The 288358-nt window shown below is 36.5% G+C and overlaps 1 protein-coding gene, 1 long non-coding RNA gene and 1 pseudogene across 3 annotated transcripts; 1 reads left to right on the top strand and 2 right to left on the bottom strand.

Moving 5' to 3' along the window:
• The first annotated feature begins 46221 nt into the window (after positions 1-46221).
• LOC123615698 (uncharacterized) lies at positions 46222-275473 on the top strand. Of its 2 annotated transcripts, none has more exons than XR_006723374.2 (3): positions 46222-46517; positions 269986-270102; positions 273112-275473. It is a non-coding gene; the product is annotated as an uncharacterized LOC123615698 (long non-coding RNA). The 2 variants fall into 2 exon arrangements; XR_012504668.1 differs by lacking the exon at positions 46222-46517 and adding an exon at positions 216402-216446.
• LOC105065933 (nascent polypeptide-associated complex subunit alpha-like) lies at positions 178319-178990 on the bottom strand (annotated as a pseudogene).
• Positions 234163-236018, bottom strand: LOC105065942 (uncharacterized). Its single transcript, XM_045513819.2, has one exon. It carries the CDS (start codon positions 236016-236018, stop codon positions 234507-234509), a length of 1512 nt encoding a protein of 503 aa, XP_045369775.2. The 3' UTR covers positions 234163-234506.
• Positions 275474-288358: the final 12885 nt, after the last annotated feature.

Here is a 288358-nt window from a genome sequence, read left to right as displayed (position 1 = left end):
ATGACATTTGACTTGAGACTTGAAAGATGAGAAAGCGGCAGCCATGCAAATATTTGTGAGAAAAGTCATCCAAGCACAAATATATGTATACTATTTTATTATATTTCAAAGTATTTATTTATTCATTCATTCACTGAGTCATTGATTGATTGATTGATTGATTCATAGATTCATATTGCAAAGTCCCTGAAACAGAAATAAGCTTATTATGTAAGAAGAGCCAGTCTGACTGAAGCATAAGTAGTGAGGGAGGGTGGAAGGACCTGAGAGTGGAGCCACAGGAAGAAGCTACCTCACATGGGAGCTTGTCATCTGAGATGAGGAGTTTGGATCTTATTTTAGGTTTGATGGAGAGACAGTGGAAGGTTTTAAGCTGTGAAGCACCATTATCTGACTGATGTTTTCACAAGGTTACAGTAGGTGCTGTAGAGGAGACAGGTCATAAGGGGCGATGAGTAGACACAGGAAGATAAATTAGGGGAATAATTCAGTAGTCCAGGTGAGAGATGACAGTGACTTGGACTGGAGTTTTCCAATCCAGTGGAAATAGATTTGAACTCTCTTAACAGTAGAAATATCTTTGGAAATAGATTTTGAGGGGCATGACAGGACTTACTGACGGATAGACCTGAAATTTTAAGAAAAGAGAAGAATCAAGGATGACTTCTACTGTTGGGCTGCACCTTGCAGGCGTACAAGGCCTGTACCAGCTTCAAGCCCAAAAAAAGAGACCAGAGCCAGTGACAGAGATATCAATGGTTCATTTAATGAATAAGGGGAGCTTACATGTCAGAAGCAAAGCTTAGAGTGACTCCCCACTGTGTGCGGCAGACGGCAGGCAGGACATGGTGGCAGGCTTTGCTCCCCGGAGCGAGGGTTGTGAGATTACCTGTTACAGGGATAACTGACTCCAAGTTGGCTCATTGGTTACCAGGGAAGCTAACGGAGGTATGTGCCTCTCACTGTCCCTTTGATAAAAACAGTCACTAGCTGGGGCCCGGGCCAAGTATATAGGAAGATCAGTCATGTGAGTAGGGTGTAGGTGAGGCAGACACTGGTCCAGCAGGGGATGGACAGAGAGCAAGAGAACAGCCATCGTTTTTTTTTTTTTTTTTAATTGAGCTATAGTCAGTTTACAATGTTGTGTCAATTTCTGGTGTACAGCACAATTTTTCAGTCATAGATGAATATACATATATTCATTTTCATATTCTTTTTCACTGTGAGCTACTACAAGATCTTGAAAATATTTCCCTGTACTATACAGTATAAACTTGTTTATCTATTTTATATATACCTGTCAGTATATACCAATCTCGAACTCCCAGTCTGTCCCTTCCCATCCACCTCCCCTTAGAACAGCCATCTTGGATGACCTGATCATATACCTACCTTTTGCTTTTAGTGTCAACAACTGGGTGTTTACTCAAAAGGAGAAGGGTTGGCAGGGAGCAGATTTAGAAGTAAAACTCTAATCCTTTTGGGGGTCTATTAAGGTTGAAAGGTCTATTAGACTTTCCAAGCGGCAATGTGGAGTCGGGAGTTGTATATATTATGTGATTTCCGAAGTTCAGAAGAGCAGTCCAGGCTGGAGCTACAGATTTGAGAGGCATCAGTATATAGATCTGAACTCATGGTACTGGGTGAGATAGCTTAGGGAGAGTGTGTACAGAGGAAAGGAGGGGTAAGGAAAGATTCCTGGGGAACTCCAACTTCTAAAAGTCTTATCCAGGGGGAGGAACTGGCAAAGTGAGATAGAAGACTGGAGGATGATTCAAGAAGAGCCAAGTGTGGCTGATGGGTCAATAAAATTAGATCAGAGATTTCCATTGGCTTCAGCAAAATGTAAGTCTTTAGCTTCTTTGGTGAGAGCTTTTTCAGGACAAAGAAGATAAGTTAATGAGTATAGCTAAGTATTTGGAAGATTATCTCAACACCAGGTTTGAAAAATAAATGAAGATGCAGAAATTCAGTTAGTGAGTAGAGACAAGTATTTGGAGAATTGTTATCATTGAAGGAGGATAGAGGAATGGAGGGGTTTTTTTTGTTTGTTTATTTGTTCTGTTTTTAAGATGTGTGATAATGATGCGTATTTGAATGACAGTGAGGTTGGTTCAGCAGAGAGGAAGAAACTGATAATTTAGTAGAGATAGAACATAATTACAGGAGTAAAGTCCTTCTGAAGGTGAGAAGGGATGGGATTCACACAAGGCTCAAGGGAGCACACTCCTAAGGGATACTTTTTTATATAACAGCAAGAAGGCGGTAGAGAGAGTATGAGGTTTAGAGTCAGTTTCTGGAGGCAGACATTCTGAGTTCAGATCCTGTGTTTGCCACTTGTGGTTTAAAAAAAAAATTTTTTTTGGTAACCTTGAACAAATGCTTTCATTTCCTCATCTCTAAAATAGGGATGATATATGCTATCTAAAAAAAAAAAGACAAAAAACAAAAAACTAAACTCACAGAAACAGATCAGACTGGTGGTTGCAAAGGAGGTGGATGGGGGAACTAGGTGAAGGTGGTCAAAAGGTATAAACTTCCAGTTATAAGGTAAATAAATCCTGAGGATGTCATGTACAGCATGGTAACTATAGTTACCAGTCATGTTTGTATATTTCAAATTGAGAGTAGATCCTAAAATCTCTGATCACAAGGGAAAAAAAGTCTTTTTAGCTGTGTGAGGTGATGGGTGTTAACTAAACTTTTTGTGTCATCATTTCACAATGTATATATCTATCAGATCATTATGTTGTAAACCTTAATCTTATGCAATGTTATGTGTCAATTATATGTCAATAAAGCTGGAAAAAATAAATGTGGGTGAAATAACAACACATAGCTCAGAGAGTTGTCATAAAAATTAAATAGGTTGAAATAAATGAAGTGTATAAAGTAATGCTTGGCACATAGCAAGTTCTCAATAAAAACCAGCTCTTCTATTGTGGCTGCCGCTATACGGGAACAGATGCAAGTGTATGGGTAAAGTTGTTGATGGGAAGGTGAGACAGTTGCCAGCTGATTGTACCCGTTATGTCTATGAAGAATGCCATGAGATTATCCAAGGGATTAGTGGGAAAAAGTTCAAACTTGGAGGAGAAGGAAGAAGGTATTAAATGGTTATTTTTCTTCTAATTAAATGCATTCCAATATCAGTGGAAATAATCTTGTACTGGGAACTCTATAGCCTGAATTGTTATGATGAGTACATGACATAATGTTTAAGAAATACTTAAAAAGCACCATATGAATGGGACTATTTTGTCAACACAGGTAGTTGTAAGGTGAAATGTTTCCTCAAGCAATTTGGGGTAGGAAATGGTAAAGGACATCATGTAATTGGTTTGATTTAATCAATTTATTTTTTAGTGTTTCACAGACCCTGACTATATTAGAGGATGTCTTTTCTTACTCATATAGATTAAATTTTTACTAAAGTTAAGGCCAAAAATAAAGTCCACAAATTCAACATTTATTTAGGTAGTGAAGGATTCCAGTCTCCAAATATGGACTATACCACTTAACATTTACCAGTTCTCTTCTACTCCAAATATGACTACTTAACAGGCTAAGTTTATTTTAAAACAAGACTTAAATAATCATGTTTGTAGCAAATAAATGGCATCTAAAAATCCTGGCAAATTTACCATTTTGACAACATGAAATTTTCCCATCCAGCTGGTCATTAGGCCTTTCCAACTGTCAATGTCTCTTGCAATCTGCTTTAATAGTAGCATATAATTAGCTTTATACAGATCAGAGACATTGAGGGGTAATATTCCAATGCAAATATCAAAATCCCAAGAAAGTTAACTCAAAGAGACATATGTCCCCACCATCCTTCATGACAGTCTTTAGCTCTGAAGGCTGTAGCAATTGATTTGTATAAGGTACTTTGAATCATAATATGGGAATATTGTAATTAAATACCTACTGGAGTTCTGGAAAATATACTCAGGAGAGTGATATAAATAGCAGTGTGTCATTAATGTACATTGTCTTTGCATGTATAGTTCAATAATCACTTCAAAGAAATGTGCCAAATAATTGGGAGAAAAAAAGATCTCTAATGCTAGAGTGAATTTTTCAAGATTTGCATATATGGGGAAGCTTAAATCAACACAAGTTTATTTATAAGGTAATATATTGTCTGATTAATCTAAAGTCAATTTTAATATATCATACTGAGTTGTGTACACATTTCCACATCTATACAGGTAGACACATGAAGATTCTTTAGGACAAAAATATGTCACTTTAAAGGGGACAAGATTGTGATGCTCAAATAGAATTGGAGGCATTTTTTAATCTCCTGAGTTAAGGAATTCCATTTTGGAATTTTAAGATGTCAACGCCTAATGTCTTTTTTTTTAAATTGAAGTATAGTTGATTTTCAACGTTGTGTTAATTTCTGGTGTACAGCATAGCGATTCAGCTATATAGATATATATATTCCTTTTCATATTCTTTTTCATTATAGACCATTACAAGGTATTGAATATAGTTCCCTGTGCTGTACAGTAAGACCTTGTTGCATCTATTTTACATATGGTAGTTAGTACCTGCAAATCCCAAACTCCCAACTTATCCCTGCACCCCCTTCTTTCCCTGCCAGTAACCATAAGTTTGTTTTCTTTGTCTATCTCTGTTTTGTAAATAAGTTCATTTGTGTGTGTGTGTGTGTGTGTGTGTGTGTGTGTTTAAGATTCCATACATATAACTCCTAATGCCTTTAATTCTCCTTTAACAAGGATGTCTTCATCCTTGGGCAGTTTCATACTACCGTAGAAAGGCTTCTGCCTTCATGAGAGGTAATCTTCAGAGTGTCTAATAGATAGAAGCATAGCCAGCTGCTCTCCAGACTCTGTTTATGTGGAAGTATTTGCAATAATTCTTTGTGAAAGGGTTATCTTAAGCAGAGGACTAAGGGCAAAACTTGAACATGACAAGGCAGTATGCAGGATATGACCACTAGCAGAGAAAAGAAAGAGAATCCGATCACACGTGCCATTTCTAAGAGTTTCAGTTGCTTTACAATGAATTCATTTGAGGACTATCAATAATTAAATATTCCTGTTAAGTGAAAACTGGAATCTCCTAGGCTTCAAATCTGCCCATAAGAGACTCACTGTTTGGCAGAACAAGTCCAAGATGCCAACTGTGTGTCTCAGCTTATAACTTGGCCAGATCCGTGATGCTAACTCACAGGAGAATGGTGAGTTTACCATCTACTGAAGATTCTAGCATTGGCTTTATTACAGCTGCTAATGATGAATTGGCCAATAACCAGAATCCATTGACGGTGAGAAGGAAGCTGCAGTCTGGAATTTACATGCGAATATACTAAGTGAAAAATGTTCACTAATAAAGTCTGAACTAAATGTCAGATGGGACTTCTTTATTCCTTTTGAGTTTTTCAGAAGCCCATTGCCTTCACCCCAGAGAGTTGGCAAGAAATTCCTGACTCGAGTTTCTCACCCTCCATCGATTTATTCGTGTCCCTTGATGATTCTACTCTTGTCATAAAACCATACTCATTTTCTGGCTAGGGATTGTTAAATATTTGTTTACAAAGTCATTTGTGTTTCTGTATAAGCCACATAGTCTAGCGCCTGGTAAGAGAGTGGACTAAGTGAAAGCTTGAAGGACAGGTGTTCTCACTCATCTCTGATGGTTGACAGCAGCTCATTAGATACTCAAGTGATTGGGGTTTTAGACAAGTCAAGACAGGGAAGGGCAGAGCAGGGATATTTTATTAATACCCCTACTTGATGGCTGAAAAATTGGAGACCCAGAAAAGATAAGTGATTGGTCCAGTGTATATAAAAGGCTACATTCAAACATTCATTAGGAAATCATAGGTCCTATTTTTAACTGTTTTCCATAACTTTATTCTGACTTTTACTATCTAGTGGCAACATAAGTATAGCTTATTTCTACCCAGATTTCTCAGTCACACTTCAGGAGTATGTTGTGTGGAAAATAGATCTCCCTAGTTTCAGTGGCTTAGAGAATATGGTGATTGTCTTGCAATAAACCCTAATATAAATTCCACAAATACTACAACATGTAAATATATTAATGAAGGATTTAAAATCCTCTACTAAAAAAGTGATTTTTCTTATGAATATTTCCATTATCTGGCCATGACATATGCCACCCAATTGATGATTTAGCTGATATGGCTGTTAACCTAGATGTCCCGTTGCTTCCTAAGGATTCCTACTAAAGCCACACACACTGCCCGGTGTTGGTTACAGTTCCATATACCTGGAGCAAGCGATAAGTATGTATAAATATTGAGAAGATTACAGACTGTCCAGTCACATAGCGCCTACACTCTCCCAGAGATCAGGGCAATTCCCTAACTTCACCTCCGTGGGACACAGTTGTATAGTAGTTCAGTGCATAACTTCCACAATCAGATGGACATGGGTTTGAATCTAAGCACGTAGATGGATTGATTTATTAGTTGTCTGATTTGGGTGAGTTACTCTGTTGTTCTTCATTTCTTCATCTGCAAAGTGGGAAAAAGAAATACTGGTACCTGCTACAGAGCATTGAGGAAAGAACTAGCGAATTGATTATGGTAAAGGGCTTAGCAACATGCTAAGTGCATCTTATGTAGTCAATATATAAGTGCTACCTGCTGTTGCCACCGCCACTGCTGCAGCTGTTATTGTTATTAGAGCATCATTAGAAATCCCACAGAAGCAAGCTGGGAAGGAGAAAGAACAGACAAAGAAGGAATAAGTGATACATCTCCCGTGTGTAGCAGAAGTAGAAGAGAATGATGGCTTACTGGCTAATTTCTTGAACTTTCCCACATCATTCTGCAGATAGTTAAGTGCCCTTTCTGGTTCATCAACTATGCCTCTAAGTCTTTTGAACAAGCAGGTTTCTAACATAACAATCAGATTTTATAAAATAAAAGCCAAAGCATGGTTTTGCAAGCATTGTTGCCTTTCTTGTGAAGTATATGCCACAGGCTGAGGAGAAATTGAATCAGCTGGTGATGATCCACCTATTCCTAAATCATCATGATGGATTATGGCAAACCTTTTTGATATTGAAAAGCTTTTTGTTCTTCTTACAACCATATAATCTGTGCTATGGAAAAATAGGTTATCATACTTCTTAAAGAAATATAGTTAACATTAAAGATCTGGTTTCAAACTCTGAATTTGTTGATTTTACAGGTGTGTGTGGGTGAAACAAAGGAGAGAAGGGAGTGTTTTGAACTTTGTAGAATGAGCATTCCCATCCAGAAGAAAGAATTCCAATAGACATGTAATGTTGGAGAGTGAGGTTATTATACAACAGAAACTGATTGCCTGTCTCTTCGTTCTCCTGAACACCCACAAAATACCCAGTAACATCCACCTGAGAGGTATTTTAAGTAACATATTGGCACAAACATGTAAAATAGCATGAATACTGGTGTTTCTGCCCAGCTACTGATATTCAGGATCATAGAGGAAGTTGAAGAACAGGTCAAAATCTATATAATTATGATGCTTTGTATAATAGTTTAATAGCTTAAAAAAAAGAGCTTTTGACTGCAGAGATATTCTTTGTATGGTATGGAGAGACACATTTATCATCTGGCAGGACTCCAAGCACCAGTAAATGGCTAAAAAATAATAGATCTTGTCCATTTATTTCCTTGGCAAATCAGGTAGATTCTTTCTGGCACACAGTGAGGAATGAGCTTCTGTGAAGTCTTTACCAAGATTCTATTCCAAGGTCCTGCCAAGAAACAGGTCTGGCATAGGATTGCTTCCCCTAGTCTAGCAGCCCATCTTCTTCCAAGTGTTCTGAAATATGTTAGATATCAGATACATAGAAGAGGCCACAATGTGCAATGTTGCTAGTTTTTATGGGCTCGGTAGCTTCATATGCTAACAAATGGGAGGATTATTCCCTTTGGGGAAGGGGCTGGAATTCTCAGGAACTGGGCCATCACCCACTTTTTGACCTTTCATGGTCTGCCTCAGAACTGTCTTGGTGCCTGTGGGAGTTCTATTTACTACATTAATATATTATAATGAGCATATAATAAAGCTCAAGGTCCATTGGAAGTCAAATTTCCCGCCATCTTGGGCCTCAAGGACTCCTGGGAGTTGAAATTTCTGCCACCTTGGTGTTAATTGCTGTGTCATTCCTTGAATGGCTGTGCCCTGCCCCCTTCCTTCCTGTCTCAGTGCTGCCCTACATACTCAGGAATTCTCAACCAGGGGAGAGAAGAGAGAGAAAAAATGATAATATTCATTGGAAAGACAAAACCACTGAGTGATTTCTAGAGAGAAAAAAAGGGAAACTTTGGCTTTGGCATTGCTTTCAAATCATTAGTTATCAAGCAAGCCCACACCTACCTTTGGCTGAAATAGGCGATGATCGAGGCAAGGAACATTTACTCTTTTTTACTACTTTCAAGTATAATCATATTCTCCTGCATATAACATATACTCCTGCCAAACTGGATTTTTGTGATTTCTTTGTGTTTCCACTCCAATACATTTTCTCCTTCTGTTTCTTCATCTTTACCTATTTAAAGTCTACTCATCCTTCAAGGCTCATTTCAACATTAACTCCTGACCTTTTCTTGATCAACTTGTATTTCTGTGTTTATTCTTCCCATGTAACTGATCACCTTTTGCATTATTTTATAGTGGACTGGAAGATCTTTGAGAGCAGAGGCTGTATCAAGTTGATCTTTATTTCCCCAGTAACAACTAGCATAGTGCCTAGGTTACCTTTGGACTCCTTAGATACCAACATAGTGGATGGAGTTTTTTGCTAGTGTTACTGACAACTATGGCATCATTATTACATATGCTAATAGAAACCATGGAAGCAGATGTTCTTAGGAGTACGAATTTAAAATGCCAGTGGATATGGATGTTGATGATATGAAAAAGTCTGCCTTCATAGGACTGAGTTTCCCTCACGGGATGCTAATAATTCTGTTAGTTTTATGAGCACTTTTTTCCCTTATAAATCACCTATTTCATAAAACTTTTCAAAAAAGTTATCCTCAAGTTCTATAAAGAATAAAAAATGAAGATGCTGTTCTTTTCTAATTTGGCACTATCCGCAAGCATGACTCCCAGTTCGTTACTTATACCCTAGCAGGTATTCTCTATCACAGGATCTATTTCCAAATTACAAGTGGTAATATACATTCTAATTGGATCCTTGTTATCTATCTCAAAACTGCAAATGAAATAATTACTTAACATTCTGCCTTCAAGATTTTATCCATTTTTAATGACTAAATTCTACTTTCACATTAAAAAAGTTCAGCACTTATCAGCAATTATGAATATAAAAATAAAGTCTAATGATGTAATAAAATACAGTACATAAAAATGGTGCAGAAATATAACCAGTGGTTAATTAAGAGATAATGCCTGCAGTACTGAATAGTGTCACCCTTTGGCACAAATATTAAGGTGAAGGAAAGTCGTTATTTTAAGAGCAGGAAAGTAATTTATAAACATCATATTTATGCTGCAGCCTGATTTACAGGAATACCACCGGATGACAAAGACAAGGAGGGTTATGTAGAAGGATGATGTTCTTGTGCCCGTCTGCTCCCTACAGCAGATGCCTTTCTGTTCTTAGGCAAAAGGCCCTGCCTTGGCTTTAGTTTTCTTATTTGTTAAATGGAGAATGCATCTCTGCTTTAATGACTTTATATGATTTTAAGGATTGCAGAATCAAGGAAAGGATAAATGAGAATATTGACAAGTTAAGCAATGTTATATAAATGTGGGAGAAGGCACGCACAGATACACACACACAGAATAGACATAAGCTGCACTGGTGTTGGTTTGAAGAAAAACTGTTTTAGTCAATTAGAAGACAGTGTATGCATCACAATAATTTTCTTAACTATTCTTCATATGCTTAGAGACACATTTATGACGAGGAATTAAGGTAAAACAGAGCCCTTAAAGTTGTCCATTCCTGAAAAAAATATGAACTCACTAGGGACCTGCAAGATACATTTCCTAGGTCACTTGAAAGTTGGACTCCCCAGGTCATTTCTAAGATTTAGTATCTATAATCTTAGAAAAAAAATCTTTGAAATAATTTTAACAAAGGATTATAAAGAATATAAAATTCTATACTATAGATACATAAGATCAAGACAATAAGGTGACTAAATCTAGGGCAATTAAAAATGTCCTACAGGTGACTTTCAAAAACAGATTTGGTAGTGAATCAAAGGCCAGTTAAGAAGGCCTTTCTATGTGTATGTTGACATTTTGTTTATATATCCATTATAAGTTATAATACTGTGATTTTTAAGGAGAAAATAAATTTGGTTATTCAGATGACCAAAATATATTTCTCACATATATTTGGTTTTCATCCACAGTTCCAGGCTTACAGCTCCCAAAACCCTTGGAATTTTCTGGGCAATAAAAGCAATGGGAACATCTCTTGTTATAATATTTGGTCTCTTGTCCTCAGTTCCTAGAGTCATTTCTGAGCCATAAATGTAAAATGAGTATCTTGTTATTTTACAACAAGTCCCTTTCCACCACAACTGGGTTTGTGTTTATGAAGATGACTTTTGGAAAGCACCTAAGGATGGGGGCTGGCTGCCAGGGTAACCAATCATGAATAAAGGGTTGGAACTTTTGGTCCCACCCCCTGATTTCCAGATCACTGATGGCCAAAGAGTTAATCAATTATATCTATGTAATAAAGCCTTCATAAAAATCCAAAAGGAGGGGGGGTTGGGAGAGCTTCCAGATTGGGGAACCAGAATGCTTTCACGTGCCCTTGTTCTGGGCTCCAAGCTCTACTAGGACAAAAGGCCCTTTGGGACTTTGCCTTATGTATGTCTTGATCTGACTGTTGATTTGTATGCTTTACTATCCTTTGTAATAAATTGGTAATTCAGTGAGTGATCGGGTTCCCTGAGTTCTGTGAGGTGTTCTAGCAAATTAATTCAACCCAAGTAGGGGGTCGTGGGAACCTCTGACTTATAACTGGTCAATCAGAAGTATCAATCTGGAATTATGATTGGAATCCTGAGTTGGAGGTGATCGTTGGGGCCTCCAGTTGGTGGCCAGTAGATCACAAGGACTGGTAACATCCTGGGCTTGCAGTTGGTATCTAAGGTGGACACTAGTCTTATGGGACTGAGCTCTTTGCCTGTGGAATATGATGAGATCTTCAAGTAGAGAGTTTCAGAACTGAAGTGAATTCTCAGACACCCTGCTAGTGTCCAAGCAATTCCAGACACATGTCCAGGGACTCAAAAAGACTAGTCATTTAAATCAACTAAATAGCTGGTCTTTATAATAAGGCTAATTTTGATAGATTGATCAGTGATGAATCTGTTGTCTGGCAATCTACTGTAACAACAACAATAATAAAGAATAAACAATGATAATGATCAATGAATGAGTATAGATATGGCACTGGGGAATCTGTAATGTGTTCTAACCAGATACCACATAATGAGGTTATTAATAAAAGGTTTTTGAATGAATAAGTGAATGAATAAATAAGTGCTGGAGATTTTCATCACTTATTCAGCAATTTTGTTTCTGTTTTCATGCGTTATATTTGTACTTTCTTGCAATAAATAGTACACATGTAATTTCAAAATACCTATGAATGCGGATATGCAATCTTGTGGGGGCAGATGTATTTTGGAATTGAGAGGTTTTTTTTTTTTTTGATTTTTGAAAAGTAAGATGGAGCATATACTGATTTTGGGTAACAGCTCAAGTGGGTCTTGAAGCAGCACCTTATCCAAATATTTACAGTATATGGGAAATACAAAGTTTGTGAAACATAAACCTAAGTCAGTTAAGTTCAAATTTTATTGGACTGAATAAGTTGGGTACCAAATTTGGAAAAACTCTTTGTTTTCAGAGCATTTTGGATTTTGGAATTACAGATGAGGGCTAATGCCCTGTAGTATTTCCTCCTAAGGCTGATTGAAATGACAAGTATGACTATGTTGCCCTCCTTTCAATCTGAGTTTTGTTTTTGTTTGGTTAACCCCTTTTTTAGCTGAAGGAGAAGAGCACTGAGTTGACATGAGGTTCCTCTGGAATATGGTGGGGATAGTTTGGAGTCCTTATGGATGGAGCACCTGCCAGCAGAATTAGAGGCAACTCTTTTCATGAGGGTATCTCAGAGAACTCGCTGAATACCAGCTTGAGGATGCCAGAGAGCTGGAGAAAGGCATTTTCTCCATTTTGGCTTGGAGCACACCATGGCTCAGTCTGACACCTGAGTCCTGAATGTGAGACAGTGATATTTTTGCACCTCAGAATGTTGTGCAGCTTTAAGGAGCATAGGGAGGAAGCATTGCTAGACATGAGACCACCCTCTGGTGGATTTGACCAGTAGCACACAAGGACAAAAGAAATTAACGTGAGAAAAAGATTTGCCCTGTGGATTGCCCGGATTGGAGGAGGGGTGATGGTGCGGTGCTCCTGGGAATTCCTAAATCAAACTGGGGGAGGATTTGGCAGGACTGGAGATCTAATTGCAGGTGGGTGAATGTCATAAACTAGTGAGATTTGAAGATTAATGTTATTATGACTTTTTCTGCAGTGCAAGTTGGAAAATCTGTGGGGAAATTCTGGTTACACTTACATTTCAGAGGATCACATATTAAAACTTCAGATGGAACTTTTATACCATCAGAAACTAAAGTTCTTTCAAGTTGACCATTGTTTAGCAGGTGTGGTGGCAGGGGCATGGGTTGGTTGAAGAACCATACTGCTACCCTAATGATACCATTCATTGAGTTAATTATCACTTTAGAAATAAAAATTCTAGGGGACAAAAGAAAATTTTGCACTGCCTCCCTCCCAAAAGTAACCAGACAAACAAAAAATATTGTCAGTATGAATTTGTGGGTCAGAGAGGAGGGATGGACATGTGGTTGTGTAGTGACCATCTGAATGTTCATTGGGTCTCTAAGGCTATCATTTGGTTTGTGAATCCGTCAATATTCACCCTCTAAAAAATATTTAACCTTGTAAGAATCATGACTGACCCTTTTTAATGGCATTTTTACCTCATAATTCAGTACATTGAAGGAAAAAAGAAACATTTTCAGAAGGAAAGATGAGGGGAATTTCCATGATATCTTAAAACAAATGAGTGATAAGAGACATGGATTAAAGTCTTTAATGATAAAAAGAATAGAATAATTTGGATTTTTAAATTTAATTTTCAAAACGTTATTGAAGCTATATAAAAATTCCTATTTAGGTTCATTTGAATTTAGTTGAATGTGAATTAATAATGTATATTTATTTTATTCCCTGTAAAAGGTTTTAATATCAGCAATTATAATCTTAGAGATATTAAATTCAATTAAAAGAACCAAATTTCCAAGTTTTACGTGTATAAGAAATGTTTTAAAGTTGGATGCAACTTTTTCTATTAAGAGAACAAGTTAAACCCGAAAGGCGTGCAAAGAAAGGCATTTATATTTTAATTTGAAGAAAAAATTTCAGTGGAAACAACCTTACAAAGATGTATCAATTTGCAGCCACAAAAGCCAATTGTAATGTCAGGAAAATAAATTGCCACAATAAGAATTTATTAAGGAAACAGTGGCATCACCTTTAAAAAGTTCAATCACATATTCACCACATGCAATCATTTGTTAAAACTCGAGTCTGTCTGTTCTAATTTGTTTTCGATAAGCCACTAATATTGTCCCTATCCTTCCTCTTCAAAGTGCTTTATATTGGTTTTTCTCTTTGTTCTACAGCTTTTCCATTAGTAAGGGATTTCAATTGTGTAAAAGAAAGAATAGCTAAAAATTCTGTGGATTCATTGTTAACCGGAGAGCACTGAAGAGCCATTTGAAAAGTATGCAGTATGGTAACAGATTGGAGACTGGAAAGAAAGAAAGGAAGAAAATAAATGTAAATATTAGTGAACTCATTTTCCCTGTAGGAGTATCGATTTCATTCATCTTGCTTGATAGATAGGATGACTAAGCAAAAAAATTCCGATCCAAAGGCATCAATTGAACGGGAAACGGGAGTGTAGTGGAGGAAGGGTGAAATGATGAATGTTACTTCGTTAAAAGAAGAAAAAATGCAATCCTTCTTCATGAGGGAGTCATCATTTTTCTTCTTGTTTTCAAGCCATCTTAATAAGAATTTGATAAATGCCCATTTAGCTATAGGAGAAAAATTATGTTTAAAATCTTGGTCCTTGGGTCATCTTTCAAATATTTCATCATCATCATAAGAACACAAAACTTTATCAGATTCCCTGTACAATTGTTTAATGTCTTGGCTTTAACTTTTCTCATGGTCGTAGAGAAACACTAAGAAATTTCATCTTGAGCAATAGCAAATTTATGACAAAATAGTGTATCACATATATTTCCCCAGCAACGTTGAGAACAGTTTATATGAAAATTTCACTGCAGATATTGGTCTCAGTAGATGACACATTATTCCAACTGCATATACGCAGACTTAAGATGAAGCTATTCTCACAGGGATTCCATGATATTAAAACGTGGGGGTTTGTGAAAATTGTAAAAACGGTGGAATGAAGGTTGAGAATACAAATATTTACAACTGTTAGTATGCACGCCAGCTGTCATACATATACATATGGAAGTTTCAGAAAGAATCAAAAGGGATTAAAGAATAACCACTGTTTCTCTCATTTCATATAGAAAGCTAGTCGCTCCATTCATCTCCATTGAGTAGACTGTATTCCAGATAGTTGTGCTAGAAGGCATTTGTCTAGCAAAATTGTGTTATATTCAGAATGAATATGAAAGGAAAAACAGATTTATTGAATTTTTTTTATTGGCCAGACTGGAAAGATAGAATCTATTTAGGAAAAAAAATATATAAAAGTATTTTATGTGGTATCTTAATATTTGTTTTGCTGATTGCAATAGTATACATTTAATGTCTTAGCAGATAAGCAGTATTTTGTATGCCTTTACTGAGAAAAACAATTATTATTTGATCTGACCACAACCCTGATGAGTAAGAAATATGAGGGAGTGAGAAATGAATCATCTGTTTACAAAAACATCTCTATTAGTGAGAAAAGAAATGTAATTCGGACGACATTCCAGACTTAATATTAACAACCACTACTCTGTGTTTAGTTCCTATTCTGTGGCAGCAAGTTTATAATATTAGCTTATGTAATTATCAAAATATGCCAGTGAGGTATTACCGGTACCCCTGCTTTTGGAAAGTTTGCTTTAAGTCACTTCACTTTTACTTAAAACCTATATTAGTACCAGTTTTCACAAACCAAAGGAAATCCAAAGATTTTCACTTTTATGGAAAAAACTGAAAGGCGAAAATAGAGGTCAGCATTTGTTTGGCAGAGAACCACTGCAAAGGCAGCAGGAATCCCAGCAAAGCACCACCAAGCTCCTTCCCCGGGAACTACACTCAGCATCTCAGCATCAAGCCCACATAGCTTTGAACTGTGTCTGTGAGCATCTCTGCTTTATCTTGATTTATTTTGTTATCTGTTAGCAAGATGTGACTAAGATAACTGCTTCTTTGCTTTCTGCCATTTGTAGGGGAGGTGGGGGGGGTGGGTATGGAGAACCTGTATTGTTATCAGTGTTATCTCCACGTTACAAATTCTGCTACAGAAGTGCAGAGATTACATGGCTTACCCATGGTTGCATAGCTAGTAAATGACAGAGTTGGGATTCAGACCCAGATGTTATTCACCCAACTTCAGCCTGAAACAAAGTACCTTTGATCTTTCCTTAACGATAAGACATAAATCTTGGGGAATAGGTATAATGCAGGGTTATTTCCCTGATAGAACATGGAGAGATCATGAAGACTGCACTATTTTGAATTTTCCCATTGTCTTAAGGGAAATACAACAAGTGTCAGCTTTGTTATCTGGAAACATTTATCTGAAATGAAGTAAAACCAGCCCAAATTCCTGGACTGGTCTTTGCCATGTGAGCAAACACAGGTAACAAGGGAAAAATCATTCTGGTTTTGCTGGTCATCATAAAATATTTTGCAAAAGGTTGAAAATAGCAAAAATAATACCTTTTCCAAGATAGATTTAGATGGCCAGAGACAATTTGCTCATTAAGTTGCGAAGCCACCAATTTTTAGCAGCTGAAGATATTTAGTTTGTGTCATCTAGACATGGCCATTTGTCAATATACTCATAGAGAAAAAGAACTATTCTTTATTGCTGTGCATGATCACTAATTACAAAAGGCAGTTAACATTCAAGGAATGTTGTATGTCTTCCATCTCATTTAATGGAAGCATAGTATTGTTTCCTTTGTATTTCTCATTCAAACTTGCATACACCAGCTCTGTATTTGCATCTGCAGTGTTGCACAGAATAATTTGCACCAGATAATGGGGATGTCTGACTACTTTATTGAGTCAAATTAGATCTAGCAATTAGTACTGTTGTGCAACTCTATTTCATATGGAAAACAATTCATTGAGGGGGGAAAAAAAAGCCAAATAAACACGGGGCCATTGTTCACCCTTCGGTCTCTTGCTAATGTTTTTGGTTGAAGAGAGATTTTACTAATTTTGGAAAATTCCTTACTCATTTACTCTGATATGATGAGCACTTTTAGAATTGAAGTGAGAAAATCTTCCAGAGCAAAACTGACCACCTGTGGCTGCCTCCTTTCTACCACGGCTTAGATGAATTACACTTACTGGCAAGTTAGGATGCCCCGGAATTCCTAGTTCTCATCCAGTAAGTCCATAAGGTAGATATAACCAAATGGCAGGCTCCAACTTTAATTGTGTGCTTATGCTCATATCCATTTGTCAGATTTCTAATGTGTTCATTAGAGCACATTAGAGTGGGGAAGCACCTTTAAGGTAACCTAATTAGAGAGGAAAATGAGGTCCAGACAAGCTAGTTTGTGGCAGAACTAGGGCCAGAACCAGAAATTTCTCTCACCCGATCCAGAACGTCTTCTGTGTTGCACCTCTTATCTCTCCTGCAGCTCTGAGAAGCAGATAATTATCTCTTTTCTTTGTACTACTTATGCATTTAAGAAATGCACTCCTGAAAAATATTTCCTGGAAAATATGATTTAAGCGATAACTTCCTTACAGTTAAGCATATAAGCTCATTGCTCGTGCTGAGGAGAAGAATATGAGGTCAATTCATGTTTTATTATAAGCGTTCTTTCTATTGTAATACTCTTCTGTGGTCTAGGGAACACTTCTATACGTGTATTTCATTCAATTTTGTTTCTTACATTTAAAATTCAGGTGCTCAATCCATAATTTAGAAAGATACATTGAAAGAGAAATACGTAATTTTGTTTTTCAATCTGTGGAACAAAGAAAATGATCATCAAACAAAAGCCTAAAATATTTACGGAGCATCATGTCCCTTTTGGGAAAGGATTAAGAACTATCAAAAAAGGAGGGGAAAAAACCCTTTTGTTTTCTGATATTGAATGATAATACTAAATGATATTTGTTTTGCTTAACCTTGTGCCATTTCATGCATATTTCACAGTATTGCTATACACTGTCATTATGCCTCAGGATGCCCTTCCCCGTTGAATGTTTCTTATATAAGTAAAAACAAGTCATACATTTATGAATATGGATGATTAATGTAGAAAATGTGCAGCTTAGAATTTGGCATTTGGGGTTTCATAGCATTCTCAATATACACATTTAAGGCTCTTCTCTTGTTAAAAGCTGTCTTGCTTAACCTGATTGACACTTTTCCCTGAAATACTCTTCTCTCATCTTCTTTGCCCCCTCTTCCATTCTCCTTTCTAGAGTCTTTTCCTCTATATGCCAGTGTTTATGTGTTTTCCTCAGTCAGTCCTATTAGACTCCTTTTACTTCCTTCCTTTGACATTTTCTTATTGAAGCTCCTAGATGCCACGGTGATTAAGGGCTCTGAATTCACAGGAGGGCTAAGATAGATAGGCTTATCACAGATTAGCAGTGAAGCCAGCTATACATTCTTAGTGCCTCTGAAGTGGAGATGGCTTCATAGTTTAGTAGCCCGAGTCGTCCTTTGAAACAGGTGCCCTTAATTTTTCTTCAGCGAAATGCAGTATGGCTTTATTGATATGGCTTAAATTTCTTTGATTCAGGTTTCTGACAGGGACACCCCAGGGGTTTTCTGGATTCAAAGGGGGAAGGCGAATGGAGAGACAGGAATGATTAAGATCTTTAAAGAAGAGTTGGCAGATATACAAAATAGAACCTCCCTATCAACCAACAAGAGTCCCTGAACCAGTGAGATGATAGACCAGTAAACAGAGGTGAGAGAAATTTCAAGTCAGACATGTGTCTCTGATGGTCCGGGAAAAGAAGGCTTAATCACATTACCACTCACTTCAGATCTCTTGGCCTTGTACAGAAAGGAATCCAAAAATTAAAGATTGACTGACTTGATCATTAACAACAGGAATGAGCTTCAATAATACTTCAGTGGACATTTTCATCTGAATCCTCAGTATCCAGAAGAAGCTGAAGCCCTTTACCCACCCATCACTGGACATCCTTAGATAGGGCTCTTCTCTCTTAAAGAGAGCGTTATACCTTTGTCTCAATATTTGTAAAGATGACGTTTATTAACACCGGAAATAGTCCAGAAAGGTTTGTGAGTAGCCTTATAAGCATTCATTTCTTTGCTCCTTGTCAGTAAAGTGAATGTTATCAGAAGCCCTTTCTTTATAGACTCTTGTGTTATTCAGAAAAGTGTGTCCTGATCTCTTAAAGTAAATCACCATCGATAATGTCTGGGGTCAAGATCGGCCTTTAAAAATACTTATAAACACTGTACTGCCTTGTTCTTTTGGAAATGAACCAACAATGGGCTTGTGGAGAATAATAAAGCCATTTATCTCACATTAAGACACAGATGCCAACATACAGGAGCCAGAGAGGCTAAGATGTTCTTGTTCCTTTGTTTATATACAGTATTGACTTACTGTGTATTGACCGTATTTTGTGTATCGTCTTCTAGGCAATTGTATTACTAATCTTACTGTGTTTTGTATAGTAGAACTGATCTAGTCATAAGCACATTTTCAGGAAAATAAAGACGACTTCCATGGTCGTTAGATCTATATAAGCTTAATTGAAACAATTTAGACCTAATTTGTCTTCTGATTGCCATGAATTGTATACATCTTTTCACTCTATTGCTATTGACTGAAAATGTGACTCATAAATGGCATTCACGCCCCTAAATTGCCATAATCAAGTTCGCTCTTTAACTGCTCATGATAGTTTGTAATTTCTCTTTGAATACGGCTTGCCTTTCTTGTAGAAGTGAAACTGACTGGAAACCATGTAAGTAAATAAATGAAGTTAGTAAAACATATCTTTCTAATATGATATATTCTACAAGTATCTAGAACAAGCTTGCTAATTGAATTTTCTTTGGTCCTTAAAAAAAAAAGGTCTCTTTTGAATCTTTTCTCTCTGGGTTCTTTCTCTAGTTAGGAGATTACATTTATCACGCAGCATTATGTATTCCTGCATGCGTCCCTCTCCAAGTATACTGTGTCATCTAGTTTATTCTCACATCCTGTTCTGGATATTTATTGCTGCATTAAAAAATACTCCAAAACGTAATGGAATAAAGTGGCTTGAAACAACAGCATTCTTCTGCTGCTTTTCATTAATAGTAGTAGTAATAATAGTTGTTGTAGTAATAGTAGTATGTTTTATGAATTTGGGGGTCAGGAATTTGGCAAGAGCTTGACTGGGTGGTTCAACTCTGACCAACATGGCACAAGTCTAGGCAACTGGTACTCGAGGACCTACATACAAGACGGCTTCTTCACACAAGTATCTGATGTCTTTGTGTTCCTTGACTTCTCCCTCTTCCTTCAAATGGTGTCTCTTTTTTCCAGGACTTCTCTGTGTGGCTTGGGCTTCTCACAGCATGACAAGTCTCAGAATAATCGGACTTCTTAGAGGGCAGCTGGCTCTCCCCAGAGGCTCAGGCAGAAGTTGCAAGACTCTCTGTGACCTAGCTTTGGAACACCTAGGACATCACTTCTCCCACACTGAATTGATGAAGCATGGTTTTAAGCCAGCCTCCATTCAAGAGAAGGGGAGGAACAGACTCTGCCTCTCAGTGAGGGCATGGGCTACACATGGAAGGGAGGGAAGGAATTAATGATGGCCATCTTGAAGACAAGCTACCACACATCTCTATGCTTTTGAGGGCAAGATGTTGTATCATATTCATCTTTGTTTCTCCAGTACCTTGTGGAATTATTGGTATATCATTGGGCTCAGAAAAGGAATAAGTGACTGACTATAGTTCTCACTTCTAAGCAGAAGATTCAATATCCCTCCCAGAAAGAGTTACTGACTTTACAATGGCCTGATAAATACCTCTCTCTGGCATCTCTTTCTGGTATTTCAAATTCTACAGGCCCAAAGTATAGCTCATAAAAATGGCTTCTCTTTGAGGCTTCCTTCATCTCATCATTCTCCCAGTCGTGATGGCTCAAGAGCTAAGAATCCTCGAGTCCACCATCTTTATAGCCTTTCACATTCACCAATTTTTGTTGGTTCTACTCTTCCCTCATCTGTCCCCTCCTTTCCAGTCCTTTGGCCTCCACAGCATTTCACGCCCTCCTGACTTCTCTTTTCAACTATTATGATAGCTTTCTAATTTTCTTTTTCCCCACCTTGACTTATAAAATGTAGCCTACACTGTCCGTTAAAGTTTTGTAATGCACAGCTCTGATCACGTCACTTCTCAGCTCCATGTTATTGTGGGTGAAATGTACAGTAGTCAGTCACACATGCCCATGTTTTTTTGGTGAAAGTCTATTTGCTGCCCATTTGTTGGTGAATGCTGAAATCCTTACCCTTTTAGATAACAAGTGACCCTTCTAGAAGCTTCCATAGCAAGCTGTCCTCACTGTGTTTTGAGAGTGCCTATTTGCTTCTCTCTGTCTCCCTTTGTCTCTGTTTCTCTCTGTGTCTGTCTTTTTCTCTTTCTCTGTATCTCTCTGCCTTGTTGTCTCTCTGTCTCTTTCTCTCTCTATGCATGTGTATGTATGTATATGTATGTGTGTGTGTAATTTCTTTACTGGACATTAAGGAAGGGCCTATATCATGTGCTTTTATATCTCCAGAGCCCAACACAGTACCTTACACACAATAGGTGTCTAAAAATATGTGCTAGTAAAACAAGAAAAATTAATGGTAGCCTATTATCCCCTGCACCTGGATAAATCATGTATAAGGGATAGGCATCAGGAAGATTGAGTTAGGAGACAGAGGCTTTTGAAAACTCTCATTCTCATCTTCAGTGCCACAGTTTCATTGGCCTTGCCCTGGCTTCTCAGGATCCTCATTGGTGGGTGCCAATTGATGGGTTTCTGGAAGTAGCCATGAACAAGTTAAACTCTACTGAAAATTGTGTGTATTATGTGTGTGACCATGACCAAAATAGTTAAAGGCCACTGCTCTGGGTTTATCTTTCCTCTCCTATTAAAATGAACCTGAGCTATATTTGATTGCCTAAGGGATTTTTTAGGTCACTAGCTTGCTCATCTCTGATACCTAATTCCTATTTTAAAAAAAATTATTGAGATATAACTGACATAGAACATTATATTATTTTCAGGTATACAACAAAATAATTTGATATTTGTGTGTATTGTAAAATGACCACCACAATGCATCTAGTTAACATCCATCAACACACAGTTTCAGTTTTTTTTCCTTGTCATGAGAACTTCAAGATCTATTCTCTTAGCAACTTTCAGATGCACAATATAGTATTATTAGTCACTGTGCTGTACATTACGTCCCCGGGACTTATTGGAAGTTGGTACCTTTTGACTCCCTTCATGCATTTTGTGTACCCCAATCCCCTACCTCTGGCAACCACCAATTTGTTCTCTTTATCTATTAGTTTTTTATTTTTTTTAAGATTTCACTATAAGTGAGAGAGATGGTATTTGTCTTTCTCTGTCTGACTTATTTTACTTAGCATAATGCCACCGAGGTTCATGCTTGTTGTCACAAATGGCAGGAGTTCCTTATTTTATGGCTGAGTAATATTCCATAGTGTGTGTGTCCATCTTTATCCATTCATCTGTTGAAGGACATTAAGTTGTTTTTGTGTCTTGGCTATTGTAAATAATGCTTCAGTGAACATGGGGGTACAGATATCTTTTCAGATTAGTGTATTGTTATCATTGCTATATTAATATCATAATATATCACCCTTGTTATGTGGGAAAGGCATGGCCTAAAAGGATACATCTTAATTGGTGGTAATTTGTCCAGCCTGACAGTATGTTGTATACAGGGAGATTTGATTTGAGTCCCAGCATTATCAGATACTAGTTATCATTTTTCATTTCTGAGTCTCAGTTTTCTCCTCTGAAAAAAAATGGGGACAATTACACCAATCATAGAATGTTTTTATAGAGAGTAAACTAGATAACGTATATAAACCACTTCACAGAGTTACAAAACAAGTGCATTCCTGATAAGGGTTAGTTCTAACTCAGGATGGTTGGAAATATATTTGGGGGGCCTGCTCTCCCAATTATTCACCGAGGGAAAGTTATTTAACTGTTCTGTGCAGGGTCTTCATCTGTACAATGTGAAGCTTGAATAAGAAAATAAGATATGAAGACCTTAGAATAGTGCCTTGCCTGTAGCCAACACTCAACAAATGTTAGCTGTTGGTATCAGTGATACAGAAAATTGGGCTTTGCACCTTTTGTCAGCCTTCTGTGTTTTTATATGCAATCTTTGTAGCTTAACATAAAGATCTAAATCCCTTATGTGTATATCAGTGTTTTATAAAGATTTTGTCACAGTGAGGAGTGACAACCGATGATGAAGGATGCCCCTTCTACATGCACATGCTTTTACTTTTTAACAGAAATAGCAAATTTAATGTTTTAGTTGCCTTTTTCTTTGGTACTGAAGTCTGAAATCATATAAGCTCTCATTTAATGTTGACTTCTATTTACTCTTGTCATGATGAGAACAGCAATTTAAGAAGAAATCACTGCAGGGAAGAGGAAAGGAGCTGTGGAAGAAAGAATTTTCAAGATTTGCTCTAATCCTAGGAACTTGATGAGGAAAGTTCCCTAAACTTTTTGAGTTCATTAGTGTTACTTTTAAAACTAGCCACCTTCTTTACCCAGGCTGCTTTGCCAAATCTCAGACACAGCCATTTCGCTTCTCTCAGCTTTTTTTTTTTTTTCTTAATAAAAACTGTGTATACTTAAGGTGTAAAACATGATGATATTTTGATATAAATATACATAGTGAAATGATTACTACAGTAAAGCTAATTAATATATTCATCTCCTCACATAGTTACCACTTTGTGTGTGTGTGTGTGTATTTGGTGAGAGCAACTGATATCTACTCTTTTAGCAAATTTCTCTGCTTTGCTTTGAGGCTTCCATAATGATAGCAAGGTTTCATCGCGGTGTTTGTTACCATCCTTACTACTATCCGTTTCTGCTCTTCTAAATGATACACAGAATGGTCCTCATGGGGGCCAACCAAATGTCCCTCCCACTGATGTGTCACAAGGGGCTGCATCACTATGGTATGATGCAGAGTTCCTTTTTTCTTTTTGCAAGAAGATACACTGATGAACTAACTTGGTATTTTATTATGAAAATCTCAGAAGAGCATTTCCCTCAAAAGTAGTCCGGATCATAATTCTCCTTCTGATTCCTCTTCCTCACCTACAAGGTCCTGTACATCTGGCCTCTGCCCCTCTCCTCACACTTCTGTCCTTCCTTCTTCAGGAGAGCGTGTCTGGTCAGCCTTCTGTCTCTCCAGTGCCCTGAGCACCTTCCCTCCTTAGGGCCTTTGTAAATGTGGTTCCCGCTCCCTGCAATGCTCTGTCCTTCTTTATCTGGCGAACATCTTACTTTTTGCTTCAACTTAAATGTCACTGTCTTTGGGAGGCCTTCTTTGATCTCTCAGGAGAGAGAAAACTTGCCCAGTTATGTGCTCACCCAGGTCCCTCACAGACCTCACGCAAAAAGGAACTCTTGCTGTTCGGGCACATCATTGTCTAATGTCTTTCTTCCTTGTTAGACTCTGCCTTGTTCACGGTGCTCTCCCTGGGCGCCTCCCACAGGACCTGGAGTTGTGGAGGTTTTCAGTGTTTGGTGTATGAATGAATGAAGTCTGGGAAGAACTGCCATCTACTCCACTGTCCTTGGGTTTCTACTCAGTGCACCTGCTGTTTTCAGAGGCATTAATATAATTTACATTTGTTACCAAACTCAATTTCACACACAGTGAGGCCAAAAAAAAAAAAAAAAAAAAAAAACAACAAACTGAAACGTTGAAGTTTGGAGCAGAGAAAGGTTTATTGCAGGGCTGAGCAAGGAGGATAGGGTGGTCCAAGCCCAAGAAAATCCCGGACTCCCAGATCCTGGACTCCCGGAAGGGTTTCAGCTGAGTATTTTTAAAGGCCATCTGAGGGAGGGGGTGGTCCCAGGGTATGTGATCAGCTTGAGCACATTTCTCTGACTGGTTGATGGTGAGCACTCCTTAGGTGCCAGAAGGTCTGGGGACCACGTGCCCATGATCATCAACTAGTTAATTTCTTCCATTTGGTGGTGGTTTTAGCATCTGAAAAACTCAGGAAATATTCATGAGATACTATTATCTGGGTGCTTCAGAGAGGAGCTGCAGCAGAGGCTGTGGGGGATGGGTCTGTCTTGGGAAGGCCATAGGGTCCTGCTTGGTTACACATTAAGGCTACCACCTTAATGAGAGGTTTTCTGTCATTCTCTGTGCTCAAATTAAGGAAAAGCCTTAATTTCACATTCATATGATGTGGGCAGATGTAAGTAAGTAGAAAGGATGAATAAGATATTTAATTTATAACAGAACCCATTTGATGAAGGTGTTTACGACACAGAAGACCTTTTGTTTCCATTTAGGTCAGGTCCAGTTCTCATGTGATGTAATTCATTTGCTCAGTATATGAATTCAATTTGTAACAACAGGAAGTGGGAGACATCTGATACTTCTTTAAAAAGGCATTTCCCTCCAGGATGGCGCTGCAGTACTAAGCCATTGGAAACTGCCAGGCCTAAGAGATTAATAAATAGGAAAAATATAAGAAGTAGTAAGATACAAGAAGTGAAAGAATAGATTTGGGAGTCAGATCTGAGTTCAAACTACAGATCCTCCATCACTTGTTGCGTGACTTGAGGGAAGGTAACTCAACTTTTCGAAACCTCCATTTTTACGTTGGTAACATGGGCTTACTAAAATTTGCCTTGCTTGTTCATTGTGAAAAATGTAAGAGATGATATGAAAGATTAGGGAGCCTAGTATTTTATGCAACAACTTGTAGCTCTCATTATAAATGAGGGAAGTTAGAGGAAAAGGGAGGAAAAAAGTAGGAGAGATATTTAACAAAAGGAAAAGATAAAAGAAAAAGGTGCATTTGATTGGGAGCCGGGCTGGCTCCAAGAAGTGGGTAAGCAGTTACTGAAGTGGGAGGAGACACAACCAGTTAAGCTTTTACAAGTTAAACTCTTAACAGGTTATGCTAGAGTAACTTTATAGAAACCACTGCTATGGGCTGAATTATGCTTACCTCCAAAATACATATATAGAAGCCTTAGCTCCCAGTACTTAAGAATGTGACTATATTTGCAGAAGGTGCTTTTAATGAGGTCATTAAGGTAAAATGATGTCATCTGGGTAGGTCCTAATTCAATAAGACTGTTCTCCCTATAAAAGAAATTAGGCTACAGACAACACTGAAGGGGGGGGGGTGACCATATGGGGACACAGGGAGAAGGTGGCCATCTGCAAGCCAATGAGAAGGAGCCTCAGAATGAAACTAATCCTGCCCATGGCTTGACCTTGGACTTCTAGCCTCCAGAAATGTAAGAAAATGAATTTCTATTCTTTATGTTACCCAGTCTGTGCTGTTTCGTTATGGCAGCCCTAGCAAACAAATACAACCACAAAGCTGCTTCATTTTTGAAAAGGAACCCACGAGAGACAACATATGTGAAAATATCTCCTGAAGTGCTTGGTACATAGGAAATACTCCAGAAATACCATTGAATTTGTTGGCAAGCAGAATGTTCTAAAGGAAGGCTTAGGAGGTTGGGCGTCACGGGAGCTTACTCTTTATTCCCTGTTGCATTGCTCACTAGCCTTAGGATCCTCATTTCCCTAGACCTTGGAAACTTCACCTGTAGAAAGAATAGTTTAGAGCAAATGAATTTTACTTTTCCGTAGAATTGAAGAATCGAATTGTTGGAAAGTGCTGATTTCCTACATTTGTTCCCAGCCGAGATGAAACTTCTGATCTTCGGATTCTCAGGGCAGTGTTCTTTCCTGCTATAAATTTTCTGCAACAATGAAATTTTCTTTGAAGACTTGGGTGCTAGAGGGGGATAGTCTTGCCTTTTTTTTTTTTTTTTTTTACATTAAAATTATTCAGTACTAGAAATTTGCCATTATGTTTGCTATGGAAATCTTCTGATTTCAATAAATATGGTGTTGAAATATTTGTTGACTCGGCTGCATTAAAGATTGTTTTCAAGAGGGCTAATTTAAATGAAATCAACATGTGAAAGAACAAGCCACAAGCTAGTCTGCTTTCTGATTAAGAAATTTATCTTCTGTAATTGCATAGCCAAAAGAGAGAGGGGGAGGGGGGAACTGCTGTGGCCTACTTCTGGCTTAGTCAGAAGCAAATCTTTATATTTTGAATTTGATATTTTCTTGATGATAAGGCCTCAAGGTCCAACCCATGTGCTGCTGCAAGATAAATTGGTGACAACTGTGAATTTATCCAAGAAAAGATAATACTCAACTCTTCAATTTCATCATCTAAAATGGTTTAGGGCTCTACAGTAATGGCAAAGTTTTTGTTTAACACAATTTAGTCAGAAATAGTTGTTAGCCTCTCTTTTTGAAACTAACAAAAGGTAAACCCGACACATACAGTACTGAAATTTACCAACCGTATCTTAAACTGGAAATACGGATTAATCTTATGTGCTTTATAGCTTTTACTCTGCATTGTGTGAGCTTGATTGTCTCAGCCAGGTTTCTTCAGGATGGCAAAAGCCATTGGACGTCTTGCTTTGATTATATCACTTTTTAAAAGTCATAATAATAATTGCTAATGTTTATGTAATACTAATTATCATCTGGACACTGCTCTAAATGCTTTAACTGTATTAACTCATTAAATCTTCACAATAAATCATTTAATCCTCACAACAACCTTATGAAGTGAGAGGTATGTGACTAGCTCAAGGTCACAAAGCTCACAGGTAGCAGAATTGAGGTCCAGGCAGTTTGACTCCCAGAGTCCGTGCCTCTAATCACTTTGTGAGCTATTTCCCCAAAGGCAACACCCTTAAAATACCAAAATCCTACATACAGTAGCTCAGTTTCTTACCTCTTCGATTTTACTTCCTTAAGGCTTGATAATCCTCAGACAAGGAGTGTGTTCAGATTTATCTTTGAAGAGTAAGGTATGAGATAGAAAAGAACAGTTACTCCTTTCTAATAACTTGAAAGTATTCCTGATATTTGGGAATGTAAATATGAATTGCCAATACTTCTGATTAGCCTCAGCTCCAGCTGGTCCACTGTAATGCACAAATTAGGATCTCAGCCCAGATTCCATGAAAGAGAACGCAGGAGGTTTGAGATTATGTCCATTTTAATTGCCACACAGGCTCTACATCTGGTAAGCAGAGTGGGGTTATCTTCCTCCATTTGTTTTTCCTGTTAGAAATCACCTTGACATGCATCTTTGAAGATCTGAAGGTGGGAAAGTCACACCTACCAAATTTGAGATTTTTGGCGTCCTTACTTATATGTCTTTTTCTTTCCAAACTCAAAGGTTACTAAATGTTTGAAATTTTTTGGTACAAAAGATTGAATCAGCAGAATGTTACAAAAACTTTTATTAAATATTTTATTGAGTATATATATATGCTTTATTAATTTTATGCACTTGCCTGTCTTATTTTTAAACCTGTTTCAAAAATGTAAAAATAGAATGATTCTACAAAATGTAGTTATTTTAAGAAAAGTTGGATGATTTTCTACATGTGCAATATAAGCATTAAATATATATATTTTTTCCTTTTGATATTTGAGAAATCACCAAATTTTGTTACAGGTTATTCTCATCAATTAGATACTTTGTGCTCGCTCAGCCCCATTGGAGAAAACATCTGGATTTCTGGAGCAAATGAATGAATAGCCCATTATTTAGCATCAGTCTCCAGATAGCTCTCTGGCATCTATGAGCTGTACACTAGCACTTTCTTCTAACTGCTAGGTTCCTGGTTAAAAGCATCCTGTCCAGGCAGTCTCCTAGTCCCCTCTAATTTCATATTCTTCTTATCCCCAGCCACTTCTTTGAGGATACGAGTCCAGCTGAATATACTGATATGAGACCAGAGGCCCACACTAGACCTGAACCCAAACTTGACCAAGGCAGAAAGTATAACAAAGAATTTAGCTTAAGGCTTAAAATCTTGCTGCCCTAAATTGAGTATCTTCTGTGATCTGGGTTCCGTTGTCACCTCCAATCCTCTGTATCTCCAGCACTCACTGCCACCAATGCCTAGCTTTTCAGTTGACCCACTATATATAGTAGGGTTTCAATCTCAGTTTCCTGTCTAGCATTCAGATTGTCTGTTAGAATTTAAGCCTATTCTAAATCACAGTCCATCTATCTGGTACTTTAACACTCTATTGAAATTTTGCCCACCACTCTCATGAGAAATAGACTTAATTACCATATCCTGAGCTTTTGGATGGAGTCCTACCTTGACTTGACCCAATGCCCAAAACTATAATGCTTGGCACCTTAATAATACCCCACATATCACATTAATAATTACTTGAAGCATAAAGTTCTCTATCCATTGGACCACTTAGCTAATCTTTTAGAGCAAGATAATTTGGAAGATAAATTTCCCCTGCCTCAAAACTTACTGGCCTTTATACCATCACCAGGTCCAAGCATGTCTAAACCTAGAGCCTCTCACCATTATGCCATGGAAGTTTTTTTTTTCCCCTAGGAAAACGTGCATAACATAAAACTTAAAGTTGTAACCACTTTTAAGTGTGCAATTCAGTGGCATTAAGTACATTCATATTGTTGTGTAACCATCACTACTATCCTTCTCCAGAATCCCAAAATGAAACTTTGTACCCACTAAACAGTAAATTCCCATTCCTCCTTCTTCCTGGGCCTCTGATAACCACTATTCTACTTTCTGTGTCTATGAATTTGATTATTCTTTGGTATGTCATGTAAGTGGAATCATGATAATTTTTACTTTTGTGACTGGTTTATTTCATAATTCTTAGTTTTGTGACTGGCTTATTTCACTTGACATGATGTCTTCAAAGTTCAACCATGTTGTATGTATCAGAATTTCATTCCTTTTTAAGACTGAATAATAGTCTAAGTAAGTATCACATTTTGTTTATCCATTCATCCATAAATGAACATTTGGGTTGTTACTGCCTTTTTAAAATTGAAGTATAGTTGATTTATAATGTTTTATTTGTTTCAGATATACAGCATAGTGATTCAGTATTTTTACAGATTATACTCCATTATAAGTTATTACAAGATAATAATTCCCTGACTATACAATATATCCTGTTGCTTATCTATTTTATACATAGTAGTTTATCTTTCTTTTTTAAATTAATTTTTTAGTTGACATATAGGTGATTTACAGTGTTTTAGTTTCTAGTGTACAGTGCAGTGATTCAGTTATGCGTATGTATATTCCTTTTCCTATGCTTTTCCATTATAGATTATTACAAGATAGTGAATAGAGTTCCCTGTGCTGTACAGTAGGACCTTGTTGTTTATCTATTTTATATATAGTACTTAGTATCTGCATCCCAAACTCTCATTTTATCCCTCCCCACCCCTTTTCCCCACTGGTGACCATAAGTTCGTTTTCTCTGTCTGTGGGTCTGTTGTTGTTTTGTAAATAAATTCATTTGTGTCTTTTTTTTTTTTTTTTGATTCCACATATAAGTGATATCATATGGTGTTTTTCTTTCTCTTTCTGGCTTACTTCATTTAATATGATAATCTCTAGGTCCATCCATGTTGCTGCAAATGGAATTATTTCATTCTTTTTATGGCTGAATACTATTCCATTGTGTGTGTGTGTGTGTGTGTGTGTGTATACACACACACACACACACACACACCACAACTTCTTTATCCAGTCATCTGTTGATGGACATTTAGGTTGTTTCTACATCTTGGTTATTGTAAATAGTGCTACTATGGACACTGGGATGCAAGTGTCTTTTCAAATTAGAGTTCCCTCCAGATACGTGCCCAGGAGTAGGATTGCTGGATCATATGGCAAGTTTATTTTTAGTTTTTTAAGGAGCCTCTGTATATGCTGTTCTCTATAGTGGCTGCACCAATTTACATTCCCACCAACAGTGTTGTGGTTTGAGAAATACTGTTTTCCATAATGGTTGCATGAAACTACATTCCCACCAACAGTGTAGGAGGGTTCCCTTTTCTCCACACCCTCTCCAGCATTTATTGTTTGTGGACTTTGTAATGATGGTCATTCTGATTGGTGTGAGGTGATACCTCATTGTAGTTTTTTTTTTTTTAACATTTTTTATTGATTTATAATCATTTTACAATGTTGTGTCAAATTCCAGTGTTCAGCACAATTTTTCAGTTATTCATGGACATATACACACTCATTGTCACATTTTTTTCTCTGTGAGTTATCATAAAATTTTGTGTATATTTCCCTGTGCTATACAGTGTAGTCTATTCTACAATTTTGAAATCCCAGTCTATCCCTTCCCACCCTCCACCCCCCTGGTAACCACAAGTCTGTATTCTCTGTCTGTGAGTCTATTTCTGTCCTTTATTTACGCTTTGTTTTTGTTTGTTTGTTTGTTTTTGTTTTTGTTTTTTAGATTCCACATATGAGCGATCTCATATGGTATTTTTCTTTCTCTTTCTGGCTTACTTCACTTAGAATGACATTCTCCAGGAGCATCCATGTTGCTGCAAATGGCATTATGTTGTTGGTTTTTATGGCTGAGTAGTATTCCATTGTATAAATATACCACTTCTTCTTTATCCAGTCACCTGTTGATGGACATTTAGGCTGTTTCCATGTTTTGGCTATTGTAAATAGTGCTGCTATGAACATTGGGGTGCAGGTGTCATCCTGAAGTAGATTTCCTTCTGGATACAAGCCCAGGAGTGGGATTCCTGGGTCATATGGTAAGTCTATTCCTAGTCTTTTGAGGAATCTCCACACTGTTTTCCATAGTGGCTGCACCAAACTGCATTCCCACCAGCAGTGTAGGAGGGTTCCCCTTTCTCCACAGCCTCTTCAGCATTTGTCATTTGTGGATTTTTGAATGACGGCCATTCTGACTGGTGTGAGGTGATACCTCATTGTAGTTTTGATTTGCATTTCTCTGATAATTAGTGATATTGAGCATTTTTTCATGTGCTTTTTGATCATTTGTATGTCTTCCTTGGAGAATTGCTTGTTTAGGTCTTCTGCCCATTTTTGGACTGGGTTGTTTATTTTTTTCTTATTGAGTCGTATGAGCTGCTTATATATTCTGGAGATCAAGCCTTTGTCGGTTTCACTTGCAAAAATTTTCTCCCATTCCGTAGGTTTTCTTCTTGTTTTATTTCTGGTTTCCTTTGCTGTGCAGAAGCTTGTAAGTTTCATTAGGTCCCATTTGTTTATTCTTGCTTTTATTTCTTCTAGGAGAAAATTTTTGAGATGTATGTCAGATAATGTTTTGCCTATGTTTTCCTCTAGGAGGTTATTGTATCTTGTCTTATGTTTAAGTCTTTAATCCATTTTGAGTTGATTTTTGTATATGGTGTAAGGGAGTGTTCTAGCTTCATTGTTTTACATGCTGCTGTCCAGTTTTCCCAACACCATTTGCTGAAGAGACTGTCTTTATTCCAATGTATATTCTTGCCTCCTTTGTCAAAGATGAGTTGACCAAAAGTTTGTGGGTTCATTTCTGGGCTCTCTATTCTGTTCCATTGGTCTATATGTCTGTTTTGGTACCAATACCATGCTGTCTTGATGACTGTAGCTCTATAGTATTGTCTGAAGTCTGGGAGAGTTATTCCTCCAGCCTCTTTCTTTCTCTTCAGTAATGCTTTGGCAATTCTAGGTCTTTGATGGTTCCATATGAATTTTATTATGATTTTTTCTAGTTCTGTGAAGTATGTCCTGGGTAATTGGATAGGGATTGCATTAAATCTGTAGATTGCCTTGGGCAGTGTGACCATTTTAACAATATTGATTCTTCCAATCGAAGAGCATGGGATATCTTTCCATTTTTTAAAGTCTTCTTTAATTTCCTTCATCAATGGTTGATGGTTTTCTGTGTATAATTCTTTCACCTCCTTGGTTAGATTTATTCCCAGATATTTTATTACTTTGGGTGCTATTTTAAAGGGGATTGTTTCTTTACTTTCTTCTTCTGTTGATTTATCATTAGTGTAAAGAAATGCAACTGATTTTTGAACGTTAATTTTGTAACCTGCTACCTTGCTGAATTCTTCAATCAGCTCTAGTAGCTTTTGTGTGGACCTTTTAGGGTTTTCTATATATAGTAACATGTCATCAGCATATAATGACACTTTTACCTCTTCTTTTCCAATTTGGATCCCTTTTATTTCTTTCTCTTGCCTGACTGCTGTGGCTAGGACTTCCAGGACTATGTTGAATAGGAGTGGTGATAGTGGGCATCCTTGTCTTGTTCCAGATTTTAGTGGGAAGCTTTTGAGTTTTTCACCGTTGAGTACTATGCTGGCTGTAGGTTTGTCATATATAGCTTTTATTATGTTGAGATATGTTCCCTCTATACCCACTTTGGCAAGAGTTTTTATCATAAATGGGTGTTGAATTTTATCAAATGCTTTTTCTGTATCGATTGAGATGATCATGTGGTTTTTGTCCTTTCTCTTATTGATGTGATGTATTACACTGATTGATTTGTGTATGTTGAACCAGCCTTGTGTCCCTGGGATGAACCCCACTTGGTCATGATGTATAATCTTTTTTATGTGTGGTTGGATTCTATTTGCTAATATTTTGGTGAGGATTTTGGCGTCTATGTTCATCAGTGATATTGGCCTATAATTCTCTTTTTTTGTAGTGTCTTTGCCTGGTTTTGGTATCAGGGTGATGGTGGCTTCATAGAATGAGTTTGGGAGTATTCCCTCCTTTTCAATCGTCTGGAAGAGTTTGAGAAGGACTGGTATGAGTTTTTCTTTGTATGTTTGGTAGAATTCCCCGGTGAAGCCGTCCGGTCCTGGACTTTTATTTGTAGGGAGGTTTTTAATTGCTATTTCTATTTCCTTTCTAGTGATCGGATTGTTCAAGTGTTCAGATTCTTCTTGATTCAGTTTTGGTGGACAGTATGTTTCCAGAAACTTGTCCATCTCCTCTAGGTTATCCAGTTTGGTTCCATATAGTTTTTCATAATATTCTCGTATGATATTCTGTATTTCTATTTTGTTTGTTGTAATTTCTCCATTTTCCTTTCTTATTTTGCTAATTTGTGCTCTCTCTTTTTTCTTCTTTGTGAGTTTGGCCAGAGGTTTGTCGATTTTATTTACTTTTTCAAAAAACCAGCTTTTGGTTTGGTTGATTTTTTCTATGGTCTTGTTAATCTCTATTGTATTTAATTCCTCTCTGATCTTTATTATTTCCTTCCTTCTGCTGCTTTTTGGGGCTTTTTGTTCTTCTTTTTCTAATTCATTCAGGTGGTGAGTTAAATTGTTTATTTGAGATTGTTCTTCTTTTTTGAGGAAGGCCTATATCGCTATAAACTTCCCTCTTAGCACTGCCTTTGCTGTGTCCCATAGGTTTTGAGTGGTTGTGCTTTCATTATCATTTGTCTCAAGGTATTTTTTAATTTCAGCTTTGATTTCCTCATTGATCCATTGTTTTTTCAATAACATATTGTTTAATCTCCATGCTTTCCTTTTTTTCTCCTTTGTTTCTCTGTTGTTGATTTCCAGTTTCATGGCATTGTGGTCAGTAAAGATGCTTGAGATAATTTCTATCTTCTTAAAATTGTTGAGGTTTCTTTTGTGCCCAAGTACATGATCGATCCTGGAAAATGTTCCATGTGCACTTGAAAAGAATGTATATCCTATTTTTGGGGGTGTAATGCTCTGAAAATATCCACCAGATCTAGTTTTTCTATTGTAGTATTTAATTTCTCTGTTGCCTTGTTTATTTTCTGTCTGGAAGATCTGTCTAGTGATGTTAATGCAGTGTTAAAATCTCCAACTATGATTGTATTCCCATCAATATCCCCCTTTATCTCTGTTAGTAATTCTTGTATGTACTTAGGTGCTCCTATATTGGGTGCATATATATTAACGAGTGTAATATCCTCATCTTGTATCACTCCTTTAATCATTATAAAATGTCCTTCTTTATCTTTCTTTATGGCCTTTGTTTTAAAGTCTATTTTGTCTGAAATCAGTACTGCAACACCTGCTTTTTTGGCTTTTCCATTTGCATGGAATATCCTTTTCCATCCTTTCACTCTCAATCTATATGTGTCCTTCTCCCTAAAGTGGGTCTCTTGTATGCAGCATATTGAAGGTTCTTGCTTTATTATCCAGTCTGCCACTCTGTGTCTTTTGACTGGAGCATTTAGTCTATTAACATTTACAGTAATTAATGATAGATGTGTGTTTATTGCCATTTTGAACTTATCTTTGCAGTTGAATTGGTATATCCTCTTTGTTCCTTTCTTCTTCCTTTTGTGGTTTGGTAATTTTCCTTTGTATTATCATGGATTTTATTTAATTTTTGCGACTCCTTTGTAAATTTTTGGCTTGTGGTTACCCTTTTTTGTAAATCTATCAACCCATTACTATAACTGTTTTTATTAAACTGATAGTAACATGATCTCAAACCCATCCTACTGTTAAAAAAATTTAAAAAAGAAAGAAAAAAATATTCTATATTTCCCTGCCTCCCTCTCCCACTCTCAGTGATTTGTATGTCTTCTTTTATAATTTCATGTTTACTTTATTTGTAATTCATGAGTTATCACCTTTCCAGTTGTGTGTTTCTCATTTCTGTAGCATCCTGCTGCTTTTCTATTTAGAATAGCCCTTTCAATATTTCTTTTAGCATGGGTTTAGTGTTGCTAAACTCCTGCAGCTTTTTTTTGTCTGTGAAACTCTTTATTTCTCCTTCTATCCTCAAGGATAGCCTTGCTGGATAAAGGATCCTAGGCTGCATCTTTTTTTCATTCAGGGCTTTGAATATATCTTGCCACTCCCTTCTGGCCTGTAGTGTTTGTGTAGAGAAATCAGCTGAGAGCCTTATGGGGGTTCCCTTGTAACTTACTCTTTGCTTTTCTCTTGCTGCCTTTAGAATCATTTCTTTATCCTTGACTCTGGCCATCTTGATTATGATATGTCTTGGTGTGGGTCTATTTGGGTTCTTCCTGTTTGGGACCCTCTGAGCTTCCTGTACTTGGATATCTGATTCCTTCTTTAAGTTTGGGAAGTTTTCAGTCATGATTTCTTCAAAAACCTTTTCAATCCCCTTTGATCTTTCTTCTCCTTCTGGGACCCCTATTATGCGAAGATTGGGACGATTTATATTATCCCATAGGTCCCTTATGCTATTTTCATTATTTTTTATTTGCTTCTCTTGTAGTTCTTCTGAATGGGTGCTTTCTATTGCCCTGTCTTCTAGATCACTAATTCGTTCCTCTGCATTATCTAGTCGGCTTTGCACAGCTATTAGATCATTCCTCATCTCTGTCAATGAGTTTACCCATTCTACTCGGCTCTTCTTTATAGCTTCAATTTCATTTTTGACATATTTTATATCTCTAAACATTCTCTCTTTTAATTCCTTCAGCAATTCGATCACTCCTTTTTTGAAACCTTGATCTAGTAGGCTATCGATGTCTATTTCGTTGATCTTTCTTTCAGGGGGTTTCTGTTGTTCTTTTAATTGGGAAAGGTTTTTCTGCTTCTTCATCTTGCTCATACCTCTTTGGCACTGTGGTTTATGGAGTATCAGTTGTTTATTTTGGTCCTTAAGGATTTTATCTATCTGATGCCTATTTAGGAATAGAACTTAGGAAAAAAAAAATAAGAGAGAGAGAGAAAGAACTTTAAAAGAAGGGAGAAAGAGGGTTTGAAAACAGTGTATAATGAATAATAGAAGAGTGATTTGAAGCAGAGTATTAATCGGGTTGAGACATCCTTTTGAAACCTTTACAAAAAAAGGGAGGGGAGATGAATAGATGTATTTGAAACCTGTGTCTAATCAATAGCAGGACATCAAAACCCAAGAGAAATAGAAATGAATTAAGAAGTAAAGATTAAGAGAGTAATAGAAAATAGAACAGGTAAAAACAGATTTAAAAAAAAGGGGGTGGGGGGGTTTGTCGGTGTTCTCCTGGAGTCTGTGTGCTTTTAATGTGAAGTCTTTCTGTCTTCGTCCTGTTTTGGAAGCTCAGCTTGCTGTTTTCAGAGGCCCTCCGTTGGCGCCCTCTTCTGTGCTGCTCCCAGCACCTGTCGGCAAGCAGATCGCGCCTCCTCCTAACACTGGGTCAGGTGCAGCTCTCTGCTGTGGGCGGGCGGGCGGGCGGGTCACTGCCCCTCCGGATGCCGCAGTCAGATGTTGCAGACTGGCCGGGTAGGAGGGCGGGTCGTGCCCCCTCCCAGCACCTCGGTCAGGGGCTGTGTTCCTGCCCGAAAGGCAGGGGGGCCGCTCTTGCTCTGCCTGCGCCGCCGCCGGTAGCTCCGCTGCTCTGTGCAGCTGCGCGCTCCGCCCTGGTCGGCGCTCCGCCCTGGTCGGCGCTCCGCGGGTGGGCTCGGGGGAGACCGAGGGACAGCCCTGTCCCTGCTCCGAGCAAAAACCCAGCTCCTTGTTCGTCTTTGTGGAGCAAGTTCTCTGAGACCTCATTGTAGTTTTGATCTGCATTTCTCTGATAATTAGTGACATTGAGCCTTTTTTTCATGTGCCTATTGGCCATTCATTTGTCTTCATTGAAGAATTGTTTGTTTAGGTCTTCTGCCCATTTTTGGACTGGGTTGGTTTTTCTGTTTTGTTACTGAGTTATATGGAGATGTTGGTATATTAAGTCCTCGTTGGTTGCATCATTTGCAGATATTTTCTCCCATTCTGTAAGTTGTCATTTTGTTTAAAATTTCCTTGCTGTGCAAAACTTGTAAGTTTTATTAGGTCCTACTTATTTATTTTTGCTTTTATTTCTGTTGCCTTGGTAGACTACTTTAGGAGAACATTGCTACGATTTATATCAGAGAATGTTTTGCCTATGTTCTCTTCTAGGAGGTTTATGGTGTCTTACATAGTTTAGATATCTTAATCTTATACCCCTATTTTATGTCTCCCCCTCTTCCCTCTCTCCACTGGTAACCACTAGTTTGTTTTCTATATCAGTGAATCTGTTTCTGTTTTGCTATATACATTTGTTTGTATTATTTTTAGATTCCACATATAATATCATACAATATTTATCTTTGGCTTATTTCACTAAGCATAATATTCTCTAGGTCCATCTATGTTGCTGCAAATGACATAATTTCATTCTTTTTATGGCTGAGTAATATTCCATTGTATATATACCGTATCTTCATTATCCATTTGTCTGTTGTTGGACACTTGTGTTGCTTCCATATCTTGGATCACTAATTATAGAGATATGAAAATTTAAAAAAAGATATAACTTCACACCCATCAGAATAGCTATCATCAAGTCTACTACAACAACAAAAAGTTGGTGAGGGTGTGGAGAAAAGGGAACCCTGGTACACTGTTGGTGGGGATATAAATTGGTGCAGTCACTATAGAAAACAGGGAGGTTCCTCAAAAAACTAAAAGTAGAACTACCATATAATCCGCCAATCCCATTCCTAATATGTATCTGAGGAAAACAAAAACATTAATTCAAAAAGATACGTGCACCCCAATGTTCATAGCAGCACTATTTACAGTAGCCAAGACATGGAAACAACCAAATGTTGCCACTTTTTGAATATTGTGAATAATGATGGTATGAATATGGGTGTACAAAGATATGTTTGAGTCCCTGATTTTAATTCTTTTGTATATATAACCAAAAGTGGAACTATTGGATCACATGGTGATTCTGCTTAAGTCTTTGAGGAACTACCATACTGTTTTCCACTGAGACTGCACCATTTACATTCCCACCAGCAATGCACAAGTTTTCATTTTCTCCACAGCCTCTCTAACTTTTGTTATTTATATTTCGTTTTCATTCTTATTTGAAAATTTTTGGTAATAGCCATCCTAATTGAAGTGAAATAGTATCTCATTTGATTTGAATTTACCTAATGACTAGTGATGTTGAGCATCTTTTCAAGTGCTTACTGGCCATTTGTATATTTTCTTTGGGAGAAATGTCTATTCAAATCCTCTGCCCATTTTTCAATTGGGTTGTTTGTTTTTTTATTTTGTTCTTGAATTGTGTGAGTTCTTTATATATTCTAGATAGTAATACCTGAACAGATGTATGTTTGTAAACTATTTTCATCCATTCTGTGGTTTATCCTTTCACTATGTGGACAGGGTCCTTTTGATGCAAAAAAGTTTTTGATTTCAATGAAGTGTATAGTTTGTCTGTGCTTTTAATAGCATACCAAGAAATCATTGCCAAATGTCATGAAGCTTACCCCATATTCCTTCTTCTGTAAGTTTTACAGTTTTATGTCTTATGTTTAGGTCTTTTGATCTATTTTGAACTAATCTATATGGTATAAGGTAAGAAATTAACTTCATTCTTTTATATATGGATATCCAGTTTTCCCAGCACCATTTGTTGAAAAGACTGTCTTTTCCCCAGTGAATTGTCTTGTACTCTTGTCAAAAGTCATTTCACCATATATGTGTGGGCCTATTACTGGGTTTTCTATTTTATTCCAGTATTCTATATCTCTGTCTTTATGCCAGTGCCACACTGTGTTGATTACTGTAGGTTTCTAGTAAGTTTTGGAATCAGAAACTGTGAGTCCTTCACCTTTTGCTCTTCTTTTTAAAGCTTCCTTTGGCTATTGGGGTCCCTTGAGATACCATATAAATTTTAGTATGGATTTTTTGTTTCTTCAAAAAATGTCATTGGGATTTTGATAGGTATTGCATTGAATCTATAGATTGCTTTGAGTAGTATTGATATCTTAACAATGTTAAGTCTACCAAACCATGACCATGGGATGTCTTTCCATTTATGTCTTAAAATTTCTGAGCAGCATTAAGTGGTTTTCAGTACAAATCTTTCAACTCCTTGGTTATATTTATTCCCAAGTATTTTCTTATGCTATTGTGAATGGAATTGTTTTAATTTTCTTTTCAGAAAGTTTATTATTGAGTCTCTAGAAATGTGATTGATTTTGCATCTTGCAACTTTGCTGTATTTGTGAGTTCTAACAGGTGTGTGTGTGAGAGAGTGAGTAATATCTTTAGGGTTTTCTACATAGAAGTGGTGAAAACAGGCATCTTTCTCTTTTCCTGATCTTAGAGGGAAAGCTTTCAGTTTGTCACTATTGAGTATGATGTTAGCTATAGGTTTTTCATATATGGCCTCTATTATGTTGAGGCAGTTTCCCTTTGTTCCTAGTTTGTTAAATGGTTTTATCATGAAAGGGTGTTGAATTTTGTTAGAAGCTTTTTCTGTATCACTTGGCAGCACCATATGGTTTTCTTCTCCTCCATTCAGTTAATGTAGTGTATTACATTGATTGATTTGCATATGTTCAAACATCCCTGAATTCCAGAAATAGAACCCACATGGTCATGGTGTATAATCCTTTTATTATTGCTGAATTCAGTTTGCTAGTATTTTGTTGGACTTTTACATCAATATTTATCACAAATAATGATCTGTAGTGTTCTTTTCTGTAGGACCTTTGACTTTAGTTTCAGGGTAATGCTAGCCTCATGGACTCAGTCAAGGAGTGTTTTTAAAATTTACCCATGTATTTACCTTTGCCATAGATCATTGTCTCTCTATGTATATTTAGTTTCTGTCTAGTGTCATTTCGTTTCAACCTGAAGGACTCTGTTAAGCATTTCTTATAGGGAAGGGCTAGTAGTAATGAACTCCCTAAGCTTTTGTTTATTTGGGGATGTCTTAATTTCCACCTCACCTTTTGAAAGACAGTTTTGCTGGGTATAGAATTCTTAGTTGACAGATTTTTTTTTTCTTTTGATCCTCTTAAAAATATCATCCTGCTGCCTGTGGCCTCTAAGGTTTTTTGCTGAGGAATCCACTATGTGTTATTAAGGATCACATACATGTGATGAGTTATTTTTCTTTTTCTGCTTTCACTAATCTCTATTTTTTGTTTACCTCATGCCAGTTTGATTATAATATATCTCATTTTGGGTCTCTCTGGATTTTTCCTACTTAAAATTCATTGAACTTCTTGCATTTGTATGTCCATTTCTTTCCTCAAATGTAGAAAGTTTTTGGCCATTATTTCTTCAAATAATCTCTCTGCCTCTTTTTTTTTTTTTTTCTGAGACCCTCATAATGCATGTTTTGGACAACTTGATGGTATCCCATAAGTCTCTTATACTTTGTTCACTTTTCTTCATTTTTTTTGCTTCTCAGACTTGAATTTTTAAATGTCCTGTCTTCATTTTCTCTGATTTTTTTTTTCTTTTGCCTGCTCAAATATGCTCTTGAGCCCCTCTAGTGAAATTTTCAATTTAGTTATTGTATTTTTCAGCTTCAGAGTTTCCATTTGGTTCCTTTTTGTAACTTCTCTGTTGAAATTCTCATTTTGTTCATGTATTGTTTTCCTTAAGCACTTTGTTCAATTTTCCCTTTAGCTCTTTGAGCATACTTAAGACACTTCTTTTAAAGTTTTTGTCTAGTAAGTTCAATGTCTGTGCTTCATCAGAGATCATCTCTAGAGATTTATTTTGTTCCTCTGAATGTACCATATTCTTTGTATGCTCTGTGATATTTTTGTTGAAAATTGGACATTTGAAAAAACAGCTGCCTTGCCCAGTTTATGCAAATTGGCTCTGGGCTAGAGCAGTCCTATACTTACTAGCTGCATATGCTTTGAGTCTTGAGAAAAGCCCCAGGTGAAGGCTTAAGGTATTCTCAAATGTTTTCTTGGTGTATATCTTGCTTGGGTCTGTTTATGGATTTTTTGATTCCTCTGTATAAATAACTGCTTTTGAAAGTCTAAATTTCCCAAAGAGCTTCCATCCCCATCTTCCCCTGATGAGCTTAAATGGTCTATGGTATGCCTCTACCTATGTTCTCCTGTCCCAGACGTCTGGGAGTCTGTTGTTTCCTTGCAGCTTTTGTGACCAGTGCCCAACACTTTCTGTCTTTTCTCCCACTATGAGATCTAGGTTATGCTGTTTTACCCTGTCTGAGCTATATGTTCAGTAAAATAGAGACCAGTTCTTCAGGCAACCTTCAGACAGGTTAGAAGATTACAAACAGCATGTGTTCTGCTTTCTCTGGTTTGAGATTAACTTGGAACCAGATTTCCACCTTCTCTAGACCAAGATTTTGCCATATCAGGGAGGGGATGGGACCAAGGCAAGTGAAAATGCCACAAACTACTATACCAATTTGAATATGGCTTTTTCTTGATTGGGCATTTGCTTGATTGCTGTAGACCTTTATCTGTCTTTGAGACTTCTTATAAAGCCAACCTCTATATGTATAAATAAAATAAATTTCCATGGAGAATGGGTGCCTGGAGCTTCCTAGTTCACCATTTTGCTGACCTCACATGACATTCTTAAAACTGTTGTATGAATACCCAGCCCCTCTTTTGACCCAACATTGCTTATCTATTTGGAGAAAGACCTTGACGTGGCAAACTGTTATAGCTAAAACGAGACTTTAATTGAAAGAGATACCTACCCACATGAAATGTAAATTAAAACCACAGTGCAACTCAGTACATACCCACCAGTACATACACACCAGAATGGCTAAAATAAAAAGATGGAACATGCCAAGTGTTGGAGAGGCTATAGGACAACCAGAACTCACATATACTACTGGGGTGGAAGTGTAAATTGGTATAAGCTCTTTTGTCAATATATAATAAAATTTAAACATATGTAGAGTTAAGATCCAGAAATTCTATTCTTAGGCATATACTCAACACAAATGCATACCTATGTTTACCAAAAGATGTACACTAGAATTTTCAAAGCAGTACTATTTATAATAGACAGAAACTGGAAAGTAGTCCACTGCCCACTGAATGTGAAATGGATCAATTGGTTAGCCGCACAAGGCAGTGCTCTACAGGATTAAGAATAAAGGATTTACAACTCTACTAAATTATATGGATGAACCTCAGAACCATGGAAAACAGCAAGATACAAAAAAGTAAATACTGTATGATTTTATCTATGTTGAGTTTAAGAATAAGAAAAACTAGCTCCTATTTTAAGAGTCAATACTGTGGTTTTGCTTAGGAGAGGAAGTGACTGGACAGAACATGAGGAGGATGGGTTTACAGTTCCTGATATTTATGTTTCTCAACCAGACTTGTAAAGAAGCATCAGTCTGTCAATTTTTTATCTTTCTATTTTTCTATGAGTGTCTTGTATTTCAATAAGTAACAATGAAGAATTAAAAAGAATAATTTAGAATGACCTAAATTTAAATTCCAGTCCTATCACTTACTAGTTTTATGAGTCTGGTAAAATTTCTAAATTCCTCTAAAAGCCATAGTATCCTTACCTGCCTGATGATATAGAAGGTGGTGGTGGTGGTGGTGGTGATGATGATGGTAAGAAGAAATATGATCACTTTGTGTCAATTTCATTCCTGCAATAACCCTATTAGGTGAATAATAGGTAATAATGTTATTTTCATGTAACAAATGAGGAAAGCTAGGCATTCAAATGTTAAATAACTCATCCATTTCATCCCGATCCAGAATTCAGATCTAGGCACTCTTGCTCAAGAGTCCATTCTACCTACTATATTCCTCTCTAAGTAGGGCATATTTAAAAAAAAAAAGATGTATTTAAAAGTTTAGAAAGCTATAACCCAATAAATATATGCTAGGTCTCCTTGATTATCATTAATGATAAAACAGTACCTCTAGTTCTCCTTCCCGTGCCCACTTTTCATAGTTACATTCTGCCTGTATCCCACAGGTAGCCAGTCCAGTATTCCTTTGACCACAGGTCTGGAGTTCTCTGTCTCGTAACAGATTGTTCCTTAAATATCCTTTGAGGAAGCAAGGTGAAGAGGTTAACTTTTTCTTTCTTATGCCAGTTACTTTCCACATTTACATATGGGCATTTTTTATCTACTCCACAATCTCCTAAATTTAAGGGCAGGAGACCTTTTAAATCTCTGTTTTCAGTTCCTAGCTGATGGCTTAGAATGTACTAGGTGCTCAATAACTGTTCATTGAATTCATTATTCAAATTAAAGACCTTCTACTCCTAGGTGACCTGTCATTATTTTATATATATTTTCTTTTTTTTTCTTTGTTTTTAAATTAAAGTATAGTGTATTTATAATATTGTGATAGTTTCTGGTATACAGTGTAGTGATTCAGCTATAAATATATATATTTCTTTTCATATTCTTTTTCAATATAGTTATTACAAGATATTGAATATAGTTCCCTGTGCTTTATGGTAGGTCCATGTTGTTTATCTATTTTAAATATTAGTTTATTTTATATGTAGTAGTTTGTATCTGCTAATCCAAAACTCCTAATTTATCCCTCCACCTGCCCCCTTCCCCTTTGGTAACCATAAATTTGTTTTCTGTGTCTGTGAGTCTGTTTTATAAATAAATTGATTTGTCTCATTTTTTTAGATTCCACACATAAGTGATATCTTACGATATTTTTCTTTCTCTTTCTGGCTTACTTCACTTAGTATGAAGGTCTCCAGGTCCATCCATGTTGCTGCAAATGGCATTATTTTATTCTTTTTTATGGCTGAGTAGTATTCCACTGCATATGTGTACCACAACTTCTTTATCCATTCATCTATCGATGGACATTTAGGTTGTTTCCACATCTTGGCTATTGTATAAATTGCTGCTATGAACATTGGGGTGCATTTATCTTTTTTATTTAGAGTTTCCTCCAGTTATATATATTTTCTTGATTGAAGACGTTTTCTAATGCTATTATAGCCAAAGAGTTGATGGTGACTGGAAGGCAGATGGCAATATGTGGTAGGTTCTTTGAAGCAGACAGATTTTTTTTTTTTGAGCTCCTCCAAATCATACTGTTCTGGTCACAAGTTACTTAGTCTGTAAGCATAGCACCAACTCAGCTTGTCACCAAAACTTTTCAGTTCAGTATATTAGAATATCTTCTTTTCTGGGAACTCATCTCAAATTTTGTAAGGGAAACCAGTAGAAACATAAGATTTGTTGTGTATAAATTAGTTTTACAGCCACATTTTTGGAAACACATCTGTTCCATAAAAAGAAAGAACTTTACTTATTGCAATAACTTGCTTTATGCAATGTGAATAACATTGTTTCTCTTGTGTTTAATGAACTTTCCCATTATCTACTTGTCAGTTGGATGTAGACTTTAGCGATTTTGAATCATGGCTCCAAAGCTGGTTTCATTCCTATACTATGAAATCCTTGGCTGAACATCATGTTACAGTGCAATCCTTTGCATTCCTTGCCAGGAAAGATAACCACAGAGCCATTCCAGCCGTTGCTATTGCTAAATTTCCTCTCTAAGTTTTGGTAGACTGGCTGGGAGCCATCTGTAGTGCGTTGTCCTGTCTACCATCGAGTTTTCCATCTGCCGATGTTCAACACTGCCCAGGTATGAACTCATAAGCTAAACAGCTCTCTTAAATCTATAACTATATTATAGGGGCAGAAAACTGAAATGATCCATGTTTTAATTAAATTAAGAAAGAAAACAAATAGAGGAGACAGAAATTATTTGCCTGCCTCATCTGAGATTTAGTAGCACCTCAACAATAATTCGAGGGCCGGGAGAAAGCATCTTTTTTTGGCCTTGGAATGAAGCCACTTGAAAAATTAGAGTGATGACACAGCAAAAGCAAATCAGTTACCATATTTTAACACATGAATATTCAGCTGAGGTGATTGGGGTTCTGCTTGTCATCTCTAAATGTCAGAGAGGGGTGTGTGGGTGTGTGTGCGCACGTGGTTTGTTTCTGCTTTTTGGGGTAAGGTTGTAGTTCTTTTGGGGAAGAGAAAAGAAACCATGAATATTATGACTGAGTGATGGTGGCAGTGGCAGCCATGGCTTTCATTTTTTTCTTTTAATTTTTTAAAAATTAAAAAAATTTTTTTTTTGGCAGGGGGGAGGTAAAGCCATGGCTTTTAGAAACTTACTGACCAATGTGATTTAGAACACTGCTTTTCAAACTACAAAGTGAGAACTATTAGTGGGTTATACAATCAATTTAGTAGGTCACAACTGGCATACTGAAAAAGTAGAATAGAATAGAAAACATCAGCAAGTATTACATACAGGTAAAGTATTGATTTATAGGACCTGGTTTCGTGTATATACGCAAAGGTCTACAGGCACACGTGTGTGTGTACTAGGTCACAATGTAAAATGTATTTCTTTGTGTTAAGGTAAAAAAAAAGTTTGCGGTCCCCTGATTTAGAGACTAAGAGCCTTCATCCACTTTTTACAGTCTTATTTGGATAAAAGATGATGCAATTTTTTTGATTTGAGAGGGTCGGAAAAACACTAGTAGTCACATGTTCAAATGAATCATGTTTTTCTTTTGGTGCTGAAAAAAATCAAGATAATTGAGAGAAATCTTAGATTATTTAAGTTAATTCATGAGTTATGGCTTGAGTAGATATTGATGTTTCAAATCATGTTTTCTAGAAAAACTCCATTGGGAATACAAACGACAGGAATCTGGGTACGTTTAAATCTCTGGGAGTACTTCAGAACCCCAGGGATTTTCCAACCTCAGGAGCCTGCCTGAAACAGAAAGAGAGCCCTCCCTCCTCCCCCAGCTCACACGCACACAGGCGCACACACGAAACTTGTTGGCTGCGGTTACCGTGAAGTTGCCTGTCTTAAACCCATAGTCCCAGCAGGGTTTGGGGCCCTCCTTAGGATCCTGTGGTGCTCCTTTGAGGCCTCTTCAACAGGGTGCTGGGGCAGCTACTCCTAGCATACATCGAGCTATTTTAGTCTTCGGTTATTTTCATTTCAATGAGAAAATTGAGTAGGCTATTTGATGACTCATTCGTTTTCAACATTCATGGCCTGAAACCAATCAGGTTTCTCTCATCTGCAGAGCCTGTGCTTGTGTCCATCTATCTATGAGCTGTCTTTTCTACCCCTCCATTCATGTATATAACCTCCCCGACTTCTGGATACAGACAACTTCTAAACCCACAACTGGTTTCACCTGAATTCAGAAACATGCTTTGACTCTATCTACACGATGTCAGATTAGAATCGTGAGTAAGATTTACTTTTTTTTTTTCCAGCTAGGCTTGCAGTTTTATAGTCTGAGATATTTGAGTATGATTATACTTAATGTGGCAACTGAACTGTCTGGCTCTGACAAAGTAAAATAGCATTTTGAAAGGCAGAACCATTTGTTTGCTAGCCTTGTTTATCCAGAGGATCAGAGGAAGTATGACTCTGCCAATAGGCACAAAATAAATGGTGTATGGAAATCAAAATGCATTCCTTTTATATTGCCTCAGTGATCAATGAAGATCACCACTTGATTGATCCAGCTTTGGTGATCAGAATTAATCAGGAAAATGACTAAAATGAAATTAATGGGTTGACGGTGCTGTAATGTGAGTTTGCCGCTACCTAAAGCTACTCATAATCATTGAAAGACCACCCCGTTTACTTATTTTACCTTATTATTAATTTTCACCCATTTTACTGGTAAAATCGGTATGTATTTTATAAATAACAATAAGCCCATTAGTGTGGTAAATATAATAATGTACAAGTCTCCCATTGCATTTGTAATGACAATCAATTTTTCTCTCTAATTACATTAATTATAGCATTACATACCTTTGCAATTTGTACAGCATTGGACTCAATTAAGTGCATGCTGTATTTCAATAAAGCATTTTTGCCACCGTCATAAATCTTTGGAACACTAAGTTGTAGAGATAGTGGCAACCAAAGATTGATCTGCAGTGTTGGAATTCAGTGGGAAATCATGTCTTGTTATTGATTACTAAAAGAGTCATTAATTTATGGTAGCTGGTCGGAGATTTTGGCAAGTTTAGAACTTATTTCAAAATCATTCTCCATTCCAGCCACAGCTTTTCTCCCGAGAGAGGGAGTGAGAATGGAAGTGAGGAGGGAGGGGGCAAGGGAGGCGGGAAGGGAGAGAGAGAGAGGGAGAGAGAATATAAATTAAAATTTTAAAATTGCAAAATGATTCTATGTTGCATTCTGTTAAACAGAGTAGGGTGAAGTGTGTGTATGTAGTTATATCAAGGTCAGTAGCGAGCTGACTATTAGCGGGCCACAATCAGGGTGAGTAATTGGTTTCTGACAGTAATCTTTATTCTTGCAGAAATGTGACTGACAGAAAATACCTAGCTATTCAGTCTAAAAGCAGATGGCTCGCCATAAGAATTCAAGTAGCAGGTGAAAAACAGCCCAGAGTAAGCTCTTTGCTTGCTTTCAAAATAGAAATATTCTAAAGGTACAGTCCTGTTTTCAGACACTAATTAAAATGGTACATTTATATATATAAAAAAAGAGTCTAGAACTAGTTTGTAAAAAGGAAAGGAGTCTTCACACCTAGGAATTTCCTAATTTGTTATTTAGTTGATGATACAGGATTTGATTTTTGGTCATGAATACCACGTAAAGGAGGTCTTATTTCTCTCCAGGTTTCAAGTGTATGTTTTATTTACCTTCTCTTCATTTAGGGCTTTGAAGTACCTGTGACTAATTATGTAAGTTGACAGACTGGCTATAAATAACCCTTGCTCTTTCTTTTTTTCCCCCTTCTCATTTTTAAATTCTGAAAACGTGTTTGGAATAGCATGGGTCCTGTAATGACAGGGAGCTTCTGAGCTTTCACCCGCGGATAGAGGATTTGAACACCAGCGATGCAGCGCAGCTGATAAAGAACCCTAGTATTATTGTTGCTAGATTTTTATTTCTATGGTAACCGTGATGTCACTGGTGCCTGCAATGCTTAAACCGTCCATCTCTAATAACTTGAGCTGGTCTAGTAGGACAGAAATGTAAAAATGAAAAAGTTCTAATTAATACAATGTACCCACCAGATGCAATGATATAGATAATGTTTGGGAATATAAAAGCCGAATCTTGGTTGGGACTAAAAGAAAAATGTAGCGTGGAGTTTATTTCATTAAAAGCAGAAGCTTTTTTTTTTTTTTTTTTTTTGATATAATGACTATGACACGAGTGTAAAGGAGATTAAAAAATACAATAGAGAAGGCACTATCTATATGCTATAAGCTTTATTATTTGTAGCTAGAGAAGGCAGGCTAGGGGAAAATCATGCATTGGGGATTAATGTTTAATTCCTGTTAAGAAATGCAGAAAATAAGTGACATGTATATAATCCAACAGTAATATCGCTAAGAAGCATATTAATGATTTTATTATATTGCAGATGATTGTTTGCTATTTATACTCCTTGTCCTAAACTACCTCCATCCTCTTCCCAGTGCTCCAGGAAGCTTATTTTTTTGCTCTTAACTATCTTTGGTAAAGAATAAGTGACCATTTGCTTGCTGAGCTCTTATCTGTCCTCTCAGGGAGGAGTGAACTTCTTAACTTCACGGGCTTGGAAGAACTATCCCATGCCCATCTTTTGAGGGAGAAAAAAGTATTGGTGGCACTAATAACAACCAGAACGATGATAAACCCAGAGGGCTTATAAAGGAGATGGCTGCATGACTAAGCAGTGGAGCTTGAAAGACCTCCATTCTCTTCCAAGCGATGTTTATTATTGCTCAGTAGACGAGCTTTTGACAGTCAAGGCAAGGTGATGGAGAGAAAAACCAGAAGTCTTCTGTGCCTGCCTGCCTCACTCTGGTTCCCTGCCTTGCCTTACCCTCATGGCCAAGAAGGCTGGTTCTCAAGTCCGGAAGACCAGGGCTGTCACACGCTACACTGCCTCCCCTAACTCATCTATTCTTGGTAATTGTAATTGAGGAGGAGCCGAGTGGGAGTGGCCTGCCAGGGGACTGTCCCTCCTGCCTTACATCACCCTAGCTAGCCCCATAATGGTGGAGGGTGGCGAGGGGGGCGGTTTCTAGGTCGGTCAGAGTTCTTGACTCTTTCTTGGGTTGTTTTTGTGAAGCCACTCTGCTCCAAAATTGGCTGGGTTTCCAAAGGAATGAAACTCATTGATTTGGGTTTAATGTTTTAGATACTCACAGGGGCCAATTCTTCCCCATTAAAGAGAGATGACTTGCTTAGCTTGCTCATATACCTGCCAGCACTATTACTTTTCTACTGTTATCTCACTGCAGCCATCAACTATATAGATACTAGAGTGATAAAAATGCATCCGGTTGACATATGAGCTGAAATCCAGCTGACTATGAGCTCTGTAAATCTGTTTTATAAAAACCCCTATCCTTGATAATGTATTGAGAAAAAAGACAAAATAAGAATAACTCTTTGTACTGCACTGATAGCATAAAGTCCTTCAGCTTTCAGTGGGCAAGATGCAACATTTCCCTCAAGAAAATGTGGACTTCTATTTCCAGGTTTGATTGTGGTATGACTTCAAATTATCTCTTGCTTTAGTATGTATCTAGGTATCCTAACAGTAGGGACATAAGCTATTTTACATGTGAAGACAGTGCTAATTGCATAATGAAAAATACCCTAGATTAATAATACTGATTATAGCTGAAATTTATTTAGCATTATAAAATTCTACTTTTCAAATACCAGGTGTCTGAGATTATACACTAGGCAAAGGACAGAGAAAATGACTTGGACTTAACCTGTGCCCACAATGAGAAAAGATCTAAAGAATTTCTGGCATTGTTTACATGGAATATCATCTAGAAAGGAAAATTAAAGAATCTCCCTCTTTCATAAAGCCCTCTATTGATACTAACACTGTGCTGTGTATTTTATTTTTTTTTAATTGAAATATAGTCAGTTTACATCATTGTGTCAATTTCTGGTGTACAGCATCATGTTTCAGTCATACATAGACATACATATTCCTTTTCATATTCTTTTTCATTATAGGCTACTACAAGATATTGAATATAGTTCCCTGTGCTATATACAGTAGAAACTTGTTTATCTATTTTATACATAGCAGTTAGTATCTGCAAATCTTAAACTCCCAACTTATCCTTTCCCACCCAATTTCCCCTGCGGTAACCATAAGTTTGTTTTCTATGTCTGTGAGTCTGTTTCTGTTTTGTAAATAAGTTCATTTGTGTCATTTTTTTAGATTCCACACATGAATGATATCATACGGTATTTTTCTTTACATAAAGCAACGTAGTATAGAGTAGACATTAAGAGAATGCCCTTTAGAAGGAGATATCTGGGTTCCAATCCCACCTCCACCAAGTAGGGCAGTTTGACCTTGGGCAACATTCTCCACTTGTTAGTGCCCCAGTTCCCTCAGCTGTCAAAGGAAGACAGTAGCACTGGCCACATCAGAACACTGTTACCTGGGTTAAATAAATTAACGCATGCAAAGTTCTTAGGGAAGTGCCTGGTCTAGGTCTACAGTTTGTGTTCAACACCTGTTAGCTACTTTAACTGTTATTGTTCCATTGGATCAAAATTGTCCAAGTTTGAAAAACTGGTGGGAGGAGGGAGAGGCAAAGACAAAAACAATACTTCATATTTCAAAAATAGTAAACTACTATACATGTGTTCAGTATACTAATAGGAGTTTAGAAAAGTTTCTGGTCTTTGCCCTCTCTGCCTTTCCCACTGCCCGTAGGTTCTCAAATTATTATTTTATTTACCATCCCTAATCTTAAAATGTCTGTTGCCTCATAAGACCATTTATTTCCCATTGTAGAGGTCAAAATGGCCCCTTTCACAGTGTTCTATCGCCTGACGATGAAAGTAACGAAAGCTCTTTTTCTAGTAGCTCATCCTTTGACCTATAATCTGCTCCAAGCAACTCTGCCTGTGCCTGACAGTCATATAACTATGCTATTATTGCTAGTTATTGAATGATTCAAGAGTGATATTCTCCGTTGGGGTTGATGTTGTATCATTGCCATCTTTTGCTAACTGTGGCTTTCACAGAGTCAGGTGTCTCTACCCTCCTCTCTTATTGGATGATTAACTATCTGATGGAAAAGACCTTTTTCTGTATATCACACATACTCTAAAGGGTCAATAAATGTTTTGGAAATAAAAGTAAGGGAGTCCCATAGAAGTGACCACCAAATATGAGACCAGCTGGTCCTAGGGAACAGAAGAGAACCTGTGTATTGTCACATGATAAAGATCAATATATGGAGTCCCAATTTGACTCCATCACTTATTAGTTGAATGATTTTATACATATTCTAACTTCTCTGAACCTTGATGATCTATTTTATAGGAGGGGTTGGTGGTCATATCTGCCTTTTATAGTTGTTGCAGGTATCAAGTGAGAGGATGTTGTTAAGAAATGGCTTTAAACTGGACAGATATTTGCTGTTGTCGTGATGGTGGTTCATGGAATGAAAGTGACTTTTTTGGGTCAGATTTTGGTGACCAGTCCCCACGTTGTTTAGATGATGTCCCACTTCTCTGTTGCTGTACAAGCAGCCACCCTCAAACTTAGTGGCCCAAAACAACAGCAGCAACAATAATTATTTCGCTCAGGGATCTGTGATTTGGGCAGGGCTTGGTGAGAACAGCTCATCTCTGTTTTGCTTGATATCAGCTGGGAGAGGTTTGAAGGCTGAAGGCTGACTCACATGTCTAGCAGTTGATGCTGGCTGTAGGTCAGAACTTTTGATGGGGCTGTCAACTGAACACCTACATGACATGGTGACTGGGGACCAAAGATGTGCATTGAGGGAGAGGGAGAGTGTGAGAACGCCAGGAAGCAGCTGTGTTTGCTTCTTATGACATCACCTGACAAGTCACAGAGCATCGTTGCTACCATATTCTGTTGAACGAAAGCAAGTCACTAAGGGTCACTCATATTCAGGGGAGAAGGATTCATTTTTCCGTGTTTTGATGGGAGGAATGTCAAATAATATGTAGACCACCACAGATATTAGCACCCCCCTACTACTACTACCAGTAGCTGGCCCTTTTTTGAATATTTAGTACATACCAGATACAATACTGCATCATATCATTTAATTCCCACCAAATATCTAGGAGGTTAACACCATTGTACACACTTTATTTATTTATTTTGTGGGAGGAGGTAATTATATATTTTTTTAATTTTATTTTTTTAATGGGGGTACTGGAGACTGAACCCAGGACCTGACGCATGCTAAGCACTGATCTATACCCCTCCCCCACCACATTTTAAAAATGCCAAAAATGACCCTCAGGATGTTTACTAGCTTGCCCAAAGTTACATAGGGGAGGCCCTAGGATTAAATTCAGTCATGTCGTTAACCACTGCAATATACCTCCTTTCCCTTTGACGTTATACTTGTGTGATGATAGGAATGCATTTTTTTGTGTGTGTGTGAAATGGGGACTGACTGCTAAGTGATCAATCAGTGAACAAAATTCATTTGGCCTTATTGCTTCAATAGAGGAGCATGTTTGGCACCTTTAAATAGATGCTGCATTAAAATATGTACCTGCTGGTAGCTCTTTCTGAATTGAGTGCCTAGCTCGGTCAATAGAAAACAGTTTAAAACTCTTCCATCAGTACCCTTTGAATAATAAGCTCTCCAGAAGTTAGAAGATACTCAGTGTTAGAAAAGATGCCCAGCAACTCAGTGTCTAACTCTGTCACCAGTCAGGGAGCCTTGGGAGCATGTGGTTTAAAACTACAGAGAAAATTAAAGTTTCTCAGCTTCTTGGTGACTCGATACATTCTGTGCTTCAGCAACTACAGCAAGTGGGACCCTTCAACTTCTGAACTCTGCCCAGCCTTGTTGATAGAGCTAACAGGTTGCACACTTATTTGTTGGCTTTGGAAAATCCCAACATGTTGGTCGTGCCTGAATTACCTTGATTGACAGTAGGGATATTATTAATTTAACTAAATGAGGGCAAGGCCCTCTGCTTTTCTTGGCTCTGTCAGTAGAGCCTCATGGAGGGTGGTAATTATATGTGGGAGGCAAACAGCTGTATGTGGTTGTCCTTGAGTGTGGAATGAATTTGGAAGGAGAAAGAGACCCACAAAGGAGAGAGAGATGAATTTCAAAGGGTGTTGTCTGTAATACATAGTGTCAAGTGAAACTGGTGAAATGAGATTGATAGCATCATTAGTTAGCCATGCCTTTTGGGACATTCAGATTCAAAAATGCAAAAAAAAAAAAAAAAGATTGTACATAGAGAGTCATGCATTTATATTCATATTCTTGCTTTACTCTGTTAGATTCAGCTATACTGTTGCTGCAAGGAATGTTCCCTTTTGAAAAATTCGTATATTAAAATAAGTGAAATGTTTACGTTACAGTTCAGATTTCAGTCTTTTAGTTTGGTTTTTGTTTATGGTGAAATTTAAGTGAAGCAAAGTAAAACTCTTTATATACATGAGCTAAACATTTTTGGTCCATCAAGTCAACTAGTAAAGACCATTTCTATAGGACTGTGGCTTGTCTTACTGTTTGCTCCACTTTGGACAAAAAAACTCCTGGAATAAAATCTCTGGGGAGAAGAACATAAGTACATGAAAGCTGAACTGAAAATTGAACTTGAGATGCTACAGTTATCTGTCACTTTTTCCTTTTGCTCAAACCTTTGTTTCTTGTAAGAGGAAAGTTTAAACCTATGGAAACTGAAAGGATAAGTCCACTGTAGGCCTGTGTGGCTTGCTGTCCTTTTTTTTTTGCCTGCTAAGCATGAAACACTTTGTAATCTGTCAAGTGAAGTCTAAAAATGGGCAGCTGTGCATGAGAACGACACATGTTTTTACCCCATAGAGGCAGATACTTAATGAACATATGGGCATTTGATGAACACATAATTATCTTATAAACATTTGTTTGGTGATGTTTTCAACAAAAAGTACTACTTTTAAAGAGAGCAAGAGAAGTGCATTTGGTAGTTCATCACTTCAAGTGTGTTATTTCACACCAAGATTAAAAAGGCAAAAGTTGATGCTGGACTTGTCTGCCAGGCCATAACTGTTTATTTCAAGATGACTCTCGTTTTGATAGATCTTTCAAGAAGCTGCATTCAATTTTTCACTGTATCCATATAACTCCAAATATCTAAGCACTTAAGTTTCAGAAGTCGGGGCCTGGGAATCCAGATTACAGGTTTAATATCGTGGAAAATTTGAGATGTTATTAAATAGCAAGCAGATCTTAAATTTTCTCAAGGTTTATGAGTCTAGCAAATGAAAAATGGGGCACAGATGAGATGTTTACTAGTACAGACTCCGTACACAAAATCAGCCAAGGTGTGTATCATCGTTAAATGTTTCATCCCACAAAATGGCTGTACTCAAAAGCTTATATTATTTTGATTGATTCAGAGCTGTCTGAAGAATTCATGATGTTGAGATTGTACTTCTCTGAAATCTTAAGATTTCCATACAAATATTTTATTAATGCCTGTATCTATGTATACTCTAACTAGAAGAGATTTGTTTTTATGTGCCAGGGCAGTGGATTTTTATGTACACCTGGAGCAGAGGGTGGATATGTGGAATGTTCTAAGTTATGTGTTCATGGCCCAAATCTAAGCATTCTAGTTAGGTGCCCCCAAAGAGTTTTAAAGTAATTATTGTATAATATTTGGCTAAAAATAATCTACTTGTAATCTTTCAGAGTCCACAAAATGGTAAGAATTAATATGGCTATCAGGTTAACTCAGCCTCAAATATTTGCTTTCCCCCAGTTCTTTTGAAAATAAAAGAACAATGCATTCAGCCCACAAATATTTTTTGACTGTCTAACGTGTGCCAGTTTCACACAGCTCATCGCACTGAATTGTAATTATAGTTTACCCGTATTTTTCCTTGACTAGACTATGTTTTTTTTTAAGAGAAAAGAGATTGTGCCTTAATCATGTCTACACTGTCCTTCCTCCGCACAATGAATGCCACATAAGTGCTCAATCAATGAATGGTGAATATATGAGTAAGTATGTAAATAAAGCCATAAACACGTGAGTGAAAAATCTGGTCAACCCAGTAACAATGGGCACAGGAAAGTAGAGGAAGGAAATATTCTTTCTATTTTGGAGAAGGGAGAAGTAGAAATACCAGGAAAGACGTTAGGAATGAGGTGACACTTGAGCTGGACGTTAAAGGATGCATAGGAGGCTATTAGATTTGGTTACCAGTCCTTGGTTACTTTAGAAAACAGGTTCAGTGAAATGTTGAGAGCAAACAGCATATTGCAAGAGGCTGAGGATCGGGGTAGATATGAAAAAATGGAGATAGAACCTCTCCATTTAAATAATTTTTATGAGGAGTATCTGGTGTCTAGACCTAGATTTGAATCCTGGTTTTGCCTCTTACAAGCTGTGTAAATTTCTTGGTGCTGTGGCTTTCTGATCTCTGCAATGAGGATAGTGAGACTATCTTTTGGGAGTATTGAATGACAAATTAGATAGGCAAATGTAACACTTTCTGTAAATACTCAATAATTAAGCTACAAAACAAAGGAGGGAAAGGACAGTAGCAGGGGGGAATAGCAGATTAGAATAAGGACATTTCTCTTTCAATTTCTCTTTCATTTTGAGCGATTTTCTCATAGTAAAATCTTATGTAAGATTCCATGATATTCCCTAAATCAAAAGTTTTAGCAACCAAGCAAATGATTTTATTTGACTTTGGTGTCCCTTCTGTTCTTGTCTGTTTCCTTTTCCCCAGTGCTATTAAACTGTTGAGTAATCTTTCCTTTGAGTCTTGATACTTTTAGAGTTTCTCATATCTGTTCAGCCTGCTTCTGAAATGTACCTGTGATATGTTCTAAGGATCATGCTGTAAGAATTACAAGGTAGTAAAATGATTTTAAGGTCACGTTTTCAAGTAATATATTTGAATTTGAGAAGGGGTCTTACTGAGGCACAATGGCTTAAGCCAGTTGCTTGTTCATAATTTACATTCTGCCAACTTCCACAAGGTATTTGTTGTGACACAATAAGCTAAAACAGTGATTCTGATGAGTGTTGAGAAGTTTAGGTCTGATGTTACTCATGAACTTTTTGAAGCTCCTTGGATAGATTTGCTAAGAATCTGATGCAGGCCTGCAAGAGAGCTATTTGATGAAAAATAGGTGTCTCAGTGCCCCTCCAAACGTATTCTACTCAGGTTTTCCCAATGGGTTAGCTTGGGACCACAAATCAAAGGTCTACATTCTATTTGGAAAATACGTTGTTTCTAAGTTTCTGTATATTTGTTTGTATTAATAGTGTTGGGGGTGGTTTATGTACAATAAGCTGCATCTATTTAAAATGTGCAATTTGATGAATTTTGACAGACGTTTACTCCTGTGAAACCATCACCACAATCAAGGTATAGAACACTTGTAACACCCCTAAAGTCTCCTCATGGTGCTTTGTGTTCCATTTACCCCTCCCTCTGTCGTTGACTCCCGGCAACCACTAATCTGCCTTCTGTTATTACAGATGAGTTTGTATCTTCTAGAGTTTTGTATTGATAGAGTCAGGTACTATATATTCTTCTGTGTCTGACTTCTTTTCAATCAGCATAATTATTTTGAGATTATGCATGTTGTTATATGTTCTAGTTATTCATTATTTTTATTGATGAGTAAGTACTACGATTGTTTATCCATTCACTTATTGATAGGTATTTGGATTGTTTCCAGGCACTCTGAATAAAGCTGCTATGGACATTCATGTACAGGTGTTTTTGTGGACATATATTTTGATTTCTCTGGGATAAATACCATTAATGGAGTGGGTAGGTTATCTGGTAGGTGTGTGTTCAATTTTTTTAAGCAACTGCCCACCAGTTTTCTAAAGTTGTTGTGATACTTTATATTCCCACATGGAGTTGACAGTAGTTCCATTCAACTCTCACCCTTGCCAATATGTGGTATTTTCTTTTCTCTCTTAATTTTTTTTTTTTTTTGAATTAGTCTTCTAAAGAGTTTATAGTGGTGTCTTATTCTGTTAATCTATTCATCTAACCTAATGTCACAGAGGCTTTCTCCTATGTTTTCTCTTAGAGCAAAACTGTTCGATAGAACTTTGTGAATGATAGAAATATTCGATATCTGCACCGTTCAAGACAAGAGCCACTAGCCAATTTTGGCGATTGAGAAATTGAGATATAGCTAGTGAGGCTGAGGAATTGAATTTTTAGTTTTAGATATAAATTGAGATATATGGCTGGCTGCTGTAACTCTACACTGTCATTCCAGAGGTTTTATAGATTTGACTTTTACATTTAGATCTATGAGCCACAATTTAATTGTTGTATATTGTATATTGTATAAGGTGAAGGTCTATGGCCATTATTTTCCATTTGAATATTCATTTTTCCTAGCACCATTTGTTGGTGCTTTCCCTTCTCTGTTGAGTTAGTTTGGCACCTTTATTGAAAATTAATTGACCATACATTTATGAGTCAAATTTTGGATTCTGGAGTCTATATTATGTGGACCTATATTTCTACTCTTTCACCAATGCCACATGGTCTTGATTACTGTGGCTTTAGCATACGTGTTGAAATGGGATCCAGGAAGACTTCCCTCGTATTCCTACTTTAAAAAAACCATTTTTGCTATTCTAGGTTATTTACCTTTCCATATAAATTTAGCATCAGCTTGTCAGTTTCTCTAAAAGCCTGCTGGGATTTTGATTGAGATTGTGTTGGCTCTATAGATAAATTTGGGGAGAACTGAAATCTCAGCAGTATTGGGTCTTACAATTCATATATGTAAAAAATCTCTCTGTTTATTTAGATCTCCTTTAATTTCTCTCAGCAATGTTTTGTAGCTTTCAATATAGAAGCCTTGTATATCTTATGTCTGATTTATCCCTTTGCAATTTTATTTTTAGATACATTTAAATAGAATTATTTTATTTTCCAATTGTGTCTCTTCATACATAAAATACAATTAATTTTTGTATATATTAACCATGTATCCTGTATCCTTGCCAAATTCACTTATTTTTTATATGCCTTAGGGTTTTTGATATAAGCAATGAAACGGTTGGAAAATAGGGACAGATTTAATTCTTCCTTACCAATATTTATGCCTTTTATACTTTCATCACTGCAATGACTAGGACCTCCAGTAAATGTTAGATTGCTTACAGCAGGCATCCTTACCTTGCACCTTCCTGATTGTAGAAGAAAAGTGTTCTATATTTCACTTTATTAAGTACAATATTATATGTATAATATCCTGTGTGTGTGTTATATAAAATTAATTATACCACAGTTTGTCTATCCATTCTCCTTTTGGAAGATATTTTGGTTGCTTCCAGTTTTTGGCAGTTATGAATAAAACTGCTATTAGCTTTCATGTGTATGTTTCTGTTTGACCATACATCTTCACTCATTTGGCTAAATAACGAAGAACGTTTTATTACTGGATCATTTGGTAAGACTGTTTTCAATCCTGTAGGAAGCCACCAAATTATCTTCCAAAGTGCCTGTATCTTTGTGCATTCCCACCAGCAATGAATGAGAGTTCCTGTTGCCCCACCTCTCCTTGTCAGCATTTGGTATTGTCAGTTGTTGTTGTTGTTGTTGTTTAATTTTAGCCATTCTAATGTATGTGTAGTAGTGTCTTATCATTTTAAGTTATAATTCCCTAGTGTCATATGATTTTAATCACCTTTTCATATGTTTATTTGTCATGCTATTTGGGGAAATATCTATTCAGATCTTGTTCCCATTTTATAAGTGAGATATTTATTTTCTTATTATTGAGTATTAAGTGTTCTTTGCACATTGAGGATAAAGTCCTCTATCAGATATGTATTTTGCAAATATTTTCTCGCTGTCTGTTTTTTTACTCATTAACTTAATGATGTTTTTTGCAGATTACATATTTTTTATTTTAATGAAGTCCACTTACCAGTTTTTCCTTTCATGTGGAAAATCTAAAAAGCCATAGCCAAACCAAATGCCCCACACCACCAAGCAATTGTCCAGTACCATCTGGGTGTACTACAGTTGAACTCAGTTTTGACACGAAGGATTTAGTCCTACAAGACTGCCCCCTTCCCAATTTAGATGTCAATTGCAAGTCCAGGTTCTCACCTGTGCTTCTGTCCAACTGGCTGAACATCAAGGTTTTCCAGGACCTCTTCCTCAGGTTTGACTAATTTGCTAGAGTATTTCACAGAACTCAGAAACATTTAACTTACTAGATCACCAGTTTATTACAAAAGGATATAACTCAGAAATAGCCAAATGATAGAGATGTGTAGGGCAAGGTATGTGGGAAGGGGCAAGGAGCTTCCATGCCCTCTCTGGGCGTGCCACTGTTCCAGCACCTCCAAGTATTCATCAGCCTGGAAGCTCTCCAAACCTTGTCTTTCTGGGTTTTTATGGAGGTTTCCTTATGTAGGCATGATTGATGAACTCATTGGCCATTGGAGACTGATTCAACCTCCAGCCACTCTCTTCTCCCCAGACTTCCGCAGGTGGTGGGCAACCAGCCTCCATCCCTAGGTAGGATTCGTGTCACCTCATTAACATAGCAAGACACTTTTAGCACTCTCATCACTTAGGAAATTTTAAGAATTTTAGGAGTTCTGTGCCAGAAACAGACATGAAGTCCAAATAATCTATTTCTTAATATAAACCACAACATCACAATTATCTTCTAGGAGTTTAATAGTTTTGCATTTTACATTATGTTTATAATTCATTTTGAGTTAATTTTTTGGTAAGAGATCTGTGTCTCAATTCATTTTTTGCATGTGAATGTGTGTTATTCCAACATCATTTATTGAAAAGACCATCCTTTCTTCATTGAATTGCCTTTGCTCCTTTGTTGAAGATTAGTGATCTATATTTCTGAGTATATTTCTGGGCTTTCTATTTTGTTCCATTGATCTATTTGTCTATTCTTTCACCAGTACCACACTCTTGATAATTGTGGCTTTATAGTAACTCTTCAAGTTGAATAATATCAGTTTTCTGATTTTGTTCTTCTTCAGTATTGTGTTAGCTCTCTGCATTTTGTGCTTTTCCATATAAACTTAATAACCAGTTTGTCCATATCGACAAAAGTAATGACTGGGCTTTTGATTAAGTTCACTTTGACTGTCGGGAAGAATTAACATTTTAATAATATTGAGTCTTACTATCCATGAACATGGAATAATAGGATTTGTAGTTTTCCTCATATAGATCTTGTACATATATTTTGTTAAACTTATTCCTAAATCTTCTTTTGGGGTTCCAATGAAAGGGTATTGCAACTGGGAGTTCGAAATTTGTAGATACTGACAGGGATATGTAGAATAGATAAACAAGATTATACTGTATAGCACAGAGAAATATATACAAGATCTTGTGGTAGCTCACAGCGAAAAAGAATGTGACAATGAATATAAGTATGTTCATGTGTAACTGAAAAATTGTGCTCTACACTGGAAATGGACACAACATTGTAAACTGACTATAACTCAGTAAAAAAAAAAAAAAGAAAGAAAGGGTATTGCATTTTTTATTTTAAATTCCAATTGTTCACTGCTAGTATATAGGAAAGCATTTGGCATTTGTATATCAGTCATATATCCTACAACCTTGCTATAATCACTTATTAGTTCTGGAAGTTTTTCATTGTTGATTCTTCAGGATTTTCTACACAATCAGGCCATCTGCAAACAGTTTTATTTCTTTCTCCCCCTCTCTGTATATCTTTTATTTCCTCTTCTTGTCTTGTTGTACTAACTAGGAGTTTCCAGAACAATGTAGAATGTGTGTGGTGAGAGGGCTCTTCCCTGTCTTGTTCCTGACCTTAATGATAAAGCATTTAGTTTTTCATCATTAGTGTAATGTTAATTGTAGGGGTTTTTTGTAGGTATTTTTTGTAAATTTTTAAAAATCAAATTGAGGAAGTTCCTTTCTATTTCTAATTTGCCAAGAGTTTTTATCGTGAAGAGTGTTGGGCTTTGTCGAATACTTTTTTTCACCTAGTGATAGGATCATCTGATTTTTCTTCTATAGCATATTGATACGATGGATTAAAATAATTGAAATTTAAGTGTTGAACCAGCATTGCTCACCTGGAACAAATCCCATTTGGTCATGGTGTATAATTCTTTTTATGCATTGTTGGAGTGGATTTACTAATATTTTATTGAGTTTTGCATCTATGTTTATGAGAGATATTGGTCTGTCATTTTCCTTTCTTGTAATGTTTTTATCAGTATTAGTCAGGCCTCATAGAATGAATCAGGAGGTGTTCACTGTGCTTCTATTTTTTGTAAGAGATATACAGAATTGCTATCTTTTTTTCCCTTAAATGTTCGGTAGAAGTCATTAAGAAAACTATCTGGACTTAATGCTTTCTGTTCGAAAGGTTAATATTCATTCAATTTCTTTAATAGTTATGGGCAAAACAGATAAGCCATTTTTCCTTCTGTGAGTTTTGGTAGATTATGTCTGCTATTCACTGAATGTGTGTTTCCCCTTAAAATTCAGATGTTGAAACTTACTCCCCAATCTGTTGTTGTTAGGAGGTAGGGCCTTTGGGAGGTGATTAGTTCATGAGGATAAAGCCCTGATAAATGGGATTAGTGACCTTATAAAGAGACTCCAAATACCTCCCTTGCCCCTTCTGCCATGTGAAGACACAGTGAGAATTCAAATGTTCATCTGTGAACCACGAAGTGGGTCCTGACCAGACACCGAATCTGCCAGTACCTTGATCTTGGACTTCCCAGCCTCCAAAACTGTGAGAAATAACTTTGTTACTTATAAGCCAGCTAGTCTATGGCAGTGTGTTACAGCCGCCCAAATGGATTGAGACAGGCACTTTCCAGTAATTGAACCATTTCATGTAAGTTGTCAAATGTGTGGACATAATATTCCTTAATGTCTGTGTGATCAGTTGTGATAGTCCCTCTTCATTTCTGACATTAGTAACTAGTGCTCTCTCTCTTTTGCCTTGGTTAGCCTGGCTAGAGGCTATAATAAAATAATGTCTAGCCAGGCTATAATCAGATCAATTATTATTTTTTTATTGAGGTATAGTTGATTTACAATATTGTGTTAGTTTCTGGTGTATAGCATAGTGATTCAGTTAAACATGTATATATATTCATTTTCATTATAGGTTATTACAAGATATTTAATATAGTTCCCCATGCTACACAGTAAGACCTTGTTGTTTATCTGTTTTGTATATAGTATTTTGTATCTGCTAATTCCAAACTCCTAATTTATCTCTTCCCCTTTCCCTTCCCCTTTGGTAACTGTAAGTTTGTTTTCTATGTCTGTGAGTTTATTTCTGTTTTATAAATAATTCATTTGTATTATTTTTTAGGTTCAACATATAAGTGATATCATACGATATTTGTCTTTCTCTGTCTGACTTACTTCACTTAGTATGATAACCTCTAGGTCCATCCATGTTGCTGCAAATGGCATTATTTCATTCTTTTTTATGGCCAAGTAGTATTCCATTATCTATATCTATATCTGTCTGTCTCATATCTTCTTTATCCAGTCATCTGTTGATGGACATTTAGGTTGCTTCCATATCTTGGCTATTGTAAATAGTGCTCCTACAAACATTGGGCAGTTATTTTATTGATCTTGCCAGAGAACTAACTTTTGGTTTTGTTGACTTTTCTCTACTGTTTTCCTCTTTTGAATTTCATTCTTTTCTTTTGTTATTTTTATTATTTGTTTTCTTCTTACTTTAAATTTGTTTTGCTTTGCTTTTCTCTAGTTTCTAAGGTAGATTATTGATTTCAGATCTTCTTTCCTAATATATATTTAAATATATATAATTATATAAAATGCTATAAATTCCCTCTAAGCACTGGATTCTCTGTATCTCACACATTTTGATGAGCTGTATTTCCATTTTCATTTAGTTGAAAATATTTTTAATGTTCTCTTCAGGTTTCTTCTTTTACCCATGTGTCATTTAGAAGTATGTTATTTAATATACAAATATTTGGGGATTTTTCAGCTATCTTTCTGTCACTGATTCCTAGTTTAATTCCACTGTGGTCTGAGAGCATACTTTGTTTGATGTCTAGTCTTTTAAGTTTGTTAAGATGTGTGTTTTATAGCCCAGATGTTGAACTCTCTTGGTGAATATTCCATGTGAGCTTGAGAAGAATGTGTATTCTGCTGTTGTTGGATGAAACATCCTGTAAATGTCAATTAGATACAGTGGATTGACAATGCTTTCAGTTCAACTGTATCTTTACTGATTTTTTTTGCTTACTGAATCTGTCAGTTACTGATAGAAGTGTATTGAAGTCTCCAACTCTAATAGTGAATTTGTGTATTTTCTCTTGCAATTCTATCAGATTTTGCCTCACATATTCTGATGCTTTGTAGTTAGGTAAATACACATTCAGGGTTGTTATATCTTTGTGGAGAATCTACCCCTTTATCATTATGTAATACCCCCATTTATTCTGAAGTCTGCTTTGTGTAAAATTAATATAGCTAATCCATCTTTCATTTGGTTCGTGTTAGCATGGTATATATTTTTCTATCCCTTTACTTTTACTTTACTGGTTAGAATGCAACATTACTAAATAGATAAAGAAATGAAGATGAACTGTTTTGGCCAGAAAGTAGACTATGATAGATTGTTTGCAAAATTGGCTGCTATAATTTATCTATCCTATATCTATGTACTTTTGACTAGGCTGCTCCTCTCATCAATAGATAGACTGTATGCCCATTTCCCAATGAATCTGGGCTGAACTTTTGACTTGGTTTGATACATAAAATGTGGTAGAAGTGAGTTTTGGAGTTTTAAGCTTAAGCCTATGAACTTATGCTCTCACTATAGTGCTGCCCTGAGACTTTCATGTTAATAAAGCCTGGGATAGTCTCCTTGAGGATAAGGGCCCCTGTGGTCCATTTTGCGGCTCATATCAACTACCAGACAAGTCAGTAAGGTCCTCTTGAATGGTTCATCCTCAGTTGAGTCAACAGGCACCTGCAGTCACGTGAATGACTACAGTTGATACCAGCAGAAGAACTACTTAATGGAGCCCATCCTATGGAATCATGTAGAATAGTTGTTTTTTTAAGCCACAAAATTTTGGGATGCTTTGTTATGCAGTAATGAAAACTGATATTCCTTCTCTATGAGCAACAAATTCCTCTTCTCAGGTTGTTTTCTTCACTTTTTTTCTTAGCTAAAACCAGACTTTTCATAGTTTGTCAAATTCAATGAAACTGTTCTTATAGCACATAAACATTAGGCACAGAACATGGAGTAAATATCCTTGATCCCCAGTGTTCTTTCAAGACCATTATTCCTCCTTCCTCCTGTTTAATGCTCTCTGTACCTTTTGACTTTCATGCTGTAACACTGTCGCTTACTAATCCTTCTTTTTCTTGTTATCTGCTGACATCTTTGTCAAACTCCCTGATTCATGCATACCTGTAGAAACCTGCTTGCTCTCTTTTTCCCCATCACTAAACTTTCTACTATTCCTAGTGATTCAAATACTTTTTTGAATAATTCACTGGCTTGGTGACTTGGTAACTCAATTCCTTGGTCTCCACTTACTTCCAGCAATCTATTCTTACACTCTATGAAAGTTACTTTTTGCAACGATCATATCTTGGATATTATATTCAGTCCTCTTTTGCTGGATTTTTACTCCTCTTACACATCTAAATGTTAGAATAACTCGGGGCATGTTCCTAGGTACCTCTAGTATCCATATTCCCCCATAACTTGGTCTTATTGATTTTTATTTATTATTTAAATGCTGCACTGGATGTATATCCCCTACCTGTATCTCTTCCTTGAGCTCCAGACACATATTTAGCTGCCTACTTGACATTTCCACTTACATGTCTTGAAATCATCTCAAATCTACTCTGTCCAAACTAGACCTCTTATTTTTCCCATTTGAGCTTTTCTCCCCACTCAGTCCATCCGTGTCTACCCAGCTGCAGAAGGTGGGTGCTATCCTGTTCTTGATTGCTCAGTTCCTCTCATACTTACATCTAATTCTCCACGAAGTGCGATTTAGTGTTCTTTCCGAATATACTTTAAATCCATACAGTTATCTACATTTATACTTCACCACACCAGTTCAGACCAAGAATCTCTTACCGGGACTATTCCAACAGCCACCTGAGTGCTTTATCTGCTTCAACTTTTTATAAACCTATAATTTATTCTATGCAGAGAAGCCAGAGAATTCTTTTTTTAAATTTGAATGAAATCACACCACATCTCTGCTTTAAAACTCTTCCATGGCTACACATTGAACATATAATAGATGCTGTTGTCTTTAATGTGGCCTAAAAAGACCCTGCATACATGGCCTCTGCCTACCTCTCTGATCTTAACCCCCATGATCCCCCCACTTGCTGTGTTCTGGTCACAGCAACCTTCTTTCTGTTCCTGAAACCTATCAAGCTTTTGTCCATCTTAGATCATTTGTCCTAACTACTCTTGCTTGATGCTATCATCCGCCCCAAATCTATCCTGAATCTTCATGTGGCTTCCTTTTCCACCAATTTCAACTGGCTCCCCGCAACCATTCCCCATTTTTGCCTTCACAACTTTACTATTTTAATTATGTATTTGAATGTTTTCTTTTTTTTTTTTTCCCTCCACTATAATATGTACTCCATAAGAGCAGGCACCATGTCTCTCTTGTTTAATGCTGTGTCCTTGGGGCTTAGCACACTAGCACAGTTTTTCACCTATAATAGATGTGCAGTAAGTGTGTATTGAATGAATCATTAAATGGCGTGACTGTATCATTGACTGTATCGGTTGCTTCTGCATTATTTTCGAGGTACATCTCAGGAATGTGGGGTCATCAAATAATTATACCATCATTAATAATTACCAAATAGCAGCTGTAGGATGAGTGGAAGGATTTAATTTATCTAATAAATATTGAATAAATGATATTTAGTATGTATCAGGGATTTTGCTAAATATTGTGTATTCATTGGTAAATATAAGAAATGCAATTTATGACCTTATGGAAACCCTAGTCTAGAAAGCTTTTTAGGTGGCATTTGGTGATCTTTTTTGGTGCAGAACAGTGTTTTGAACATGAGCATGAGAGGGAGAGTTGATTTGTGGGGTTACAGGAAATGGGAGTTGGTGTAAAATTGGAGAAACTGAGAAAAATGAGCTACTAAGAGAGGTAGGACAAAACATCATTCATTTATTCCCTGAATCTCCCCACCTGTGTTCTCCCAGCTTACACGCACCACACACACACACACACCCCCACACACAAACCCCACATACCACGTACACGCACCCCAGACCCCCTACACCCCCACTCATGCACCCACAGACACACCACACACACACACATGCACACCCCATACCCACACCCCACATACACCAAATACACACACTTTACCTTTCTCTCTACATGCTAGATCGCATGGTGTGAGGAGAGAGGATTTTTATACCTAAAGTAGTTCAGTGAATTCCTCACACATTTCCAAAGCTCAAGTACTGAGACATCGGTATTACTATTGGAAAGGTAACTGAATTGTGTGCTCAGAATATACATTATAGGACCATGAAAAGACCAGGGCAAGGTGAGTGATAGCTGATGATAAAGCTTTATTTTGAGGAAAAAAGGCAGAACTAAGTTTTTAGGTGGAGAAGTTAAAGGTTCAGGGAAAGTATGTACTCATGGAACTAAAAATTGTTTTTGTGATGAGTGTCTTTTGTTTGCTTAAAGAGAATCATATCAAGGATAAGAAATTTAACTGGTTGAAAGGAGAAAAGTAACATTATCTGTAAAAAAAAAAAAAATATATATATATATATAATTATACAGCTAGAAACCCATGAAAATAAAGTGTGAATAAGAAGTGAAGAATAAGAGATGGCAGTAAAGTGGCCCATCACAAGATATATACAAAAATCAATGTCTTTCCTGTGTGCCAACAATAAATAGTAACTCTAGTGGGGATAATCTCATATTCAGAAGAATATTACATGCCTAGGAATAGCCCAATAGTAAATAAATGTAACAGTACACAAATGAAAAATAGGATAATATGCAATATGATAATACATAACTGAGACATACTTAAAAATTTTTGAGAAAAAGAAATATGCCCTGTTCTTGGGTGGGAATATTCAGTACAATAAACAAATCAATATATATGATGTATAGAATTAACACACTCCCTGAAATTGTTCTAAAGTCAATCTTAAAGAAGAAACAAGGAAGAATAGCTAAAGGAATCTTGAAAAATAAGTTACAAAGAAAGGTACTTATCTTACCACAAATTATGACACATTCTTAAAATATAATAATTAAAATCACAGCATGTTAATGCTACAATCTGTAGTTAGATAAATGGAATACAATAAATTGCCTTGTAATAGACTGTAGAAAAGAAAAGAATTTAATATACGATAATGGAAACTTCATAAAAAAATAGTAAAGGTTAGTTGAGAGTGAAACTTTTCCATAGAACTGGCCAAAAAATATCCAGTAAGATTTTTACTTCTACCATATATTACCTCAAAAGAAATTCCAAAGAGGTAACATTTAAAAAATTAAGTATAGTTCAGTTTAGAATGGATAGAAACTTTTTAGCACCTAAGTCACGAAAAAAAGATACAAACTGAATGATTGATAGGGTGAACTATAGAAAATATTGTGAGTTTCTGAATATTGAAAACATCATGAATCAACTCAAAAGGTGGAGGATAAATTAGGAACCTAAATGAGGCAGATGAAGGGTTAATATCTATAATATAGATGAAGTACCTACAGCTTAAGGGGAAAAAAAACTGTAATACTCCGATAGAAAAAAATAGGCAAGGAGTACAAATGGCCAATAAACATGGGTAAATACATTTCATGTTACTAGTAGTTAAAAAATACAAATTAAAACAGTAAAAGGTGTTATTCTTTTCACCAGCGTATTGGATTTTTCTGGTCTCTTTTGTCTCAGTTCACTGGTACTGAGGATACTAGTAGGGAGTGTAAATTGCTAGTTTCAGAGAATTAATTTTAACATACATGTTAAGAATTTCAAACAGGTTTGTGCCACTTAACCAAGCATTCTACTTTTATAAATATGTCCCAAGGAAATAAATTAGAGATGTAGACAATGATTTATATGCAGAAATAGTCATAATATTTTTATTGCACAAAAATTAAAACTATTAAATATTTGAAAACAAATAATTGGTGAAAATAATATGGTAGATCCATATTTTCAAGTTATGAACATCATATTTTTAAAGTTTTTAAGGGTGAGGAAAAATGCTCTTAAGGATACATGGTCTAGAAATTTTTAAATGGGTCAGAAATCCCTAAATTTAAAGCATTAAAAAAATACTGGAAATACAACTAAAATGTCAACAGCAATTGTTTTTGGAGGTGGGATTTGTATTATTTTACTGATTGATTTACTGATTGTTAGATTGATAATTAGAACAAAAAGGATTATTTACCTATTTATTGCCTCATGTGATCCTCTCAATAGTGCAGTGAGGTGGGGTATTCAAATGAGTATATCTATTTTATATAGAAAAACTGGTGGAGAAATAAAGTGACTTATCTAAGGTCTTGAAGTTCCTAAGTGAGGATCTTTTTTCCCTTGTATAGTACCTGGTACATAGTAAGTACTCAGTGTATATCTGTTGAATGACTTAGTTCAAAACTATAAGCAGATCTGTAGGAGTCTTTCTATTGTAGCTCAGACTTCTGAAGCAACTTATCATGGTTCAGACCTTCAACATTTGGCCAATTCTGGACATTCTTTATAAGATATTAATATCCTTTATTTGCACTCACAGAGCATTTAACTGGAGCCAGAAATATGGAGTGCCATTATGTTTCATCAGTTTGATTGGGTGGTATAACAATAATGTTTTAGTGACTTAAAGAGTAATTGATTAAAAGAAGGGTTGTCCTCTATGTCTAAGTCTTTACAAAATCACTCAGTTGGCCGTGGCATGGTCAATTTGGTAGTTTAGATGATCTTAATGTTTGCTTGTGTGACAATCCATCAGTTTGAATGTGCTTTGATCCCATTGCATTGTTAAAATGGACAAAAACATCGGATGCACTATGCCATGCTATATTATTTTGGGGTCATAGGCAGTATCCTGCGAAGCATCTAACATAGTGGTGTGAACATTAGAACACTCAATAAATAAATGTGATAATGATGGAAAAGCAAACTTAAATACAATTACAACATTTTTTAAAAATGATCAGCAGTTCTGCTTTGAAAATGGAAGAGCATAGATGGCATTTTTTAAAGCTATCTAACTTACATCTTCAGAAACCCCAGCTGAATGTGTAATTAAGTTCAACGCTTAGTTATTTTATTGTTTTGTTTGTTTTCTTTATTAACATGGAGACATGCTATACCGATGTTGTGGGAGAATAGGTTCTTGCCTCACACAGGAAAGAATTTAAGAGCGAGGCATAGTAAAGTGAAAGCAAGTTTATTTAGAGAGATACACACTCCACAGACAGAGTGCGGTCCATCTCACTCAGAAGGAAAAGTGACTTAGGAGATACACACTCCCGTAGACAGAATGCGGGGCATCTCAGAAAGGTGAGAGGGTGAGGGACTGAGAGGTGTGGGGATGTTCAGTTTAAAGTAAAAGCAGATACACACTCCATAGACAGAGTGCAGGCCGTATCAGAAGGTAAGAGAGAGAATGACCATGAGGTGTAGAGTTGTTAGGTTTTATGGGCTGGGTAATTGCATATGCTAATGACTAGGGGGATTATTCCAACTACTTTGGGGAAGGGGCGGGGATTTCCGGAATCGGGCCCCTGCCCACTTTCTGACCTTTTAGGCTCAGCCTAGGAACTGTCATGGTGCCTGTGGGTGTGCCATGAGGCTCAAGTCGAATCTTCCACCATCTTGGTTCTAACCAGTTTGTCCTATTCTCAATTGCTGTGTTATTCCTTCAGTGGTTGTTCCCTGCCCCCTTTCCTCCTGTGTCATTGACACATTTTAGTTTTGTAACCTAGTCCCAGTGGAGTTTTATTAAACTCATATTATGATAGAATTTATAACAGTCTCTACAGATTTGTTTTAAATTATCGTGAAACTTTTATGCATTATTTATATCAAACGTCTACTGTTAAAAGCTTATGCTTCTGAGAAAATGTGACACAATTTTTATAGTTTAGTACAAAAGTGTTTCTTACAAAACAAAACAAAAAAAAGTATTGCATACCAAAGGTTTAAACCATTTAATAGAGGTGAATTACTTGGATGGCTATTAAAAGAGGACTATTGCAGTGAAGAAAGCAGTATACTAATATTTTAGATAACACCAGAAAGTGCATATTATAGCAGTAATGATATTCTCATCTAGGATCTTATAAACTGAATTGTGTCCCCTCAAAATTTATATATTGAAGCCATTAACCCCAATGTGACTGTATTTGGAAATAGGGCCTGTAAGGAGGTAATTAAGGCTAAATGAGGTCATAATGGTGGGGCCCTAATCTCATAGAATCAGTGTCCATAGAAGAGGAAGGGACATCAGAACTCTCTGGTTTGCTCTCACTCAAGCTCATGCCTGCCCTCGTTCTCGCTTTCTCATGTGCACAAAAGAAAAGCCATGTGAAGACACAGTAAGAAGGCAGCCATCTTCAAGCCAGGTAGAGAGGCCTCACCAGAAACCAGACCTGTCAGTGCCTTGATCTTGAACTTCCACCTTCCAGAACTGTGAGAAAATGAATCTCTGCCTTTGAAGTCACCCATTCTGTGACATCTTGTTATGGCGGCCCATGCTGATTTAATATTACAGGATTTGTGGATAAAATCTCCCTCTTCAGTTGCCTGCTAATAATCAGTTTTTACACAGTTCAAACTAAGAATCACAGTTCTTAAAGATGGGTAGAAGCAGGCCAGAACAGATCTCCAGAAATTATTTTCAAGAGAGCCATAAAGTACAACATTTTGCTATTGATCCTGATAAGGAAAAAAAGAAGTGTTGTAGCTTCTCAAGAAACCTTCCAATGCATTCCAATTTAGATATTTCTTAAAATGGGAGCTACTCATTTATAAGGACAAAAATACAAAAGAGTGGCCCCAAAGCTTTTGATAATGTTAAGTGTGGAAAACACTATTTTTTCTTTATGTGTTTTAGTTGTACTTAGAGTGGGGTTGATATTAAGTCATGTGCTGGTATAGTCATTTACAGCAACTATTCTGACTACTCAGTATCAGTGTCATACTAATTGTTAATTTTTGCCACTATAATTGATGCTTAGAGCAAGAAGAATGAAAAGATGAAGATTTGCTGAATAGCCATGTGTTTCCCTCAACACAGAAAGCTGGGTCAGCTCCTTTTTTTGGTTTGGTCTTCTCTGTCAAAATAAATGATTACAGATAGGAACAAAAAAGCAGAAGAAACTTTGATGTAAGAGAAATGATGCTCATTCTGGGGAAAGATGTTCAAGCTTGTGGGGAAAAAAATGGATCTTTAAGAGCTTTGTTATTCTGTTCACCTAACCTTCAAGTTCAAAGTTTTGCCCCTTTGGAGAATATTCATGATAATGCTTTACAGATTGAAAGAGCATGTCCAGGAAAGGAGACTCAACATGGATTTGAACAGAGGTGTTCTTTGTTAGAGCAAATGTAGAGGTTTCTATGATGATTACTTTGAAGAGGTCAACCTTTGCCAAAAATAAATGAGTTAATCAACAGTATTGTTGAAAAAGAAATCAGACTGAAGACTTCAGCTAGCATTCTAATGTGTTAAATCATCTACCCAACAGTAACTGAGTGATACTGTATGTAAGATACTGGGTTAAGCACCTGTGATGATAGCCAAGACCCAGTACCTACACTGAAGGAGTTTATATTTTGTAAAGTGATGAGTGAAGTATGACAATGATTCACTAACTACTGAACAAAGTAGTGAACTAGTGAATATTGCAAAAGCATGCCGAGAATCTGCTTACTTTCTGAATTAACGTTAAGGAGACAAATCCAAACTGCCCTTGGCCTCAGAGGTCAGGAGAGGGAACTCTAATCCGGCATTGTTCAGGAGAAACATAAGCCACAAATGCAATTACATGTGTGTGGTTTTAGCTTTCCTAGTAACCACATTAAATAAAGTGAAAAGAAAATGCTTAAATTCATTTGAATATATTTTATTTATCTTCTATATACAGAATATTATAATTTCAACATACATTCAATATTAATAATGAAATGTTTTGCAGTTTTTTGTAGTAGGTCTTTGAAAGTATATTTTACACTTACTGAATGTTTTCATTTCAGCTAGCCTCATTACACGGGCTTACAAGGCACACATCGCTGGTGGCTACCATGTTAGACAGTACAGTTCTAATCCATTGGATCCTCAGCTGCGTTGGGAGTTTCAATCTATTGCATTCTTTCTGAAGCTTGCCTTTTAGGTGGCCCCAATGATGAACTTTTCCTGAGATGCCAATTTCAACTTATTAGCTCAACTGGATAATGTCTACAGATTTGATGCCAGTAAGGGCTCCCTAGAAAGACATGCTATTTCCACTTCTTCCGAGTCTCTCTAAACCCCCAAGAGCCTTCTTTTAAATGTTCCCTTTCATGCCTTATTGAACATATGTCTGTTAGAGCGCTCATAAAACTTCAGGGTATTGATTGAGTAAACATGTCTTTTTCTATATGAAACAATATAAAATGTGGAAGGTTTTCAGTCCATCTGAGCTGGGTTCTGATTCTAGATCTTCCACGTGGCAAGTTCCTTAACCTCTTGACACGCCCCTCATATTTAAGATAAGAATAGTAAAATTATGTACTTTATTGTAAGAGATACATGAGATAATGTTTATCATTTTATATAAAACATTTAGCACATTGGCTATCCCGCCAAGCATTCCATAAATAGTATCCTCTATTATTGTTAATAATATTAGTAAAAGAATACCCTTTTTATTTTTCTATGCTTTATGCCTAGCTTAGCAGGCTTTTACTGTATTTTATTGAATTAATTAGTCAAGGCTCACCAGATAAGATCATGTATAAACTTGCTCAAGCTTTTAACTTTCCAGAAAATGGAAACCTTAGAATTATTACTGCTAAGCAATTAAATTGAACAGTCTTGGCTTAAAGTTTAGGAAATTAGTCATAGATGCTATTATTTCTCTAAAACTTCAGGAAACAGTTTTTGAACTTACTTCTCCAGAGAAAGTAACTCAAATAGCCACAATTCTGTGGGCCTGCCATGGCCTTAGCGTGTATTCAGGAGCACCTGTAGTTCTTGATCCTTTCCTATTGTCTACTGGAAATAAAGACATTTTTTAGTAACCTGCTACAAAACACTTGGTCAAAGCAAAAAGACTAAGAATTGAAAAATCAAAAATCAATTGTCTGACTTTACAAAGAGTGTTATTTCTTAGAAATAAAGTCTTGCTGGGAGAATAGAGTTTAGAATCAAAAGAGGCTGAGATCTTGTTTGAAACAGACATACTATACTCAACACATACATACACATCCATTCAAAGACATGTACGCTGTATGCACAAACACACTGGCACACATACAAATACCCAGGCTGACACCTGCTGGAATTCTCTAATATTTTCAGCCATCATTAAGCAATCTGGCAGGGACTTCTTTGTCTATTCCAATGTTTATAGTGATGAACTTCCAGGTTGACTCACTGATAGGTTTATTTTCTTTTACCCTCATTAATTCGGCTGTTTCCCAACGCTGTCCCGTCTGGTAGCAAACTCTGAGCTGCTGTTGTCACAGGAAATGTTGTGGGAGCAGGTGGATTGGAGCCACTCTCAAAGGATTGCTCAAAGAAGCCTAGTCTGAGCATAGGCAACTGAACATCAAAAAAGGCCCACGATCATACTGGTGATCCCCTACCCCAAATGTGAATGTTTCAGTTTCACAGATTAAAAAGAGCATCATCCTTGAGGATAAAACACTGAAGTTTACCTCCTTTTTTGTTACTGATCTATGTTCTCATGTTAGATTGTACAATCCTTAAGAATGTGGATGGAATTCCCAAGTGCAGGGCTGATCCACTGGAGATCAGATAGACTAAGGGAAATGAATCTCCTGGTTACATTTGATAAGGGGAGGTATTCAATCACATTTTTAAGCACTAGCTGTAGGGTCAGATTATTATAATTATTTAATGTGCAAATTACTATTATTATCATGAACATTATTATCATTCTATATAAATCAGCTGTGTCACTAATGATTAGGTAATATGTTACAATAAATTATGGCTTTAGGCAATTAGTGAAGCCTGGAATGATGTTTATAAAGGTGCCTGGAAGGATAAAACAACTGTCGCAAATGTTGACAATTCGTTACTCTGGGTGATGGATATGTGGGAAATCCTTGTATAATTCTTGAAATTCTTCTGTGAGTTTGTAATTCAAGCTCAATTTCTTAAAGTTACAAAAGTGTCTAGACATGTAATGTCTTGGAATTCCCAGAGTGTGTTTGCTTCTAGGCAACAACCCAGAAACCATAGTGACCCTAAGAGTTTGTGTTTTGGGGGGTTTTTTGGAGGGGGGAGGTAATTAGGTTTATTTGTTTATTTTATTTAATGGAAGTACTGAGGATTGAACCCAGGACTTCATGTATGCTAAGCATACATGAAGCATACACTCTAAGCATACACTCTACCACTGAGTTTTACCCTCCCCTCAGAGTTTGTGATTCATTTGGTTATAAATAGTCAGTACAGTGCCTCTATTGGGTTTTATGCTTGTCAATACATTTGTCTTATGGTGAAAACTTCTGTAACACTGAGGGAGTGGAGGGGATTAGCCAAACATTAATGATCTCATTTTAAGGAAGTTTGCATCAGCACTTGGGGTGGGATAACGAATTCAGCTGGGGGCTTTCTCTGCAGTCAGTGGCCTTCCTGAAGTCCGGAACTCTTTTCTGCCATGGGAAGACTTCTGGTTGATTCCTCACCCCACCCCCTCTAGTTCAACCCAAGGTTCCTAATAAAAAGACCAATCATTGCAGTGCCCTTTTCCCTGCCTCTCTGTCAGCTAGAGAAACACTGAAGCTTTTCAAATAAATTCTCTTCCAGCCTGGAACTCTTTACCTAGGAAAGTTTTATAATCTATTATAGAGTTTCAAGAGTAAATCTAAAACAACCATGAAAGTGCCTTTACATTGCAAAGACAGCCTTGGGTAAACTTTTCATGTGCTTCCAAATTCCCTTTCCCCAATAAATCAGGTAAGAGCTGTGAAGGTTCACGAAGTCAAGGCAAACTGTGTTGGTCTGATTTCAGTTTTGAATTTAAAATGGTATCATCCTTGGCCATGAAGGCCAAATTCCAGACATGCAACCCTTTGGAATATCCCCAGAAAGGCAATGTTGTATATTACTTGGTTACAAGAAAAAGAACTGACTGTTACTTCTGTCTGTGTCTGTTTCTGTGAACAAGTTGAATCATTTCCATCTGGGAGAGATCGTCAGACTTGTCCTTTGCCTATTTAGAAATAGTTTGTAAGGACAAAGGCTGTAAAACTGTTTGGGTATGTGCTTTCAGAAAGACATAACACAATTTTAAAAACACCAGGCATTTTGAAAGTCTCTGTGGCAAGCCCATTCAAGGGAGATCAATACAAAATACAACCTAAAGCCTTCACCACAAGAGTGCGGCTTCTTGATAAGGACATTTCTTGGTTTTCCATCAGGAACTTCACAATTCTGATTATTGTATTTTTGTATTTTTGTTGTTAATTGGGGGTAGAGAGGTGTTAAATATTTGGGAAAAGGAGTTACCTACCTTTGATAAATCTTTGAACCCATCTGGCCACATAACACCTAGCATAAAGTCTAGTAGTAAGTCTTCTTAAATAAACTAAACCTTTATCAGATGCTTATAAGAATTAGCCTTTTAAAAGGAGGTGGCATTTCTTTGTAAGGTGTGTAGTCATCGCACGATGTTGACAACAGGGAGCACAACTTGAAGTTTGGTTTTTGAGCCTCTGGATTCCGAACAGTTGGCTTTACCTCGTATTTGGGGCAGGGGAAATGGCACCTCAGTCCTGTAGTGTTCTCAGTGAACATAATGTCCATTCTATTTTAATAGCTTTTTACAGTCTCCATTTTTTATTAATGCACCCTGAATATGCCGTGCTTTTTATTGTGAATAACCCATAAAGGATGGCTGTAAAAATAGTCATAACACTATACTATTTTCTTCGATACTTTTATCTCCCACTGTAAACTTAGATGCTGCTCAGAAATGCAATTACAGTAAAATGAACTCACGAAGAAAAACATTGGGGGCTACGACAGCAGCTCATTCAGCTCCCCGTGGCTTCTTTCATGGGACATAGTCATAATAGCACAATGTTTGCCTGGCTTATTTCCCTGTATATAAACTTCCTTATTTGTCATTATCTGACATCAGTGATTAAAAATTGCACATAGAATTTGAAGATGGGCATTTCATAGGCATCTTAACTCCTAGTAGCCTGGTGAATATTAGTTACTTGTGGTGAGAGGAAAAAGTTAACTCTGAGATAAAAATGTTTCTGAAGTGTGATTCAGTCCCTTGGGATGCAAGAGGACTTGACTTTAAATGGTTACTATCCTCCATACTGTACTATCCCTTAAATATAATATCAGCAAATAGTAATTAATCACCTATTAAGTGCAAGGAATTTTCTTTTTCATGGCACAAAGAGGCATAAAACACAGCACTGGTCCTCAGGCAATGCATCATATATTTGAGGGAAAATAGAACATAACTTAATAAACAATTAATATGCATAAGCACTAACTGTTTAAGACTCACAGAAGAGAGAGAATCTTGCTTGGCTTATTTTCCAAGGAAAGTTTCACTATAAAAGTGGGATCTGGGCCAAATTTGGGTCAATTTATAGGGATCAGCTAGCTAGAGACTAGTAAAATGACTTTGCAAGTTCCAAAAGTAGAAAGGCAGGACTGTGTTTAGGAGGACCAGAAATAAAATCTTTTTTTTTTCTTTTTTTTTTTTCCTCCCCGCAGGAATTGAGACATATGCACTATGAAACCAGAGAGAAAGCTGGAAAAGGAAGGTCAAGCTAGATTTTAGAGATTCTTTTTTCTTTTTTTTAACTTATTTTTTTATTGAGTTATAGTCATTTTACAATGTTGTGTCAAATTCCAGTGTAGAGCACAATTTTTCAGTTATACATGAACATACATATATTCATTGTCACATTCTTTTTCACTGTGAGCTACAGGATCTTGTATATATTTCCCTCTTGAATGCAAGGCTGACAAATTTGGGCTTAATCCTATAGCTGGTCGAAATCCATGGAAGGTTTTTAAGCAGAAGAGTAATTAACATGATTTAAGAGCATCACATGGTGATATATGAGATCATAGGGAGGGAAGAAACTGAAAGCGGGGAGACTAGCAAGGGTTGTGCTATCATCTTTAGACCAAGCAGGAGGGCACCCAGACTGGAGCCCGGCACTTTAGAGGGCAACTGCAATTAGAAACCCGGAGGAGCGCTATATCGAGGAACACAGGGGTGTTGCTGGCACTTGGGATCCAGTACTCAGTGCTGAACATCTCCTTCCATGACCAAATAGCTCTTTGTTTCTTTTGTTATTTGTAGTTTTGATTGTATATCCAAAAAATAATTACCTAACCCAGGGTCATGAAAATTTATCTGTGTTTTCTTCTAAGAGTTTTGTAGCTTTAACTCTAATATTTAGGTTTGGGATTCATTTTGAGTCATGCCCATAGCTTTTCAGTTGTACCACTTTTACCTGTCTCGTGTGTGTGTGTGTGTGTGTGTGTGTGTGTGTGTGTTTTAATTTGGTGTTTTCTGAGGGTGACCACCCCTGGGTTCCTTCGTACTATATTCTGTGTCTTTTTTATAGTTCACTCCATGTGTTTTCTGTTCCATATGTGACCTATCTCTACTCCCTGTCATCTCAAACCTACAACAATTTTTATAAGCAAGAGCTACAGAGTTATGTAGGGTAAGCATCTTATGTTTAGGACTATACATATATAAATGAATACATATATGTGTATGCACATTAACGTATACCTACATATACATATGCACATATTAATACATATATACATATGCACATATTAGCATTTACATATACAATATATGTACACAGTTTTATAATTTTTTGCTAGTGTGTTTGAAGACGTGGTGCTTTTGGGCCCTGTTTACTTACCCCTAGCAAGTTTTTCCTGTACTTCACACGCAAGATCTCGGCACCAGTCTGAGCTGTGTCTTGCAGGCATTATGTTTTCATCTGTAGTTCATAGCTAAGTCTTAGATTCAATGAAACAAGATTTGTGTGGTTTTGTACATGCATTTTTTGCATTTTTATTATATTCAGGAGGAAAAGAGGAAACTTTCTCTGTGATAGTGCCATAAATATACTTTAAAAAAAATCTTGATTGTTTCCCATCCCAGCACCAATTCCACACCACCTGTGCCTTATTCCTCATTTATTATATTGAGTAGCTTTCTTTTTTTTTTAAGCAGTAATCAAAGGTACTAGGTTCTTATAAACCTTGCAACAAGCGTATCAAATCTTTTTTCAACAACTTAGCCAGAGTTGTGAGCAATAGCTTATATACCCAGTTGTAGTGTCCAGCAGACAATTAGAGATAACGACTCAAGACTTGGGAAAAGGCCAAGATTAGGGATGTATACATAACTATTATCAATGAGTGTAAGAAATATCACTCCTTGAACTTTTGTGGAGAAGTACTCATGCTAAGAATAGTTAGCACGTCTAACCTTACGTATAAGTGACTAGTTACCCAGCTCTCTACATGGAATTATTTTCTGCCAAAATGATTTCTTATGATCTGTGATAATATCTCAAATTATACTTTTAGAATTTATTCCATTTGATTACATATTGCTGCTTGTTAAAAGTAAAAGTCTGTATCAGAGGCAGCGTAAAAGCCTATATGTCCCGAAGTGTGTTCTTTGGAATGCTATATCCAAAAGCTGTCAGTTGTTATTCTGTGACAAATAACACATTTGGGGAAACACTAGTTTAAATAGAATTAAATAAGTTTCTTTGGGGGGCGAGGGGGGCATGCTTCTCAGGTCCTGTAGTAATCTCGTGTGCATTGTGGTACGTCCACCAGGTAAAGTCTGTGATATTTCCAAAGCCTATTTGACTATGAACCCTTTTAAAAAATAAATCATCTATTATACTTCTGTCCTTCTCGATCTAGTTGTGGAAATTCTCTACAATATAAGATCATTTCTCACTGAGAGAATTCTGAGAAAAGGCTGCTAAATGGAGCACAAAATGTTTATGTCTTGATAGATGGGTCGGAGGTAAGACAGAGGGTTGGGGAGAGACTGGGATCTCTACGATCAGATCATGCAGCACAAGTGGGTCTGACTTTGCTCTGTAAAATTGTCCTGGCCAGTAGGGAAGAGAGACATGGGAAGGCACATGGGAAAACATCACTCACACCTTTTGGAATCCTCATTTCCATGGTATCAGGCAACTAGTATGGATGAAGGGTCAGTAGCCTTTGGATTTGCATAAATCCTCTACAGCTCTTCAACTTGGAAGTCATTTTGAAATATTCCGGTTACAGTGACATTGACCAAGTAGTATATTCTTTCCAATTGGTAAAATTTGGCATGGAAGATCATTCATATTAGGGAACAAAATTTCTATTTTTTGTCAATGAAACCATCATTCTCCCAGTAACTCAGCCTTAAAAATTTGAAATCATCTAGGACATTTTTATGTCTCTCTTACCCCCATATTAAATCTATCACTCAGTCCTGCTTCAGTAATTTTCTAGCATTCTTTCCACAATTCTTGCTCAGAACTCTCATCTCCCCATTCAAAACTATTCTTCATGTTATGGTCAGCTTCATCTTCATGAAAAACCTCCCCCCACCCCCAATTGTAACAGTCATTTGTTCACGCACCTTCATGGATACAGTATCCAAACTCTTTCAGATGGCATTTAAGGAGTTCCATATTTTCAGTCCATGCGTACTTTTCTGGTCCTGTATTCCATTGTCCCCGGTAGGATCCCTTTGGTCCTGTCAGACTGGTCTACTGTCAACTGTGTATGCGCCCTCTCTTCCTACTCATTTCTTCCTTTCCCTTAGTTCTTCACCTACCTAAAACTGACCCCATTCTTCAATATTCAAAACAAGCACTATTGCTGGGAAGACTTTCACAAAAACATTAATACATAGTGATATCTACTACTACTGGAATGATTGAGGATTTACTGTTTGTACCACTGATTTGGGACTAAGTCCCACAGGTCTTGCATTGTTTGTACCTTATCTCCTCAAGGCGATGGTAAGCTCCTTGGAGGAAACAGTTATACCTTATACTTCTTTGAATCCTCTAAAACATAGAAAGGGTTTTGAAGAATTCTGGTAAAACAAATACAAGTTGTCATTAATAAAAATGCTTGAAGTGACTGTATCTTGAGCTGTGAACACATACTTGAACATCATACAACGAACTCTAGTTTTCGTTTTCCTCAAAAATTCCTCTGTATTTTGATTTTATATTAGTCCTTGAAATTGCATCTATTTCTGCCTGAAATATTTACATGTATGATGTTGCATCCATGCCAAAACCTCTGATTAATAATTAATGAAATTCCCATTTTTAGCGCTGATTTTTTGTTGCATAAAAAAGAATAAATATCATTTTTTTTCTGTCGAATTTTAAAAGAGAATGTGATGTTTTCATGCCATAGAATCTCCCAAACCTAGCACTTCTCTATCGCAGAGAACTTCGTATTTCTTGAACTGCCAAATGAATAATTCATGTTTGTAATAAGCAGAGTTGTTATTCTTTTTTAGGGAGAGAGAGGAACTCATTTTTGATGATCCTAAATTGTTTATCAAAAACCACCTTGAAAGTGTTGCCTTGATTTCCTTATTGACTAATTATCATTTGAACGTGTTTTGGCACAGCTTATGGGACAGGATCTGACTGCAGATGTCTACAATAGCAAACTTGTCCTGTCTTTCTCATTTTTTAAAACTAAAACCTCTTGGAAAATGCCAGCATTTGGAGTGTTAGTATGAAATACGTGTCTCCTAGCAAAATCTCAAGGAAAATTAGGAGGCAACTAGTGTGTGTTTGTGTGGTGTGTGTAGGTGTATAGGTGAGGGGGAGGGCTGTGAAGAAAGAAGGCTAGAAACAGAGCTTCCTTTAAAAAGCTCAGGAACAGTTCATCATTAATATACATATGCGACAACATCATGGTTGTTGCCTGGAAACAAGTAAGAGGGAGTCAAATAATGAAAAGGACTCTGATGCCCCAGTGAAACCAAATTGAACTTTAAAGCTACTAGAAAAAGGGATGGTGACCAAATTAGCTTGCACAAGTCAGTGCTTGAAAATGTGCTTTAAAAAAAAAAATTGCATTTAATTTTCCTGTCACCTTATCATACTTTTTTTGATGGAATAGAAGCAGTATTAATTGGCCACTCAAAGAGTTTAGGGAAATAGAATGATAAAGGGAAAGGCCGAAGGAAATGTTTTACAGGGCCATTTGACATCTTATAAAGCATAGGGTATCTCTGAGGACAACTCCTCGAGTTATGCATTTATAACCACACCCCTAAATATTCTATCCTATTGAAGGAGGTGCCTATTCACCTGACAGTTTAAGACAATGCTTAAAAATTCCTTGTAATGGCAGTATGAGATAAATGACTTCAGAAAGTTTGGGGTGGCTGATAGAATTCTGCTCTCTGGTTTCCAACGCAGGATACAAAATACCACACAATGGGATGAGAAGGTCCCTCTGGCTACATGCCTCCCCTGGTGAGCACAAAGGATACTCTACGTATCAAACTTGACAGGGGTAAGAAAGACAAGTGCATGTGCTTTTATAGAAACACCAGACCATTTAAGTGTGACAAAAAGTATAATGAGAGAAATTGACCCAGGAGTTCTAACATTTTATTGCTCAAAAATGAAATTTGTGTATGGTGTTATGTTTTAAATGCTATTAAGTAGCTCTTTTTTAAGTACTAGAAGCTTCTATATTAAGACTAATGCAGTTTTTGCTTAGTGTCATTGTGATATGATAGCATATCAGTGCATCTTTTCAATAAGCATTGTCATCAACTGTGTACTGAGAATCTGTGATGTCCAGGGTAATGTTCAGTGGGAGATAGAAGATGATGTAAGCTCCGGTGCCTAGAAGTTGGAGCTCATAGGCCGCAGCGGAGGAGAAGGTTTATAAGAAAATAACTGTAACAGTGCAATTGTGCAACATTCCATAATAGTACCAAGGTTTTCCCCAAACACGGAGGAAATAAGTTATTCTCCCTGGAAGAATTAGGAAGTTTCACCAAAAAAGGTGTTGAAATTAGACCTGAGATAATGAAGAGCTTTTTGCCCAGAGAGAGAAGGGGAAAGTGTTGGCTGAGCAAGAAGAAGTCATTAAAAAAAAAAAATCACAGAAGCCTGAAAAAAGAAATGAGATAAAGAAGGAAGGATAAAAAGACGTGACTAAAGTGTTGGAAATCTCTGGTTGCAACTATTGAAGAGTTTTAGTAATCACTGGACCGCAAATCTTGCTGATTATATTAAAAAAAAATCTCCTGGGAGCCTTCTAATATAGATTACCTCATCTTAACATTCTCTTAACCCATTCCAGCTATCCACTCTAAGTCCAAAAATCTCTTCTAAATATAATCAGCTCAGAAAATCCCAAATATCATACTCCAATCAAAACAACCTTCTATGTGAAGTACTATTACTGTCTCTATTTTATTTTATATTTTTTATAAGTCCCATCTTTTTTAAATTGAAATATAGTTGCTTTACAAAATTATATTAGTTTCAGGTGTACAGCATAGTGATTCAGTATTTTTATGGATTATGCTCTCTTTAAAGTTATTACAACATAATGGCTGTAATTCCCTCTGCTGTGCAATATATCCTTGTTGCTTGTTTATTTTATACATAGTAGTTTGTATCTTATAATCCCACACTCCTATCTTGCTCCTCCCCCTTTCTTGCTTCCCACTAGTAACCACTAGTTTATTTTCTATATCTGTGAGTCTGTTACTGTTTTGTTATATATATGTGTGTATATGTGTATATATATGTTATTTTTTAGATTCTACATATAAGTGATAACATAATGTATTTGTCTTTCTCTGACTTATTTCACTAGATGTAATATCCTCTAGGTCCATCTGCATTGTTGCAAATGGCAGAATTTCATTCTTTTTTATGACTAATACTCCATTGTGTACATATACTACATCTTCTTTATCTATTCATCTGTTGATGGACACTTAGATTGCTTCCATATTTTGTCTATTGTAAATAATGCTGCAGTGAACATTGAGGTGAACGTAATTGGCACATGGGAAGGGTATGAATTTGAGGGGACCAGAAGGCAGACTATTGTAGGCTGAATTGTGTCTCTGCAAAGAAGTGTTTAAGTTCTCATCCCCAGTACCTGTGAATGTGATCTTATTTAGAAATAGAACCATTGCAGATATAACTGAGTTAAGATGAGGTCATACTGGATTAGGGTGGGCTTAATCAATGACTTGTGTACTTAAAAAGAAGAGGGGAATTTGGATACAGATCGATAAGAAGGCAAAATGGCCATATGAAGAGAAAGGCAGAGATTGGAGTTCTGTTTCCATAAGCCAAGGGGTGCCAAGAATTGTCAAGGATTAGCAGCAACCTCTAGAAGCTAGAAAGAAGCAAGGAAGAATCCTTCCCTGGAGAGACTGTGGCCCCATCAAGACCTGGATTTTGGATTTCAAACCTCCAGAACTGTGAGAGGATAGAATGTCTGTTTTAAGCCACCCAGTTTATAGCCCTGTGTTACTGCAGCCTTAAGAAACTAGAATAGTTCATATCCCTCCGTCTTACTGAGAAAGCTGCAGTGATTTCCCATTATTCTCAAGATAAAGGAAAAACCTCTCACAATTTCCATCAGACTTTGTCAATTTCTTGTCAGATCTCAATTTCCATTTGACCTTGTCTACCTCTCCAGCCTCATCTCACACAACTCTCTCGTTCACTTCCTACACTCCAGACACATTAGCCTTCTTTCCTATGGTTAGATGAATCATGGTTACCTCTGTGACTACATCAGAGCTTCCTGTCATGTTATCTGTTCCCATGACACGTTCACAGATACGAGTTTACACTTCTGTCTGTGATCTTATGATTACCATTTCTCTTTTTCACTACATGGTAAGCCCTGTAAGGCTGAGGGCTGTATCTGTTTTTGCTCACATTTAACTCTCCAGTGCCTAGCATAGTGTCTAGATTGTAGTAGAATTTTAGCACGTGTTTATTTAATAATTTAGTGGATGAATGAATAATGAATGGATAGAATTACCTAGCAGGGAGTTTTCAATAGTCCAATAATTTTAGAAAGGGGGAAAGAAGTCACTGCATCTGTCCATTATGATATCATTGGTGACCTTAGCAACAGCAGTTTAAGTAGCACTGATTACATTAGACTGGGGAGAGGATGGGGGTTAAGGATGTGTGTGTGTGTGTGTGTGTGTCTGTGTGTGTCTGTGTGTGTGTGTATTTCTTTCTTTCTTTTAAAGAATTTTGAGACAACCATGAAAAGAGGCTGGTAACTTGAAGAGAATGTAGCTTCTAGGTAAGAATGGAGACTTGGGTCCTAGAATAAGCCAAAGGAACCAACGAGAGGGGGACATATGAATGGTATAAGAAAGGAAGACTCCAGAAGCAGTAGGAAGAAATGGATAGAGCACCAATAAAAGAGATTGTCAAGGCAGGGACACTCTTCCTCCAGCAAGCAAGCAGGAGTTAAAGACAGGTGCATCAACACATACTTCTAAGGCAGAAGAGAGGCATGTTGAGAAAGTGACCACTTACAGTCTCACTTTCCTTCTGCAGACTAGATGCAAGGTCACAAGCATGAAGAGCAGGTATGCAATTTTCCTTAGTAACTTTAACAATTCTGTAGCAGGAGGTAGGAAAGCAAACGTTAGGGTTAATTTAGGATTAGAGAGTGGGAGGGCAGGTGGTATAGAAAGACAAAGTAATAAAGACATCAACTTTGCAGGTGATGGTTGTGTTAATATAACTGTAATAAATATAATTATCATATCATATATCATATAATTGCTAAAGTGATTGTCCAAGGGCTCCCACATGGTATCTTTTACATTCTCACATGACTGAGTAGCATTGATTTTTAAAATACTCAGAGTCCTGGGTAACCCTAAGAAGATCCACTGCCACTTAACTTTGTGTTGTTCTGTATTCTCCAATAAAACACACAGATCAAACAAAAAAGCAGTAGAACCACATATAAGCCGTACCTTTAGAATGTCTAGAAAACAGAGAATACTATGCACTTCAAATTATCTGAAAGTAGAAAAATAACCCGAGGCAGCAAACTTCTCTCAAGCCACTACTGAAAGCCTTTTCAAAAAGTAAGGGGAGTCTGGAAAAATTATGTGGAAAAGAGAAAAGGAGAGCTAAACTCACTCCCAGAATAAGGAAGCCCACCAAATGTGTGATAATACTGAAAAGATAATAGGTAGGCAAGAGAACTGACTCTGGAATTGTGTAGGACTCATGTCTCAGCAGGCCTTAGCTCTGGGCATGGAGAGGTTAAAAGAAGAAAGGTGCTCTTGAAAGATGGGACATTAAAGGGGAGAAAATAGGAGGAAATTTAGAATCCCCCAAACAAAAGAACCAAATCGTTAGAGAACACAACTTATTCCCTCATCACTATCGCCACCACCATCACCACCACCACCAAAAAAAAAAAAAATCAAAGCTATTCACTAAAGAATTTGTACTTGCTGTACTTAAAGAGGGCAATTTTGAATTAGAAATCTTATCAACCACCCCAAACATCCATCCCTGCCCACAAAATGAGTATGTGAAATCAGATGTCTCTATAAAAACTTTCCATACTCGGTGGGGAGGGTAATAGCTCAGTGTTAAAGCGCGTGTTTAGCATGCATGAGGTCCTGGGTTCAGTCCCCAGTACCTCCATTTAAAAAAATTGTAAAAACAAACAAACAAACAAAACTTAGTGTATTAATAAACCAGAAACTGAGTTAAAACATTTCAAGTGCTGACCCTGCCTCCCCCAAATAAACAACCATAACGTAAAAGGAAGTTATATAAAAATACTTCAAACTGACTTAAATATCCTCAGTCACTTAGAGACATGAAAGTGCACTTAGAATCTGAAATTCAAAAACTACAACTAAAAATAGGTAAACAATGGGAAGAAATGAAATGATGGTTGATTGAACTCATGAAAGAAATCAAAGAGAACAAAATCACCTCAGAAGTTGACTATATGCCCAGCTGTTGTGCTAGAAACAATGTCAATGTCCAATAATACGGTGTTTAAAAGTAAAAAAAAAAAAAAAAAAAAAGGCCATCTGTTTAAAAGAAAATATGTCACCCGTACATATGATGTGGCAGAACAAGAGTTTTCAATCTGCTCTGTGAAGACTTAAAGATTCCTCAATATGATTTAAAATGTTTCCAGTAAAGGGGATGAAGACAGGTTGTCATGTCCTTCAGGTCCCCATGCAACAGTCCAAACATACCACTCCTGGTTTTATCTACTTTATATGTTGGTCTGATCTGAGACTTTTTTTAACAGAGAAATGTTTCCAAAGCATATAAAGAAGAATACTAAATATCATCGAAAGGTTTCCATGATGTATTGATACAACGCAGGATGTAAAACACTGTGTACTTGCCATCTGTCTGACTTTGGCCAGCTATTTAACCTCTCTTTTCCTCGTTGTCATTATTTTAAAATGGAGTTAATAATCATATTTATCTCATAGTATTATTTTGAAGATTAAATTATCTAATTAGCACCTGGAGTTTAATTAAAGTCCTCTATAATAGAAAAGATTCTCAGAGGGAAAGAATTTACCAAATGCCTACAGTGATTAACTCAAATTACGAGATGACACATAATTACTTCCTCCATTGGCTTATCTCAGTTTTATCATATTTTCCTACAACGGTCACAACAAAAACATAATAGATGTTCTTGAAACAAATAAAGACACCTCCATGAACAGGCAGCGCTGTCTGTGCTGTACACTGACATTGACGGTCCCTGTGGCTTTCCTTACCATCAATAGAACCTGTCACTGATTGAAGCTGTTTCTTTGCCTTGTAAGCTCCGAAGTAGCAACTTCTCCTGTGATTGAAATCAACAAAAATGGCCTGCTACAGTGGGTGATCATGTACTTACGGCTGTGTTTCAGAGTTTGTTGGGACTCATTCTTTACCCCACACTCAGTCAATAACGGTCTCACTTTGTAGCATTCAGTTTCTGGGTGTGAAGTACTGTGGCAGCATTGATTTTAGCTGACTTGCTTCAAAGATCTTATTATTATTGAAATAGGTCTCATGGTTAATGAAAAAAAAAGTGCCCCCCCCTCCAAAGTTGTTCAATATTTTCATGACTATTTTTCATTTTAATGACTCTTTAACTCCCATTTTCTGTCTTTTTCATCTGTATATTAAAATTATTTAACCCATTTAGACAGTCTAAATTCTCTTGAACGAGGATGCTGGTCAAAGAAACCACATTTATTCTATGTGTGATTTACCACACAATTCTAAGCTAAGGAATAGGTAAACAGGAATACAAACTAGATTTTATAAACCCAACAACATTTTAAATGTTCTTTTTACTAGATATAGACTTTTAGGTTGAAGGATGTTCATTTTCTTTCATTAATTTGAACATGTTGCTCCAGTCTTCTTACTTGCATTGTTGCTAATGAGTGATCGGCTATAATATTTATGTTATCCTCTGTACGTAATGTGTTTTTTTTTTTCCTCTGGCTAATTAAACTTTTTTTCCCTTTGTTACCGATTGTGAGCAGTTTGATTATGATGTGCCTTAGTATAGTTTTCTACAATGGGGTAGTGATGGTTTCTCCAGCATCCCAATGTTTGTCAAATGCTGCTTCTCTGTTGGGGGAGGGGAGCAGTGATAAGAAGGCATGGAGGCAGGCAGCATTCTTGCCAAACCCAAAGTCCATCCTTTCTACTGATGACCCTTGACTTTTGGGTGTTGACTCAGTGGTAACATTGTGCCAGTTGTTCATAGACTTGTGAGAATTCAATTGGTTAATATATGTTGAGTGCTTGAAAGGCCCTCTGACTTCATATCTTAATTTATGTGGAATGGACATTGCCTTAAATGTCAGCGTGTTCATTTCTCCTCAGCACTATGCGGATAGAAGCTCTCCAACCTTTTGCTGTCACGTGGTGTCAGATTCTACCAAGCTATTTGTTTTTCTTCTCAGATCTCTAGGGTAACACTAAATGTAAGCACCCTGAAGCAAGAGAGTGCTTATCTGTTTTAGCAAAATCAAGGAGGCTAGTGTGGATGGTGTATGGTAAGCTAAAGCAGTGTGGAAGGAAATTAGCCCACAGAGGTAATTTTTGGGGTATCTCTCATAATGCACGTAAAGCCATATTAGAGATTTTAGTTTTTACATGGAGGCAGGAAATCATTGAGGGGGTATAAAGTGAAGTGACATGATTTATGATATTTAAGATAGTTACTCTGACTACTCTATGAAGAAAGACTACTCTATATGGGGAGCAGGAATAAAAGCAGAAAACGTTTTGGAAGCTGTTGAAGAAATTCAGCAAATAGGTCTTAACTGTTTGGTCTGTGATGTTGGTATTGAGAGCAATGACAAGTGGTCAGGCTCTGGATATATCTTGAAGATGTACCAATGGGGTTTGCTAATGGATTAAATATGAGAGAAAGAGAGGAGTCAGGGATGATTGCAAATTATTTTTCTCATCTGAGCGGTTGGACAAATGGAATATAATTTACTGTGATAGGGAAGAAGGAGAGATAGTCATTTAATGAGCTGTTATATTGAGATGCATATAAGACATCCAAGTGGAAATATCGCATCGGCATTTGGCTCTAAAAGTTTGGACATCAGGGGAAGAAAGAAGGAAAATTCAATAAAGTAGAAGGAGAATTGAGAGAGAGAAGCCTCAGAAACAAAGTGAAAAAACTGTTCAAGAAAGAGGGAATGTCAAACTATACTGCGAGGCCGATAGTTCAAATATTATAAGAATGAAGAAATAATCAATGTGTTTGTCAAGATCTAGCTCATTGGTTACCCTAAAAACACTGAATAGGGTGGTGAAAGCCTGATTAAAATGGTGCTGAGAAAAAATGAGACTTCATACTTGGCTGCATAAATTCAGATGTATCCACACATCCTCAAAATAACTATACAGATCAACAGAAGAACAAATTAAGCCACACGTAACTCATTTTCATCACAATGAGAAGACAAAGAACATTAGGGGAGAGGAATGTTATGTATCAGGAAGTGTCAGACACCGCCTTAGTCAACAGTAGTACTATTGTCAAAAATACGTAACATGGATCTTATTGTAAGGGATCACCAGAAAACCGAAAACCAAGCAAATTTTACAAAACAGCTAGCCTGTATTCTACAAATATGTAAAGGTGAGTAAAGATTAAGTAAAGTTGAAGAACTATTCCAGATTACAGAAGGCTAAAAAACATAACTAAATGCAATGCATGATCCAGAATTGACATGAGTGAGTCAGTTGGCAAAATTTTCATTAGAAAATAGTATTTCATAATGTTAAATGTTATTTTCTGATACATGTATGGTAGTTCTGTAAGAGAGTGCTTTATTCCTAGGAAAGGCACACTGAAGTATTTTGGGATAAAAGGACACCGTGTTGGTAACTTACTCTTAAATGGCTTTTGGGGAAAATACACATATATGTATGTGTAAGTACATGTCTAGAAAGGATGATCAGGCAAATATGGCAAAATATTAATAACTGGTGAATCTAGGTAAAGAGGAGAAGAGACAAAGGGCTTCTCTGTACTAATCTTGCAACTTTCTGGTAAGTTTTATATCAGCATAAAAAGTTAAAATGGGAGGAGAGGAAGTAAAGATAGCAAGTATAGGCAAATTGAGAATTTACTGTGAGGAGGAGCAGAAAAAGGGGGTAGTTACAGAAGGGGAATGTGAGATCAAGGGGGGCTTTTAAAAATAATAATGGTAATAGTACTGATAGAATAATAATACTGATCCAGCACTTACTAGGTATAGTTCTAAGTTCTTTACCTCTCTAACTCATTTAATACACACACACACACGCATTAAATTTGTCTTCATTAACAAATGAGGAAACAGAGGTGCAGAGCACTGAGCAGTGAAATAACTTGCTGAAGGCCACATGTAGTAGAAAGGGGGATATTGCAGAGCGTTTGTATGCTGATGGGAATTGATCCAGAGAGGGAAATGAGAGACAAGGCCATCAGCTGAGAGTAAGGATGGGAAAAGAGATGTTAGAGGTTTAAAAGAAAAAGCAGAAGGTGTGATTGAATCTTCATGGAGAATGGGAAAGTGAATTGGTCAGGGGGAGTGTAGTAAGATTACAAAGCAACACTAATGGCTCACTTGAGGCTCTGTATCATGCATTGAAAATGAGATGAGCTGTCATGGTTCTGTTTTGCTCCAGCCATGTACTGTTGCCAGTATAGCACAGAGTAGATACAGAATTATGGTTTTTCCCATCATTTTGGCAGAGGGAGAAGGAAACAAGGGATGTGAGAGTGTGTGCAATGGAGTCAGAATTCAATAGACTATGGTGTTTAAACTGGAGAGGGAGGTTAAATGAGGATTTGATGGTGAGAGATTGTGAAAGTTTCGTAGGATAGATATATTTGGGGCCTCAGTAAGATAAAATGATTGTTATTGTTAAGGTACTGGCAAGAATAAGCTGGGAAGATGGAAGATGGTAGTTAGAGATGTGGATATGTGAATCTGAGTTTACGGAGGCATTGTAGTTAGTGGTAATGACAAAATATAGGGTTATATCCCCGGGACTGGGCAGTTGAGGTAGGTTGGAGGACAAGATCATTGAGGGAAAGGGCATTCAGAAATAGAGAAGCCATGATATTAAAAGGATCATTCATGTGTATATTGAAATCACTGAGAATTATGAGTCAAAGCCAGTACCCATGTTCTTTTGGACATTAATTCATTCACTCACTTAGTAAATTCCCATTGACTACCTTTTAATATATTAGGTACTTTACCAGGTGCTAGCAATACAATGGAGAAAAGACAAAGTTCAGTGCCTCGAGGAGCTTATGTTTTAGTTGGATGAATGGGTAATAAATATATAATGTGAGGTAATGCTAATGCTATGAAGAAAAAAAATGGAGTAAGTGAATATTTCAATAGATGTAAGCATAGATTCATACATTACATTATTTTAGATAGGATTTGTGTCAAAGAGCAAGTCATGTAAAAATCAGTGAAAAATAGCTTTAGGCAGAGGAAAGAACAAGAGCAATGATCCTGGGTTGAGAATGAGCTTGACCTATTCAAGGCCAGTGTAACTAGTGTGAAGTGAGCAAGTGGAGAGTGGTAGGAGATGATGTTGGCAAGAAATGTAGGGCACAGCTATTGGGCAGGGCAATCACGTAATCTGAGTAATGCTTTTTGAAAGATTTACTTTGGTTGCTGTGTGAAAGATAGACTAAGGGAGGGTACAAGTAGAAACAGGAAGATGGTTTATTTAGGAGGCCATTTCTTTAGTCTGAGCAAGAGATGATGGTGGATAATGATGATGGTGGATAATGGTGATGGTAGATAATGATGAAGGTAGATGATGAGGGTGGTGGTGATGATGACAAAGATGGTGTTGATATTGATGAAGATGATGTTGACGGTGAGAAGAATGATGATGTTGATCATGAGGATGATGACAATGTATTACCTGAATCCTTCTCCATTCTGCTCTTTAACACAGTTGTTTTAAGTTATTCCAAAAATATTTAGTAGTCTCTATTGTAGAAAAATAAAAGACCAAGCCTTTTGAGTAGAGAGTTGCCTTAGTTTTAAAAAAAAAATGTGTCAAAAGTGCTAGGGTCACCAGTTTTAGTGTTGAAATCCAAATCCATAAAAATTGTTCATGCTAAAAGTGTGGGGTGATGGAAAATTGCAAACAGAGGGAGAAGTGTAAAATAAAGACTAAACCTGGCAAAGATTATAACATAATCACCCAGGTAATCTTTGCCATATTGAGAGGGACGTACTAAGGGAGTTGGATGGTTCTTCATCAGACTGTCTTGACGGAGTCATTGCATTATGCTTTCTAAATTGTGAAGTGCTATTTAATTGTGAATATGTGTTGGCCTTAATTTTTTAAGTTTCTGATTTTGAAGAAGGAAAGCTCATTTCTGGTAAAGACCTACAATAATATGATTTCTCTCCCTTTGGCGTTCTTGGTATTAGAGGAGGACAGTGTTGGATAAAGAGCCTAGTTGTTCCAGAGAGGAAAGCCTGAAATGAAAAAGGAGAAGTTGGAAGTAAAGGCACTACCCTGTCTCAAGGAGAAAAAAGTGGCTGTCGTAGGCTTGTTACTGGGTGCAGATGATGTTACAACACCAGAGCCATAGAAGTGGAAAATGAGGGGTTATGGTTCTGAAAGAAGAAACTCAACTGTTGCAGCAACAGAAAAGTGTCAATGTAGTTCTAGATTTTATATTTCTTCATTCTTACTTTCAATTATCCTTAATTACTGCATCTATTTCATGGCACATGTGTTTAATGCGATGGTAATATTTTAATAGTTAATTTGTCCAATAAAAAGAAATACTGAGTGTATTCCATGCTGACATGGGCAAGGATTTTAAAATTTCAGAAGTTAAAATAAGGTCCCTGTCCTCTGAGGACCTTAAAATAGTATAATGATTGTCTCTGGAGATAACAGTGAAATGGAAACTTTCACTTATACAGACCAAAATACCTGGTAAAGCCATACAGATAATTGCCCTAAACTATGCCATCAAGAGCCCAGTGGTCTTAGGGCCAAGTCTCCCTGAGTTAGTCAATCAGATACAGTGTCTCAGACTTTAGGACCTCAGACTGTTCGTGTTTCAGTGGTCTAGAAAAAACAAGTGCCAATTTTTCTCATAGTCATTCTTTTACTTCCTTTGAGTGCCTCGGAGAACTAAATTTTTAAAAGAAGCACTCATTTTATTTATGGTTACCAGCTGGTTCACTAAATAGGCATTTGTTAGATAAAACTGTAGCGCAAATAAAAAAGAAAATCTATGGAATGCATATTGATAATGAGCTATATTGATAATGATCTAAACAAATATTGCAATTTGTTTATTTATTTCCATTATATGTTGAGGGGTACTTGCATATACCATGTGACCATTTTACAGGAAGAACTGGAAACTGGGACCAAAAATAAGATTTAAGGGCAACTGTTACAACTAAAATGCAGCAGAAATTAAAAATTAACATCTTAGTAAATGAAAATGTAGAGCAAGATTTACTGATTTGAGAAGATCCAATTTGGGGCTGTCTTTCCTCTTTATCTTCATTCATGGGGTGATTTGCTAGATACTGACACACTGAATTATAGATTTACCATTTCCCCCTGAAATAAATTTTATTAAATTACTTTGGACAAGCACACACTAATGAAGAAAAACATGGGGAACAATCATCTCCTCTATCTTTATGGAAAAAAAAATAATGACATAACCCATGCATTGCTGTTTGATGACTTAATTGCCAGACATCACCCAAGCTGAAAGGAAATAAACATCAAATTCTTGTTGACTTCTCCCTGGGTGTGACCAAATCCCATCTCTCTCTAGCCTGAGGTTTTGAATGAAGACACTTAAAGCAAACAAACAAACAAAAAAAAGGAATTTGGCAAATCCACTGAAAATAGCTATGGAATGTAAAAAAACAAAACAAAATAAAACAAAAAAAACCAGATGTAGTCCATCTTCTTGATATGAACAAGAAATGGCTAGGGTGCAGAAACAGTCTGTCTTGCAACATTGTATAATGCCTTACCCATATGCTATTTTATTTATTTTTCCCTACTCTGACTTGTTTTTCATTTCTCATCTTAATTTTCATATAAGGGCAAAACATTTTTTTGGTTTTTTAGAAATCTGACAGAGGAGGGAATATGTTACATGCTAATGATTAATTTTAGTGTTTATTTATATAATTAGGCACAAGGACTACATGAAATTGTTCGAGTTTTTAGATACCATTAAATTCTCCTTTAAAAGCCTCTCCTAAGGCTATTCTGGTTGCAGAACACATCTGATTACTCGGCCCATAAAGGTTCCTTTTCAAACCAGGTCCTTTAAAAATAGGTAGCATGTGCATTGTTTTTTGTCTCTTTTATTTTTATTTTTGGTTTCTACTTTTTTTGTTACTCAGATATAGTGCCTTGAGTTGCAGGCGTTTAAAATCCCGTTTTCCTCTTTATTTTCTTTCTATCTTTCTCTCCCCAAGCTTAGTTAGTTTCAATCAGTATTTCAGTTCACAAGAAATGTACGTTTCTGCTTCATTTTCATCCTTTACCTTTAGTCAAGACACTCCTTTATGTCTCATATCCTTCGAAAGTATCTTTTCTAACATGAAACAAAGTTTGTATATATATTACATTTTTATTATAACAGCTATGATTTTTTATGAGGATTAAGTTCCAACATCTGCTGAGAGAGTAGACAAGCTGGAGACCCAGGAGATCTGATGGTTTAGTTCCAGTTGGAGTCTGAAAGCCTGAGAGCCAGGAAAGCTAATAATGGACTTTCAACCAGTCCAGAGGCCCACAGGCTCAGGCTCAAGACCCAGGACCAGCCAGTGTTTCAGTTCGAGACCAAAGGCTGATAAAAACCCAGTGTCCCAGTTTGCAGACAGTCAGGCAGGAAGAATTTTCTCTTACTCAGAGGAACATGAGCCTTTTTCTCTATTTGGGACTTCAGCTGATAGGACGAGGCTCACCTGTATTAGGGAGGGCAATTGCTTTATTCAGTCCACAGATGCAAGTGCTAATCTTATCCAAAAACATCCTCACTGACATAGACAGCATAATATTTGACATATATCTGGGCATCCCATGGCCCAGTCAGGTTGACACATGAAATTAACCATCACATAGCCCTAGTAAACTAATTCTGATTTTGATTGATCCTGACCACCAAGGAGAAATTGGACTGCTATTCCACAATGGAGATAAGAATTAGTATGTCTAGAATACAGGAGATCCCTTTGGGTATCTCTTCATATTATCATGCCCTGTGATTAAGGTCAATGGAAAACTACAACAACCCAATTTTTGCAAGATTACTAATGACCCAGATCATTCAGGAATTGAAGTTTGGGTCACCCCACCAGGTAAAGAACCATGACCAGCTGAGGTAGTTACTGAGAGCAAAGGAAATACAGAAGGGACAGTAGAAGGTAATTATAACTACCAGCTATGACCACATGACCAGTTAAAGCAACTAAGACTGTAATTATCATGAGTAGTTCTTCCTTATTTTGTTATGAATGTGTGTGTATGTGTATCAGATATCTTCATTTTCTTCCCTCTCTTATGCCCTTATCATGAAACATAAGCTGTATTGACTTTTTATCATAGTACTTAAGTATGGATAACTTTACATCATAGGATTTAATTAAGGGCTATCGAGGAGAAGATTGAGCCTCACCCAAGGACTTTACATCCTTTTCTGGGAAAAGAATGTGTTTTCAGTTGTATGTAGGATAGTTGTATCACATTAGATGGAAATGCAACCTTGTTATTGTCTTTATTTGGCGACTAAATATCATCTAAGGGGATGCATATGGGTGCCAAGTTGACAAGGGGTGGGCTTATGGTTAATTTTATGTGTCAACTTGGCTGGTCTGTGGTGTCCAAGTATTTGGTCAAACATTATTTCCTATGTTTCTGTGAAGGTGTTTTTTTTTTTTTTTTTTTGGATGAGATTAACATTTAAATCAGTGGACTTTTAATAAAGGAGATTACCATCCATAATGTGGGTGGGCCTCATCCAATCAGTTGATGGTCTTAATAAAACAAAGACTGACCTCCATCAAGGAAGGAGGAATTTTACCAGCAGTCTGCTTTGGACTTAGACTGCAACTCTTCCCTGGATCTCCAAGCTGCCGGCCTACTCTGCAAATTTTGTATTTGTACCTCCACAGTCACGTGAGCTAGTTCCTTAAAATCTCTCTCCTCTGCCCACCCTCCCATCTCTGTCATATATATGTATTTTCTATATGTATATATAAAATGTGTATATAAATAATGTGTGTGTATATATATATAAAGTATATATGATATATATCCTGTTGGTTCTGTTTCTCTGGAGAACCCTGAATAATACAGTGCCCTTGTGCATTGTGGATGTGAATTTAAATGGTAGAGTTGCTGTGGACACCGTATGGTAATTCCTCAAAAAAATGGAGTAGAAAATCATCCTGTGATTCAGCAATTCCACTTCTGGGTGTATACCCCAAAGAATTTAAAGCAGGGACTCAGATATTTTCACACCCATGTTCATAGCAGCATTCTTCACAATAGTTAAAAAATGGAAGCAACCTGAATGCCTGTTGATGGATGAGTGGATACATAAAATGGGTGTCTAACTACAATGCAATATTAGTTATCCTTACACAGGAATGAGATTCTGACATGTGCCACAACATGGATGAATCTTGGAGACATTATGCTATGTGAAATAAACCAGACATAAAAGGACAATATTGTATGATTCTACTTCTGCAAAGTACCTCACATAATCAGATTCATAGAGACAGAAGTAGAATAGTGATTGCCATGGGTGAGGGGGACAGGGGATGGGGAGCTCCTGTTTAATGGATATAGAGTTTCAGTTTGGGATGATGAAAAAGTTTTCCGGAGATGGATAGTGTGATGGTTTCCCAGCAGTGTGAATGTACTTAATATCACTGAGTGTATGCTTAAAAATTATTAAAATGATCAATATTATGCTGTGTATATTTTACCACAAAAATATAGTTAGAGATTTCCATTTTATTACTTCTTAGATTTAGGAAGTTTTTACTGTATGACATTAAAACTGAATTCTACCATGGATCAAAACCTATTAGGAATTTTTCAAAATTAAGATCTTTGAATTTTGTTTGTGTCGATGTAGTTTAGAGTGAATGATTATTCTTTTCATATATAGACATCTTCATAGTCTTTTTGTTTGTGTTAAAGTTAACCAAAACTATTCCAACCTCTATAATATAAACTGTAATATAGGATGAATTCAAGGTGGCAGGCAGTGCTTCTCTAGGAAACATAGTTTTGCCAAATGAACATCACCCATGGTTGTTGTGATCCTGTTCAGATGGATTATGGCAGGGGGGCACAATGAGAGTACAGGAGCTCAGATACCTCTGTCACTGTCCTAGAATTAATCACAGCCCACTTAGTCATACTTTCTGTGCCCTGATAATTAAACTGAATAATTATTTAGACTATCTAAAGCAATTCTAACTTCAAAATTCAAACCATTCTCTTAGTGTATCAGGCAATAGAATGTGAGGTTAAGACATTAATAAATGGAGAAAATTGTTTGGTGTGGTGATGATTTTCAGAAAGATGGTTTTGGCTTTAGGAAATAGAAAATTTAAGACATAAGAAATTTGAGAAACAATCAAACCAGTTGTGGCACAGCAGCTCAAATATATTGGGCAGATTCAAGCCAAATAAGTGGTAAAATGAATTGTTCAGAAAAGGTATTAAGCGGTTAAGTAGAAATGAACATAAATTGCATTGTTTGCTGCTATGAACCCATCCAATAAGACAACATGTGAGCAAGAAATGTATTGGCAAAAAATATATCATCAAATAGCTTGATCTGCTATCTAGGTTCAATGAACAACTTGTCACAGTTCAGAGGCAGACTGTTGTGAAAAACAACAGCTTGTTAAATCCAGCTGAAGTTAATGCCTTCCAGTATGAGGTGAAAGAAATTTTTGGATTTAACCACACCACAAATAAAAGAGGCCGTGCTGATAATGAATCTGAAAATTGATTATATGTTCTCAAATAATAAAGTTGAAGAGCTATCAGTGACTACAAATGAAAAACATGATGCTCTATAGTTTTTTTATTTTTTCATTTATTAGGAAAATATTTTGGCCATGAGTGAATTTAGGAGTGCTAACCAGATAAGCCTACTGAATTAGAATCTCTGCAGATAATAAATGCCATTTTATCTATCTATCTATCTATCTATCTATCTATCTATCTATCTATCTATCTATCTTTGAAGTATAGTCAGTTACAATGTGTCAGTTTCTGGTGTACAGCATAATGTCCCAGTCATGCACATATATACATATTCATTTTCACACTCTTTTTCATAAATGCCCTTTTTAAAAAGTAACTATATAATTGATTCTCTTCTGTGCTAAGGTTTCAGAATCACTAGAATCAAGGACATAAATTCTCATCCCTCTCTTGCTAATTCCTTTATGACCTCTTATACCACCTGCTCCCCCTCACCAAAACACCCAGTGATATCATTCTTTCCCAACTGCACTTGCTCAACTGCTTTGTATTTTGTTCTCTGTCTCTGGGCAAAGAGAGTCCCCTCAAAGACGTTGCCACCGCTTTCCTTTAAAGCACATGTGCATTTATCTATTTGACAATTGTTTAGGATTTCTTTCTTACTGATCTTCAGTCTTAAGATTGCTACCAGTCTTGTATATATGCAAAAAAAACAAAAGCACCAATCTGAAAAGATACATGCACCCCAATGTTGATAGTATTATTTACAATACCCAGGATATGGAAGCTACCTAAGTGCCCATCAGCAGATGAGTGGATGAAGAAGAAGTGGTATATATACACAATGGAATACTACTTGGCCATAAAAAAGAGTGAAAATTTTCCATTTATAACAACATGGATGGACTTGGAGGGTATTATGCTAAGTGAAATAGGTCAAACAGAAAGATTCATACTGTATGATATCACTTACATGTGGAATCTAAATTCCACATATATAACAAAAAGGAAACAGACTTACAGATAGAACAAACTAGTGGATACAGTGGGGAGAGGGAAGTGAGGAGGGGCAAGACAGAGTAGAGGATTAAGAGCTACAAACTACTATGTATAAAATAAATAAGCTATAAGGATATACTGTACAACAAAGTATATGCATCCAATATTTTATAATAACTATAAATGGGGTAGAATGTTTAGAAATTGTGAATCACTATGTTGTACACCTGTAACATATAATATTGTACATCAACTGTATCTTAGTTTTTAAAAAAAATTAATGAAAGAAAGATTGCTACCAGTCTTGCTCACCAAGCTTGTTTGATCTGTGGTAGACGTTTCCTTCTCAGGCCACTCAAAGTTCTGCTGTTTACTATTGTTTTATCTAGTTTGTTTCCCTTGTAGCAACCTCAACTCCAATTCACAAACTCCAGGGTTAGAAATAAGGCCGGTTTCTAAAAGTGTGTCTGGGGAGCATCTGCATGGAAATCATATGAGGTATTTGTTAAAAATTTAGATTCTGCCCAGATGGGCTTTGGGAGTACAATCCAGAGATTTGCCTTTAACAAGTTCCCAGATGATTTTATTGTACCCTGAAGCTTCAGAGCCACTGATTGAGAATGAGTCCCTGGCTTGACAAATATATACCTCTAAAAGAAAGGAAATAATTATGGGCCAATACCATAAGACTCCAGGGAAATGGATGCTGAACTATCAGTTCAGAGTCCTGGAGTTTAGTCTAAGTTCTGCCACAGCAAAATAAGTCACTTTCCCATTGTGGACATCAATTTCCTAAATATGTTAAAGCCTCAAGTAAATGAAAATGGATTACTTGCTGTGTACCAGAACGACCTGTGAGCTAGGTACCCTTTTACAGATGTGGAAAGTAAGTCTCAGTGACATGGAGTAACTTTCTCAAGGATGCATAATCTGAGTGGCAGAGATATGTTTCAAATTTAGATGGGCCTCACCCCAAAGCCAGTCTTCCTTCCACTATACATGTCTGCCTCTTAAACTTGAACTTGAAATGGTTTAAGTTGGTGCCTTCCACCTCTAACATTCTGTGAGCTTATGCAGTATTTCTCTGGTCAATGCTAATACAACTCAGATAATATTTTTATTAGTTTTCCTATAAATACACAGTTTATATTGGAGAATTGTAAAGATTAAATTAGTTGGAGAACTATGAAACAGTGGTCAAATTACCAATCAAAAGTCACAAGGCTGGGACATTGTGCTGTATACCAAAAATTGACACACTGTAACTGACTGTACTTCAATAATAATAATAAAAAAATGAAGCCCTCCCATAATTTCCTGGCTTTTAAAATGTTTCTAGACCTTGATTTTTCTTTAATACTCAAAGCTCATTGAGCTGGGATGCTTCACTAAAGGACCAGAGCATAATTTAACATCAAATTTTAAATACCTTGTTGGGTCTTTGAAATTGTATTTAAAAACAGATTAAATAACAGTGGATCTATTAGTTGTTAAAAAAAAAAAAAAAAAGAGGCAGCAAGTCATGGATGAATAAAGTACTGATGACCAGAAACCAAGTTTACCTAAGGAATTGCCTGCTTTTTGCCTTTGCTTATCTCAGAAACCATTCACTCCTGATGTTTGTTGTGTAAATTAAACTACTCCTTCTTTTGAATGCTGAATACAATTCATATTTATTCCTCATGACATTTTGAATAGTCCATCATATGTGATAGTTATTTGCATTTTCTCTAATAATAATATATATAGATGCTCCACCCTCAAGGAAGTGGAACACAACTCCCCACTCCTCAGGTGTGGGCTGTGCATAGTCATTTCCTGATGTAAGATTGGAAAGGGTCAAAAAAGGGCACCTTTATGGTGAATAATCCTGATGACCAATATTTCACCAGATGATCAAGGTTACCATCATCACTGATACGTCATGTTGATAGTTTGAATTCTTGCTGTGTGATGAGAAGGGCCCTGTATCTCTGTGAGCTTCCTCCCCCAAATCCATCACTCTAATCTAATAATGAGAAAACCTTCAGACAAATCCCATTTGAGGAAGAGTCTACACAGTCTCACCAGTACTCCAGAAGATGCTGAAGTTCATTCCAAATAAGGGAACTCTGAGAGTCTGTCACAGAAAAGTGCCTAAGGAGACAGGACAACTAAATGGGGTCTCCTGGATGGGATCCTGGTACAGAAAAAGACGTTAGGTAACAACTAAGGAAATAGGAATAAAGTGCGGACTTTAGTTAATTATAACATGTCAATATTGGTTCACTGATGGTAACAAGTTACCATACTCATGTAAGAGATTGATAATAGGGGAAATTGGTTGCAGGGAATGCAGTAACTGTCTTACCTTCATAATTTTTCTGTAAATCTAAAATTGTTCTAAAATAGAAGGCTCATTTAAAAGTTCAATTGGCCATAAAAAAGTATTTAGAAAATGTAAGTGACTAAGGTTATTCATACTACCTCAATTGTGTGCCCTAGATTCTGTTAGAATGAAGAGAACGGTTTGCTTAGACCTTTAGTAAGCATCTCTTAGTTTGACCCCCATCAAGAAATTGGAGAAGCACAGTTCTGCACTTCCTAACTGTTGGTAACTCTAACTCAACTGAAAAAGAACTTCTGATAATAATGAGGCAACCTACCTCTTCTGTTTATCTTCTTTGTGAGTAGTCCCAAGTGCACAGAAAATCCAGACCAGATGCATTGCCAGTAAGTTCTTCCCCTAGACACATACTGCTGAATGCCGCCTTCCTGTGCTACATCCAGTGACCTTGTGTATGTTGTAGCTATCTCCCTCTGGCCAGCCTGGAGGAGAACATTTCTGCTTAAAAAACAAATTAAAAAAAAAAAAGAATTCTTGCTTATTTATTTTCCTTTACTATAATTCTTCAGAATATTCTAGGAAAACATCATCTCTTTGATACATCATCATGTAGGACTCTTGGATTTGGAGCATGTGAGCACATCAAATGTTGCTTTTTGTGAAAAGTCTTAACCGTACCGTCATTATCCTCCTACAGACTTCTTCTGGGATGAGAAGATACAGTTCTACAAATAGCCTAGAAGGCAAGTCAGATTCTTCTGTTTGTAGAACAAAGCATCAATTAATCCACAAAACGCCTCTATGTAAATGACACTTCTTTTAACTAAACTGTTAAGCGGTGGAAGCTGTAGTAAATTCCGACAGCCCACTCTCCGCTCTCTAGAGATTGATTGTACCTCCGTTTATAGCTACAAGGCAGTTCAGTGAGTTAAGATAGGTCAAGTTCTTAGAATAGTGTCTGACATATTGTAAATGCTATATGAGTGTTCACCACTGGCGGCGGTGCTGCTGTGTAGGTACCTTCTGCATACCGATTGCACATACAAAAGAAATCATCGTCATTAACTGCAAGCAGTTGTTCCTGTTGGGAAAGAGTGCTGATGGGGAGCCTCGTTCTCAGTGACCTTGAAGGGTCAGTGGAAGCTGATTGATGGCAGGAATCTCAAAAGATGATTCCATAAGACAAATGTCAGAAGATCAATCCTTATGATTAAGAATCTCCGATTAGTATTTTTGAATATAATTAGCCCCCCAATTGCACGAATCTTAGTTTCCTCTTGAGCCTAAGTCATAGTAAGCCTTCTTCTCAAGATGCTTTACAGTTTACAAAATAGCATCTCATATATTTTCTCGTTTGATCATCACAACAAACCTGTGCAGTCAGTAGGAAACCAAAATAGAGCAAAATGTTGGTGCAGCTGTGTGGAATAAATTACCTGTGTTATAATTTCTGCCTTCACATTTAGTGAACATTCAAGGCTAGAATTGGATTTTTTTTTCCTTTACATTGTACATTAGCATTCTGTGACAAGTCATTACATGAAAATAATTTGCTGGTTCTGAATTTAATCCAATTAAAGTCCTGAGATTTTTCAAAAATATTTCTGCATGCTTAGTTTTCATCACTTCATTATTTATGAGAGCATTTTCTACAATTGTGGAGAAAAGTGGCCATCCTATAATGAAAATAGCATGGTTTATGATGTCCTCGGTCAAAAACCAAAGCCCTGACCTTCAAAGCCATAGTGAAGTAGAACTGAATTTGTCAGATAATATTTATCAGATAATTCAGAATCCCTCATTCTTCTCACCTTCATACTTTTTTCTTTTTTGCTGTAATGGAATAGATGATAGTTTTTTAATCTACTGCTGTATCTCACCCCCCAAAAATCAGTTCCCAAATACCTTTATTTGCCCCAAATGTGTTATATCTAGCAGATTCTCTGGATAAATTTAGGTGCTCAGTGTTTGTTGAATGTGTTTGAACGTATCAATCCATGAAGACATTAACCACAAATCTGAAGAAGCCATTCTTAATCATTAAGGAACACGTTCATGAGTCCCCTTGAAATTGTTAATTTTGTACATCTGCCATGCCCAGAGAAGGTTCGTATCTTTCATGAGATCCTTCAAAGAGACTTTCTATTAAAATTTTTAGTAAGAAGAACAAGTAAAAACACAATAGACCAAATCCCAAATCATCCCCGTTTTGCATTGATGTGTACCTGGTAGCAGGAAGGAAACCAGTGCTATTTGGGTAACATCTTCCATAGTTAAATAAATTAATGTTGCTTTCAAGTATATACTCAAATATAACTTTATCAGAGAAATCTCCCCTGACCTACATTCATAAAGGAGTAACTGCTTTCATTCTCTATCACCCCACCTTATTTTTTTTAAAGAATATAGTACCAACTGACAATATATGTTTTTTTTTTTTTTTGTCTCTCCAAACTGCACCCTTTATTGGAATGTATGAGCCATTATAACAAGGGCTTTGCATTGCTCATTCTTTTATCCTCAGAGTATGAAACTCTGCCTGGGGCAATAGCAGATGATCAATAAATATTTGTTGATGAATACAGGAACTAATGCTAGAAAAAATCCATTAACTCTTGAGCAACCAAATGTGCATGCACTTTAGTTAACAATCATGAAGTGACCAGTAGAATAGAGTACTCCATCAAAAACAATCTCCCAAATAAGTATCATCTGTTTCAAAATTGGTGTATGAAATGGTTGGTCAACAACGCTAGGTTCTTCCGCAGCTGTCGATTTTGGTGTTGTTCATTGTGGGAGCCATTTTCATCTCTTTCCAAGCTAAATATATGCTTTAAAAATGAAAGGAAAATGGCTTCTCTGGCAATTCTTGTATTGAGTTAGTGGGATCAGAAAAAAATGCAGAATTGAACAGAGAGACACATCAAGAATATATGACTCAAAGAGCACTCCAACTTGAAGGGGGTACCTCACTGCCTGAATAATGATATAATTCCTGGCATGAAAAGTGTCTGTAGCAGGAATTTTGTAAAGCGCATTAAAGCAGAACAAACATTCAGAAATTTTACAACAGAATGGATCTAGGCAGTAGGTATGGCTAGAAACATACTAAGTGAAGAGTGTACTAGAATTCTGAATTTTTAAAAAAAAATTTATTGAAGTGTAGTTGATTTACAATGTTAGTTTCAGGTGTACAGCAAAGTGATTCAGTTATACATGTACATTAATATATATATTTTTTCTTTTCAGATTCTTTTCCATTATATGTTACTACAAGAAATTGAATATAGTTCCCTGTGCTATACAGTGGGTCCTTGTTGTTTATCTATTTTATATATAGTAGTTTGTCTTTGTTAATCCCAAACTCCTAATTTATCCTCCCCCCCACCTCCCCTTTGGTAACCATAGTTTGTTTTCTACGTCTGTGAGTCTATTTCTGTTTTGTAAATAAGTACATTTGTTTTGTTTTGTTTTTTTTTTTTAGATTCCACATATGAGTGATATCATATAGCATGTTTCTTTCTCTTTCTGGCCCACTTCACTTAGAATGATGATCTTCAGGTCTATCCAGGTTACTACAAGTGGCATTATTTCATTCTTTTTTATGGCTGAGTAGTATTCCACTGTATAAATACACTCCAGCCACTTCATCCATTCATCTGTTGCTGGGCATTTAGGTTGTTTCCATGTTTGGGCTATTTTAAGTAGTGTTGCTATGAACATTGGGATTCATGTGTTTTTTTTGAATTATAGTTTATTTTGAACTATTGCAGATCAAGACATTACAAGAAAATATGAAATACGTAGACCTAAACTTAACAGGAAGTGTACAGACTCTGTATGGTGAGAAAACTTTCTTCAGAAAAACATAATAAAAGTTGAATAAATGGGGAGCCATATTCTGATTGCAGTTTTATCCATTTTTGTTTCCTATATTTTGAAGTTCTGTTATCAGGTTCATAAACATTTAGGATTGTTTATCTTCTTTTGAATAAAACCCCTTTATGTTTATGAAATGAACTTCTTCATATTTAGTAATATTCTTTGCTCTTTAATGGACTCAATCACTCCATTTTTTTCTTTAATTCATATTAGCATGGCATATTTTCCCCCATTCTTTTGTGCTTAACTTATTTGTGTCTTTATATTTATAATGTGTTTTTTGTAGGGAGAATATAGTTGGGTCTTGCTTTTTATCCAATCTGAAAACCTCTGCCTTTTAATTGGGGTGTTTAGACAATTTAGATTCAACATAATTATTGACATAGGTTTAAATTGACCATCTTCTCATTTGTTTTCTATTTGTTTAATCTCTTTCTGCCTTCTTTAGAGCTAGTTGATTCTCTTTGATGTTTTATTTTATCTTCTTGTTGGCTTCTTAGCTAAAACTCTGTTTTGTTACTTTAGTGGTTGCTTTTTGGATTGATAGTATGTACATCTTTAATTTATCACAGTCAAGCTTCAAATGAGATACCACTTAGTGTATAAGATTATGTGTAAAATGTATAAGAACTTTACTTTTATAATTTTTAATTATTTTTAGTTAAATAGTAAATTATCTTTGAAAGAGATTTAAAAAATAAGGATAGAAACATCCTTACTATTTACTCAAATTGTTGCCATTCCTAGTGTTCCTCTTTCCTTTGTATAGACCCAGATTGCCATCTGGTATACTGCCTGAAGGACTCTCTTTCGTATTTCTTGTAGTGTGGATCTGCTGCTGCTGAATTCTTTCATCCTTTCTATGTCTGAAATAGACTTTATTCCACCTTTATTTTTATAAGATAGATTCATGGAGTATACAATTTTAGATTGATTTTTTTTTTTTTGCCTTTTAGTATTTTAAAGCTGTTGCTCCACTATCTTCTCACTTGCATTGTTTCTGACAAGAAATTGGCCGTCATCCTTGGTTTTGCTTTTCTGTATGCAGCAGATCTTTTTCCTTCTGAGTGCTTTTAAGATTTTTCTCTTTATCTCTGGAATTGAGCACTTTGTTTATTATATGCCTTACTATGGCTTTCTTCAAATTTTGTGCTTATGGTACACTGTGCTTTTGTATCTATAGGATTATAGTTTTCATCAAATATGAGAAATTCATGGCCATTATTTCTTCCAGTATTTTTCTGTCTCCCCCTTGACAACTCCAATTACAAATACGTTAGACTTCTTTAAAACTTGTCTCACAGATCACTGATGATTGTTTATTATTCTTATTTGAAAATTCTCTTTTCTCTCTGTGTTTCATTTTAAATAGTTTTTATTGCTATGCCTTCAAGTTTACCAATCTTTTTTCTATAATATCTACTCAGTCATGTATTGACCCAGTGTATTTTTCATCTCAAATATTATAGTTTTCATCTCTAGAAATTTAATTTTGGTTTTTAAAAATATCTTCTATGTTTCTACTGAACTTTTTGAACATATGGAATGCAGTTATAGTAACTATTTTGATGTCTTTACTAAGTCTAATATCTGTGTCAGTTCTGGTTTGCTTTTTGTAAACTGATTTCTCTTTTCATTATTGGTTGTATTTTATTGTTTCTTTCAATGCCTGGCAATATTTGAATGGATGACAGACATTATACATTTTACCTTTTCAGATGCCAGATATTTTTGTATTCCTATAAATATTCTTGAGCTTTATTCTGGATAGCAGTTAAGGAAATTGGAAACAATTTGATCTTTTGGGGATGTGCTTTTAAGATTTATCAGTCAGAATATATATAAAATAGATAAACAGTAAGTTCATACTGTATAGCACAGGGAACTATATTCAATATCTTGTAGTAACTTATGATGAAAAAGAGTATGAAAATGAATATATGTATGTTCCTATATGACTGAAGCATTGTGCTGTACACCGGAAATTGACACAGCTTTGGGAACTGACTATACTTCAATAAAAAATATATTTAAAAAATATTTATCAGCCAGGGCAACAGCAATATTCAGTCTGGGGCTAATTATTTCACACTACTGAGGGAAGACACTTCTGATCATGATCCCCAGTACCCCATGAATTCTGAGGTTTTCCTGTCTGGCTGGTGGGGGCAGGCACAATTCCCAGCCCTGTGTGAGGACTGTATACCCCTTCTTCTCATCATTTATGATGTTGCTCTCCCTAGTCTTGTGTAGTTTTCTAACATACTGATCAATATCAACTGAATACCTGAGGGTGATTTTCTGTGGGTCTCTGGAGTTTTCTGTCCGTGCAACTGTCTCATCTCCACTGCGCTGTTCTGCAAACTCAAGCTACCTGGGTCCCTCCAGACTCTTAGCTCTGTTTTGTCAACTTAGCGAGTTTGCCAGTCTCCACCTGTGTTCTCCCTCCCTGATGTTGAAGTCTGGAACTCTCTCAATGCAGTGAGCTTGAGAAATTGTAGACTTCAACTTAGTTTAATTTCCACCTCACAAGGATTATTATATTTCTTTTATTGTCTGTATACAGTATCATCATTTCAAATTTTGTATTTTTTAACAGTTGCTTCAAGTCCTTGTTACTCCATGTTGGTTGGAAGCAAAAATCTGAGTCCTTTAGTTACATTTTGTAATGACTTACTGAATTAAATGCTTATTTCATTGTTTTTTTCTCACTAAAAGTGAACATTAAGGCTGTGTGTTTGCCTCTGTGTATAGTTTTCACTAAATCTCAGAATTTATTTTGTGTTTTTGTTATTTTACTTAAGATTATTTTTCAAATATTGGGGCTTGATGTGTTTTTTTTAAATATTCTTAGTTTTATTGATTTTTGATCAAATAATGTGACTTGAAATTTTCTTCAGTTTGGCTTTTTAGATAGGATCTTTGTTGCTTAATGTAAGATCAAGTCTTATTAGCACTACTGAATCTTTACACAGAGTATAAACATTAGTTTTTGTTAACGTAGTCAAGTCCAAGTTAACTTTTTAGAGTACGATGTATGTTTCTTATTTAATACTTTTATCTTCAGAACCTCTCTCCATATTGTAATAAATACATTTCTGAACCTCATCATGGAAATTTGTTGTTTCCCCATTTCTCATATAAGTAATACCTCCATCCATTATAGAGCAAGTGATTTATATATGGTTACCTCATTCAAAACTCTGATTGGCTTAAGCTGGTCATCGTATGCAATCCCATAGGCAACAGTGATTGGTTCAAGGGAGGTTAATTTAGGTCACTTGAAAGTAGTACAATTCCCACCACAAAGGACTTTGTTCTTCCCTTTGAGAGCTTGTTCCTTTGAGAGCATGGGACGAGGATATAAGGCTTGCCATTGCTGAAGCAATTTTATGGCTATAAGGCAAGAGTCTGGATTTGACAGATACAGAAATTTCAGTATAGAACCTGAGCATAAAAAACACTATGGGATATAGAGCAGAAAAATGAAGAGAAATGCATTATAGGCAATATCATTTTAACCAATCAATTGAGTTTTGCCTGAAGCCAACCCACTTCTAAGTTTTCAGTAATTAGAAACGATAGATTTCTTTCCTTTCCTTTGTTTTTTTTTTTAATTGCATTTGAGCTGCCTTTTTTTGTTGTTACTTGCAACCAAAAGTATCCAGATACAGATCCTGATGGATGTTTTCAATCAAGATGATCATGTTGAGAGTCAGCCAAATAGGTGAGCCGTACAGAAAGATTAGGGCTGCCTGGGGTTTGCAATGTATTACGTGTGCTCTATGCTTATGTATTTTAGAAGTACACAATTTCTTCAGACCCTGGCTCAGAGAGTTTTGCCTTCTTTTAAAATAACAAAAAGGCTTTATTATCTGATTTCTAAAACCATTAGCAGAAAAGAAGCTGCAAATGAGGAAAGGGAAGTGCTACTATTAGAGGCAGCCTCTCTGATGGCAGAGGGAAGTCAGAATGAATGTTCTTACATCCACAAGGAGACAGAACACACAAAGCATAGTCATCTGATGGGGGCAAAGACTCCTGTTCTATTACATACACCTTGAATTCATTAAGGTGACCCTTACTTATTAGGAACAGTAAAATTAAATTTATAAGCTTCTAAACATTGTCTATATTTAGAATATTAATTTGAAACACATATTTAGTAATAACAAGAGTTTACAACCTAATGAGGGGCCTAGATAATCCCTGCTAATTATGAAGTTTTAAAAATCATGAGCTTTTTCTGTAGGTTCTTTAGAGGATAAGAATAAAAAAAGAAAGGTCCTTGGTCATATGACTATGTCTAGGCATATTTCTTAAACAATTTTTATAACACTGCCATTCTGTCTATTTGCTTATAACTTTGCCCTTGTTCCATTTTCTCTTCAGATTTGCAAGGAATATTCTAATAGGCTTCCTTTCCTTCCTGAAAAGAAGAAAAAAGAAACATAAAATAGCACTGATTAAACCATTTCCCAGAGGAAAAAGAACGGGTATATTTTGCCTTGAAAATACTTAGGAAAGGAAGTATTTTATAGTTGAATTTAAAGAACATTTTTTGAAGTGGTGTTATGATAGCTGGTTGTGTGGTTTTTTTGTTTTGCTTTTTTTGTTGTTGTTTTTGGGTCAATCCCACTCAGAACACTGTAGCAGCAGAATACCCTATTGAATATTCATTACTTCACAAGTAGTCTGGCTTTTGCTGAATCCTAAGAGAAAATTATCTAGGATAAAAGAAAACCATTTCTAAATGGTTTTCTTTTATCCTCTTAGTTGCCTTAGGTTTGTTTGTTTCTCCCACGGAGAAGGTTGTATTCTTTCTCAAAGAGCTGACCTCGGTTCTTGAGAACTATCTCTTAAGGGAAGAGATGCTGATACCAGTCAGAATTTCAGGTATCATTCAGGTACTTGCATTTCTCACCTAAGAGAAGGCAAGGTGCAGCGGTAGAGAAACATTTCAAATCCAAGTTATAAAAAGCATGTGCAGAGTTTAAAACAATTAAATGGACGTAAGCATTTCAGTGCTAAAACTGTGTCTTAGAATGCCCACCAAATGTTTAAAGAATGGGAAATAGGCAAATTGGGTTGCCCTTGAATTTCTTCAGGACATAATTGATCACACCGTTTGAGTCCAGTATCTGTCCAGAAAGATGGTAATCTCCTTACTTAATCAACCATTTTAATTTTAACAATGGCCTATAAAGAGAATCCTATTGATATAATGTTTTTTCTTTCTCTACCATGTGGATCTGATGAATATATCCATGGTTGAAAAAATAGTCAATTTTCACAAGAAGTTGAATGACTTTATTTTGCTTTTTGTTGATGGTAGATCAGGGTAGTTTTCTTTTTAATTCATTCATTTGTTTTCATGATATTGTTTCTAAAGAACCTAAGGGAGATATAAAGCAACTCATTCAATTCTTTCCAGGCTCCAATAATATGAGGATACTGATGAGGTCACTCACAAAATTGTTTGTTCTTTAGGTTGATCTATTTGGTTCTGTGTTAATAACTGTGAAGCCATTATTTTAGAACAAAAATTCCAGTTTGCTTTAAATCAGTGTCATGTTGAGATGTAATCTCATCTAAATTTTGACCTCTATATACTGACCCATGTTATGAAATATAACACATACGTTGTGGATGGATCATGTATCATTTCAATTAGCAGATAATTCAAAAATAATAATCTCCATCATTTCCAATTGTGAAAATGTTTAAAGACTGTGTGTGTGCATGTGAGTATGTGCACATATCTGTATTAGTCAGGGTTCTCTAGAGAAAGAAACTGAGCCAATAGGAGATATATATAATATATATACTACCAGAGGGTAGACTCTTATCTCATTGCAGAAAGAATTCAGAGACAAGACACAGAAATCAAGAAAGTAAAGTGAGGATTTATTAAGTGATAGGATGCTCTCATGGGGAGAGTGGGCAGACTCAGGTAAGCAGCTGCCCTGAGTTCCTTTGGTAAGTTGGTTACATAGGGTGTAAAAATGAATGGTCAGAATGTTCATTGGGTAGGGAAGGGTTTGGGGTCATATTCTCTGATTTTCATTCTAGCTCCACCTTACTGAGGGGAGGAGGGATTTTTGTCCTTATTTAGTCTGGATCGGAAGTGTCATGGCATCAGTGCATGATGGGTACCTCTAATCTGCAAGGCTAATTTTATTGAAATGAGGACATAATGAGCAACAGGTTACATTTGGACAGTGGAGATTCCTGCCTTATCCCACCTTTCTTTGCCTCCAGGACACTTGTCACCCTGAAATGTGTGATCTCTTATCAGTCTGGAGTGTTCCTGCTTTTCTCTGTCTGCCTAAGGACCCCCGTTGTTCATAAGATGTATGGTTTCCTGCTATTTGGCGTGTGTTCCCCTTTCTCTGCTCATATCTAGCTCTCTGCCTGCTCTAACATATATATACATATAGTGTGTGTGTGTGTGTGTGTGAGTGTGTGTGTCTGTGTGTCTATGTGTGTGTGTATGTGAAAGAGAGAGAATGAGAGAAAGAGAACTTTAAGGATTTAGCTCACATAATTGTGGGGCCTGGCAAGTCTGAATTTTGTATGGCAAGCCAGCAGGCTGGAAACTCATGCAGGAGGTGCTGCAGTCTTGAGATAATTTCTTCTTGTTGGCAAACCTCACTATTTTCTCTTAAGGTCTTTTAGCTAATTAGATGAAGCCCACGCACATTATTAAGGGTAATCTCCTTTACTTGAAATCAGTTGATTGTAGATATTAACCACATCTACAAAGTATCTTGACAGCAACACCTCGATTAGTGTTTGATTAATTAACTCAGTATCACAGCCTAGCCAAATTGACACATAAAAGTAACTGTCACAATACTGAAGGGATGAAAAAATTGGCTGGTCTCATAATCAAATTGACATAAGACAGATTAACAGGAGAAAAACAAAAGTTTAATAGCATGTATACCTCCTGTATACATAGGAGAGACCCAGGAAAACAAAGTCACTCTGAAATGACCAGTGCCATCACCTGAAATACCCTCTTCAGCTAAAGACAAAAGATGTTAGGAGTGGGGAGTCAGTTATGGGAGGTGATCAGGAACAGCACAGTAAACGAGGATATGGTTGTTCTGTAGATTTAAGTCCTTGCCTTCTTTATTGGTAAGAGTTTCTAGAGATTTAGAGTCATCCTCTTCCTGGTAGAGAGAGAGAAAGACACCCTTACAAATGCAGATTTCCCTTCTCAATATAAATGTTTCTTATTAAAGTATAACTTCTACTCAGTTTTAAGAGCTTCTCTTATGTCTGTTTTTCTTAAAATAATAAATATGCCAAAGAGGCATATTTTGGGGTGGCAAAATCTGCTCCCCTTCAATATTTTTCAAGGACATACAATTCTTAGTTTCAAGTTTTTTGAAATGGATTAATTTCTTAAACAATTTTCCATTACATCCAGAATTGTCCTAATTTTTTTTTTCTCTAAATCACTAAGTGAATATTCTTCATAGATGTATTATCTCTAACCTTTTTCTTCCTGGAAAGGACCACCACATTTATTAAGATCTCTCACTTCCTAACTTAATAACCTGTTTCTGATCATGTTTAAGTGTTTGCAAGATTTTGGTGGTGGTCTTAGGGCTCTTTAGGTACATCCATTGTCTCCAAATTGGAGAAATGGTAGCTTATTAGAGCCTCATAGGTGGAGGGCTATTTTGAAATACTCTATCTTGCTTTTGTGGAACAGATAATTATCACAGAGGAAAACACATCCCATTTTCAAACAGGCTTATTCTCTTTTCCTATTATTGCTGTTTGTGGTCCCAGGGACCTACTATAATCCATTATATGGATGTGATTTTTAACAACCTGGTAATTAACTATTCAGTATTCTATTCCTTTACTGTCCACAGTTGTGAGACATCGCCTCCTGTTCCTTTGATAATGACAGTGGCAAAAGTAACTTTATTCATAATTTTAGCTCTATTTTCTAAAACTCTTGATATTTAAAAGTTATTCATTTGAAGATAGGTCATCTTGGATTGTGAGTTGTCTAATAGGTCATGTCACTTACTATGGCCAAAGGCAAAGTTAAGTAAGAGCTAGCAGATTTGGATAATCTTAAGCTGTTTATAGCTAGATGAAAATAATGCATTTTTTCTTTGATTACAGTGGATAAGTAATTTGAAATTCAAATCATTAAAAGGTTATGGATATACATAATATTTCAAAACATACTTTACACCTTGCTTCTCCTTAACCAAAAGATCGTAGCCTTCAAAACTGGCCAGAAATACTTTCTCATAAGGCTGATTAATGAGATTTGAAGGAAAAAAAAAAACCCAAAAAGCAAGAAAAAAGAATCCAGTAATAGTGTTGGAGGTTATTGAGTGCATGCTGTTGCCTACAGGAAGGCTGCACCATATTGTCCCAGACCTGTGCAAGCTTTAAATTATAAGACCTTTAGGGAAAAAAATCACCTTCACTAATCCATTTTAATGTTTAAAAACCCTAAAAATGCAAGTACACAGCAGATACCTGTTGTGATCAATTAGCTCTGGTGGTATTATACCAGAAAGTGCTTCCTTTCATGAATAAGCAACAAGTTGTTGAGCCCTGCCCCATTTTTAAAGTTAGTATTTCAGAAGATTATGCTACAAGCATTCTGAAGTCACAAATCTCATGTCATGGTTGTTAGACTGACTCTCTAGGACATCTCAAATCAATAGTGACCTTTAGTATAATTTCTTACAGTCTGAGTAAAGAAACAGTTTTTACCTGACAAGTGGTTGGAAAGAAGATGCTTGGTTAAATTTGTGTACTTTGTCTTTTAGGTAGTATATCCATTAGTGAGATGCTTTTATAACACAGATGCCTTCATAACATGATGCATGATGGAGTCAAATTTTGTGCAGTATGATTTCATCTTAGATCCTGACTTTAGAAAGAAAAGGTTAGCCCACAGAAATTACTTGCATCTTTAACATCTTAATTCACATTTGATTTCATGCATGGCCCTCATAAAAAGAAGGTTATATTGAGGGTACAGAATCCAGGGTGTTAATGACTGGGTGATAAATACAGATCTCAAAGTGACAGTAGGATAATTAAACTCCTTTTAGAAAACAGTACAGCTGTACTCAGGAAAAGAAAAATAAAATAATCAACACAGAGGTAGAGCCGAAGTGTTGTGTTCGATTTGTGTATCTCTATACAACCTTGACCTATGCTCCCTAGAAGGTTAATGCATTAAATAGATCTTTGCCTTTTAATATAATAAGAGAAATTTGCTCAAGCTTTTATTACACACATGCACACAAAAATATTCTGCAAAATAAGGGGGAAAGTAATTAATTTTCATTTCATTTGCAAAGTCTTTATATAGATAATGGAAAAAAAGATTATTGTCAAGTTATGGACTTCTTGTGCTCTAATTAGAAATAAAACCCAAATTATTTATTAAACCAGAAATACATCCAGGCTCACAAAGCTTGGATGCAATGTATTTCTCTATGATATGAAAATAAACATTCTGGTAAGTTACCTTCTGTATTTAATATAAGTGGTGACAAAATAAAATAACTCCAAATCACAGAAATGCTCCAGAGATTTTCAAGGAGATAGGAAGGTGGGTTTGTTCATTTGCAGGCACGCCGTTCTATGGCATTGGGAAGAATCCAAATGAGTTTGCCTCATTCTTTGATATGGATGATGTTGACTGTTGTGCCGATTGCATTTTGATCTTTGCAGTATAGAAATATATTTTACACAGTAAATAACAAAGCTGTTCTGAATTGATTCAGACAACAGCAGCAATTCACGGACTCCTTACACTGCTTAACGATTCACTCTACCACCCAGTGAACTGGGCTTTTCCCAACTACCCCGCAGAGGAGCCATTGTCCACTGTTTGACGTCACCTGGGAGAGCAATTTGACTTCCAGGGTCACTAAGTTTAATTTCACTCCGTTTTCTGAACTGAAGTGCCATCATTCTGCATTTGTACTGTGCATAGCAGAGTTGAACTACAGCAAAACTAGAAAGGGGGTGAGAATCTTTAGCTGCCTGCTCTCTCCGCATTAGAACCCCTTTCTCCTTTTCTGGTAGCATTCTGAGACTCAAAGGACAGCATAGCTCGTGGTGGAGGAGATATGTTGGGGCTTCAGAGATTCCCATATTCTGCTTCTCCTTCACTGAGAAAAGCTCACTGCTTCTAGAGTGAAAATTCCCTGAGAAAAATCATTAAAGGTAGTCCTCTGAAGTCGTGTGCATTATTGTTATTTGTCTAATTCACTCTGATACACTGGGTAATTTAGAAAGTAGATAATTCACACTTATTTTTAGCATATAGTTTATAATGTAAGTAAGATAAGACAGCCACTTAAGGGGACACACCCATTATGTGATTGCTGTGGGCCAGGTAAGCACACAGATAAAACTATCAACAATGGCCTGCACTCTGAATACACACATTCTTGTATGGTTAAGCAATGCCTTTTGTTATTTACCGTTAGAAATAATGCTTACATAGATTTGCAAAATAGCAAAATGGGCAACAGGACAATTGCAAACTTAAAAGCCAGAGTGGGTCTTTAAAAATCCTTAGTCAGGTAAGACACAGTATCTCTACTGTGATGACTCCATTTTTGAAGCCACTGGAAAACTTTGTTTTTTGTAATGCTTCACTGTTTAGCAGAGCCAGGGTAAATCTAACTGCTTTCGGTAATGCTTTTGCTACGATTCTGAGCTGTTGAAACATTTTGGCAGATCTCCTATTCATTTTTGTTCCTTAAGGCATCTCCCATTCAGAGAGGTTTTTCCGTATTAATATTCATGCCTTCTACTGGCGTTCCCTGTTCTTTTAACTGATGTCTTATTAGTTGACATAATGAAAAGAGCGAATTGCCTAATCAAGCTTTTTATAGTACTAAGAAACGGGGAAAGAGTTTTTCAAATTATATGCATATAATGCATGTCATCAGAATCAGTGGCATTGTTAGCAAGAATGTGCTCACAACATAGTCACAGGCAGAGAGGACCTATTTCTGCTGTCCCCCTGTGATCATTACACTGGGAGGAGAAACATAGACATACAGACTTTCAACATCTGTAAAGTGAAATCTCCAAATTTATAATGGAATTAATGCTTTCAAAGCTGTGAATATCCAAATGTGGCTCTGCAACTGCTAACTCACGCTTGGACAATGAGCTGTGCTGAAAGGCGGTCTAGTTGGTGTGGCAGGCCAACACTGCGGGCTCATGGGGTTGTAGCGTGTTTACTGTTTCCTAATGCACATCCGTGGGCCATATGGTCAGAGTCTTCATGAAAACAAATTGTCCCCAATTTTCTTCCTGCATGAGGATAGCGGAGTAAAAGTCTTTCCGGGCTATAGAAAAACCTCAGCAGAACCTGTCATTTATACAGATGGTATGAAGGTGGAAACGAGCCATCACTCATCTCATGTACTATATATACACATATCTCAGAGTCAGGTCTGCATACCACTGCCGTTATTGCACCAGAGCTGTTTTATGGTCTCCTCTCCAGGACTTAGATGTTTTTCTCCATTGAGGTGAGGACTGAGTAGCACACCTCCTGATCTTTCCCAGGACCAAAGAAACCCACCTTAGATGAATAATCAAACTCACCAGAGTTGTTTAAAACTAGTTTAAAACTCTAACATAATTGTTACAAAGACTCAACACATGTGTTTTTCTACCACAACAAGTGTATGTCTTCACATTGGTTTTCTTTTGATTTTGTACTTGTATGTTGCTAGTATGACCGATTCAGAGTATTACCCTGGAAACTCTACTTTTAATAGCATTTAATATTTTTAAAATCCTTTTCTAATTCAATAACTAAGTGCACACCATTATAATGGAAGTCAATAAGAAAAATTAGGACAGATAACGCAACTATCAAAGCACTATGTACTTTGCACATGGTTAAAAAGGTGTATGTTATGGAAATCAAGTGATGAGAAATGTGATGTCTTTTGTCTTCAGAGATAATAGTGATCAACATGTTGTCTGTAGGTACTACTGAGCTTTCAGTCAAGATGGCGCTGTGTGCAAAATAATGTCCTTTCTTTGTGTCTTGTGCCCTGTGGTACACAGTTGCAATTCAGCCAACTAATTGGGGGTGACTTCTCTAATCAGAACATGAAATGAAGCCATCTGGCCTCTGTGGGAATTTGCCCCATGAGATAGATTTTTTTTAAAACACCTTAATTGTGATATGGTTCCTGAACAGTATAAACTACACATATTTCAAATGTACAATTTGATGAATTTTGATAGATGTATACACCAATGAAACCATTACTGATGTGGATCTTTTTAATATCATGCTGTAACCAGTGCAGCAAATAAGTTCTAACTCAAAGTAGAAAGAAGAATATCCACTGTTCAAATTGCCCATAATTATTCCTTATTGCTATAATTGTTAATTCTGAAATTCTGGTTCTAGTGAGTGAAAAAGTAAATGGATTATACATTATAGGAGAGGAGAGGCAAAGAGTTTTTGCTTGAAGTAAAATGAAAGGTAAAACAACATGATGACACTATTTTTATGGTACCTGAGAAATGATTGGAAATGAAAATTATTAAATTGCCTGAAAATGGATCTGACTTAATTGTCTACAAGTGCAGTGTTAGGACAGTTGCCTTTATATCTCATGAATAGCATTAAGTTAAATGTACCTTCAAGCTCTTACACTGCAGTAGAAATTCTATGGCCTTGTAATCACTGTTGTCATTCCCTCTGAAAGACCACCCACATTTGGTAATAGGAAGTACTCCCCGGTAGGTAAAAAGATATGTGGATTTCCCTCTTTCTTGAACTTTGTCTTAAAAGGATTAGAATGGTAATTTCATCTAGTAAGTTGTTACAACACATTCTGTATCATCAGTCACATTCATGTGCCATTTAAATTTGTGATGAAAAAAAACCCCTGCATATACTTGGATTTGGCTGAAAAATGATATGCTGATCCAGACCACTTAGGTTTGATAACGTGAACTTAATAGCTCAATCTCACAAGAACAGTTTCCCAGGAGATTTCCAGATTGTACAGCTGTTCTCTTAGCTGTGTATCCTGTACGAACTGCCTGGATTGTACATTTCATCTTGGGTTTACCTGGAATAAACATGCTATTCTAGAACTGTTTTTAGTCACTACCTCTGATATGCACATTTACTTTTGCTCACACTTCTTGTTGACAATTGGTAAATTCCTAGTTAACTAGTTAATAAAGGATGCCTTTTTTAAGGCAAGATCATTTTTCTTTTTAGAGAGGATGATTATGTCACTGTATTTATCTTAGATGTTTTTTAGAATTCTGGAGAGCAAAAAATCAAGTGAGTTAAAAGCAGTAGCAACTGAGAACTTATTAAAATGCTACTGTATATAACCATATAAAGCACTGTTACCACACTTTACTGGCAATACAGAGATAGATGTGATATTGGTGGGAGGGGATTATAAATATCAAGATGTGGATTAGTGCAGCAGGTAAAAATATCACATAGCGGTTGGGGATTAAATTAGAAATTGCACAAAAACAGACCAGGACATGCAGCAAAGAATGCTGGGAGAGCATGAAAGGCAGAGCATTCCAGTCTGGAAAATGACAGGAGCAAAATGTGAGGCTATGGAGAGCTTCACCTGGCACCTCAAACAGGTGCTAATAAAAGGCTGTTTTATGTTGCTCTTGCTGTTAATTGCATGTGTATCTGCAATTCCATAAAGGCTGTGGTTGATTGACTGCAAAGTGGTATCATTTCTATTACTGTTGTTATTATTTTAGACAGAATTCTTTTTATTTAAAACTTATTTTTAATGTATTTAAAAAATTTTTACTGAAGTATAGTCAGTTTACAATGTTGTGTTAATTTCTGGTGTACAGCATAGTGATTCAGTTACATATATATAGATTATTTTTCATATGCTTTTCATTATAGGGTAGTTACAAGGTATTGAATATAGTTCTGAAATGGGAGGAAAGGGGGCAGGGCACAACCATTGACGGAATGACAGCCACTGAGAACAGGACAAACTGGTTAGAACCAAGATGGCAGAAGATTTGACTTCCAGTAGACCTTGAGCCTCATGATGCACCCACAGGCACCATGACAGTTCCCAGGCTGACCATAAAAGGTCCAAAAATGGATGGGTGAGCGTTACCTGAAAATCCTTGACCCTTTCCCAAAGTAATTGGAATAATCCTCCTGCTCATTAGCATATGAAATTACCAGGCCCATAAAACCTAACAACTCCACACCTCGTGGTCACTCTCACTCTGTAGCTCTCACCTTCTGAGACGGCCTGCACTCTGTCTAAGGAGTATGTATCTACTTTTACTTTAAACACCCTGCACCTCTCAGCTTCTCTCCCTCTCACCTCTCTGAGATGTCCCATAACTCTGCCTGTGGAGTGTGTATCTCCTACGCCGTTTTCCCTTCTGAGTGAGACAGACCACACTCTGTGTATGGAGAGTGCACCTTTCTAAATAAACTTGCTTTCACTTTACTGTGCCTTGCTCTTGAAATCTTGCCTGTGCGTGGCAAGAACCTATTCTCCTCCAACATCTTCTTGTGCTATACAGGAGGACCTTGTTGTTTATCTATTTTATATACAGTAGTTAGTATCTGTAAATCTTGAACTCCCAATTTATCCCTTCAGCTCTGCCTTTCCCCCCTGGTAACCACAATTTTGTTTTCTGTGTCTGTGAATCTGTTTCTATTTTGTAAATAAGTTCATCTGTCTTATTTTTTAGATTCCATATAGAAATGATATCATATGGTATTTTTCTTTCTCTTTCTGACTTACTTCACTTAGAATGACAATCTCCAGGCCCATCCATGTTGCTGCAAATGGCATTATTTTATTTTTTTATGGCTGAGTAGTATTCCATTGTGTGTGTGTGTGTGTGTGTGTGTGTGTGTGTCTAAAATCCACAACTTCTTTATCCAGTCATCTTCAGACAGAATTCTTTTTAAATGAGAACTAGTATAGTATTTCAGGCAAATTTTGGCTCACATGACTTCCATCCATATATGAAAAGTGCCCACATATGTACTTTGCATTATTTGTCCCCTGGTTGGGTGGGGAGGGAGAGGAGGAAGGCTAAGGGGTAACTGGTCAGTCCGGTTCTCTTGACTCACAGTCCAGTAGCCATCACTGACCCTTCCTCTTTCATCTTCTCAACAGTTCCCATACCTACCACTCTTTGAAACTAGAGAGAGGTAAAAACCCAACTTCCACACCTCCTACTACAGCCAAATATGTACAAAACAGAGTATAAACAGACCTGCGAGTTCGAAATGAAGGAGTAAGGCATTGGGATGGGCTAGCTTATAGGTGTGAACCTGAAACCTTCCTGGTCACCTCTTCTTACCACCTTTTACGCATATTGTGTCTCCTCTTTATTTTCCTTCATTAGTACCTAAAATGCTGCTTTTCACTTGTTAAAGAGAAAGACTAGGCATCAAGTCCTGTGGATGTTAACAGCACAACACATAACAGAAACAAATCCTGAAGCCTCATTTTCATAACAGTGAGATTTTTACCTGCTTCCTATTGAGTGTAATTGCAACCTCCCTGACATTTGATTTCAGAAAGCATCCTCCTTTTCGTTCACTGAACAGCAGAGCCCTGGCTACTAAATGCACTAGGTGGTCAACGAAGGAGCATCCAGTAAAGTCTGTGCTGGGCTGGAGGGTAGGCAGGTGTGCTTCCGTAGGGTTCAGTAATTAGAGAACTCCGTCATTTGAATTTTTTACTGGCCTCTCTTTCATTCCTGACAACTTGAGCCATTTCAGCTGTGCTATGCTATTGCATGAAAAGGTCACGTTTCCACTGCCAGAGTGAAAAGTGAAGAATTGAAAAATTCAGTTACACAAATGATCCAGACTTTGATTTGTTTTTTCCCCCAATTTTGCCTAAAATCACCTAAGTATTTATGCCTTTGTGTTTTAACCTCAGAATATAATTCCCGGCAGGAAAATACAGATTAAATATATCCTTATGGTATAAACAACTCTGTTGCCATCCTTTGTTACAACCAGATTTAAAATGTGAAACAGATCTGTGCCGTGGAGAAAACTCTAACCAATACAAGCTGTTAAAATGTAATGCTATTCCATTTAGTATAACTGTCTGTACTAGATCGGGCATAATGTTTTGGGAGCTGGGTCTTACTTCTTCATTCATAGCCATCATATTTCGACCAAAAAGAAGAGGCATTTAAATATCTCCCATCTCCATCCCCTATGGCTGAGTGTATAGGTGACTGGAAATTTTCCCTGATCTCTTCTGCATTTGTCTCAGGATCTTCTTTTTCCTGTTTTATTTAAGCCATAGGAACTGTTGTTGCATGCTGATGAGACTTTGGATAAAGCCTCCAGCCAGTTTTTGTTTAGGTTTTTTTTTTTTTTCTCCTTTCATTTTGGCAAGTTAGACACCTGTCTTGCTTTTAATCAGGAACCTCTAAGGTCAGTTAAAACCATTTCCCATGGCTGTTTGAGATGTGCTTGTGACTGCCTGACCAGGTGAATAGGTAAACATTTCAGTCATTGCTCGGGAGAATAAATCACCTTGCTTGGACTTGGACAGGGCTTGGAGAGAAAAATGAATCAAATGTCTCAGAGTCTTAGCTGTAGCTGTCTCTGGGCTTGGTGGAATGCTTCCATCTTTTGTGAAGCAAATAGTAATTTATTTTTGCCCCACAGCAGGTCAGCCACAAGGATTTAGTTTCCTTCCAAGGTGGGGGAGCTGATTTAACCTGCTGTTCTGCGTTTCTATAAGATTCTTATTTACAACAGTTTCTTAATGAGTTATGTCAGAGTAGCTGCTGGTATGATCCTCTTGATATCAGGACCTGTGAAGCAGAATGGTTAATGATGCACGCCTTGCTAGTTCCAGTGGAGAACATTACCAAATGACTATAGTGCCATGGACTCGCTGCCAACTTGATAATAAATGGAACAGTGCCACCTTTTGGTCAAAAAGTAGGAGAACACATTAGGATGGCTAGGATTCTGCAAGTCTGAGAGGTAGTTTCAAACTCTTTGTGACTGATTGGGTGGTCGTGCAATCTACAAATAATAGTAACCAATTCTTTTCACTCTTTTCTTTTGTCCCTTTTTTCCCCTCTTTGTGGCAGCACCTATGATTTGACTGTATGCATTTCACATAATAACAATGCTTCAGGAGAAACTGAATTATGCGACATTCTAATTATGTTTTGCACAGGAATGAATTACACATGCATTATGCAGATAATGTGAAGGATTCCATGGTTACCATTGTACACATGGCAACTTCTTTTATACAGTGACAATTAATCTCAGGAAACATTTGGGAAGAATTTTGAAAGGAGGAAACTTAATTGAGCATTGCAGTATTTATTTAGGATGGTGAGTTGGACACTGATTTTAATTTTAAAAATATTTTGGGTCTGCCTTATTCTTTCCCTACATAGACTTTCTCACGATGCAATAAAATGCCAATTAATTGAATTATAATCATTCAAATATTGACATTCACTTTTTAATGTTTTAGAAGAAAGAGGCAAGTTGCAAGAAAGCAAGGTGATAGCAGGGACTTAGTCACAAAAGAGAATCTCACGGTATGTTGTCCTGACAGGTATCTGTAAACAATCAACCCCATGTTTCCTGGGTACCTACTAGGAGAACAATTCTTTTTTAATTAAAATTACCATCCACTACTGTATAGCGCAGGGAACTTTATTCAATTTCTTGTAATGAGCTATAATGGAAAAGAAACTGAAAAAATATATATGTATGTATGTATGTATATGTATATAGGTATGTATGTCTGTGAATCACTTTCCTGTACATCTGAAACTAACTTTGTAAATCAACTATACTTCAATAACAAAGAAAACCCAAACAATTTTTTTAATTAAAAATTACCATCCAAATCACAATCCTAAAAAAGTACTGCAGCACTAAATTAGAATTTCCTTCTTTCAAAATTCTCCCCGAATCCTTCTTCATATTAATTGTCACTACCTAAAAGAAGTTTCTGTGTATAATGAAACATTTTCAAAAGCGTTTTCAGCTTTTATTAAATGGAGATTTAATCTGCATCTTAATGATGAATTATTGGAGATAGTTTCTCTCAACCCAAAGGAACAAATAGTGCAACTTAAGGTCCGTCAGCAAGCTGGGGGAAAAGATATTCTGAAACTGTTGGGCCTCTCCGACAGTGAAAGTGGATGCTTATTCAACTAGGCCCAGGATTACTCTTTCCAAAGTGAGAGGAGATGAAGACTGTGTTTCAGTGGCCAGAAAGTTGGCCTTAATGGCTATTATTCAAATACAACGTCCATCTCAGACCTTCCTTGGCATTAAAGTGTTCACTGATGACCCTTGTGCTGGCTCCTGGAGCTTTTCCACACAGGCTCTACATTTTGGTTGTTATCCTTCCAGACAAAGGTTGCTTTTTTTTTTTTTTTATCAAACAATCAATACTGTATAATCCAGCATGTTTCCTGTTGTGCCTTAGCTGCTGGAAAACAGGAGGAATTTCAGTCCCAAACAGTAGCATATCTCAGGTACCCAAGAACATTTAGTTTCTCTAGATCTCTTTGATGATCTCTATTCTGTGTTTAGCTTTAATTACGATGAATGACATTACATTATTTTGATAGCATCTTAGCTTGGGCTGCCATAACAAAATGTCATAGACTGGGTGTCTTAAACAACAGAAATGTATTTCTCACACTTCTGGAGGTGGAGGAGTCCAAGATTAAGATGCCAGCCAGGCAGATTTCGTTCTGAGGGCTCTTCTCTTGGCTTGTAGGGGCTACCATCTCACTATGTGCTCACATGACCCCTTCTTTGTGCACACTGAGAGAGCAGGGAAGGAGAGAGCTCCCTGGTGTCTCTTATAAGGGCCCTAGTCATATCATGAGGGCCCCACCCTCATGACTTTGTCTAATCCTAGTTACTTTGTTTTTTTAAATTGATGTCTAGTCAGTTTACAATGTTGTGTCAATTTCTGGTGTACAGCATGATGTTTCAGTCAGACATATCCATCCATATATTCCTTTTCATATTCTTCTTCATTCTAGGTTACTGCAAGATATTGAATATAGTTACCTGTGCTATACAGTATAAACTTGTTGTTTATCTATTTTATATATAGTAGTGTGTATTTCTAATAACCCTAGTTACTTCTAAAAGATCCCACCTCCAAATACCACCACTGGGGTTTAGGACTTCAACATATGCATTTTGAAGGGACAGAAACATTCAGCTCATAACAAATAACTTCTTCAAATCCTTTAGAAAAGAAATGGAGCATAAGGGTAAAACTCTAAATATCACATATGTAAGACACTATATTAGGGACTAGAGAGGATAGAAATACATTTAGCAAGGACTCTACATTTGAAGAGTTTTTGTCATTAAAGAAAATGCAAATAAGTGTATTTCAGTTTGCTTTGTGAATTGCACTTACTTTGCAAAATTAACATTTTTACATCATATAAGATATCTGTGATATTAAAACCAATGAAACATATTTCAAATGAAATTTCTATCTTCGACTTGCATAAAATGTGTTCAATTGAATATGTTTAGCTCTAGAAATGTTCTTATTGTTGCAGGAAACTGAATATATTTAATCTTCTCTCTTCTACCTTGATTGAAAATACTACAAACTAGTTCCATTCATTATCTCGATGTAGTTGGAACATACTGTTATATTTGATATACTTTGTGCATAGACATAATATGCTGTATGATATATCAAAGGTAATGAATTTTCAGTCCTGTGGAAATGTACCAAATGATGGCAATTAGAAAGATTAAATATACACTCCTCTTCAAGTCAACATGAATTTAATTAAATATAATATTCTACTGAAGGAAACTGTCAGGGTTGAGGGACTATAAGTTTTGAGTTATGTTTCCTTTCTTAAATGTCTTGAAAATTCTTGTGGTTTTTTTTTGTTTGTTTGTTTTGTTTTGTTTTGTGTTTTTCTGGCATGTATTTCTTCTTCTTCCTGAAAAATTTACTCCAAAGTCTCCGCTACTGCTTCCTAATGCGTCATAAACAAAGAGAGTGTCCTTTCCTCAAAATAGGCGAGGCTCCTAGGAGGTGGCACTGGTGAACCAAACAAAAGTCAGGAGCTTGCTCTTTCACCAGCGTTTTCAAGCCCTATCCAGTAGTGAAGGATGTGTGGTAAAGCCATATGATAGGCCAACATTCAGACTCCTTTGGCCTGATTCCCTTCTCTCAGATTGCAAGGGACAAAACAATGCACCAACAGAAACCAAAGTTCCCTCTGCTTTGGTCTTATGTCCTCTTCTGGAGCCATGGCTTCTGCTACCTTTGGAGAGAGATTTGCTGAGTCCTAAAAATACTGACTTGTTTTTCTGGTTCATTGGATAGGGTCAGCACACGGTCAGAGATCTACAAGATTTTCCTGACTCCAGACTAACTCCCCTGCCTGGCCTGACAGTATTTGACTAAAAAAGACCCTTCTTTCTTGAACTAGACTCAACTGATCAGTGAAAGGTAAAATATAAGATTCTTTAATAGCCATTAATACATTCTGATTTTCAGATTTGGTATGTTTAAAACTTTTTAAAGGGTGTAATATTTTCATCTTGTATTGCTCCTTTGATCATTATATAGTGTCCTTCTTTATCTTTCTTTATGGCCTTTGGTTTAAAATCTAAGTTACTACAAGATACTGAATATAGTTCCCTGTGATATACAGGATAAACTTGTTTATGTATTTTATATATATATTAGTTAGTATCTGCAAATCTTGAACTTCCAGTTTATCGCTTCCCACTCCCTACCCCCCAGTAACCATACGTTTATTTTCTATGTCTGTGAGTCTGTTTCTGTTTTGTAAATAAGTTTGTCTTTTTTTTTTAGTTTCCACATATAAGTGATATCATATGGTATTTTTCTTTCTCTTTCTGCTTTACTTAGAATGATATTCTCCAGATCCATCCATGTTGTATGTCCATGTGTGACTGAAGCATTGTGCTGTACACCAGAAATTGATACAACATTGTAAAATGACTATACTTCAATTAAAAAAAAAAATATATATATATATACACAAAATATATACCACATGATACCACATGGAAAAAATAAAATTTTAAAAAGGACTTAGCGAGCACAGCAAAGAAGAGAGAACTGTATTGAAAACTCTCTATAGTGGAGGATAACTACTTGATTCATAAAGGCTGAAATGAATCTAGGAAAGTATTTTATAGGAATTCTTTTAGAAGTCAACGTATATGTGTGGGCCCAGGGAAGAGGAGAGAGATAGTTTTGCAAAATATCAACTAAGCCTTCTTAACAGTTTTGCCTAAGATTGCATCTGCTCTATATCTGTCAGGAAATCATAACCAAAGGACTGACTCTTGGGAAATTATCATCAGAAAGGGAAACAGTAGGGAACCAGGTATTATAGGAGCCCTATATTACATTCTCCAATGACCTGAAAGTTGTCAGATTTATTCCCAGAGAATACTGCCATGTGTGTGCTGAAAGATTTTGGCCAACCAGTTATTTCTTCCTGTATGTATATTTATATAATGACAATGACATTATGTTCTTTTGTTTTAATTTTTGTTTTTCTTTGGGATAATTAATGCACATGGCAAGCACTTGTACTAGTCAAAAAGTTATATGGTGACAAATGAGTCTCTCATATCTAATCCCCAGAGAAAATCTGTAGTACTGATTTCCTGGATATTTTATTCTTCCAAAGATATTCTATGAATATACAATCATATCTATGTGTATGTATCTTCATTTGTTTTAAAAATGATGGGAGTGCACCCTGTATTTTGTTTGCATTTTCCTTTTTAAAATTGAAAATATATTTCAAACATCATTCCACTTTATTTTTCTTAATTTATTTTTTTGGGGGTAATTAAGTTTATTTATTTTTTAAGGAGGTACTGGGGATTGAACCCAGGACCTCATGCATGCTAGGCATGCACTCTACCACTGAGCTATATACCCTCTCCCTCATTCCATTTTAGTAGAAATACAGCTTTCTATTCTTACTAGCAGTTGCATAGTATTCCATCTTATGAATGTACCATTGTGTATGTAATGTATTGCCTACTGAAGGACTTTAGTGTTGTTTTCAATCTTTCTGTACTATAGACAAATTTGCAGTGAATATTCTTGCATGTCTGTCTTTGTATGCATATGCAGACGTGTGTTCAGATAAATTCCTAGAAATGGAATCATTGGTTCAAAGGGCATGTGCATTTTACATTTCAATAAATGTAGATCACAATTAGGTTCCAATATTGAATATTAGTGAACGTGATGGACATCCAGCATTGAAGGATGATTGCAAAAACTTGTTGCTTTATGCTCCACTTTGTTCCACATTTATTAAGCAAATATTTATTGAGCATCTCATATATTTCAGACACTCATCTAGGCACCAGTGAGACAGCAAAGTCCTTCCCATCTGTTGCGTTCGAGTAGGGAGCTTACATTGAATGATATGGAGGGGAGGTTACACAGGCTTGGTGAAAGATAGATGTAGCTTCCTGCATTACTCCTATTTTGCATTTCCTTTTTTCAGTGCTACTGTTGTTATAGGAATTAGTCTTGGGGCCAGAGAGCAATATCCAGAAAATCCCTAGGGACTTCAGCATAAATGTCCCACTTCTCTTAGCCAGCTGCACCCCCAGAGCGGTGGCAATAAAAAGCAATGGTAAACTATACCTCCCCGATATAAATAATCATTCTTAGTCTGAGCACTTTTAGCTGGTAGTGCACCTCCTAGGGTATCACCACCTTCCAGATTTGTCAGCTCTGAATATTTACCTCCGTACTGCAGATACACCATCCATGTGCAAGCAAACGTGTTGTCCACATTGAGTTTTCCGTGAGCACAGCTGCTTCTAGTCAGCAGTAATAAAGTAATCCCACACCCAATTATATGACCGAACAATTAGCACCAGCCTGTGTACTCAATAAATTGTTGGTTGGTTGCTGGCTCTATTCAGAAGCCGAGGATGGTAATTATGGCAGGAGCATATTTCAGCTAGTGATACAACAGGCAAGATGGGTGAGGCATTTGTTTAGAGCAGCTGGTTCTTTGGATGGACAGAAACCCAGATGGAGTAGTTCCGAGTGACTGAGCATTAGCAAGGTTATGTAGTGTGCTGGCATCCAGTTGTCTCTGCTTCGGGAAGATTTCAGTCGGGCCTTCCCAGTTAAGAACTTGGAACCAGAAGCTAGAACATAAAGAAGATACTTTGAGTGAAAAAACTGATTTCAAAAATAAATGAGGAGCCTATTTATACCAATCATGTCTTATAGTTGTTAGAAAGTAGAGACCAAACTAATTGTAAATTCGGTTTAGAGTGATATTTATGGAATTAAAATACATTTTCTTTTACTCTGACTATAAAAAACAGACTACATTGACTTTTATTTTTAATGAAATCGGGTGGAAACTACATTGGAACTTGTGCAATGTATAGTCTTAAATATGAAAAGAGAATTGGGAAAAAAAAAAAAGGAGACAGTTGGCTTAGCCTGGTGGTCCCTCTATTCTGGTTTCTAGATATTCTTTTGGGAGAGTTTCTCTGGGACAAGGTATCCTGTGCAGAGGAGTCAGAAAACTGCTTTTGTGTGTCAAGAGCTAGATGTTAGTAATCACTAAAGATTTCATGTAAGAGGGTTTTTTGAGAGTTTTAAAATTCTCCAGAAAATATATATTCCTATAAGAAGAAACAAGTGGCTATCATAATTTTGGATTTCTCTTGTAGACTATCATCCCCTGAATATATTGAGGATTTTGATGTATTTTGTTACATTTATTGATTTATTTACATTTATTGATGATTCAATTGGTTATCAATTAAATACTGTTACTGCGACTTCAGTAGCCAGAAGTATTTATGGGCCTGATATTTTGTTGTTGTTGTTTATCTATTTTATATATAGCAGTTAGTATCTGTAAATCCTAAACTTCACATTTATCCCTTCACACCCTCTTTCCCCTTTAGTAACCATAAGTTTGTTTTCTATGTCTGTGAGTCTGTTTCTGTGTTGTATATAAGTTCATTTGTGTCTTTTTTTCTTGGATTCCACATATAAATGATACCACATGGTATTTTTCTTTCTCTGACTTACTTCACTTAGTATGATGATCTCTAAGTCCATCCATGTCACTGCAAATGTCATTAATCCATTCTTTTTTGTGGGTGTGTAGTATTCCATTGTATAAATATGCCACATCTTCTTTATCCATTAATCTGTCTGTGGACATTTAGGTTTCTTCCATGTCTTGGCTATTGTAACTAGTGCTGCTGTGAACATTGAGGTGGATGTATCTTATCAAATTAGAGTTTCCTCCAGATATATGCATAGGAGTTGGGATCCAGTTATTTTTTTAAAGAGTAAATTGGGGCAGCTACTTGACCATGCAGTCCATTGCTAGGTGGCAAACCATTACAATAACTGAAACACTGTGCTTGAAATTCATTACCATGAAATCTGTATCCTACCCATGCCGTCTCTTAAAAAAGCAGGTATCTGCAAAAGGTTATGCAAAGAAGTGATGTAAAAAGTGAATCCCTCATTTAATAAAAAGTTCACTTATTTTGTGCCATGAGATAGTATAAACAAAAATAAAATGAGATAAATTTAATTAGGCTAAAAGGCCATGTAAACTTTAAAAAGTTATTTCATAGATGCAAATGTGTTGTTAGCGTTTCCATTTCCTTGCATTCATTACATTATACCTAGCCACGTCTAGAAATTACCACCTTTACTTAAGTACTTTCCTTTCTCTTATATATCCCCACTTTTTTCGTTTCTCCCCCATAGAACCAATATTGAAGACAGTTTTGGTAACAATTAGCATCTTTTTACAATTACATAAATCCTGTATTTCTGAAGTTTCTGGAAAAAAAACTAAGAGGTAAAACTTTGTTTGGTGTTTCTCTCTGCTTCAGTTTTGGCGGGAGATGGTCTATCCCTCCCAGTTTCTACACACAGTGTGTCCCCACCAGTCAGCATGGTACATGCCCTATTTTACTGGCTTTCTTGATGATAGCTATAATTGGTGGAATTTTTTTCTCCTACATTTCTCTAGTGTTTTTCAAGGGCGTATAAGATGCCAAAGAATAAGTAACATTTAGACAATTCTCTAAATTTCTGCTTTTTCAGAGGACTTCTGATTCTTGTAACCATAGAGCTTGGCGTTGGAATTTATGCTATAAGTTTCTCTGATGGCCAAGATACACCCTATAAGAGTGATATATTTGTATAATTCCACCCTTAAAATCTCTGGGTTAAAAGGGTAAAGTTTTTAAGGGTAAACTATGGTAATGGAAGCTTTTATTAATGTTGCTTGAAATATTACCTATACATTTTTTTTAAATTTCAGGTCATTATGCCCCTTATAGTTTTTAAAAAGTATTTTATTAGCCCAAAAGAATTAATATCCTTTCCCATAAATCCTTACTTATCAAATATGTTTTCTTTCCCTTAAATCCAGTTAAAATCTAGAGCAGTAATTTCTAAAAAGCAAAGCAATGTCTGGGTGTCCCTGGATTCCCTTTCAGAGTTGTCACTATTTGCACATAACTTATATATCACAGATGAGGTATCACAATCAGAATAAATTTGAGACAACTATATTATCAGAACACTGAAAATAATTTCTAGATATGAGAATGATAGCGAAATCCCTAACTTTAAACTCCAAATACTGTTTTCTCTGCTAGAAAAACTATACAAATCTTCAAGATAGACAATGAATGTTATTGGTATATGTATGCAAATATCTAATAATCTCGTACACGTCTAATTCTTTTAAACCTCCCATTTGATCCCTGATATATTTCATATACTTAGGAGAGGGGGCACTTCAGATATACTTTTCATCTACATTGCAGTTTGACTATAGAAATATTCCAGAGAATTCACCGATTATAAATTATATCTGAATTTCAGTAAGTTTCCTTTCGTGAATCAGAACTCCTATTTTTCTATCCCATGGTGGTGGTGTTTTCATATTTGGGACTGACTGTAAACTCTAAGATTTTAATCAATAAAGTTCAGTGCCTCTGTGGTCATACTGTCTGCCGCCTATTGTTTCCTTATTAGTGAAACAGCAAAACATGGTCTTTTAACTATGTGGGATAAGCAAATTCAATGGGTTTCTAGTTTCGTGCCAAGGTTGTACTGCTTTTCATAGGTTGACAGTCGACTTTGGCACTTGGCTGTTCTCCAGGTATACTTTTGATAGACACAGCTTCACATAAAGAGAAAGGATATCATTACACGACATCAATATATGATGGCAAACTGCCTCCAGAAATTTTGTTTCAGCTGCTAAACTGGGGTTTCATCTTGTACTGCATCCCACATTCATGAACGACTGAGAAATTCTATTGCTTTAAAAAATTTTATTCATCATTGAGTGTATACAAAAGAATACATTAATTATAGATTATATGTAGGATATAATGCATTACAATGAGCACTCGACTCTCACCCAGTTTAAGAAAAATAACATGATCATTGTCTTTCAAGTCATCTGAGTGCCCCTTGCTTCCCTCCTTTCATTGAAGTAGTCTCTATCCTGAATCTTTTTATTTATCAGTCTCTTGCTTTTATATTTACTTTTATGAATATCTCCATAAATGTTTTGCAGTTTATTTGGTTTTATTCTTAAGTGTTTGATGTTCTCAATACTGTTGTTTAAGGTAGTTATTCTTACATTTTCTAACAACTTGTTATTGGGATATAGAAATGCGACCGGGGTATTTGATTTTATATTCAGCAACCTTGCCATACTGCCTTATTCTAAATATTTGTGTAGATTACGTTGGCTTTCTTTAAATATAATCTTGTGACTTGAAAATGGTAATTTTTTTTTCTTTATTCCCAATCATTATTCCCCACCACTCCTTTTTGCTTGCCTCATGTGCTCTCAAGGACTTCCTATCAAATGTTGGATAGAATTTTTGATAGCAGTTTCGATTTCTTGTTCCTGATTTTAAAAGGAATAATTTTAATATTTCACCATGGAGTACCACATTTGTTGAAGGCGTTCTTTAAAATATTCTTTATCAGATTAAAGAAGTTTTCTTTGGTTTTTAGTTGGCTGAGTTGTATCTTGAATGGTACTGAATTTTATCAAAAGCTTTTTTTCTGCAGCTTTTTTTGACTTAATTAATAAGCAGTTTTATTTTATTTTTTAATTGAAGTATAGTTGATTTACAATGTTGTATTAGGTTCTGGTATACAGCATGGTGATTCAGTTATATATATATATATATATATATATATATAATATTATATATACACACACACATTGCTTTTCATATTCTTTTTCATTATAGGTTATTACAGGATATTGAATATAGCTCCCTGTGCCATACAGTAGGACCTTGTTGCTTATTTTATATATAGTAATCAGTTATATGGACTTCTAATAGACGTGTAAACCAACTGAGTTATCACCATACAGCCCCTTAAGCAAACCCTAGGATTTCCTGTCCTGATGACTAGTCTGATGTTGCCACACCCTACAAGGCAGCAGAGCGGGTGGGGGATGTCTCCACAGCGCTGGTTGGCAGGAGCATCCCCCCAAAACTCACCCCTGTTCTGTGGTTTTAAAGAGATGAGCCTATTAGCATGTTTAATCAGAGGCATGCATCAAAATACTGCTACTTCAGAAATTCAGACACATGATTAACGGAATGGACATTAGGCTTTAGTGACTAAAGAAGCTACTTGAGAAATTATAGTTTCCTGATGCCTGAATCCCCTTTTTATCCATACTTTTTTTTTTTTTTTTGCCATATTCCCATCATGTCTGTAGTTACCAAAACCTGTCCATCCATTAGAGGGTTGTAAGTTCAATTTAGTGGGAGACTTAAAACCCCCAAACATCTGATTGCATCCTGTTTGTTAACTCGAATTATTAGTCTCTGAAACTTTTGTTTATATAAGAATGTGTTGACTGAGTCATAGAATAAGACATTGCTTTTACATGGGTCTCGATCTGAAACCCACAATGCTAGTAAGTCAGTTTTTAAATTTTTAAATTTGTGGTTCAATGTTAAACCCAGGAGACAGTGACTTCATAGGAAATCCACTCTGAGAAATGTTTTTCCAGGCTGAACACCTGTTTCCCCTCAGCCTCCCCCAACAGAGCATGTCCATGTTAATTACTTTCATTTTACAATCACCCATGTCCCACCGCTGTGAGTTATACCAAGATCACCTAAACTGTGGTGTTCCCAGTGTTCTTAGTTATGCTCTAACTTCACTAACTGCCAAAGATTTTCTGGGATAAACTGTCATTTGAATTCTTTGGCCAATTTTGAAGATGAAGTCCAAAGAAATCTTAAATGACTCTCCTTTAGAAGGATTATTTTATAGGCATTAGCAACTAGCACCCAGGCTGTGCTGATCTCACCTGGCATCACTGGGAGACAACGGTCATAGGCAGGTGGGGCTTCTCTGGGAATCTCAGATGGAAACAGAAAGCTTACAAACAACAGGAGAGGAATCGTTTCACTTGCTTCGAGCCAAGTAGTTCAGTTCTGTCTGCAGACATGAGGAAAATTCCACCTTGGATCCAGGGCAGCCCACACAGCCTCACTGCTGGTTAGTGTCTTCTTTAGGGCTTCACTTGTTGCTTTTAAGCCTTAACCTGCAGGTCTGCTTCTCACCTTCTCTGCAGAGCCAAAGAAAGGCCACCTCCAAAGGCCCAAGGTCACTGGCTGCTCTTGGACCGGACTGAGGCTTTTTTCTGCAGGTTTTGAGATCATCTTTTTTTCCCTTTTAAATTGTTAATCTGTTGAATTATCATATCGGATACCACTTGGCCACAGCTTCATATCTTTCAGTCTGCCTTTTACTTCACTCCTTACAGTGGCAGGTAGGGCAGCCAGCTTTGTGCAGATGTAACCTGACAACACTCACCTCTGCTATACTTTTTTTTTCTTAATTGAAATATAGTTGATTTACAATATTGTGTTAGTTTCAGATATACAGCAAAGTGATTCAGTTACATGCATTTTTTTCATATTCTTTTCCATATTATGGTCATTATATAGGTCATTACAAGATATTGAGTATAGTTCCCTGTGCTATGCAGCAAATCCTTGTTGCTTATCTGCTTTATGTATAGTAGTTTGTATCTGTTAATCCCATAGTCCTAATTTATCTGTCCCCTCCTTCCCCACTGGTAACTCCCCTTGCTGCATTTCTTATCTCTCACTGTCTGCCTCAGGCCCTTCTCTGATGCCATAGTGTAGAAAGCCCTGGGTACCTGCTTGGAGGTTATGCACAGATTGGAAATGAGAAAGAGTTAATGCCTTCTGGGACAACTTAAGCCAGTCAAAAAATATTTTTATCTTCTCTGTTTGGAATGGATCATTCTGAGGGTTTTTTAATCTTTTTTCTTTTTAAGTATAGTCAGTTTACAATGTTATACTAATTTCTGGTGTACAGTATACTGATTCATTTATATATATATATGTATATATATTCCTTTTCATAATAAGCCATTACAAGGTACTGAATATAGTTCCCTGTGCTATACAGTGAGACCTTGTTGTTTATTTAATTAATTAATTAATTAATTAATTAATTTATCATTGAAGTATAGTAGGTTTACAATGTGTTAATTTCTGGTGTACAGCATAGTGATTCAGTTATACATATACATATTCCGTTTCATATTCTTTCTCATTAAAGGCCATTACAGGTATTGAATATAGTTCCCTGTGCTATACAGTGGGACCTTGTTGTTTATCTATTTTATATTTAGTAGTTAGTATCTACAAATCCTGAACTCCTGATTTATCCTTCCCCTCCCTACTCCCCTCTGGTAACCTTAACTTTGTTTTCTATGTCTGAGTCTGTCTCATTTTTGTAAATAAGTTTATTTTTCTTTGTGGCTCTACTGTGGTCAAAGCCAAGTTGCCCACAGTTGAGAATGCTCCGTTATACTGGCTTTCCATCTTTTTCACTTTCATTTTCCCCAAATAATTACTTGCATGCCAATCCTTATGCATGGGTAGAGGATGAGGCAGATGAGGACTCAGGTTAATAATTATATTGTTTATCCAGTGTTATCAACTTTCAATTCCAGGATAAGCCCAGCTTGGTCATGGTGTCCAATGTTTTCTGCAGTGACTTTGACTTACTGATAATTTGCTTATTATTTGTACCAATTTCATGAGACATATTGGCTTTTAAACTTCCTTTTCCTTGTAAGACTTCTATATACTCTCAGGGAAATGAGCCAGAGTGTTTCATTTTTTTTCTATACTGTGGAATAGTTTGTGAAAAATTGAAGTTATTTATTTCTTGATTGCTTGATAGATCTCACTAATATAACCATCTGGTCCTGAAGTTTTCATTGTGAAACTATTTTAAACTACTGATTCCATTTCTTTAATATTTCAATATTATCTTTATTCCTCAGACATTTTTATCAAGTCCTTTAATCTAAATTTTTGAGTTTATGAAGATAAAGTTATTTCCAATATCCTATTTCTATCTTTTTTATTCCAAATGTTATTTATTTGTGACTTCCTTCTTAACTCCCTCCTTTTTTTTTCTCTTTTGCCATTTTAGGTTTTTATTTTTATTTATCTACTTTGGGTCAATTTTATTAGTCCCTTCAAAAAACATTTTGCTTTATTTATCTTCCTTATTCTAAGTTTGCTCTAGTTCATTTCTGCTCTTATACTTATTTTTTCCTTGTATTTTATTTAGGTTTATTTTTCTATTTTTTTTATTTCTTAAACTGAATGCTCTGCCCATTAATTTTCAGCCTCTGTTCTTTTCTAATGTCATCATTTAAGATAATAAATTTCCTTCTAAGTACTATTTTAGATGTATTCACTCTTGTTCTCTCTCTCTCCCTCCCTCTGTATTTCTCCGATTGCCTTTCAAACTGCCCCCTGTTGGGGCTTTTTCAATATATAGTAGCATTACACTAGTTGGACTTATTACATGCTTGCTCAGGTGTTCAACAGACTAAAGCAGAAGCTTCCAGTTTCTAAAGATTAGGCCTGAAACTGACATAGCAGCACTTCCACTCTACACTATTGGCCAAAGCAATCCTGGTTCATCCCAGATTCAAGAGAAGGTGAAAATATGGGAAAACAGACCCTATATCTCAATGGGAAGATTATCAAAGAATCTGAAGCCAATTTTAATGTGATACAAGTTGTGCCCCTGAAATTTTAATGTATAGTATCTCATTATTGTTTAACTTTACACATTTTCTAATTTTAACTATGATTTCTTCTTGACCTAAGAGTTACTTAGAATTATGTTTCTTAAAAAGTTATTTTCTAGTAGATCTTCATGTCACTGACTTATAATTTAACTGTATTATTGTCAGCAAATTTGCTCTGTATGCTGATATATATTGTTTATTGAGACTTGAATTTTTACTCAGAATGTACATTTTTTTTCTAAATGTGTTTAAAATAACTAGTACTCTGAGGTATTCTATATTCATCCATTAGATCAGATTTGCTAGTTAGACTGTTCAACTTTCTATACCCTTACTGAATTCTTTGCCTTTTTACTTTTCCAAATAATGAGAAAGAGGTTAATTTAAAAATATCCAACTATAATTGTGGATTTAAAAATTTCTACTGTAAGTCTGTCAGTTTTTGCTTTATATAATTTGAGGCTATGTTATTGGTACATACATATTTAGAATTGTTATAGCTCCTTGGTGAAATGACCTTTTTATCACTTTACTATAAAGTATATTTTATTTGATATCAATATAATTAAACTAGTTTTATTTAAAATAGTATTTGTCATACTTTTTTCTCATAATTTTACTTTCACTCTATTTTTCTCCTGTGTTTTAGTTGTACCTCTTATGAACAGCATATAACTACATGGGAAGTCTGATGGTCTTTGCCTTTTAACAGAACTATTTAGTTCATTTATATTTATTATAAATATTGGTATATTTGGATATTTCTCTACTACCTTATTTTATGCCTTCTGTTTGCCCCAATTTTTCTATATTTGTTTTCTCTCCTTTCTGACTTCTTTTAATTTATTTTTTTCCCATTCCCTTTTTTTCCCTCCGCTGTTTAGAATGTATAGACTGCAGCTATTCCTTAAATGAGAACCACAGGAAATTTAACATGGCTACTTAATTTAAAAATGCCTAAATTAATATCTTTAAATTCCACCAATCAATTTAATAAGGACAGTCTTCCCTTCCCATGCGTATGCTATTGTTGTATTTTTTTATTTCTATAATATAACTCCATGAGATATTATTTTTATAAAGTCAATATTTACCACTGTCTTTGCTATTCTTTCCTTCTTTATCTCAGGGCTTCCACGGGGGATAATTTTTCTTCTGCTTGAAGTACTTCCTTTGGCATTTATTTTAGTGATGGTCTGGTAGCATAAATCTCAGTACATTTGGTTATCCTTAAATTATCTTTATTTCACCTTCATTCTTAAAATATATTTCTCCTGGAAGTAGATTTCTTGGTTGACATTTGTTTTTTCTCAGCACAAAGAAGATACAAATCCACTGTCTTCTCATTTTCACTCTTGCTTTTGGAAAGCCAGACATTAGTATAACTACATTTTTGTATGTGATTTTTCCTTTCTTTTCTTTCTCTTTGTAGTATTCTTCACTTTCACTATGATGTGTATAAAAGTGGGCTTTTTTGTGTGTAAACTCAGAGTTATTATGCTTGTTGAAATCATAGATTACTATCTTTTTTAAGTTCTGGAAAAATCTTAGCCAGTAAATCTTCAAATATTACCTCTGCCCCCTTCTCTCCCTCCTCTGAACTCCAGTTGTATGGGTGATAAAACTTTTCACTTCATATTCCACGTCTCTTAAATCCTTTTCATGTATTTTGCATCTCTGTCTTTCCATATGGTGTTCTAATGGTTTATTTTGAACTGTCTTCCAGTTTTCTATGTTGTTAGTTGCATTTAATGCTTTTACTCGTAGTTGAGATTTTTTTAATTATAAAATTATAAATTAAATATCTTGAAATTCTTTTTTCATTTTTAGATATGCTTGCCACTACTTTTATTTTCAAACCTCACCTTTATTTTTGAAACCTTAAATATAATTATTTAATATTATGTGTCTTACAGTTCCAATTCCAGAATTCTTGATTGATTAATATTCTGTTGTCTGTTTCTGTTAGTTCTCAGTCATGTTACTTTATTCTCTGATTTTCTTTTTAAAAAAAATGGTCATGGTACTTAGATGGTCATACTGATAGAAATGGAAGTCTCATAAAGTCTATTGATGTTTTACAGGCATTCATTAGTATGTGAAGAGAATTGGATTCCTTGATAAATCATGGATGTCTGACTATATAAAGATGTACCTTTAGGAAATGATATGATGTGTTATTCTCCTGGGATTTATTGATTAGGGGATGATAGGCAGAGTTATTCAATGACATTAGAAATAATAATTGATTTCAAACCTCTTAGAAATTGGTATGCTATAAAATTGGAATGTCCATTTGGGGCTTAAAATAAAATATTCCTCCTGAAATTTTGAGGAACAAGTTAGGCTGCCAGCTTTTGATTTTGCCAAAAAGTGAACTGTTTAAAACACACGCTATCATATACTTATTTTCTATAAGAGAGGACATGTTAACATCAAAAAAGTAGAAAAGATGAAGAACAATCATTTTGAAAAAGAATCAGTGGGTGGTTAAATGGACTCTGTAAAATTGTACTTTTTGTAATTTCACTGCAGACCAGTAAAAGAAGAAACCTTAACCAGTACTATGGCCCAGGGATTAGCATTTGAGAACCATTATGTTAGAAGCCAAACCTGGAAGTTTCACATTTAGGAATTCAATCTCCAGAGTGATCAGTTACCTTTCTCCATTCAAATAATTTAAGCTCTGTCTTTGACTCCATCCATAAGCCTCTTAATGCATGTTACTGGTTGCAAGATTGCTGATGACAAAAATGTGCCCAGATTGGAGAAAATCTATTTTTTCCACTTAAAAAATAAGACAAATCATTTGAAATTTAGACCATAATAAATACAAATCATCAGTACACTTTCCTGCCTGAAAAGTAGCCTCTTATTCAGTGAGTGTCATCAATTTTCTTTTTACTTCTAGTTTGGGATACTCAGGAGCCCGAGAGTGCTGATTATAACATAAACGCATTGTCCCTATTGCATAATGCAAGCTCTGGGAAAAAGGGCCCAGGCACTTCTAAGAGTTCTTCACCATCCCTTGTAAAAACAGCATATCTAAAATCCTCTCTGTAGTTGTGCCAACCCTAGCATTAAAGTGGAAAAACACATCTTTTCCTTTCTTCCTTTCACCATCTTTCCTTCTGCACCCACGGATAGTTGAAACCCTTCATCACTGTTTTCTCTTCTCTCTCTGTCAGACACGTTTCTCCTGGAACTGATGCTGCAACTGCTCGGCTTTCTTACTTGTGGGGTGAAAAATCAGGCAGATTGTTCATTTTTGGCTTCTTCTTTTCCAGTAGTCGGAGAAGAAGCACACTAAGTGTTATAATAGTGATTGTCTCTTTTATTCTCACTACCCAGAGTGCTCTGACCCTGCCACCCTCACCTCCACCCACCCTGACTCCAGGCAGCTGGAAGGAAATTTGTTATGTCCTAGACTTTGAAGGGAGCCTTTGCTGACAGGAGTTTTGCCTTTGTAATCCGATAAGAAGCACCCTTCTACCTCCTGGCAAGTAAAGACCTCATTAACTTTATTTTAATTGTACAAGTTTATTTCAGGTATGCTGACATAAATGGAAACAAGAACAGATCCAGCTGTACTGCAGTGCTTATTTGAGAGCACAGTTTTATCATTCAGATTCTTCTGAGAGTTAAACTTTTCTGGATGTGAAGTTAAAATTTTGTGTCGATGCAATAGGGAAGAAAAAAAAAAAAGGGACAACGTTTATATGCTGGAGACCAAAAAGTGTTAAATCATAAGCAAAGACTGAGTCATGTTGCTGCACCCTTTTACTTAGTTAAGTTAACTAAGTAGCTAAGCCACCTGGCTTAGTTCTTTCATTAGGTAACTTAATCATAACATCGTTTATTGAATTAATACAATTAGAACATGTTTGCATAATGCAACCTTTGCCTCCTCTTGAATTACTTCTTTTTAAGCATACAAATCTAGCATAATTTATAATTTGATCAGTCTCATAAGTTCAAAGAATCTTTGAAAATAATTCAACTAATGTTTTTATATAGACTAAAGTTATTAATAGGAGCTTTTAATAGTCTTTCTTTTCTTCTTCTCAATGACAACACTAACATGAGGGCTTTAGCAGTTCTCCAGATGTCTTAAATATTCCACCAACCAGACTATTTCATTCTTCTAAGCCTCTGGCAATGTTCTCTTTTTCAGATGATATTATCATGGATCAGAGTTTCTGAAACGTGTTTGTTCTGTAGAATATTCGTTCCTTCAGATGTTAATATGTGTTGCATGAAGGAAGAATACCGTGATCAAACAATGTTGGGGATCCTTGGTTAAGCTACTGTGAAGAGGATTATTTATTCATTTGCTTATTCATCCATTCAGTGAATATTTGTGCTCCAGGTATAGTTTTAATCTTCATTCAACAAGACAGAGCAAGGCCTTGCCATCATGACACTTAGATTTTAGGGAAAAAACATACATGCACCGCAAATATGTAATGTTACTATCAGATAGAGAAAAGTGCATGAAGGATATTCAAACAGGAGAGATGATGAAGGGTGTTGGGTTTGTGGGGCTCATTTTAGATGGGAGGTAAAGGAAGACCTCTCAGAGAAGGTGTTATTTGAATAGAAACTTGAACATTGGGGTGCTTGTGTCTTTTTGAATTAACGGTTTTCTCCAGATATATGCCCAGGAGTGGGATTGCCAGATCACTTGGTAAGTCTATGTAATTTGAAAAGACACATGCACCCCAATGTTCATGGCAGCACTATTTACAATAGCCAAGACATGGAAACAACCTAAATGTCCATCAACAAATGACTGGATGAAGAAGACACACACACACACACACACACACACACACACACACACACACACACAATGGCATATTACTCAGCCATAAAAAAGAATGAAATGATGCCATTTGTAGCAACATGGATGGACCAAGAGATTATCATATTAAGTGAAGTAAGTCAGACTGAGAAAGTCAAATATCATATGATATCACTTATATGTGGAATCTGAAAAAAAATGATACAAATTCTATTTACAAATCAAAAACAGACTCACGGACATAGAAAGCAAACTATGGTTACCAAGGGGGAAAGAGTGGGGAGGGATACATTAGGGTTTGGGGATTAACAGGCACATGTTACTGTATGTGAAATAGATGAACAACAAGGACCTGCTGTATTAGCACAGGGAACTATATTCAGTTTCTTGTGATGACATATAATGGAAAAAATCTGGAAAGAAAAAAAAATATATATGTAAAAAAAATAAATAAACTTGAATGAAAGGAGGGAGGCAACCATGCTATGATTGAGGATGGAGTGGGGTGGGGAGAATTTTCAAAGTAGAGGAAAGAACAAATTCAGAGGCTCTACTGTGGGAATAAGCTTGATGTATTTGAGGACTAGCATGAAGGCCAATGTGGCTGGAGTGTAATAGTGAGAGGGATTGTGGTGGGCAGTGAGGTCCAAGATGCTGTGGAAGTCTAGACTATGTAGAACCTGTTAAGCCATAGTAAGGATTTTAGATTTTTTTTACTAGGACACTTCTCAGGACTTTGGAAGCATTAATACACATTGTACACGGTGAAGCAACAGGAGTAGAGTATTGTATATACTTTCCCAAAGTTATATAGCTATGGATCCCTCTTTTAATTGAAGATCTCTCAGGATGAGGCGTTAAGTGTGATCCTTGAAACACACTTTGAGAAATACTGGACTAGATGCTTCTGACCCACTGGTTTTAGGTAGAATATATGAATCAGTACGATTGACTAAAGTGTAAAGTATGAAGAACTCAGTTCACATTTATATTTATATTCCCACATTCCAGCATTAGAATGAGTTCCATTTCAGTCCACTTTTCAAACTTAATTCACTTTAAATTTCCTTTGAAACAAATGAGCCAATTCATCTTAATGAGAGTTTTTGGAGGAAGAGAGACTTTGGGAAGGCAGTCTATTTAAATATTGAAAAACTTGCTATTTTTATTGAAATGCCTTTTTCCTTGCTCTTTCCACAGGCATTTTAGATTCAAGAACCATGTAATGTCTTGTTATTTTTATATTACGAATTAAGAATTGGTGCACTCTAGAATAACTTCTTCCTGCTGCTTCTTGTAAAACACTTTTAAGCATGGGATGAATGAGATTTACACATTAGAATAATTGTCTCCTTTATTCTTTCGTATCTCTTACCTACCTGTGTCTAAAGTCATGATTTGGTATATGCATTCAGTGTATGTATGTGGTGCTGTATAAGGCATTCGAGAGTACAAGTCAATAAGTCACAGGTCTTTTTATCCAAGAGTTTCTTGTCAAAGATAGGCTACACTGGATGTAAGCATACAACATTTATTAAATACTTAGTATGTGAAAGTTTCTTAAGAGTATCTAGTTATAAGGAACAGATGCCAAAATTAGTAAAGAGATTTTAATACCTATATTTTTGTTGTTTTTAATGAAAGATATTGGCCTCCTTCCTAGCTGGGAAAAGTAGTGAATTACTACTATCTAGCAAGTTGGGAAAAGCTAGTATGGAGGAGAAGGGGTCAGTTAGTCTCCCTTAAATCCATGTTCCCAGGAGCCCCTAGAGCTAAGAATTTAGAGGGTAAAATCTATTTATGGATCTTCGAGAAGTTTAGTAGTTTAATTTCAGCTGTGTAAAGTGTGGGCAGTGTGGGAAAAGCTGCAGCGTTTGTGTTATGGCCTGAGGCGGCCACCACTCCTGCATAATATAAATGAAAACTAGTCTCCCTGCTAGGAAAGGAGGTGAAAGAGTTCATCCAGGAGGTGATCTTGGCCTCTTCTCTGCATCATGCATCTATTGAGTTATTTACATGACATTACCAGTTAGATGGATCAAAGGTGCTACCTCCAACTCAACATGTTCAAAATAGAGTACACAGGATCCCCCCAATATTTCCCACTTACGGTCCTCTTCACACATTCCCCTAGTTTTCTGTGTGATACCACCATGCCTGTAGTTGCATAAGCCAAAAAGATGGAGTTCCCCTTAATCCCTCCATCACTTTTTCCTCTACATCCAATCTGTCACTAAATCCCATTTATTCTACTTCTTCCTAAATATCTCTTGAAATCACCATTTGCTTCCATCTCCAAATCAACCAACCATTCAAACTATAGTAAATTTTACCGTTGTGTATGAAAAATGTCACCTGCCATATCAGTAAACAAAGGATTTGTGACCATCAGGCCATCAGCCACTGCAGCCACCCGGACTGTGCACCCTGAGGGGATTCAGGATGGAAAAAAACAAGATACTGGCCCTAGACAGGTAAGGTGCATATCAAAGGATTGGATTCAGTGAGCCCAGACTCTTGAACCTTTCCATACATAGAAAAGTGCGAAATTCATTAACTTGAGACATCTGGTTTTTCTTTAATTAATAATAATCTTTTGGTGTTCCAACTACCTGGTTCTTTTTTGCAAAAACTCCTATATATCGTGGTTCCTCCCTTACCTCTTTGGAGCAGTCCCTCAGAGTGATCTGAGAGCCTGTCTCCCGGGCTTAAGTCGTCAGTATGTCTGCTGAATAACACATAATTCTCAACTTTTAGGTTGTACATTATTTTTTCCAGTCAACACCTTGTGCTACATAAAGTAATAACCTTCCAAAAGGATCCACTTTGAGTCTCACTTCCTTCCTCATCTATTCTTAACAGTCTAATCAACAGGAGAATGGATAAACTAATAATGTACAACAACATGGATGAGACATAACATGAGTGTGTCATGCTGAGTGAGAGTATAACACACACACAGACAGTGGATAACACAAATATGTTATTCTCAGTGAAAGAAGCTACTTTGAAGATTATGTATTGCATGATTTCACATATATGAAAACTAAACTAAAGTGATTGATAGAAACCAGATTAGTGGTTGCTTCTGGGCTACCTCTTAAGACAGGGAGTGCTCTCACAGAAACTGTTGAGGCATTGTCTAGATTGATATTTGTGAGTGATATTACAGAACAGCTTCCTGTATTAGATGGGAAATAGTACAAAATGAGTTCTCTTCTATATCAAAATTCCATGATTTTAAAACATGATGTTTTCTCCAGGCACTAATTATCTAGTGAGGAGATGTAGTGAAAATAGAAAGAAGTATATGATGAATGACTTAAAGAGATCAACGAAAGACAACTCAACTTGTGAAAAGCAAAGATCTCTTCTAGATGGGAATACCAAACCATTTTTCTTGGAGAAGGTGGCATTTGAGCACAGCTTTAAGAGTGGATGAAGTATTCAATAGACAGAAAAAGAGAGAAAAGGAAGAAACTCAGGGTAAAGTGTATAGTCATGACAAAGGCATGGTGGTAGGATCGCACACATTCAAGAAATAGTAATAGTTTAAACTGATTGAAGTGCGGAGTATATATTAGGATGTTCCTGAGAGATAAGCTTAGGAAATATAACCACAGTTATATGAATTAAAAATTGAGAAGGATCCTTAGAAATCTTCTAGTTCAAAACAACTCATTTTATGTAAATAAATTGAGACTCTAAAACATTAATTGATTTGGCCAATGCTACTTTGCTATGTGGCTGAGCATAGCCTTGAACCCAGGTCTGTTTGACTCTCTCCACTATAGCTCACTACCAAACTTGGAATGGTTGTAAGAATCAGACCAAGGCATTTCACCTTTTTTTTTCTCTTGGTGGGGAGGTAATTAGGTTTTATTTTTATTATTATAATTTTTTTGATAGAGGTACTGAGGATTGAATCCAGGACCCCGTGCATACGAAGCACGTGCTCTACCACTGAGGAATACCCTCCCCTCCACCCACCCCCTGCAATTTGACCTTTTATCTGACACACATGGGGCGTTATGGAAAGATTTTGAGTAAGGAGTAAGTAATTTGAATAAACCTGTGTTTTAGAAATACTCATCTTATGGTTAGAAATAAGGAAAACCAAAGAAGAAACTCAGATTTGGAAGGGGAGCTATGTTCAGCATGACTCACTATCAAAAACAGAGTGTTAGCATTATACAGTAGGCAACATGAAATGCGGGACTAGAGAGCAGGCGAGTTGTTAGGTCTGGAAAAGGTCTGGGAGTCATTCAAATAAAAATGATAGAAAGTTCAAGACATGAAGTAAATGACCTTTAAAAGGAAAAGTATGGTAAATAAAAATTAGAAAAGTCAAAGGATAGAATCTTAAGCAGTACTCATATTTCTGTGTGGGAGGAGGAAAGGAAACCAGTGATGGACATAGAGGAAGTCTAGTTATGGGAGAGGGAAGAGGAGGCGTACAACTTGTCACACAAAGCCAAGTTTTAAGAAAGATGAACTTGTTGACCTGAAACAAATAGACTGCCAGATATTACTCCAGTGAAGATGGGTTTATTCAGGATCAGCAGAGAATTGCCATTGGGGACTGCAACCAAGGTGATCCTTGTGCAAGACCCTACACTAGCAAGGGAAGGAGAACGCTTTCATAGAGAGGACAAGGAAGTCGGAGGGGCTACAGTAAACAAAGAGTCCATGGCTTTCCATTGGCTGAGTCCTTGCCAGGAAAGAGGAGGAGTCTTTCCTCTTCCTCTTGGGCTCTGCTATCATTGCAGGGTGTGAGAGCTCCCCTTTCTGGTCTCCCAACTCTATTTAAGTTTCTGTTTATTAGTTTTTTATAGACTTGTATCAGGGACCACCAGTTAACTCTGGGTGCCAAGTATGTCCAAAAGCTGCTTAGGGAATGGTCATATCTGAAGCTTAGCAGCAGCTGCTGTATGTATCACAAGGGACACTGTATGTTTCATTTGATTGCATTGACTGCACCAATCCCTATGTGGAGGGCAATTGAATGATACGCTGCTGTGAGATACTCTGACTTTCTGGACTGGAGTTCTCTGACAGCTGTCCTTCACTTGATTGTTTGAATTGTCAGGGTCTAGAAATCATAATCTTCAAAGGCCCCCTTTGCTGTTTTCCTCTTTCTTTCCCATTCCGCCATTTCTTTCATTGTTTTATAATAAAAAGATGACGGCAGTACTGACATTTACACTGTAACTCACAGTACGATTAAGAAAAGACTTAATGTGATTATGACTAATCCTTTCATTTGATTTTATTTGGTTAGCATTAAGTTTTCTTCCCATCCCTCTGAATTGTTGTATGTTATATACCTTTTATGAAAACTTGACATTTCTTAAAGATATTTAAGTATTATGGTGGAAATAAAGTGCCTTCCTTGTACACTATTAGTGGACCCACTCCAGGATTGCTCCTTTAACTATCTCATCTGGGTCAATCAAAACGCAACTTCTATGAGTCACACACCTTGAAATTTTTTTCAAATGGGATTTGTATGTGTATAAATTTCTAAATTTATAATTCATACTAAATCCTCTGTGCAAGAGGATTTATAAAATAGCTACCTGGAATAAGCGTGTAGCAAATAGAGAACAGCACAAAGTGCTGTGGCTTAGAATTACTTTTTTTTTTTTTCAAATTAGGAGTTAATTTTCTAGTTAAAGAAACACTTTCACTCCGCTAACTATACTGTTTCAAAATAATTTGAGGGTCATTAAATCACATGCGGACTCAGGTATATGATTGACTCCAGTGACAATCATGAGATTAGACTCTGAGTCTATATTAGCTTAAGCCAGTGGTTTTAATCAAGGGGGGTTTTGCCCTGCAAGGGATATTTGGCAATGTCTGGAGGCAATTTTGGTTGTTGCAACTGGGGAGTGAGTGGGCCGTACTGGCATCTAAGGGGTAGAGACTAGAGGTGCAGGTAAATGTCTTCCACAACAAAGAATTATCTGGCCCAGAATGTCAAAAGTGCTGAGGCTGAGACACTGCTCTTCAGACAGAACCCTCATGCTTTCACCGTGGCCAGTCTTTTCACAAATATATGGTATAAATTACCGGGACGCCAAAAGATGTCAGTACAAATATCTCCTTGTAAGTCTTTCCCACTAGAAGAAGGGTTGGGGTTGTGGAGAGGCAATTCTAGAAAATCTGGCACTTGTAAGAGCTCCCACTGTGAACCAGACACTCGATTAGGTGCTTTGCATATATTATTTGACTTAATCCTCACACGGAAACCTTATGAGGTCGGCTGTTTTTCCCCGATGTTCAAAGTGAGACTCAGAGAAGTGAGAATACATTTCCAAGGTCATACTGTGCATCAGAAGAATTGCTATTTGCCACATCACAGCGCATGTCCTTTCACTAAACTGGAAAGGCCATGCCAGGTGCTTAGTATAGATAGTGTAACAGGTACAATATTTCTATATGAAAGCTCTCTCATTATTATTCAGTAAGAGTACTGACACACTGAAAAGATTTTGCTTGCAAAAACTGATTCAAGAACGTATCAAATTCTATCCTGTCTTTGACAAAAAATAAAGAGAAGCTGACAATCTCGCCTTTGTACAAAATAGAAAATTCATTGTTCAGTGAAAGTGAAGGTCTTTTCAAAGCACAGTTTGCTTTGTCTTCCTAGGTGGAAACAAATCAGATGATCTCTATAGGTCTTTTCCAGTCTCAACAGGATATGGTCACCCAAACTTTCTTTATTCCTTCAGTTTTAGGGGGAAATCCTTAAATCTTAAATTGCTATTTCTTAAACAAGCAAATATTCAAAGGGAGATAATACTAAATACTAAAAGGGAGATAGAGGGAGAGACACAGAGATGGAAAGAGAAAACATAATGTGTCTAAGAGTGTGCTTTTAGGATACTTGAATACCAAGATTTGGCTGTATTGGACACCCTATGGTGAAAATTAACTTGCAACGTTTTTTGAAATAGCATTCAGAACCAATCTCCATGATAGGGCCAGCTTAATTAAAATTCCTCTATCCTACTATCATGGAGACTGATAATAAGAACAACCAGAAAAACCTAGTGAGTGAAATAGTTTTGGCTATAATACGTCTCATTCAACGAGTACGCATGTCACAACACAAATACGTCCCCACATCTCATACAGAAGCTTTAGTCAGAAGGTGTCTAAACACTGTCCCTATGACAAATGTTTCATTCAATTGATTTGCCTACTACTATGTGGGAAAATGGGCTTGTTTACAACCCTGCCCTGAGCTGGTGTGGGAAGGGGCCATCTTCCCTGCCTCCCTCAAAGACTCCACTCACATCTCTAAGAAGAGTGATTGGTGACTGGTTTTTCCTTTGTTTCAATAAAACTTTATTTACAAAAACAGACTGCAGGCCAGTTGGTGACCTTTTTGACGAACAGTGATATTCTATCAGATTTACAATTTTGTGACCCATCCCCTGGCCTTCATTTTTTTTAAACAAATTATACACCTCAGAGCACATAACTAGGAAATGCTTCAGTTGGAAGACTCTCAGACTGGGAAAGTGGGTGATTGAGGTGAGAGCTGTGTGTGCAGTAGAACATTGTTTCCTCTCTCTCTAGTTCCAGAGGACGAAACAGACATGTAGTGTGATAGGTTTTATCTGTTTTTTTTTATAGGGGAGCACTTGCAAAGAAGACTTTGGAGGGGGTAGTTTTGGCAGCATGTTCTTAACTAGATATTTTCAGTCCATCAGGGATTCATAAATGAGAAGTTTTAATCCCTAGACTACTTTTAACCAAGATGCCCTTGGAAACCAAGTACCCTTGGGTGCAGAACGCTAGTACGGCCAAAGGAAGAAATGTTCATGTAGTGCTGGCATCCTGGTTCTTGAAATGACTTTTTCATCTAGCTCTAAATTCATGCCGTGATAAAGGAAAAATAAAAACAGCATTGAAATTGGAATGTAAGGGATTGCATGGAGATGGCTGTTTATAGTTTAGAGTTAATCTAATCTAGAGTCAGAGAGAGGAAAAGCAACTCTTTATCACTGAAATACCCTACAGTCAGACAACAACAACAAAAATCAAATATTTGAGTTCAATTTTAAACACAGGGACAAAAATATATAGATTTAAGAAATGTGGTATTTTACTGTCCCATGAAACACTGCACTAATGCTTCTTTATAACCGTAAGGTTGCCCATTTATAAGGTGCAAATGCAGAGCCCATTAGGATTGTGTTTAAGTCCTTTATGGTCTCTTTCCATTTGCATCCAGTTTTACAGTTTTAAATCCACCATATATATTGGTGACTTGAATTTGAAATGCAATAGAACTACTTTAAATTTTATTGGAACAAGACTTTATTAAAGGTAGGCATTACAACTTCGGTATTCTTCATATTGACCTCTAAAAATCTAGGTAAGTTTTAGTGAGAGAAAGATGAAAAAAAAATGGCTCATCCCAAATATTTACAAGATGAAAAAAGATGATCACGGAATTCACGGATGTAAAATGCAGAAATGTCTTTGCATTTTGTATTAATGTCATCTCCTCCTACTTTCCAGTGCGTCTCTATTGCTCTCAAGAGACCCATCTCTAAGTAAGGCTACGCTGTGTCTGCGGAGTAATGTACAGCAGGCTGACAGCCTTTTGAGGAAATCCTGCACAGTGAATATTTATGACACCTCTGATTATTTAAAAATGTATTGACTTTTAACTTTTATTATGATCCATGAAATGCAGGCTATGTACCTGCATATGGATGGTGTGGACATATACATGTCCTTGTATATCATGTCACTTGACTTAGAAACAGGAAGTTCCATCTTTATTAGGAAAAATGTAGTAGATTATTTCTTGAAGCTCGCCAGCAGTATTTTTGTGGAATGGAAATTATCATCCAAATGACTAAAACTCCCACAGAGATGATGTAAGATGTTTGTTATGCATTTGACAGGTTAATTATAAAGATGAGGATGATAACGGTAACTCGATTTGTCGATTTAAAATACAGGTATTAAACAAATAGAGAGCCTGTAATTAAAATATGAAAACACAGGCAATTAATGACCACTAATGGTAATCAAAGCAGGTAGGAATTTAAGTGTTATACCTTGCAAAATTAGATCTGTAGATTGATTTTTGAATCCTCTTTCTGGTACTCTGTTCAAGTACCTGTCTGCTCAAGCAAAAACAGGCACACACAGAATTTGTAAGATCAAAATAGATAGTATGCATGCAGAATACTTGACTAATAAAGAAAATTGAGCGTACAAAAACTTGAAACATAAGGATTCAAATGGTCCTTTAAAAAGTATCCTAGGACCTCAGCATATGTGACCATGAGGAAAACTTGCGTTGCTCGTGTTAGCATAAAAATATTAGATTACGGGCCTTTGGAAGTGTTCTTGTTTCCAAATGAGACTATTCTCAAAAGTCTGAATTCCCACAGATCACATTCACATCAAAGGAAGTAAAGGTGTTTCAAAAAGCGGGTCCGCGGTCCCTCCAGCAGCAGAATCCTGTGACAAAGAGTGTAGCAATTCCAGCAGCATCCGGCCAGCTGCGCAGAGTCCCGATCTGCCTAATGGTCTGTCAGCTCCCAGTGCTGCAGAGCTCCCACACTTTTTGGCACTCAGCTTTAGCAAGGCCCATCCAGCCTGGCTGCATGACCACCACGCCGTTTGTCTGTGCTTTGGGGGCACAGGGAAGTGGAGTCTATAGCGGCAGGGAAGACTATGTGCCCTGTTTAAAAAGAAGTCTTTTGAACCAATCCTGGTTTTGACTAATTTGCGAACTTACCACATGATTGCCTTTGAGGCAGAGAGGATTTCAGCATTCTTGTAAGGAAGCTGAATATTAAAGTATTCAGTGCTTTTCTCTTTATGGCTGAAAGTGCACTGAAGCGTAATTCGCTATGGTTTGACACAGATGTGTATTTTGCAATGATAATGGTCAATCTTTGCTAAGCTGGGGGATGTTGTCTGAAATACTGATGAACCACCTGCATTGATTCTCTGGTAGATTGTGGAACAGGTTGTGTGGGGTGTAGGTGAGGGAGAAAAGAAACCAAATATTATGAATCTAGGTATTGAAAATGAAATCTACGTTAAAAAAAATCATGTGTTTGGTTACCATCAGTTCATCCAGAAAACCTTAATGCTGAAGGTACTTGGCTAAAATAGGTAAAATGAACAGAAATGTTTTGTCGAGGAATTTTGGTTTAGTGGTTGTTTTATCTACAGTACTCAGGAAATGGACATAAGTGTGCCAATTTCCATAATAATCTATGTCTTTCCTAAGGTCAGACAAGCACTAGAATGTGTAAGAACTAAATCAACACTACTAAGCCCCTAAAAGCATGAGTGAGGTATTCGCATAATTTGGACCCTCTCTTTCTCCAAACCCTTGGCAGAAAAATTTGCAATAGGAATTAATAAAAATATTTTATTAAAATATACTAATTATATATTTAAATAGATATATACGTACATGCATATTTAAATGTATATGTATATTATAATGTATTTATATTTACACACATATATGTAATCATGCCTGCTTTAAAGGACCAGCACTTGTACCTGACCCCTAGAGGACATGGCGATCTCTCCAATTCTAGATAAGGAGAGTTTCAAATAAAAATAGTATTTCCTGCAGTTAGGTAGGGACCTCTTAGGATTCTGTCTATGACTATTCATCCTCTTTTCCCTTTTCTGGTTGTAAGCTAACTTCCTGGTTTAGAAACTAAGTATGTTCTCAGCTATTTTTATATCCATGCCTCATTGAAGATGCCAAATTAGAGGATAAGAGTTTAGAGTATGAGAACCATGTTTTACTCTTTAAGTATTTGTACAACTGTATACTGTATATTAATGAGCACTTACTATTCGTAGATAGAGTGATAAGCATATATTGAATATTAATGAGCCCCCACTAAGAACCAGATCCTGTGCTAGAAACTGGGAATATAGATTGGTAAACAGATAAGATCCCAGCTTTCATATTATAGGGTGGAGAGGGCAGACAGTAAACCAGTAACTCGTTGTGATAAGCAAAGTGAAAAAGGCAAAGTAGGGTGGTATGAGCAAGAATAGCTGTGCCAGGAGGGGGAGAGTCAGTTTAGAAAAGTCTCTCCAAATAGATGATGTCTGAACTATTGTTTTATTTATGGCATTTTTCTCACTTGTATTTGGATTTTGTCCTTATTACTAGGTTTTTAAGTAAAAACACATTTTCTTTTTTTTTTTAACTGTAACATTAATCCTGGTGTAGCATTTTGCTCAAGGTTGAATAGGAAATAAGCTAATTTAGTCTTTCTGCTGATTTGGGGACGTTGCAAAAATTCAAAATAGAATAGTGATCATGTCATTAAGGTTAGCCAACTCCTATGAGCTGCATTTTAAACAAAATGCTTGGTTGAAGGCTTGGATGAAGGTTCGTGGCAGGTCTTGTTTTATTTGAACAAGTTTACTGCCTTTAATTACGTCTCTACAATACTTGATGTTTACCAATAAAATATATTTAATGATCTTTCTGATGGTTCCCTAGCCAGACAGTGCTATATATCTCTCTCTAGAGCTCTGGAAAACTTTTTTTGACTTAGAATGTGCAGCCAGCTTGGATTTGTTTCAGGAAGATGCTGAATTTTACATTAAAATTGGTATCTCCCAATAAGCTTGACAATTCTCTTAATTTTGAAATGATACTATCACTTTCTTGATTAAAATCCACCAGTGATGCTCACTGTCATTAGAATGACTTCTTAAATCCTTACTGTGGTTTACAAGGTTCTACAAATTGGGGCACCTTCCTGCCTCTCTGGCTTCAGGTTGTCCCTGTCTCGCACTCATTCACTTTGTTAGAACCATCCTGGCCTGCTTTCTGCCCCTTGAACAGGCTAAACTCTCTCCTCCTTCAGTTTCCACATGGTGCTTTTAGATCTCAGTGCAAATGTAACTTATCACCCCTCCATAAAGTTGTGTACCAACAGTCACCTACTATTACAGTGGGATATTTTAATTTCCTATTAATGTTTACTGGTGTTGGCAGTATATAATATTATATCATATATATCACTCATATGTGGAATCTAAAATAAGAAAAAGAAAAGAAGAAAAAGGACACTAATGAACTCATCTACAAAACAGAAACAGGCTCGCAGACGTAGTAAACAATCTTATGGTTACCAGGGGAAAAGGAGTGGGAAGGGATAAATTTGGGAATTTGAGATTTGCAAAGGTTAACCAATATATATAAAAATAGATAAAAAACAAATTTCTTCTGTATAGCACAGGGAACTGTATTCAATATCTTGAAATAACCTTTAATGGAAAAGAATATGAAAGTAAATATATGTATATATATATATGCATAACTGGGACATTATGCTGTACACCAGAAATTGACATTTTGTAACTGACTGTACTTCAGTTAAAAATTATACCATATATTTGTGTATTGTTTGACTTCTCCTAGATATAAGGACCATGAGGTCAGAACTTTGTCTTTTGTATTAACACAGTACCCTTTGTACCCGGAACAATGTCTTGCATATAGTGGGTACTCAACAAATGTTTCTTTTTTTTAATTGAATTATAGTTGATTTACAATGTTGTGTTAATTTCAGGTATACAGATAGTGATTCAGTTATACATATATGTATATATTCTTTTTCATATTATTTTCCATTATAGGTTATTATAATATATTGAATATAGTCCTTGTGCTATAGACAGTAGGTCCTTGTTGTTTATCTTTTATATATGGTAATGTATATATGTTAATTCCAAACTCCTAATTTATCCCTTCCCCCACCTTTCCCCTTTGGTAACCATAAGTTTGTTTTATATTTCTGAGAATCTATTTCTCAACAAATGTTTCTTCAATGAATCCAAGGATGAATAAGTTTGCATGTTGCTTTGGATCAGTGTGTTGTTACACCATCAAATTTCATCTGTCTTTGTCCTCTAAATGATAAACCTTCACAGTTGTTTTTTCACTTTCAATTTCTTGAAAATCTGCCATGAGAAATCAACTTCCAGGGACCCCACGGATCTGTAAACTTCCTCTATAATACCAGAATTATATTGTGAGACATCTTTTAAGAGATTGTTCTTTGCCCTGCAATCAAGGTATTTTCATAAACAGAGCTATGCCAATTCAGGTGATCTGCCGACTGACTTCCCTATAAAAAGGGCATTTTCAATATTGCATTTGCTTATTGTTTCATTGTCTCAGTGGCATTAATTCAGCAAGCATTTATGTGTTGAGTATCTTAGATCTGTGACTCTTTACTCTTGAAGATCTCACAGTCTAGTGTAACTGAGATTAGTGCAAAAAACATTTCACTACTACTGTATGATAGGTTATCTGGCCCTTTCCTAACTGGAATCCTCAAATAATGTGAACTCTTTTCAGTACTAGTGTGAAACTGTATTTTTTTGTCTCTGGAGAAAGGCTGCCTGATATTTAAAATTTACCTCTGCCCCTTGTTAGCCGTGAACCTTGGACAAGGAGCGGAACTTCCATGTGTTGTATTTTCCTCATCTGTAAAATTGGGGATAATAAAAGTACCTATCTCATAGGATTTTTATGAGGTAGCTTAGTGAGATAATTCATGTAAAGCATATAAATTAGCACAGTGCCTAACACATACTATGTTCTCAGTGTGAACAAAAAGTACTGCAAACCATGTCAGTAAACAAAGAATGCTGAAGCCATCAAGTCATCAGCAGCTGCTGCCGCCCCCCAGTGAAGACAAACCTGCAGCCCGGCCCCTGCAGCCACTCACAATGGTGCACCCTGAGGGGACTCAGAATAAGAAAGGGCAGGATACTGGCCCTAGATGGCTAGGTGCTCGTCAAAGGAATGAATTCAATGAGCCCAAATGTTTGCTCCCTCCCATACACAGAAAAGCACTACATTCTTTAACTTGAGATGCCTGGTTTTCTTCAGTTAACAAGTAATCTTTGAATGTTCCAACTACCTGGTCTTTGTTGTAAAGCTTCTGTATATCCTAGCTCCTCCCCTACCTCTTCGGAGCAGTCCCTCAGAGCGATGTGAGAGTCTGTCATTCTGGCTTGAGTCCTCCCGCCAAATAAAACATAACTCTCAACTTTTAGGCTGCGCATTTATTACAGTCGACATCAGTGAGTGATGATGATGATGATGATTACGATTTTAGAAGTTCTGTCATCCACAACCTGATTCATTTGAATGGGAAAAAAAATTCAAGAGTTAGGTTAAAAGACTTCATGAGGTTAATTCAGCTGTAACATTATGAAATTGCCTTAGCGACCCAATTAAATTTAATTCCATCAAGACACAACTTGGAAACAAAAAATAAGAAAGCAAATTCTGAAAAGCTAATAAATAAATATCACTTCAGTGTCCCTTCCTTCTCAATAAAACATGACGCTAAAGACACTGAGAAAAACAGAACAAGCAAAAACATGATGGTTGTGATGGCTGCAAGGTGTATCGGGTGTTTAGATGGAGACGTGGACTTGAGTGGGCTTGTACTGTTGACCTTTGAACAAGATAAGTTTGAACTGTGAGGGTCCACTTATATATGCATTTTTTTCCCCACTCAACACGTACTACAGTGCTCCACAATCCATGGTTGGTTGAATCTGCGGATGCAGAACCTCAGATGTGGAGGGCCTATAACTGTAAAGTTATAGGCAGATTTTTGACCACACAGAGGGTCGGTGTCCCCTAACCCCCGCACTGTTCACAGGGTTAACTGTACTTGTCAGCCATGTAGCTTGCAAAAGCTCCGTGAGGCAGACATCTGTGTTTAACAATACTGGTGAGTTTTTTGTTTGCTTGCTTTAATGTTTTAAATATTGAATATTGAAATATTTTAGTAATTTAAAAAGTAGAAAAAGGAGATATCAGAATTTAATAGAACCATAAAATATGGTTTAAGGATTTGTAAAATATAGTTATTTGTGAAGTTCTTTCTTTTTCCTTAGCTTAGGGTTGGGAGGTTTGGAGCAGAAATCTAAAACCCAGAAAAAGAAGGAATTGAGAGAAAGGAATCCTATTTATAGCTATCCTTCACTAGGGGGATATAAGGGCGTTTGGCATATTTTGACATAAGATCATTTTCACCTCTTACCCTTATTTGACCAAATGCCATACTTCCTCAAGCATTGTGATCAAAAACATGTTTTACTTTATATCAATTTCAAGTAATAACGTTCATGGATATTTCTTAAATGAATAAAATGTTTAGTTAGTGAGTATCTTAGGAAGTTACTATAGAAGACCACAACATGTAAAATAAAGCATCTAATTATTGAGCTTTGGAGCTAACACAGAGTAATAACTCAAAATTTGTTAGCTAATATGAAAAAATATGATGGCATTCTTGCCTTTAAGGGAATTTTCTTGAAATGAACAGACAAAAAGACAGCTATACTTACATAGAATTAATTTTTTCATTAAGCATTAATTAAATATATGCCATGATTAAATTACTGGCTGAGAGGAGAGGAAGCAGTAAATACCAATTTTTAAAAAAGAATACAATGGATAAAAAGCTCACAGTCTACTTTGTGATGGGTGAGGGACTAAAAAACATTTACTGACCAACTTACATGCTCATCTCATTTAATTCTTAGAATTTTATCAGCTAAGTATAACTATACCTATTTGACACATGATGAAATTGGGTCTCAGAGAGGTGAAAGACCTTAACCAAAGTCACATAGTTAAGCGGTGGGATCTGAATTTCAGATTCGATCCGTCTCAATCTAAACATGGCGCTCTTTCTATTATTCCTGGCTGCCTTAATGGCAGAGAATATGAAAACAGAAAGTCAATATAATGCAGAACTAAATATTATGAGTATTATAAAGAGGTATAAATAAAGTGCTCTATTATAAGAATTCAGGTGAGGGGCAAGATAAAAAAGAAAAGTGGGTATATTTTGGGCTACTTATTAATTTCACCCACATTTATTGTATACTATGCCCTGTGCACTATGTTAGGCACAAAACGCAACACCAATATATTATGCTCTAGATCTTAATATTGTATATTTAAGTATATTTAATTATGAATTCATTAAACACATTTTGCTGCAGTAGTGGTTTGTGTGTGTGTGTGTGTGTTAAGCTTTATTAAAAGCAAAAGGAGTATAGTTTGAAGAACAGTGAGTAACTGAAATTATATATGTATTTATTTCCCCCTCACAAAATATACCAAGAAAGCAAGTTGTTTTTTTATTTTTCATCTTGAAGACTATTGACTATTGGCTATGATTAGAGAGGGAAGATACTAGATATAGGGGAGAATCAGCTGAGATTTATCTTGAAGTGATCTATAGAAAGTATTCATTTATTCTGGAAATAAGAAGCCATGAGAAGAGAAACGGCCACCTTGTCTAAGGAACATTTTAAAAAAAAACCCTCTCTATTTGCCCTAAGTAAAGATGACAGTCATGAGTGGTACAGAGACTCCCTTTGGAAGCTAGTGATAGAGATTTCTGTATGACAGAGTAATGCACAAGTGGCTTATTATTTTTCAAAAATACAAATTTATGAACCTCAGCAGAATCAGGGATATTGATTGACTGTTTAACATTCTTAAATGGTTGGCTAATCTCTGTGTACCACATACTTGGAACCATAGCCCTGTTTCTTCTGACACTTCACTCAATCAATATAATTTATAGGACAAGAGCAGCAACCAGCAGTTGCTGTAGTTAGAGATTTGGATATTTCAGATGGAAATCCTTAAGTACGGGTGACTTTTAAAATTTGATATCAAATATGATTTGTGTTGAAACTTGCAAATCTCATTAAACAAAATAAAAAAGTTCAAGTTTTTCACTTAACTGCAGAGCATTTTGAGGACCATGCAGAATTCTTCCCTATTCACTTCCTAGCTAGAAGCATTTATTTTCTTTCTAATGGAAAATAGAACCCTCTCTTACAACTTTTGCATTTTAACTTCTTGTCAATTCACAAATATCTATAAAGAGAAGACTATTTTCATATCAAAACCGCCCCTCCCCTAGAAGTCTTTCCATCATTGGAGAGTTTCTAATCACGTTTTCCAGAAACAAAACTGAATCAGGAAATGCAAATTTCCAGAATTTCATTAGGGAAACAATGCTACTTCATTTGTTTTTAAAAAATCATTTGCTATACAAGATAGTATATTTGATACCAATAATGATTTTACTATGATGATCTCTTTACTGATAGAACATATAGCATTAATAAAATTCCATGGCTATCATTTTCAGTGAGGGCTATTAGGGAAGAACTACTCTGAGGTATCTGATTATTATATAATAATTTATCATTTAGAAAGTGGGTTTAATGTAGATTTTTGTGTAACAGGAGTATAGGGTGCATATGAAAGAGTAGCAGATTATTGAAACTGTGGAGATTGTTTGAAAACAGATTGTGAAGGCCTGTAATAAATTAAAGAGATTTACTTCCGTTTGTGGAAAAGGGAGGAACCACAAAGTTTTTGATTAAGGATGCAAAGATGGTATTATTTTATGAGAAAGATGCAATGTCCTCAGTATGAAAGATGAGCTGGAGTGGAAAAATACTGGCTTAAGGAAGGTTATGAGTGTTCCCAAGTAAGTCAAAAATGAAGATTGAGAGAAAAGACCACATTCGAAATATTGGTCATGAAGTATCAAAAAGATTTTGTGATCAATTGGATTTGGGAGTGGAATCAGCTATTACACCAGTTTCTGGCTTGGAAGCCTGAGTGAATAGGAATGCCATTAACTGAGAACAAGAATAGAGTAGGCAGGAGACTTATAATTCCAAATATGATGGAGTAGCTTGTAGCAGACTGCTATTCCTGTTATGAAAAAATAGAGAACTGGATACAATACAAAACCATCTGTTTAAAAACATCAGAGAGCTGCCTTGGCAACTTGAGGGGAGAAAAGTAACCTCAGAGAGGTAAGGCAACATTCTGAGTCACTTTTTCCTAAAGGCATTTTCCAAATCTTGCTGTAAAGAAAGAAGCTGAGAATCTGAACAGAGGGATATAGCTAAGAGGTAGAGAAGCTAAATAGAGTTTCAGGCAATCTCACAGGGCTAGAGAGAGAAAACTTAGAGCTCAGGGGCACCATGTCAGCCAGAATTTGAAGGGCCCAGAATCCCGAGAGAAAGATAAGAACAGAAAAGTGAGTCTGAGACTCTAAGATTTCCCTTTGAGGTACTCATTGAATTCTTTTTTTTTTTTTTAGTTTAATTTAATTTAATTTTTTAAATATATTTTTATTGAAGTATAGTCAGTTTACAATGTTGTGTCAATTTCTGGTGTACAGCACAATACATCAGTCATAAAGGAACATACATATATTTGTTTTCATATTCTCTTTCACCAGAAGTTATTATAAGATATTGAATATAGTTCCCTGTGCTATACAGTATAAACCTGTTGTTTATCTTTTTTTATATATTAGTATACCAATTTATCCCTTTCCACCCCCTTTCCCCCCAGACCTGCAACCATAAGTTTGTTGTCTATGTCTGTGAGTCTGTTTCTGTTTTGTAAATAAGTTCATTCATTAAGCTATGCAAGGTCAGAGGCTAAGAAACTAAGCAGAAAACCTCTGAAGAGCAGAGTGAAGTTTTCGGTGTTCTTAGAGAACTGAAGTGACCAAAAGTAATTCAGGACTTGACAAGGAGGAAGGACCCTAATAAACACAGCAGACTTTCACTTGGGACTTCTGGAGGACTGTTCCCTGGAAATGAAAGGAAAACAGAGGTAGTCTAACCTTTATAAAAACTGTCACCCTAATTTCAACCTGGCTCAGTCCCTAATTTGATTATCATGATTTACCTCCATTTTATCTGCCTACCAGTATATAATGTGAATTTTCTCTGGAAAAATAAAATAGGATCCAGAGCCCCTATAATTTTTCATTTACAATATCTGACATTAGACCAAAAATTATTAACTATGCCAAGAAATAGAAATGAAGAGAAAAAGTAATGGAAACAGATTCATAAATGTCCTCATTTTTGGAATCATAGATGTGAAAATAATGATGGTTAATATGTTTAAGAATATAGATGACAAGATGGAGACTTTTTATCAGAGAGAAGGAATCATAAAAGGAATAAAATGGTAATTTAGATCTGAAAAATGCAGTAATTAAAGTAAATAACTAAAAAGATAAGTTTAATAGCAGATTAGAGTCAACAGAATATAGAATTAATGAAATAGAAAATAGTCATATGGAATATGCAGGCTGAAACACACGGGGCAAGAAAGGTGAAACATAGAAATGAGCATAAGGGATGTATGGGACATGGTAAAATGACTAATATACTTGCAAGTGGGATCTTGGAAGGGAAAGAGAGAACAGGTCGGAAGTAATATTTGAAGAAATAATGGCTAAGAATTTTCCAAAATCAGCAGAATATATCAAGACACAGATTTAATAATCTCTACAAACCCCAAGCAGCAGATGGATTAGAAAGAAAACCACACTTAGACATACACCACAGCGAAACTGATAAAAATAAGAGTAAAGAGAAAAGCATCAAAATATCCAAGGAAAAATTATCTTCAGACGAGAAACTCTAATACTGACAGGTGGCTTAAAAGAAATAAAGGAAGCCAGAATACAGGAAAATGGCATAAAGTGTTCAAAAGAAAATAGTAGCCAAGCTAGAGTCCTATATTCAGCAAATATATCCTTAAAATATGAGGGAAAAATACAGTTTTAGACAAACAGGAAGTCAAATCACTTATTGTCAAATGACTCTCACTGAAAGAAATAGCAAAGAGACTTCTTCAGGTACAATGAAAATGATCCCAGATGAAAATATGGATTGCAGTTTAAAAAAGAGGAGTAAAAGAAAGTATAAGTGGATGGATAGATAACAGTGATTGGGTGGATAGATTATAGACAACAATAATAATGTCTTTTTGAAAAAATATTTCTGCACACTGGCAGAGAACTGAAATCTACTACGCAGAGAGAAGCAGGAACTGTGCCTGGTGAATTGGTAAGAGTTGTGAGCCTGGCAAGGAGGGGAATTTGCCATTGGGTGCCTTGAGGCCCTCCCAGTTTTCCCCCAGACGTCAAGACAGGGAATAATGTTGGTCCTTTATTTTGGGCCATCTGCTACGGTTACCTCTGGATGCCTTCTTACCAATTTAAACTTTGGTGATGACTAAGACTTTGGGGAGTCGGATAAGGAATTTAAGCAGGCGCTTGACCAGGAGAGGGCTACAATGTAAGTTGGTCATCAAAAAATGAGCTTCATGGTCAATTTAAACAGTTGAGGGCCTTGTGTGGCATTGGTGTAGGGAGCTGTAAATTTAGACTAATCAATACCTCTGGCAGTAGTGACACCTAGAAGGGAAATATAGCCATTTTTTTATACTAACTGTAAGTGGTGTACAATCTATAAAAATATTGAATCACCATGTTGGACACCTGAAACTAATACTGTAAATCAACTATACTTCAATAAAAAATTAAAAATAATAATAATGACACCCAGCTAGGAGGCCATTTGCAACTTGTAACATAAACAGGAGTGCTCTGAGGAGCTCATTAAGCCAGCTGCTGGTCCTACAGGTGAGGTGGAAGTTCCACTGAATGCCTTCTTCAAGAGCACCGACAGCACTACTGCTCTGAGAATTGAAATGAGTGCCTCGGTCATTATGAGTAGTTGCTGCAACTTCATAGGGAGTAAGGAGTATCCTGGTGAGATCTTGTATTATGGCCTTAGAACTTGTAGGGGCATCTGTTACCTTGATTTATATTTTGGGTATCTGTAAGACAAAAAGTTTTTCGAGTTCTTCAGTCCAAACAGGATGTATCAGTCTCCTGGGAGTGTTATAACAAAGTACAACAAATTGGATGGCTTAAAACTACAGAAATGTGTTCTTGCACAGATCCCTAGGCTAGAAGTCTGAAATCTAGGCTGGTCTATGCTCTGTCTGAAACCTCCAGGGGAGGATTGTTCCTTGCCTCTTCTGACTCTGGTGGCCCCGGGTGTTCCTTGGCTTGTAGCAACATGCCTCCAATCTCTGCCTCTGTCTTCACATTGCATTCTCCTCGTGTCTCTGTGTGTTCACATGGCTGTCTTCCTGTCAGGACACCAGTTATATTGGATTAGAAGCACACCCTATTCCACTAGGACCTTATCATAACTAATTATATCTACAATGATCCTATTTCCAAACAAAGCCACATTCTGAAGTACCAGGGGTTAGGTTATCAATGTAGCTTTTCTAGGGGACACAATTCATCCCATAACAGAGGACAACTCTTAGGCAATGGCCCAAAGGTTTGTTTAAATGTACACATGGGTCTAATTATTGGCAAGGGCACCCAGTGATAAGATGACTGCCTGAAGTTCCATCAGGTGTGCCAACTTGGGGTTCCATCCGTGATGGGAAACATACTGGTTAAAAAATGAAAACCAGCAATTCTGCACGAAGCTCCATTATGCAGAATGGTGCCTATGCCATCTGTCAAGGGTTGCTACTCACTCAGTTGGTCCCAAGACATAATGGAGAGCTAAACACAGAAGGTCAAAGGATGAAGGTCTATGAGATTCTCTATTTCCAGGAAGTTCAAGTATGTGGCCAGTAATTACTGTTGTGATTATGTATAGTGTGGGGTGGCTAAAGAGAGCAGTCTTTTGCATCAGGAGCCCAGGGGCTACTCATTAGGCATGAATGGAGGCTGCTAAAGCCTCCATAGTGAGCCTCTACAGTGCCCTCTGAGGGCACTAATGGGGAGGCCTGTTATACTGTAATTTGAACAGATTCTAAAGCCTTTTGTTGGAGGAGGCACCATGCAAGGGGGCATGGTTTGCAAGTAACACTATTAACGGACTTAAGTAAAATTTGTAAATGAGGACTAACATGTTGCCTCCAGATCTCAAAAAGGCCTAAAAGTTATTTGGCTTGTATTAAGGTTGTGGACACTAAGAGGGTCAGTCAATAAGCTGTTTCTTGATGGTGGCAGCCCTTGGTGTACTGAATAATTTTCAGAAACTTAATGGATGGAGTCATTTATTTCAATAATATTGTATAGGGGGGACTTAATAGATGTGACTATAGAATTAGGTGACTATAGAATCCACGGTGAGGCACTATTCAATCTTCCCAGATTTCTGAACAGGACAAATTGAGATGTTAAACGGAGAAGCTGTGAGGATAATCATTCCTGCATTAATTAGGTCTTTTATAAGTTTCAATCCTTACAGACCCTCTTGTAATTTACTTTGGACCATATTAACTATTTTAACTGCAGGGTGGGGTGTCAATTGTCAAGCGATTTTGTAAGTGCCAAAGACTTCGTTTTAATTTATTACTCACTGGGTCACAGCGGTCCACTGGGTCACGCCTACTGTGGGATGTTTTAGGGTAATGGGTGCTATGACCATGAGACTTTTGGCAAGGCAATAATTCTGACGGTTAAGAGAAGGCAAACTACTTGTCTTCCATTTTATATGTAGATACTCCCCTAAGGTTATAGAGGATGACGTTTTTAAATTTAGTGGAATCCCCAGGTATAATGGTATTTGAGCCCTGGTGTTAAGGTCATGAAAGCTTGCCAATTAGTGCATTTCAGCAGATTTTAAAATTAATTCAGAACCTCTGTTGTAGAGATGCAAGAGCCATTCAGTGCACGTGTATCTTTTTTATTAATAATTAATTTTAGTAACTTTTAGATTGCCACCTGGGTGAAACTGTAGATCTCTGTTTCAGATTTTTTGTTTGTTTGTTTCCTTCCCCTGTATCCAGGTTTCTTTCTTTTCTCTCTCTCCTTCTGTGATACACTAAGAAATCTTTATTTGCTCTTTGGCCCTGGAAAAAACTAAAATCCTTGGAATCTCCAGAGTGATAAAAGGGTCTTTTGTGTGCTAATAAGATGACTGGTGGTTGGGGGCCCTAGATCGCTTTGCGGTGAGGACCAATTGCCAGAAAGACCAAGGTATGACGAGAGGGTTGGAGCTTTGAGCCCCATCCCATGACCTTGAGAGAGTGGAGAGAGGCTGAAAATTGTTAATCACCAATGGCCAGTGACTTAATCAATCTTGTCTATGTAATAAAACCTCCATAAAACCTCTAAATGACAGGGTTTGGAGAGCTTCCAGGTTGGTGAACACATCAAGGTGCTGGGAAAGTGACAAACCTAAAGAGGGAAACTTCCCTCATACCTTGCCCTATGCATCTCTTCCGTTTTACTGTTTTTGAGTTGTATCCTTTATAATAAACTAGTAATACTACGTAAAATGTTTTCCTGAAACTTGTGAGCCATTCTAATAAATTATCAAACCTGAGAAAGGGATTATGGGAACCTCCGATTTACATGTGGGTTGGTCAGAAGTACAGATGGCAACCTGGGACCTGTGACTGGCATCTGAAGCAAGGGAAGTCTTGTGGGACTGAGCCCTTAACCTGTGGGTGCTGTGCTAACTCTGGGTAGTTAATGTCAGAATTGTCTTTCTCCTTTTATACCTGAATCATGCTAGATTTCTATCGTTAAGCTTGCTAATTCTCTCTTCTATATGGTCTGTTCTGTTTCCATTGCTTTATTTTGTATTGATTTGATTTGATTTGACTGACCAATTTTTTAATTGAAACATAGTCAGTTTATAATGTGTCAATTTCTAGTGTACAGCGTAATGTTTCAATCATACATACGTATTCGTTTTCATATTCTTTTTCATTATAGGTTACTACAAGATACTGAATATAGTTCCTGGGGCTATACAGAAGAAACTTGTTGTTTATCTATTTTATATATAGTAGTTATTATCTGGAAATCTTGAACTCCCAATTTATCCCTTCTCACCCTCTTCCCCCTACCCCCATGACCATAAGATTGTTTACTATGTCTGAGTCTGTTTCTGTTTTGTAGATAAGTTCATTAGTATCTTTTCTTTTTGATCTCATGTGGTATTTTTCTTTCTCTTCCTAGCTTACTTCACTTAGAATGACAATCTCCATTGCTTTCTTTTTTTTTTTACATTTTTTGTTGAGTTATAATCATTTTATATTTATGTTTATGTTTATGTTGTGTCAAATTCCAGTGTAGAGCACAATTTTTCAGTTATATATGAACATATATATATTCATTGTCACACTTTTTTCTCTGTGAGCTACCACAAGATCTTGTGTATATTTCCCTGTGCTATACAGTATAATCTTGTTTATCTATTCTACATTTTGAAATCCCAGTCTATCCCTTCCCAACCTCCTCCCTCTTGGCAACCACCAGTTTGTATTCTATGTCTATGAGTCTGTTTCTGTTTTGTATTTATGTTCTTTTTCTTTTTCTTTATCTTTTCTTTTTTTTTTTTTTTTAGATTCCACATATAAGCGATCTCATATGGTATTTTTCTTTCTCTTTCTGGCTTACTTCACTTAGAATGACATTCTCCAGGAGCATCCATGTTGCTGCAAATGGCATTATTTTACTCTTTTTATGGCTAAGTGGTATTCCATTGTATAAATATACCACATCTTCTTTATCCTGTCATCTGTTGATGGACATTTAGGCTGTTTTCATGTCTTGGCTATTGTAAATAGTGCTGCTATGAACATTTGGGTGCAGGTGTCATTTTAAAGTTGGGTCCCTTCTGGATATATGCCCAGGAGTGGGATTCCTGGGTCATATGGTAAGTCTATTCCTAGTCTTTTGAGGAACCTCCATACTGTTTTCCACAGTGGCTGCACAAAACTGCATTCCCACCAGCAGTGTAGGAGGGTTCCCCTTTCTCCACAGCCTCTCCAGCATTTGTCATTTGTGGATTTTTGAATTGCTTTCTAATGCGTTCTTCATCTCATTGACTTCTTCAACTCTAGAATTTCTGTTTGGTTCTTTTTCAGAGTTTCAGTCTCCTTGGTAAAGTTTCGTTCTTTTCATTCATTCTATTCCTAAGCTCATTGAACTGCCTTTCTGAGTCTCATTGAGTAGCTTCATGACAGCTGATTTGAATTCTCTATCAAATCACAATCTTCCATGACTTCAAGTTTGGTCTCTGGAGAATTGTCCTTTTCTTTTCGTGATGCTGCATTATCCTGGTTTTTAATGGTGCTTGATGAGTTGTTTCTCTGCTGCTGCATTTGAAGTAGTGAACACCTTTCTTATTTAGGTAAAACTTGGTTTACTTCGATACTAACAGTTCAACAGGTTGGTAATACAAACCCTTCTTTTGTTTTTCCATTGGCAGCACTATAGCAAAAGTTTTTGCTTTCTCTTACCTGGGCTGCCTCTGGCTATATTTGAGAATATAGACAAAGAATACAGCAGGTACTTTCTATCCTCTATTGCCTCTGGGAGAGCTGTCACTGGAGCCCTCTTCATCACTGCCTGTGTCTCCAGTGTCACTGGTGCCTTGGTCTTGCCAGTGTTGCTGCTATTGCTGGTGTCGCCACCCTGGGCACCAGGATGGCTGGTATCTTCACTGAGTCTAAGGTCACCTGGGTCACAGACACCATTGCCATGGTGGACAGAGCAGGTGAGTAAGTGGATAGATAGAGCTGGAGGGACTGGGGTCATGGGCTCTGCCATACTGCTGCCCGGTTTCCTATGGCCGTGGGTACCACTGCAGCCTGGAGGCCAGAGTCATGTACACCACCTCTGTTGCTGCTACCGGGTTCTCTGGGGCCGCCACAGCCAAGAGACTAGGATTGTGAGTGCGGATTCTACTGTTCCTTCAGTTCTACCTTCTCTGTGTGTTCCAATCCACCCACCTTCAGATGTATGGATGTATGGGTCTCTCTAATATCCTGGTGTGTTGGGCAGAGGAGCCATTTCTGAGTTAATTCATAACTAGTTGTTATTTTTACTAGTTGTAGATTGAGAGGGGGAGATAAAAGGAGCATCGGACACCACCATGATGCTGACGTCAGTCCCTATTTGACTTTTTAAACCAAGAAAATGTTTCAGTTCAATAAAAATAAATATAATACATTTACAAACCAGGTTTTGAAAGTATATGTGCATAGAACTGCAGTTTTGTGTGAGGAATGTACAGAGATGTGTGTTGTAATATTGTTGGGATGCTCTGTTTCAATTCTGCTCTCCTTCCTGTCAAAGTCCTGAATATATTGACTTTTTCAAGGTTCTAGCCTTAGTTTTTCAATCTGTATATCCCTTACTAAAGCTGCTTGACTCACTCCATGTCTTCAGTTTTCATCTATAATACATCTCCTCAGCCAGATCTTTTTCCTGAACTCTAAAGCCATACTTTTCAAGTGAATACTGAGCATCTCCACTTGGAAGTTCCACAGGCACCTCAAACTCACAAGGTTCAAATCAGGACTCATGCCTTTCCCCATTCAAACCTAGTTCTTCATGTTTAAAAAAATAGGAGGGGAAGAGAAATTTTAATACGTTTTGCCTTCATCCCTACTCCAGATTACATTCTTTCCCCTACGCTACACTGCCTTCAGGGCAAATCAGTTCAACTAGAGTGGAAGAAAGCATGAAGAGGCAAGGATGACAGAAGGGTGGACTGATTTTTTCATTAGCTTTGTAGGACTATTTGACTTTAAAAATATGAATGACTGTATCTTGATTAACATTATAGACGGTCTCATTTTTCTTAATGGAATGAAATACATGTAAAGATCATCAAAGTTCTCTTTGGAGATGTAATCAGGGCTTAGTTCATGGAAGGTATTGCATAAAATATTAAGAGTGGGGACATCTATCCTGAAGCTCGTAATGGAATAAATGGAAGCCTTGAGGTTGAGGGTGAGGATAGGGGAAGGTTGGTGATACAGTCAGATTTACATATTAGAAACATAACTCTGGCAAGTTGGCAGGATTATGGAAAATGGCAGACAAGGCTAGAATCAAGCCATCTAAGTAGGAGGGCAGAGAGATTGAGGGCCTGACCTGGAGTGGAAGTAGTTGGGACGAAGCAGAAGTGGAGTGCAGAATTTTTTCTTAAAAGTTTGAATTAGAGTCAATAGGATTTGTAGATTGTTAGGGTTGAAGGCAGTTATTAATTTAAGGTTTACCAATGTGTCTATTACTCTTTGAATTCCCTTCGTGTGGATTGCCAGTATATATTCACTTGCCTTTTAACTGTTAAGAACTGAAAGTTTCTCTTATAATTATGAATTATTATATTATATTTTATATTACTCCTATGCCATATTTGATATAAATATTTCTCCACTCTGCTGTTCACTTGATTTCTTTTTGATTTTATATTTATATTGACTGTTTACATTTTAACTTTTAGATTCTTGATTCTCATTTATTAATATCTCCTTTTATTTCAAAACAGAAAACTCAGTTCTCCAGAGGTAGTAAACATCCTGTTCTATTTTTGCTAGTCTTTCTATATTTTAACTTTTCCATATTTTAGTTCTTAGTGTTAGGATGAATATAATTCATTTTTGGCTAGCCTAATAATTAAATTGACATAAGACCAATTAGCTGGAGGGAAAAAAAAAACAAATTAATTTTGTAAATATGGAAATTCCAAGGGTATGAGGCTCTCCAGCAGTCTGGCAATTGAGGCTTTTATGCCATCTTAAGCTAAGGAGAAGGGAGTATGACTCTGGGACTTCAAAGGAAAGGCAGACAATTTACAGGAAGATGGGAAGAACAAATATTTGGTAAACAAACATTTGCCATGCCATGCAGATAAGTCTTTCTGATATAAAAATTTATCTCTGGTAATAGCTCTCTTCCTGGTACAGGCTCCCCATCTAAATTCTTATAGGCACTTAAGAGAGAGGTTTTCTTAAAAAAAAAAACTATTCCCGAGTCTGTTAGACCTTGATTGCCTTCAGCTCAAAATAATACAACTGCCAAAGTGGCATATTTTGGGGTCATGTATTCTACAGCTCCTCACTATTCAGTTATCTCAGTACCATTTATTAAATAGTCCCTAGACAGCCCTTGTTTTGTAAAGCTTAACTTTATCGTGTAGTACTATGATTTATTTTATGTGTATATTAGGTCTTTGTCTCTTTCTGGCACAGAGCTCTTAAAACCCTTGGAATTTCCTAAATGATGCAAGCCCAAAAAGTGTCTTTTGTAATGTTAATGAGGTAACTTTTGGAAGGCACCTAAGGATGGAGACTGGTTGCCAGGGGAACCAACCAGGTGATTAAAGGGTTGGAATGTTCTGTCCCATCCCCCTGGCCTCCTGGGAGGAGAGAGGGCCTGGAAATTGAGTTCACTTGTCAGTGGTGAAGGGTTAAATCAATTATGTCTATGTAATGAAGCCTCCATAGAAATCCAAAAGGAGGATGTTCAGAGAGCTTCTGGGTTGGTGAACATGTGGAGATTTGGGGAGAGTGATGTGTTCAGATAGGCCATGGAAACTCCATGCCCTTTCCCCATACCTTGCCCTCTGCATCTCTTCCATCTGACTATTCCTGGGTTATATCCGTTTGCAATAAACCAGTATTCTAATAAATAAAATGTTTCTCTGAGTTTTGTGAGTCATTGTAGCAAGTTAATCTAACCCAGGGAAGGAGTTATTACAACCTGGACTTGCATCTGGCATCTGAAGTGGGAGGGAGGGCCTTGTAGGACTAAGCCCTTAATCTGTGATAGTGTAGAATTGAGTTGCATTGTAGGACACCCAGTTGGTGTCGGATAATTGCTTGGAATTGAGTGCAGAACCTTTAATCATATATTACTTTTGTATATGATTGTATCTATTTATCGGCTTTTAATTCTGTTCCACTGAACTGTATCTCTGTTTCTGCCCCAGGATGAATTCTATTTCTTGATATTTTAAAAAACGTAAAACAGATGTTTTAGACTACAAAAGGGCTATAACTCCAACCCTCACTTCAACCACAGTGCTTTTCATTCTCAATATCTTTGTATATTCTTATCATGTATTTTTCCATATGAATTTGAAAATCATTTCACAGAGTCATCCTCTCCCTGGATTTGACCCTGGTATGATTTGTATGGTGAATATATTAAACATAAAAAATAAATTGGAGTATACACATATTTTCATCTTCTGACTCAAGACATTCCATTTATGAATTTATAAAGTTATACAGTACATTTACATTTTATAAAGATCCAATACATATCTCTTTAAATTTATTTCTAAGAACTGTTGTCATTATTAATATAGTCTCATGGTTCTTTATATTTTTTTAGCTGGGTAGTGCTGGTAGACAAGAATGTGCTTGACTTTTCAGCATTTATGCATGACCACATTTTTTTTTAAAGACTCTCTTTTTTTAAAGAGCAGTTTTAGGTTTACAACAAAACTGAAAGGGAGGTACAGAGATTTCCTGTTTATTTCCTGCCCTCACATATGTATAGCCACCCCTATTACTAACATCACTAAACATAAGGTACATTTTTTTCACTAAGGGTGGATATATCATAATCACCTAAAATCCATAAAGGGTTCACTCTCGATGCGGTACTCTCTATGGGTTTGGATAAATGTACAATGACACATAGCCATCATTATAATATCATACAGATTATTTTCACTGCCCTAAAAATCCTCTGTGCTCTGCCTATTCATCTCTCCCTTCTACTCACCCATGGCAACCGTTGATCTTTTTATTGTCCCCATAGTTTTGCTTTGTCCAGAATGTCATATAGTTGGATTCATACAGTATATAGTGTCTTTATATTAGCTTCTTTCACTTAGTAATATGCATTTAAGGTTCCTCGATATCTTGTCATGGCTTGATAGTGAATTTTATTTTAGTGCCGAATACTGTTCCATTGTCTGGAGGTACTTCAGTTAATTTATCTATTCATCTACTGAAGGGCATCTTGGTTGCTTCCACATTTTGGCAGGTATGAATAAAGCTGCTATAAAAATACATGAGCTTGTGTGGACACAAGTTTTGAGCTTCTTTGCATGCCAAAGGGCACAGTTTCTGGACCTTATGGTAAGATTATATTTTGTTTTGTAAGAAATTGCCAAACTCTCTTCCAAAGTGGCTCTACTATTATGCATTTCCATCAGCAATGAATGAGAGTTCCTGTTGCTCTGTGGTCAGCCTTTAGTGTTGTCAGTGTTTTAGATGTTGGCCATTCTAATAGGTGTGTAGTGGTATCTCGTTGTTTTAATTTACATTTCCTGATGGCATATGATGTGGCATAATTTGATATGCTTATTTGCCATGTTTATATCTTCTTTGATGAGGTGTCTGTTAAGGTCTTTGGCCCATTTTTTAATTGGGCTGGTTGTTTTCTTACTGTTGACTTTTAAGGGTTCTTTGTATATTTTGAATTAACAGTACTTTATCAGATGTGTCTCTTACAAATATTTTCTCGCAGTCTGTGGCTTGTCTTCTCAGTCTCTTGACATGATCTTTTTGCAGGGCATAAGTTTTTAATTTTAATGAAATCCACCTTATCAATTACTTCTTTCATGGATTGTGTCTTTGGTATTGTATCTAAAAAGATCACCATACACAGGGTCATCCAGGTTTTCTCTTATGTTGTCTTCTAGGTTTCTATAGGTTTGCATTTTACATTAAGGTATAAGATCCATTTTGAGCTCATTTTTGTGAAGGGTGCATGTACAGTTGTTTTAGCACCATTTATTGAGGAGACTGTCTTTGCTCCATTATATTGATTTTGCTACTTTCTCAAAAATCAGTTGACTATATTTATGGGAGTCTAGTTCTGGGCTCTTTTCTGATCCATTGATCTATTCTATTTTATTTTTCATCGGTACACACTGTATTGATTACTGCAGCTTTACAGTAAGTCTTGAAGTTGTATAACATCAGTCCTCCAACTTTGTTTTTCTCATTCAATATTTTTGTGGGTCTTTTGTTTCCATATAAACTTTAAAATCTGTTTGTCAATATTCATAAAATAACATGCTTGGATTTTGATTGGGATTGCATTGAATCTATAGATCAAGTTGGAAATAACTGACATCTTGACAATATTGATTCTTTCTATCCATGAATACAGAATATCTCTACATTTATTTAATTCTTTGATTCCATTCATCAGAGTTTTGTAGTATTCCTTATATAGGTTTTGTTTATATTTTGTTAGTTTTATACCTAACTTTTTCACTTTTTTGGGTACTAATTTAAATGGTATTGTGTTTTAATTTCAAACTCTAGTTGTTCATTACTGATATATGGGAAAGCAATTGACTTTTTGTATACTAACCTTGCATCTTGCAAACTTGCTGTAATTGCTTATTAGTTTCAGGAGTTTTTCTGTCAATTCTTCAGATTTTCTATGTAGATGATCATGTCATCAGTGAAAGTGGACAGTTTTATATCTTCCTTCCCAATCTGTATACCTTTTCTTTTCTTTTCTTTTCTTGCCTTATTGCATTCACAAAGACTTTTAATACAATGTTGAAAAAGAGTAGAGAGAGGGGATATCCTTGTCTAGTTCCTGATCTTAGTGGGAAAGTATCAGGTTTCTCATTATTACATATCATGTTAGCTGTAGAGTTTTTGAAGATAGTCTTTATCAAATTGAGAAAGTCCCCCTCTATTTTTAATTTGCTGAGAGGTTTTATCATGAATGGCAGTTGGATTCTGTCAAATGCTTCTCCTGCCTCTATTGATATGCTCCTGATCATGTGATAGCTCCTTTTTAGTTTATTGATACGATAGATTATATTATTTGATTTTCAAATGTTGACCCAGCCTTCCACAAGTAGGATAAACCCCATTTAGTCATTGTGCATAATTCTTATACTTTTTTGGATTTGATTTGCTAATATTTCGTTGAGGATTTTTGCAACTTCATTCATGATATATTAGTGTGTAGTACTCTTTTTTTTGTAATGTCTTTGCCTGGTTTTGATATTAAGGTAATACTGGCCTCATAAAATGAGTTAGGAATTATTCCCTCTGCTTTTATCATCTGAAAGAGATTGTAGCTAATTGGTACAATTTATTCCTTAATTGTTTGGTATAATTCAATAGTAAACCCATCTGGGTCTGATACTTTCTGTCTGGGAGGGTTATTATTTATTGGTTCAATTTTGCTGATGGATATACACCTCTCTTTTTGTGTGAGTTTTGGCAGAATATGTCTTTCAAAGAATTATTCAATTTCATCTAGGTTATCAAAGTTATGGGCATAGAGTTGTTTGAACTATTCTTTTATTATCCTTTTGATGTCCATGGAATCTCTAGTTATGTCTTCTGTTTCATTTTTGATATTGGTAACTTGTGTCTTATTTATTTTTTCTTAGCCTGGCTAAAGGCTTATTGATTATTGATCTTTTCAAAGAAATGGTTTTTGATTTTGTTGATTTTTTTCCTATTGTTTTTCTATTTTCAGTTTCATTGATTTTTTACTCTGATTCTTATTATTTCTTTTCTTCTGCATGCTTTGCATTTAATTTGCTTGTCTTCTAGTAGAAACTTAGATGATTGATTTTAGTTCTTTCTTCTTCTCTAACATATTCATTCAGTGCTATAAATTTCCCTCTAAGCACTGCTTTCACTGTATCCTACAAATTCTGATAAGTCATGTTTTCATTTTCATTTAGTTCAAAATCTTATTCTTCTCTGACCTATGTGTTATTTCAAAGTGTGTTGTTTAATCTTGACATATTTGGGGCTTTTCCAGTTATATTTTTGTTAACAATTTCTAGTTTAATTCCATTGTGGTGGGTGTGAGGGCAGACATTGCATGATTTATCTTCTTTTAAATTTGTTAAGATGTGTTTTGTGGCCCAGAATGTGGTCTGTCTTGGTGCATATCACATGTGAGCTTGAGAAAAATGTGTATTCTGCTATTCCTGGATGAAGCAGTCTATAGATGCCAATTATATCCAGATGGTGGATGGTGTTGTTGGGTTCAACTATGTACTTCCTGATTTTCTGTCCGCTGGATCTATCCAGTTTCTGAGAGAGGGGTGTTGAGTTTCCAACTATGATAGTGGGGTCATCTGTTTCTCCTTGAGGTTCTATCAGTTTGTGCCTCACATAATTTGATGTTCTGTGGTTAGGCATATGCACATTAAGAATTTTTATGTCTGGTGGGGGTAGAGATAAATTAGGAGTTTTGGATTAACAGATACACATTACTGTATATAAAATAGATAAACAACAAGACCTGTATAGCATGGGGAACTAAATTCAATTTCTTGCAATAAGCTATAATGGAAAAGAATCTGAAAAAATATATATAAATATTTGTATGTATATGTATAACTAAATTGCTTTGCTGTATACATGAAACTGACATTGTAAATCAACTGCATGTCAATAAAAATATAATTAAAAAAAGAATTTTTATGTCTTATTGGAGAATTTGACCCCTTTTTCACTATGTAATGACCTTTATCCCTGATAACTTTCCTTACCTTGAAGTCTGCTCTGTCTGAAATTAATATAGCTACTCCTGCTTTCTTTTGATTAATGTTAGCATGTATAGTTTTCTTTATGCAATTCCCTTTAATCTATATATGTCTTTATAATTAAAGTAGGTTTATTGTTGATAACATATTTCACATTATGTTTTTGATACACTTGTACAATACTGTCATTTAATTTGTGCATTTTGACCACTGACATTCAAAGTGGTTTTAGATATAGTTGGATTTATTTCTACCATATTCATTACTGCTTTCTATTTGTTGCCCTTATTCTTTGTTCCTAATTTTATCTTCCACTATTTCCTGCCTTTTGTTGTATTAATTGAGCATTTCATAAGATTCTATTTTCTCTCCTTTCTTAGTGTATCATTTTTACTTTTTAAAAACCTTTTTTTGTTGTTTTAAATATTTGGTCTGATAATTCCAGCATTTCTGCCGTGTCTGGTTCTAATGCTTGCTCTGCCTCTTCAGGATTTTTTTGTTTGTCTTGCCTTTTGGTATGCCTTGTAACTTTCTTGATAGTCGGACATGATGTATAGGCTAAAAGGACCTGCTGTTGGGGGTATGGAAAGTTCCATAGTGCTATGATTAGGTCTTAGTCTCTTAGCTAATGCCTCTGGACTGTGAACTTCACAAGTATTTGTGTTTCTTCTCCCCCCTTAAGTGGAAGAGGATGGCTAGAGTGGGCTGTAATTATTTTCCTTCTCTCATGTGGGAGGATAGAGCTGGCTAGAGTTGGGTGTTTCCTTTCCCACAGATTAGTTAGGTTCTGACAATTTACCCCAGTGTGTTAGGCTCCAGTTAACTAGTTTCTCCTGATGGCAGGCCTTATTAAGAAGAACAGAGAGCACTAAATTAATTCAAAATGGTTCCTTTTCCCTTCCCACTGCTGAAAGCTGGAGGGGATTTTTCTCTGATATCTACTATGGGAATCCTCACAATATTGTGGGACCCCCTGCGACTGGGTCCCTCTGGAGTTTTAAGCCTCAAGAGTTGCCTACACTAAGCCTTCAACAATTCATCAGTTACACTTCCCGTTTCCTACCGTGGCTCTGGTTCTCAAGACTTTCCATGGGTGAGTCTCTGCTCTGGTAAACTGAGAGTCTTTGTATTTGCCTGTCTCTCCAATCTTGAGGTCAGTGGTTTGCCATGTGTCCTCCCCTCTCCTGTGGCTCCAAGAATTGTTGATCTTTCAATCTGTTCAGCTTTTTACTTGTTACGACATAGTTTTGACTTTTAAGCTCCTTACTTGCAGAACGAGAAACATGATCACTTTTAAAAATTATTGCATTATTTCTGATACTTTTGAAAAACTAGTCTATTTGATTTTCTAGGTATATTATTGTGTTATTATTGAATGACATACTGTTTTCTTTCTTACCAACATTTATCCCCTTTATTATATTTCTTACTGTTAAGCAATACTTAAAAATAGTGCGTAGATAATTTTGTTTGTTACTAAAGTTAGAGTGCCTAGAATTTTCTTATTGGTGAGATTTTGTTTTGTTTTGTTTTGTTTTGTGTAAGAGGAGTCCTTTAACGTTATCTTTGACAATAAACTCCCTGTTAGTTTTCTGACACACACTAAATTTACACACCAAATAAATTTTTTCTGTATGAAATGAACACATGTACCACAATTTCATTTGTATATCCACCATTCTTAGTTTTTCTGCTGCTATATATAGTTTCTAATCTGCTAAGTATAGTTTTCTGTATTACTCTTGATTTAAAATAATTGTAAGGTGCCTCGTTAGCACAGTAGGTAGCATGTCAGTCTCATAAAATAATTGTAAAGTTGATTTTAAAAAGGAAAGTTTTTGTATGGAGTTACAGAAAGCTTGGGTGGATTTAGCTCATTGCTAACTCCTGCTGCAGATTCTCTGTATTTGAACCTGTGTCGGTTGAACTTTTCACAACTTTCCAGGATAATTAGATTATGGAAGAGTGTTCATGCATTTTCCCCTTCTGATACATTTAGAAATACTTGAAAGTGTTAGCATATTTACCACAAAGCAATTGGTATAGGAACTCAGTTACTAGGAGGCAAAATTTGCTTGTGCACGTCCTTCAATTTCACTCACAGTATTTTTAGCTTCTGTTTATTGATCTGCTACTAAGGAGATGGTAGTGTGTAAAATAGATACCATTCTTTTACTTATGAAGAAACTGAAACTTTATGTAACCGAAGGCCATAGAATCAATAAAGGATACAGCTTGGATTCCTACTGATGCTTATTTGATTCTGAACTTTCTTCTCATAACTGGATGTCATACAGCATTTCCTTTTCAGTGGCCGAAGGCTGTAGCAGATCCCCTTGAAGTCATTTTCTCCACTGGCCGCCTCCGCATTTCCTTTATCTTTGGCACTTAGATTTGAATATCACCTCCAGTCTTTCCCAATACTGCTAGCTACTCTACCATATCTAGTATGCCCTCTTCCTCTTTTTCTAAGCCATGATGAAATATTTGGCTCATATGTTATGTCTTAATAGAAGGAAAGTGGAGAAATTGTTGGTGTGTGTGTTTACGTGCGTGTGCATGTGAACTTGGGCATACTTCTTTATCTTCCGTCTATGGCCATCTTTCCTCTCTCTGTTGTGTTGTTTTGGTGGTATCGGTGGTGGTTTTTAACCCTTCTCTTTCTCTTTGCTCAGCAAGTCACTTCTGGTCCCCACTGTAGTCACTTCCCAATCAGTCTTACATGACTCCCATCCCCTTCTCCATTAAATTCCCATTGAAAAACAGTTTACCGATTTTGTCTGCTGGTAGTCATAAGTCATATTGCATGTCAGATGACCTTTTAGTTTGTTGTTGACAGTAAATTTATGCCAATACATGTTTAGATGAGTATCAGTACAGTAAAAACGTAAGAGTTCCAAGAATTGAACATTTTTTCACTTAGTCAAAAAAAATTATTCACTATTTAACTACTTCATTATTAAAACAGTTGAGGCAAACCCTTGCTAGGAGAACAATGAACTCAAAGAAATGACTCGTCTCCTCTTCAAAGCTTGATGGTCCATATTACATGTGAGATGCAGGTTAATTGAATACAACATGTATAACTGTATAAACCCACACATAGATCACCACATGTATTTTGATAACCATCCATTCAGATTGCTCAGAGTTCATGAGGTGGTGAAAATGTGCTTCAGATTCTCATCAGAGATGTCTAGAAATTAAAGTGAATGCCAAATGTCAGCAGGGTTGGCAAATCAACCCAAACTAGTTATCAACCCTAATATATTACTGTGTAACATGACTTCTACGTTGGAGCTTTTTGTGATTTTATTTTAAGTAAAACATTCACATCTTGGAGCATTAGAAGTAAACTAGACTTTAAGTCAGTTAGCAAAGGAACTTAATTAAAGTCACACTATTTTACAGAAGTTTATTACCACTGAGAAGCTCTAGCATGCTCTGCCTCTGGTTTCAGCAGTATAGAAAGCGACATACATGGCTGTCCATCACCTTAGTTGTTTCCTGTGTGTGTTTTTTTTTTTCATCCAACAAGAAGCCATAATTTTATTAATGATAGAAAGAGTACAAATTTCAAACCAAGCTGCAGTTACTCTTTTGAAACACCAAAAAAAAAAAAAATAGTCCTCTTTTCAGGAGGTTACATTGTTAATTCCATAATAGCATTTACAATATCATTACTGTTGTCAGGGCTTGGACTGCCTTTGCTCTCGACAACATTTGCTTGTGACATGACCAATTCTATGTCCTTAACTTCCACACCTATTTCATCAACCTCTTCCTCTTCCCTCTCCTCTTGTACAGTTGGAGTCTGTGGGTTTTCTTGAATGTTTGAGACAGCTTCGCCTTGAACTTAGAATTTCTCAGCAGCTGCTAGCTGTGCTTGCTGAGATAAATCCTCGATCTTGGCTTCCCCCAAAACTATGCAGGTATCTGAAGCTGGGCTCTTGTAGACATCTGGTTTTGTGATGACAAAGAGGATATTCTTAGATTTCCAGGTAGTGACTCTAGTAAGCCCTGTAACCTGTCAAAGACCCAGTTTGGACATAGCTTTCCGTGACTTCTTTACACTCCGGCTCTGTTTTGCTTTACTGACTGGTTCTTCATCGATTTCAGCTGCTGCTGCCCACTGGGCTTGTGTGGTTGTCTGTGTAGAATCCTGTTCCTCGAACTGTGGTACTGATGCACCACTGTTAGATTCTGTTCCAGACCCTGTCCCAGCCTGGGGCTGTGGCAACTCCTGCTCTGTAGCAGGGACGGTTTCTGTGGCTTCACTGGGCATTTTATGTGGGGAACGTGGAACCAAGACGGTGGCAGAAAGAGGGCGAGCGAGAGCTGTTTCCTGCCTTGATTAGATGGGATAGTAGGGCCATCACTTGGGTAGTTGGCCATTTTAAGATAGTGTCCCACAGATAAACACCAAAGACTGATAATTACATGTGCTACTAACGCTTTATAGAGCTGTTAAGGGTTTAATTTAATGGTGCTTGAAGAATCAAATGAGTTTGGTGTTGATGCCTTAAGTGCTTGAAAAGGAATTTAGTTTACAGTACCACATTAACCAGATCAAGACATCCTTCAGTCTTGCAAAAAAGCAAGTAAAACTGGACGGAGTTTACAAACATTTTGTAGAGTAGGGCAAGGAAGAAGTCTTAAAATGTAAATTGATTGATTTTATAAAACTTATGAATAAGGCAATCAGAACGACCTGTAGTACTGCACGGCAATATTACTGCATATTTTTAATCATTTGCTTTCCCCTTTCTCAAATTGTATCTCTTTTACTACTGAGGCTTGAAGTAGTAAATCCATAAATGGATTTTAACTGGGGATGGATCATTTTTAGTAAAATATTTTCTTACAGAATCTAAATGCCTTAGCCTGACATTCAAAATCCTCACAAACTAGACTTTACCAACCGTTCCAGACTTTTTCATCTCTACTTCTAGATGAATCTTCCATTTGAACAGAACTCACGCCACTCCAGGTATGCTTGTAGAATTTCATATTTGCACCTTTGTTTGTAATAATAACTACCATTTATTAAGCATTTATCATGAGCCACGCATGTGCAAAGTGCTTTTCATGTATTATCACATTTAATCTTCACAACAAATCTATGTGGTAGGAGCCATTCATATCCCCATTTTACACATGAAAGCAATGAGGTCCCCAAACCAGCAGAAAGATGTACGCAGTGCTTCTAATTGCAGGGTTCTGGTGAAAGTCAAAGTAGGTAAAGCATATTAAACTATGCACTTAGTAGATCCTGCTCATTGATGGTTGATTCCATGTGACCTCTCCCTTTCCTCAACTCCGCTTGTTGCTTTCATATGTGAACATTTACATGCAGGTGCAGCAAGAATGTTAGATCAGTCCTCCGAGCTGAAACATGCACATGATAAATTTGCTGTTCGGTAAATCATGTACTTAGGAAAAGCCTGTCAGTGAAAGCTGTAGCTGTTTCTAGATTGAAGTTATTTAAAAAGGAAATGTATCAGCTGGTGTAGAATCTCCAAGTAGCATCTGAGTGACCACACTGTTCATTTTTTTAGACTGGATTATCTCCTCTCTTTTTTTTGCTCAATTCTTCAGACTCTTGGCCCACTTGAATCATCTTAACACATTGATGACTGAATAAACCTTTGTGTGAAGTTTGAAGTTTAATTGACCCCAGAGGTGTGCCGTCTTTATATAAATTGAAATTTTCTATTGAGTTTCATTTCTAACAGAGTATTACCATAGTGTTAAGTGGAGTTGGTATTAAAAGGAAGTAATCTATTTTACTGAGAAGACACTGAAAAGGAAAAGAAGTAATTCCCTGGTCAAGCACTTCAACCAGTCAATTAGTGTTGAGGTAGTGATGTTAACCTCTTGTTCTCTAACTACGAAATGGTAGACTGACAATATTCATTAGCGCCGTTCTTTGGATCAAGCTGCAAAAAAAGCATTCTCACCCTGGACAGAAGCAATAAAGTCTAACTCCTCCAAATGCCCAGTGTTCATTGTAAGCTCTGAAACCTTGGTCACTGGGTCACAACAGCCTGGTTTCTTGACAACTTCATTTGCAAGTCATTACCACCTGCAAATCAGTCACAAAGGATCATTCAAATGAAAATAATACAATGCAGTGGAAATCTTAGCCTTTTTATTTCAGTTATTTATCATAGATGCCTTTGTTTTAAATTTTTGTTTGAAATGAAGCAGTATATTGATTAGTTTTCAGCTACTCGTGAATCACAGTTCAACACAAATTACCTTAAATTGACGCAATCAGGAAATACAGCAGACCAATTTCAGCTCAGCCGCATACATTATAGGGAATGATGATACAAAAATTCTTGGCTTCATCTAGATGCTTCTGATTTTCACCCAAGACAAATGGCTTGTGCCCTATAATATTCAAAGATGAAAACAGAGATGAAAGTTAACTGCTAGATTTTGGTGGTCTGAGGGGGAGCTTTGGCAAGGCTGTAGAGCACAGTAATGATTCTGTATTTAGTTTGGAATAAACAGACATGTTCTCCAGACTAGTTTAGAAGTGAACATTTTTACCATGATAACAAAGATAATATGTACCTTATTTACCTGTGTTATGATTTCTTTTTTAAATTTTTACTTATGTATTTTTATTTCTTTTTGGGGGGGAGGTCATTAGGTGCATTTATTTATTTATTACTAGTTTTTTAATGGAGGTACTGGGGATTGAACCCAGGACCTCGTGCATGCTAAGCATGTGCTCTACCACTTGAGCTATACCCTCCCCTATCCTTGCTATGATTTCTGATCGAAAGTCAGGTCATCTTATATGAGAACAAACTAATATCCAAGAGCATAATTAGAGTGTTAATGCCAGTTTCCTAAATGGTATTCATGAAATGATTCAAATGAATATTCAGTTAGATCTATATATGAGTAAGTGTAAACCTGCAGAAAATAAACATGGGTGTGGATTACTCTTCTTGGAACAAATTCCTCTTTGTATGTCTAATTCCTTTTAGTCTGTACCCAAAAGTCCACAATGACTCCTTTGGAAACAGAGGAAAGGGATGTTGTACTCCTGTTTTCTAAAATTTGCTGTAGCTAAGTCCATTTTGCTTTTCTACTTGTGTTCCCTGCCCACTTGGGAAAACATTCCTTAGTTGGTCTCATGGTATTTTTGTTGTTGTTGTTCTCAGTCGTGGGAATACAGCATAGTTCTCATTAAGTCAACAGCTAGAGGTGATTAGAGAGATTCCCTTTTAGCCTGAGAGTACCATGCTGGGGTTTCTGTGGCTCTTCAACAAAAGTATTTATTGATTGCCTTCAAGATCAGCCAAGCTCCCTCCTTCTCTCCTTAAATTTTTAAAATTCCAGCTACAGCAATAAGTTATCTCAACTAGCAAGAAGTTGTTAATCCTCACAGTATAGAATGCTCTCTGTATCATATTTTTCCCTCCGACTTCGGCACTAATCGTTGTGTTCTGATAGTGTTAACTGTCTTTTGGGTACTGGGTCATATTAAATTACTTAGCTTTTGTTGCAGTTTTAAAACTACTACAATCCTTTCTTGACTGCAGTCTACAATGCCAGATCACAGATTATTATGGGATGGTATTATTGAGATGTAGCTTTCTTCATCCTTTTCAAATTAGACCCTTGCTGCTCAAAGGGCAGTCAGTATAATCTGATTTCTGGGGCCCTAGTCCAGACATCCTGAATCTGAATCTGCATTTTAGAGTTCATGCCTATTATATCAAAATTTGAAAAGTCCAGATGGATCAGTGTCCGGCATGTGGTTAGATGCTAAAACAAATAAGTAATGGAATGAATGAATATAATAACAATTAGAAGTGGGTATTCAAAATTATACTACATTCTTGGTTTTAATTTAATTTAAACAAACGGGTACTGGAGTAATTTTTTAAACTTCCAAATGAACTTTGAACATTCAAATGTGGAAATAAATTATCAGAAAGAGGATAGATTATTTCCGGAGACAAGAGCTTTACTTTCACATAAGAAAATTGAATGAATCATAAATGTAGTCATAGATTTTTAGATATGAGATCATGTGCCTAGCTCCAGTTTATAAATTATATTACCAAATGACACAGTCTTATTAACTTTTTTAAAAAGGGCATAACTGTGGAATTAATCATTATAAGGAAGGTTTCTCTTGAAATGAAGTTAAGATCATTTTCATATCCCATCTTCCCCACTCTGATATGTTACCAAATAGTATCTCTGCCTTTTCTGTTCTGCCCTGTATCTACCTCATGATTCTGGCTCTGTCCTTGCTCCATAGGGATCAAAATGTATAGCATGACACTGTGACACAGAAGGGGAAGAGGACAAGCTTTTTATAAAATAAAGATTGATTTAGAAAATTAAGTAGGTGATAAAATGGAATAATAAATGGCAAAAATGGATTGGGCCATCAGTACAGTGATTTATTATTAGTTTGAAAAATACACAGATAAATCAGATCAACTTGAAACCCTTCATGTGAGCATCTGCTCTACTGTGAATAAATAAGCAAACAAAAACAGTATATCAAAATTATGTAAAATATTATTTATATTAGCAAGGGATATTGCAAATAAACAAGGTTTAAAGAACTCAAACTGTCATGTTCCTTGTCCAACATTCTCTTAAAGAACTCTTGTTCAAAATGGAATAATTTGGATAAACAAGGAACAAAATGCAATATATTGTTATGAAATGTTGATGTTCTTTTAAAAAAACCTTTATTAGGGGGTAATTAGGTTTATTTATTTGTTTATTTATTTATTTTTTTAGAGGAGGTACTGGGAATCGAACCCAGGACATTGTTCATGTTAAGCACGCACTCTACCACTTGAACTATACCCACCTCACCAAAAAAAAGCTTTTAAAGCTGCCCCTTTTAAAGTAACTGACACAAACTGGTTGAAATTGATAAGGCCTTCCGAATTTGCTTTGAGCCTTCAGAGACAAGCGGAGTTCACATCAGTCTTTTCTGTTTTATAAATAATATGCTAGCCTTGGATTAAAATCAGGGTTTATGCCTTAGGGGTCTTCTTTGGAACCACTTAAGAAAATATATAGACATGTATATTGAGATGGAGTTCTGTGGAATATAATTGTTGGTTTTGTTTCAAGAAATTATAGTCCTGTGTGATTCTCTGTCTTGTATTTTGTCCTAGGAAAATTATTCTGGGTAGCAGGAAGATTAGAATATAATATACTAATGACATTGGTGTGTCTGTGAGAGGAGGTGAACTCCAGCTACTTCTACTCCACCATCTTGAAATAACTCCCCACTAATGACATTGGAACAATGAAAATATGAAAATCTATGCCTTATTTCTTCTAGCTGTCTCATTTAAATTCTCTGTTCCTGTCAGTGATTCTCCAGCTTTACCTTACTCCAGAATGACCTGAAGGGCTTGGTCAAATGCATATTGCTGGGCCCAAAGATGTCTGAAGTGAAGCCCAGAAATGTCTATTTAAAAGTAACCAACTTCTTAGGCAAATTGTGATGCTGCATATGACGTTTTGAGAAACATTTCTCTAAAACATTAATATGATCTTACCTCCCCCAGGTAAAAGATTGAATTAAGGACTTTTTATTTTTAACTCTATGGCCTTGCCTTGGATTCTAAAACATACATGGGAATGTTTATGCTTTAGAAGTGTTATGGACTTCCTGAAATGGATTTTATTTAAGGGCATCATGCCTGTTTCATAAGGCAATCAGTATTACAACAAGCAGTTCTACTGATCTCATATAAGTAGAAAACATCTGAGTTCTTGCTAATTTTTAAGGAAAATATTGTTTGTGTGTAGTCTGTAAAAAAGTATTAGCTTTTTTAGCACCTTGTATTTTGTATCTATAAAAAATGGTCAAACTCAGTTTAATCACTCAAGAATTCCTGAGAATACTTTCCTGATAATATTGGTGGCTTTTATAAGTTTCATGATGCTAACTGTGAACTGTGTTTTTTTTTTTAAATAAGAATTCTCCACCACTGGATTAGGGTAAAATCCATATTAATTATTCAGGGAAAAAATCAGAGGAATAATTAAGCATTTTAAGTCTGCCTTTATATGCTCTGATTTTTAAATGGCTAAGCAATGAAGATTTTATGACTTCTTAGAGACTGTTCCACACAAAACGCACATATAAGCTGTTTTGGAGATGTCCTTGTACAGTTTCACATCATTACTCCTTTTGGACTCTTCTCCTTGCTACTTAACCTTTACAAATAAATGTGGCCTTCTCATCTACGTTTGGTCAACACTTCCATTGACAGTTATACATGTTTACTAAATGTTTCAAAGCCTTGATTGCCTAGAATGTTCAGGGCTAGACATTTTGTTTACTTTGAGTTCCTGGGAAAGCTAGGGGTTAAATAAGAAGAAAACATTTTATTGTATAACTTGTTATTGAAAAATACTTGTAAAAATGAATTCATCTGCTTTCTGGTCCAAGAGAGCTCTATACACTGAAGACAATTACATATATCTTTCTTTGCTGGTTGAATGACTTGTAGGGACATCTGAACATCAGTGATTCATGTGCAACACTATACATCTCAAAGAATCAGAGGATTGGGCTAAATTTATACTGACCTTAGCTCTCCAGAGTTTTGACCAAATTGTGTATATGTGTGTTACTGGTATGCTCAAAATTTTGAGTATTTGAATTATGACCTATCAACATTTTATCTGACATGCAATAATAGGGGACTCTGTGTGTGTGTGTGTGTGTGTGTGTGTGAGAGAGAGAGAGAGAGAGATTGAGCTCTAAACATTCTTTATTTTCCAAGTCTGGAATAGGACCTCTCACTTCTCTGTGGATATTTTAAGGAAAATATATCCAAAACTAAATACTTTGTGGAAAAGTGAAAATCAAATATGCTATAATAATAAAGGTCATTTATCCCTTTTGTGGGATCTAAAGGTTAACTTTTAAAAAATGCAAGAACCAAGAAAATAATCTTGCTGAAAATTACATCAAAAAGAATAAAATACCTAGGAGCAAACTTAATCAAGGAGATGAAAGACCTAAAATTAGAGATCTGAAGACTATAAAACATTGTTGAAGGAAGTTGAAGACGATACAAAGAAATGGAAAGATGTTTCATGTTCATGCATTGGGAGAATTAATATTGCTAAAATGTCCATACTACCCAAGTAATCTACAAATTTAATTCAATCCCTATCAAAATACCTATGACATTTTTCACAGAACTAGAACAAATAATCCTACAATTTATATGGAACCACAAGAAACCCCAAATAGCCAAAGCAATATCATGCAAAAAGAACAAAGCTGGAGGTATCAGGCTACCTGACTTCAGTCTATACTACAGAGCCACAGTAATCAAAACAGTATGGTACCAACACAAAAACAGAAACATATCAATGGAACAGAATAGAGAGCCCAGAAATAAACCCACATACATATAGTCAGTCTATAACAAAGGAGGCAAGAATATGCAATGGGGAAAAGACAGTCTCTTCAATAAATGGTGCTGGTAAAACTGGACAGCTACCTGTAAATGAATTAAATTAGAACATTTTCTCATGCCATATACAAAAATAAACTCAAAATGGATTAAAGACCTAAATGTAAGACTGTAAGCCATAAAACTCCTACAGGAAAACATAGGCAGAACACTCTTTGACATAAACTGTAGCAATATTTTTTCTGGATCTATCTCTCCTAAGGCAAATGAAACAAAAGTAAATGGGACCTAATTAAACTTAAAAGCTTTTGCACAGTGAAGGAAATCATCAACAATAGGAAAAGGCAACCTACTGAATGGGAGAAAATATTTGCAAATGATGACCAATAAGGGGTTAATGCCTAAAATATATAAGCAACTCATACAAGACAGTATCAAAAAAAAAAAAAAAAACAACCTGATTGAAAAATGGGTGGAAGACCTGAATAGACATTTTTCCAAAGAAGGTGGCCAAACAAGCACATTAAAAAATGCCCAACATCACTAATTATCAGAGAAACTCAAATCAAAACCCCAATGAGATATTGTCTGACACCTGTCAGAATGATTATCATAAAAAGACCACAAATAACAAGTACTGGCAAAGATATGGAGAAAAGGGAACCCTACTATGCTGTTGATGGGAATATAAATTGGTGAAACCACTATGGAAAATGGTATGGAGTTACCTCATAAAACTAAAAGTAGAACTGCCTTATGATCCAGTAACTCCACTCCTGGGCATATATCAGAAGGAAAATGAAAACACTAATTTGAAAAGTCACATGTACCGCAATGTTCACAGCAGCATTATTTACAAATGCCAAGATATGGAAGCAACCTAAGTGTCCATCCACAGATGAATGGATAAAGATGTGGTAGATACAGATATAGGTATAGACATAGATACATAGATGTGTATACTATCTGGAATACTACTCAGCCAGAAAAAGAATGAAAGTTTGCCATTTGCAACAGCATGGATGGTCCTGGAGGGTATTATGCTTAGTGAAATAAGTCAGACAGAGAAAGACATACTGTACATTATCACTCATACATGGAATCTAAACAATAAAACAAACTAGTGAATATAACAACACAGACTGACAATCAAAGACAACAAACTAGTGGTTACCAGTGTGGAGAGGGAAGAGGGGAGGGTCGAGATAGGGGTAGGGGATTAAGAGGTCCAAACTACTATGTATAAAATAAATAAGGTACAAGGATATATTGTACAATACAGGGAATAGAGCCAATATTTTATAACTTTAAATGGAGTATAATCTATAAAAATATTGAATCACTATGTTGTACACCTGAAACTAATATAATGTTGTAGATCAACTGTGCTTCAATTTAAAAAAAACAGTGGAAGAACCAGTGCTGAATTCCGGTTGTCAAGTATCCATCCACAAAAAATTTTATCAAAGCTACATGGTACTAAAGACAGCACTCCTAGCTATGTGATACACCTTTTAATTTTTCCTTTCATATTCATTTTCATTTTATCATTAACATTTTACACTTAAAAAGGCATTTTTTTCTTTACTACAGTGCAAGTAGACTAAGTGCCCATTATAATCTGCATATATGACTGTCCAGTTTTATGCTCTAGTATCCTTATGGATTGAATATTGTCTAGCAATAACTTGCCCAAATTCATAGCCATGCCAATATTTTAAAATTATACTCTTTCATTGTTTTTGTATTTCCCCATTTGAGGTTGGTCTCATCCTATTTTGGTTTCATTCCTTTCTTAAAATTGTTTGTTATTTTTCATTTAAGTTCACTAGATAAACTTTTCTTCTTCCTCCCCCTCCCCTCCCCCCGGCTTTGCTTTTTTGGAGAAAAGATGTTTTAGGTTATTTTATATTCGGAAATTCTCAGCATATACATAATGTCAGTATCTGGATACTGTGAAAGTTGTATTATAGTATAATAATGGTGCTTTATATAATATTTAAGAACACCAATCTATAGTTTGATATCGGCAATTTATGAAAGGCAGATTCCTCAGTGTATTTTCTTTTTTAACCTATCTTCATTGGCCTGCTTTTTCTTTAGAATTTCTGGTGTCTTTGCTAAAATTCCTTTTTTATTTCCTTTATAGCCCTCTTGACTTGAATGAACTCATTCTCTTCTTTTGCACCTTTATCTCTTTCTAGGCAGGCCTTGACTAACTGCATATTTTTGTTCTGGTTTCTCATCACATCTCTGTTTTCAGTTAGGATCCCCCTTACCGTGTGGCCAAGCTCAGTCTCCAGATTCTTGTTCATTTGTTTTCTTATTCCATTCCATTCCCAGAACTAGTGGCAATGTCACATGAAACCCAAATGACTCTCTTATTTTCTTTTATTTTTTTTAAGTTGGTGACTAATTACCACATCTTACATGATTCTTTGTTTTTAGCCAGTTTAATTATTTTCAACCATTTCTTTAAGGTTTTCTCTTTCCTCAAAATAATTCAGTTTCATATGTCCTTGTCTTTCTGTGCTGGATAAACCAGCTCTAGTTGTAAAACAGGTAGTCAGGGATCACTGAGTCTGAGCTTCCTTCTCCATACGGTCTCAATTGCTTTTCTCTTGCAATGAAGAAATAAATCCAAGTTTTACTTCCTTTGCCTTAATACTCCATTTATCTGTAATTGCTACCTTAGCATTTCCTCATAAATTCTGCATCGACTCAGTCACTTCAAGCACCTTAGTACTTTATCTAGACAGTATTTTCTACTCCCACCACCAGACTGTCAATGATATGGAGAATTTCCAAACTTTATATTAGCCATATAAAGCCTATCATAATCGTTTTGAGCCTAGGCACTTACAATATTTACGAGGAAAAGTAGTCTGCAGTGTCAACCACATCATTGTGTAGTTCATGTAAATATGCCTGTGATTCAGTTATGTCAGTGTCCATTTCAAACCACTATTTCAATCCTGCTTTTTAAAACGTTACAATTTAGTAAAGGCAAATGCGATCTATGCAAGGGCAAAGTGAAAGTTAGTGGGGGAAAAAAGCAGTGGATTCCTAATTCTCCATCTAGGTCACTATTCTCATCCATAGAGGCAGCAAGATAGACAGTAAAGTAGAAAGTGCCCTAAACTGAGACCCCAGATGCCTTGGCTCCAGAGTCCTAATTTGATCACTTAATAGTTATGTTTTGAGTAAGCCACATTCCCCTTTTGTACTTCAGTTGGTATTAGGTCATTGAAATAGGTAATTCTGCAAGTGGATTTCTAGCTCGAAATTTTTGTTTTTCTGTAAGAGGCTGGGAATGGAATGGGCTTTAGGGATCAACTTTGGTTCCTGATTGAATAAGAGTCAATTTCATAAAAAAAAAAGCTATTGTTGGGTTGAGGGTTCTGGGAGAGATATAGGAAGGAGCCATCCTCTTTCGACGAGTACTTTGCATTCAAATATTAGGTGAGTCAAGAGCTAGACACTCTTACCAGATAAAGATTTGCCTTCTGGAAAATCAGCCTTTGAATTAACTGGGCACCTACTCTGCATGCCTCTGGAATTTACCTCTCATGGTTTATCATTTTCTTAAGAATCAAATTTTCCCACCTTACTACTTATAAGCCATTAGATGTCAATGGCTCCTTAAAGATTCAGGCCTAACAGACATAATTCCTTCTAGTGTCTCAATTAGATATCCTTAACTTCATAACTTTGCTGGGTGCTGTTCCACAGATGTTATTATTCAGCCTGAGGATAGATACATTTTAGTGTTAAGTGAGCTGATCTCTTTAAACGATGAAATTTGAGGAATTCTTGGGTCTGTTAGCTCTGTTACTATGATTGTGATTTATTAGCCAAGTTTATTTTCTGTGTCTCTCTGGCTCGTGACATTTGAAAAATAATATGGCTACCAATTATTAAAATTTCGTTCGACTTTACTGCCATATTTAGTAAAGCCCAAGGAAAAAAGGATCAGAAATGAAATGTGCATTGTGCTTGCTGATCCTTTTTAAAAAGGGCATTTGTCTTGTGGTGCACTGACCAGCTTATCAATATAAGGATAGAGACTTTAATGGCAGCATCAGTTGCATCAATAAACATTCTCAGAGTCTACTTAGAATCACTCCCACAATCTTGCTAGTTTTTGACAGCACTGTTGAAGCAGATTGCTGAATTGAAAACTCCAATCTATTCTGACATGAAGTCATCCAATAGGTCAGAGCACTGAGTAGTTTAATACAAATTTCAAAAGCATGTTGTGATTCCTATGAATTGAGTACTTAAAAGTTGACCTCACATGGTGGCTCTTTACCTAGAAAAATAAGCTTCTTATAAAACAGGATTGGCTGTATTGTATTTAGCATATCACAGACTAATGAAATGTTTGGCAGTGTCTTGAGAAATTAGAGTGTAGTTGACTATGATGAATGTGTGGCTTCCCTGAAAAGGCTTCCAAAAAGGCCAGCAAGTTGTGCGGTGACTTGATGGCACGAATAGAATTATGACAGAAATCCATAATGCAAAGTTAAAGACAGCCACAAGAAACAATAGAGGATAAAGTCGTATTACCTAAGAATAACAATAGTAGTAACAATAAGGAAATCTGGCGATGTATCTGTTTAAAAAAAATGCACTGAAAGGAAATGATAATATTCCTTTTCTGTATTTAGGGAAGACATGTTAAATCTCCCAATAACCACAGATCTGATATTACTTAGAGGGTATCTTGAATAAATAAATGAGTAAGCATTAGGCAAATAAAATTTCCAGTAGAAACTGGTTAGGAGAAAAGATCACACTTCTAAAATTCTAAGCAAGATGTCGCAATTAAGAAATGGGAGCTAGTTTTAGAGAAAACTGATTTTTGGTTCCAGATTTTGATTTATACATTTTTATTTCGCATGTTTGATTACTGTGAAATGTTAGACAACTGGAAATTATAAATGAAATATCGGAATGTCTATGGGGAAAATTTTTGTATTGTCTGGCCATGCTTAACAGAAGATTGTTGAATCTCATGAGACAAGATGTTGATAATTAAATTTACATCTGCATTGTGTTTGCTTCAGTAATGGCTAATATTTTTGCTTGGTGTCTAAGTTTAGATGCTTATTTGAATTGAATAGTTAAAATCAAGACTGTGGAAACATTAAATTTTAAATCATGACACAAGTAGATTCTTTGTTTCTAATTCCTGTAAAACGAATTGTATAAATCTTGTACTTTTGTTTACTTTTTTTTTACTAAAGACCTTATTTTTTTAGAGCAGTTTTCAGTTTACAAGATTGAGAGGAAGGTACAGAGATTTCCTGTGTCCCCTTGCCCCCACCCATACTTAGCTTCCCCTATTAACTAACATCACTCATCAGAATGGCACATTCTTTTCTCAAGGATGAACCTACATTGACACAACATCATCACCTAAATTCCATGATTTACCTTAGAGTTTACTCTTGGTGTTGTATGTTCTGTGGTTTTGGTCAAATGAATAGTGATATATAACCATCATTATAATATCATACAGAATATTTTCACTGCCCTAAAAATCCTCTGTGCTCTGCCTGTTCGTCTCTCCCTGCTAGCCACCTCTGGCAACCACTGATCTTTTCATTGTCCCCATAGTTTTGCTTTTTCCACAATGTTATATAGTTGGAATTGTATAGTATTTAGTCCTTTCAGATTGGCTTCTTTCACTTAGTAATATGCATTTCAATTTCCTCTTTGTCTTTTCATGGCTTGATAGCTCATTTCTTTTTAGTGCTTAATAATATTACGTTGTTTAGATGTACCACTGTTCATTTATCCCTTCAACTCTTGAAGGCCATCTTGCTTGTTTTCCAGTTTAGGCAGTTATCAGTAAAGCTGCTGTAAACATCTTTGTGCAGGCTTTTGTGTGGACCAAAGTTTTCAACTACTTTGGGTAAATACCAAGGAGCACGGTTGCTAGATATTATGCTAAGAGTATGGTTGGCTTTGTAAGAAATTGTCACAGTATTTTGTAGAAAGTGACTGTACCATTTTGTGTTCCCACCAGAAGTGTATGAGAGTTCCTGTTGCTCTACAAGCTTATCGGTGTTTGGTGGTGTCAGCGTTCTGGACTTTGGCCATTCTAATAGGTGTGTGGTATCTTGCTGTTTTAATTTGCATTTCCCTGAAGACATATGATGTGGCATCTTTTATATGCTTACTTGCCATCTGTATCTGTTTTTTCATGTGATGGCTATCAAGATCTTTGGTCTATTTTTTTTTTTTTTTTAATCGGGTTGGTTGTTTTCTTACTGAGTTTTAAGAGTTCTTTGTATATCTTGAGTAACAGTGCTTTACCAGATGTGTCTTTTACAAATATTTTCTCCCAGTCTGTGGCTTGTCTTCTCATTCTCTTGCTATTGTCTTTCACAGAGCAGAAGTTTTTAATTTTAATGAAGTCCAGCTTATCCATTATTTCTGAGAACCTGGAATGCCAAGGGCAGGAGAGAGAAGATTGATGTCTTAGCTCAAGAAATAAGGCAGGAATGCTGAGACTGACTTCTTCCTTTGTCTTTTTGAAATATTTAGGCTCTCAACAGATTGGATGATGCCTGCTCACATTGAGGAGAGCACGCCGCTTTACTGAATCCACCATTTCACATGCTAGCTTCATCTGGAAGTACTCTTACAGACACGCTGAGAAATAAATGTTTAGCCAAATATTTGGGCACCCTGTGATATAATCAAGTAGACACATAAAATTAACCATCACACCAACAAAGTAAATTGGTTTTTTATAAGCAGTAATATTTACATTTTATTTTGAATTAAAAGTCCATGAAACTAATGACATTCTTAGTATTTAATAGCCATGAAAGTTATACTTGTATCTGATTGTATACATGCCACCATTAGATTTGAAAAGGAAACTATAGGATTATCAGGGGATGTAGATGGGGTATTATAGTCATAGACAAAATATTAATATTTTGTATGTATTTACTTGTTATGTACTTTGAAGGCTTTTCAGCAGAAATGCACATGTCTTCAGATTTTTTTTCTTATGAGATAGACTGTTAGTTCCTATTGCTGCTGTAACAAATTACCACAGACTTAGTGGCTTAAAACAACACTACTTATTATCTTATAGTCCTGGAGGTCAAATGGGTTTCACTGACAAAAATCAAGATGTTGTCAGCGCTGCATTCCTTTCTGGAGATTTTAGGAGAGAACCCATTTCCCTGACTTTTGCAGCTTATAGAGGCCACTTGGATTCCTTGGCTCATGGTCCCTTCCTCCATCTTCAAAGCCTGCAATGGCTGGTTCAGTTTTTCTCATGATATCATCTATCTGATTCTGGTTTTATTGCCTCCTTTTTTTCCACTTAGGGACCCTTGTGATTGCATTGGGTTCATTCAGATAATCAAAGATAATCTCCTTAAAGTCCACTGATTGGGAACCTTAATTTCATCGGCAACCTTAGTTCCCCCTTGGTATGTAACATAACATACTCACATGTTCTGGGAATTAGAATGTGGGCATCTTTAGTGGCAGGGGTCGGAGGGGGAATTAATCTGCTGTAATAAGTTACCATACTGACAGAAATTTATTCTTTCATTGTTCTGGAGGCCAGAAATCTGAAATCACTATCACTGGGTTGAAATGAAGGTGTCAGCAGGTCTGCATTCGCTCCAAAGTCTCTAAGGAGAGGAAGTTGTTTCCTTGCCTCTTCCAGCTTCAGGTAGCTATTGTTATTCCTTGTCTTGCTTGCCTTGTGGCTGCATCACTCCAGTCTCCACCCCTATGATTACATCACTATCTCCTCTTCTATGTGTGTCAGATCCCCCTCTGCCTCCCTCACCTGTGATTTGATTTAGGGCCCACCTGGATAATCCCAGATTATGTCTCCGTATCAAGGTCCTTAATGAGGGGAGGGTATAGCTCAGTGGTAGAGCACATGCTTAGCATGCATGAGGTCCTGGGTTCAATCCCCCAGTACTTCCATTGAATAAATAGATAAATAAACCTAATTACCCCCCCCACCCAAATAAAACAAGAATATTTTAAATCCTTAACTTACTCCCATCTGCAAAGATTCCTTTTCCTTACAAGGTAACATTTTTAGGTTCCAGGGGTTAGGACCAGATATTTTTGGCTGGCCATTATTCAGCCTACTCTACGGTCTTTCAGTTTGTGGAGTTTGTGGAATCCAGTAAAGAAATGAAAAAAATCTGCTTTAGAATACTCGGCTTCCTACAGTTTCAGGATCTGCGGGAAGCTTTCAACATGAAAAGGTAATGAATATAAAATAACGATACAAGATAAATTATTGACATGAAATTCTAATATCAGTTACTTCCACATATCAAAAATACAGGTTAATTCAAGGCATTTGCTGATTTTTACAATTGTTACTATTGAAATTTTCCAAATACTATGAACTCCACTCTACCCTGAATGTCGTGAAAAAGGAGAAGTTGGGGCCATAGTCTCACGTGGCTGTTACTCTTCCTGGCCTCACTGAATGGTTGGAGCCATGTTTCCATCTTTCTCTGACTCTTTCCAGCTCAGGACAAGTGAGGGCATGCCCATAATATGTAGGAATTTGGGCTATCTCTCTCTCTATAGCTACCATTCCCCCATCAGCCTAAAACAAAATTCGTTTCTCAAAACATTCTATGCTTTAGTGAGGCATAATCCTTCTTGAGGTCCTAAAAAACTTATAAACAAGGTCCTCTACCTCTAGGAATGTGACATGTTGGCAAGGCGGTGCTGTCCTATTGTCCTTACTTCTCAATTCCAGTTGAAGATTAACAGAACCCCAATACCTCAGTCATGACCACTGTTCTATTCCTCATATGAACAGAGCCAAGATCATGTCCCTCCCCCAGCCTATCCATATATATTAAATCTTTTTTTTTGAACATGGAAGAGCAAAGGGGGAAGTCTCAGATTCTAGCTACATTTATATTCTCTACCTCATTTGAATCTTGCTTTGCCTCTCTGTCTCAACTAACCTTTACTCATGATGCTTTCTCTTTTCAGTTACTTCCCTTGAAAGGGACAAAGTCTCTCCTGTCTCCAACAAGGCTACTAAGGATAGGAAGAGTTAGGTTTGCCTGTCAGAAAACAAACAAAAAAGGAATGGAATCCTAACAGAATAATAGGAGACGTGTTACGTAGAATAAGTATACATCTGAAGTAAATGGTAACCTCTGGGTATTTACGTGAAAGAAGTAACAGATAAAAATTTGTACATCAGAAATAACAGGGATTGAATAAATCACAAATGGAAACTTTGTGAGAATTCATGTAAAACTGATCTAAGCTTTTATCAGGAAGTCTCAACTGCAATAAAAAACTTATTTGCATCGGATCCTATAATCTCAAATCTTGTAGAAGAGGTTGTAATCCAAAAAAGAATTAAGATTTCCTACATATATTTAAAAACCTGTCTAGAAATATGTCTAGCAGCTCTTCTAAACACTGTATATGAGATCACTTATTTTATTTTTATATTCAATTAACATTTTCCTTATTTTAACTTCTTGAAAAGTTTTACCTCTTCTATCACTGATGCAGTGCATGTAAATGCCACCCTCCTGTTTTATGACACTCTTTTGATTAATTGCATTGATTTTTAGTTTTAATATACCTTTATCATCATCCACTTGAAAAATCCCAGAGTGAGTAAATTTATTTTTTACCCTTACAGATTTTAAACAAAGGACCGCTTATAGTAAAGCGTGTTATTTTACATTTCAATGAGAAAAGAGGGGGCTGCTCCAATTTACTTTGTTAGTACCAGTATGGCCTTTAATTTAAAAAGTAAGCACTAATGATCATTTAATTAAAATATGAGAAAAAGAAAGAGCACGATAGTAAAATGCTATGCTCAAAATTGCTCCTAAATAAATGGACTCATTAATTGATTAAAGTTCTATTCTGTTAGGAACTGTATGAGCCAAGAGCCATGAGAACGTAGTCCTGAAGCAGATTGTTTCATTGAAAAAAATTTATCTTCCGCATGATAACAAGATATGTGAAATGTAAAATCAAATGTTGACACTAGGAGTCTGCACTTTAGAAAACAGCCATTCTAAAGTTGGGGACTCAGTGCCCGAGGCTCTCTAGGCTTTATGCTTCTTTCCAGCTAGAATCCAGAAGGCAGCACTGGACTACATTTGTACAACCTTCACTGGTGTGCATGTTTTCTAAAGCTCAGGCTCCTTGGTACTCCCCGAGAAATTCAGAGTCAGTAAATCTGGGGTGAGGCCCTGGAAGCTGTCATTTTTCCAGGGCTTTGGGTGATTCTGATGTGCCTCGAGTTAGTTTGGGGACCCAGTGCCTTTAGGTAATTCCAAATCCACAGAACATGAGCGTTGCAAAGGACCCTTATGGTATTTGAGTCCAGTCTTCTCATTTTATAGATGAGGAAGCTAAGACTCAGAAAAGTAAAGCACCTTGTTCAAAATCATACCTCTTACAATCCATAGCCATTGCTGTAGCAGAGCCCGGACTAGAACCCAGGTGACCTCGTGTACAAATAATTGGTTTCAGTAAGGGAAAGAAATTGCAAAAGGAAAATTCAGCCCGAGGGACTAGAAGGCAGACTGCCTTTATGGTGTTCATCACAGCTTGATCCAAAGTCAGTAATTTTGTAACAGAGACTTGGCCCTTTTGATATAACACTGTGTTCTCCTAAAGAGTAGAGAGAAAAAAAACACATGTCAAGTTTTAATAATGTTGCCCATAGCTCTATATTTACCTGTAGGTCTGCCTTCCTCTAGGACCCAGTTCAAAATGTCACCACCTCCAAGTGGACTTCTCCAAATCCCGTTGTTTTCCAAATCCCACTGTTGACCCCTCTTCTGATTTCCCCTTTGACCTGCACTCTGTACGTCTTGTTTGGACCCAGTATTAGCTGTTTTGCAGTATTTCTTTTGTGTATCTTTTGTCTCTTTCCCCATACAGACCGTGTAACTCCTGCAGATTATGGGTTTCTCTTTGTCATCTTGGTACCTGGTTCTATGCTTTGTTCATGTAAGGCCTGAGAAATATTGGCTGAATTTGATGTTTCTATTAAGTGCTCCACCAACATATTGCTATGACAGTAGGGAACCAACCAACCAAACAATCAAATAATTTTACTGGAGTTTGTGATTCTTCTGCTGAGTTTGGGGAAAATGTGAAATGAAGTTAAAAAAAAACGAGATGTCTGATGAACTTTCCTCATTAGCCAATCAAAAGGTGGTGCACATCACCTACACAATCAGGTAGATGTGAAATTTTCATACATGAAAAGCTGCGTGCTTTCTGACCCATGTATTCTTCAGCAATCAATAAAAGGTAAGATGTGTTCTCAGACTGCACATCTTTTTACCTTATTACCTCCCTCTTTACTATCATCACAAGTACCTCTTTTTTCCTGTTATTTTTTGGAAAACTCTTTTGTTTAATTATTTGCTACATCCTCGATTGAAAAACCACCTATCCAGCCCGGGTACTAAGTGGAGTATTTATTTGAACGCCACAAATGCCAAAAGTAATAGTAGCAAATGAAGTCATCTGAGAGAAAAGAAAAGGGAGAGATTTTGAGGTGGCCAAATTAAAAAATATACATACATACATACATACATACATACATACATACATACATACATACATATTTAGAAGTAGACACCAGATATTTTGTGGGTCTTTTAATTTTTAGACGAAAAATCCAAAATAATTTAAGACCTAAATACTGCTAATACTAAGAAATATCCATTTTATATTTAGAAGAAAGATCATGAAAAGAAAGGAAGATAGGCTCTGAAATTTAGAAGAAAGCTTCTATTTGTTGCTTAAATATTTTGAAATAAAAAACATGGTAGGTTTCAGCAAGGTAAAGCACATGATGCTGTGTGTTTTTGTTTTACAAAAATGTGGATGTGTGTGATGCCTTTAATAGAATGGTGAACTGAGATATGAAGTATTCACTACTTTCACTGATGTGGGGGATTATAAAGATTATATTACAGAGTTCTTAAAAAGATGGATTAATCTTTTCTCCACAAGTAGATGTTCCTACTGTAGGGCATTTGTTTAGTCAAATGAAGCAAGAAAGAAATGAGATAATAGGACAATTTGTCATTCAAAGCTTAAACAGAATTGGAATTGTGAATTTTATGCTACTGCAGATGAATTTTATTAATGTAAGCTTGCAGAGAATTTCCAAGAAGAGGAAGAGCTATGACTTTCGTAAATGCCAAGCATATTTGACTTTTAAATGAATCTACATGGAAGGAAAAATAGCAAATTACCAGATTTTAAATGGTTGAGAGAAGTTATACAAGAGCTAAGGAGACTACCTGTATCTTTGTGGCACCAAAATAAGATTACAGTGAAGGAAAATGTGTGATATTAAGTAGCATAGAGCTTTTCTGTGGAAATCATTATTACATGTACAGAATCTGAATTTTTTCTCCTGATTTTTTTTTATGAGGCTGCTCAAATCCCCAAGCCTTAAATGTTGCTTTTTTAAGAAAACTGTAAAAGATATACTCTTCATAAGGCCTCTGATTAATTACAATCATTTAACACATGTAGCATTAAGATTCTAAGATGATAACTGAGTAAGTCTTAAGAATTTTCAAATAGACAGCATAAAGGTATCTACTATATAAATTACCAAATCATTACAGGAATTTGGGGGGAGAAATATTTCTTAAATGAAGACAATTTTTTGTACTGCAAAATGAAAGTCGTTTTCTAGTTGGGAGAAGCAAACACACATACACACAATTTTTTATCTTTCATTGTTATTAGAAGCTTAGTATCTTGAGCACATTATGGCTTGAGGGCGGAAAAAGAAAACAGCCCTAGCAAAGGCTGAACATGAAAGAATACCATTAGTCTAACCTGACATAAATGATCAATTCCACCAGTCTAAGACATAGGCATTTGGTTTAGCTATGGTTGGTCACATATAAGCTATGAAATTAGCTTGTTCCAGCAAATACTGGTGGGGAAGCATAGTGTCAATTCAAAGCTGAGCATTTATGCTCACTAGGTATGACTCACAGAACTGAAGCAAGAATGACCTGAAAGAGTCAATATTCTGCCGGTAAACCTAACTGGCTATCAATAAATAACCAGATGCGGATGGCCAATAATCTAGTGCCAAAAAAAGTATAGGAAATATCTATGTCCATTAATAACTTGCATTACTGATGATTTCAAATATGATTTTCTCCAAAGGAATCTTGAGAATAATTGAAGACTATGTTGTTCAACCCAGAAATAATGATCAATTCTCCAAGCCTGCTCCTTAGGGAGGGATTCATTCTTGCTAGGCACAGATCGTGTACCTTGGTCTTCCCTGAGGCAAGTGCTGGCATCTGTTAGGGTAGCCAAGGAACAGTTGTTAGATCATCCTAATGTACAGTCCACTGAGAGCTTCAGAGTATTTGGAAGATGAGTCCACTGTCATGGAAACCCACCAGAGGCAAGCACAGTCATGTGTTTTCTTCTAAGATTACACAAAAATATAAATAAAATCAATATTATTTATTACTTAATATTGGTTTAAAGTTCCTCTGAATATAGGTTTCATTCATTTATTCAAAAGGTATTTTTGAAAATCTATTTGGTGCTCATCACTCTGCTTTGATCCGAGTATGCAACAGTGAAGATGACAAACAAGGTCTCGAAACTCACAAAACTTATAGTTTAGTGGGAAAGACTGATGTTAAACAAGTAAACAAATAAAGAAAACATTTAATTACAGTTTTTGGTGAGCGATTAGTACTAGGAAGGAGTGAAATTATTACAGAATAATGTGGTGGTGGCAGAAGGCAGCAGGAAAATATTTAGACAGGATAGAAAGGGATGTCCCCCTAAGGAAGTGACATCAGAGCTGAGAGATTTATGATCAAGTCCAAACTAGCTATTGGGATTTTGAGGGATGGGACCAGAGCTTTGAGATCTCTAGGAAAAGGAATATGGGCTATGTAATGGCTTTGAGATAGTAGAGAATTTGGCCTGTTCCAGAAGCTGAAATGAGACCAGTAGGCTTGTGGCAGAGTCAGCGAGGTCGAGAATAGCAGGGAATGCATTTGGGCAGGTAGATGGGGCTCAGAGGCAGCTAGGCATTATAGGACATGGATTTGTTACAGGTATTAGTGATTTGGGGACCTGTCAGAGCAGTAGGTTTTAAAAATAAACTTTTTTCCCGCTGTTTATAGAATTTTTTTTTTGACTGTCCATTTATTAAGGCAAACTAAGTCTTAACTACCGTTACTTCACCAATCTACCAGTCAGAGAAGTGAAAGGTTTCTTTTCCCTCCATGGCTACTCTCTGCCGCCCCTATAACTTCTTTCTTCTCTCATAGGCAAATTCTTGAGATTCATGGCTATAGGCATCTGTGAATTATTTTCCCCTTGAACACCACTTGATGGTCTTTTTTCCTTTTTGGAGAAAAGTTGTCTCCATTACCACCATGAAGATGTTTTAGGAAATCTATTTGCTAGGTGAAAAAGAACATTATCTTACCATCTTTCTAATGCTGGAACTCTGACGTTTTTAGATTCTATCAATCTGAACTATCAGTAGATGATATATTTCTTTCTTACTGACGTGCAAGTTCCTTACGAGGAGATATCAGGGCCTTATTTTATCTTAGCACTGTGCCAAATACAGTGAAGAAGCTCTCACATGTTAGGAAGTTTACATAGATGAGTTAGAGATGTCAGCTATGTTTTTAGGTCATATACCCTGTGACCACTCATTCACTTCCTTTGCAGACCTGTGTTTTTGGTGAGTAAGAAATTGGGAGTTCAAGATTTACAGATACTAACTACTACATATAAGACATATAAACAACACGTTTCTACTGTACAGCACAGGGAACTATATTCAATACCTCTAATGAAAAAGAATATATATATGGTGACTGAAACATTATGCTATATACCAGAAATTGACAGAACATTGTAAACTGACTATACCTTAATTTTTAAAATTAAAAAAAAAAAAAGAAATGGGAAAAAAGTGATGGCAAAGAGGTCTTCTTAGCATTTTGATTTACTTTGGTCAATTCCATTTAAATGGTTTATGTCTCCCCGACTAAATTATAAGCTCTAGTGAGGGCAGACAGCACGATTATCCTGTTCACTGTTGTGGCTCCCACCCCAGCCCTTGCTCCACCTTCCATGGAATCATTTGACTAATTACTAGGGATGGTGATTTGTTTTAAGGGGGATGGACCTAGCTTGGGCACAACTTTCCTACTAATTGAAGCTTTGAGGAACACCAGGAGATGAAAGAGTAAGATTCAAATACTTGAGAAACAACAAAACTAACTACATGGGATCCAAAAATGGAAATTTACTTCAGAATCAAAAAGCTTAGGGTTTAAAGCCCAATGGAAATGGGACTAGGGAATGGATTACAGACAGGTTAGGAATAAGCAAGGAAGGTGGAAGAGAATTCTAGGGTGGATGTTTCAAATATTATTTGCCAGAAGGTGGTACGATTGCCTAAAAGCCCGGAGCCAGAATGAACAGTCATTACCTTTCTGAGCAATATTGAAATTCAGTTTAGAAGTACAGGCTTTATATCTTGAAGTATTGGGAATCACTTAGGTTTTCATATAACACTTCCATCTGTGCAATGTTGTGAATTCCCCAAGGTAATTAGTTTTGTGGAACATTTCCAGGTGGCATAGTCCTCTTTGCTGTGGCTCCTGGGAATATATCAAATACAGGACAAGCACTTTTGCCACAAAATTATATTAGGAAATTAGCAGCAACTGCTATCATAACACATCTACAATTCACACATGAACACACTTGCTTTACAAATAAAACAAAAAGGAAAAATGGGCAGAAGGCAATAGGATCTATCCTAGTATAAGGGTTAGAGCTCCTTTCACTCTAGTTTCTTTAAGGCCTTTGACTTTTTTTTTTTTTTTTTTTTTTTAACTTACCGTGGTCATGTCTCTGTGTATCCAAGCTTTTTGGTGATGTCTTTTCAGACGGACTCTGGTCTTGGCCATGTGCCTTGCTTTGGCCAATGGGACGTTAGCAAGATTTGTGCAAACAGAGACTTAAAAAGTACATGCGCATTTTTGTTTCCTCTCTTTGACTTCTGCCAACCTCACTACAAGATGCTTGGGCAGGCTTGCTGGAAAGATGTGAGAAACACATGAAGGAGAGCTGAGTTATCTGAGAAGATTCCATGTGCACAAGCTAGCTCCCAGGTGACCCACTGGCTGACCACACAGTCATCAGCCATCTCAGTGGATATCATCCAAGCTTGGTCTAGATCAGCAGAACCACCCAGTGACCTACAGACTGATAAACAGTTCTTTATTTTAGTAAGGGAGTTCTGCAATATCTGACTGATTTACCTACTGTATTTGGAGCCACTGCCCTGTCTTTATCTTCAAGAACTTCCATCCCCCCAAACCTTGCATAGTTCCTTAGAATTGATATGCTGCTCTCACCTGTAAGAACTTCCAATGTCCCAGTTGTCTGGGCTCCTCATCTGTCCCCCGCTTAGGTATCTACCTATAGCTCTGCTTGAGGTCTCAGATTCTCTGTCTTAACCCTGCCTAAAAACCTGGCTGTCTTTTTATTCAAGTTTCCATTTGGGCTGTTTATCTGTGGAGACAGAATGGAGTGCCTTCAAACATGGGGGGAGACTTGTATTTGGTATGTTAGGCAGTAAGGTTCTTAGGTACAGTAGTGACATGGCCAAAGGGTTATTTTAAGTAAAATCTGTCTGGAAGCTGTAAGCTTGATGAATTTGAATAGGAAGAAACTAGATATAATAACTAGTTGATAGTTGAGTGCAGGTAGAAGAGAGAATGGTAGTACATCAGTGATCTAGAGAGACAGTTGGGAAAGTGACGCTAAATGTGTGGATCTTTGCTGGGGAAGGAGATAAGTACACACTTACGTTAATATTCTAATATGAAGAATTGCTGCTGAATTTTTTCCTGAACTCTCCAATGCAATATATGTTGTTTGTTGTTTTCTAACTAGACCCTAGCCCCGGGGTTCTCATTATAAACTTTAAAATAGACTAGACTGAAATCACATTCAAACAGCAACGTTCATAGGTATAATGAATGCCAAGATAAAGCCTTCAAATTAGAATTATTGTGATAATTTAAAACCAATCCAACCAGCACCCTGAGATACAGATATAATACTGAGTCCTTCCAATACAGGAATTTGCTCCACATTTGGTATCAAAGGGTTTCACGTCTTTTGAAATAGATGCAAGCTGAAAGTATTAAGGTTTTGACACTATAGGTTCAAAATTAACTAACCATGTTAATAATGATGACAACTTATAAATTTAGTCTACTGTGACCAGCAGCCTCTCTTAGAAAGAGCAAGTAATAATCAGAAGGAAGTAATGGGGCAAGATATCTGGTCTGTCATTCACTAACTTTTACTGATTGAGAAATATCTGGCTTATTTCCATAGTGGTGCTCCCTCCCCTTACCTATAAATAAACTGTTTCCCACTAATCCTTCCGAGTGAATGAATTACTTCTAGAGATTAGTCCAATATTCATCACCAGAGATGTATCTTGTACCTGATATTGTATAGGCAAGTCACACCCATGGATCGTTTTTGTTATTGTTGTTTGTTTGTTTGCTTGTTTGTTTTGGTGGAAAGGAGGTTGAATTCAAGACTTCTCTCTAGGAAAAAGGAGACCAGTATCCACATTTTACAAGTATATATACAAGCACTGTTGAAGGCTTTCTAAACAAAAATAAAATCCAGATGGTAATCAAGCATGAGCTGCCCAAGTAAGTCATCTCTGTTATCAAAACTTCTTTGAATAAGATACTATACTTTTGTCACCCTTTCTAAGTGGCCACGGTCTATTTGACAGGTAGTAAAAATAATAGCAGAATTTAGATATGAATTTTTCCAGTCTAATATACTACAGTGAGATATTTATTATTCAATAGGCATATTGAATATTGTGAGTAGAAATGTAACCAGAAGATAGAAGAGTCAGTGTAGACTACTATTAGCAAAATAAGTATAGACTTATTGATGTGATTGATTTGGTCTATTTGGTTGGATGTCCTTAAAGGGACTAGTTAAGACCTGAGAAAGTATTTTATTGTAGCTAGAATCCTAGAGATGAAGAAAGAGCAGATAAAGGATATTTTAATGTAATTATATTAATCTGCCTTATTTTTTGAATACATAATCATTTCTCATCTGATTTGTTCTATTTGGCTAGAAATTGAATGCTGTGAAAATTTACAATTCAATATAAAGTTTAGAAACAGCATATGACATAAATTCAAGAGTATGAGAAAAGAAATTGGGCATATGGAGAAATAGCATGCTATCTAAGGGTATTAAGTATTATATTTTTATATATCTTAATAAAAATACTCACTTTTACAAAGTAGCTCACAAATAATCTGCATGCATTTTGAGTGAGCTTCAAAGTTACCTAAGTCTTTTTTTTTTTAACTTTTTTTTTATTGAGTTATAGTCATTTTACAACCTAAGTCATTTTTATAACGGTTTTCTAATACTGGTTAGTTGTTTGTTTCTAATACTGGTTAGTTTATTTGTTTAAAAATTCTATGGAATACCTACTGTAGTCACAATTGTTTACTTTATTTTGAATATTGAAAGTTGAAATAATCATTTAAAAACGACAAAGGCAACTGGTTACCCATATGCAAATGGTGCTTTCTCGCTATTGTCGTTAAATACCTCATGATGTTGAAGATGTAATTCAATTCAATTATTTATTGAGTGCCAGTAACTGTGAGGCACCTGGAGTACGACAGTGAACAGAACAACACTCCCATCCTTCGGGATATTGTAATTCAGCTGGAGATGCAGAACCAAAGGAGCAATTTCAGTAAAGTTCTATTTGGCCCATTAATGAGAAATACTTTAAAATTCTGGTGAATATCTCTTCTTAATTTCCTTAATTGGCCAAATACACCAAAATTCACAGTTCTTCAGACTTAAGCTAAACTATCTCAAAAGCTTATTATTAACTAGGATGTAGGAGTTATAGGGAGTATTTATACTGAATCCTTGTAAACTGATCATATTTGATCCAGAGGCTGCTCTAATTTCCAAGATCATTTCAACTCTCAGCTTGAGTGAAACAAATAAAAGAAAAGTAAGTCACCTGCCTGGTTATTATTGTACAGTTGATCCTAGAGATTTGGCAGAATATGAAAGCTATAATTTAGGCACGTTAATACAGCTAGGCTGTGTTACCTGTTTTACTTCCTAACAGTCCACTATGTTTCTTTCAATTTGAAAAGAAATAATACCTAACTTCTAAATAGTGTTTAGGAATTTTCATTAACATTGAGGCAGGGTAAGCTGACAGATGAATCTGTTGTGACCACTTGGATTAGAAGCCAACAGTTAAAGGTTAGAATGTGAAAACCATAGGTAGCAGTTACATTTCAAGGATGAGTAAAAATGCCAGCATACCTAGGGTTATCAATCATTACGATTAGAAAATCTATAAGGTAGGTACTTCAAAAGTGCTCTGATCTGGATTCACCTCAATCCCTGCCCAGTCACTTACCGCTCCTAAACAAAGGACCATTTAACCAGCTTTGCATTCGACTGGACTGAGATTGAATAGCTTGGATGTAATTTTCAGTTTGGCTGAACACCAATAGAGATTCATTCATCCTAGCTCATATAGTGTGCCATGCATTCGACTTCTTTACCATTCAGTCAAAGAAAAGAAAAGAGAGGGCAAATATCCATTCCTCAGCAGGCTTTGTGGTGGTGATGGTGACAGTGGTGGTACTTGTTAGGGTTGTTATTTTACCCTTAAGTGGCAGCTGTGTTCTCATTTAATGGAAATACTGGTAACATGCTTTTGTGAGGTATGATGGGCCTTTGTGAGCTATGACAGGAATTCCTTGCAGTTGTTTCAGTTCCTCAAAGATGCACATTCTAGTCTATTTGTAAAAACCCATTAAGTCCTGGTCATTTTCTGTAGATATGTATGTGTACAGGAAGGATAAACTTGAACTCCCTGAAGGTCTTTACAAGAAAATCAGATAAGTAAACAGTTTTGTTTTTAATCTAAACTGCAGATTTGTTTAGGAATTGTAGCATTCTCCCCTGGGTTCTCTTTTGCCGGCTTTCAAAACTGTGAGGGATTTATCATACTCTAAAAACAACAATTTAATTCAAGCCATGTTTCCTTCATATTTCCATGTTAAAAGAATCCATTCATAGGTATATCCATGTAATACACATATATGTACATTTATTAGATTACCAAAATACCTCAAATAACATTTAAAAGACAAAGAAGGAAAATTAAAATATAAATGATGAATGTCACTTGATTTTCAGAGAACTATAGATACAATTTATGAAGCATTCGTAGCTGAGTACAGAACTTGGCAATCTTTGAAGGCAACAGCAATAAGTGAAGCCTAAAGTTCCCTGAAAATTGCTTCATTTGCACAAAGTTCCTCAGCAGCTTCCTGGGAGTCCAGCAGTGGGCTGGGCACTAAGGAGAATGGGGAGAAGAACACAATATAATGATAAGAACAGGGAATTGGAAGTCAAGAGATCTGAATTCTCATCTTGGTATAATCTTCCCTGGATCTGAATTGTCTCAACATGTATAAAATGGGGAAAGATCATAGGATGGCCATAGGTTTTTTTACATTAATTTTTTTATTGAAGTATAGCTGATTTACAATGTTGTATTAGTTTCAGGTGTACAGCAAAGTGATTCAGTTATACACACACACACACGCACACACACACACACACACACACGCACATATATATACAAATTTTTTCGGATTCTTTTCCATATTACAAGATATTGAATATAGTTCCCTGTGCTATACAATAGGTCCTTGTGAGACCTTAGGATTTTTATAGGCCTGAAGTCCTATGATTCTGACTCAAGAGAAATGAAGACATTGATTCAAAACCCAGGCACATAAAGCTACTTTAGAGGTGTTAGACTGAAAAACATGAAGCTATGAGTGAAGTGTTTAGAAGATAACATGAACAAGTGCTAGATAATATAGAATATGATGTCGGAGGTCAAGTAAGATTGATATCAGTGCTGTGGCAGGAAGGCTTTTTGGAGGATGCAGTCTATGTTTTGGGTCTTACAGGTTGAGTAGAGAAGAGCAGAAAACATTATTGGCTAAAGCAAACTATAGAACACAGTTGGACTTACACCTTTATATTTAAACTATAATTAGAGTGACCTAGTCACTTAAGTTGGTCTACAAGAGATGAAGGCAATGTTCAGTATTTTGAAAGTGAACTAAAATGTTTTCAGAGCTTTGGATTTGTGTAATATCCCTTGCTATTACCTTGATGTTTCTGTTTAATACAAATAACAGTTATTTCTGACCATCCAGAACATATTCTCTAGCAAGTCTTAAAGTTATAAGTAATTATGCCTCTTGGTGAAAATAGAACCCAGAAAATACTTACTAGGTTATTGATACAAAATGATGATGATAACTATTAAGGGAAAGGTAAATTATAACCCCAGTACACATAACGAGAGTCTTAGGTGTAGGTGTGTATGATACTTTTTGCATATATGATTTAATTTTTTGTTTTTAGTACAAGTGGTAGCAACCAATGAAAGTGTGACAAATAGCTAGAGTGAAACTTGCTATGTTAGGTGCAATTTAAGAGTATAGTTGACATCTATTTGATCATCGTTTTAAAATATTCGGTCAATATTTCCAGCCAGAAGAGCATCCGTTGCTGTTTTACGCTGCTTCATGATTCGAATACTTGTTTGTATTTTCTTTTGGATGCTTCTTAACTTTTTGAATAGAGAATTGCCGTTTATTTTTGATGAAATACATTTCCTAGGATGCCAGTGAGTTAAAATATGAATATAATATGGTGACTTCTTTTTATTATTAAAGCCATGACAGAGCTGACTAGGGCAGAGATGACTGGTTTTGTGATATATAGTCATGGGATGCTTTACACACCTGTACTGACTCAACATAATTTTGCATATAATGATACCCATTGATTCAGCTATTAAGGAAGGAAAGGGAAACTAACAGGTAATTTTGCTGCCCACTTCAGGGTACCTTATTCAGCAAATGTTGACGTGGGTAACTCCTAAAATACTTAAGAACTTCTAGCTCTAAGTCATTTGCCTTTATTACTGTTCTTTATAAAGCTGTACAATTACATGAATAAATCTTTCAGTTTCCAGAGAATCAATATGGAAGTCTGTGTGTACTATTGAATTACAAACCACATGGCTGTGTGAAGGTATGTTAGGGCTACTGTGGTTTAATTTTGAACTCTAGCTTCATAAAAGGACCCATTGTGGTGGTGAGGAATTGGCATATGTTTAGAATCCATGGGACATGAGGTCATGTTCCTGGGGCACACTCTTCGGGGGCTTTTCAGGTGAGAGTTCAAATCCAAGAACACAGGGTTAATCTTGTCTAGAGGCTGAAACAGATGTACTCTTGTTGGACTAACTGGTGTTTCACCTTAAACCTTATATCAAAAAAAAATCTACAAGGGGTCCCTGTAAAGACTATCAGTCAATAGTCAACACTGACTGTAAATTATATAGCATTGTGGCATTTAGTAGTTTGCCATTTCTTTTCTTATTTAATAAATTTGACATGTAACATTGTGAAAGTTTAAGGTATACAATGTATTATATTACTTTGATGCATTTATATATTTTAATATGATTGGCATAGCAATATTTATCACATAATGTAATCATAGTACAATATTTTTGTCTATATTCATTATACTGTGCATTAGATCTCTACAGCTTTTTTACTACTCATTATAAATTTGTACCCTTAAACACCATTCCTCTTATCCCACATCCCTCAATCCCCCAGTAACAACCATTTTACTCTCTGCTTTTTCACAGATTTGACTTTTTTAGATTCCACATATAAGTGATGTCATCCAGTACTTGTCATTCTCTCTCTGACTTATCTTGCTTAGCATAATGTGCTCAAGGTCCATCCGTATAGTTGCAAATGGCAGGATACCCTCCTTATCATAACTGAATAATATTCCATTGTGTATATGTACCACATAATTTTTATCCACTTATCTATTGATGAGTATTTGGGTTGTTTCTTGGCTATTGCAAATAATGCTGTGATAAACAAGGGAGCACATACATCATGTCAAAAGTCTGTTTTCATTTTCTTTGGGTCTATAACCAGAAGTGGAATTGCTGGATTGTATAGTAGATCCATCAATTTTCAATTTTTTGAGGAGCCTCCATATTGTTTTCCATAAGGGCTGGACCAATTTACATTCCCACCAACAACGTTATGAGGGTTCCCTTCTCACCACATCCTCTCCAACACCTGTTGTCTCTTGTCTTTTTGATAATAGCCATTCTATCAAGTGTGAGGTGATATCTCTTTGTGGTTTTGATTTGCATTTCCTTGATGATGAGTGATGTTGAGCATCCTTTCATGTGCCCGTTGGCCATTGTGATGTCTTCTTTGGAAAAATGACTATTTAGTTCTGACCATTTTAACTGGATTGTTTGGTTTTTTTAAATTATTAAGTTGTATGAGTTCTATATGTATACTTGGATATTAACTCCTTATCTGACATATGGTAAAATTTTTCTTCCATTCTGTCAGTTGTCTTTTCATTTTGTTAATTGTTTCTCTTGCTGTGCAGAAGCTTTTGAGTTTGAGGTACTCCCCCTGGTTGATTTTGCCATTTCTTTATATGGAAGAATTAAGGTAATACTTATGTGATTTTCACTTAAGGCTTTCTTTACCAAGAATAAAAAAACAAACAATTTTCAAAAACATGCATAAGTTGAGATGTGTAGAATTTGACTAGCATGGATTTGGATCAATGGTCAATGGTTTAATATGTGAATATATGACCAATTTCAAATTTTTAATAAAAAATTCATCTTATGCTAGAAGAACTCTAATAGAAATACTCCGTAAATTAGCTATGTTAAGCCTGCTTTGTTTCAGAAACAAACCAAAGGGTTGTTTTTGTTTTGTTTTGTTTTAAAGAAGGTGTTACCTTAGGTTGTAAGCAGGAATTATGGAATGTTGCAACATGACTGAAAACAAGAAAATCAGAAAGTAAAATTTTGAATATGACATTGGTCTCAAATGAGAACTTTTGTTTTTTCAGATATATTTCCTAAGACAAGAGGAGTTGTACTTAGGAGTGGGTAGAATAAAAACGGGCTTTAAGGGGGTACTGTCCTCAAATAAATAGTCCACCCTTGTGGTGTCCGTATGTTACCAGAGAGTAGGCTCTTGTCTCATCACAGAAACAATTCAGAGATAAGACATGGAAGTCAAGAAAGTAACGTGAGGATTATATTAAGTGATAGGACACTCTCAAGGGGAGAAGAGGCAGACTCAGGTGAGTGGCTGCTCTGAGTTTCTTTGGGAAGCTGGTTACATGGGGTGTAAAAATGAATGGGATATTCACTGGGGAGGGAGGTGTTTGAGGTCCTATTCCGTGATTTTCATTCCAACTCTACCTTCCAGAAGGGAGGAGAGATTTTTGTTCTTATTTAGTCTTGATTGGAAGTGTCATGGCATTGGTACATGATGGCTACTTCTAATCTGCAAGGCGAATTTTACTGTAATGAGGGCATAATGAGCAAAAGCTTATATTCGGACACTGGAGAATCCTGCCTCATCCCACCTTTCTTTGTCTGCCTCCAGGCCACTTGTCACCAAAATGTGTGATTTCTTATCAGTCTGGAGGTTCTTGCTTTCCTCTGTCTGCCCAAGGACCCCGTTGTTCACAAGTTGTATGATTTCCTGCCATTTGGCCGGTGCCCCCCTTTCTCTGCTCACATCTAGCTCTCTGCCTGCTCTAATGCCTAGAGTCTACCACACTTAAGGCTTTAAGCTATTTAAAAGGAAATAATCCATCAGAGGGGATCTTGGCTTAATTTGCTACCAATAAATTTTTAGCTAAGCTGATAAAAACATCATATAGCATGGGAACTTGGAATGGGGAAAAGGAGAGAGGAACGAATACTGGTAATGAGGAAGTGAGAGGATGCCAAGCTGGCCCCTTCAGTCTTTTCCTAGAGTTAACTACACATGTGCTTCAATTATTCATGGGGATGGAGGGCTTTGTGGCCTCCTTAGGTATGGAAATCCTCCTAAGGATCTAAGGTATCACCTCCATGTCACCCCAACTTGCAGTCTTGCCAGAGTTAAAAAAGAAAGTATCCTTCTGCCAACAATTTTATCCAACTAGCTGCAATTCACAGTAGTGTTAAGTTGAGCAGATCCTTGTGACACCTGCTCTGCCTTTGCCAAATTTTAATTACACGCAGCTCTGCTCAGGAGAAGACAAGCAGTTTTCTGCATTTGGCGGTGGGAGAGATGCTGACTGCCTGGGGACTAGAGTGAACTCGGCAAACACAAATCTTTGTTTCTTAAGAAAATGCTAGCAGAAAGTCACCATTAAAAAGCAGCATACGAAACAGAAACAAAACAAAACAGTCTCTTAAAGAAGTGTGGCATGAATGTTTCTTGCTGGAATTCAAATCTCCCACTTCTTAATCTGCACTAGGTTAAACTCCTTTGAGCAGAAAAGAATGCTACTCTGTTAGTGAAGTTTGTCTAACGTGACATATCACAGCCTTTTGGGGGACAGCAGAGAAGAGAATGAAAACGTTCTTAGATCATTACCGCTGGGCTGTGCAAATCCTGAAACCCTGGCAGAATGTGAGAGTGAGTCTCAAAAAGAAAATAGAAATAAAGAGTTGTGGGTCATAGTTTTAATGGAACAAATACTGAATCCGAGTAGTTGAAAGCTGAGTGACGTGCTGTAGTTTCTTCTGTTAGTTTTTGTTCAAAAGGGAACAAAAACTTTATAGTCATTTTAGCAGTTACCTTTATGATGTAGTTTTCTTGTTTGTGTAGAAGGAAAATAAACTAGAAGATGGTAGGTAGGTTGTCTCGCTAATAAAAGGAAATGTCATTTGAAATAATGCTTGGATCAGAAGTAGGCAAGGTTAAACACTACTTCTCTCTCCAGGAGGGCAGTAAATAATAAAACTTCGGGAGGTTTGAGAGAAGGATGTGATTTGGAGGGGGAACTGGTTAATCTCTATGTCCCTTAATTTGTTACCCCCAGCTGTTCCCCTATTACAAATAGTGGAACCATTTTAACAGGGGGCTCTGAACGTGCATTTATAATTATGGAAATTGCATTCTACTCCACAATCAGACTTGGGGGTAGACGATCCAAGAGCGACTGTGGCTGGTGGCAGCCTTAAAAAAATAAAAGAAAATGGGCTGAGGAATGCTCTTAGAGCCCAGGAAGATAGCATGTGTGTTTGAAGCGTAGTAAAAGACCACTGTTGAGTGGTGGGGCCTGCGGCCACCAGGAGAAGGAAATGCCTTCCTGAAGGCAGTCAAATTCAGATTCTTAAGAAAATGTACTGGCCAAACAAGTAAATCTGTGGGCTGGTGCCCACCAGCAGTTGCTAGTCCATCCCTGCCCTAGGACCTGGCAAATAAATAAATGAACAAACACATGTTTCACTTACAAAAGGGATCTTGAAAATCTTGCATTGGCCTGGAAAGTGAACCTCAGCTTTAACTTTGGAAAGCTCCCGAGTGTTTCTCTTATGAGTTGGCAAAGGTTTCATAAAGGAGCTGATATTTGACCTAGAAAATGAGGGATGTGTAAAATTTTACAGATAAAGAATTGGGCTTTGGGTAAGGGCATAAGTAAAGTCAAAGAGGCAAGGCATACGTTTAGGAAACAGCAAATGATCTGGTGTAACAAGTGGTTATAAGTATATTATATATAAGTTTATAATGTTTTATATATATATATATATATATATATATATATAATTTTGTATATGTGTGAATGAAAAATATTGCCAGCGATATCAGTAAACAAAGGATGCTGCGGCCATCAAGTCACCAGCTGCTACCGCCACCCCTAACAGTGAGCGGAGGGGACTCAGGATGCAGACAAGCAGGCAGCCCGGCTTCTGCTGCCACCCCAAGTGGTGCCCCCTGAGGGGACTTAGGATGGGAGAGTACAGGATACTGGCCCCAGATAGCCAGGTGCATATCAAAGAAGGGATTTCAATGAGCCCAGAACTTTGCACCTTCCCAGGCATAGAAAAGCGCTAAATTCTTAACTTGAGATATCTGGTTTTCTTTAATTAATAGTCATCTTTTGATGTTCTGACTATCTGGTCTTTGTGGCAAAAACTCCTATATATCCTGGCCTCTCCCCTGCCTCTTTGGAGCAGTCTCTTAAGGTGATCTGAGAGGCTGCCTTGCTGGTTCAAGTCCTCAGAAAGTCCCCCAAATAAAACATAACTCTTAGCTTTTAGGTTGTGCAATTTTTTTAGCTGACATATGTAATTTTATCTATCTATCTATCTATCTATCTATCTATCTATCTATCTATCTATCTATCTATCTCTCTGTCTCTCTCTCTCTCTCTCTCTATAAATAATGCTGTGAATACATGTTGGGGCATTGTAAATACACTGAATGCCATGTTAAGAAGTTGCCCATGTCAGGGGGAGGGTATAGCTCAGTGGTAGAGTGCATGCTTAGCATGCACAGGGTCCTGGGTTCAATTCCCAGTCCCTCCAGTAAAATAAATAAAGACCTAATTCCCGCCACCCCCCCCAATAAAGTGAAAAAAAAAAAAAAAAAAAAGGGAAGTTGGCCAGTTGGCCATGTCAATACAATATGTAGCCAGCTGGGAAGATTTCTCAGATGGATTCTCTAATGCTCTTGAGAATAGGTATCTGTAGGGGAAAGAAGTCTCTGGCACACTTGATGGGCAAGAGTCTGAGGTCCACTGCCCTTCCGCAGGAATGTGAAATAAAAGAGAGCACTTTTACGTTATTTACTTCAACCTTCTCATTTTCACTGATAGGGAGACTGGGATCTCAGGAATTGAAGTAGCTTGATTAAGCTTACATAGATACAAGAACTAGAATATTCTTTCTACTACCCCAAACTGTTTACCTCCTCGGGGTCAGTCCAGTTTCTCTTTGCGTGGCTGTTACATTTTGCTTTCATTTTTTGCTGATTTTGAAATTCTTGGAGTTAAGCAAAGCTGCATATCACCTCTAAAGAGCCACGAAAGTTTCTGCCAATGAAATCAATATTACTTGATACTCTGCGGTCTCCAGGTGTGAAGAAAGATTCTTTCATGGGATTCTAGCTAGCCTCTGCGAATTTAGGTGCGCTGTGCAAATGATTTGAAATGCATTGTAAATTAACTGTGGTGCATCTGTTTCCACAGTCTTGGGCATGTTGATTTACAGGTAGTCATTCTCTTTTCAGTGCTGATTCATTTTCCAATCATGAGCTGTCTCCCTGAGTTTGCATCTAGGCAAGACTGACCTTATTCAAAGGTAGAGGAGATGGATGCCTCTGTGGTGTGATCTGAAGTCCAGTCCCCATCTGAAGTTTCTAATTCATATGCTTGGGCTCATTCTTTAGGGATCGGCTATAGACATATACATTTTAATAATGTCATATCTTCATTATTGATTATAGCTCATATCACTAGAAAATGGCCCTCCTTATCTCCTTTAATACATTTTGCTCTGAATTTTACTTTTATTATATTCATAATGCCATTCTTGACACTGTGCTTTTGAGTTTGATTAATGCATCTTTGCAACATAGGAATTTCAAGTATATTTAGACATTGTGTTTCTGAGAGAGATCACATATTAACCAGGTAAACATATTGATGAGGATTAGTTTAGCTAAGTCACCCTTTGTGTTAGTTTCATATTGCACATAACAAATTATCACAAATATAGTAGCTGAAAGCAGCACAAACTTATTACCTCATAGTCTGTAGATCAGAAGTCCAGCAAAGGGCAAGTGATTGTCTGCTGAGGGTCTCACAAGACTGAAATCCAGGTTTCCACTGGGTTGAGATCTTATCTGGAGGTTCTGGGGAAAAGTCTACTTCCAGGCTTATTCAGGTTGTTGGTCACATTCATTTCCTCACAGTTGGAGGACTGAGGTCCCCATTCTCTTTCTGGTTGTTAGCTGGGATCCTCTCTTACTTCCTGAAGGTTTGCATTCCTTCTCCATAGCCCCCTCCATCTTTTTTTTTTTTTAATTGAAGTATAGTTGATTTACAATATTGTGTTAGTTTCTGGTGTACAGCAAAGTGATTCAGTTATACATATATATATAAACATTCTTTTTCATGTTTTTTTTCCATTATGGTTTATTACAGGATATTGAGTATAGTTCCCTGTGCTATACAGTAGGACCTTATTGTCTATTTTATATATAATAGTTTGTATCTGCTAATCCCAGACTCCTAGTTTATCCCTCCCCTCGCCCATCCCCTTCCTCTTTTGATAACTGTAAGTTTGTGTTCTAGTGTCTGTGAGTCCATTTCCATTCTATAAATAAATTCATTTGTGTCATTTTTTTAATGGAAGTACTGGGGATTGAACCCAGGACCTCATGCATGTTAAGCACGTGCTCTATTACTGAGCTATTACCCACCCACCCTGTGTCATATTTTAGATTTCACATATAAGAGATATCATATGGTATCTGTCTTTCTCTTTCTGACTTACTTCACTTAGTACGATAATCTCCAGGTCCATGTATGTTGCTGCAAATGGCATTATTTTATTCTTTTTTATAGCTGAGTAGCATTCCACTGTGTATATATACCATATCTTCTTTATCCAGTTATCTGTTGATTAGCCCCTCTGTCTTAAAACTAACAGTGGCCAAGTCCTTCTCATGGTTCAAATTTCACTTGTTTTTCTCTAACTCTCCTGCTATCAGCTGGAGAAAGTTCTCAGCTTTTAAGAGCTCCTGTGATGAGAATAGGCCCACTGGGATAATCTCAACTTTTTAAGAAGCAGGGCCCCTAGTAAGAGAACATGGAGTTCTCTATGTTTTGAGGGGAAGAGGAAATATGAAAAATCCTGGGATGGGTCGGTTCTCAGCTTTTGTTATAGCAAAACGTGCGGGGTGATGATGAGGGATAGGGAACAGTAAAAGGACAGAGTGTAGCTGTCAGGCAGAGTGGAGGAAGGGTGGAGAGAAGGATGTTGCAAAGTATGTAGGGGGAAACCACATAAAAACTTCCTACTGTCCATTTCCTTTTTCTGCCTTGGACTGGTCCTGAGTTCAATGTAAACTTGCCTTGACCCCACAGATCGTCTTTTATGGGTGACCCCTTTTTGAGACATGCATTTCAGTTGCTGTGGAAACAGCGGTACTAATTTTTTCCTACAAAATCTTACAGAGCCTGTTAACCACTGATAGGAAGAGGTGGAAGAGATGGTTATTCCTCCAGTGTCGTATGACAATAGAGGTATGTCTACAATATATAAAATAATGATAGCATCATTTATCATGACACAGTTCCATTAAGCAAAATATATGTGATGAGATGGCAGCAAAGATCTCAAAGCAACTTTGGTACTGTGGGCTAAAGTAGGGTAATCAAAACAAGAATACACCCAAAACTTCTTGACTATAATTTCAGAGTACTAAGGCCATTTGTAGACACCAGGAAAGCAGCAGCAGACTGACTGGCTTTGTGTACAGCAGTCGAGGATGGGGTAGCCATCTTTAAAACAGAACCATTGAGGATGGGGTAGCCACTTTTAAAACAGAACCCAAAACAGAGACTTCAACTAGAAATGAAATGGCAGATTTATATGCATCTTCCAAAATGGACTGCTCATACTGTATCACTCTCCTTAGCCCTATAATTTAATAAGCAGAAATGGCATATTCTTTGAATTATAAAAGTTAATAGAATGACAGTCAAGGAACAAAGAGGTGTTTTGTTTTGTTTTGTTTTGTTTTGTTTTTTTAAGTGGAAATGAGTTGTAAAATCCCTGATTAAATTGGACCTTGTCCTATGACTCTGGTATCTTCAATCCTCTCATTTACTAAATTCCTTCAGCGTTGATAGACTCAGTTGATGTACCTTCATTTGCTAAGGACATTGAAAAGGCCAATCCAGTATGCCATGAATAAAGTTACTTGTCATAGCCCAGAGGTATGGTTTAAATTTCTGACTAGTTTCTCTTTCTGCTTTTGGTTCTTACTTGCCTCCAAGTAACATCGTTCCAGTAAATGTTGAGGTGTTTGTTTTTACCAGCATTCTATTTTCTGTGGCATTTCATTGCCTATGGATAGGAAAAATTAGAGTGTGCAATAACTGTAAAGATGGATATCTTTTTATGAATAAAAGCAGAAATATAAATTTGAACTTTGACCTTCAGGTTTTTAAACTTTTCTCTGATGCCTTGCTAAGTTATTTTTGCTCTTAAAATGAGAAAAAGGGGTTTAAGTTATTATAAAATGTTCTACTATTTAGACCATATTGAAGTGGCATTTTATGACTTTCAGCAGTGGCAGTAAACCACATTTCACTGATCTTGTTTTATAAGTCACAATGCATTTTTAAAGATGAGATACCAATTCATTCTGCTGAAGGTAGTTGGTTCTATAGATGATAAATATCACACAGGAGAGAGCAGGTTCTCTAACTATAAAACTGTTCTCGCCTTGTTTCAGGAGACTTAAAGAATGAATAACTCATGAAAGAGTAAAACCAGGGGTGTGTATGTTTGCATCCTACTTGTGAGATTAAAAGCATCCAGATTTAACTGTAATTATCGTCATAGCAAGCAATCTACTTATTACCTATTTTTCCATGGGATCAAAATACATTTTCCAAAATATGCTTCCATATCTCTATGCTTCATTTCTTCTTACTTCCTCTCTGACTAGGACTTATTTGCTGTAAGTGCACAGTGATTAAGTGGTATATAGACTTCTTTTATAGCCAAGGAATGTGCTCTATATGCTCCCTAAAGGAATTTCACATATCACTTTAATCACTGTCAAGAAAAGCCTCAAAATATTATCTAGGCAATCATCCTGTTATCAGGGTAATCTTCTTCTGCACTTTCTCAGATATGTGATTATCACTTTGATTTTAGAATTACCCCCCAATAAATCCCAGTGTTCTAAACTCCACACTAGTGACAAATGAAACACAGGATTGTTTACCCATTTTACATATACTGGACTTGAACCTTTATTCTGCCTGAATTAAGGAGAAGGTGCCTTGAACACTCATGATAACCCAAACTCAGGCACTGCAGCTTTCAGGCGAGACAAGCACAGGTCACTAAGAGTGCCATTTTTGCCCCTGACTCGGCCTGGGATGTACCATTTCTTTGTATAGTTAATTCTGATAAACCCCTGGTAATACTGTTCAGGCCTGGCACATGTAGGTCAGGTGCGTCTAATTGTGCTTATTGGTGGGTAGAAACCCTTGGTCATCCTTCCCCCGGTCATATGATGGCACTAGGTTATCTGAACACACTTACAACAATTTGTATCCCTATTATTTTTTATCCCTATTTTTAATTTACTTCTATCTTATTTTTATAATATATATTTATGTTTTATTCATTTATATTATGTTTTATCCCTATTTTAATCATCCCTATCATTATCCCAATTTGTATCATAACAATCTGTTTCCCTATTATTGCAGACAAGGCAGAGATTTATCCCCTTAAGGGAAGATCCTGAATGAAGATGCCCTTTTTGATATAATAGATAATGGTTAACTCAGGTTAAAATGAGTATTCACTTGGAACTGAGATGCAGGTTCTACCCCCATCAGAGTACAGGAGGGCTCTAAAATCTAGCTTAACAGGATGCAGGAAAGGTAAATATTAACTAACACAAGATTTAACAAGATTTGCCTCTTCAGGATGCTAATTCCAATGTGCAAAAAAAAAAAAAGAAAAGAAAAGAAAAGAAAAATAATGTTAAATCACCTAATGAAATATAGCTGAAGTAAAGCATAGAGTTTTTGTGTCACTACCATCATATCAAATGTTCATAGATGGTTTTCAGAAAAAAAGAGAGAAAATGAAACATGGACCTTTTAAGGTTTATACATAAAAGGCATTAAACCATTACATACGGACAAACTAGGACTACAAATTAAGTTTTGGGGAAAAGAAAGACAACAGTTCTGCATGAACTGATACTAATTTTTACCCAGTATTAACTGATAAGGTCAACAAGAAGCAGTGGTAACTGGAAGTGTGGCAAGACTTCATTAAACATAAGAAACAAAGTAGAATATATATTTCTCATGGGCTAGTCCGTGTTTATCCATGGAGAATTTGTGTGATAGATAATTAAAATACAGAAGTCTTAGACCTTAGTTAAAGTGTCGCCCTTCTTCCTTAGTAGTAATTGCCTTAGATTCATTTCCAGGGAGGTGCCAAGAAGGTTGGATCCAGACCAAGTCAGGGATGGTGTCTGACCTCAAACAAGTAGTCATGTCAATTGTGGAATTAGGACGTTGCTATAAAGCAAATACACCAAGTGCAGGAGACTAGACTAGAATAAAAGGCTAAAGAAAATTTCCTATCCTACAAAGTCATGTCTCCATCAGAGCAAGGAGTTTGCTTAGGTGAATCGCCATCAACTAAACATTAGGATCAAATTATTACAAAACAGTGGCTGGCATGATGGAGACTTTAGCAACAGCAAGATGTAATAAAATGATTAGGAAGTTAAAGAAAAATCTATGCAGATGTGTGGAGTACATTCTGAACCCCTTAGCTGAATGCCAGTTTCTTCTTGGCCTAATGCAATTAACTGTTGCAGATCCTGAGGTTTTTTTCCTCAAAAATGGAAGAAAAAAAAAAAAAAAGAGAGAGAGAGAGAGAGAGAATACAATGAATCCTACTGTTTACAAGTAAGACCATTAGGAAAAAGAAAGATAAGATATACCAGGTAGAGTTTAATTTAAAAGAAAGTCATCATCAAAAAGCATGTAAAAGTCTACATTCATGTGGATCTTGTTGAAGACTTAGGATCTTATCCAAGATGTGGGAGCCTGATCTCAAGCAGTTTCAAGGCTAAGAAGGTAACAGCAAAGGCATACTAACAAGTGAGCATAAATTGCATATACATGGATATTTAACTTTATAACTATCCACAGTAGAAATACTTATTTTTCACTCTAAGATCACTCTGTGGCTCACCCCTGACAGATTACCTTGGTTAGATTATCCAGCTTGCCCCTTACCAGTATGATTAATGCCGCCACCCATGCCAACACCCCCCACCACCAAATACCTCGGACAAACAGTGCATGAAGTAAAACCTTTTATAAATTAGATGCCCTTATAACGTGAAATGGACAATAGCAACTTGAGAGAAAGAACTATTGTATGTAAGAGAATCAAAGTTAGTATGCTGTATAAATGGACTATATAGATGGGAGACTTGAGGAGAGGAGACAGAAATGATGTCTGAAAGAGGAACACTAAGGTTAGAGTCAAAGGCATCTAACAGTAATTCTAGCTTGTCTTCTCTGTTCGATTTTCCTGAGGGTACTTTCTCTGTATCAGTCTGTATCTTGAGGTTTTCATCTTCCTTCTTCTCTTCAGCACAAACTCTGAGGTGAAGGAGAAGTCAGCGTACCTGATATTTATGTAACCATTACCTCACTTCATCCGGATCGGCAGGCTCTGAATCGGTATTCCTATTGAAGCAGTGATTCTCGACCATGGCTCCTCAAAGAAGCACGCGGGCGATTTTACATCTGCCTATGCCTGGCCCCAGTACAAGGGAGTTTCTATTAATTGAGAGAAGTCGAGGGATCAATACTTTTTAAAAGCTCTCTAGGTCTATCTAATGGACAGCCAGGCTTGAAAACCAGTGCTAACTCATATGTTCTCAAAATTGTATGCAGAAATCTTTTCTGGGGAACTTGTTAAAAGTGTAGATTTCTGAGCCCCAGAATTTCACATCTAGTAGGTCTGAGAAAGGGCCTGGGACTTCACATTTTTAAAAAGCACTCAAGTGATACAGATGCAGATAGTCCAGGAGCCCATGTTGACAAATCCTGCATTAACCCTCTTCTCTGTTTCACATGTTTCCAAAGCTCTAGTTTTCGCCATATGATATATGAAATGTGACTGTAAAATAAAGGTAATCCGTAAGCCCCACTGAAAACAATCCTGCCTCATTGCTATGTCTGAGTAAACTGATTTTGAGATTGTCTTAGGTGTTGACCATTTAGAACCTTGGGGAATATTCTACCCATCTTCCTGTTATTTAAGAAGAAGTTCTTAGAAGTGAGACTTCATTGACTGGAAGAATGAAAATTTCTTAGAAGTGAGAATTCAGTGACTGTGTTAGTTTTTTATTATTGGTTGACCTGAAACTAATAGACTACCAGATATTTTTCCAGCAAAGATAGGTTTATTTAGGATCAGCAGAGAATTGTCATTCAGGGTCTGCAACAATGGTGAGCCATGTGCAAGTCCTCACACAGGAAGAGAAGGCGAAGCTTTTATAGAGAGGAAATGGAAGTTGGGAAGACTCTAGTAAACAAAGAGTCCATGGCTTTTCATTGAGTCCTTGCCAGGGAAAGGATTCTTGCCTCTTCCTGTTAGGCTCCATTATCTCTCAGGACATGAGAGCTCCCCCTGCCGGTCTCCCAACTCTATTTAATTGAGGTTTTTGTTTATTGATTTTATACACTGCTTAACAAATTACCACCAACTTAGTGGCTTAAAAATAACATTTATTTATTTTCCCAACAGTTTTCATGATTCAGGAATCTTGATATGCCCCAAACTAAGTCAGAATATCTCTGTTCAGCCAAAGGATCAGAGATCTCAGGATCTCACAAGGCTGCACTCTAGGTGTTGACCAGGCTGTGTTCATTTCTGGAGGAAACGGGCTGTGATATTATGATTTATAATTTGAAAAAAATATGTTGGATCTCTACCCACTGTTCCTGGCACAGAGCTCCTAAAACCCTTGGAATTTTCTAAGCGGTGAGAGCCAAGAAGGTATCTTTTGTTATGCTGGTGACTTTTAGAAAGAAGCTAAGAATAGAAGCTGGTTGCCAGGAGAACCTACCATGTTATTAGAGGGTTGGAACTTTCAGTCCCAGCGCCTGACCTTCTGGGAGGAGGAAGGGCCTACAGATTGAGTTCAATCACAATGGCCAATGGCTTACTCAGTCAAACATATGTAATGAAGCCTCCAAAGAAATTTAAAAGGATAGGATTCAGAGAGCTTCTGGGTTGGTGAACGCATGAAGATTTGGAGAGAGTGGTGTGTTCAGAGAAGACACGTGCCCTTTCCCCACGCCTAGCCCTATGCATCTCTTCCATCTGGCTGTTCCTGAGTTATACCCATTGATAAGAAACTGGTAATGATCTAGTAAGTAAAATGTTTCTCTGAGTTCTGTCAGCCGCTCTAGCAAATTAATCGAACCTAAGGAGGGGGGCATGGGAACCTCTGGTTTATAGCCAGTGGGTCAGAAGCGCAGGTGATAACCTGGACTTGGAATTGGCATCTGAAGTGGGGGCAGTCTTGTGGGACTGAGCCCTTCCCCTGTGGAATCTGATGCTATCTCCAGGGAAATAGTGTTGGAATTGAGTAGGAGTGTAGGACACCCAGCTAGTGTCAGAGAATTGCTTGGTGGTGTGGGAAATCCCCACCACCCATTGGAATTGGTACTAGAATCGGCAGAAATCTGTTCCTTGCAATTACAGGACGAAGGTCTCTACTTTCTTGCTTGCCATCTGCTGGAGGTCACATTTAGCTCCTAGAGGACCCGGTAGTTCCTTGTCACCTTGCCTGTTCACATGCCCGCTCACAACATGGCAGTCTGTTTCTTCAAAGCCAGCAGGAAAATACCTCATTCTCATCAGCTAAAATACACTCTCACATAAAGTCACATAACCCCGTTGCCATATGGCACTACATAGTGAAGAGAGTCCTATACCATCCTTTGTTGACTAGAAGAAAGTCGTAAGTCCTGCCAGCTCCCAAGGGGAGGACACTGTACAAAGGCTCAACTCATAGGGAGACATCCCAGAATCCCGCCTCTAACAACGACTAAATAAGGCAACATCCTAAGCCTCAACTATGCCTCAGAGGGAAACACGGTAAATGGAAAATAAAATCAAGAGGAAGAATTTGAATAACTTTATCACCATGAAAAAAACTCAGCAGTAGGAGGAGAAAGCTCCTCAAAATAAATGTCAAGAAGTGTTATTCAAAAAGCCAACTGAGTTGTAGCTGGATGAAAATATTAAATATGTATATCACTCTCTGATGTGGCAATTAACATCTTTGGGGACTTTTTCGCCACACATAACATCTGTTGATATACTCTATTTACATTTTATAATGTTGGAAGATGACCAGTTGGGTGAGAACTAAGAAGATTTGCTTTGATGATTCGTATTAGTGATTTTTTTTGATTTCTTAAGTACTTAAGTTTTGGGAAAACATAATTTTATAAGAAAATATAAAAATCTATGTCATGGTTTAAAGCAGGAGGAGTTAAAAACTGCACTTGATTTCTGAGGAAGGTTTCTCTGCTTCACTAACTTTCAGAAGGTGGATCGCTAATAATAACTGGCCATAGGATAGACTCAGCCTTGAGTCCTTTCCCATTCAGCAATCCCAGTGCATGTCATATGTGATCACCAGATTTTATGGAATGAGATGATTAAACCAGTGACCCTCTCTGCTGTCGTCTAGATTGTGCACATTACTGGGAAGGCAATGTTAAGCTTGGAAGTATGTTATCTAAAAACTGAATCCCCGTGCTCTGATGTGAAATACAGAATATCAGCCCCTCCATGTCATAGTGGTAGGGTGATTGACACCTTTGCAGTTGATTTGGCTCTGGTTAATCCTAAGCAACCTAAAGTTAGTCGTATAATCAAATAATTGAGGTTTCTAATATTTTCAACTGGCATCCCTTAGACTCTCGGTTATATGGTTTGTCTATCCTCTTAACCCAAAGCATCTTCTATAAAGAAGTAACTGTCAGAGAAAGAAATAAACTTTTTGCATATATATATGACATGGGATATATATTATAATCAATTTCAGTAGGTGGTCTGTTGACTGCCAGGCCTTCCCCACCTGTAAATGTCTCATGGATGTCTTAAAGGGTTATGGACATTCAAGGATTTCTAAGCATTCGACTTATTGTGATTTTAATGCAATGCTGTTAGAGAATTTATATTCCATATAACACGATCAAAAGCCCCTTCCTTTGTTTGGCCTTAGGGAAGGTAACATCAAAGTTAGATCCCTTTAGATGGCTCTGGGTGTTGAATATATTTAAACCAACTGTCAGATGATGCTCTTTGCAATATGACCCTGAATGTGCAGCCACTCATTTCTTCTTGTACAATTTGGTTTGAAGTCAGAAGAGTCCTGTGCCTAAACGCATGAAAAGAGTTGGCTTCTGTATCGCTCTGGCACAATTACAAATTCAGTAACTTTAACAAAATGGATGTTTTGTTTTTGTTTTAATTTTTACACTTAATTAATTGGATTCCATAAAAAGATTCACATGGCTTAAAGATGAACAAGTATAAACAGAGTGAAAAGTCTCTCTTCTGCTCCTGTACCTAGTTCCTACCTCCCATTTTGCATTTAACCACTGTTAATTTGTTTATTCTATATTTTTCCATGTCACTATGCATTGGCTTAACTTCTGCATTTCTATTCTGCTGCATTGATCTGTCAGTCAAGTCTTGTAACAACACGACTGTGTTTTATTTTGGGGCTTTATATTAATTTTTAATACCTGGTAGGGTTGGTTTCTCCCGCTTGCTCTTCTTTTTTCAGTTTTTTTTTCTGATTATTATTTGTTAATTTTTCCATATGAACTCTTGAAGCAGCATGTCTAGCTAAAAAAATTTGTTGGTATTTTAAATGGATTACATATTTTTAAGTTGATTCAGGGAAAACAGAGATATTAATACTATTGTCATTGTCTACAGAAGCAAGGTAAATTCTCTGGGTGATAGATTTGCTGATAGTGCTAAAGGACAAGTGAAATAAAATTTTCCAAGTTTCTGGCTTAGGTTTCTGGATGAATGCAGGCTTACAACCAAATAAATTATAGAATATATAAAAATAATCTAAATCAACACTTTGTGTGTATGTGTTGGGGAGAGGGAAAAGAGGGGCAATAAGTTCACTCACTTTTTACTTTTATTTGGAAGTAATTTCAAACTTTGAGATAAGTTCCAAGAATAGTATAATGAACCCGTACCCTTTACCAGATTCGTGTATTAACAGTTGCCTCACTTGCTTTGCCTCCCTGGCTTCCCCTCTCACACACACACACACACACACACATTTTCTGAACCACTGGAAAGTAAGTTGCAAACATTATACCTCTCTACCCCTTCATTCCTAAATACTTTAGTCTATTTCCCTGGGTTATACAGTAAGGCTGTGTTGTTTATGCATTTTATATACAGGAGTTTGTATCTGCTAATCCCAAACTCCTAATTTATCCCTCCCCCATTCCCTTTGCCCTTTGGTAATCATTACATCAGAAACCAACACAATATTATACATCAACTATACATCAATAAAAATAAATGAATAAATACTTCAGTCTGTATTTACTAAGAATGAGGATGTTCCTTTCCTCATCTGCCATCCGTATTCTTACTATGTTCACTTTACCCAATCATATATTTTTAGTTGGGAACAATTGTTCAGCCTTTCTTTGTCTTTTAAGATGTTTACGGCTTTGAAGCATGCAGAGCTTTAAAAATAATAATGTTCTTCATTTTGAGCTTGCCTCTCGTTCCCTGATGATTAGATTCAGGTTATACACCCTGGGGTGGAATACTACATAAATGATGTGTCCTTCCTGGAGTGTCACATCCCTAGACACACGGTGTACATCTGCACATTATCAGTGATGTTAATTTTATCATGTAGATGAAGTGTCGGTAATTTCTCAGTGGTATAGTTACTATTTTTTTTTTCTTGCAAGTAATAAGCAATCTGTGGGAAGACATTTTAAGGCCATGAAAATATCCTACGCCTGTCTGATCAAGCTGGCCCCTCCAGATTTAATGTCCATTGATAATTTTTGCCTCAATCAATCTTTACTATGGTGGCTGCAAATGATGATTTTTCTGACTGTAGCAGTCCTTGCAGCTTTATCACGGATTATTAGTCCACTGTTCATCTGTTTATTTATGTGTTTATTTATCGATTTCTTATTATGATAATGGATACTTCTTCCATGGTTTGTAATTCAGTGATGAATTCATTTTAATCATACTGTTAGGGTGCCTCTGTGGGTGTGCTTTCTCTCCAGCTAAATTGTAATCTTCCCACCAGTGGGAACTAAGCTTCGGTTCCCTGGCTATTAAATTTCTTTCTTCCTACACACACACACACACACACTCTCCCTCTCTCTCTCTCTCTCTCTCTCTCACACCCACACAAACCCCTAGTCCAGAACTCTGTTTACAGAAGTCACTTACTAAAGACTGAACAAATGACCAAATGTCTTGAGGGTGCTGGCAGTGACATTTGTAGCTGCAAGCCATAGACATCGTGTAGGTGCCCTCTGCCATCACTGTCGTGACCACCAAATAAAATATTGGAAGGTTAATAATGGATCCCTGTGATGACTGTTTAAAATAGTGTTAATGGAGAATCAACATTTTTATGTGAAGTATACTTCAGAGGTTATCTTCAATAGAGACCCGAATTGTAGCATGTAATTAATTGTGCACATTTCCCTCATACCTCAAACATTCATCTTTGCTCCTATCGTGTATGAAAAGTCACATAGCTAAGTTTGGGCTCAGTTTCTTTTACTGCGCTATAGTGTCTAACGCTCCTTGTATTGCAATATTGTTTTCTGAATGTAAAACGTGCTCAGATTCTCATTTCCTACCTGAATCTCCCTGGTTTGTTTCTCATATGGTACTCTCTAAAGCAACAGAAACAGATAATACTTTTTTCCTGATAACCTCAAATAGGACATTGACTTTGGAGACAGCACATTGTAGGTGGATTAAAAACAAGTCTCTTTTTTCAGTTAATTTTCAAGAATATGAATTTTTCCTTTATTATAGCAATTGCTTGCGCAGGCTCTCTAGAGTTCAGAAGTCCTTTTGGAAAGATTGTCTTTGTGAATATGTATATACAGACAACGCATCTTTCTCTGCCCTGCCATATATCCGTTCATGTAGGATACACACAAATATGGTTTTTTTCCCCTCCATCTACTTCATTTGTTATTTCCAAGGTGACTCAGTGGCAGAAGGAGTATTTCAGTTTCAATAAGTCCCTGTTTTGTTGTGATAGCATTTCCCCTCTTCTGTCTTAGCAGAGTTTGTGGGAGAAGGCTTTCTCTAAAGACATTAGCTGATAGTAGTTATTGTCTTAAGAGACTTCTGAGTCCCTGTTCCGGGATTGTAATTCACTCTGTCTCTAGCTTCTAAAACAAGCCTCTCCTGACAATTGTGTGTGTGTGTGTTTGTTGTGTATTTCACCGAGGAAACTTCATCTAATCCAACTTCTGCTTGCAAACTTCAAGTATGTCCTGAAGCTTTTTAGACACACATACAGGCACATGGGCCCACGTTAGTGGAAGTACTGTTTGAAAGAAAAATCCGTAGCCAAAAAATTCCTAGCTTTGGATCCAGCTTAATGTTAACACAGATTGTGTGGCTTAAGAGTTACCTCTTGATAAATAGGTGGGGATACCAGTTAGGAGTAACACATAAGCTGGTATAGTTGGCGATGACATTATTCTAGCATTTTTAACCTCATTATCTTACGACAGAGCCAAAAGGTAAAGATAATTCAATAAAGAGCATAAATATATCAGAGTTAGGAATGTTTCCCAAGTGCAACATCAAGAAATAAAGAGTTCAGTTTGCTATCTCTCTTCAATTTTTCACAAACTTGCTCTCCATTTCCCATTTATATCTTGGGGATATTTGAAAATAATATTTGACAAAGCTTAAAGATGAAGCTTCCTGACACCAGACGAAAGAATGATTTTTAGTCCTTTTAACCCTAATTTCATTGTTGTCCCCTCTTCCCTCCTTTTTTTGGTCCCAACCCGACACGGTTTTCTACAGTATATTTTGGGTCAGTTGAGCATTCAGGACCAAACATCAAAAGTATTCTATCATCTTTTTTTTCTTGAAATTTGGCTAATTCTTTTTCATAGAAAAACTGAGTGTCATGGCCGTTCCACAATCTGAAAATGTATCCTTTATCTACATTTCAAAGCCGTCTTTTGTTCTTCCATTTATTTTTACACTTGTTACCACTGCCGGCTCACCTCACGTCCTAACCACTTTGTGTGTAATCTGTGTTTCTGAACTTTATTCTTATCTGTGCTTGAATACTTTTTTTTTTTCTTAGAAGACTTTGAAAATGTTGGTCTATCTTAGTTGGCACCTGATCTTCTGCTAAGAGAGGCAGTGCCATCTAGTAAAAAGCGTACAGACCCTGGAGAATTAGAAAGAACCGCATTCACTGTCTGAGTCTGCCACTGACTTGCTGTGTTTTCATACACAGGTAACTATGGCTTCCATATTTATATGATATAAACAATTATCTATTTTTTCACAACTCATTGCGAAGGTTAAACTAAATAAGATAACACATACAAACATCTAGTTTGGGTTAGGCAAATAGGTAGTACTTGGAATATGGTAGTTACTAAAATTTTTATTCTCACTGTTGTATTTTGCTTTTTGCTTTTCTGGCGTTTTTGGTTGTTTTTTAAGATTGTGAGAACAGGGGAAACTAATCAAACTGCTCTACTGCTTGATATAAGGAGTCGCAAGCAGATTTCAGTATTGTCCCTGATTGCCTCCAAGGGCTAGGAAAATTACTCAAATCTTTCTTTCCCTCTGTATGGGAGAAATAAATCATCTACGTAGGGAGTACTGATGGCTATTAGCTGGTTCGTTTTCTCCAAAGATGTTGACCTTACAGTAATCTATAAATACTATGTGGCAGTAGTTACTTCTTTTTCAAATGAAAACTTTATTAGGGTTTTAATGAATCAGTTAGAAGTCCTGTGTGTTCATGTTACTGTTTAAAGGTAATCACAAAAGTGAATTTCAGCAGAAAAATTCTGGAGACAGCTACCATGTATCTTTTCCCTTTCAGCAATATCTTCTTCTGGTTTTATTTTTTTAGGTGCCTTTTTAGCACTTCTGTGACAAGCTTTCCCCCAAGCAAATCAGGGAGTATCAAAGAACAGTGGGGGCTATTAAAAATGGTATTCTGGAACATCATTCTGATTTCCCTTAGGGAACCATTTTGACATTTTATCAGACTGTGTCTAGCAGTCTATGGAGCTTTTACTTATATTTAAGACTCAAAATCCATAAAAATTTATTGTATTTTTTGTTATATTTGCATTTATATAGATCCTTTAATATATTTCATATTATAGTTCTTTTGCAGACCAATGAATTATATAGTTTTATGGCAAGGACTATAGCTAGCAAAATTGACAGCTATTATTTACAAAAGTCCCCCTTTTACACATTCCTGCATGTGAGAAGGAATGTTGCAGATTATGGAAAAGTGTAAATGGAGAGGAATTAATTAACACCTATCAGTTGCTGTCTTTCAATGTCAACAGTGATCTTAAAACGTATTATACTGAATAAATGGATATTAAGGGATTTTTATCAGCTCAGGCAACCAACTACATTCATCTCAAGTATCATCACATCAGACCTCCCTTCCATAGTGTGAGTATGGGCTTTTGGCCAGGACATATTTCTAGAGGTGGCAAACATTTAGTCACAACTTGTACTTGGACTCTTGGCTATAGAAGGGGTGCTTGAAAGCCATGTATCACGCAAAAGGATTCTAAGCAATCATTAACATAAATTATGGAATCCAGTCTACTTCAGGGCTAGCTTCACAGCAGACAATTGGGAAGATTTACCATGTATTTGTAAGAATATAGATCGTGGAATTAGCAAGCAAAAAATTTAATGGATTAGGGGAAAGGAAAAAAAGAGAGACAATTTATAGAAAATGTAATTTATCCCATAAATTAGAAGTTTTACTATTTTCTAAATTCAATTCCATCCCCAAGGTCCATCTTTTTCAAAAATACTGCATGCCTTACAATACTAACGTCTCATAGTGTGTTAACTAGCAGGAACCCTGCTAGTTGACACAGTGGGGGTCTCCTCTGCTTCTCTGAAAATAGATGTTTGATCTTCTTTCATATAACTTAAATTCAATCGAAATATGCTTCAAGGACTACTATAAAAATTTTTAACCGATGCTGTCTTACACAGTTGAGGATCTTTGAGGGTATGTATGAAGTAAAAACTGACTGGTTCATGTGTGAATATTAATCCTGTAATCATAAAGCCCTAGTTTTGAATGAGCTCTTCGTGTGACACTCATCACAGAATTACAAATCTGAAGGTTCAAAGGTCCCTGCCATAGATTGAATGTACCCCCTCCCCTCAAGTTCATCTGTTGAAACCCAGTCCCCAGTGTTGATGCGATTTGAAGGTGGGGCCTTTGGGAGGTGTTTGGCAGAGCCCTCAGGAGTGGGATTAGTACAGCAAAAAATAGCCAGTTATGAACCAGGAAGCCAGTGCCAGATATGAAATCTGCCAGCATCTTGATCTTGGACTTCTATTTCATTATCTCCATGGTGCTCATATCTGGTTCATCATTAGAGTCCATGTGAGGAGTTTTACAAAACAGATTCCTGGTTCCAAACCAGACCTACTGAATAAAGTTTTCCAGGAGACGTAGAGTGCAGGATTTTTTTTTTTTTCTAGCACCTTCTACGGAATTCTTATGACAAGTCAGGTTTGAGAACCATGGATTTAGACCAAAGACAATCAGATTTGGTGGAGTTTGATCTCTAAGTACATTCAGAGATGGGGATTCCACTAGGTCCATAGATAATGTGTATTTGGAATTAATTACAGTGTCGTGACATCATTTTACACGTCTTTTTCCTGCAAAACAAAACTGTAGACTCTGGCTTGACTCATCTTAGAAACTGCCATCCAGCCTTGCTCTCCTTTAGGAGCTATTCAGAATGTGAAAGGGTATATTGAATTATGCCCCAGGCACTTTTTCTCTATAATAACCCAGCCCCCTTAAAATTTTTTCTTACAATCCTATTTTCTCTTCTTCTGAGGAATCTAGTTTCTCCAAATATGGATATGTAGACACCAACAGCATACAAACTCTGAGAAGAATAAAGTTGACTCATAACTCGTCTTACTAGAATATCCATTTCTAATGTCAGGAATTTAAACTTGGATGTTTCAGTTTTGGTTGACCATTAGGGCATACAGTTGTTACTACACATGCATTTCTACAGTCAGTCCAGGCCTGATGAAAATATGATGCAGCCATTGTCCTAAGAATAATAACAAACCCTTTTGAACTGGGACTTTCGTATCTTTATTTTTTAAGACAGCATCTAAAATATATATATATATATATGTGTGTATATATATATATATATATATATATATATATATATATATATATATATATATAAAAAACACATGCATGACTGTCTGAGGGTTGATTGGACCACTGTGAAAGAGTTGATTTGACATAACTGACAACATTGCATAATCTAATTTCTAACAACTAAAATAACATCCTTGAACTGATCATGAGCCCCCCCCCCCAAGAAAAATAATGAATTTAAACTAATTTGTTGAACTTATCTAATAGGCTGAAATCTGAACCAAACCTTACTTTTTTTCTACTGATTTTTCTTTAACCTAAATCAACAAATGAACCAACTGGAACTGGAAAAAATAAGCTTACATAGTTTCTAAAACTGAAATATCAATACAGAACAAAACTGAAATATCCAAACATCTGCCACACTAATTCTGAAATTGGCTGAAACTTTATTTAGTTTAATTCCTTAGTTCAAACAGCCCAGTGTGGATATACCTACATTTTGTCTGGTTCAATAGACAAGTTAATTCTCAGGGGGAGCAGAAACCAAAGCTTTTAAGCAAAAATCATCTAGCTTCATCGAGTTAACTCTGGTAAAATAAAGCTGGTTCCTCCTGAATACTTTCTGCCAGAGGCATTGGTACATTTGTCTTTTGTCCGAATACAAACAGACTCACGATTTCAACTATTAAACAATACCATTTAATTGGTGAATTTCTTTATTAGTTTACCTGAGGATTCTCTTTTACTTTGTGGCAACACATCACACCTGTTTTTATAGTGTTTCCTAAAACGAAAATAAACATTATCAAACATTATGTGGAACAATATTTAAATTAACTCAGTTGATTGAGCCCCTGATATCTTCAGACGGAGGTTTGATATACTTTAGTACCAAAGGGCGATATGCATCAAAATCTCCATTGCAAGCCTATTCTGGTGTGTGTGTGTGTGTGTGTGTGTGTGTATAAAACACCTGATTTCTGTGCAGTTATTTCAAGTTTTCAAAGCAGTGTCACATCTATTATTCCATTTAATCTTCATATTTTTAACAAAGTATGTTTCCATATTATATATTTAAAGTTCCCTCACCATCAAAGCAATACAGCTTGCTCAGATATTGAAATAATAAACATTTCCTACTAAAAATAAAAATTACCACCTCATGTTTCCTTTACGTCGCCTTCTCCTGTTTCTTCCTCTTATTCATGGTGGTAGATATACTTCTCAGTTTTGCTCCTGTGTCATCATTCAGTATTTGTTTTTAAGTTCCTACTACGTGCTGCGGCTCTAGTTTACTGTCTAGCTGTCTAGTTGGCTGCGTGCTAAGGAGAATACAAAAGAGTGCAATATGTTTGGCCTCCATATATTTGCATTCTAATAAGGAAAGTAAATACATACAATTCTTTCTAAGTAAAATTGACTTCCTCCTCACATTTTAAATTTAGTCCCACTGGAATCTTGGCTACCTGTCTGTTTTTCCTTCTTGACAATGAATTACCTGAAGGCAGAAATTGCGTCTCATTGATTTTCAAATCCTAGCATGGAGCTCAGTGGTAGGCCTGTACTAGAAGTTTGCTGTTTCATGCACTCCTGTTTTAAATCCTATTTCGCCTTACTGACTTAAAGGTAGAATTCAACCCCCCAGCATGTAATGTAGGTCCTTTGTGATTTAGGTCTGCACTGGCCTCTTTGATAGCCACTAGCCACACGTGTTGAGCACTTGAAATGTAGCTAGTCTCAACTGAGATGTGCTGTAAAAGTAAAGATTTACACTAGATTTTGAGGACTTAGTACCAAAGCAATGATGTAACAGGTCTTATTAATAATTATGATCTTGATTACATGTTCAAATGACATTTTGGTTATATTAAATGCGGTTGATTATTAAAATGAATTTCATTTTCTTTTTGCTTTTTTAAAAAAAATGTGGTTCTTAGAAGATTTGAAATTACATATGTGCCTTGCATTCATTTCTGGCAGGAAGAATCAAGCCTCTCCTCCCACCTCCTTTCCCTTATTTTCCACACAGATGTTGTTTCCACCCTCAAAAAGTCTCTTTGCCCTCTTCCAAAAGTGCGTGCTAACTTCCTGCTTGGATGCCTTTGCGTGTCTGCTTGGCATTCTCTTTCTTCTTAGCACAGTCCATTGGCAAAGGCCTACGCACTGAGCACCCCCTTGGACCACTCCCTTTCAAGACCTGTTTTAGATGCCCTGTGTCTGTAATACCGTATCATCCTTCACAAAACCTTATCTAGGACTTACCACACTGTATTGTGTTTCTTGGTTTACTTCTTTTTTTAAAAAACATTTTTTTAAGCCAGCATTTTATTTTACTTGGGTCTTTTCTGTTTGTTTTTGGTGTGTGTTGGGGGAAGGTAATTAGGTTTATTTATTTTTAGAGGAGGTAAACCCAGGACCCATGCACTCTGCCGCTTGAGCTATATGCCCTCCCCCTCTTGGTTTACTTCTGCCTTTTAAGATTGGAACTGATTCTGAATCTCCTGCACTGAATACACTTTCTGGCTTAGAATAACTTTTAATATTTGTTGAATGAATGTAAGAAGGACCTGATTGAATAGCAAATCTAAAGGGAAACTTTAAGGTCTGAGTGGATAGCTCTAACCCAAAACTACCACCCTAGACCAAAAAAAAAAAAAAAAAAAAGACCCCAAATTACCCCACTCCCCTCACCAAAAAACCAAAACAAACAAAAACCACCCTAGATCAAAAAAAAAAAAGACCCCAAATTCCCCCACTCCCCTCACCAAAAAACCAAAACAAACAAAAACACCAACACAAAAACAGAAGCCACTACAGAGTTGCATATTAAACTAGTAAACATTTATTTTTGAGAAAACATTAACTTCCATAAAAGTCTCAAATCCTTGTGTTATCTTCTTGTTGCTCCAATGTCAAAAGGTTATGGGGGCAAAAAAACTGATTCTTCTGAACAGCTGGAAGCAGGTGGAAAGTCAGTATCAACATCTTACTCGACAGTCATTTCTTAATTCAGTAACGTAACTTTTCCTTGGAGAGCACTGTTGTTCTCTGGCGGTGGCTTCATTTGCCATCTTCAGAAAGGCTGATAAATTCCCTGGTAACCACTACCATAGGGAGCCGCTTGGTTGATTTGTACATTGTAATTAGTAAATGCATTTCCAAACGCCTGTGGCCCACTGGTACAGCCAGGAAAATATTCTCCACCATAGGTATTAAAAACTGGCTGATCATTGTAGGGATTGTGGACATTACCATACATCTGATCAGAAAAATTAAACCCTTCATTATTGGCAGAGAAGGGAACAGGAACAAACACCGTAGAAGGGCTTCTGCCTCCTCCCACTGCCCCGAAAGCATTTGGGCTTGCTCCACAAGGACTTGCAATTGCTCCCCAAGGATTTGGATTTATTCCAAAAAGATTTGGATTTATTCCGAAAGGACTTGGATTTATTCCGCAAGGATCTGGATTCACTCTGCGAGGATCTGCATTTATTCCATGAAGATCTGGATTTATTCCACAAGGATTTGGATTGATTCCGCAGGGATTTGGATTTGCTCCGTAAGGAACTGGATTTATTCCGCAAGGATCTGGGTTTGCTCCGTAAGGAACTGGATTTATTCCGCAAGGATCTGGGTTTGCTCCGTAAGGAACTGGATTTATTCCGCAAGGATCTGGGTTTGCTCCGTAAGGAACTGGATTTATTCCGCAAGGATCTGGGTTTGCTCCGTAAGGAACTGGATTTATTCCGCAAGGATCTGGGTTTGCTCCGTAAGGAACTGGATTTATTCCGCAAGGATCTGGGTTTACTGCGCAAGGATTTGGATTTATTCCGCAAGGATTTGGATTTATTCCGCAAGGATTTGGATTTATTCCGCAAGGATCTGGATTTGCGCTGTAACGATCTGGATTTCTTCCGCAAGGATTTGGGTTTGCCTGGGAGCCTGTTCCTCCCCAGCGGTTGCCTAGCCTGGTAGATAGACCATCTCTTTCTGCCTTGTATTTTGCCTTCGCCTGTTTTCTCGAGAATGCAATTTTAACCTCACACCGCCCGGAGCCAACTAGATGGTACCTGGTTTCTAACAGCTTCTTGACTGGTGTCTCATCAGTATAGGTGATAAAACAGAAAGCTCGTCTTTCCTTTGTTCTTGGACACACCGGAAGCTCGATACTCTCGATCACGCCAAATGCCTCAAAGTATTCTCGGATTTTTTCTTCAGACAGCTGAGGGTTCAACCCCCCAACGAAAACTTTTTTGTAAGAGAACTTCGATTCCAGGGCTTTAGCCCGCTTCAGATCGATCTTTTTGCCATCCACTTTGTGCTCTTTAACTTGGAGCACCTTTTCAATGGTGGCATTATCTTTGAAAAGCACAAATCCAAACCCTCTGGTGATTCCAGTGTCGGGATGGATTTTAATAATAAAATCGAGGATCTCACCAAATTGCTTCAAGTATTCGAAGAGAGCTTGCTTACTGATACTGCGGGAGATTCCACCAATGAACATTTTACTGGCATCGTACTGGTTCTTGCTGGCTTCGATTCTGAACCCCTCAGGGAACTGTGGTATTTCGTTGATTTTGTTCATGGCAAAGCCGATGGCGTCCATCTGACGGCGGTGGCGGCGGTGGCAGCGGTGGCGGCGGCGGCGGCGGTAGCGGCGGTGGCGGCGGCGGCGGCGGCGGTAGCGGTAGCGGCAATGGCGGCGATGGCGGCAGTGGCGGCGGGGCGGCCGCGGCGAAGTGTGGCTTGGGCTCAACTGCCGGAGAGGGGCAGTCTGGGAATTGGCGACGTGGTGACGTGAGACGTGGAACCATGGGACTGAGTAGTTCCAATTGTGACGTAGGCGGTAAGGAGACTTCCTGGTTGTACCAAAGCCGGATTGGCCCCACAGAAGTCGCTTTGCTTTTGGGCTTGATAGTTTTGCCCTGAAGGCAAAAATCCTAGCCCATCAAAAGGAAAGTTAGTCACGAGCGACCTCTGCTCCTTGGCTGCTTCTCTTCAGGCTGCGGCTCTTTGAAGTTTTGTTCGAACTCATTAGGTCTTTCAAAATGGAGACTGCGCCTCTCAGTGGCCACTTGTTCAATTGCTGTCCTTTACTTACATCATTGTCATATTTCACTTAAGTCTTTGGGGGGACAGGGATGCGAAAGGAGGTGAGGGAGGTAGACTGGAAAATAGAATACAGGGAAAGCACAATGCCTGGAGGTTATGCTAAAGGGATGGGAAAGCACAATTTTTTTTTTTTTTGTTAAATGACAGCTTTGTTGTGGTGTAATTTACATACCACCCTGTTCACCCTTCTGTTTTTTGTGTGTTTGTGGAGTTGCAGTCACGATCAAGATCTAATTTCAGAAACTGTTTGTACCCTGTCAGAAAAATTCTGTACCACATTAATCAGTAGTCACTCCTCATTTTCCCCTTAACCCTCCCAAATTATACAATAGGTGCCTGGTTTCTTTGACTTAGCCCTATGTTTTCAAGGGACATCCATGTTGTGGCATATTTCAGTATTTCATTCTTTTTTTATGGCTGAGTAATCTTACATATTGTATGGATCTACCACTTTTTTTTTATCCATTTCTCTAAAATTAACATTTGAGAGCATTGATGTTGTTATATTATTCCATATCTGTGTCATAGTTAAAACAAGTGTAAGGGACCTTTCTGTCAGTTATTAGCATTTCTGATTTCTGGCATGGTCAGTGTAGCTAGGATTTGTCACTATTGTTCAGATTGTTGAGATAGTATTTAATATTAGCTTAACCTCTCCTTGCATCTGAAGAAAAAAAGTCAAATTTTTGAATGCTTAGTTTGTCTACTTCTATGCTTGGTCATTGCCTATCCAGTATATCGAGAAATTTGTATTTGTCTTCTTCCTTTAAATATTAGCTTTTTTTTGAGGGAAAGGTTTTTAAATTCCTCCACAGCACCTCCCCCACAGACTGCCCCCACATATCTGACTCAATGAATTTCTGACACTATTCTTTTAAACAAAAAAATTTCTATTGTTCATAATAATACCTGTCTATTTCTCTCTGCAAACATGTGTACAAACCATCATTTGGAGATAAGAGACAGGGAACTGTATTTTAAAAACACCCTCCATGAAATTAAACCATAGGAGAAATGAATTATTTCACAACAAAGGAAAAACTAAAAACTCTCAGGGAAAGAAAGTCCCTGGCTCACACTTTAATTATAAACTATTTGAAGCCCCAACTGCTTCCACATCTCAGATGCCATATCCCTGTGCCTTTGTTCAGTCTGAACATTCTTCCTCAAATGCCTTTGTTTTTTCCTCAGCCAACCACCCCACCCCCATTCTGTCTGCCTAAGCTCCATAGCCTCCTCTGAGAGCAACCCCTCTGTGAACCAATCACACACTTTTTATACAGCTTTATCAAGGTGCATATATATGTATCTGTCAGTGAGCTTCTCAGGGACCGGCATGGTACCATCCTTAACCTAAAGGTTTCAACACAAAGCTTAATACACATAATACCTAGCAAATTAAAAAAAAAAAAAAAAGGAACTCATTAAATGCTTGTTGAAATAAAATAAGCAGGGGAGTTCTGAGGGCCACATTTTTGAACACTCTTGATCTAACTGGCCTCTGGGAAGATGAACCTGTTGCAGATTACTTCCTGAATATGCTGGAGATCTGACCTGTCTTCTTATGGAAGAGACTGCAGTTTAGAAATGTTCTTATTTCTGGGTCATTTGCTAACCAACTGAGACAACCCCAAAGAAACCAGCATTCCCTTTAGCTGCAGCTTTCCCTAGAATGGGAATCTTAGGGGAGTTATACCCTCTGTGGTTCTAAGCTAATGAGGTACCTTGATGGCTCGTCAGTTACTTGTGGCTCTTTTTCTAATTAGACCACGGCTGATGTCATAGTTTTCACCCCCGTGTGGGCTGGTTTGCTTTATTCAATTATGTGGCTACAGGCTGCACCCATGACCCTTGTCCTCGGCCCTGCAAATGCACGTTCCTGGTCACAAGGGGCTGCTGGGTCTGAGCATGTTAATGAATCGGTGAAAAGACAATGCTCACTTCTGGATCCACAATTCAAAGCATTTAACCTACTGATCTTGGGTCAATAGTGTCATCTCGGTACATGAAAGACAACGCATTATTACCGTAATTACTTTCGAGGCAGTAAAAAGGAGCATTTTTTTCAAAAGACTGTGTCTACTCCTGGTTCTCTAATGAAAATAATTATGCTCACTGAGATACTCTCCTCCCACACACATGCTCCATGAGCTTGAGCTGTCCAAAACGTTTTAAAATGACTCCTTTCCACTGTAATGTCTAAAGAAATTTAAATCCATACTAGTCAGCTTTAGTTTTCCATAGTGATAGTGCCACACAACTTAATATATATTTTAGGTATTGAAATATTGTCATCAGATTCCTGATTTTAACTTTCCTCATGGAGCAGTCCAGTAACAATAATTCTGACTCGTAATTTCTTCTTATTCCACATTAAATCAAAATGTGTATATTAGAGAATTGCAGGAACTGGACATTTCTTTGTTAAGAAATGAATAAATGAATGAATGAATGTCAGGTACCCCGACAGCTATCAAAGGTATTTTACAAAGGTGGACTGCTTATAAAAAACAAACCCCGTAAATCAAAGAACAAGTGGCACAGAAGCTAGGAATATAAAATCAGGATTTGCTGCTTTGGGGGGTAGGGGGACGAAGTGCTGTAAGACATGCAGGCTGTCATAATTTTTGTATTTTAGGGGACATGGGATGCCTGACTTGGGTTTGTTTTACTGTGATCTAGACCATGCCTGCAGTATTTATAGCTCTTAATTTGATTGTCCCTTGGCCGTTAGTATCTCATTTATAATTGTTGGAGAATGGGGGATAAGATGAAGGATGGCATATGCCTTTAGAATTAATCTGGCTCTCTTCTCATGGGACTCAACCTTGGCAGGAGGATGCTGTGGGACCCATAAATCAGAAGGGTAACCTGGATGTATCCTGATTTGATATGCTGGCATAGACCTGTCTCTGTGGTAATACGTTCTTTAATGCTCTGTTGAACCCGTTCTCTTTAGTGAAATGAAAATGCATGTGTTTGACATACTTGGTCTAGTTGGTTGTTTGATAAAGTGAAATTTCCCTTACTCTTTTTCCTCTCCATTTTCCACAGAAACTGCCCGTGCCCATTACTTAAATTGAGAGTGCTAGCAGATAGTCTGAAAAATGATCATTTAGGAAACACTGTTCTCTCCTAACTTTGAATGTATCCACATAGTCATCTATCTGAAGTACGCTGGACATAGACTAAATATTAATTTGACATCGAAAGTTTTTTTTAAATTTTTTATTGATGTGTAGTTGATTTACAATGTTAATTTCAGGTGTATAGCAAAATGATTCAGTAACAGATACACACATATACACACACACATATATATATCTATTTTTTTCTTCTCAGATCCTTTTCCATTATATTTTATTATAAGAAACTGAATATAGTTCCCTGTGCTATACAGTAGGTCCTTGTTGTTTATTTCTTTATATATAGTAATATGTGTCTGTTAATCCCCAACTCCTAATCTGTTCCTCCCTGACCTTCCCCTTTGGTAACCATAAGTTTGTTTTCTATCTGTGAGTCTGGTTTTGGTTTGTAAATAGAATTTGTATCTTTTTTTTTTAGATTCCACATATAAGTGATACCATATGATATTTGTCTTTCTCTGTCTGACTTACTTTTCTTAATGTGATAATCTCTATCTAGGTCCATCCGTGTTGCTGCAAATGGCATTATTTCACTCACTTTCATGGTTGAGTAATATTCCATTGTGTGTGTGTGTGTGTGTGTGTGTGTGTATATATATATATATATATATATATATATATATATATATATATAAAATTTGATACAATATTATATTTTATATATCATATCTTTATCCAGTCATCTGTTGTGACATCAAAAGTTTTTAACAGCTGAATCCAGCTGCTGGACTTCTGCCTGGATAAGTCATTTAAAAAGCCCTTTTTGCCATCTGCAAAGGAGGCCAATGTGCCTGGTTATAGGAAGACCACAGAAATGTGGCAGTTTCAAGAACTGATTGACAAGACACATGTAGATATTCAAACATGCATTTGTCTTGAGAATATCACTTAAACTAGACAGTTCCATTATGCTAATCTCAGACTCGATTGAAAGGTTTTTTAAAAAAAGAGGAAGGATTGGTAGACAGGAAGCCTCCTCCTTCACCATGCACTGAACAATATGCAGTGTATGGTAAAGGGAAGTCTACTGAGATGCCCTCGGTGTCTCCCAGTTTTCCTTAGAATTCTGAAAGCCTCAAAGGCTACCTGGTTGCAGGTTTGGGTAGGATCTACCACAGGAAGAATGGGAGTCCACTCCCCAAGCATCTATGTATAACCTGGAGAATATGGGAATGACAGTGTGTGACCTTGTATTTCTCATTTTCCCTCTTCATCTTCTCATTAGCCAGTGTCATTTCAAAGAACTGGAGATGCCCTATGGATGTACAGATAAAAAGACAAATTCCAAAATAGGCTTTTTTTTTTTTTACATGTAGGTCAGAGTTCCCCACACCTGTTAAGTTGAATGAAAATTCATAAACTCTGTAGACTATTTTGATATTTTGCCTCATTTGTTTATTTACTTTTGTGACTTTAACATTTTGGTAGAGGGGAAAAACTCTAGCTGCCAACTCTTTTTTTTTTTTTTTTTTTCCTTTATAACAGTCATTTGGTGGAAGGGCTTGGGTTGGATTTTTGGATTTTTTTTTTTTAATTAATGGAATCTGTATTACTTATACATGAATTTCTAAGAGTCATAAAGGTAACCATGCTTGCACATGAATCATGCAAATGTAGAGTTGTTTAGACATTACTGTCATGCAAACATAGATAAGAATATATGAAATCAACTTATACACTGTAAGAATTATGTGCATATAATACTCTTTGAAGACTTATAAAGAGTATTTAATTATTTATATACAGTCGTCCCTAGGTATCCTCAGAGGATTAATTCCAGGGCCCCCTTCTGATACCAAAATCCACAGACACCCAAATCCCTTATATAAAACGGTGTAGGATTAACGTATAACCTAGCACATCTCCCTGTATACTTTAAATCATCTTTAGATTACTTAATAATATCTAATATAATGTAATTGCTATGTAAACAGTTGCCAGCACACGGCAAATTCAAGTTTTGCTTTTGGGAACTTTCTCAAATTTTTTTCTTCCAAATATTTTCAATCCGAGTTTGACTGAATCCATGGATGCAGAACTGGCAGATATCGAGAACCAGCTGTACTATTTAATGTGAATTTCTTTCTAGTTATTTTTGTTGGGTCAAAGAAACATCTATATTTAAATATTCATAGACTCTAGTCTTTAGCCTAAGGAATAGAAGTACTGAGAGGAGATTTTTTTTCCGTCATGCTTTTTTTTTTTTTTTAGCTTATAAATAATTTTTCACATATCTCCTCTAGGGAAAAATACACTGACCAATAATTTCCCCTTGTGATTATTTTATGAGTGTAATTCCTGATTTTGTAAAGAAGAACATGCTTAAAAATCAAAATATACAATCTTGTATCTCATGTCTAAGCCTCTTCTAATTACGACCCCCACCCAAATCGAAGCTGATGACACAAAGAACAGTCGCAGAGTCAGAATTGCAGAGGTTTGTGCAAAGTGCATAGGGCATGCAGAAAGGATTCAAGAATACAATCAATACCAATTGAGGTGGTATTGAGAATAGTCTGACAGAGATGGATAAAGGAAGGCTAGTCCTGCTCCAGTGAAACCCCTGAGTCAGGACATAAGAGACGAGAGGGTTTAGGTCCATCTAGAACTAGAAGATTCAGAGATAAGAAAACTTACAAGGATGTCTTCTGAACCAAAACAAAAAGATGAAGATGAACACTGCGTCTGTTAGTGAGAAATCAGTCATCAGTTATAACGAATTTTAGGCTTTTCACTGTTTCCTTTGGCAGTGATTTGCTTCTGTCTACAAGTATTATCTGCATTAAATGACAGCAGCTAAATAATCCAAATGTAAAGGATTTATGCCCATCCAGTTGCTTTTCACTTTTTCTTTTGACTTGTTCATGCAAATGGCAGGCTTTATAATTCTGAACAGTATAATTCCCAGTATTTTTGTGAATGTGGGGAGCAAGAATCCTTATCTGGCAGTTCATTGTTTTTTTTTTTTAATCTGCCAATATCCAGCTTATTCTTTTGCCAATGTGGAAGCTCTGCCTGCAGTCAGCTATACAGGTTTGTTTTGTTTTGTTTTATGTTTTTCAATCTCTGATGATCAGGGCTTCTCTATTTTCCTGTGACAATTTAATATCAAAATTATCTGTGCCTTTCCTCTGTAGATATTGTTTCCTAATAGATTGTCTGTTCCAGCCTTAATAACCATTCCCAGGCTTGTCAGAGACTGAGCTTAAGAACGAGGGTAGCACTTGTATAAATTCAATGTTTTCAAGCATTCAGCTGACATGTAATGAGCATCAGAGAAGTGGGAATAATGGTATCTCAAGGCAGAGAAAACAGTGTCACAAAAACTTTGATTTATTCTAAGGGCAACAGTCGGGTAGCTGGCGTACCATTTAGATGGAAACATATGAGAGATGAGGTTGGTAATTTGAGTCCTTTTTTGAGTATGCAGCAAACTTTTTTTTTTTATTATTGAAGTACAGTCGATTGACAATGTTGTGTTAATTTCTGGTGTGTAGCACAGTGATTCAGTTATACATATATACATTCCTTTTCATATTCTTTTTCATTATAGGCTGTTACAATGTATTGAATATAGTTCCCTATGCTGTACAGTAGGACCTTGTTTATCTATTTTATATATAGTAGTTAGTATCTGCAAATCCTGAGCTCCCAATTTACCCCTTCCCACCCTCTTTCCCCTCTGTTTGTTTTCTATGTTTGTGAGTCTATCTCTGTTTTGTAAATAAGTTCATTTGTGTTTTTCTTTTTAGATTCCACATATAAGTAATATCATATGGTATTTTTCTTTCTTTCTGGCTTACTTCAATTAGTATGACAATCTCCAGGTCCATCCATGTTACTGCAAATGACATTTTATTCTTTTTTATGGCTGAGTAGTATTCCATTGTATAAACCAGTTTCTTTATCCAATCATCTGTTGATGGACATTTAGGTTATTTCCATGTCTTGGCCATTGTAAATAGTGCTGCTATGAATGTTGGGGTGCATGTTTCTTTTTGAATTAGTTTCCTCTGGATACATGTCCAGGAGTGGGATTGCTGGGTCATATGGTAAGTCTGTTTTTAGTTTTTTAAGGAAACTTCATACTATTCTCTATGGTGGCTGCACCAAACTACATTCCCACCAACAGTGTAGGAGGGTTCCTTTTCTCCACACCCTCTCCAGCATTTATCATTTGTTGACTTTTGAATGATGGCCATTCTGACCAATGTGAGGTGCTACCTCATTGTAGTTTTGATTTGCATTTCTCTGATAATTAGTAGTATTGAGCATTTTTTCATGTGCCTATTGGCCATTGGTATAACAACCTATGGAATGGGAGAAACTATCTGCAAACTATGCAACTGACAAGGACTTAATTTCCAGAATATATAAACAGCTCATGCAACTCAATAACAAAAAAGCAGACAACCCAATCCAAAAATGGGCAGAAGACCTGAACAAGCATTTCTCCAATGAAGGCAACAAACATTTTTGAATCTTCATGGGTTAGGCACTGTACCAGGATGAATAGAGTATTTTTATGAACTAACTATAGGATGGTGATAGGCTTGCAAACACAAGCTCCATTATAATGTAAATGTAGACCTAGAGGTAAACATAGGTTGTTCATGGAGTTGAGGAGGGGAGTACCCATCATAGCCTGGACACAGGAAGGTGTCAGATGTCTTAAAGAAACAGAACAGAGTGAGAAGCCAAGGGAGGCCAGCACTAAGCCCTGAGATGCTCCACCATTTGAGGGACAAGGGATCTCGTCATAGTCTATGGAGTTTATGGCAATTTAAAGTTGAAATCTATTTGGTCTTTAGAATACTTTAGAAAAGTACTTCCTCTTGAAGATTCAACAAATGATTGAACTACAGTCATCATATCTAGTTGATTTCCCCTATAGAGTATATTTGCATAATAACCTTTGTGTATCTTTGTGACCACATATGAATGAGCCAAAAATATATGGTAGCGTTTGAATGAATAGTCATTTATTTAAATATAGAACACCAAAAGCAGAAGTAATAAAAGAAAAATTTGATCTACTAGACTTCAACAAAATTTAAACTTTTGCATTTCAAAAGACAGCACTGAGAAAATGAAAAGGAAGGCCACAAACTGGGAGAAAATATTTTCCAATCATGTAACATCCAGTAGTGGACTTGCAGTCAGAATATATAAGGAATAGTTACAGTTCAATTATAAGAAAACAAATATCCCAAAGGAAGGAAAGATATGAATAGAAATTTCACCAAAAATGATATTGAAATGGTCAATAAGCACATGGAAAGATGCAGGGCAGCATTAATCATGAGGGAATGCAAATTAAAACCACAATAAGATACTACTTCAAACCCACTTGAATAATGATAGTAAACACACATAAACAATCATAAGTGTGGGTGAGGATGTGGAGAAATGAGAACTTTCATACATCAACAAGGGGAATGTGAAAAGGCAAGCTGCTTTAGAAAACAGTTTGATGGTTCTTAAAAAGATAAATGTATATTTACAATATGATCTAGCAAATCCACCCCTAGGATCCACCCAAGAGAAATGAAAATCTATGTCTTGTACACAAAGGTTAGAGCCGCATTAGTCATAATAGCTCTAAAGTAGAAAAAAAAATATATCAACTTGTGAATGTATAAACAAATGTGGCATACCCATATGATGAAATATAGAAGAACAAAGTAATGATACTGGCTACATGGATGAATTTCAAAAACATAGGTGCAAGAAGTCATATGTAAAAGATCATATATTGTCTGATTCCGGTCACGTGAAATGTCTAGAAAAAGGAAATCTATAGAGACAGAAAATAGAATAGTGGTTGCTTGGGACGGGAGGCGGGAACAGCGAGCAACTGCAAACAGGCATGAAGAATTTTGGAGGCGGGGGAGGGTATAGCTGTAGTGGTAGAGCACGTGCTTAGCATGCATGAGGTCCTGGGTTCAATCCCCAGTACCTCCATTAAAAAATAAATAATTTCTTTTAAGCTGGTAGTGAGAATCAGGGGAAAAAAATAAAATAAAATGAAATTTTTAAAAAGAATTTTGGAGGGATGATTGCAGTGTTCTAGAATCAGATCAAGTGATGGCTGCATTACCTCTGAAAACTTACTAAAATCATTAATTTATATACAAAATGTGACTTTCTGGTATGTAAATTATAACTTAATAAGCCTATTAAAAGACAAAAAGTCAACTATAAAATATGCCAGGGCTCTCCAGGTGAAAATATCATAAATGGGAATTAAATAGTTGGTTATAATGAAATGATTACAAAAATAGATATTTTGGGATAATATAATCATCATAGACAAATTAGCTGAATACTGGAGAGTCTCGACTTAAAACTGAAATGAATTCCTGAAATTCTGGAATTAACTATCCTTTTTTTTTTAGCATGCTCAATTGTATGTCCATTTTTGTATATGCATATATTGTCCCAGTTTCCTTCAGATTTTTCTTCATGCTTTTGTGTTTTTAACCCTGGTAATAATATCAAGGAAGATTTTAATATCAATAAACTGTTAAAAAATAATGAAGCAGGCCTTTGTTTCTAGCATAAAATAACTTGATCACAGTTTCATAACCTATTTGAAAGATTTTATATATAAATACACATACACACAATTTGGTTTCAGATTCATGGAATTCCTGAAAATTCTCTAGGCTACCTCAGAAAACATCTCAAAATATCTCAAGTTTGATCTCTGTTGTAGTAGCAAATATATGTTGTTTATCAAGACGCAGCATCCATATTCTAGAATGTTTCCTTGGGCAACTAGAAAAGTACAATGTAAATTGGTGTTGAAATTCAAGGATCATGAAGCTTTAAAGTACATATTTCTATGTATGCTATGAGTAGATTAGTTAACTTTTTTAAAGATAACTTTTGAAGTGTAATATACATATGGAAAAGTATATAATACCCATAATATGAGTGTATAAGCTCCAATTTGACAAATTGAACAACTGATTTTTTAATTACGACTCTCAGGTAAAAGATGAATTTGGAAATATTCGGTAAGCACTGAAAAAGCTTAATATAAATATTACAAAATAATTATAGTATTTTGTTACTCTGAGGACTGTTAATGCTCTTTAACCAACTGAATGTCGGTCACAGTCAGTGCTCAGAAATGGAGGTTCTGAGTCAGCCTATAGTGGAGGTGTATTTTTCCTTTATTTTATCATTTTTATAGTTGTCTTACTGGAGTTTGAGCACAAGAGTGCATCCAGCAGCAGTAAAATCCTCTTAGAGGATTCTGTGAACGCTTAAAGATTTTCTCTAAGAATATATATAGAAAACTAGGTTTCCTCAAATAGTTGTAAGTTCGGAAATCGTCACGTATGACAAAAGAAAACAAGAAACAAACCCTTTAGTTTAGTTTTCTATTAACAGAGCAATACGTGTAAAATAATACCTAAATGGCTGCCAAATCATTTACTAAATGACCTGCTTCTTCACATCTTATTTTCTGAGGTTCAGTGGTAAACCTGAAGCCTCACGAAAGAGAAACCTTTCAGCTTCCCAGTATCTCACTCTAAGGAGGCAAGTAGGAAGGAGAAAGGGAGTGGATTTTTCTACACTTAAGGGAGAAGGGAGAATTTCCCTCAGTCAGGTTTCTAGCTTGGTCTGTTTGACTCAGATGTCTGCTAGGTGCACTCATCTCTATTCCAAGAGAGTATTTATACCTGTAGTGGACAATCTGGAAATAAATAATTAAGCTTATATACTTATATGGTTACAGTTTTATATACATAATTATACACATATATATACATAGTTATTTGGGGGTAAAACATATTTGAGAGATTCAGTTTTTGTTTTTGTTTTTGTTTTTTTTTTAATAAAGTTAGCCTATGTTTATAATGATGATCAAACCAGTGGAGCCACCAACTAACTGAACTGTGGATTCTAATGTCTAGTTACAGTCTGGATTCTAGAAGGTGAAGTGGAGCTAACCGGCAGTTGTAAGGATCCTTCTTTCAAACATGTTTTAATTCAGAAAGGGTAGTATGGGAAAGTGTTAAAAAGATTTCAGGGTTTTTTTTTAGACAGATATAGTTTTTTTTTTTTTTAAATAAAGGTTTTTGTTTTTTTTTTTTTAAATTTCAGAACAGTAGATTTACAGAAAAGAAGCAAAGATAATGGAGACTTACCACATACCCAACACTCAGTTCCCCTTATAGTTACAGTGACACAGTTGTCCCAAGTTAGGAACCGGCATCTGTACATTACTATGAATTAAACTCCACAGCTGATCAGGTTGCACTCGTTTTTCCTTAATATGTTTTCTCTGTTACATTATTTGTCATGTCTTCTAGTCTCCTCTGGGCTGTGATTGTTTCTCAGACTTCCCTTGTCTTTGATAACCTTGACAGTTTTGAGAAATATCCCTCAATTTGGGTGTTTCTGATGTTTTTCTCATGGTTAGACTGGTGTTATGGGTCCTTGGGAGGCAAACAACAGAAGGACAATGCCCTTTTCCTCGAGCATCGGATCACGGGTGCATGCTAGGAGTGTGACTTGTCACTGGGGATCACACTGATCACCTGGTTGACGTTGTGGTTGTCAGGTGACTCCAATGTAAAGCTCCTTTTTCTCCTGTTCCATACTCTACTATTTCATGATTTAGTCATTTAAAAGTATGTTCTTTTTGAGGTGGTTTTAGAATGACATTGTATTTCTTTCTCATCTTGCTTTTGGCCTAAGAATAACATCTTTTTCTGATCTAGTCAGAGATATCTAACCATTTACTTAATATGTTCTGTGTGTGAGGTCAAATGGCTTCCCTCTTAAAAAATGAATCGATACAATTATGACTTTACTGATTCTCAACATGAATATTTTTATGCCATTTGATTATTTCTATACATGATATGGCAATGTATGTGTTGTGGGATTCGATGGGCCAGTATGCAGGCAATAAAAGAATTTACCAGAAACAAAGGAGGAGATAGTAAAGGAGTTTATTAGATACGTTGCTATAGGCAACAGCAGGCCACAGATGAGACGCGCCTGTGTGCTCTGAGGGTCAGTTGCTGAGGTCTTTTATAAGGGAGGGTAACCTTTAACTCCTTGTGCTTACATGACATTGGGCACAAAGGGGGTCACAGCGGGTGTGATCAGCCTGTGCACAATTCTCTGATTGGTTGATGTGGAGGTAACAGGGAAGGGAGGGGGTCATGAAAGGTTAGGGCTAGGGATTTTAGTGGGGGGTTGTGACCGGTCCTGGTGGCCGGGCTTCCGGGCATTGTAAAGTTGATCATTGTCTAGAGTAGTTAGTTCAGCTGGGGCAGGTAGGTATTAAGAAAGGAATGTTCTTCGTCATCTCTAGAGGGCAGCAACTGGGCACTTGGGGACTTAGAGCAGGAATCTGCCAGATGTCTGTGGACCGCACATTATGGTTATAAACTTACTTATTCTTTAAAGATACTATGCCTGGACTTGGTATTTTGGCTGTTATTCCCAGGTCTGTGATGGAGTATTTTGGCGCAGAGAAGGCACTGAATGGCAGTCCTACTGCTGCACCTGCCACATGATGTAGGACTGGAAGGCGGTCTCTGGTAGAATATCGGGTCTCTTGTCCATGTAGCGCCTCCTTCCAAGTGACTGATTAGGGTGATCTCAACCGAATCCGTCTTTCGGAATCTCCACAATGGTCCAAGTACCTAGATGTGCTTCTCTGAGGTAAGGTTAGGGCCATGAGGTGACTTATTAATATAAATAGCAATAATGCTTTTACAGCTGGTGGGTGCACACTTGTGCTCACTCCCAGGCATAGAAGTAGAGGATTTGTCATGCGTTACCGTCGAAAATACAGGCCCACGAGGATTGCTAAATTCATCCTTAACCTACCAAATAAATCTTCCGAATGACTGAGTACAGTTTGCTGGATTTCAGTGTTTTCTCTGCTTCTCTGCGATTTCATGCTAATGCAGGAATCACTCAGGATTTTGAAACAGCAAGACTTCCCTCAGATTGACAGTTTATCTTGACTGATCCTGGGATTGGCTGGTGAGGCCTTTATTTTAACCAGTAAACACCTTTGTAATTTTGTTGTTCTTGCCTCTGTTTGGCAAGGCTAGAGCTCAGTTACTGCAGCTTCTTCGCCGGTGAAAAGTGAGGGGTAGGGGGACTACAAGATTAACCGCATTTGTCCGAGGACAGAGACGGGGTGAAGCAAAGAACCACTAGTGATTGCTCCTGAAATCAGTTTTGTTTTGTTTTGTTTTTTAATGGGGGTCAATGTACAACTCCGGTATTTTTAGGGGCATCAGCAATAGCTTTGACTCGAACGCGTTTCTCCTTTTTTTAAACTCTGCTCTGGTGCCAGTAATCGATATGGTAGTTTTGGTGAAAAAATCCTCTTTGACAAAAGCTCCAAGATTGATTACTTAGATCAATACCATTTTTAAGAACAATTCATCAAGATTGTATTTAAACAGAGACCATGATGCATTTAAACTGTTAATAATACCAACATTTCCCCCTCCTCTCCTCCTTGGGGATTATCTCCCCCACCCCCGCAACAATACAGCAGCAGATTTCACGGAGAGGATAATGTCAGGCAGTTTCCCAGGGGTTAAAATAACAGTGCTTCTGAGTTGTTACTCTTCTCTCCCCTGATCTCACAGCTCCTAATTTGCAAATAAACCTTCAATTTTTCTCACAATACTGAGGTCCTGGTATCTTAGCTGTACTTGGGTTTATAAAAATTGAGAACACACATCCTGGAAGAAAATGAAGACAAAGAAATGCAGAGATTTGTTGCATTTGTAATCAAGCTCTTACACTTTTCAATCAGCAGCCACTGTAGGGGTAGGTGGAATTGTCTTGGTAATTCAGGCAAAAGCACATTTCTGGCCTGAATGACTGTGGTAATTACGGCTGGGTGGATCCAGTTTAGTGGAGGATAAAAACTGTCCTTGTATGACAGGGTGTACTTCTAAAAACCCTCACAATGAGAAACAGCGACCAGACTAGCCATTAACTGAAGCTCAGAATGGTTTAATGCAGTCAATTTCCTGCAACATCTTTAAGAATTAAATAATTATCCATCTGTCCAGAATGCAAAACTCACCTGGAGGCACAGAGATGAGAGTGTTCTTCCAAGTCACTTTTTCCACATTCTTGCTGAAAATGTGAGGAAAAATGAAAGGTGGAAAATGGACACACTGGGTTAGATGTAAGGTCTGTATCAATTGGTAGCTTTACAATTGCTTCTGAATTTCATCCTGATGGGGACATTCGAGACACTGCTAAAGGCTTGAAGAGGATCCACAGTAATCCCATGGGGTTTGCCTTGGAATTCAGGTGTCATTTTCAAAGCTCTTTCTCTACATCCTTTCTCAGTTTGCCTTTAGATTATGTCCTGTGCGGTGCCAAGGGGGCCGGGAAGTGCTCTACAAAAACTAAAGATTTATATAACTCAGGTCAAGAAAAGGTCAATTACATGCTGACTTAGGCTGGGGAAAAGACCAAAAATATAATCAACGCATGAGTTTCTATTTGCAAGAGATGCACTACAAAAGAGTTTATAAATTCCAGGTAAAAGTATCAGGCAAGTCCTTTTTCAAAAGCATTGGTGACATCGAGGTTGAGGTGAACTGAGCATTCTGGGTTGGTAAATGACTAAGTTTCAAAAGTAATACTCAATTAACTTGGAATATGCTACATGTCCTCTGTGTAGAATTTATTGAGAAATGGGATGTAGAAGATTTTTCTGGAAGGCATGGTGGGTTTACTAATGGCAATTCTACTCTCCGTGGGGGCAGAAGCCACTTGGCTTTGCTTTTGCTTTACCCATCTTCAGTGATAAAAAGTAAGTGAAGTGTCTGGTCCATTAATAATCTTTTCTAGGGTTTTCGGCCATTTATAGATGAGAATTCAAGTGGCTCTCTGGTGTCCTCCACCTGGATTTGATGTCTTTCAGCACAAGGTCAGGGGGTCGGAGGAGGCCTTTGGAATGTCAGTACTTCCTGCAGTCCATCTGTCCTCACTTTACAGCCCATCTTCTCTATCCTGGTACATTAGCAATGTTCTAGAACAAAATTCAACCGAGTACATTTGAAGAGCTTAACTGACTTTATTCAATGATTCATAAATTGGGCAGCATCCTATCTAGTAAACAGAAAGGCACTCAGAGGAGGTGTACAAAATGGAAGGATTTACAGAAACAGGGTAGGACAAAGAGGTTATTAGTGAAATAAAAGAAAGATTGTTTCAGGCAAAGTTACCTCACTAGTGCTGACCTGGAAATTCCAGATACTCCTTTCCTGGGAGAGGTTGAAACTGCAATTAAGTCTTGGTTTGATTCCCTGAAGGCATGTGCCTCTACCTTGGGCCTGTTGTGTCTTTATCCTTCTTTCCCTCATTCTCTCTCTTTTTTCCCTTAAACAGCAGCTGACTCATGAAGGGAAGGTTTGTCTTTTGAGAGTTCAGTGTTTTTCTTAGAGTATTTTTTTCTTAAAAAGAATTATACATTTTTTTTCCCAGAAGCATATAAAAAGAGTGGAAAATGCCACAAGCAAGTAAACTTTGGTTGTATTTTTACCTGAAACATTTCACATTTGAGGTTCAAAATGTTTTGATATATGTATGGTTTTTGAGTCTTAATGGAACAAAGGACAGAGAGTCTTCTTCTAGAATCTAGGACACTGTTTCTCAAAACTTCTGAAATGTCTGCAACTTTCAGCCCCTCATTCTCATAGAAAAGACCCATTCCATCTTCCCCAATTATTATTTTCCTATTTCTCAGAAAGAAATATGTATTTTGCTTATTTTAGGTATATATGACTAATGTATATTATATATTTAGTCATTTATATATAAAGATTACATTCTTACTCAAGTTAAGTATCAATCATGATCAGCAATTATTTGAAGATATACTTAAGTGGATGCATATCACGCATAGGATGCATTCCTGAACAAAGCTTGTGGCCTTTTTTTTTTTTTTTTTTTTTATTGAAGTACAGTCAATTACAATGTGTCAGTTTCTGGTGTATAGCACAATGTCCCAGTCTTTTCTTGATATGGCCCAGTTATCAGTGATTAGGTTCTTGTCTCAAAAGAATTCAGAGATGAGACGCAGAGGTTAGGAAAGTAAAGTGGGGATTTATTAAGGGATAGATACTATACTCTCAAGTGGAGAGCGGGCAGGCTCAGGTGAGCCGCTGCCCTGAGTTTTTTGGCAAGTTGGCTACATAGGGTGTAAAAATGAATGGATGGAATATTCATTGGGGAGGAAAGAGTTTGGGGTTGTATTCCCTGATTTTCATCCCAGCTCCACCTTCCTGAGGGGGAGGAGGATTTTTATCCTTATTTAGTCTGGATCGGAAGAGTCGCCATCAGAAGTGTTGGCACATGATGGGTACTTCTAATCTGCAAGGCTAATTTTATTGAAATGAGGGCATAATGAGCAAAAGGTTGCAATCAAACACAGGAAATTTCTGCCTTTTCCCACCTTTCTTTGTCGGCTTCCAGGCCATTTGTCACCCCAAAATGTGCAATTTCTTATCAGCGCAGAGGGTCCTGCTTTTCTCTGTCTGCCCAGGGACCCCCATTGTTTACATGATGTACAGTTTCCTGCATCTGGCCCGTGCCCCTCTCCTTTTTTTCCCAATTCCTGCCATTTGGCCTGCATCCCCCTTTCTCTGTTCGTATCTAGCTATCTACCTGCTCTAACAACCCTTGTTTGCTTTTCCAGGTTGGTCATTGTGAAACTCCCTCCCCCTGCTCCCCTCTGTTACACTGTTCAGCAGACTGGCAGATTTGGCCAGTAAGAGACAATGAGCCCAGGTATATTTAAACAGCTTATATTACTTACATAGAGAGCACAAGCAAGATCAACTCCCTGTCCTTCATCCCACAGTATGACACCAAAATAAGCTTTTTGCTTCACCCTCCCCAACTTGAGGTATAGCTTCAGGCAATAAAAGCACTTAGGTCCCCTATACAGTCAATCGGCTGTACTGAATTACTTCACAGATCTATTAATTTTCCCTTCTTACTCTTGCTTCAGGGTCTTTGTGCAGGTCTGTGCCACAGCTTTACTTTCCCTCACCTCTCTTGGTGTTTTCTGACATTGACCCTGAGACCTAAATTTCGGATCCTGAAAATGGTTCTGGGTCAAAATTGACTAGTCAATTCATACAAATGTTGAAATAAATTCCTAGGCCCAAGATGGAGCTTTTCCTGCCCAGGGTGCTGCATCGGCAAACCCAAACTGAGATGACTTTGACATCCCTGTAATAAATCCTGTGCTTGACCAGAAATGCAGGCTATTCAATCAGCCAGTCCACAAAGGCCACGTCAACTTTGGGCTTTCTCATCTCAAACAAGGTTAATGAGGTGGCCCCAGCCAATCAGATATTTTCTATTTGTTTCTTCCTTGTTCTTTATTCTTTATATTATAAAAACTTTCTGCCTTTTGTCCAATCTTAAAGTTCTTTAAAAGGACCATCCACTTTATGAAGTGCTAAATAAAGTTTGTTCGTCACCTTGAAGCATTTCTTTTCTAACAGTTGTTGGTGGGGAGGAATGGGATCTGAAGCTGACTGCTAATGGCTTACAGGACAACTAGACGCATAGAGGAGGCGCCCTGAGAACCCTTTGAATTCACTGTTCCTCTCACTGTTACCAAAGTCCCTGCGTAAGTCACTTGCGGATTTGAGCTCTACTCCCTTGTGTGCAGCTCTCTGACCCAAACAAATCTTATTTTCAAAATACTGTTCCCAGAAAGGTTCTCAGTCCCTGGAAAAGTTCTAGGGTACTTATATTGAGAGTCCACAATGGGTGACAGCAAGTAGGGCCCTCACAAAGTCTTGATGTAAGTCCACAGCATCAACTGCTAAGGGACTTGGGGAAAGTAAGACCAAAAAATCAGACTGTTTTGACCTCAAAATCAAAATCTAAGGTGGCACAAGTCTGACTATTAAAAGCCACTAGGGTGTCTGCCACTACAATCATCCCTCAGTATCTGTACGGGATTGGTTCTAGGATCCCTTGTGGATACCAAAGTCAATGGATATTCAGGTCCCTTGTATAAAATGGCATCGTACAGTCAGCCTTCTGTATCTGTGGGTTCTGTATCCAGAGATAGAGAGAGCCAACTGTATAAAGAAATCTTCTAGTGAAGGGAGTAATAGATCTACTGCTAATGGAAATCTTGGAAGCCAAAGCCGTGTAATAGGTGGGCATGGGTCAAGCACTTAAAAGCTGTTACATCACCTAACTCTAAGATTCTCAGGGGTCATAGAACAGGTTAGATTGACATTAGGTCACCCGCCAACCTCAAGAAGATTTCCGTGCAATGACGTATACTGTAAAACACCACGAAATCCTCAACCCAGCAGCACATCCCTCTTAGGTATTAATTTGGTCCAAGAGACCCAAGGCTTAGCTAAGTAAGTAGGATCCTCAAGTTTCAAAGAATTAAGTGCATCACCTTATGGCATAACTGCTTCTTTTATATCTAAGAACTATGGTCCCAGAAGCTATAGATATTCTACAAAAATAGCAGAATCTTACAAAGACACCCTAGAATTACAGTGGCCATTATGAGGAACATTGCAATTAGATAAGATCATTCATTTAAGAAGTGCACTTGAAAGTAAGGGTTCCCAAGTCAACAAACACAATGGGATACTTATTTTACTTGGCAGGCAGAAGAGTCCAAAAGGATTCAAAATTTCAAGGCCGTTCATTGCAAAAGGCTAGTGAAAAATTAAAGACACAAGAGGTACGTAAAACAAGACTATAAGAGTGACGTGACTCCCATTTCTCCCCTCTATTATTTTTCTTTCCTTGGGTACTCCTTCTACTAATTATCTGAATTGTCTTTGCACTATGAAGAGACCACGAGACTGTAAACACAAATCCACCAAGTTAGTAGCCTTACAACTGCAACAGTTCCAAGGCCAGAAACCTAAAACACCTGGGCTTCCCCTGTTGGACCCTTCTAGGGTCCATCATCAAAACTCTGGCCCAGAAATTGGTGTCTCATTTCTAATCAACTGGGACACTGGAAAAAAAGATTGAAAGTTTTGTCAAATCCTTCCACAACAACTTGAATGCCCCCATAATCTACCCTTGAAGGAGAACCCCCCAAATAGCCCCCTCTCCATAGAGGACTCAGAGGGATCCTTTAATAAACTGCTACCCATCATTCCCTTCAACAGCCAAGCAGAAACTAAAAATTAGTGGAAAATCTTGCCAAATTCTGGTAGATACCAGGATGACACTCTACTTTAAATTCGACTGGCTCAGGACCCTGCAGATGGGATCCCTGGGAAGAAGCCAGCCAAGGGTAAGAATTCCTACCAGTGTCAGGTCTCCTCAATCTGTCTGTAGTGCCTGGTCAAAAAAGGAAGGTAAGATTTTGTGTTGTCTCTTCCTTTCCACATCCAGAATCTTGTGAGTTTGATTCAGGGATGCCCATTATTATTAACCCTTTCTCTCCCAGGGACAGCTGCTGCCTTCTTGTTTATCTCATTTTGTGTCCTGAAAACTCGACTTGGCTTTCTGCCTGCCTGGGGCATGTAGGATGTTGGTTCTCGCAGATGCAGGCAACTCAGCTGTCAGGTTGGGGGCCCCAAAGTATGGCCAGACAGAAATGTGGGTTGCACTCCATTTGCAGCTAGAGCCCTACCATCTGTTGCCAACTCTCAGAGGAATTGTCTAAGTCCCTCTGGCTCTCTCTCTTTTTTTTTAATTGAAGTATAGTCATTTTACAATGTTGTGTCAATTTCTTGTGTACAGCATGTTTCAGTCACATATACATACATATATTCATTTTCATATTCTTTTTCATTATAGGTTACTATACAATATTAAATATAGTTCCCTGTGCTATACAGTATAAACTTGTTGTTTATCTATTTTATATATAGTAGTTAGTATCTGCAAATTTCGAACTCCCTATTTATCCCTTCTCACTCCCTGTGCCCCCTGGTAACCACAAGTTTGTTTTCTATGTCTGTGAGTCTTCCTTCCTTTCCTTTTTCCCTCCTTTCCTTCCTTCCCTCCTTCCCACCCTGAATCTTGGGAGATTGTATCTTTTGCACCTTCTTTGGGAATGCTACCTTCATCCATGTGGTCATTCAATATTGCCAGGAATATTCACTGTTTGTACCAACTGAAATCTGATAAGAAATCTGAAAGGATTATTTTTAAGTAGCTCTATGGTCAGAAGCTGGCCAAATTGTAAGCTGATTTTCAGAGCCTGATAAGAACTTTTATAGGTCTTCTTCCCTAAGCTAAATGAAACTATGTATCCAGACAGAAAGAAAAATATTCCAAAGACGAACAGCTCTGCTAGAACCTAGGAGTCTTTTGATTTCTATCTTTGTTCAAGATTTCTCTGATAAAAAGAAGCAAATTAAAGATAATGTAGTTGGATGATGGGTCAGTGCCTTAATATCATTCAGGTTACAACTGAATTCTCTGAGGAATTAAAAACATCTATTCTACAAATTGAGGACAACTTGCCTTAAAAATTGAGTCTTTACAAAAACAGAAAAAGCCCACCCTTTCTTTTTACCAATCCTTTTTACCAACCTCCCCTGTTTATCTCAAAAGCTTGTAAGTATTGTAAAAATTCTGGCCTTAGGAAACACAAAATCTTAAGAATTTCATTCTTTCTCTGTGCTTTTGAGATGTAAATGTTCTACTTAGTCTTCTCTAGGAACCAAGGTAATTCTTATCAAAAGGAAATAAAAATAAAGGGGAAAGGATATTTGGAAACTAGAATGAGAAATCTCAAAAGTCTTCTCTCAGATGTTTGTGAAATGTTTTACCACCTGAGCAGGTAACCTTAATTTATCCCTTCTGCCAAAAACATGATTTGGATCCAACTGTTCTTTTAATAAACTAGTGAGTTTTGCATTATTATACCCAACTCATGGCTAAATTTTTAAAACAAAAGTTGTAAGATCTCTGTGTCTGTCTGTATGTTTATCTTTATATGTATGTGGTAGGTGTGTGAAATTTGCCAAATTAATTGTGTAAAGAGCTCTATTAAATTTGCCTAAAGAAAATTAAACATTTTATAAATCAAATATACTGTCAGAAATATAAAACTAACCCAAATATTTTTCAAGTTCACTTGATTGATAAATCTTCAGTAAATAAAAGCTGGTTTAATTTTGTTGGTTTAATTGAAACAGGCATATCTTTAGAGCTTTCAAAATTAAATATGCAGACATATGATATTATTCTACCTAGTTTTACTGAAACTCAAAGCAGCTCATATTATCTCTGCTATAGAAATTGTCAGCAAGAAAGATAAGTTAAGATGGTTAGTCGCTTAATGTGTCATGAAATTTTCATGAGTCATCTAAACATAATTGTTAAGAACAAGTAAATTAAACAGATGTAAGATAAAAGCTTATAAACGCACTTTTCAACAATAGTTATGCTTTATGGTATATCTACTTAAAAATAGTTGCCAAAATCGTTTTGGTAGCTGGAAACCTTAAAGTTATACTGATATAAGTTAAATGATGGATATTCACAGAATATCTAGATCTTTTCCAAATAAGATAAAATACTGAAACAGTTACTGAATACAGCTTCATCTACTTTGGCATCCTTTTATAGAGGAACTAAATAAATTTGGTTCTACTAGTAAGCATGTTTTGTGCCACAGTGAGAATTACTATAAGGAAGAATATATTCCTGAAATTATGAAGTATATTTATAAATTTGCCAATCCACAGAATGATGGTGTAACAGACCACCATTGCTCACGCCTCAGTTTTCACTAGGAATTAAGGATTCTAAGGGTTAAGAATTCTAATTAACATACATAATTAAAACTACTTAGAAATAATAAGGGTGAAAGGAAAGAACTGTGTGTGAAAAGTAGGTAAGGAAAGTGAAATGATTGATCCAGAATGAGAAAGAGGGAAAAACATAGGGAAAAAAACCTGAATGGATAGAAAAAGTCATAGAAGTTTGTGGAAATGGAATCTTGGGAAAAGAATTTTGTATGTGGTCAAGCTGGCTAACATTGGAATGGATTTATTTAAGTGTTTAAAAAGGAGTTTTAATATCAAAAGTACACTGGTACAAAATTAGAAGGTGGTTTTCTCTCTGTTAAAAGGACAAAATTTTTTTCTTAGATTATTGGTATACTCTTAATAAGAAATTGTAAACAAAGGTTTTTCTTTACCTTTTAAGCAATTTGCCTGGACAGCAAAGAATTTGTGTCTTACCAAAATAATTACTGTGCTTCACACTGTCTGGATCAAGTTTTTGATTACTTAAAAAAAAAATCCAGTCTTCTCAATATTAAAAGAGCTACGTTTTGTCCACAAGTATGTAACTTTCTGCATTTCCTTCAAAGGCTTTGCCACTTTGGTTAAATGGATATTTTTGGCAAACTTCCCCCAAATCAAATTCTAAATGAAGTTATTTTGACCTCAAAATAACTTTGAGATTTCCCAGAGGATCCTTGAAAAAGCCCGAAGGATTTGTCTTTCATCTTGTAAAAGAGAGATGTTAAACTAAGTTTGTTTGGTGTGCTACATCACATGGAAGCCCTGTCAAATGAGAAGTGATGATAAACCTTAGGTTATATGTGTATGGGTGTATATTACTAAATAGGTACTCTAGAAACTTTAAAATTTCTAAACATTTGTCAATATTCTCGTTGTCCATTATTATCTTAAATTATTGTATGCCACAGAAAAACATACATTTCCTTATCAAATGAATGCTCATTAGATCTTTAAAAATGGGCATTTTAAGTCTTTTACATACAGTTATTATTTTACTGTGATGCTTTTGCAAAAGTGAGATTAATGGAAAGCACCCTAACAGCTACTCTTGAACACTGACATTGGTGCCAGATTACAAGGTGTCAAAACTAGGATTGCATATTTCAAAACGGAAGAAGACCCCACCTGACATCTGGTCCTGTGTAAATGCCAGAGACCTCAAAATCAAACTGACTAGGAAGAGAAATGGTCGACATTGAGGGACACTGCTTCTTCCCAAGGTATCAGATCAAGAACATTTCTTTCTATTCCTCCTTCCCTCCGTGACCATCCTTTTCCAAACTCTTAAACCGTGCAAGTCTTTATGATTCTTTTGCCCATCTTTTTCTTTGTCTTGGCCTGGAAAGATAATGCCATTGTTCACATTTCTCATATCCTATATTTATCACGTTGTACATTATAGCTCTAGTATTTATCTTATAACTGGAAGTTTGTACTTTTTGACTGCCTTCATCGGATTCCCCCTCCCCCAACCCCCACTTCTGGTAACGACAAATCCGATCGCTTTTCCTATGAGTTTATTTGTTTGTTTATGAAGTATAATTGACCTACAACCCAGTGTTAGTTCTTGGTACACTACATAGTGATTCAATATTTCTATACATTTGAAAATGATCACCATGATAAATCTAGTTATGACACATCGGTATGCAAAGATATTACGTAGTTATTGACTATATTTCCCACAATGTACATTTCATACCCATGACTCATTTATTTTACAACTGGAAGTTTGTACTTCTTAATCTCACTATTTCTTTCCTCCATTCACACCCCTCCCCTCTGGCAAATAATTGTTTCTTCTCTGTACCTATAACTCAGTTTCTGTTCTGTTCTGTTTGTTTATTTGTATTGTTTTTAGATGCCACATATAAGTGAAATCATCTAGTATTTTTCTTTCTTATTCTGCCTTGCTTAATTTAGCATAATACCCTGCAGGTCCATCCATGTTGTCACAAGTGGCAAGATTTCATCCTTTTTATGGCTAAGTAGTATTTCACTGTGTGTGTGTACACATACATATATACATACCACATCTTCTTTATCCATTCATCTATTGATAGGCAGTTTTGTTGCTTCAATATCTTGGCTATTGGAAATAATGCTGCAATGAACACAGGGGTGCATATACCTTTTCAAATTAGTGTTTTCATTTACCTCAGATAAATACCCAGAAATGGAACTGCCAGATCACATGGTACTTCTATTTTTTACTTTTTTAGCTATCTCCATAGAGTTTTCCATAGTGGCTCCATCAATTTACATTCCCAACAGTGGATAAAGGTTTTCTTTTCTCTACATCCTTGCCAACACTTGTTTGTTGTCTTTTAGATAATAGCCATTCTGGCAGGTGTGGAGTGATAGCTCATTGTGGTTTTGACTTGCATTTCCCTGATGGCTAGTGGCGCTGACCATCTTCTCATGTACCTCTTGGCCATCTGGATGTCTTCTTTGGAAAAATGCCTATTCAGATCCTCTGCCCATTTTTTAATTGTTTGTTTGTTTGTTTTTTGATGTTGAGTTGTATGGGTTCTCTGTATATTTTGAATATTAACCCTTGTCAAATATGTTGTTTGCAAATATCTTCTCCCATTCAGTAGGTGACCTTTTCATTCTGTTGGTAGTTTCCTTTGCTGTGTAAAATGTTATAGTTTAATGTAGTCCTGTTTATTTTTGCTTTTGTTTCCCTTGCCTGAGGAGACATACTCAAAATTACTAGTAAGACTGATGTCAAAGAGTGTTCTGCCAATGTTTTCTTCTAGAAGTTTTATGGTTTCAGGTCTTACATTTAAGCTTTTAATCTGTTTTGAGTTCATTTTTGTATATGGTCTGAGAGAGTAGTAGTCCAGTTTGATTCTTTTGTATGTAGGTGTCTAGTTTTCCCTACACCATTATTGAAGAGACTGTCTTTTCCCCATTGTATATTAAGCCTCCTGTGTCATAGATCAATCACCCAAATAAGTGTAGGTTTATTTCTGGGCTCTCTGTACTGTCCCATTGACCTATGTTTCTCTTTTTGTGCCTGGACCAAGCTGTTTTGATTACTGTAGCTTTGTCTAAAATCAGGGAGCATGACACCTCCAGCTTTTTTTTCCCCCCTCAAGATTGCTTTGGCAATTCAGGTCCTTCTGTTCCATAAAAATTTTAGGGTTATTTGTTCTAGTTCTGTGAAAAATTGTGTGGGTATTTTGATTAGGACTGCATTAAATGTGTACTTGCTTTGGGGTAGTATGGATATTTTAACAATATTAATTCTTCCAATCCAAGAGCACGGAATAGCTTTCCATTTCTTTGTATCACCTTCAATTTCCTTCATCAGTGCTTTATAGTTTTCAGAGTATAGGTCTTTTACCTCCTTGGTTAAATTTATTCCTAGGGGTTTTTTATGCAATTTTAAATGGGATCATGTGTTTGCTTTCTCTTACTGATAGTTAATTTTTAGTGTGTAGAAAAGCAACAGATTTCTTTATATCAATCTTGTATCCTACAATTTTACTGAATTCATTTATTAGTTCCAGTAGTCTTTTGATGGAGATTTTAGGGTTCTCTACATAGAGTGTCATATTATCTGTAAATGGTGAGTTTTACCTCTTCCATTCCACTTTGGATACCTTTTATTCCTTTTTCTTGTCTGATTTTGGTGACTAGGACTTCCAATACTATGTTAAATAGAAGTGGTGAGAGTGGGCAACCTTGTCTTGTTCTTGAATTTAGTTGGGAAGGCTTTTAGCTTTTCACCACTGAGTATGATGTTGGCTGTGGGTTTGTTGTAAATGGCCTTTATTATGTAGAGATATGCTCCCTCTGTACCCACTTTGATGAGAGTTTTTATCATGAATAGACATTGAATTTTGTCAGATGTTTTTTCTGCAGTTAATAAGATGATCATGTGATTGTTATCGTTCCTTTTGTTAACATGGTGTATCACACTGATTGATTTGCAGATATTGAACCACTCTTGCATCCCTAGGATAAATATCACTTGATCATAGTGTATGAAACTTCTAATGTATTGTTGATTTTGATTTGCTAATATTTTGTTGAGTATTTTTGCCTCTATGTTTATCAGTGATATTGGTCTGTAATTTTCTTTTTTTGTCATGTCTTTGGTTTTGGTATCAGAGTGATACTGGCTTTTTAAAATGAGTTCAGAAGCATTCCTTCCTTTGCAATTTTTGGAATAGTTTGAGAAGTACAGGTGTTAACTTTTCTCTAAATGTTTGGTAGAATTAACCTGTGAAGCTATCTGGTCTTGTACGTTTCTTTGTTGGGAGTTTTGGGGGTTTTTGTTTGTTTTCTGATTCAGTTTCATTACTGGTGATTAGTTTTTTCATTTTTTAAACGACAAATAGTTTACAACATTGTGTTAATTTCTGGCATACTGTTCATATTTTCTGTATCTTCCTGGTTCAGTCTTGGGAAATTATACATTTTATTCATATATAATTATTCATAGTAATCTCTTAATGATCTTTTGTATTTCTCTGGTGTCAGTTGTAACTTCTTTTTCATTTCTCATTTTATTGATTTGGACTCTCTTTTTTCGTTGATGAGTCTGGCTAAAGGTTTATCATTTTGTTCATCTTTTCAAAGAACCAGCTCTTAGTTTCATTGATCTTTTAAAATTGTTTTTTAGTCTCTATTTCTTTCTGCTCTGATCTTTATGATTTCTTTCCTTCTACTAACTTAGGGTTTTGTTCTTTTTTATCTAGTTCCTTTAGGTGTAAGTTTAAGTTGTTTATTTCAGGTATTTTTCTTTCCTGAGGGAGGCTTGTATCACTATAAACTTCCCTCTTAGAGCTATTTTTACTGCAACCCATAGATTTTGGATCATTGTGTTTTCATTTTCATTTGCCTCAGGAATTTTTTTATCTCTCCTGTGATTTCTTCAGCGATCCATTGGTTGTTTAGTAGCATATTGTTTAGCCTCCACGTGTTTTGTGTTTTTTGCATTTTTTTCTTTTAGTTTATTTTTAGTGTTATAGTGCTGTGGTTGGAAAAGATGATTGATATGATTTCAGTATTCTTAAATTTACCAAGACTTTTTTTGTGACCTAGCATGTGATGTATCCTGGAGAATGTTCCAAGTGCACTTGAAAAGAATATATATTCTGCTGATTTTGGATGGAATGTTGTATATATATCCTTTAAGTTCATCTGGTCTAATGTGTCATTTAAAGTCAGTGCTTCCTTGATTTTCTGGTGCATGATCTGTCCATTGATGTAAGTGGGATGTTATAGTCCCCTACTATTTATGTATTACTGTTAAATTCTCCTCATGTTTGAATATTCATTTTATGTATTTAGGTCCTCCTATGTTGGGTGCATATATATTTAAAATTGTTAAATCTTCTTCTTCTATTGATCCCTTGATTATTAGATTCTGTCCTTCTTTGTCCCTTATTACTATCTTTGTTTTAAACTGTATGTAATTTGAAATAAGTGCTGCTATCCCAAATTTCTTTGATTTCCATTTGCATGGAATACTTTTTTCCATCTCCTCACTTTCAGTCTGTTTGTGTCAGTAGATTGGAAATATTCTGGTCTTTGTCATCAATGGTTGCTCTGCAAATGGCTGTAATTTTAGTGTGCCCATGGGAGGAGGTGAGCACTTCCTATTCTGCTATCTTGACCCTACTCTTAAACCAATATTTTCCATCAAAGATTTTGAATGGTCAAGAGGATTATCCAAAGGAGGACTGTTGAAATAAATTTCTAGGCCCAAGATGGAGCCACTCCTGCCTGGGGTGCCACATCAGCCAAATGAAAACTTGATAACTTGCAAAGGTAAATGCTCTGCTTGACCAGAAATGCAGTGTATGCAGTCAACTAATCACCAGACCCCAAGCCAGCTCTGGAGCTTCTCACCACAAATAAGGTTGACTATGTGGGCCTAGCCAATCAGATATTTTCTAATTCTTTCTTCCTTGTTCTTTATTCTTTATTCTCTAGTTTTCTACCCTCTGCTGCATTGTGCAGTTCTCAGAAAGGAGACTTCCACTTCATTAAGTGTTAAAGTTTGTTTTGTATCATCTAAATTGTCTTTAATAACTTTTAACACAGGCAAATTGTAGAAATACATTAATATATATTAAATTGGAAGAAGAAAATACTTCCTAGGCTATACATATATACATGGAGCAATTGAACTGGATTTAACGAGGAAAATTTTACAACGGTTGTGTTTGCTTTGTATGTCTATATTCAAATTTTCAACTAGTCTGGTATCATGTAAATATAGCTATTCAGAGATAACTACATAGCTTTTCATTTCCTTTACCCATGGTCACATAGTTCAAAAGATTACAGACCCATATATGTAGATTAACTTTCGTTTCTCCTATATATTTTAAATAAAAGATGGTAGGAAGTCAATAAAAACATCAAAACATGTATGTTTTATCCAATTCAAATAGATAAAAATAAGAGAAGAGACTATACACACTATTTTAACAAGTCATTTAGTAAAAGCCTATCTTTAGTTAGATAGCAGATAGGTATGGTAGGTAGATAGATTGATATCTATCCTAAAACCTCATGGGGTAGCTTGGTTATTATTCTTGAAGGTAATTTTAATATCTTGTCCTGACATGAGCCTTACAAAGAATGAAAAACACATTTATAATTATATTCCCTAAATGACTAGGTAGACTCTCTTCCCTTTTCCATTCAGTTTCTCATATCCTTTCCAAGATTATAACAGGGGAAAAGTCTGTCATCTAGGAGTAAGCTCAGCCCCCATGCATAGAAATACACATGATGCACACACGTACTTACACATGCTACCTCACCCCAGCCTAGCTCTCCTGTGGAGAAAAAAATGTCTAGAAAACACTGTTGTTCCTTTTAAGATTCAGAGATTTACTTGATTTAAATGTAGTCTTCCTTTTTAGCAGAAGAAAAGAAAACTGAATTATCTGTTTTCATAGTTTGTAAGGTGAGTTTGTAGATAAAGTCTTTCTTCTCCACTGCTATGTCTCTGAGGGTCCAGAAGACTACCGGGAATGTAGGAGACACTCAATACACAACTGTTTAGTGAAGGAATAAATGCTGAACTTACATAAAAGATAAATGCTGGCATAGCTAAGTTTGTTGCTTTGGCATCCATTTATTGACAGAATCAATTTACCATCCAACAATGGAATAATTCATTTCAGATCTCTTTTCAGGAAAAAAGGGGATAGATGATCTTATCACAGTTGCCTTAACACCCAAATTGTGATTTGAAATTATAAACATTTCTCAACACCATCTCTCAAAATTAGCTATGTGTATATATCATTATCCTAATTTTTTTCTGAAATGTCAGAAAATTTGGCTCTCCAGAAAATAAGAAAGTACCTTTAAAATATTTTTTAATGGGTATGGGTAAAGAAAATATAGTCACCATGAACTATGAATAAAATATATCTTTTATTTTGGGCCATTTAACTAAGTAATAGCCTTTTTTTCTCTCTCTGATTCCTCCAGTTGAACCCTATGGAGGGAAAAAAGTTAGAAATAGAGTATGGAATTTTATCTATTTTTTTTTTTTGTATTACAAACAAGGAATCATGTAAATAGTTTTTATTCCAGGCTTACTGTAAGATCTGTTCCCAAGGCCAGCTGCACATCTTGTATTCTATATTAGATCTCTAGACAGCTCCAGTTTAAAATCATAGCGCACTCACAGAAGTGAGGCATATTAAGGTCTCATCCTTTAGATTGAAACTTACAAAGTTATCAGACACATTCTTGTATATGTTAGCCTTAAGGAAGGGAGATAGGCCAGGGAAGTTTTGATAAAGAGTTTGTAAAAGTTTCAGAATAGAAAATGCTTCTAGAAAGGTCTTGGGAAGCCTGGAGCAGCAGTAAGAGACAGTGCATGTGGGCTGGGCAGGAGCAAGTAGGAAAAGGAGAAGGGTTGTGTATAACAAAGTATGAGAGTTAGGAAGACCACCTTGGTCTCCTTTTATAGTTTTACCCGGCATTTATCCTTGGTTTGTCTTCAAATATTAATTGGTAGCTCTGTGATCGAAAAGTTCCAGTGAAATTAAGAGAAAAAGCAGGTATTTTCTAAAGAAAATATTTGTTTCTGAAAACTAAAGATACTTCTCTGTGGCTTAAACAGGCCTCTCTCATATTTAAATAGTTGTCAGAGATGTTACAGCAAAGTTTAAGGGGAACCAACAAACATTCCAACTCTAGACAGTTTTCTTTCTACAGATTAGAAGTAAATGCTGCCATAGCTAGGTAATTTAACTTACTTTGTGTTCATTTTTATTACTTTACAGGGAAAAAAGCATTCATTTTCTTTTGTCATCTTCTGTAACACACAATCTAGGGAAGCTTTCAGCAAGGAACCATGAATTCTGTTTTCTATTTGTATCTGCTCACTGAACCTATAGCATGATAACGCTTCCATCACTGTCTTGGTTCAAAAATGTCACTGCCTCCTCTTCAACAACAGTTATCTTTATTACACAAACATATATCTTAAATTCACACTTCTTAATTTCAAAACTGACTACAAAGAAACTGTAATCATGACTGTGACACTGACATGTATATAGATCAACAGAACAGAATCAAGAGGCCAGAAGTAAACCCATACATTTATGGTCAACTGATCTTCTACAAGGGCGCCAAGACCATTCAATGAGGAAAAACAGTCTTTTCCATAAATGGTGCTGAGGTAACAATATCCACATGCAAAAGAATGAACTTGGGCCCCTACCTCACACTATAAAAATTAATTCACAATGGATCAAAGACTTCAATGTAAAAGCTAAAAACCATAAAACTTTCAGAAGAAAACTATTTTTATGACCTTGGATTTGACGAAGGATCCTTAGCTATGAACCAAAAAACTAGATCTCTTGGACTTCATCAACATTAAAACTTTTGTGCTTCAAAGGACACCATCAAGAAAGTGAAAAGACAACCCACAAAATGGCATAAGATTTTTGCAAATCACATATCTAATAAGGAATTTGTATTTAGAATATATAAAGAACTCTAACAACTCATTAATAAAAATATAGCACAATTTAAAAATGAGTAAAGAATATGAATATACATTTCCCCAAGGAAGATGCACAAATGGCCAATAAGCACAAGAAAAGATTCTCATCTTTAGTTAGCAGGGAAATGCAAATCAAAACCACAATGAAATATCACTTTATTCCCACTAGGATGGCTAGTATTGAAAAGTCAGATTATAACAAACGTTGGCAAGGATGTGGAGAAAGTAGAACCCCCCATACACTGCTGTTGGGAATGGAACATGGTGTAGCCACATTGGGAAAGTCTGGCAGTTCTTCAAATGATTAAAAATAGAGTTACCATATGATTCAGTAATTTCATTCCTTAAGAATCCTCGAAAGAAATGAAAACACATGTCCACAAAACTCATACATGAATGAGTTGTTTTTTTTAGCAGTAGTAGTCATTATAACCAAAAGGTAGAAACAACTCAAATGTCATCAACTGATGAATGGACAAACAAAATGTGAGGTATCCTTATGATGAAGTATTATCTGGCCTTAAAAAGAAGTGAAGCACTGATACATGCTATAATGTGGAAGAACCTTGAAAGCATTGTGTTAAGTGAAAGAAGCCAGTCACAAAAGACCACATATTATGTGATGCTATTCTTGTGGAAGTCCAGAATAAGAAAATCTATAGAGACAGAAAAAAAAAAAAACCAAAAAACCCTAGTGATGGCTTAGTCAGGGGTGGGAGAGGAATGGAGAGTAGAGGGTGATAGTTAAAGGTACAGGGTTTCTTTTTAAGTTGATGAAAATGTTTTCAAGTTGGCTACGGTGATAGTTGCACACATGTAAGAATATGCTAGAACCCGTTGAATTGTATACTTTAAATGGATGAACTGTATGGTATAGAAGTTATATGTCAGTAAAGGTGTTGAAATATAGTATGCTGTCTTAAGCTGAATTTCTTCTCAAAGCATCTGCTACTAAAATTCTAGATTATTATTGAGTACCAATTGATAAAATTATAGTTACCAAAAAAATGCTGTTTGAAAGGGAAGTCATATTGCCAACCCAGTCCTAAATGTTTGGGCTTAAAAGAATTTATCCACAAACTTCAGATAATTCACTGACTCTCTTTTTGTTCTCGTTGGAGTAGGGTTTCCATTGGAATTAGAATAAATTTATCATATATTATCTTTGCAGTTTTCTAGCACAGCAGGTGTTCTGAACCAGGATCCATAAGCTACAGAGTGTCTGTGAACATCTCTGAACTTGTAGAAATATTGTGCCTAGATGCATTTTTCTGGGGAGATGGTCTTTGTTTTGTTAGCTTCTCCTGTAAGAGGTTCATAATCTCTCCTTGCCCCGAAAAGATTGAAAAACACAGACCAAAGGAATATGAAGACATTATCCCAGGAAGTTCTAGGTGTCTCTGATTTCAGGGCTGAAGAATACTAGACCCTTAGTTTAAATGAGTGGAAATGGAAATTTAATTTGGTTATTACCTAGAGATTATATAGAGAAAACAATAATATATACATCTTTTGTATTAATTTGTTTGAATTGCATCTTATACAGTGTTTGTACAGAGCATATATAGATATGTAGTATATAGTGCATGACACATTTTATAAACTTTATAACATTATCTTTTAATATTTTTTGTTCAGTGTGATTACATTAAGAATCTCAAAATTCTCTGTTGAAAGAAGTTATTATCTTCTCATGGAAAACTTCTGTATTTAAAAAAAATATTTCTTAGGCTCTAAGTAGAAGGAAGGCATGCTGGAATTTTTAGAGCATGAGGATAAGAAGTTCGTTTGTGATTTACAGTGATGTTTCACATGCAGAGCCCGGCCTCATATGAGCCACAAGCACTTTTCACATTTCAGAAATAACTCTGGCAGGATTGTCATGAAAAGTTCTAAACTCATCTAACCTCTGGAGAGAGTTACTAACCCAATGATACACAAACCTCATTGTGCATAAGAGCTATTTGCAATAGTGGGGAAGAGAGGTGATCATGAGAGGTGGTGAAGGAGGTTGAAAGTTGCAAATTTCTGGCCTCCCCACAAACGTTCATTAGATCTGTGGTAGAGCCTAGGAATCTGAATTTTTAAGCATCCTCGGGTGATTCTAATAAGCTAGTGCTGACCTGGTTTGACATACACTGTTCTGAATTTCGTCCAATATTTGATTCAAATTAACAGGGTAGTTTTTGAAATAAAAGGAAAAAAATTAGAATTATAACCAATCCCCAATCAGCTCACTTTTCTACTCCCTCCCTTCTGCCTCTGAGCTCAACTTCCTAAACTGTAATTTTTCCAGACTTTTTAGAATGCTGTTTTAACCCTATGGAAGATGGGTTTGATTAAATTTAGACATATTCATGTGAATCTTCTGACGTATCTGATGTATCCTGTACTATTTCAATGACATGTAATAAAACCTTAAATATCAATTCACTTCCTCCTCCATCTTCATAACAGAAGTTGGCTTATATCCTACTCTACTAACATAAACTTTCCTTACAGACTGATTACCAATGTGGAATGCCAATTCCTGTACCACAACAATGAATGGTTTTGTGATCTACCATAAATATCCAGAGTTAGGCATCCTTCTTCAGCAACACTAAAATGCAGACTAAGGTAAGAAATTTTCCAGGCATGACTCTGATGACAGAATGACTTTAGTCAGATCATCTGACAGATGACCACATGATGCTGATTTGCTATTTAAGCCAAATATAGCTCCCACTATGTGCTAGGAATGGTTGCATGTGCTTTATAAGCATTAAACCAGTTAAACCTTTCAACAGTGTAATGATTTAGATATCCTCATTTTCATCACTTAATATATAAGGGAACTGAGGCACCGAGAATCCAAGGTACCCAGTGATGAAATTGCAGAATTTGGGTTCATAACCTGGCAGTCCAGCTCCAACTCTTCACCACTATGCTATATCACCTTTCAGCACAGATTGTTTTAAGGCAGCAATTATCTGAATGTTGGTTTTCTATCTTTTCTATGAATTGGGTTAAATAGCATTAAATGGTTTTCAGGGTAGCAGGGATGACCCTTGGTCAGACCCTGAGTAGCAACAGGTCCTCAGATAATGGTAAAGCCTTTATCTTCAGTCAGTGGCCCCAGGAAAGAACTCAAGCTGATAGGATTGACAACAGATAGAGTCAGAGTGCTGTGCTGTTGGAAGTGACCTTAATCAAGTCTCAGAGAGTGTCAGTAACATCTCAAGACTAACAGATCACTTCTAAGTACCAAAAGGAAAAGGAGTTATCAATCATCAGGGAGTCTTCTATCGAAGGCCAATAACAGGTACTAAATCATGGAAGAGGTAATCTCAACGGGTCTCATTTCTAAGAAATATCAGGCTCATAGATATACATTATTAAAAGAAAATTTTCTATATTTTAAAAAGAGATAAAATCCCTACACTTGACATGATCAAGAATAACAGGCTCACTTTCATTTGGAGTGTCTTACTCACTTATCCACATACTTGAGGTCTTAATTAGCCATGAAACTAAAATCACTGACCATCTTCTGTAGTTGGTATTCAGTACTACTTACAGAAACTGGCTTAGAAAACCCAGACAAAAAAGTCTTAACGATCGTGCGGTTCTGGTTTTAAACAGTACTTTCATGACGATTAGTCGTCCTAAGTTCTTAAATAGGAATTCACACATCAGAGAACTGTCCCAATCCAAAATAAACTCTTCTAGAGCAGGCTCTACTTTACAATGACTCAATAGATTTAATTGTTTTCCAGGTTAGTATGACCAAATATCAATTCTACAGAACTTGTATTCATTAAATTCCTAGCAAATTACTTGGATTTTCAATAAATTCTGAAGCTGAGGCAGTGGCTTTTTTTTCCTCCTAAAATCTTGTAAATTTTATTAACTTACAAGGTTCTCAGTGTCAGATCTTACGAGCTTAACATTCTAGGAGACAAGGTCATACAAATTAATGTTGAACAAAAGAAAAGATCAGATGAATGTTGTGCTTCAATTACCTATGGCATCATGGTCTTGTGACACATAAGATGACCCACGAAAAAGGAGGGAATGATGCACCAGCAATGAAAGCTAATTAAATAATCAGTAAAAACTGGCCAATAGATCTAATTAATCAAAGATCCAAGATAAGAAATCCAAGATTAAAAAACCCAGTATAATAGTCAACAACATCAGGGTCTGATTGTACAATATTTAGCAATTGAGATCTTACAAATAATTCTGATGAAGCTTAAGGCTATTGCTTCTTGCACCCTATCTGCCAAACTCAAACCTCTCTTTGGCACCCTGAGCCTTCTATTTAATTTTAATTAACTTCGTCAGAGTAAATTTAGGCTAAATATATTCTAATAATGGTGTAATTTCTAAATAAATTAATGCACCTTCATATGAAAGAGATTAATTCCAGAATAGTCTCTGTGACCTCTCTTAGAAACAGTGTCCAACACTGCACCATGCTTTTTCTTTGACCAAATGAGTTTTGATTAGAAAAGTTTACAATCAATCCATGATTTACATTGAATAAGTATATCAATCACTGCAACATGTTAAATACCAGCTATGAAAATCAAAATTATACATTTATCACTTTTAATCAATCAATCTATTTATCTGTCGATCTGTATTTGTATAATACTGTCTATCTTCTGACAATGAAAACAAATCTTTTCAGGTCTTTCTCCATAAATTATGGCCACAGAAGTACACACCAAAAGATCTGCCTTGTCTTTGTAGTTATCTTAAATTGAAATAAAAAAAAAAATTGAAAATCCCCAAATAGGAGAGATTTCAAACATAAAGTGTTTACATGTCCTAAACAGTTGCTTTACAAGTTTGTCAAATTCTCATCTCTTTGCTATATCCTTATTTAGTATCTACTCTTGTTTTTTATAGTAGCTTAGCTTAGACCGTATGGGTATCTCACTAACTTAAAGTTCAATTAATTAAAAAAATCATACTTAAAGTGATTTTTGCTTTCACATTAAGACAGATTCATCATTAAAATCAATATCCCACCTTGAATTAAAAACCTGTCAGATAGCAGACAGGCTTAGTCCTTCATTCTTTTGGATCCAATGTATTTTTTAAAAGTCTTTTTGCGAAAATGCTCCTCTACTTTGCTTTTATGTTAATACTGAAACTGTAATTTAAAGGTACTCTGTGTTAAAAAGACACAATGAAAATAAATGATTACAAATAACTCCACGTCAGAAATTTTGTTGGTTACTACTAAAGCTCCTAAATGAAGAAATCAGTGTTCAGAGATAAGCCTCCTAAAATGACCAAAATATTAGATTATATTTTATTTCCTAACTTTATTATTTGATGTTATTTAAGTATAATAGTTAGACTTACTATGTATTAACTAAAATTCATAAGTTTATAAGTTTTTTAAAAGTTTCAAGAAATGCAGTTACCTGACATATTGTTACACAAGCTTATTCAACACTTATTCAGCATTAATTAACCTGTGCTAATTTAAACATCAGATAAAAGTACAACTAGGAAAAACAAATCACATTTACAAAGACTATTAACCCATAATAATACTCAGTAAAGTTTTTAATTTCACTATAGAAGTTACCAAAGTTTTCACAGGATTTGTAAAATTTTCTCTTACAGAAACCCCAAGTATAATCAGATTCCTTCCATCAAACTCCTAAGAGAGTGGGTCAAGATCTATGAACACAAAGGAAGAACTTTGCCAGAGATACTCTGAGAACGAGGCTGATAAGATTTTTCTGCTTCCCCACACAACGTCCCAGGACATTAAAAGGACAAGGCTTACACACCTCACTAATATAAATCACCTGACACCAGATACGTGCTCAACAGATTGCTCAACTCCTCCTGAAAATCAAGTGGACATAGTAATGCCACCAGCTGAGATGATTATGCAAATCCTGCTGCAAGCTTTCTTTAGCATCTGAGTTTACATGAAGCTGCCACGTTCAGACAGAACCCATCTCATCTTGGAGGACTAATATTGCAAGCCTGTGAACTGTGTCACTGGGAAGTGACAAATTCCATTCTGTACTGAACTGTTTCTTAAGAACTGAGACTGCATTTAGGACTGAGAGAAGAGAGACACTTTCTCAACAAATTCCACTGAGGTGTAGACACATCTTTCCAGTGTGGGGTACATTTCTAGACTGTTGCTAAAATTAATCCTAATATTAATAATATTCTACTTAATTACTTCTCTTGACTATTCCTACTTAATAGGTTTATTTACCATTTAATGTACTCAGAATTTACAAAGTTAAAACTGTTGACTAGATCATTCTTATTTTGTGGGTAAGATGTTCTTCCATTGCTTTTACTGTATTTTCCTGGGTATAGAGGCTGCAAAGTAGGAGATAAAATTTAAGTCTGAGAAAACACACTCTGTGTTTAAGTCTAAAGTTATTTTTGTAATAAAGACTTAATATCCATGCAGTTATATTTAATGCTGTTGTTTTTCATTAACTGATTCTACTGTCTTGCTACAAAGATGCCTTTAGACAAGTGGTGTTGCCCTGATTGTAAACAGCCATGTCTCCCTACTCTGGCTCTAGGTCATTGGTTACTACAGACTAGGTTGGTTCAAAATGATTATTCAGAAGCTGACCTAGATCGAATGTTTAGAGCTAGTTTTTGCCCTCAGTGTCACCACTCAATTAAAGGCCTTACTCAGCCTCCTTTTCCCATTGAGTGGGCTCCCTCAAATTTTACCAGATGGACACATGAGAAGGCCTTTCATCCCATTCACCAAGGCCCTCCACTGGTTAGAAAAAATACATATCAATCTAATCTGGTTACATTTAATGCTGCATTACATTTTATTTTGTCCAGGACCAGTAAAGTCTTAGACCACAGGCTTGGTGGTTATATTGAAATGGCATCTGAAAGAGAAATAACTTTAACTACTTCAATTCCTTTGTTGGATGACTTTGTTCCTGAGGGTTCCCCCGTGGAGGACGCAGACTTAACGCCATCAAACGATGGTTTTATTTCTGAGGAGCTTTTCCTGGAGAACCCAGACTACTTTTAGCTAGCTCTCTTATTCTGCTCTTCAGTTAGTTCCAGCTAAGATCATTGCTCCTTTCTAGATTCATAAGTCTAATGTTATGTTTCCAATTACTGAGATTAAACATATAATCCAGGTATAGTCCCTGGAATGCTATTTAAAAGATACACAGTGCTGTCTCTTAAAGCACTATAACTTAACATGATATAAAAAGTGAAAAGCACAATATACTTCTTTTGTCAATCACTGTTAAGTTGTTCTTAGAGCTTTCCAAGTTATTTTAAATAAGTATAGTTTTCTCTGAGGAGTTATTTTCGGGCTTAAATGTGGCTTGTGTACATCACCTTCACATATATATGCATATAAAAAGCTTTATTACGTGGACATCATTTAACATAATTCCTATTTGCTTCTTATGTTCGTAAGGCTTAGTCTCTTAATGCTAAGTATAACACTGTGGGACTCGGTAATTTACATCAATCAAAAGTCTTGCTTAAATACAATCGCTTACAACGAATACAGTTCAAACCTTATAGTTGCCTACTTGTATAAGAATTTTCCCTCAATGGTTCCTATGTTCAAACTAAAGAAGAGGACCAAAACATATCACAAGTGTAATATATGATAGTAGAGTTATGGGAAACAAAGGGAAAGGATTTGGACATATGAGTGAATTCCAGAATAAAAAGAATAATAATAGTTCTGATTCTTACAAATATGCAGAAATTTGTTTGGTTTTGTTTCTTTAAACTACTTTTGGGAGGAAAAAAAGTACTTCCCCATTTCTATCTGTGTACCCTCAATAATTCAACTTTTTAGATACAATTTTCCAGAAAGTTCTTCAGAATTTTATTTTAACCCTATGGGAGACGCTTCAAGATGTGATGTAAGAAAGAGTCCAGTGAGATGTACTAATAACACCTGTGTCTCATCACGTTGTTTCAAAGCTTTCTTCATCTTTGTTATCAAAGTTATTCTTGCCTGTAAAATAAATGTTTGCTTATAAATGAATTACCAGTAGACAGTGATGAATAATTTCCTTTCTCATGAAAAGTATTTATGGTCATGAAAATCTTTAGGTTCACTCCTTTGCCTCCTATTTAGTATAAATGAAGAAGATGTGCCTCAACACATGGTATTCTTTCTTCATTTATTCCTTTATTCGATAAAGGAGTTCCTACTCTGTTATCGGGCACATTGAAAGCACTAGAGATACAGTGTTAGGAAGTTAGATAAGTGGGGGCACTGTGCAAATAAGGTGGAGGAGAGGGAGGATGGTCCAGAAGATGGCAGTATGTCTACCTTCATCATAAAGGGGCTTTACTTCCTCTAAATGAGTGCCAGCAAGAAACTGGTTAAAACCTGACGGCCACAACTGCGGGATAGCAACAAAGACTTAACCGGACATGACCCAATGCTCATTGTAATATAATTAGCACTGCAGTTTAGGCACCTCCCCACGGGTTTTTCTGTGTGTATGATGGGTAAGGACATGCGCAAAAGGGGCCGAGCATGACTTAAGCACTCCAGCGGCAAGAGCCGTCAATCAATCAAGAGACCACCTCTAAGCGAGGGTGTAAGAGAAAGGGGCAAAGACCACTGCCATCTGCCCTTGGATCAGCCCACCTAATGTTCTTGGAGGTGTACCTTTCCTTTGCTAAATAAAACCTTTAAACTCTTTGGCTACATAACGCTTCCATCTCCCATCTCAATTCTTCTCTTTTGGGTAAGACAAGAACCTGGATCTTTCCCCTTCCCTTTTGGGTTAACAACAGTGTCAAGCAAAAAGATGCACAATCCCTGCCCTCAGAGTATTTAAACATATAGTGGTGAAGACAAAAAATAACTAATGATACAAATTAAAGCAGCATTACAATTCAGATAAAGCCTAGAAAGAGCTTTGCAGAGCTGTGAAAGCATCTGCTGGTGGATTTGGCCCTGGCAATGACTCTGAGGTGAAAGCTGAAGGATACATAGGAGTCAGGTGACCCAGGGAGGGAAGAACATTCTATGCAGAGGTCATGTGCATAGCTCCATAAGACAAAATAGAAAAATGATTATGAGAGGGTGAGAGAGGGTCATTGTGGTGTGAGCATTGTATAACATGAGGCTGGGCAGGAGGTAGAAGCCAAACCATTTGTGGACTTTACACCTCATGCCGTAGTTCTGTCTTGATCCTAAGAGTGAAGGGAAGACAATAATCATCCGTAGACCAGTCTCCTGAGTTTCATGACTGACATAATTTCACATCAAAATGGTGATGTGCTTCCAAAACTTAAGGGAAATCTCTGGGAAATTGACTACATTTATCACTTTGAAAAATGACAATGGCAAATAGTGACATAGCACTTGCTATTGAGGTACTGTTCTAAGTGTTTCACATACATTAATTTATTAATCTTTCCAATAATGCCCTGAGGTAGGCCCTATAATCATCACCAGTTTACATACGAGGAAACAAAAGCACAGAGATCTTCAGTAACTTGTCCTAGTTCACACAGCTATTAAATTGCAAAACTGATATTTGAACCCAGGTTATCTGTCTCCTGAGATTCTGTTTTTAAGAATTATGCTTTGTAAGGGGGGAGGGTATAGCTCAGTGGTAGAGCACTTGCTTAGCATGCACGAGGTCCTGGGTTCAATCTCCAGTACTTCCATTAAAAAAAAAATTAAACCCAGTTACCACCCCACCCCCACCAAAAAAAAGAATTATGTTTTCTTATGTCCCTCTACACTAATAAGTATATTTTGGCACTAGTATTCAGCAAAACTAAAAGAGTTGTCAGTTTATTACTGTTTTCATACAAAAAGTTAGTGTGATTTTTATGAAGAATTGGAGAACTAAGTGTTTTTTTTTTTCTGCACAGGTTTGGTAAAGGGAAAAGGAGATATCAGGGGTTTTGATGTAGTTCTGGCTGTCAGTAAAATGACACAGGAACCTTTGGAACCTGAATTTGTTCTGTTCAGCCGCTTAGCTTCCAAATTTTTAAGTGGATTTACATCCAGCATTTAGAGAAGTTACTGTGGTTAGTTGAAACATGGACCACATGAAAAATGATACTTCACGGGCACATTTAAAAAAAGTGAAAGGCCAGAGTAACAAATGAAGCAAATACATTTCAACCTGTAGAAAATTAATAGCTTGGGGTAAGATTAAGTTGTACTGTGAATTTAATTATGAGTTATAAAAATGTATTAATATGTAATGTTATCATAAAATCTCTAATATAGTGAATGTGTACAGAACTTTGTATGATAATGCATTGCAATATTAAGTGCAATTGCAGATTTGTGCTGATATTTGAAAAACAATTATATAGGTTATTGTAGCTGTCTTTCCATTCTCAAGTTATCTGTACTGTAATTAAATGAATTTATATTTTTAGAACACCACAATGATAGGAAAGTAGAAACTACAGATGTATTTATCACAATTATGACAACATAATTACAACTTGCTTCTTACCTGTAAGATCGGTTTACAGGCTCACTTTTAAGATAGAAGTTTTTTTTTCTTTTTTGAAACTTCAACATTTAAAACTGTAATTTATCAACTATGCTGCTTTAGATAACATTTTACTGGCAATATCAAAAAGAGATCTAGATAATATGTTGATTAGTTTCATGGAACTGATATATACCAACAAAACAGATACTGGCAGCCAATTATTTGGGAGTATATAGTGGGAGATTTCCTGACTGTGTACCATTATTCTTTCTTTCACCAACAAAAGGTCTCATTTGGAAAGAAGTTTCATGCCAATTACTGATAATCAATTACCTTAGTGAAAATGGAAAAAGAGATGACCTGCTTTCATCTGGTAGACTTTTAAATGCCAAATCGACACCTTGGGGGGATTGTTTTTAAAGTATGAAATTTGTTTTATTTTTATTGTTCTGCCTCTTCCTCTATCTCCCTATCTCTGTAGTTGTTCCTACACTAGGTAGTGGTAAATTATGTGTAACTATGTATTTTAATGCTGCAACACATTGGATCAATGATCAAAGAGACCTTTTGAACTGATAACTGGTATGTTATATTTAAGGATATCAATCCCTAGAGGTCTACCCTCTAGTTGCTGCAAAATCTGTTTGGATAACTTACTGGTAAGTATTCACGAATATGTTTTCATAGTAAAATACATAGGTTACATTGCTAGATAATTATCTGGTCCTGTGGATTATCCAAGAGGATTTGGAAATGGAGAGCCAGCGTAAGGACTTGAGCATCTAGTAAGATGCCAAATGCCAGCTATGCTTTCTCCACTACATCGTGAAGATGACACTGCTCATTACCTTATAACAGCAGTCAGCCTGTCTCTTTAAATTACCCTCTTCCAGTTCCTCTCCCTATATTCTAGAACATTAAAATCCCATTTCATTAAATCCATGAATATTAGAAGACAGGGATTCAACTAGACATTTTTTAATACATATAATGTAACATAAGGGGGAAAATGGCATTAGGTCAGAAGGATTTGGTAAAATATTGAAATATGTTGGTTACATAATTCTCTCTTAAGGGAAATTTTAGCCAAGGAATATAGACACTCCTTTTTATATTGCCTTTTGTTGTTTCCTGTTTTATCTCCTATGAAACAGTATTCATTGTTTAGATAAATTAAATACAATGTGCTATTCAATGACCAACAATCCACTAGAAACAGCCATAAGAATAAAACTAGGACATTGGCACTGATTAAGGAAAAAAACAGTTTGGAATATCACATGGAATTATAGTCAGTTAAGGAACCTAAAATACATTTCATAGTACCAGCTTCTTTTCTCTCGTTTATTTTTTATAGAAAACTGGGATTGTAGAAAAAGTCTGAGTATAATGATCAAAGATAAATTATTTCCATTCTCTTTCTCTAATAATGTGGTGTGGTGATCACTTGCCAGTGCACATACAGTCATGAACAAATAAAATATTAACTGATGAACTGCAATGTGCCCAGCACGATTGGTGCCTTTATGAAGCTTCTGCTTTGAGCAAAAAGATAATATTACAAATATGTAATAATCAAGTTCATTTGAGATACTATACTCACAGATTCCTATCAAGTGATCCAATTGCCTAGAGTTTCAGGGTAGAGTTAACTCAGTGAACATGGCTGCTCAGGGGACTATGAAATTTGTACTATCTTCACAACAACTTTTTATGTGTGAAGAGAAGATCACCCCTTGGAAAATCTCAAAGCCAAGAGTTGGTGGGTGGTCATTTTAAGAAAGCAAAGTAGTTTAGTGAAAATAGCACTGGAACAAGAACTTGAAAATTTGGGTTCTAGTTTTCACTCTTCTACTAAGTAATGGGGGAAAGAGAATAGCTCAGTGGTAGAGGGCGTGTTTAGCATGTGCAAGGTCCTGGGTTCAATCCCCAGTACCTCCATTAAAAAAAAAAAGACATTAAAAAACTTAAATAAATAAATAATGTGGGACCCTGCATAAATTACTTAATATTTCAATTATTTCTGTTCCTTATTTGTAAAGAGGTACTAGGGAAGAGAAAGGAATGTTGAAAATAGATGACCTCTTTCCAGAAATAAATTTATATTATTTCAAAACACAAATGGTGATATTTCTGTTATTGCAAATAGATGGGATTATCCAGGGCAACTGTGTACAGTGGCACTGACTACACACTGTATAACTAAAGGAAATCCATTTACATTGACTATAACTGATGTTGTGGATGTTCTACAGAAGTGAGGTGAATTTCCCCATATTCAAAATGTAGTTCAGGTGTCAACTGATGAAATCATATACACACACCAAGAAGGTATTTTCAAAGTTTCTTCCTTACATAATGAAACTTTCTAGAGAGATCAGGGTGGCTCCAAAGCTGGCCTGAAAATGGCTTGAAAGATAAGGGAAAGGAAATGGACTTGGGGTTTTTATGTGGCTAGTGGTTCACTGAGGTCAGGGTTAGGGTTCTTATGAGCAGTTCAGGATTTGTGTGGTTTAAACTTCCTGCTGGCCCTCCAAAGAAGAGACCACTCCAGCTTTCCTATCAATTTACTTAGATGTGGGATGGAAGGGGAAGAAGAATGATGGGATTTGAAAGCTGTCAGCAGTGAAACATCAAAAATGATGTCAACATTTTTTTTTTATTATTACACATAGGGATGGTGCCCCTTAATGTCATGCAACTTGAAAGTCCTGAATTTATTTATAAAATGTTTTAATGTATATTTGTGCAGCATTTTATTTATGTGTGGACTTCATAGTCTCCTGATTTCACAGGTGAGGATACTGAGGCTTTGAGAGGTAAGTTTCTTGTCTATAATTATAACTCATAATGGACATGTATTAAGCATATTATTGAAAATGCTCCTCCTCAGTTCTGGAATTAGTATGTTTGATATACACATATTGTACTGTCCAGTCAAAAACAAACATATAATTCCTCATCCAAATGTTTGTACTATGGAGCTAGGCAACACGTTTTTCTACCTCTGCAGTTTATTCCACAGATCATTACTAAGATGCTATTGTATCCAAAGCCACTTCACTAGGTGCTGAGGGAATACAGAGAATAATAAAAACTAAACCTGACTTCTAGGAGCTTATTTTATAACACACTGTTTGAATAATCATTTAGTGATGAATTTGCTTAGTACAGGATGCAAATACAGATAATCTAAGACCACAGAAAAGACTCTGTTTATCATAAATTTAGTTAAAATCGTTGCTTATTTTGCTTTCATAGATTCCACATTAATTGCTTGGACTATATTTATTACAAGACCTGTGCCCACAGCAAATCAGCAACCCAAATATTCTGAAGGTTGAGTGAAGCCAGAGTTAATTATTAGAAATTGTGTTTCATATTACAAATTATAATATGGTATTGAGTATAATATATTCTGTTTGTATGTTTCAAGAGAAAGATATTAACTGATAAATCATTTCAATTATTGTCTGCATTTTTATGGTAAATGTTAATCCATATTTCCAAATGACATTTTGATGACAACTGAAGTACACTAAAACTTATTTTTATCACTGCCATTTTATTGTATCTCTCTCTCTCTCTCTCTCTCTCTCTCTATATATATATATATATATATATATTATCTCTGCCAAAATAAAATTTAGGGCCAAAGTTAAAATGTTCTTAGTAATTTATTTTGGATTTGCTTGACACTGGTAAATTAAAATACTAATATTGGTGTGATACTAAAGGATTTTTCTATAATAGACAATAGAAGATTTACTTATTTTACTATAAAAATTTAATCAAATATCATAATTGATGCTTCTGTCAGCCTAGTCTAGTCAATAAACATCTCTCAGAGTGTGGCTATGGCATGCCAGTCTTTACAGTGTTTTAGTTTATATGAAAGAGAACTATACCAAAGTAGCATGAGATTAAATTATAACTATTCATAAGGAAATATATTAAAAACATTATGATTTCAGGATTCAGGAATTTATTAGGGCAGAAACTTCCCATTCTTGGAAACTTAATAATAATCAAAAGTAGAAAATGAAACATATATAAATTTAAATACAGTAACAATAGCAAGGTAATACCATATTTTATCAAATCTAGAATGTCATCAATTACAAGATGCATTCTATTTTTTACACCAAGAAAGAAAAAGGTTCTACTTGCTAAACTCTGACATAACATCAATTTTAAGGGGCCTCTTGATTTGGGGGATGCTAAAATGTGAAAAAAAATCAATGAAATGTGGTATATCCTGAAATCTTTAAACATTTTTAAATTTAGCAGCATCCGTGTAATGGAGCTCTGTACTCAATCCTGTACAAGACTTGATGATTAAGGCACCATATAGATCTTACTAAAGTCGGTATTTCCTGTAAGTTCATACATTTACAACAATGTTCCCAATGACATTTTTAGCATGAGCAAGAAAGAGATTCATAACACGGTTTCATTGTGCATGTTGAAAATCTTGCCCCACCTCTGCCGCATTTCCCACAGTAGTTGTTTTTCATATAATGACTTCTGAGTAGATTGAGTTTGCTTTAGCTACTTGATTTAGAATGTATCTTTTCTATATTTTTGGCATGAAATCACAGCACATACTTATTATGCCCCTAGGCCTTAGAAATACAGGGAAAAGCAGGAGGCACATAGGTTATGGCAAAAGTTCACTCATTATGAAGTGATCATTATACAGGTTAAGGTTGGGTCTAAAGGGAAGAAAACATGATACAAAATAATGAGAAAAGTTAAATCTTCTTTCCTCTCAAGAGTTCGCAGATTGAATCTCAAAGCTGTGATACTGAGTGGAGTATTCTGGAATGATTACTAACGAGTATGGCCCCAGAAATACCATATGGTCCAGACAAAACAGCTAGGGTAGAAATGATCTGTTTCCTGGCCCCAGAGCTATTAGGTTACAACCTAAAATTAAACGATGAAGTTTTTAAAAAAATTAGAGAACTAACTGGTTTTTCAGTATTGATGTTCACAGTACAACTCATAGTTTATCTAGAGGTAAATATTGAATCCCCTTGGCCCTAGAGAAGACCTAACTCAGAAAGAGTTTTTCAGATATAATTGCTTCAAAAATAAACATAGGAGGAAAATACGACAGCGTCTACTTTATATCTGTGGTGTAGGATACGTATCATTTTTCAAAGCGTATCTTTCTTTCCCTTTTACAAAAATATATTCTCCTATGACTTTTAGAAAGAAGAAAAATATAACCCATTTGAATATTAGTGCCATTGCTTATTACATATCCTATCACCTCTTTTCTCTTTGCCATGGTGGTCCATATCCTATACCATCAGTACCTTAATTTTTATGTCTCACTTTTCAACTCATCTACTTATCAAGTTGAAGACACATTAAGCAAAACAAACTGAGAGGAATAGATCTAGATCTAGCAGTTGGAGTAGGAAGTAAGTTGAAATTAAAACCACTAGGGACTAGTAGATATTGAGAAATAACTATGAGAAGTGAGAGAATATGAAAAGAAGGAAATTAGCAAAGGTTTCTCTTTGCAACAATATAGGAATGCTTCTCTACTGTTCATCTACTGATGTTCCATGCATAGAAATGTCTCTTTTTGAGGAGGTGAGTTATGAAATTGCAAGCATGAAATAACTGTCCCTCAATGAATCTTATTCCTGTAGAGTTTTACTAAAGTACAGTTCTGTTTCTGCTGTCCCTAAAGCAACACAAAATCTCTTGTTTTGTTAAAGACAACTAAATCAAGGGTAGTTTTTTTTTTTCCTCTGGAGTTCAATTGCTGCTGTGTTCTTTATTTTTTTTTAAATAAAACATGCCAAAGTTTAAAACAACATGGCCACAGGAGAAGCATTAGAGAAAGCTGCACAGCTGAAAGTAAATTAAAAATATAAATTATGAGCACCACATGATGCTAATACCCAGTACCTGCTCCCATACTCTGTGCCATGCCTGCAGGTCAAGACCAGTCTCTTTGTCAGCCTGCTAGTTCTTCCTGTTCAAATTGGAAATGAGTCTCCTGTGATATTACGTGGAAATACTATCACCCTTCACTCACTATTTTTTTAAAGTACCTTTTCTGAAAGGCCATGTTTGCTATGTCTCTTATTACCAATGGGCCATTGATTGGCATGCTATTCTATTATTTGCCTGATCAAAGAGGAAAATGTGTGTGTGTGTGTCGGGGGTGGATATTGCTCTCAACTGTAATCATTAAAAACTATTTAGAATTAAACACATCAGAGAATGTTAAATAAATATATCAAGAGATCACAGACTGGTCCATTTTTTAAGTCCTGTCTTTCCACAGTGTTTATGAGGAAAAACAAAGAAACAGTGTTTACATAAGGTCAGATCCATACCTAGATACAATAGACAGCAGCCTTCTTATAATTTGAGTTCCACAAAGAAAGATTTATCTTACATTTACCCCTCATAATTTTCTTTATTAACATTGCTATGGTGTCTTGAAATTTTCACATCCCCTATTTAGGATGAAGCACTGAAAGCTAATCTCAAAGTGCAAACCATATCAAATCTAGGAACTATTTTAAGCCATTAATTTACCCTGAATGAGATTTGCTTTCTAAAATGGGGCAGAGGATAAATCTGTATCGATTGGGGAAGAAAAAAAGTCCCATAACTTGTGTCAACTGTTGTAAGTTAGGTTTTCTGGAGGAGGGAAGAGAGATCAAAAAAAAAAAAAAAATTAGAGGGAAACCTTTCCTACTTAACAATCTTGCTCAGGGCTAATCTTAAATGTACATGTGTTAAAAATAAGGTACAGACTTAGCTAATTCCTAGGTTTGCTAGATGATCTATGATATTAACCACAGAGGGAAGCTAAAGGCCAAAATACTCCAGGGAAAAATGTGTTGCTCGTTAGAATGAAAGGCTGAAATTGAGAACTGAGAACACCAGTAAGTGGGATGGGAATTTCCTAACTAATCATAAACCTATCCTTAACCTACAAGAATACATACTTGAGTTTATAATATGTGTTGGATGTTGTAGGACAAGGCAGGCTGGTACTACAGGTGGTAAAAGAATTTACCAGAAATAAAGAAAAGTTAAAGTACAGTTTATTAGATACGCTGCTGCAAGCAAGAGCGGGCAAACACCAGAAAGGTTTCTGTGTGCCCCGAGGGCAGATTCTTAAGAGTCTTTTATAAGGAAGGGCCTGACCATCCACATGCTTTAAGGATAGGGGTCGTGTTGAAGGTTTCCGGACATTAGTTGATCATTATCTAAGGCCTTAAGTTCATTAGCCTGGGGAAGGTACAGTTTATCATTAGGAGGACGTAGGTGATCTGGTACGCTGGAGGAATTTTGGGTGGGAGGGGGTTTGTTAGGTCCTAACTCGGGGTTGTTATTTGGGCTAAAACAATTACATGTTGGGAGAGGAATGTTCTTTGTGTTTTCTGGTTAATGTCTTCATGAGTGATTAGGACACAGGCAGACGTCTTGTGACTGGAGCCCCCTTTGGCTCTCTATGGGGCCTCTTGTCCTCAAACCCCACGTTGGAGTTATTTTGTGCGTGTTATTTTGTAGTTATAGCTAACGCATCTTGAGTTGTCACTGAGATTAAGCTTGCTGTCCTCTTAGTGGGAAAGGAGGAATGCCTAAGAGTCTTGAGAGTTAGTAGGCACAACTTTTTATTGTGATTAAATATATATTACACAACATTTACCAATTTGACCATTTTTAAGTGTACAGTACTGTGGCATTAATTACATTCTCACTGTTGTGCAATCATCACCACCATCCATCTCCAGAACTTCATCTTCCCCAACCGAAATTCCATGCCCACAGAGCGCACAGTAAACTCCCCTCCCCTTAGTGACACCACCATTCTCCTGTCTCTATGAATTAGACCACTCTAGGCACTTCATGTACGTGGAATCATGTAGTATTTGTCCTTTTGTGACTGGCTTATTTCACTTAGCCTAATGTGTTCAAGGTTCATCCATGCCATAGCATGTATCAGAATTTAACTATTTTTTAAAGACAAATAATATTCTACTGTATGTATATACTACATTTTATTCATACATTCATCTGTTGAAAAACACTTGGGTTGATTTCACCTTTTGGCTATTGTGAATAATGCTATGAAAACAGTTGTACAAATATCTGAGTGCATGCTTTCAATCCTTTTAGGGTATATACCCAGAAGTGAAATTGCTGGATCATATGCTAATTCTATGTTTAACCTTTTGAGGAATTATCATACCATTTTCCACAGCATCGGCACCATTTTACATTTCCACCAACAACGCACAAGAGTTCTCATTGCTCCATATTCTCGTCAACACTTATTTTCTGTTTTTTTGTTTTGTTTTGGTTTGGTTTTGGTAGTAGTCCTCTAAATGAATGTTAAGTGGCATCTTTCTATGGTTTGGATTCTCAAGCCCCTAATGATTAGTGATGTTGAGCATCTTTTCATGTGCTTACTGGCCATTTGTATATCTTCTTTGGAGAAACGTCTATTCAAGTTCTCGGTCCATTTTTTAATCAGGCTATTTGCTATTTTGTTGTTGAGTTATAAGATTCATTTATATATTCTTGATATTAATCCCTTATCAGATATATGATTTGCAAATATTTTCTGCCATTCTGTGGGTTTTCTTCTCACTCTGTTGATAGTGTCCTTTGATGCACCAAAGTTTTAAATTTTGATGAAATCCAGTTTATCTATTTTTCCTTTGGTTGCTTGTACTTTTGATGCAATATCTAAGAATTAATTGCCAAATCCAATGTCATGAAGATTTTTCCCTCTTCTAAGTGTTTTATACGTTTTCACTCTTACTTTTATATCTTTGATCCACTTTGAGCTAACTTTTGTGTATGGTTTACTTCTCATGAAATCTGAGAAAGTTACTTGGGAATATTCTAATGATTGAACTCTTAGTATATGTTGGAACTTGTGCTCAGCACATCATGTCTATGATCTCACTGAATCCCGCAAACTGTCTCATTAAGTAAACACTGTGTACCCCAACTCTGGAAATGCAGAAAGGGTAGATAACTTACCCCAAACCACAAACCTACCTACTAAGTGGCAGGACTGGGATTCAAGTCATTTCTGTTTAACTCCTAAGACCATATATTCAAGGTCTATGCTATATTGGTATAATATACACAACTTAAAAAAAATGCCTAGATTTTTATTTTTAACTTTTCACTTTAGTAGTGTTATAGGATATATCTTGGGATAATTATGTTGTGTGGCTTTCCCTCACCTCATTTAAATCAGGAGACCACAAATTTTGCAAGTTGTAAAGCTGAAAGAGCCTCAGTCATTTGTAAAAGCCTGAATACAACAAAGAAATAATCTCTGTACCCCAAGGGATGGATGTAAAGAAAAAATGACATATAAGGTCAAAGAGAGGAGGAAAAGAGAGATTCCTGGAAACTCGAATCAGAATCATGAAATCCATGTAGAAAATAGTAGCAGCACACTCGGGATGTCAAAACAACTCACATGGGTTGGGTGCTTGGTTCAACTAGAGAAGTTGAACTTTAGGACAGGATGTGAGTCTCTCCCATCTCCCTATGCCACAAGTGTGGCATTGAGACAGCATAGCCCAAGACAGGAAGGGGGCATGAAACTAGCACTAAGGGCAGTAATCATTAGAAATCTGTATGAACCAAGACTCTTAAATATGATGCTTAACACACCAAAGACTGCAAATACCTGTAACAAAGGCAATGGACGCAATCTCTACAAATCTCAGTGCTCTCATATTTAAAATGTGAGTAACAACTAAATCATAGGAAATTGGTGAAGACAAAATATAACACACATAAAACACCTAATACAGGTTACCTGCAGGTACCAATAATGTTCATGCTCTGTCACCTCTCACATGCCCACTGAATTTGGGTACTCTTATTTCCTAGAAAGACAGAAAAATCCTGTGCTATTTTCAGTATTCCCAGTCTAAGAATCCACATAATTCATTCTTTTAGAATGTAGTCTAAGGAGAAAATTTGCTCCTAGAGTGCAGGCATATTTCTTTTGATTAGACAACGAATATTATATAATTGCTCATGTTTCTCTCTGCTTTGTTTGCCAAGAAGTTCATTTAAGCCTCATGCTCACTCACAGTAATTACATTCACTTAGAGAACTATTTGAGACCTTTGCTACCCTTTCCTCCATATTTAATACATGTGTCTACTTTCATTTTAGCAGCTATATTGCACTGAGTTACCTTTTATTATTAGCTTCCTCAAGTCATTTTTGGAATAGGCAAATAAAACTATAAATATATTAACACCAATAATAATAAATGTGATGCTATTTGAAATAAAAGTACTATGGAAATTTGGAATAATTAGCTAGTTGAATTGACTGATTGTTGCCAACGAAAGGTAACAAAAAGGCAGGCAACTTTAGTCTCTAAAAAT

The sequence above is a fragment of the Camelus bactrianus genome, chromosome X, assembly GCF_048773025.1.
Source record: "Camelus bactrianus isolate YW-2024 breed Bactrian camel chromosome X, ASM4877302v1, whole genome shotgun sequence".
NCBI lineage: Eukaryota > Metazoa > Chordata > Mammalia > Artiodactyla > Camelidae > Camelus > Camelus bactrianus.
Note: the sequence above shows the minus strand (reverse complement) of the source record. Positions and strands in the feature narration are given on the sequence as shown.

Coding starts and splice junctions, on each gene's coding strand:
- LOC105065942 (XM_045513819.2), bottom strand. CDS start 236,018: ATGAACAAAATCAACGAAATACCACAGTTCCCTGAGGGGTTCAGAATC.